The sequence below is a fragment of the Diplotaxodon limnothrissa genome, linkage group LG14 (assembly GCF_057381915.1).
Source record: "Diplotaxodon limnothrissa isolate DT_005_m linkage group LG14, D_limnothrissa_male_GT1.1, whole genome shotgun sequence".
Taxonomy (NCBI): Eukaryota; Metazoa; Chordata; class Actinopteri; order Cichliformes; family Cichlidae; genus Diplotaxodon; species Diplotaxodon limnothrissa.
The window spans coordinates 5,328,622-5,616,979 of NC_140609.1; the positions used below are offsets into that span (position 1 = coordinate 5,328,622).

General features: G+C 41.6%; 4 protein-coding genes across 5 annotated transcripts in view; 2 read left to right on the forward strand and 2 right to left on the reverse strand.

The window, feature by feature from the left end:
• Positions 1 to 16,817, forward strand: part of efhd1 (EF-hand domain family, member D1) — a 23,766-nt gene extending 6,949 nt beyond the window's left edge. Inside the window, exons 2-4 of the mRNA XM_085371234.1 lie at positions 1,714 to 1,861; positions 16,022 to 16,156; positions 16,590 to 16,817. Of these exons, the coding sequence (XP_085227360.1) occupies positions 1,714 to 1,861; positions 16,022 to 16,156; positions 16,590 to 16,724 (418 nt within the window). The 3' untranslated portion in view covers positions 16,725 to 16,817. The remainder of the gene's footprint in view (positions 1 to 1,713; positions 1,862 to 16,021; positions 16,157 to 16,589) is intronic.
• Positions 16,818 to 24,892: 8,075 nt separating this feature from the next.
• Positions 24,893 to 28,812, reverse strand: kcnj13 (potassium inwardly rectifying channel subfamily J member 13). Its single transcript, XM_085371132.1, has 2 exons — positions 28,296 to 28,812; positions 24,893 to 25,467 (listed from the first exon to the last, which is right to left on the reverse strand). Exons 1-2 carry the CDS (start codon positions 28,810 to 28,812, stop codon positions 24,893 to 24,895), a joined length of 1,092 nt encoding a protein of 363 aa, XP_085227258.1.
• A 27,805-nt stretch (positions 28,813 to 56,617) lies between these two features.
• Positions 56,618 to 69,704, forward strand: gal3st2 (galactose-3-O-sulfotransferase 2). The gene is made up of 4 exons (XM_085371095.1): positions 56,618 to 56,712; positions 64,853 to 64,963; positions 66,784 to 67,405; positions 68,874 to 69,704. Exons 1-4 carry the CDS (start codon positions 56,618 to 56,620, stop codon positions 69,702 to 69,704), a joined length of 1,659 nt encoding a protein of 552 aa, XP_085227221.1.
• Positions 69,705 to 79,715: 10,011 nt separating this feature from the next.
• Positions 79,716 to 212,415, reverse strand: fat3a (FAT atypical cadherin 3a). Of its 2 annotated transcripts, XM_085371094.1 has the most exons (30): positions 209,106 to 212,415; positions 192,240 to 192,563; positions 188,573 to 188,634; positions 180,596 to 180,910; positions 179,456 to 179,666; positions 175,938 to 176,006; positions 172,229 to 172,368; positions 157,574 to 157,849; positions 156,954 to 157,164; positions 154,107 to 156,835; positions 152,619 to 153,990; positions 139,880 to 140,076; positions 139,576 to 139,729; positions 139,203 to 139,436; positions 137,528 to 137,917; positions 126,242 to 126,456; positions 119,000 to 119,137; positions 111,631 to 111,774; positions 110,919 to 111,116; positions 101,180 to 101,981; positions 100,767 to 100,901; positions 100,478 to 100,632; positions 94,257 to 94,490; positions 92,407 to 92,653; positions 89,707 to 89,860; positions 88,301 to 89,013; positions 87,864 to 87,977; positions 86,634 to 86,693; positions 86,197 to 86,232; positions 79,716 to 80,338 (listed from the first exon to the last, which is right to left on the reverse strand). In XM_085371094.1, the coding sequence occupies exons 1-30, from the start codon at positions 212,410 to 212,412 to the stop codon at positions 79,716 to 79,718; spliced, it is 13,959 nt and encodes a 4,652-aa protein (XP_085227220.1). In that variant the 5' UTR covers positions 212,413 to 212,415. The 2 variants fall into 2 exon arrangements, with proteins under 2 accessions (XP_085227220.1, XP_085227219.1); XM_085371093.1 differs by lacking the exon at positions 175,938 to 176,006 and having other exon boundaries at positions 209,106 to 212,400.
• Between the last annotated feature and the right edge of the window lie 75,943 nt (positions 212,416 to 288,358).

Sequence of the window (288,358 nt, forward strand, 5' to 3'; positions counted from 1 at the left end):
AATTTTCAATTTTCAACAACCGCTTGTATAAGCTAGCAGCTTATGCAGCTGATGTTAAGGTAAAGTGTCCTAAAAGTCACACTTTTTCTCTGACAAACAGTTTAATTACATTGTCATACTGTGTGAGTCTATCAATGTTCAATGCACTTCAGTTCCATTAATGCTGGCCAACAGCAGCAAAAATAGCAGCACTTACAGACAGAAAAATTCAAGATATCCTCAGCAACCAACCGTCACTATCACTTTCATCAGACAGAAGTAATCTTCACTGATTCATCGATTCTTAGTTTTACAGCCTCTTCCAGAGTTAAAAAACAAAAACCCTGGATACCTGGCATATTGATAGCTAAAGTAAACAGGCTACACTCACTACAGATGAACAGCAGCCAGAGTTTTTGAGGTGACTCAAAAAACCTAAAATAATGCAAAAATATTTAACTGGCACATATTAGTTTTATCTGGATTTATTGCTAAGCATTGATATTAATTCAAATAATTTAATATTACTGGTCTCTCATGACTAAAACACATTTGTCCCATAGCAGCCACTGCAGCTTGGTTCATACACTTGAATTAGGAAGGGTAAGATAACAGAACTCAGTTAACTGTAATCTACTGATGTAACAGATGTAACAGGGAGATTTTACACACTGTCATTCAAGAAAAGTGATAACATTAGAAACCTGAAATTTTATATAATTCATATTAAGTTTGTCTCATACATTTTACAGATGCAGATTTTTCTACAGATTTACACAGATGCCAATGTAAGGATACGCTTTTGAGAAAGTGTAAGGACATTGCTCCTTTTTATCCTTCAAGCTTGCACTTTAGCTTGCAGCACCAGTGGTAGAATGGATACGGCATTTTTAGAATAATTAACTGTTGATATTGTCTTGGATCAGATGGCCTCAATCCCAAACAGAGCTACTGCTGATGATGCACTGTATGAGCAGAGCAGCATCTGGAGAAGCTCTTGGTGCTAGGCAGCATGGTGATGCAGATGTTAGAAATGCCATCCTGGTTTGAACTAAAGCTGAGGCTCCTGTACCTGCATGGGTTTGCTTCAGGTACACCGGCTACCTCTCAAACTCTGAAGACATGCACTTGTGACTCTAAACTGGCTGTGGTACAAATGTGACTTGTGGTCAATAAGGCTGGAAAATTGCTATTTAGAGGTAAGTATATTATAGGTAGGCCCCAAAAAGTTGATTTTGTTCATCTGGATGTAGCGTAGAATCAACGGAATCAACTTTTTGGGATTTCCTTACCTGGAGGATTGAGCATAGATGAAGAAATTATAGGCAGGTGTTTTTCAAGTACCATTACAGTAGCTTGTTAAATGTTTATTTTTAAACAATTTTTAAGCTGTATTCTTTACAATGAGAATGAGACTGCTGTCACATAACAAAGTAAACACTGGATTAAAGAGATCAAACAATATATTCACAGCTTTATAAAATCTGTGGTTGGTGCATCCCTAACATACTGCTGCTTTTATTCACCAGTGCTGTTACTAGTTGACTGACTTTGAGGATTTTCTTTTTAATTTTCCTTTTCAAAAATTGTTAAACGTTAGGTGCAGATATGTTTTAAGCTGATTGCATTGAACATTTTTACATATGGAAACATAATGACTGTGTGAATTAAATGTGGTGCCTTCATACTCCCAGCTGACTGAATCTGACATTGTGTGGGTTTCATGGCTTGTAGGTATGACACTGGGAAAGATGGCTTCATCGACCTGATGGAGCTAAAGCTGATGATGGAGAAGCTGGGAGCTCCACAGACTCACCTGGGCCTGAAAAATATGATCAAAGAAGTGGATGAAGACTTTGATGGCAAACTAAGCTTCAGGGAGGTGAGGAAGTAGTGCAAACACTTTGGGAATTGCTCCAAACAGCCACATTTCAGATAGAAAAGCTGACCCATCACAAAGAGATGTAGCAACTAGTCTTGGTTGTTGTGTCCTTGGGCAAGACACTTCACCCGTTGCCTACTGGTGGTGGTCAGAGGGCCCGGTGGCGCCAGTGTCCGGCAGCCTCGCCTCTGTCAGTGCGCCCCAGGGTGGCTGTGGCTACAATGTAGCTTGTCATCACCAGTGTGTGAATGGGTGGATGACTGGATATGTAAAGCGCTTTGGGGTCCTTAGGGACTAGTAAAGCGCTATATAAATACAGGCCATTTACCATTTAACTAGGAATTTCTTTTTTTTCTACTAATTTCTTAGTAGAATAAACAAGGGGGGGGAAAGTTTAAAAGTAGTTTAAAACTAAGAAACACTCAGATTTTAATGGACAATGCCAAAAACTAATAGCAAAGGCATTTAAAATCGTTAATCAAATTCTTCTTAAGTGTGTGATACCTCGTATCGTGCATTATGAACATTGCACCTTATACTCAATTCAATTTTATTTATATAGCGCCAAATCACAACAACAGTCTCCTCAAGGCGCTTCATATTGTAAGGTAGACCCTACAATAATACATACAGAGGAAACCAAACAATCAAATGACCCCCTATGAGCAAGCACTTTGGCCACAGTGGGAAGGAAAAACTCCCTTTTAACAGGAAGAAACCTCCGGCAGAACCAGGCTCAGGGAGGGGCGGACCATCTGCTGCGACCGGTAGGGGTGAGAGAAGGAAGACAGGATAGAAGACATGCTGTGGAAGAGAAACAGAGATTAATAACAAGTTTCATTCAATGCAGAGGTCTATTAACACATAGTGAGTGAGAAAGGAGACTGGAAAGGAAAAACTCAATGCATCATGGGGAGTCCCCCAGCAGCCTACGCCTATTGCAGCATAACTAAGGGAGGATTCAAGGTCACCTGGTCCAGCCCTTTTTGCTTTAGCAAAAAGGAAAGATTTAAGCTTAATCTTAAAAGTAGAGATAGTGTCTGTCTCCCGAATCCAAACTGGAAGCTGGTTCCACAGAAGAGGGGCCTGAAAACTGAAGGCTCTGCCTCCCATTCTACTTTTAAATACTCTAGGAACAACAAGTAAGCCTGCAGTGTGAGAGCGAAGTGCTCTAATAGGGTGATATGGTACTACAAGGTCATTAAGATAAGATGGGGCCTGATTATTTAAGACCTTGTATGTGAGGAGCAGGATTTTGAATTCAATTCTGGATTTAATAGGAAGCCAATGAAGGGAAGCCAGTAGAGGAGAAATATGCTCTCTCTTTCTAGTCCCTGTCAGCACTCTTGCTGCAGCATTTTGGATTAGCTGAAGGCTTTTCAGTGAGTTTTTTGGACATCCTGATAATAATGAATTACAGTAGTCCAGCCTAGAAGTACTAAATGCATTACCTAGTTCGTCAGCGTCATTCTGAGATAGGATATTTCTACTTATAGAGATGTTGCGCAAATGGAAGAAAGCAGTCCTACATATTTGTTTAATATGTCCATTGAAGGACATGTCCTGGTCAAAAATGACTCCAAGGTTCCTCACAGCGTTACTGGAGGCCAAGGTAATGCCATCCAGAGTAAGAATCTGGTTAGAGACCATATTTCTAAGATTTTCAGGGCCGAGTACAATAATCTCAGTTTTATTTGAATTAAGAAGCAAAAAGTTAGCGGCCATCCAGGTCTTTATGTCTTTAAGACATTCCTGCAATTTAACTAATTGGTGTGTGTTATCTTACTTCATGGACAGATAGAGCTGGGTGTCATCAGCATAGCAGTGAAAATGTATACTATGTCTTCTGATGATACTGCCTAAGGGAAGCTTGTATAATGTAAACAGAATTGGTCCTAGCACTGAACCCTGTGGAACACCATAATTAACCTCAGTGTGTGAAGAGGACTCTCCATTTACATGTACAAATTGGGGTCTATTATGTAGATATGATACAAACCACTGCAGCACAGTACCTGTAATACCTACAGCATGTTCTAATCGCTCTAATAGAATATTATGGTCAACAGTATTTAACGCTGCACTGAGGTCTAGCAGGACAAGCACAGAGATGAGTCCACTGTCAGAGGCCATAAGAAGATCATTTGTAACCTTCACTAAAGCTGTTTCTGTGCTGTGATGAGCTCTGAAACCTGACTGAAACTCTTCAAATAAACCATTCCTCTGCAGATGATCTGTTAGCTGTTTGACAACTACTCTTTCAAGAATTTTTGATATGAAAGGAAGGCTAGAGACGGGCCTATAATTAGCTAAGACAGTTGGGTCTAGGGATGGCTTTTTAAGTAAGGGTTTAACTACTGCCGGCCTGAAGGCCTGTGGTACATAGCTGATTATTAGAGATTGAAGCATTAATTAATGGCAGGACTTCTTTGAGCAGTTTTGTAGGAATGGGGTCTATAAGACACGTTGATGGTTTGGTGGAAGTAATTATTGAAGTTAACTCAGAAAGATCGATTGGAGAAAAAGAGTCTAAATATCAATGGTACTAAAGGTAGCTGTAGATACATCTGTGAGATGATTATGGGTAATTTTTTTCTCTAATGATTAAAATTTTAACAACAACAATGAAGAAAAACACTTAAACTGATTTTTAATTTATGAAAACATGTTATTACAAAAGATGTTCACATATTACCGTATTTTCACGACCATAAGGCGCACTTAAAAGTCTTAGATTTTCTTCAAAAAGTACGGCGCGCCCTATAGCGCAGTGCGCCCTGTGTGTTGTAAGGAGGACGTAGTAGAGAACACCATGAGAACGCTAAAGGGTGAAGTGTGGGCGCAACCCTGAAAATGGCAAAGAGACACGCTTACGAAGCACAGTTTAAACTGAAGGCCATCAGCTACGCGGAGGAACATGGAAATCGAGCAGCGGCGAGAGAATTTAAGATTAACGAATCGATGGTTCGCAAATGGAGGAAGCTAGAAAACAAGCTCCGGCAGGTCAAGAAAACGCAGCTGAGTTTCCGCGGACATAAGGCGAGGTGGCCCGAGTTGGAGGAAAGACTCGAGCGGTGGATCATCGAGCAAAGAACGAGCGGGAGAAGCGTTTCGACGGTCACCATTCGGCTAAAAGCAGTTTCACTTTCACTTTTTATGAAACGGTGCCATTTTTCCATCCGGACCAGGACTACGGTAGCGCAGCAACTTCCAGCGGATTATAAGGAAAAGCTGGCCATCTTCCGCTCCTACTGCAGTAAACACATCGGCGACAAACACATCCAGCCCAGCCACATCACAAACATGGACGAGGTCCCGCTCACTTTTGACATCCCGGTGAGTCACACTGTGGAGAAGAAGGGGACCAGCACGGTAGCGATACGCACAACGGGGCACGAAAAATCTTCTTTTACTGTTGTGCTTGGCTGCCATGCTAATGGACAGAAACTGCCGCCTATGGTGATTTTTAAGCGAAAGACTTTGCCTAAAGAGAAGTTTCCAGCAGGAATCATCATTAAGGCAAATGAAAAGGGCTGGATGGATGAGGAAATGATGAAAGAGTGGCTGAGGGAGGTGTATGTAAGGAGACCAGGTGTTTTTTTTTTCCACGCATCACCATCGCTCTTAATCTGTGACTCTATGCGTGCCCATCTCACAGCCGATGTGAAAAAACTAGTGAAACAAATGAACTGTGAGCTTGCTGTCATTCAGGAGGCCTGACAAAGGAACTCCAACCGCTGGACATCGGTGTGAACCGCCCGTTCAAAGTAAGGCTGCGAGCGGCCTGGGAGCGATGGATGACCGATGGAGACCACAGTTTCACCAAGAGTGGAAGGCAGCGCCGGCCGAGTTACGCCACAATTTGCCAATGGATTGTAGATGCTTGGGCTAACATGTCTGCTGGCACTGTTGTTCGAGCTTTCGCAAAAGCCGGCATCATTTCCGAGGAGCCGCACGGCACCGAAAGTGACTCTGACAGTGAAGAAAGTGAACCTGGCATGTTTGATGGAGATTTAGCGCAGCTGTTCAATTCAGACACAGAGGATGAGGACTTCGATGGGTTTAATTGATGATAAAAATGTGAGTACCAAACTTTGTTTTGCTCCCGCTTTATTTTTAAATACGCATACGGTACTTGTATGCGCCCTATAATCCAGTGCGCCTTATGTGTGTGTTAAATACAGTAATGGCACACATAACTGAGACTGTGCCTTTTAATACAGTGCGTCTTATGGTCGTGAAAATACGGTACTGAAATATGACAAATGAGCATCTAAATAAATAAAGCACAACTGAAAGGTGTGGCACATTGTGCTGTGCATTACTAAAATTGCACTTATCTATAAAACTAAGCAGTTTCCAGGCCATCTGGTAGATGTAATCTTACCTGCATGTTCTGGGTCTACCCCAGGTTCTCCTACCAGTAGGACATGCCCTGCCGGAACACCTTACCCAGGAAGCGACAGCCTCACTGGCGCCATATCTAGATTAAACGACTGGTTTGTCTGGAAATGACTAGTGACACCAGTACGATTAGCTGTATAGTCGATTGTGTGGGTAATTCTTCAAAAAAAATCAAAAAACAATCATTTTTAGGCATGTAAATAAAGTTAAATTATTTTTGCTGTTCAATACCTCAGAAAGTTCAACTTACGACTTCCGGTGTCATGGTGGCGAGAGTAGCAGCATAAACAGGAGCTCCTGCATCGATAGCTAAAATAATCCGCAATTCAAGAATATAATCCATTAAAAGCGACTTTCCCCTCAAGAATAATGAGCGGAGATAAAAATAAGAAGGGACAAGCCCCAGGCCGAAGCTTAGAAATGCGACTTGAGAGTAAGACAAATGAAACATGCTCCAAGCAAGAGGGCGAGAAGATGGCGGCGGAGGCCACAACATCAGTGCTAGGCCCCTTCAGACAGGTGGTGAGTGAAGTAGTGGCGGAGGGCATGCAAGACCTTAAGGCAGAGATGAAGAAGGAGCTATCGCTCGTGAGAACAAGTTTGAAAGAGGACATGAAAACCCAAATGAGCGAGTTAACACACAAGATAAATCAACAGGTTACCGCCGCCACAAGCAGGATCGAGGAGGTGGGGAAACGTCTGGAAGAAATGGAAAGAAACATGGTAGGGAAGGAGAAATGGGACATTGGAGTGAGGGATGCCATTGTTCAGCTGCTGGATAACCAGCTCCAAGAGAAGGCTACGGATTTGGAGGGGCGCTTGCGCTGTAATAACATACGGATATATGGCATCCCTGAGAACATAGAAGGCACCTCCATGCTAAGGTATGTGGAAAGCATGATGATATCGGAGTTGGGGGAGGCGTGGACTTGGGCAGCGAGAAGAACCTAGGGATAGAGAGAGCTCACCGGGCGCTGGGAGTGCAGCCGCCGCCGGGGGCGCCCCCTCGATCAACGGTGGTGCGCTTCTTAAAGTTCAATATTAAAGAACAAATCCTACGCGCTGCATGGAAGAAGCATGTATATATAAAGGAGAAACGGATTTTCTTTGATCACGACTATGCCAAAAACATACAAATGAAGAGAAAAGAGTATGGCCCGGTTAAAAAAGTACTTAAAGAAAACGCCATCCGGTTCCAGACCCCGCTTGCTAAAATGCGGGTTCATTTTGACTCGGGAATGGTCTTATACAATATCTAAGAAGACGCGGATACACGGTGGCCACAAGAAAGCCCAAAGGCATTACAGCGGAGATGATCAGTAGTATGCTACCGACGAGTGTGGTTGGGCCGCGACGCGCCGGGAATACAGCTGATCTACGCAGGAGCGCACGGGAAAAGCTGAAGGTTTTCCAGTGCACGGAGAACGTCGGTACGGAGGAATAACACCTGTGCCCCACCGGCCCCGTTTCGCTGTTAAGACGAACATAAGACCAACGGAACAACAGGTGCACCGGGCTGCTGATCATTACAGGGGGGTATATGGCTGGATGGCCTCCTCCCCTGGCCATGATGGAATATGGCACGTCGATCCCCCTTTGATCATGGAGTGGTGAGGGTCCGATGCAGGTGACTCACATGTTTTTTGTTTTTGTTTTTTGGTTTCCCTTTTTCTTTTAAAATAGGAAACGAGAGGGGCCCCACACTGTGGCATTTCCCCCAGACTGAGAGGAGAGAAAAAACCTCTCTTATGGAAGACCTGGTTTATTTGGTTAAGACAAGTTCTGTCTTTGTTCATGTGTGTTTATTATGTGTTCTGAGGGCTGGGAGTATTGTTATGTTGGTGCAGGAAAATAAGTTGGAAATACATAGAACATATGCGGTATTATAAGGTATTGTCTTTGAATGGTATAAAGAATCCCATTAAGATTGCGTTTCTACAAGAAATGCATCTACAGTATCAAAGGAAGAATATGAGAAGTGGAAGAGAATGGGATTCAAATTTTTTTTATTATGCCTCACATAGATCTGGCAAAAAAAGAGGAGTGGCCATTCTGATACCGAACAAGGTTGGTTTTGAGTTTACTGGAGAACATAAAGATAAAGAGGGAAGATTTGTGTTGGTGAAAGGGAAAATGGAACAGGAAGACGTCACGCTGTGTAATATATATGCACCCCCTGGTAGTAGTAGTACAGGGTTCTTTAAAGAGATATTCAGTCTTATTGCCGCAGAAAGTGTTGGTACATGTATATGTGCAGGAGATTTCAATTTACTTCTCCATCCAAAATGGGATAAAACTAGCCGAGACCGGAGGGGAACTAAATTAAAGAAACAAGTAAAAACAATGTTATCTGAGTTGGGGCTTATAGATATATGGAGATATTTACACAAAAATGAACGCAAATTTACATTTTATTCAGCGAGACATGATATGTACTCGAGGATTGATTACTTCTTTACTTTTAGTAAAGATCTCCACAGAGTGAAGGATTGTATAATAGGACAGAGAGATTTATCTGATCATTCGGGACTAACTATGAAGATTGGGTTTAAAGCTAGCCCCAAAAACACCTTATGGAGGCTTAACACAGGTCTGTTAAATAATGACTCATTTAAAAGAGAAATGGGACAGGAGTTAAAAACATATTTAGAACTCAATGACAATGGAGCAGTTAATCCTACAATTTTATGGGATGCGGCTAAGGCTTAGGGGTAAAATTATTGCAAAATGTGCAGTCCTAAAGAAGGTGAGGAGCAAAAAAAGCTGTCAGATTTGCAGGAAAATATGGAAAAATTGGAACAACTGCACACTGTTACAAGGTGCCCCCAGGTATTGGAGCAGATGAGGCCGGTTAAACAGGAGATACACAAAATTTTAAGTGAGGAAATTGAAAAAAAATTAAAATATAATAGACAACGGTGGTATGAGGCAGGACCCAAAGCTGCTAGGCTATTATCATGGAGTCTCAGGAGGCAACAACAGGAGAACACTATTCATAAAGTTCGAAATTTAAAAACAAATAAGATAACTAATAAACTCGAAGAAATTCAGAGAGCATTTGAAGAATATTACGCTGAGGTATACACACAACCGGATAAAGCAGATGAGCATAAGATTCAGAATTTCTTATCCAGCCTAGATCTACCATTTATAGGTAAGCAGCAGAATGAAAAACTCGTCAAAAATATCAGCAGAAGAGATTGACATTGGGATCTCAAAACTCAAGGCTTTTAAAGCCCCAGGATGTGATGGATTTCCACCAGAGTGGTATAGGCAAATGAGGGAACCCTTAATCCCGCTACTAAAGGCCTCTTTTAATTACACTCTGAGTGGGGGGGGCGCTCCCACCATCGTGGCGGGAGGCGTATATCTCTGTCATACCAAAAGCAGGGAAGGATAAAACTGACCCCAGAGGTTATAGACCTATTAGCGTGTTAAATATAGACTATAAACTATTTGCCGCAATTTTGGCTAGGAGGTTGAGTACATTGATGCCCACACTGATAGAGGAGGATCAAACAGGCTTCATTGGTAACAGACAAACACACGATAATATCAGAAGGGCCATTCATATTATTGACCAGATACTTAAAGGGAAAACTGGAACAGTTCTCATTGGGCTTCATGTGGAAAAGGCATACGATACGGTCGGGTGGGAATTTCTGTTTCATGTGTTGAAGAGATTTGGGCTATGTGACAGGTTTATCCAATGTATAAGAATGATTTATATGTCTCCAACAGCGAGGATCAAAGTTAATGGAAGCCTCTCAAATCGGATAACACTACAACGTGGCTGTAGGCAGGGCTGCCCGTTGAGCCCACTGCTCTTTAACCTTTTCATTGAGCCAACGGCTCAATGCATCAGAGAAGAGACTTGATTGGCGGGGGTTACAACGGGGAATGTGGAAAATAAAATTTGCTTGTATGCAGACGACGTGCTGGTAGCGCTAGGAAACCCGGAAGAGGGAATTCCTCTGCTTATGGAAATACTGGAAGAATATGGCAGACTGTCTGGTTATAGACTAAACATTCAAAAAACTCAAATCTTGACATTCTTTTTTTTAACCCCTCAAGACAATTGGTAGCAAGATATAGATTCGGATGGCATCAATCTCAAATGGAGTATTTGGGGATCCTGCTGACAAAAGACCTTGCATTGTTATATGAAGTTAATTATAATCGGGTGGACAAGAAGATATATGAAGATCTGGAGAGGTGGGGTCTGCTCCACCTCCATCTGGGCAGCAGAGTTAATAAAGATAAATATCCTCCCAAAGCTGCTATATTTGTTTGCAGCGCTTCCAGTGGAGGTTCCAGCAAAACAATTTAGGGAGTGGGATATGCATTGCTCAAGATTCATATGGGGAAATAAAAGGCCAAGAGTGAAATATGCAACAATGCAGCTGCCTGGTGAGCGGGGGGGCATGGCTCTACCGTGCTTTAAGGATTACTATCTGGCAGCCCAGATCAGACCTCTAGTGTGCTGGTGTAACTCTAAGTTTGAGGCAAAATGGAAGGACATTGAGCTTTCTTTGATGGATTTCCCAATACAGTCTGTTCTGGGGTCTCTTGAGAGTTTACCACAGGCATATCAGATGCAAATTTTAAATTTAAAATTAAATTTTTTGGTCTTAATAGGGAAATAGGGTTGCTGGGATGGCCAGCGTATCTCCCACGCTTCCTTCCAGCATTGTTAGACCATAAATTCAGGGAGTGGTCCAGGCATGGAATCACTGCGATCTGTAAGATAGTGAAGCATGGGGAGCTGATAAATTTTGAGGACGTGTCAGATTTACGAGATCGGCAGGGAAGATTTTTATCGTTACCTACAGGTTCAGAGCTTCTTCCAGAAGGAAATTAGAATGCTTGACGCAGATGCTAGTGGGGTGATCCAAATATTTATGGATGCTTATGGTGAGAACATTATAAGGGGTACTATAGGCAAAATGTACAGAAGTTTTACTGCTATGAAAAAGACCTCAACAAGATATGTCAGTCATCGATGGGAAAAAGAAGCAGGTATAACTATCTCAGAGGAAGGTTGGTTGCGGATGTGGAAGAATGTGTTATCTACCACAAATTCTTTAACATGACGAGATTTTTGGATGGAAGAATTTAATTAGATTCATGCTGGAGGGAGTGCGGGGAGGTCGCTGCAGGTTGCTTCCATGTCTTCTGGTCATGTCCTAAACTGAAGACCTTTTGTGAGGAGATTAAACAAATGGTGATGGATGTGCTGGAAGTACCACTGGACTTCTCCTTTAGTACCATGTACCTTGGGAATATCCCTGAGGATATAAATAACAGAGACTCATACTTACTGAAAATAATTATGGTTGCATGCAAAAAGGCAATTACTAAGTGTTGGTTACAGACAAGCCCCCCCACACGGAAGCTGGTCATAGACATTATTAACACAATTCATCATATGGAACTGATTACCCTCTCACTGCGGCTACAGAAGGAGAAAGGAGAGAGACTTTGGGAAAGATGGGATCGTTATACGTCAAGAGACTAGAAACTGATACCTCTGTGATGCAGAGGGACAGCTGCAAATTTGTTTGAATGAAACATGCACCTGTGTAATATGTAATATGTGTAAGTAAAACAAGGCGTTGTGTATTTTGGAATATGTGAACATATGTGAATGTGTTGGTTTCCCTTGCCCTCTTTAGTTCTGTATGTAAAATAAGATGAAAATCAATAAAGAGAAAGTGTTAAAAAAAATAAAAAAAATAAAGTTCAACTTACGATCGTGGCTCACGAGTTGGCAGTTCGTCTTGTAATCGGAAGGTTGCCTGTTCGAGCCCCGGCTCCGACAGTCTTGGTTGTTGTGTCCTTGGGCAAGACACTTCACCCGTTGCCTACTGGTGGTGGTCAGAGGGCCCGGTGGCGCCAGTGTCCGGCAGCCTCACCTCTGTTTGTTTGTGAATGGGTGGATGACTGAATGTAGTGTGAAGCGCTTTGAGGTCCATAGGGACTAAGTAAAGCGCTATACAAACACAGGCCATTTACCATTTACATTTACAGATGGTGCCAAAATGCGCCAAAATATGCCAAATGGCAAAACACCTGATTATGAGTTTATTAAACCCACTGTAACATTTCTGTGTTTCACTTTAGAAGCACCAGTCTTTGCACAGATAATGTTGATTACTGGTGTTGTGGAGTTCAATGTCTAATGAAGCATATAAGTGGTTATAGGCAATAAAATCCCAAAATAAATTAGGCGAGGAAAAAAAAATATTCTTAAATATAAGAATCCATGTGACATTCTATTTACACAGCACCACAGCACAACAACAACAGTCGCCTAAAGGAACTTTACATTATAAGGTCAAGACCCCCCCCCCCCCCATGTCAACAAGGGGATACGTCTGTTAGAACCAGGCTAAGGCAGCAGCATCCAGCTGTTACAGCTGGTCGAGGGGTAGGAGAATCAGGGGTAAGGGTGAGTTTTATATCTGCCAGGTGCCTTGTGAATGACACTGGATGACAAAGTTGATTTTACATTGACATCAAATTGCTGTCATGCCCACTGTTGTTAGTTGCAGTTTACACCTCGATTTTTGTAATATCAATATTACAAATATCAATAGAAAGGCTCAGAGATTCATAGATTATTCAGAGGGAGATGCAGTTGCAGCAATTTGTAAAGGCGACACTTGGTGGAAAAACACTTAGGCTTCTAGTTTTGACTACTGCTACAGTGGGGCAAAAAAGTATTTAGTCAGCCACCGATTGTGCAAGTTCCCCCACCTAAAATGATGACAGAGGTCAGTAATTTGCACCAGAGGTACACTTCAACTGTGAGAGACAGAATGTGAAAAAAAAAATCCATGAATTCACATGGTAGGATTTGTAAAGAATTTATTCGTAAATCAGGGTGGAAAATAAGTATTTGGTCAATAACAAAAATACAACTCAATACTTTGTAACATAACCTTTGTTGGCAATAACAGAGGTCAAACGTTTACTATAGGTCTTTACCAGGTTTGCACACACAGTAGCTGGTATTTTGGCCCATTCCTCCATGCAGATCTTCTCGAGAGCAGTGATGTTTTGGGGCTGTCGCCGAGCAACACGGACTTTCAACTCCCGCCACAGATTTTCTATGGGGTTGAGGTCTGGAGACTGGCTAGGCCACTCCAGGACTTTCAAATGCTTCTTACGGAGCCACTCCTTTGTTGCCCGGGCGGTGTGTTTTGGATCATTGTCATGTTGGAAGACCCAGCCTCGTTTCATCTTCAAAGTTCTCACTGATGGAAGGAGGTTTTGGCTCAAAATCTCACGATACATGGCCCCATTCATTCTGTCCTTAACACGGATCAGTCGTCCTGTCCCCTTGGCAGAAAAACAGCCCCATAGCATGATGTTTCCACCCCCATGCTTCACAGTAGGTATGGTGTTCTTGGGATGCAACTCAGTATTCTTCTTCCTCCAAACACGACGAGTTGAGTTTATACCAAAAAGTTCTACTTTGGTTTCATCTGACCACATGACATTCTCCCAATCCTCTGCTGTATCATCCATGTGCTCTCTGGCAAACTTCAGACGGGCCTGGACATGCACTGGCTTCAGCAGCGGAACACGTCTGGCACTGCGGGATTTGATTCCCTGCCGTTGTAGTGTGTTACTGATGGTGACCTTTGTTACTTTGGTCCCAGCTCTCTGCAGGTCATTCACCAGGTCCCCCCGTGTGGTTCTGGGATCTTTGCTCACCGTTCTCATGATCATTTTGACCCCATGGGATGAGATCTTGCATGGAGCCCCAGATCGAGGGAGATTATCAGTGGTCTTGTATGTCTTCCATTTTCTGATGATTGCTCCCACAGTTGATTTTTTCACACCAAGCTGCTTGCCTATTGTAGATTCACTCTTCCCAGTCTGGTGCAGGTCTACAATACTTTTCCTGGTGTCCTTCGAAAGCTCTTTGGTCTTGGCCATGGCGGCGTTTGGGGTCTGACTGTTTGAGGCTGTGGACAGGTGTCTTTTATACAGATGATGAGTTCAAACAGGTGCCATTCATACAGGTAACGAGTGGGGGACAGAAAAGCTTCTTACAGAAGACGTTACAGGTCTGTGAGAGCCAGAGATTTTCCTTGTTTGAGGTGACCAAATACTTATTTTCCACCCTAATTTACGAATAAATCCTTTACAAATCCTACCATGTGAATTCATGGATTTTTTTTTCACATTCTGTCTCTCACAGTTGAAGTGTACCTCTGGTGCAAATTACTGACCTCTGTCATCATTTTAAGTGGGGGAACTTGCACAATCGGTGGCTGACTAAATACTTTTTTGCCCCACTGTATATTATCGCTAATGTGGCGGTGTTGTTTGAATGGCTCTACTTATTGTTTGGGGGAATACTGCATTGACCATCTGTGCCTTAAATACGAGTGTAAATAGAAGTAGTGTGATCATATTACCAGTAGCAAGTTAAGCGCAACCAATGTGGTGAAAAAAGTAGAAAAGAAAAAGTCAAGTTTTAAGCTTAAAATACTTTGTATTAGAGTAGAAGGATTTTAAATTCAATTCTGGTGAGACAAATATGGTTGTTTCCCTTTCTAGCTCCTGTCAGTACTCACACTGCTTTGGATAAACTGGCTTTTCAGGGAGCTTTTAGAATAGCTGTAATAATTACAAAAGTCTAGCCTAAAAGTAATAAATGCATGAACTTTTTCAACATCTGAGAATAGGATGTTTCTAATTTAAGAGATGCTGCCCAAAGCAGTCACACGTATTTGTTTAATATGCACATTGTAAAACACATCCTGGTCAAATACGACTCCAAGATTTCTTACAGTATTACTCAAGGTAATGCCATCCAGAGCAAGAATATGATGTTTTATAACATGTGTTATAAAATTTTTAGGGCAAAGTACCATAACAATTAATTTAAATTGGAGGTCATCCAGTATTTTGTCTTTAAGACATACTTTTTGTAGTGTTGCTGTAAATCTCAATGGACATCCTGGTGAAAACTGTAAAAAAAAAAAGAAAAAAATGTATACAAAATTAGGCTAAACTTGGATACTAAGCTGAATACAAAAGCAATCAGCATCTGCACTCTTAACTCTCTCTCATGAATTAACCTAACATATCCATTGTGAAGTGAATTAACTTACAGCATTGATTCCATGATGCTTTGACACAGATGAAAAGAGACTTCAGCACATGGCCAACATGGCTGTAATGCTTTTCTCAAAAGAGGACCTTTGAGCAGGAAGCAATGCCATCACATGATACTAAGACAAATAAAGTTACTTTTAACTAAAACAAAAATAAACATTCCATGTTTATCCATTTCATAATGATCAAGTTCTTCATACAAAGAAAAAAATTCTCAAATGACCAAACAAATCTCAGAACTAAACTCAGCCTGAAAATTCCTGTGAGTCACTGCCCATTGTTGCCTCTGTTTTAGGAAAGGGAGGAATTCCTGGTTCCAGTGGGACCAGAACAGATTTGTAAGAGCCTGAACACACTGGGTTTTTTTGTGAAACTCCTTTTCTGGGAAGTCTTCAGGTGAAGGTTGAAAACCTGACTTCAGTGTAAGATAAAAGTTTTGGTGAAGAAACATTGTATCAAGAATTCTTCTGGCAACAACTCACGTGCTCCCGAGATCCTGCTTGGTGAGAGGCAGGTGGTGGGTAAAAAATAAACAAATAATAAAAAAAAAAAAGTGTGTGTGTGTGTGTGTGTGTGTGTGTGTGTGTGTGTGTGTACTTTAAACTGTCTACCTCTCTGCAGTTCCTGTTGATTTTCCGGAGAGCAGCAGCTGGAGAACTGCAAGAAGAAAGTGGTCTAATGGCATTAGCAAGACTTTCTGAGATCGATGTCTCCACTCAGGGTGTTATGGGGGCCAAAGACTTTTTTGAAGCCAAGGTATGTAATAACATTACACCGTGTACTTTAGCCGTACGCCTAGATTTTGACTTTGTCCTTAGCTCCTTCAATGCCTGTCATGACCTGTGTTCAGAGTAAAAACATGAAAATATTAACTTTACTGGAACTAACCTGTGAATGTCTATCTGAAGCCTGTTTCAGTGTTCGGGGGGGGGCTTTAATATACTATACCCCAATATGTGTACTTTTTCTTTTTTTTTGCACAGAATGTTAATGAGTCAAATGGCATATGACTTATCTCTGTGCCCGAGTATATGTTTGATAACTGGGGATACAGCTATGTAACTACTGGTGAAAAAACAAGTACATCAAGTACATTAAGTACTGTACCCAAAGCTTAAATTTGTGAAAAGCTGCAGTCAGCTGTGCATGGCTACTTGGGTTTAAGAAATTTGTTTTTGTGTTGTACCAGATGCAGGCTCTGTCTGCCGGTAGCAAGTTTGAGGCTGAAATTCGAGAGGAAAAAGAAGAACGCAAGAGACAAGAAGAGGAGAAAAAACAACGACATGCTGCCTTCAAGCAGCTGCAGTCCACCTTCTGCTCATAACCCACCACAGAAAGCAGATGATGCAGATTGCAAAGTTCAGTGTTACTGAAGTTTTAGAAACACACTCCTTACTTAGACTCAAACCCGTTTCAAATTGTGGCACTTAAATAAAAAACTGATTAATTAAATTAAAATTAAATCTTGACTAAAATAAAAAAACATGTCATAACTAGGCACAGGGTGAAGTCCAGGATATGGTTAGCCTTGCACAAAACTGATACCTTGTATATTGTATGTTCGACCTCTAGACCATTTGAAATCCGTCTTTGGGTTTTTTTTTCTGTTTGTTTGTTTTGAGTTTTGTGCTATAACCTTGTTGATGAACAGTAGTTTGCAATCCCACAACTAAACAACCATAAATATGTTTCTGTTTACCTACAGAGTAAATAAAGATGTGTTGTAGACCTAGGCTAAGGACAACAACTGTACACTGAAGTTTAGCCGTATTGCTAAAAGCACACAGAAGACGGCTTCCATTTAATCATGCTTGCATGTTACAGTACTATTTCTCAACTTTGCCTTTGCTAAGACTTCGTTTCTAATGACCCTAGGAAAAAAAAAAGATGTTCTCAAGTGGAGGTCTGATGATAATCCTAATAGTGGCAGGAGACAGTTTTCTAAGTGGCGTCTCTTTAGTTATCCTCTTTCGTAAGGAACCATCTGTATAAAAGACCAATGAGCCATTGTTTGAATAATTCCTTTGTGATGATTTGTGCACAGTAATATGGTGTAAAAGCAGTAGCAAGCACCTTTACTGTGACCAAACAGTATGTTTGTGAGCAGCATCTCAAGTACATGCAAGTTACAAGGTCCCAGGAGAAATGTGCCCATCTAATTTGATTTTACAGGTTCCCTCCTGTAAAAAGAGTGACATATCACAAATTAAGATGTGAAAGGTCTGGTGTCTGTAGACTACGGGATAACAAAAAAAGTACAAGCTGTCACTTCAGTGCCCGATTACACCGAAAAGATGACCCAGAACAAGATAGAAAACATTCAGTTCTTTTTTTTTTTTTTTGTAGCTCCAGAAAAGTAAAATCTTCATGTGTTATTTTCAAATGCACTGTGGTGTTTTGGTGTAAGAAACAAAATGTTAGGGAGAGTTCAGTCAATATACACTGGTAACCTCACTACTGTTTTTTTTTTTTTGCCAATGAGCCATTACCTATAGGTTTTTAACTGACTTCAGAGACCGCTGAAATTCAGCTTCATTTCCAAATAGGACAAATGCTGTTTTTTATGTTGTGACTGTGAATTACAGTACTATTCAGTACGACTAAGTCTTGGGCCATCGTTCATTTCTTTAAACTTAGGTAAAATGTGTAGTATTTGAGGTGAAAAATGAATCTATTTTGGAAAAAAGATGTAAGCTGACAAAATGTGGAACAAGTGAGTACCTTTAGAGGCACTGTAACAGAAAACTTGGCAAACAACCTATTTTCTGTGGCATTTCATGCTCACATCAGGTGTCTGACCTGGTCTTGTTTTTCCCATTTCAGAAATAGGGGTAACCTCAGGACTGTTGTCTCAAAATGTGAACTGGAGATTCTCATCCATGCTTTGATCTCTACTAGTTCAAATTATTGTAATACGCTGTTTTCTTGTCTAAAGCATGTAGTAATTGCTTCTAGTCCATCTAAAATGCTGCTGGAAGGCGTTTAACTGATGTTAAATCTTCTCGAAACATCTTTACACTGGCTTCCTGTCAGGTTCAGATTTTAGTTAAAAATGTATGCCCCATCTGTAATGTCCATTTTATTTATGTAACACCAAATCAAAACAACAGTTTCTTTATATTTTAAGGTAAAAACCCTAAAATAGTAATAAAGACCTGCAGTAATTCCCTGATTCTCCAAGCTGGGTTCTTAAGCCCAGGTAGGGGTCTTCTTGCTATCTCACGTGTTAGTCTGAAAACAAAGAACAATTGGGTGTTTCAATCCTTTGCTCCAAAATACTGGAACAGCTTAATCCTCTCTTTTTACACTCTTAACCCTGTGACATTCTTTAAAACAGCTTAAAGACAGGCACTTAGCTAATGTTTTTGCATACTGTGGTGTTTTACTGGTTCATGTAAAAACCATTTTGACTTTGCACAAGCTGTAAGTGACAGCTGAATGTCTGTCACTTACTTGTTAAGAACCAATTCAAGTTATTCCTTTAGATACAGTATTTTTATTATTAGCGGCCTGTCACAAAAATGCATAATTTACTCTGATTTAATTCCAACAGAGCGATTTTCAAATTGATGGAGTTTGATTAGAGTTAGAGAGACAGGACAAAAGACATGCTGTGGAAGAGAGCTACGTTACCTGATCCATCCATAACTATAAGCTTTGTCAAAAAGGAAAGTTTTAAGCCTAATCTTAAAAGTAGAAAGTGTGTTTGCCTCCTGAATCCAAGCTGGGAGCTGGTTCCACAGAAGAGGTGTCTGAAAGCTGAAAGCTCTGCCTCCCATACTACTCAATTACCCATCAACCACAAGTTAATCAACAGTCTGTGTACTTAATCAGATGGGGCCTGATTATTCAAGACCTTGTATGTGAGAAGCAGGATTTTGCATTCAATTCTGGATTTAACAGGGAGGCAATGAATTAAAAGCCAATATAGGAAAACTATAAATTTTCTTTCTAGTCCCTGTCAGTACTGACAGGGATGTTATAATGTTTTTGTATTATATACTATATTTCCATGTTTGTTTGCGTGTGTTTCAGTAAATCACTGTACCTTTTTCCTACCAAAATATAAAGACCTGAGGGTGGCTCAAGACTCTCAGCACTGTATACATGTCCAATGGGAAAAGTCTCACGGCAGTACTTTGAGATCAGAGACAGGCTGTACAGGATAGTCCTGCAGTTCCTTCATTCAGCACATCTGCATAGAAAAGAGATGTATGTGTTACTTCATCATGTAGTCTTAGCTTTATCATTAGCTTTGCTATGCAGCTATGTTGGTAGCATTGGTCTAGAAAAGAGACTGATACTTGAAGAAATAGCTGAATACTTTGGGAAATACTAGGATTTTCACTTCGGTAATCTCGGGGTTGCACTTTCACTTTGCTTAGCGTAAAGACTGGAAGCATGGTTAGCAACTAGCCTAGTTCTGTCCAAACATAGATATAGCAATAGCCTTAAGGCTCCCAATTATGTTTTATGTGGGTTCAGGTCATTTCTAGTATTTGGTACCATTTGAGTCCACATATCAGAACTAAGTGTATTTTGTATAATAATGGGCCAGTAGCTATTTTTCCAAATCTTGTCTTAGCCTAAAATGCCGCATCCCCATGTCACCTTTGTTTAAGTTAAGTTACCAATATGAGTTCAAAATTTTAAAATTATTTCCAGTATAAACTGATATTATTTGTAATTTTGATCATAGGTTTGATAAACATGAGTAATAGTTACTCACTTAAGGATAAAACATCTTTCCTGTTATAGTACTAGGCAGAATAGTTATTGACATGAAATGCATATCATTGTGTGTTTTTAATTTATTCACAGGATGACATTCAAAGTTTAATCTATACAATGTTTTTAGTAATTTTTAACCTAATTTATCTAATTCTTTTTTCATAGTTTGGTATCTAAACCCCAAATATGTCGTGCAGTCAGACTGTATATGGAAAAGGAGACTACAAAGAATATTAAAAATTGTGTTTAAGTGATAATAATTGCACAGTACACTGGCAGGATTTTATTTTATTTATGATTATAAATGTTTTAACAATATGCATTTAAAATGTTGAATTTGAAAAATGCAACTTCTTCAAGTTAATGTTATTATCGGATTATACATTTCATTTACAAAATGGTTATTAGTGATTATTACTATGGTTTTTTTTTTTTTTTATCTGATAGATGTTAGAAACTTTTAAACCTTTACAGGATTAAATTTTCATTGAACAGGAAGAATTACAAATAATTGGGCCATTTCATTCAATGAACAAAATCACGTCCTCTCACTGGTTAAGCAAACGGTGAGGCAAGTATTCACTGGTGTGATGTCACCTTGCGGACAAAATTAATAAAATAAAATAAAACAACGTTATGCATATATTTATGGTTAAATTGAGTACATTTAAAATAAATAATAAATGGAATACTTAAAAAAAAAACTGGACCAAATTTCATTAAAATGTATTCTTAATTTAAAAGACATGAATTGAAGTTTCAGAACACAGATTACAGATCATGGCTTTTTTTCAGTGGTACTTTATTAATACCTTGTAAAGTACATTTAGGGGGCATTTAGCATGTCACACATGGAGAATTTGGACAAAATTGTTCAAGCATTATATCTTCAGCTTGACTAGTATACTATTCTAATAGTTTATGAAACCGCCTCTCACGAAATCATAAATGATACTACTTTGAAATGGCATTAAATAGTAGAAATGACCAAAATGTTAGCACCAAAGTGTTACGTAGATTGATAAATAGATTCAGATCTTCCAGGACCTGAAACTAAAAAGTGTTTTTGAAAAATGTATTAGCCAGTATACTTCACAGTGCTAATGCATCTATTTCCTCTTGTAGTCTCACTTTTGGAAAGAAAGTACTTTTTTCCCAATGATGTTGATCTATATCTAAAACAAAATTTAAGAAATCCTTTACAGAAACACTGACACATGGGCAGCAGTTTGGCTGTTGTGGAAGATGCAGTCCTCTCATCTTTGTTAAACAATATGCAGTGTCACTACCTGTGGAATGACTGTAATGTCATCTGTTAGCACCATACCTGCAACATACTGAAATCACACTAGTAAAAATTAGTTTTTAAAAATTAGTAAATAAGTAAATATTGCATATGTGCAGAACCTGCTCTGTTCTGAGTGAGGTCATTGCCTTTAATTTGTCAGCTTTGAAGGGCAGAAGTACATTTTGGGTTGCTATACGGATGTAGAAAACAGTAAAAGAATTATTATTTTCTGATACATAGATAATAAAAGAAATTCTAGAAGATCAAATAGATCCACAAGCCCAATGAAGCAGAGAGGCTCTAACCTAAACAGTGTAAGGCGCATTTTATGTTCCTGATCATTTTATTTAGTCTCTATTAATGTACTAAGTTGTAGCATGTTATTGTCGACATATAACCAACCAGGGTATGGATTGCATACTTTATCAGTGATTTGTTGTAGAAATGGACAGAGTATTTTTTGATGAATAAATTGTCTTTTGTTTTATTAGAAAAGTTGCCAAATATTAAAGTCAGCAAAATATATTTTTCAGCACTGTATAGATATTGTATTTCTGCTGTCTCTGTCAGAATGGTAATGTTAAACTTAACTGCAATAAATGATAAATAGAATGGTAAACATTGTGAATCATTTTGCTTGTAGCATTGGCTTACTTTCTTTGGGGACTTGTTCCTACCCTCTCTCCATATATTTCTCTCTGTCTCAGAATGAAATTGCTTTTCTAGTTTGAGTTCCAGACTGATTAGCAGCTGTTGACTAACTATTACACAAAATTGTAGTTAACAAGGAACAGAAAACAGGTGTGACTATGAAAGAGGTCATTATGGGCTACAACTCCCAAAGTCCCACATGATCCTGTTCATTCACAGTGTTCCAGCTGCTCAGTGTACGCTGTCCCAGCATCTTACATCTTGCTGCTGTGTGCTGTGGGGAGTGTAGGAATTTGGTACCATGTCTTGACAGTCTTCTTTTTTATCTTTGAACAAGGGAAATAACACCAAACAAACATGTAGGTTTCTGTTGCAATGTTTGGTTCTTCAACACTTTGTTTTTTGTCACAAAAAGACCTTACTACGATCTTCCAGGGAGTAGCATTGCCAAAGCAATCTGCAGTTGTCATGGGCATGTTAATCTAGAAGCTAAATTTAAGAAGTCTGAACTTCAGTTTGTTTAGAAAATATTTATTTCCTGTAATGTACACTGTACAAAGGCACATACACATTTGAAGGAACATTTCTTCACTTTAGTCTGAAGTCACTACATGATTTCTTTTATAATATACCATATAGATAACACATAGATTCTCATTCAATGAACAGCCTTAAAAGAGAAAACTATTCTAAATGCAAAATTTTGCTATTCTACCTACTAGCTTTCTTTGCTTAATATAAAAACATTTAATATTGGAAAAAATGAAAATTATTCATTTTGTATTTGCATAATGATTGAGACAATTATCTTTCAAAATAAAAGGTTTAATCCATAGACCAATCAGCAGTCAGTATCATTCTATCAATTACTACTGAGCCATATGCCAAGCAGGTAAGTCTAATGTTACACAGTTCACTTTACATCATGAGTGTCTTTGTTCTAATGGGATTCCAGAGATTATCCATAGCAGCTTACCATAACAACCATCTGATGTTATGTTGTGATTGTCAGCTCATGCTGCTAGTCTGCAGTACCGTCAGTTCTGTTGCTAGACCATAAGAATTAACAACATGAATGCCAGAGAAGAGTTTCTTAATTTTGTCCCTTGCTTTACTGTCTGCACTTCCAGTACTGCTGCTGCACCTATGAATTTTATATTGCTAGTCATCTCCCTTTTTTTTTTTTTTTTTGCTCCTTTTGCTATTTTTTTTCTGTCATATATAAATAAAGTTAACAGTCACCAAAGTTGAATCTGAACTTTGAATACTCACATAGGTTAAGGATAGGAAAAGCTGTCAAACATTACCCTCTTTTTCTCATCATTTTTCTTCAGTCACTGTTACACCATCTACCCTGTTTCACAGCCCACAGCTTTACAAGATCACACAGACTTAGCCTGTTGGCAGGATAACTCTATGGAAGAAAGAGAGATGAGTCTAAATTTGTCATTGTCACTGTGAGCATGCTTGCAAATGTTAATGCAGATCACTGTACTTATTGTTATCCTGACCTTTTCACTTTTTAATAACATGTACATTTTGTGAGTGCTGCTTTTATAGCTTTGCTCTCAAATGTATTTTTGCTAGAAAACTAATTCTATTTAATTTGATAATAAAGGTAAATAAGAAATTCTATAACCTCTATAAATAGGTAATGTAGTGTTGCCACTGGGCACTCACAGGCAAGGATGACAACATGCAAACTCTTGATTCAAACCCAGAATATTCCTACTGGCCACTCCACCACTGTGTCACGTTCTGGATCATTCAGTTGTCATGTACTGTATTGCTTGTTGTAGCTGGGAACTGTAAGTTTATTCTGGCCTGCAACTGTTTATGTCTGGTCCCAGTCAAGTAATATTTATACGTTATTCCTGTTAAGTCTATTGGAACCTACCCTTTAGCTAGCTTAAGTCAGTAAGTTCTCAAAGCAGGTATTACATTTGAACAAGGTACATCTGAATTTCTACACAGTAAATTGCTTACTTGGAATTCAATAAATATCTTATCCTTGTATGAGAAGCGTGAAAATTTAGTTGATACAAAATGCAATCAAACTGCTCCATGGCTCCCCAAAATAAAAATAAAAACCTAGAATAGATTAAAATTTTGGCTCCTGTGTACTTCTAACCATGGATTTTTCACAATCATTCTTTAAACACAGCAATTCTGCAATTTTCATTTGATTTTGGAGAAAAGAATTAACCAAATCTGGCAAGATGTGCAGTTGGTGAGTAGCAACTGTCTGTTAGTGTGGTTAAAAATACAGTAATGGGGCAAGCATGACAGTGAAACTGCAGTAGCACTCAAGTGCTGTCGATAAGGTGATGCCTAAATATAAATTGTGTATTTTCATGAGCTGAGTGACCAAACTTTTTGATCGTACCTTGTAAGTTTGAAGTGTGATAAGAGAACAGTTTAGACTGTTCTTATTCAGTCATGTAAATTCTTCTATGATCCTTGCATTTTCATCATCTTGAATTACTTTTCCTTAAGTATTAAATGTTCAAACACACACATCTCCCTATACCCCACTCCGCGCACATTCTTCCATCCTTGCTAGTCAGTCATTTTAACTAATACAACTGCCAGTAGTTACTGGTTCCCCTGCTTTGAGCACTGAGGACTTGAAGTGATTTGAGGGAGGAGGTGAGGGAGCCTGCAGCAGTACTTATATATATCTGGCATACATTTGAATTTTTATAATGTTGAATCATAAATTCAAATTTACCAAATTCAATCAAATACCTCCTGACAACAAATATATCTGCCTCCACTTGCATATTCTCTCGGTCTCTTTGAGAATCTTCCCTTCAGCATTCTTACTCCATCCTCTCATTTCCATCACCGTTGATCTGCACCACACAGTCCTTGTTCATAGGCTCTTTTGAATGGGCTGTATCAAAGTGCTGGTTGCTCACTGTGTACCTTCCACAGGCATCCAAACCCAAAGCAGGGACAAAGCGGCGGTCAAACTGGATTTCTTGGCGCAGATAAGAGGTCCTCTTCTGGCAAGTGTCGCCAGTTCCCTCCTGCAAGGCTGATAGGAAGACAACTAACTCAAAGTGGGTTGATGAACCCTCACACAGGACAGGATAGAGGGGGCTCCGACGGTCCAGGGGGTGGTAAAAGGTGAGTGGGAAAATGAAGAAGGGGCATGGCTGCTGGCCCAAATGGTCCAAATAGAAGTCCAATGAAGTCTGGTGCAGAGCTTGGCCTTCATGCTCCTCGTATAGCACAGCACTCACCTTTACATCCACCAGAGGCCGCTGCAGCAGATTGGTGACTCGAAGCATGAGGCACGTCTGACCCAGGTGTTGGCCCACCACTGCCTGGTGGCTGAATTGTATGGCTCCTGCTCGCTTCTGGGGGCGGGCAATCTTGGCTACAAATGCACCTGAAAGTTAAGACGAAGTCTTGTTCATGTTGTTTTTTTAGCCAGTTAATCACATTTTTTAGTAATGTTTCTTTGTACTAAACCATAGCACAGGAAATATTTTTCTCAAGCATCATGGAAAACCCCCCACAAAATGAGTAGTTAATAGTAATGGTTGCAGCATATGACCAAAGAACATGAAAACATGAAGTGCCATTAAGCTGAAAACTTTTTCTCAAATTATTATGAAATTATTTTAAACCTCTGCATATAAAAAGGATTATAATTCCTAAACACCTAATGTAATACTTTTGCTAAATGCTTTAAACCTCTCCACAAATCGCTACCTTATTATGGTGGAGGGGTTTTTGTGTCCCAGGGATACCAGGGGCTATGTTGTCTGAGGCTTTTTGTCCCCTGGTAGGGTCTCCCAATGAAAATTGGTCCTGGGTGATGGACCAGACAAAGACCAATTAAAAAAAACCCTATGAGCAGAAGATTGAGGGAACCATTTACCCTGTGCAGGATAGGGTTAACCAAGACCCTGCCCTGGAGCCAGCCCCGGGGAGGGTGTCCGAGGGCGAGCGTCTGATGGCCGGGCCTTAGTCCATGGAGCTCATTTGGGCACAGCCCAAAAAATAAACATGGGCCCACCTTCCTGTAGGCATACCATCCCCACATTGCGCTGCAGGGCTCGGGTGCAATGTGTGCTAGGTAGAGGCCAAGGTCAGAGACCAATCCCAGGCTACCAAGACTAGCAACTGGAACATGGAATGTCACCTCTCTGGTGGGGAACGAGCCTGAGTTAATGTGTATCGTCTGTTCTTATAAGAATGACGGCCTTCTTGGAGTCCCTGGACAGGGTGCTTGAGGGTGTGCTCTATCTGGGGGCTCTGTCGTCCTACTGGGAGACTCCAACGCTCATGTGGGCAATGACAGTGAGATCTGGAGGGGCGTGAGTGGCAGGAATGACCTGCCATATCTGAAACAAAGTGGTGTTGTGTTACTGGACTTCTGTACAAACCACAGTTTGTCCATAACAAACACCATGTTTGAACATACAGGTGTCCATAAGTGCACTTGGCACCAGGACTCTCTAAGCAACATGTTGATGATTAATTTTGTAATCATATCATCAGATGTGTGGCCTTATGTTCTGGACACTCGGTAAAGAGAGGTGCTGAAGTGTCAACTGATCACCACCTGGTGGTGAGTTGGATCAGGTGGCAGGGCAGGATGCTGGACAGATCTGGTGTGCCTAAACCTATAGTGAGGGTTCACAGGGAACACCTGTCCCAGTCCTTCAACTCCCACCTCCAGCAGAGCTTCGACAGTGAGTCCAAATGCACTCAGCACCTCAATTGCTGAAACTGCTGCACTGAGCTGTGGCCACAAGGTGGTTGGTGCCTGCCGTGGTGGTAACCCCCGAACCAGATGGTGAAGGGAACCGTTAGGCTGAAGAAGCAAAAATGTAAAAATATGTAATGTCCAAAATGTTATGGTCCTAACTGTATGGAGAGGCAGACAACTACAGCAAGTTCATATAGAAATTGGGGAATTGTATGTCTGATAGAAAATGTTTAGACTTTTGAAAAACATATAATATTTCTGCTTTTTTTTCAGTAGTAAAACAGAAACAAAAGGTAATAGACAATGGAAAGACTAAAAGTAAAATACAAGCACTTGGATAAACATCATTACTTTCCTCACTTGTTCTGATGGTGTGCATTGTCATCAGATAAATGCACATTTCTGATTTCTATATAGCAAAGGCAGTGATCATGATAGTGGAAACAATTTTAGACCAAAGAATGATGTTTAAACTTCAAAATATCTTTTAAAATGTTAGAAGCACAACTGTATTCTTAAAGTGCCCTATTTTTACATTACTGTACTAAATGTGTCTCAAATCACAGGAGAATAACTTAAAATATATGACTATTTCTTAAGCCTCTTACACTGTGCACTGCTTTTGGTTCATTTATTAATGGTAAACTGGTCATTTTTCAATGAAAAGTTGGAGCAGTGTTACTGGGTTGGACCTGGTAACACTCACACATCGGTAAAGTAAAGTGTGGTTTGATCTGTGAATTTTTGTGAGGAGCAGCGTAATGTTTGAATAAAGCTTGAAAAAGGTTCAGACAAAAGATGCCAGTGTCCAAGATAGAATAGCATTTCTATGGGATGAAGTCAACAATATTACATATCTAATTTTCTGGCTACCTAGAAATATATTCATGGGATTTATCTCTGGAAGTGCAATACCTGGAGTATTCCAGCAGGTGTCACATTTTTTTAGCCTCAGAAGCTTTAAAACTGCAATCTCTGTTCTGCCTCATGAGGTTGGAATCCTATAGCTTTTTTTCTTATCTCAGGATTAATGAAACAGATCTTGTAACATGTTGTATTATAAGATATTTGTTTAATTAATCTTTAGATCTTTTGTTGTGCCATAAGATCTAGTTTTCCACTTCAAATGTTTATGATTAGGATGTGGATAGGTGTTTTGGAGATTACTGGTTTGATTTAAGCACTGACTGAGACTGGCAACCTGTCTGGGGTGTATTTTGTCTCTTGCCCAGATTCACAAAGTCTGCTGTGAAAGGTTCCAGCCTATGAGAAAAATGTCAACATGAGCAATTTCACAAAGAAATGATAGTATGATTCATTTAGTATGATTTACACGTTTTCCTTTAGACTTTGGGCTACCACTAAAACACCTTCTATTGTGAATATGTAAATGTCAACTCAGTGTGGTAGTTATTTTCTGTTATGTTTCCCAAATAGTAAATTAAACTTAAGACTGAGAATTGTCTTAGAATAATTGATGTTTTGATGGAGAGATGTACCTGTGATAAATGCTTCCAGCATGAGCCCAAGCAGCATCTGTACAGCCAACAGTGCTATAGCACTGGGGCAGTCTCCACTGGGGAACATAGTGCCATAGCCGATGGTTAGCTGAGTCTCCAGGGAGAAGGAAAATGCAGCAGTGAAGCTTGTAATGTGCTTTACACAGAGCACATGCCCCTGTGGGGGCGCATCATGATCCTGCACAGCAAGGTCCCCATTTAGGTGTGCCAGCAAGTACCACAGACAGGCAAACAACAGCCAGTGGGCCAGGAAGGAGGTGCAGAAGGCCAGGAGGACCCATCTCCAGCGCAGACTCACCAACAATCCCCACACATCCTGCAGGGCCAACAGCCAGGCTCTGCGTAAAGTCTCATGCCATGAGCCCGAAGAACACACAGTGGGGCGAAGTGCACAGTGTCCATCTTTGGTGATCAGACGCTGGTGAGGTGGAGCGGACAGGAGAGGTGATGAGGAAGCCTTGCCACCCAGAACACTGCTGTTCGATTTGGTTGTCATGCTTATGGGCAAAGTGAAGGTGATGATGATCCTGAAATGAAATAACAGGGGAGCTGACTAACATAGATGATCAGTAATTATCCATACAACTTTTATCAGCATTTTTCCCATACAAAAATAGATGTAAAGAAAAAAAAGAGCTAGAAGTTAGTCACACTGTGGTATGAAATTTGCCCATGTATGGAAAAGAGGTGGGGATGGGGGCTTTGTGATCTGTGGGTAAATTATTAGAGAGCTCGCAATAGCTTCTCAAGTTCCTGTTTTCTCTCTACATACTTCTTGTGACTGCTGTTTTGAATCGCATCATTTTGCTGAATAATTTCAGCTTGGTTAAAAGGACAATAAGTTCAGGTTATTCACTCCTGTCTCTTTTCTCCAGTAAATGAGCACAGAGAGCAGTTCCTACTATCTAAAGATTATAACTGTAATTAGAATTTAGTTGAAAAAAGGTCTTGATGCACTGCTGCCTGTAAGTTGGTGGATTCTTTTAGTTATGCTAAGCTAACCAAATGCTAAATCTATCTATCTATCTATCTATCTATCTATCTATCTATCTATCTATCTATCTATCTATCTATCTATCTATCTATCTATCTATCTATCTATCTATCTATCTATCTATCTATCTATCTATCTATCTATCTATCTATCTATCTATCTATCTATCTATCTATCTATCTGTCTGTTTGTGTGTCAAATACATTTTCACTGGAACTCTCACTTGATGCAAGTGTGGCAAGCTATCATTAAACTGAAAAAACAAAATAAACCTATCAGTGAGATCCCAGGAAGTGTGCAAGTGACTTCTTCAGTCTCAGCTGAGTTCAGGTTTCGCCTGCCTTATAAATAGTACCGAAACTAGAACCAGGTGTAAATAAACTTCAGGACAGTTGTGCCGTCCACTTAGGTGGAGTTTGTTTGTTTTCCCCCATGTATAATTCACAACAATCCTCCTGGTACTTAAACCTGTACACTATTACTCTGTTTTTACCGGAGACCCAGTTCTTAAGGTGGACCAATTTTGGTGTAGTGTGTTTAGGCAGACAGAGAAAATACGTCTCAGATGTTCTGTTACTCCTGACACATAAGGAATCACAAAAGACTGCTTAGGAGGCGATTGTCCTTCTCTCCTGGATTGCTTGAAGCATTCTTAAGGTGTCTTCCCAGCTTTGACAAATCTCCAGCTTGGATAACTACATTTACTCAGGGCCTTTTTGAGATGTTGTTGTTCTGCTTCCTTGGCAGCTGTGTCTGTTTGGATGGTGTTCACTATCTGTTGTGGCATCCTTATGACACGTAGTGTGTTCTCCAGTGGATAAGTGATAAGAATCAAATCTTAAATATTGATTGTCTACTAATCGGAAGGTTAGTGGTTTGATTCCAGGCTGCTCCAATCTGCAAGTCAAATATCCTTGGGCAAGATACTAACCCCAACTTATCCTCTGCTGTCTGCATGCACTGGAGTATAAATGTGTGTGAATGCTAGATAGAAAGAACTTCAGCATAGAAGAAGTGCTTGTATGAATGGGTGAATGAGCCAAGTTGTATAAACTGCTCTGAGTACTCAGGCAGAGTAGAAAAGTGCTACTAGGATCTGGATACACTGGTTTAAAAAAAGTCAGTGTCTACTGTACACTTTCAAATGTTTCCCATTAATGATGGAATTTTCACAGTCTAACTCCTTTCATATCCTCTCTGGTGTTTGTCTATTAAGTTAATGTGATTATTGAATTGTGGCACGTCCTGATTTTCTCCCAGGTGTCATTCACATACCTGAACCAAAGGGTTTAGGAAAGGACTGCCTAAAGTTGGTACATGAGTATGAACAAACATAAGATGGCAGACTACAGGAACCACCTGAGATGCAGCTACAGATGCAGAGAGTCAGCTGCTAAACAAACTGGTAAGGCATTTTTACAATGTCACAACTCAGGGACAATATCAACTCTGTTTCACAACTTGGAATGGAAATACAGAGGGTTTATAACAATTTAAACCACTGGTTTGCCAGAGTAGGCATAAGACTTTTCTGTCTGGAAACAAGAAGACTCTTTTAGATGTTTTCTGGCAAATGATTTACTTGTACCAGAATGGTGGGAAGAAAGAACATCTAACTTTCTGTCTGTCTGTCTTTAATGCAATAATGCACAACTTTGTGATTAATATTAACTATAGCAGATATATTTGCAGGCAATCCTCACAGGCAGAGAGCTAGTCCTGTCCTCTCCAGAGTTTCTATTTCTATGTCAATATTGTTGCCAGGAGATTAGAGCAGGTCCCAGCTGGGAATCTGTCTGAGGAACACAGCAACATGCAGAGTAGGAATGCATCTTTCATCTGCAGGGAGCTTTAAACTTACTGCACTACATGGCTCTCCACTTGTCTTGTTCACCAGTTACAATATACATTTACCACCCTTTTACGCATTTATTAAGCAACTCCCTTTTACACATAAACACATCAAAAAGATAATGCAAAAATATTTAAATACTTAATTCTCTCATACATTTCATAACTATTTAAAACACAAAGAGGAAAATAAATATATGGTGTGGGTTGTCAGTTACTGACAAATTGAGGTAATAAGTGGAGTGGTGAATCGACTGCTGATCATTTTGTAGTTTGTCTTCGGCTGCTGGGGAAACATCAGTCTGATTAAATGAAGCCAAGCATTTACATGAGAGCCATGTGCTTGTTTCCTTGTATTTTCCTTGTAATTTCAGTCTGTAAGCTGTCACTGGATCAGCTTGTGATCACGTGAGCCATTGGAAAAAGCAGAACTGAGGCAAAACATAAGTATCAGTCACATTTCTGTGTGTTCAGTACAGATCTGGAGTCAGCATGTAGTTAACCTAGCTTAGTATAAAGACTAAGAGCAGTTCCAAACGAGTATGCTGGCTCTATCCTGTCTAGCAAATAAGTAGCTAAGTAGTAGTGTTCTATATCGTTTGTTTAGTCAGAGATGTTATAAATTATAGATGAACCACCTAAAAATCCCTAACCACAAATCTATGGAAAGTTCTATATTGCCAAAATGGTAGATCTATGCCATATACAACTGTATCCCCAAAAGCCAGTTGCCTGCTTCATAAGAACTAAATCAAGGCGTGGAATGGTAGAAGCAACGTAGAAGTAAACATGATAAAATGATTTACATATGAAAGTGTCTCTTTTCACATTTTTCTGGTGTTAAAAAATGTGAATACTTGGTTCTTGAATATTTTGAAAAAGAAAAATATTAATATTAAGTATTAGAATCTTATATGCATCCATCAATTAGTCCAACAGCAAAATTAGAGTCAGAGTTCATGAAGTAAATTGAAAGAATTCAATAGGTAGGCACCAAAGCTTAGTGTCACTGCTCCGAGTGCAATACTGCCACAATGTCTCTTACTCATTTTATGCTATGATGTTGAATAATCAGTGATTTATGGTCATAATTCTGTTTGCGTTTTTTTCTGTTTTCTAAGTTGGTAACTTAGACTTGAGAATGAATTCAATGTTAGAATTTATGGTCAGTTGTCAAAGTTAATGTTTCTGTCAAAAAGAGAATTCCTCTAGACATTTAGGAGACGAAATATAAGGCCCACAGCTGAAGTCAGTTTTGTACTTATATATATTGTATGTATTTATATGCAAAATATTTTAAATAACTTAATTTAGGTGATTATGATGTTGCAGATATGTTTTTTTCTCCATTTCTCCACACTGTTATTCATAGGGCATTGTGTTCACTTAAAAACAAATTTGTAAGAACTACAGACACAGACTGGCAGATGCAGTTTGCCTGTGAACCACCAAACTTTCAAAACAGACTCTACCTTGAATATTTTATACATAGCAGCTGTAGTATCATGTTTGTAAAAACACTAGATGAAGCTATCTCTGTAAAGGTCATTAATGTACTTTGTAAATACTGCTGTTTAATGCAGTATGCAGTCTGTATGAGTTCAGTTTTTCTGACCTCATAGAGATGTCTGTTATTTATACTACAGCCTCGTTTTTGTACGATGATGTATGATGAACACTTTGTGTAACTGCTTTACTTACTTTAACTAATGGAAGTTATTTACTCTAAGTAACAGAAATTTTGCCTGATAGTGCCTCAAAAGTCTTTTTCGTATCTTTGTTAATGTAAAAGGAAGTAGACTAGTTAGTGGAAATAAGTGCTTATTGCCAGCTCAGTGGGGTGCACCTAGGTTTATATAACAATCAGGCTGCAGCTGTTCACTTCTTGTATTTGAACAAGCAAGTCTAAATACAAATATGAGATGAGTGATCATCTACATCACTGTAGCAATCATTAGTCTACTACATCTATTACAATTATCAGAGCCCACAAATTTCACTGATGTTACCCGACCAATCCTGTTTTTTATTACAAAGTCAACAAGTTAGATTAAAATAAGGGCACTTCAAAGGTTCCGCAGGACTGATGAGGTTGATCAGCTGATAACTAATTGCTCACTATCCATGTAGCAGTGTTTCAAGTCTGTCAGCATCACATGCATAAGGTTTTACTTACCTATTACTGTAGTCAGGGCTACACCTGGGCCCTATGACCTTTTCACCTTAGAGCTGATCTGAGGTCTGACAAGTGGGAAAAGTGGCTGAAGCAAATAGAGAGACTGTGCTGTTAGATCCTTGGAAGATGAGGTTTACTATCCAAGAAATCCTTAGCAGAAAGTGTCACTCCAGAGAAGTTTTTCAGTGTGGGAGTGGGACTGAGCACAGCTCCTCTGATCTGCAGCTTCCAGCTCTGGGGTGAGGATGATTCAGTTGGTCACATTACTCTGCATGGAGCCTATTAGTGTTCCCGGAAGACAGAAGATGGGGGAAGGGGGAAAGAACAACACCTTGTCACAGTTCATTCAAAGAACTGCTTAGTGCTAGCTGATGTTCTGCAGCTGTGAAAAATTGAGTTTTCTGCTGGGGGGCATATAGGTATATGCATATATGTCCCAGTATCTGTAATATCTGTTTGTGAATATACGTTTTGCTTATATATCTATTAATTTTATGGTAACTTAATTATGTATAAATATGTTTTGAATTGATTTTCTATATCTCAACTCTTAATGGAGGAATTAGCACTATTCTTCCCTCATTTGGTGTTTTGATGATGGTGGTGCAGAGTACTCTGTAATAAAAAAAAATAAAAAAAACATACAGTAGATGCTCAAATAAATTATATCTGTTGACTACAAAGTGGCTGCCCTTCTGATAATGTGATCCTGGAAGTAAATGTTTAGGTTTGGGCCTTCCGTAATTAAATTTACTGCAATCTTCTGCAAAGACAAAAACGTAAAGAAAATTCTGTATGAAGCCTTGTAATCAAAGCTTTTCTACTTTTTTTTTTTTTTTTTAGTATGGAGTGACAGCTCGTTGGTTCAGTGAAAGCACTGCTACCTCAGAGGAAGAGTTCGAATCCACAAACTGGCCAGGGCCTTTCTGTGTGGAGTTTGCATGTTCTCCCTGTGGTTGTGTCTCTTTCCGTACATGCAGTTAGTGACTCTAAATTGCCCACAGGTGTGAATGTGAGTGTGTGAATAGTTGTCTGTCTCCCTGTGGCTGTATCCCAATTCAGGGTCTGCAGCCTTAAAGGCCGCATTTTAAGGGCGATTACATCACAGCGACGAGACGAAGGCTGTCCCAATTCGAAGGCTGCTCGAAATGCGGCCCTCAAATGCGTCCTTCATTTCCCTGAATTTTAAGGACGTGGCAGTGTAGACTTCGTGGCCCAACATATCCCAGAATGCATAGCGCAGCGGTGGGTGTGGATAATTTTGCCGAAAAAAAACGGCAGATGAGGGGCGCCCGAAGAGTAAACTTTTAAAAGTAAGTACTGAATATTATGTCGCTTATTTATGTGCAAATGTTCAATAACGAAGAACATTAAAACATTACTGTTGGCCACATGTCGGCAAAGTTATGTGACATTAATGACGTTTGTACTAACTTAAAGCCTTTACTTTAAAATATACGCCGTTCAATAGCTGACCTTAATCTTACAATGAGCTCATGTAGAAACAAACAAACAAATGAACAAAAGATTTTCTCCTTCGTTTCTGTCAAACAAAGCTGTATGAAACATTTCCAGCTGTTAGTATCATGGTTGCTAGGCAACCTGGGCAGCGCGACGGAGGCTAGACCCTCCCATTACACAAGCCTCGCACTTCCGGCCTTAGCAGTCTTTGAGTACGCGGCCCTTGTGGACCGTTAAGGCTGCATACTTTAAGGCTGCAGACCCTGAATTGGGATACAGCCATAGACTGGGGACCTGCCCAGGGTATACCCCGCCTCTCACCGTATGACAGGTAGAATAGACTCCTGCCACCCCTTGCGACCTGATAAGGAGAAACGGAAAAGGATGGATGGTGTGACAGCTATGTCCTAAATTCATTAAATCGTAAGAAAAAAAGGTGTGCATGACAAGTTGTTAATCAGACTTTGACTTTGTTGAAAACTAAATGGCTATCTATTAGCATTAAGTATTTTTGTTGGAGTAATGTAATTTGCATGGGTTGGATCAATTCAGTAAAATTAAGCTGGACTCAACTGCAGTGAAAAGGTTGGTTCGTCATTAATTCATTAAGTTGTTCTAAGTCAAGTACATTAGGTTGGAATGACAGAATTGCATAATGCTAAAATAACAAAATTTAACAACATGGAAATTTTTTCCATAATTATTTTTTTGTTCATTCAGATAGTTATTTGAATGAACATACAACCCCGTTTGAGCAAGGAAAAACTCGCTTTTAACAGGAAGAAACTGGCAGAACCAGGCACAAGAAGGGGCAGCATTCTGCTACAACAAGTCGGGGGTAAGTTGAGAGATAAAAGACATGCTGTGGAAGAGAGCCAGAGACTAATAACTCATAATTAAATGCAGAGTTGTGAGAAGGGGTGAGAGAAGGAGAAATGCTCAGTGCATCAGCAAAGGCTGACTCTTTATATCCTTCTTGAGCATATCCCTGAATCCTCTCTATTTTTTCCTCTTTTCCTGCTGCCTTGTATCCACAATTGTGTCCTGGAACATATCCAAACTACCTCAACCTTTCTAGCTTTGTCTCTAGTGCACTCGATCTGAGCTGTCCCTCTGATATACCCATTTTGAATCAGGTTCATTCTGGTCATTCCCAGATCTGACCATCTTCAACTGTGGCACCTCAAATTCCATCTCCTTTCTTTTTGATAGTACCATCATTTGCACACCCTATGTCATATTAGGTCTCTCTACCATCTTATAAACCTTTCCTTTCACTTACACAAGTGGGACAGAAAAGTGCTATTTTAAATGGTATGCCATTTAACACTGTTTGGATGGTTGACCCCAGGTAAACAAAGTCATTTAACTTCACCATATCTACTCCTTGATTGTTACAGCTGTCTTGTTTGGATTCACGCCTTCTTCTTTTCTTTTTTTTTTAAACCAAACTAACAAATGCAAAAACTACAGATCTGCTCGTATAGTTATATCTCTACTAAGATGTATATACACTTAGACTTTGTACTATTTTTTTTATTTTATTTTATTTTATTTTATTTTTTAATATTCATATTTTGAACAATTGGTTCCAATGCTGCAAATCGTATTTTTATGTGTAAGGTATAAATTTGAATGACAGTAAAGCATGTCTATGTCTAGTGATGAAATAGAAGACAACAAAACAATGTCTTAACGATCATATGTTAACTGTAATTATGGTTTGTGTGTAGGAGGATTAATTTGTCAGTTGATTCTGTAAACTTATTTAACCTCCTAGTACCTTGCATCCACATAGGTGGACATCACATTTTGGGTTGTATAGACCAAAATCCTAAATTTTGCTCTACAAGGGCCTGATATTGACTTATACTGCCACTGTTCTATCAAAATGTAAAACATCCTCATATGTGGATCTCATTTTTCTCAGAAACAAAAATCAGGTAGATAAAAAAAAAAAAATCAGGTAATTCTTTGTTTTTGCTATTTGGGCTGATTTGTCCCAATCAGCTCAAATAGCAAAGAGAGGATTTAATTTTCTTTTAGCCTTAAATTAAACAAACAACATATGAAGCAAAAGAAAAGCAAAGACAAAACAAACAAATAAACAAATAAACAAAACAAATAAACAAGCTCCACCACAGTATAGTCACTTTCATATAAATAAGGACTGAGTGGTAACGTTTGCAGATTTACAAATTCTGAGACAAACAAATCAAAACACTATTACGAACAACATTACCGCCCTGGGTTAACCCTGTTTTCATCATTCTTATATTTGTTAAAAATTTGTTTTTTATATTTAATTTTAGACTGGTTTATATTGTTACTTTCTTTAATTTCTTCTGTTAGACTGTTCCATAATTTGTTTGCTGTTTTAAACGTCACCAAGTCTTGGAATTTAATAGCTTGCATTTTGAAAAATAGTCCATTTGTATGATCCCTGTACCTGCATTATTTATTAATCTGATGGCCCTTTTCTGTATTATCGTTGTTGTTTGTGTATTACTTTTGTATGTGTTTCCCCAGACCTCTACACAGTAGCTCATATACGGCAGTAGTAAAGCACAGTATAATATATGCAGTGCTTTCTGATCCAATATTTGCTTTGGTTTCCCCAGGACAGCAATACCCCCGTGCCAATTTCCCTCGAACATAAGTAATATGTGGTTTCCAACAGATCACACCAAGAAATTTTATTTCATTTACCCTTTCTAAATATACATTGTCAACACATATTTCTACTTTGATATTTTTCTTTTGGTTTCCAAACAACATAAATTTGGTTTCATCTAGATTCATCTAGATCATTTATTTATATCAAACCACTTCTTTAATATATTTTATAATTCCTGTGTGATCATCTCCAAAACCTGTGGCAATTCCACACCTGAACAAAATATATTTGTGTCATCTGCAAATATTACAAACTTTAAAATCTGCGAGACTCTGCAAATATCATTTATGTACATAATAAACATTTTTGGACCCAATACTGAACCTTGAGGTACTCCACAAGCAATATGCATCAAATTAAATTTATATTCATTTATTTGTACATATTGTACATATTGTATTCCCTAAATAGCTTTTTAACCAGTCCAAAACCACTTCCCTAAACCCGTACCTTTCCATTTTTTTAAATAGAATTTCATGATTAACAGTATCAAACGCCTTCTTTAGATCTAAGAAAACTCCGAGTGCGTACCTCTTATTATCTATACATTCTGTTATCCCTTCCATTAAGTCTATCAATGCCAAAGTTGTTGATCTGTTGTTTCTGAACCCATACTGACTATTTGTCAGCAATTCATGTTTTTCCACAAAGCTGTCAAATCTTTGTATGAAAAGTTTTTCCAGTATCTTAGAGAACTGGGAGAGTATTGACACTGGTCTATAATTTGTAAAATTATACTTTTCACCTGTTTTGTAAATTGGAATAACTTTAGCAACTTTCATTTTTTGTGGAAAAAACCCTTTTTGAAAAGACAAGTTGGATATATATTTCAATGGTTCTACTATACCCTCAATAACTCTTTTAACTCTTACCATATCAATATCATTCCAATCTGTACTGCTTTTGTTTTTAAGTCCTCTAACAATGTCATAAATCTCTTTCTCTTCCACTGCTCTTAAAAACATTGAGCTTCTATTCCTTTCAGTATCAATATTAAAGTCCCCACAAATAAACATTCCTTTCTGATTGAGATTTGTAAATAGGTTCTCCATACTATCCTTAAATACCTCGATCTTTGTTCCTGGTGTTCTGTATATACAACTGACAATTAGATTTTTCCTTTTTTCCATATTTATTCCTACTGTTAAACATTCCATCAATAACAGTCGTCATTCTTCCCACTCTTTTGTGCTTTAGGTTTTTATCAATGTAAAGTGCCACCCACCTCCTTTTTTGTTGCTCCTATCTAAATGAAGGAATTCATATCCATTTATTTCAAAGTCTTCTTCTTTTTCAGGAGTTATCCAGGTGTCCTATATGGCTATTATGGTCTTGAATGGCTCTTTAAACTGTGTTACTTTAAACTGTGTTTATGGATTGAAAGTTTGCATATAGGCTTCTACTATTAAAGTGAACAATTGTTATACCATTTTCTACCTTTATTTTCTTTTTAAATTGGTCATTTGTATAATAATTGCATTCATGTATCTTATTTTTAAAGAAATTACAATCAGGATCTATATTGCTGTCATACACCAATGTCCTATTGTCAATATCTAAATGAGTTGTTACTTGAAAAGTGTCAGGCATCCGAGTTGGTTGTGCAACTTTGACAAGTACCATCATATTTAGCACTGCTTTGTGTTCTGATTTATCAGTTATATTTTTCTAGTTCCGTCATCTTTCTAATGACTAGAACTTTTGGCTGTTCTGGTGTTCCATTTAATTTCATGAATATTTTACAATCTGATGTCCAAGTTGACTGTATTTTCTTCTGTTTTCTTAATATTCTTGCTTGTCTTGCAATGTCTGCATTTTTCTTGATTGGGTGTTCGTTTAAATAAACATTTGTTCCTTTCAGCTTTCTTCCTTGCTTGAGCAGTTTTTTTTTTTTTGTTTTCTATTAACAAAACGTATGATAATGGCAGGTATTTGATTTTTGTTTTTCCTTGGAAGAAGATGGCATCCCTCAATATCTTTACTGTCCATTTCAATTCCCTTGCTTTTGAAAAAGGCCATTACCTGCTCTTCCAAGGAGCATAGCTCTTGCTCGGGGGGCTCCCCTCTCTCTGATGCTGCTACCCATGCATATGTCTGATGCCTAGTTTCCAGTCTAGTCAGTATCACATCATTTACTCTTGAATATTGTTACAGATCTGACACCCTTCCCTCCAGCATAGCAGTGTCTTTTTCCTAGCTAGGAATCTAGATCTGCCTTCTTAGTTCTTTAATGTCCTCCATTAAATTAAGTATCAGTTTTTGTTGTTTTGAAATAGTTGTAATAATTTCTTCTGACATAAAGTTTAGGGATTTCTTTATGTCCTCCAGTTCCTCCTCGTTGACGTTGCTCCTCTTAGGTGGCATCTTGTCGGTGTTAAGGCCCGTTAGTTGCGAAGCTCCAGTAGTGGTTTTTGATATGGGCGACACGAGCGGTTGCCCGGGGCGGCATCGTGGTGGGGGGCGGCATCACGGGCATCGGCAAAAAATAAAAAATTGCTCGTACTCATGCTGCCCGACATCAGCCAGCGCATATTGGGAATGGCATAGGCACCGATCGGTTTTCTATCGCCCATTTGCTGGGAGTAAGGGTGCCCTCCGTTTGCGAGGTGCGCCTGCTGCTTGCGGCACAGTGAGGAGAGGGCGGGCCGGCGGGGGATTCTCTGGCTGGCTGGAGCAGCATCTAATAGCCAACTCGCAATAAAACAAAATAAAAACAAAACAACAAACACGAAAACACCAGACATCATGATAGAGACTTATAATTTGCACCGATGTTTTTTCGAAATTCTATATGCGAAAAGTGAGCGCGAGAGCCCTCGGTGCGCCTCCTTGCTGCTGAAGTCAAAGTAAACTTTATTGTCATCTCCACTACATACAGTACAGTATATAGAGAGACGAGACGACGAGGCTCCAGTTACAGCAGTGCAAGTAAACAAACAATAAATATAAGAAGAGTAAGAAAATAAATCTACACTTTAGGACTCGGGGTAAAGGGATCAATAACAATTTAAAATTTATAATTTACAGTTTGATGATTTAAAGTCTCACACACAAGGGGGGCTGTTTCCAACTAGAGCACATATCATTCATAATGATGTAAATCCAAGCCCATTATGCATTCATGATTTGAATCCTGGGTTGTGTGAAATCCCAGAAATAAACCCTAGACAAAGTGAATCTGTGAACTAAGGTGTAGGTCTATTAGGTTATGTTGTGGTGATCCTTGGGTTGGGGGATTTGTGTTTATACTGGAGTGCAAAATTAAAACCAATGTAAGATGGACAAGAAAAGTTCAAAGCCATCAGGTGCTCAGTTTAGAAAAAATAGAAAAGAAGAGGAGGAGAAACGAGCAAAAGATGCAGGTAAGCAGATGTGTGATTGGATAATGGCAGGTCATCCTGAAACAATCAGAATCAGAAAACTTTATTAATCCCTAAGGAAATTATGTGGGTTACAGTTGCTCCAAAAAGAAATGGTAAAAATAGTAACAGTAACAGACTAAACTCCAAACAATACATTATGTTACAGATTTTAATATTAATTAGTCATTGTGGGCGACCGTGGCTCAGGGGGTTGGGAAGCGTATCTGTAACCGGAAGGTCGCCGGTTCGATCCCCGGGCTCTCTGTCTTGGTCGTTGTGTCCTTGGGCAAGACACTTTACCCTACCGCCTACTGGTGTTGGCCAGAGGGGCCGATGGCGCGATATGGCAGCCTCGCTTCTGTCAGTCTGCCCCAGGGCAGCTGTGGCTACAACCGTAGCTTGCCTCCACCAGTGTGTGAATGCGAGAGTGAATGAATAGTGGCATTGTAAAGCGCTTTGGGTGCCTTGAAAAGCGCTATATAAATCCAATCCATTATTATTGTTGATTTGTCCTGTTCTCATTGTGTGACGAATAATGATGGCTGTTTGGTAGCTCTTTGCATACAATGCATACTCTCTCTCTCTTCATATGTGTGTGTGTGTGTGTTTGTCTGGCGAAATTCAGTATGGTTCCGACAACAGCTTTATGGTAATGTATAATCCTTAATATGTTTTGTGTGTGTGTGTGTGGGGGGGGGGGGGGGGGGGCGCCAGAGGGAGTGTTCGTCCGGGGCGCCAAACAGGCTAGGACCGCCATTGCGAAGCACCCTTGTGGCTTGTCCTGGTAGTTTGCCTCACTGGCTGTCGGTGGAGCGTGGCTCGGCCTGCCTCTGAGCTTTGTTTGTTGGTGGTTGAGCTTGGGAGGGCCAGGCGATTATCCTCACTGGCTGGTGCTGGTGGCTGACGTGTTCTGACAGCTAGCTTCGCCTGTTGATGGTGGAGCCCGGCCTGGCCTGGCAGCTAACTAATAAACTGTGCGGGCCATTCAGTGTCGTACTTTCCCTTGAGTGTATCATTACACTGCAGCTCCATCTGAATCTGCACAGGTGCACTTCAGCAAAGTCCGCTGACTTGGTTCAACATTACTTGGCAACAGGGAAAGTGAGGCAGGTTGCACTGGTGCATTTGTGACAGCTTCACTTGAAATGCCTTCACCGCATCATACATGCCATGTCCACGAACAGACAGATTTCCTTGCTGAGCTCAAAAACTATTGAGAACTTTTCCCCAACTCAGCCAACGGAACTCTGTATGATATGGAATGTCGGCAAACTCTGAATATATTTCCCACATAAGCTCAGATAAAATTTACGGTTTGCATTGCGGTGATCATTACATGCTCCATTTTTAGGACTTCACCACACAGCGTTTCCTGGTGTATGATGCAGTGATATGCTGTTAACTCACCGGTACAGTTTTCCTCCTGCATATTTACTCGCATCCTGCTGACTAATCTGCTTTTTTCACCACACAACACCAGCGCTCCATCTGTTGTAAGTCCAACAAGTTTGTCCCAGGGCAGTTTCATGTCGGTTACCCTTTGACATACGTTTTAAAAAATGTCTTTTCCTGTCGTTGTCCCGTGCATCGATTTAATGTTCAATATTTCCTCTCCACGGATGAAGATGGCCAGATGTCCATCATGTCTGCACTTTCATCCACAGCAAGAGAGTATGCAATAAAGTTTTTGCTTCTTTCACACAACTGTGTTCTTAAATCAGTGGCCATCTCACAAACCCGATCAGCAATCGTATTTCTGCTCAGGCTCACAATTGCCAAAATCTGCGTTTTGTCTGGACACAAGACGTCACACACCTTCATCATGCAGCTCTTCAGAGTGGTACCGGGCAGATTTTGGCTATCTCCTCTGCTACAATAAAACTTGCGTTCACAACTGCTTCACTTTGGGATTTTGCTCTGGTGAAAAAAGTCTGCTGAAATGTCACATTCTTCTTTAGCTCCTCCCCTTTGTGAGTGTGGACGCTTCATCTCTTTGCTCTTGAATGCTTTGCTTCTTATATTGATTTTTATTGATTTTTATGCTGATTTTTTCCCTTTTTTCCGTGTGAGCTTACCTGCGATAACTTCTGGACACTTGTAGATCATTAGGACTAGAGTGTTCTTAACAGAAACAGCAACATTTTATGGTTACCTTGTCCTCAGCGCTCCGTGTGTCTGTGGCCTAGACACAGCTGAAGCCTGATTACAGCGTCTGGGCACCGAGCAGCCTCAATAGCCTGGAAAGGTGCTAACCGCTAGGCTAACTAGCAACAAGATGCCTTCCCTCTCCACAGATGACTACCACAGCCTCCTGCAGAAGATTGCAGTACTGGAGACAAAAATTCATCGCTTAGAAGTAAACGTGGAGGTAAATGGACTGTGTGGAAATGAAACAACCTTGCCTTTGATTCAAAACAATGGCGATGAGCAAGCTAGTACATAGCTAAGGAGCACAGATAACATGACCAAGAAAGTAGACTCTGTGCATTATTATAAATCCTCAAGTGATAATCCCCCCTTAGACTGTCTTGGTGCAAAACCAAGACATAAATCATGTCTCCTGGAAGGGGGAGGACGTATCACAGGCAGGGCACAGCGAGCTGAAATCTCTGAAACCGACTGGCCTTCACTTCCTACGAGACAGAGAAGCTCTTCTACCCCTATATACGGGAGGAAACAGGACTGGACAACCGTGAATAGGAAGGTTAACAACAAACCTCCAAAACAACTGAATGTGAAACTGCAGAACAGATTTGCTCCACTATCAAAGGACCCTGGATCTATATCGGACAACCATCCATCTAAAAGCAGCGAAATAAGGTCTGAAAATCTGTTGAAAAGTGAAAGGCCACAGGGAAAGCTAAAGGCTAGGCCTGAAACTCTGATTGTGGGTGACTCTGCCGTAAAGGATGTACAAAGGATGTGCGGTAAGAACACTAAAGTCCTCTGCTTTCCTAACGATATGGTCAACAACCTGAAGGAGAGAATTCTTCAAATTGCAGATGAATATCCAACTGTGACAAACATTGTTCTGCATACAGGGTCAAACGATGTGTCCAAACAACAGTCGGAGGTTCTGAAACGGGACTTTACTGGATTATTAAATACTGTAAACTCTCTGAATGCAGCTGTATTCATCAGTGGACCTGTACCGCCGGTCAGAGGAGGAGACGAGAGATTCAGCAGGTTGTTTACACTGAATAAATGGCTTATATCAGCATGTGCTGACCACTCAGTGCACTTTATCGACAACTTTAATATTTTTTGGGAACGCAGGCATCTGTTCAAAGCAAATGGATTTAATTTTAACAAGTCAGGGGTGAAACTGTTCACCTCCAACTTGTTTTATTCCATACGTCATCCATCCGTGCTTGGTGCCAAGGCTGAGATAAACGAGGAGTTATCTCATAAAGAGGAACAAACAGTACTCCAAGAACAGACAAAGCCCAGCAGAAACCTTGAGGAGGAGCTCCATTTGCCCCCACCCGGGAAGAGCCTCAGAAAGGAGAGACATCCATGGCATCTGAGGAAGAGCCTCAGAAAGGAGAGACATCTAAGGCAAGAAGAGGGGTCCCTATTTGCCTCCAACTCTCTCAACAACACCAACGACCAGGACAAGGGACCACGACCTTCCCCAGTCCCCCAAACCCCTGACAGGCCATCACCCTCCTCCCCCTCCCTTTCTCCCTCCTCCCCACACCTGAAATTCACTGAGGAGATGATGGAGCGGGTCAATGCTGGGCTCAGATCTACCCCCCGTCCCAATCCCTTTTTGTCCCCCATAAACCCCCCACCAGAGCGGCCAAAGGTTCGCCATCGAGCCCCACCCTCAACAGAGCAATCGAAGTCACATTGCCCAGCCTCGCCCCCCTTAGTTCCTCTTCATGCCCTGTCTCCGCAGTCTGATGCGTGATGTGTGGAGGGTCCGGGCTGTGAGGATTATGGCAGTGATGACTTTTCCCAGGAGAAGCTGGGACCCTGTTTACTAGAAGGTTTTAAAATTTCTGTACTTTTAGGTGACAGGAGACATGTGGCCTGGTCAAAACACAGAGAGCTGCACTCTAAAAGATCTTTAAACATAGTAAACATACCTTGTGTGCCACAGACTGCTCCCAAACACGAGGGGACAAGTAATACCTCTAAAACACTTAAGTTGGCTTTATTAAACATTAGATCTCTAGCTGGGAAAACATTTTTAATTAATGATTTAATCACTGAGCACAGCCTTGATTTTATGTTTTTAACTGAAACTTGGTTGGACCAAAGTAACAGTGGAGCTGTTCTCATCGAGACGACCCCTCCTAACTAAAGTTTTATCAGTGAGGTCAGGGCGAGCAGGAGAGGAGGAGGGGTTGCTGTCTTATTTAATGAATCATTTCAATGTAAGAAGCTATCTCCTGGAAGTTTTCAGTCTTTTGAATATGTGGCTTTACAGCTGAAGGCCCCATCCAAAGTTGTGTTTCTTAATGTTTACAGGCCTCCCAAATACTGCACAGACTTTTTTAATGACCTCAGTGAACTGCTGTCTGTGATCTGTGTTGATTTTGACTGTGTAATTATTGCTGGGGATTTTAACATTCATGTGGACAACCCTCAGGACAAAGGGACTAAAGACCTGAGTAACACTCTGGGCAACTTTGGGCTGACTCAGCATGTAACAGAGGCCACACATAATAGAGGACACACTCTTGACCTACTGATCTCCAAAGGCCTGAGCATTTCAAAGGTTACTGTGTCTGATGTGGGCCTGTCTGATCATTACTGTGTTTTCTTTGAAAGTAAAATCTCAGCCCACACAAATATATCAACAACAGTGATCACAAAACGGTGAACACAGTAGTGCAATTTTTAACCAGGTCTTCCCATTAACACCTGACCTGCCCAGAGGGTCAGTCAATGAGCTCGTCAATAGCTTCAATGCTAACATGTTAAATGTAATGGACACTATTGCTCCCATTAAGGTGAAGGTTATCTCTGGAAGGAAAAAGTCTCCATGGAGAAACTCCACACTGGTGAAAAAAGAAAAAAGAGAGTGTAGGAAAGCTGAGCGCAGATGGAGAAAAACAAACCTCCAGGTTCATTATGACATTTATAAAGAGAAACTTCACAATTATAATTTACAACTGAGGAATGCAAGGAGGTCCTACTTCTCTGACATCATCACTAAAAACAGCCATAATGCTCGGGTCTTATTTTCTACAGTTGACAGGCTAACAAACCCTCCTGTGTCAGTGGCAGCTGAACTTCATTCGACCATGGCCTGCAATGACTTTGCCAAATTCTTCACTGAAAAAATCCAAAAAATTAGACAAGCAATTGGTACATCAACAGCAGATCCAGGATATGTACTGTGTCCACCAAAAAACTGTTTAAACACCATGAAACAGTTTCAACCTATTAACAGCAAAGACCTGGAGGACATCTTAGGTAAACTGAACTCCTCCTCCTGCTGTTTAGATGTCCTGCCAACAAGTTTTTTCAAAAAGGTCTCAAAGACTTTAGAGTCAGACCTGTTACAGATCGTCAACTTTTCTTTATTATCAGGTGTGTTTCCAGAATCACTAAAAACTGCTGTAATCAAACCTATACTGAAAAAGGACAATCTTGACAAGACACAAATGAACAACTACAGGCCGATCTCAAATCTCCCGTTTTTAAGTAAGATCATTGAAAAAGCAGTTTCTCAACAGCTCAGTTACTTCTTAAAACAGAATAATTGCTACGATGCCTTCCAGTCAGGTTTTAGACAGAACCACAGCACTGAAACCGCTCTGACCAAAGTGTTTAATGACATATGTCTGAATACAGACAGTGGAAAAATGTCAGTCCTAGTTTTACTGGATCTCAGTGCAGCATTTGATACAGTTGACCACAACATATTACTCAAACGACTGGAGAACTGGACAGGTCTTTCAGGAACTGTACTAAACTGGTTCAAAACATACGTAGAAAACAGGAAATACTTTGTATCAATAGGTAACTTCACATCTGAGCAGACAAGTATCACATGTGGAGTTCCCCAAGGTTCCATCTTGGGACCCCTTCTGTTTAACATCTACATGCTCCCACTGGCACAGATTATAAACAACAACAAAATAAACTATCACAGCTATGCAGATGACACACAAATATATATCACAATGTCACCAGGAGACCGAGGCCCTGTACAGGCTCTTGGTAAATGCATTGAGGAAATCAATGACTGGTTGTGCCACAATTTTCTCCAGCTAAACAAAAACAAAACTGAGGTAATAGTCTTTGGCGCCAAAGAAAAACGATTACAGGTCACCAGAGAACTTCAATCTATACATCTAAAAACCACAAACCAGGCGAGAAATTTGGGTGTAGTGATGGATGCAGACCTAAACTTAGAAAAACACATTAAGACAATAACAAAGTCAGCTTACTATCACCTCAAGAATATATCAAGGATAAAAGATCTGATGTCTCAACAGGACCTGGAAAAACTAGTCCATGCATTCATCTTTAGTAGGCTTGATTACTGTAACAGCATCTTTACAGGTCTACCTAAAAAATCAGTCAGACAACTACAGCTCATTCAGAACTCTGCTGCTCGAGTCCTCACTAAGACCAAAAAAGTGGACCACATCAGTCCAGCTCTGAGGTCCTTACACTGGCTGCCTGTCCGTCAGAGGATAGACTTTAAAGTTCTGATGCTGGCCTATAAAGCTCTGAATGGTTTAGGACCAAAATACATCAATGACCTCCTGACCCAGTATGAACCATCCAGATCCCTCAGGTCATCTGGATCCGGTCTTTTATCAGTTCCCAGAGTCAGAACCAGACACGGAGAAGCTGCATTCAGCTTTTATGCTCCTTATATCTGGAACAAACTCCCAGAAAGCCTCAGATCAGCTGAAACACTCAGTTTATTTAAATCCAGGTTGAAGACTCACCTGTTCTCAGCTGCATTTGAATAAAGCACCAAATCCACACTTTAAGCTTAAATTTCAAAACTTACATTTAACTACTGATTTTATCTACTGTTCTGATTTTATCTGTTTTGATTTTATATACTGTTTTGTTTGTTTGTTTGTTTGTTTATTTGTTTGTTTGTTTGTTAATTAGTTAGTTAGTTTATTTGCTTGTTTTAATCAATTTTAAATCATGCTTTTTATTTGTTCTTGTTTCTAATGTCTCTGTAAAGCACTTTGAATCACCTTGTTGTTGAATTGTGCTATACAAATAAACTTGCCTTGCCTTACTTTCTTTAGTTTCTGCTCTGCATTTAGGTTTTTCAGCTTATCCTGACTTTTTGTCTTGTAGTGCGTCTTAAATGAAATTCCTTAATTACAGCCACATTAGCTCCACCAATAAGACACACGGGATTACCAGCAATGTCTGTAAACATATATTCAGTCACCCACTGGCGCTGAAAGGCTCTGCTTTCAGAATCAACTTTTCTCTTCGCCATTGTGAGCGGCTAGCTTCGCAATAACAGAAGTTTGACTTGATTGACGCGGGAATGTTCCCAGTTAGTCCAGCGTTCAGCAAGGAGGGTGCAGCGCTGCATTATTGGATCTGTAGTTAGTATATTATTAGCGCCTCATATCACCGGGCCATGCATAACACTAATAGTACATCTACATAAAATTATCTCGCAGGCCGGATATAAATGTACGCCGTATGTATAAATGTACATGTAATTCTTTGTTTTTACATTCATCAGGTCCCAATCAGCCCAAATAGCAAAGAGAAATTAAAAATGCATGCCATGAAAGATTTCGGGTTTTAGGAGATTAAATTAAGAAAGTATACTTTTATATTTTTTTAAACTTTATATTTAAGTTTATAACTGACATTTATGCAAAATGATGAAGTAAATGCAGAATAAACGCAAATAATTTATGCTTAAATTCAAAAAGAATTTGAATAGTTTTCTTCAATCTTTTAGCACAGGTTCTCTCCTGTGAAATAAAACTTTTTAAAAAACCTATATACTAATGGGTACGTATACACTATATAATATATATATATTAGTTCTGAAAAACAACTGAAATGTTTAATCAGATTCATCACTGTGGATTAATTTTGATTTATCACAATTAAAAATAATTAATTTTTATTCTATATTAATCACATTTCATTTTGCATGAGCAAACAGACTCAAGAAAAAAGGGAAAATATACGCACTTAACATGTTTATTGAACAACTTGAACATTCATGTTAACAAAAAACTCTGTAAACATTTATCCACTCTCTCGCTTTCATTGTTGGGGAGGCACTTCATGTCCTTTAAACGAGGAACCAAAGCTATGCAAAGCGCGTGTTCTTATAGGTCTACAGTTTGTTGCAATATACTTGGCAATTGTGTCAGTCATTCTCTCCAAGGTAGACTTAGTGAGTCCCCGATGCTCCGTGAGTGGTTTGTCGCAAACTGGTTGACGCGTTAGCCAAAGTCCTAGCAGCATCCCCGGCTAACATATGCTTCACTTCAATGTGATATTTTAAGCTGGAAGTGCTTCGGTGCAAATAAAATTTCTTCCTGCACAATGTGTATCATACTTTATGTTGGTCAACTGTTCCATCTTGTTATTTTTTTAATACTCAAATCTCATCTTCCACATTGAGTTGATTGGTTCAGCTGCCCGTCACTACCAGATCAACTGTGAAGGTAACTCTACTTGGACAAACTGCACAAAATGCGTTGACGGATACATTTCAGGGATTTCGAGTCATTCTGCACTCCAGATGCGTTAATCGCGTTGACCGTGATGGCGGATTAATTTGCGCATTAATTTTGACAGCACTAATCTATCTATCTATCTATCTATCTATCTATCTATAGAGAGAGATTAATTTAGTGAGTTGATTCTAATAGACTATATGCGCCTTAGCATATGCTAATTCCAGTGGGGAGACTCCTGTAGAGCGCTGCGTTTCCGCTGTGATGTTTGTGCATTGTTTATGGTCGGGTTTTCCAAAACAAGTCAACCACGGGTTGACAGGTGTTATGTTCTAAAATGAACCAGCGATAGGTGAAATCCGCAAAGTAGCCAACTTTATTTTTTACAATTATCATAAATGTTTTAAGGCTGTAAACCCCCTCACTGCATACTTCACACTTTTCTCATACAGGCATGAACATTTTCACATGTTTCTCTCTTTTTTTTAAACACTCTCAAAGTTCAAACCTTTGTAGAAAAATAAGTCCAGTATTACAGAATGAAACCAAAGATCAAACCCTGTTTTCATTTCCAGAACATGGCGATAGAGCAGCTGTGAGAGAATTCAACATCAATTAATCATTAATGAATCAGTGAATCAGAAGTCCAACTTTTTGTGTGATGATTAACATCTTTCTCTGCCTTTTGGGTGCTATCGCAGGTGCCTTTGTTGGGAAGAGAACTTGCAAACATACAGTACAGCACTTCAGAGACACACTGCTAGTGATCAATGTATTGATTCTGTACTGTACAGGAGAGACAGGACAGAGATCGACAATGGTCCACAGCCAATCAGGACACGCAGAATGCGTTGTAAAAAAAACCCCCCAAAAAACCACGCAAAGTTGCACTAAAAAATCCGCGAAACAGTGCAGTGAACCATGTTGTAGCGAGGGACCACTGTAATTTTGAACATACCCTTCATAAATACTAATATATAGAGACTCTTACTGGAAATCATTCATTTTTTTTATATCATGTGGCTTTTTCACAGTTTGTTGACATGCTGTGTAGGTGTGTACTTGACTAGCTGCTATCAACATAACGGTGGAAACCTTTGACTATTGTTCACCTGTAGTTTGAATGCTGGACATTTGCCTGTTTAAATCATGAGAACTGTCACTACACAGTGATGTGCTGAATGTGGATGATGTGTCTTCTGATTTTGTAATGCAGTTCTGATTGTGTTGAGTGATGTAAACAACCAATTGATCTACACTCTTCAAGCGTCAAAATTTATTGAGTGTTCCCACCTTCTGCTCTTTCCGTTTTCGTATTTTGGACATGATTTTTGAGTCCATCTTCGGAGTAGCAATTGACCCCAAAATAAAGCTACCGGAAACTCTACATCTGGACTTAAAACAGGAAGTTTGCATTTTCTCGTGCATAGGGGATATTGGCAATGTCAGTCAGTAGGTCAGTGGTTCCCAAACTTTTTTTGGTAAGCCCCCCTTTGTTATACAAAGGGGAGGATGTGTTTGTGCCATCCTCCCCTTTGTTTGTGCCCCCCCGTAAATAACTGTACGTAATTAAAAGTGAATAAAGTGTCGGCAGTATAAAAAGAGTGTAGAGTAGTTTCTGTTTATGTGTGTGGGAAATGGTCTTATCAGAGTTGGAGAGCTGGAGTTAAAATGCAGAGTGGGACAAATGAACAGCAGGGTGAGAGCACACAGCCCTGGGGGGAGCCAGTGGAGGTGGAATGGAGACCAGAAAGAGAGTTGTTGACCCGAACTTTCTGAGTCCTGTTAGTCAAAAGGTCCAATATCCACAGGATTAGCTGATCATCCAGGCGAAATCTGGAGGAAAGTTTAGTGGCCAGGATATGAGGCTGCAGACTGTTTAAGGCTGATAAAAAATCAGCAAACAGAAGTCTGGCGGAGGAGTCAGGGACCTCCAGATGTTTGTGGATGGAGTCCAAGATGAAGATTTTTGCATCATCGACGCCTCTGCGTGCACGGTAAGCAAACTGAAATGGGTCCATCAGGGGGTCAGTTGATCTTACTATGTGCTGCCTGCAAGAACTTGAAAAGGAAAAAGCCATTGACCCCTTCATACCTGTCTGTAAACTGTTCTGTTTGAACTGAACGATCAACTGAATCCATTATTGCATTTTGCATTTCATTATTGCCTATTAATTCAGAAGTTTAGTGTTTTTCACTGAAATTTTCGACATCATGTCATCTGTGCTAGTCATCTGCGTGCACACATAGTACATATTCTTATCTGTCATCAGCAAATACCCAAACATTGCCCACCAGTTTATTAAACCCAGGCTAATCTGTCTCAAGAATTAAGGAGTGCACAAGGAGGGAGATAACCATGGCCTTAACTCTATTTGTCACAGCTTGGTTGGCCGTTGTGTTTGAGATGTGGACCAAAACGCAGACAAGGGTATAACAAGGGCAGACAAAGCATAACAACAAGCGAGCCGTTTATTTGGGCTAATGTCAAAACAAAAACAAAGCAAGGCAAACTGGAGAAAAAAATAACCTGAAACCTAAACTGAGAAAAACTAAAACTAAAACATGGAAACTGTGAAATTAACATGGCTGAACAGGAACATGAAAAACTACTACGTGAGATAATTAGAACATGAACCTGAGACCTGAAGAGCTGAGACTCATGGAAACATGTAGCGGGACAAACAGACGACCCAACAATGAACAGAGGATGACAGAGGACTTAAATACACAGAAGGATAATGAGGGAAGTGCACTGGCTGCAGTGTTCCCGAGCCGCTGGGAATCTCTTTTCCCGACGTAAGTGGTGGCGGTGGTAATAATCTTATGCAGCGTGATGACTGAGAGAAGTGGCAAAGGTGGCAGAAATGCGGACCCAGGCCGAGAAACCAGATTTTCCAGCACTTGAGGGTCATGCATGGCCAATGTTATTGGTCTGACATTTTCAGTGTTGGGGAATTGTGGGTGCCAATGTGATATAAGTCTTGATCTGATCCCTCGATACATACACACAGGATGCAGAGTTTCCAGCTCAGGATAACTCTTTATTATTCACTTTACGCAATAGTTGTGCGGTTACTTGCCCAATAGAAGCTGTATTCTGCTGCCACATACACCGGCTCCAGCGTACACTTGTTTAAAATGGGGAGGTATAATTGGTTGATGTCTGCCAGCTGTGTCAGTGAGGCTTCCCTGGCACTGCTCCCTGCTCCCTCAACCCCCCGTGCCACCCCTTCCCCTACACCTCATCGCCACAACACGCCACAATACAGTCCTCTGTTCTATCTATAGAGCACTTTCTCTCTCTCTCACATTGACACACACACACACACACACACACACACACACACACAGGGGTAATTTGGGCATCACTGAGTCATAACCACAATGACATGGAAGTCATAGAAGGCAAATTAAAAACTGTGAATTTGAACTAGAACTGAGAGGGATCAACCATCTAAAGCAGAAATCTTTGCATACTTACGTGAACAGACAAAATAAAGTTGAAGAGTAAACAAGTTTCTCTGTTTTTGTATGCTTGCGCCACGTGAAACCACTATCTACAGTCCAGCAAAGCTTCTGCATTACAGAATAAAGAAAAATGAGCAATCAGTGTTCTGTTGAATTGTTGAATTCTATTTTATCTTCTTCGCCTACCCTAAAAGAATCGGAATTTAAATCTATATCCTGCCAACGGCGAGATGCCAAACTCTTGTAACAGAAAGATAATTTCTATGCTATTCTATTCTATTCTATTCTATTCTAATTGTTCACATGGTTACCCTTTCACACACCTTTGTTACAAAAAAAACCCCCAAAACACAACTTTTACCTTATATTAGTTTCAAAAATCTATATAATCTGGTAAAAAGGCAGTAATTTACTCTGTGTGCACCAGAGTTTCAGTTGCGAGCCCGTAATTCTCCCAGCTCCTTTCTTTGTGCTTCACATCTGTCAGCCTCTGTCTCTGTGGACGTGAAGGCAAAGTAGGTTAGGCAGGAGGAGCTGGAGGAAGCAGACACAAACTAATAGAGACAGACAGTAGAGAGAGAGTGAGACAGACAGCAGAGGTGTGTGTGAGCTGAGCTGTGTGTGTTTCAGTTTCAGGAAGATGCTGTTCCCACCAAGAAGTTGGACTAGAGAGCAGCATCTGAGCTCCATGACCAGGTAAGTCCACTCGTAGTCTCACTAACTCGTCCACTCCTGCCAGTGAGTTAGCAGGCAATATGCACTTCTGCCCTCCTGGAGCCTGGCATCATGGATGTGAATGCTTTACAGTGACCACGGAATAATTCGAATAATAGAAGCCTAGTCTAAAATCAGTTACATATGATTTTGGTTGTATGTTCCGGAGGGTGCTTCTGTTGTTTTGATTGTTACACACTTTTAACATGAGTTATAAGTGTGTTTGTTAATCCCAACTATTTTCACATGTAGCTGCAAACATGGTGTGCTATGTCTCAGGACTTCACATAATTCCTCTTTGACAGAAATCTAACTAGAGATACATTTTTCAGTTGGTCAGACTTTTACATTTGAAAAACCATTGGAAAAAAAATACATTGTTTTTGTGGTTATTGCCATTTTACAGCATGGGTTTTATCTGTAGAAGTGTGTGAACATGGCTTAATGTGACTTTAGCAAACATATACTTAGATTTTAGGAAGCTCCAGTTTGAAATTTATGATTTCTGCTTTGTATTCTGAATGGAACTGGGTTTGACTTAAACTCACATCAAGTGGGCTTCAGTAGACTGACTACAGCCACATTATGACTGCAGTCATTGCAGATGAGATATGAAGGAGATATGAATAGCGAAGTAAAAATGCTTCTTCTGGGTGTTTTTGAAAGGTGTTTAAAATTTGGTGTGCTGCTGATAGAGAGCTGTTTTCATGTTTGGGTCAAATCAATTTCAGATGTGGTTAGAGTTCACAGTCCTGTTTGGCGTTTTTTTTTAGATGCACTTTGTTTTCTTACCCAACCTGTAGATTTTGTAACTATCCTCTAATCCCATTTTATAAAACAGAGTGTAATGTCATTTCCTGTGAAAAAAAGATCTTCAGTAAGTGGTCTGTTTCAAGTGTGGTGCAGCTCCAAGGTTTACTTTCTTCTTGATAAATTTCAAAATACAAAATTCAAATGCACAATAAAACCATAGGAATCCGCCACAAAATGGACACTGTCCATTTCTAAAGGTCACATTAGAATGTGCTGGCTAAAATTACACAGCTTGTAACTGAAACTCTATCCTATCTAAGGGACTAGCCTAAGCATCAGATTGCAGTCTGCTGATTGTACTTGAGAAGTGTAACAGTAATCCAGGTTGTCTGAATGTGGTACTACCTTTCAGCCCAGTGCAAGGTGAGAGAAGGCAACATTCTGACCCAGAGAGTTTTCTTTCCAGCGTTTCAGAGCCTGTAATATGAAGCAGGATTAGGTGCTTATTGAGATCACTTTTCAGGTTGGACCTGGTCTTTTTGTTTTACAAAGGTTCTCTCACTTCTCACCTGCATTTGTCACCATGCAAATTAAGCTGCACACCTAACCTGCTCTGTGCCTTATTATGTACCTAATAAAGAATACAAAATCATCACCTACTGTCTGGTCATTGGTGATGCAGTATCTTACAGCAAGAGGGCTATTGGTTTGAACTCCTGCTGGGGCCTTGCTTCCTTTATTGTCATACAGTCATACATCAGAATTGTGTATTTATTATGATATTCGTTGTGAATTTAACAATCTGATGTCAGTTGGGTAACAGTTGCCAAGGAACCTTACTGACTTACTTACCTTTTGCATGAAGTACAATCCTATCTGCAGGGGTAGCTGATCATGTTGGTCCCAACAGGACATATTGATCTACACTTGTATTGGCAATGGATTTGACTGCGCTTCAGCTGACTGCTAACAGAGAAATGCGCAGAATTCTTCAAAAAGGCAGAATTGCATAGCAGGGGCCACTGCTATGCAATTCTGTTCCTTACACAGAGAGGCTAAAAGTTTGTGATTGTCTGTGAGAGCCGCTTATATAAACATTTAACTTCATAAAAAACATTTGTCAAAAACTAAATCTTTTTCATTGTAGTTACATACAGTTATGAAGTCAAATAAATAACATTGAACATAACATTCTGTGAGGTTTGCCCTTGTTTTGATGAAATATATATTGCTGTGAAAAACAGACATTGTGACTTTGTAGATTTCAATATTTGATGTTAATAATGAACTTTTCCCACTTTTTTTCTCAGGTTTTGAATTGTGTTTTATGGTGATTAATCACCCACTAGCATTCAAAGCAAGCACTGCTGTTTTAGAAGCTAGAAAAATATTTTCTTTCACTCTAGAGCCTTTAAACTGAGAATATGGGTTTTCTATTTACTCCAGAGCATTGCAATAGTTCTGCGATGTTAGTAGCAGAAAGAGATAGCCATAGCTGACAGATAGCCATGGAGATATAGCAGCACAGAAGATTGCGATTTATTTTTAAAGGGTTAGACCTTTAAAATAACAGACAAATTCAACAACCAAATAACAAATCATCCAAATAAAATAACAATCAAATTCAGCTGTATTAAAATATTTATTTACTAGATTTGCCACGCTGCTACTTTTCCCGGTAACTCGAAACTCTTCCTCCTAGACCACATAAGAAACGGATTACTTAGCTGAACACTCCTAACGCGCAAAATCAACATGATCTTACTGGTTGACTGCCAGTGGGGTGTGAAGTCCATATAAATGGAAAAACACAAACAGATTTTCATTACAAAAAGCACATTCAAAATAACAAATCTGACGATCGTCACAATCTGGTCCTTCATATTGTAATCTTATTTTCTTTCCTGCTGTTTCCCCATATTTAGAGTAATGGACTTCGGTTTATGCTGGTTGCTGGATTTTGCCAGTTTCACCGAGACTAGGGGTTAAATTTGGCATCTGTCAGCTCTGCTTCCTCATCCTCTCTGCTGCAGCTGCAGCTCCACACTCCGATTTCTCCAATGCTGCTATCGGGCTTGACAGCTGCCCCACCTCGGTCTGAGGCTCCAGTGATGAGGGTGACCAGACGTAGCCTCTCGTCCCAGTCAGCGATGAAGGACCCCTCCAGGAAGACACCCGAGGGGTCCTTCCATCCATGTCGTGGCCCTCCAAAGATGGACTGCTGTCACCAGTTTCCTCCTCACCAGGGAAACCCCATCACTGGTCACCAGGCTGTTACACTGAAAGGAGGTGCTGTTGGCTTGAATTAATATATTTATGTATTTATAGTTTGAATCCATGGTGATAATAATTCAGTGTACACTCTAATCTCTGAGTGAGTACAGAATCCCCATACAGAACAGCACAGAATATCAGAAACTGTATACAAGGACGACAGCAGGGAAAATTTGCACAAACTGAGATGCTATTCAATTTCTCCACATTCTGGGTGGAGAATCTTGGCAGTAAACCTTACACTCTTGCTCACTATACATCGAGACTGTCTCTCCACTCTTTACATATTCCATATGTATGGAGAAGGAACCCCCTTTATCAGGACATGTGGATACTTCTTTAAGACACTCTGGCTTGTCCTATAAAACATCTGTGCAGATATGAAAACTATGATTCTTTGATCTCCACTTGCTGTCAGATGTAGTGTGCATGTGTGCTTTGCATGGTACAGTGTGTGTCCATTGCCTTTGTGTTGTGAAGCCTGTTGGTTGGTTCCCATAATTGCTGTTGCCCTAAAAAGAGAAAAAAAGAAAGGAAAGGTCCTTTGTAGTGACTCTAATATGTGGCTGTGATTGCTCCTGGTATATTATCTGTGGTCTCACAGGTTCATGAATCCAGTGGAACCTTGCTGTAGCTGATGCTGTGGGCACCTGGTCTGTTTCTTGGGGTCTTGCGAGTTGAACACTCGCCTAGTCACCTAGTGTCACTGCAGCTGGCTGTATCCTTCTGGAATACAGGTCTTGTCAACCGATGCAACCAGTTGGTTCTTACTGTCGCTGATGCTGTTAGCCCAGTGAGCAAGAGTTTTTCTCTGGCTCTCTGGCTTCTCTCTGGCTAACGCCTGCTCTGCTTGCTCAGAGTAGTTCATGTGCTAGGGCCATTGAAAATGGTGGCAGACACTGTCAAGTAAGCGACCAAGTCCAGGAGGGTGGAGACTCCATTTCAGGTGGCCAACCAGATCTGGTGCAAATTTGGAAGGGCAGAGGTCGACCTTTTGCCCTTGTGCACCCCTGCCCCCAGTGTCTCCTCTATGCCTTCCCTCAATTCTCTCTCCTCCAGTTGATCCTCTGTTAAGTCCACACCAAGGAGGTGAGGTTGAGCCTGGTGGCCCCTCTTTGGCCCTACATGCCCTGGATCCTGCTGCTCTTGGCTGGGACAGCCTGTGAGCTTTCTGTTTGTTTTTCTGTAGAGAGACAGAAGGCAGGAGAATAAACCAGCTGTACTCCACTGAATAATCCAAGGTGTACCCCTAGTGGGAGGTGAACAATATGAAAACAGCCCCACAAGACGGAGACAGAGCAATACTGGGAGTATATGGGAGAAGGACAACTCATAAAAACAATGCTCAGTTGCTAGTGGATCTAAGAGCAGACCTTGGATAAAGCAAACTCCCTGAACAGGATCCAGTAACCATCACATGGTAAATAGACTGGTTCTTATATAGCGCTTTTCTACTCTGAGCACTCAAAGCGCTTTATACAACTTGTTCATTCACCCAATCACACCCATTCACACAAACACTTCTCTAGGTTTTAAGTGCTACCTAACTAACATTCATACCCATTCACATTCACATCGATGAATGCATCGGTGAGCAACCTGGGGTTAGTATCTTGCTCAAGGATATTTGACATGCAGATTGGAGCAGATCGAACCAACAACCTCCCGGTTAGTAGAGAGTAGTAGTAGAGAGTAGAGTAGAGAATGCCTTTACACATGTGTACAATGAGATAGAGCATCTCCTACTCAGTGCAGTGTGGGAAAGAAAGGGGGGTGATGTGCACAATTCTGTGCCACTATATACATATGAACAGTACTCAAATGTAAAATGTAAGTATCGGAAAAAAATAAATAGTGTTGGCATATGGCTTTATATATGAGTGGGACACAGATAGGAATAGGCAGAAACACCACAGGGGCAAAACACCAGCTCCTGTCAGACAGAGCAGTCACCCAAGACTGTAAAACCAAGCTCACCAACTTGTACACCGCTTGGATTGACTGCAAGCCTATGACTCAGTGCCTCAACCCATGGATCCTGGAATGCAGAGAACACCACAAGATAAACAGGACCCTAATGGCCTTATCAGAAATTCGATGGAGACGTGGCGAACAACACTAGAGGCCAACGTCAAGCCAATAGCACAAGTCTTGTCCCCACTGCTGTTCTGCATAGGCCTGAACCCCCTGCAGATACCAAGTACGAAATGCAGCAATCGTCAGCCACCTACTCTATAAGGATGACATGAAGCTGTATGCCAAGAGTGAATGAGACATTGATTCACTGATCTAAACCACTAGAAGCAATGACATTGGGATGCTATTTGGACTGAAGACTGAAGAAATATAAATAAGCTTCCAAAAACCCCAGAAAGGTTAATGAAAGGTTGGAGCCGCATGTAGACAGAGCTGGGCATTGCTTCAGGAATGGAACTAATAAACTGTGCGGGCCATTCAGCGTCGTACTTTCCCTTGAGTGTATCATTACACTGCAGCTCCATCTGAATCTGCACAGGTGCACTTCAGCAAAGTCCGCTGACTTGGTTCAACATTACTTGGCAACAGGGAAAGTGAGGCAGGTTGCACTGGTGCATTTGTGACAGCTTCACTTGAAATGCCTTCACCGCATCATACATGCCATGTCCACGAACAGACAGATTTCCTTGCTGAGCTCAAAAACTATTGAGAACTTTTCCCCAACTCAGCCAACGGAACTCTGTATGATATGGAATGTCGGCAAACTCTGAATATATTTCCCACATAAGCTCAGATAAAATTTACGGTTTGCATTGCGGTGATCATTACATGCTCCATTTTTAGGACTTCACCACACAGCGTTTCCTGGTGTATGATGCAGTGATATGCTGTTAACTCACCGGTACAGTTTTCCTCCTGCATATTTACTCGCATCCTGCTGACTAGTCTGCTTTTTTCACCACACAACACCAGCGCTCCATCTGTTGTAAGTCCAACAAGTTTGTCCCAGGGCAGTTTCATGTCGGTTACCCTTTGACGCACGTTTTAAAAAATGTCTTTTCCTGTCGTTGTCCCGTGCATCGATTTAATGTTCAATATTTCCTCTCCACGGATGAAGATGGCCAGTTGTACAATGTCCATCATGTCTGTACTTTCATCCACAGCAAGAGAGTATGCAATAAAGTTTTTGTCACGGCTGCGCAGCAGTCGTGTGGTGAATTGAGAAAAGGATCCAAAATGCAGGCACTGGCTGGTGTGCGAGTGAATGTTTAATTACAGAGGTGATAAGGTGACAAAAACAGGATGAGCAGAGCGGGGAGAAAACAAACCTAAACTGGGGAAAACTAAAGAACTCAAATTAAACCAAACACGCACGGGAGGAGGAACAAAATGCACAAAGAAACCTGGCGGAGAGACGCAGCCTGAACACCGGGTTACACAGAATTATGCAAACGGACATGGAGTTAAACAGACAACGCAACAGAGAGCACAGGCTTAAATACACGGGGAGTAATCAGGGAATGGGCCACAGGAGGGAGACACAGCTGGGAGCAATTAGGCTAACGAGACAGGGGAGAGGTAAAAGTGAACACACTGACATGAGACATGAACTTTCAGAATAAAACAGGAAACTAACAGACAGAGAACCAGACAGGACACTGAACTTGACAGGCAGACTCATGAGCAGACACAATAACACCATGGACAGACAGAGAGAACACAGGCAGGCATGAAACAAAAACACTAACACTGTCACGGTCTGGCTGGCAGACCGTGGGGAGATGGGGGAAATAGGACCCAAACGCCGGACTCTTCAGTGCAACAGTGTTTATTTACAAGGTGGTGAAGTAAACAACAATAAATCCCCAGTTTCCCAGACTCCCGTGGAGTGTCTTCTTCCCAAAAGTCCCCGTGTAGTGCTCTCTGCCCCAGTGTCCCTGCACTCCCCGTGCTTACTGCTCCTTCTCGTCCCACACTCCTCCTGAGGGGAAAACAATAGAGGCAGCCGTTAACACTTATCCCAGCAGGCATACACTCACACTTGACTTGTTTGAAGACTGACGTGTAGTCAAACGCAATAATCCCGCGTCGGTGGAAGCTCCATCGCTCATCTAAATAGCTCCCCCGACGAGCCCAGATGAGGAGCAGGTGTGCGGCCAGGACTTCGGGTGTGGCCAGCCCTCAAGTTAGACCACGCCCCCAGGGCTGAAGGTGCCTGTAACTTGGCCACAGCAGAAAGGCAAAACACACACATACCTGCCTACATACAGATGTGCATAGGGGCAGTGCAGACAACACACCAAATAATAATAATAATAATAATAATAATAACAATAACAGTCACAGTCCCCACTGCCCACGGACCCCGAGTCCCCAGAGCCGGGTCCGTGACAGTCCCCCCCCTCTAAGGGTCGGCTCCCGACGACCCAAAACACAACAAAAACCACAACCCAAACATCTCAGGGCGGGCGGCGGGGGGGAAACAGGACGGAGGGCCGGAAAACCCCAGTTCAAAAGTCCAACCACTGCCATGGTGGCAGCAACAGTTCTTGCGGCCGACCCAGTGGACCGCAAGCAGGCAAAACCCGCTATGGGTCAGGCAGTGGTGGGAGAACCGTTCGGGCGGCCTACCTCCAACCCCGTGATGGGAGCAGAACGCTTCAGGCGGCCTGCCACGGATCCGGTGGCGACGGCGTTGCAGTTCCGGCGGGCGGCCACGGGTCCGGTGGCGGCGGCGTTGCTGCTCCCGCCTCAGCACAACCCACGATTCCCGATGTACCGGCCGGGCTGCAGGACGTGGCGGCCGGGCTGCAGGACGTGGCGGCCGGGCTGCAGGACGTGGCGGCCGGGCTGCAGGACGTGGCGGCCGGGCTGCTGGACGTGGCGGCCGGGCTGCTGGACGTGGCGGCCCCTCCGGCACGCCGACCTCCAGCTCTGGCTCAGCGGATCCCTCCGGACCTCCGAGCTCCTCCGGTGGCAGCGCGGGCTCACCAGGCTCGCTGAGCTCCTCTGCTGGCAACGCCGGTCCCTCCGGCTCGTTGAGGTCCGCCAGCAGCGGTGCGGGCTTCTCAGTGGGTGGCTCGCTGAGCTGCTCCGGCTCACAGGGCTCCTCCGGCATTAGCTCGCTGGGCTCCTCCGGCATTAGCTCGCTGGGCTCCTCCGGCATTAGCTCACTGGGCTCCTCCGGCTCGCTGAGCTCCTGCTCGGGCAGCGCGAGCTCCACCCGCGGCTCCCGCTCGCTGAGCTCCTGCTCGGGCAGCGCGAGCTCCACCCGCGGCTCCCGCTCGCTGAGCTCCTGCTCGGGCAGCGCGAGCTCCTCCTGCGGCTCCCGCTCGCCGAGCTCCAGCTCCGGCTCGTTGAGCTCCTCCAGCAGCGGCGCTGGCCCCCCAGCTGGCTCGCTGAGCTCCTCCGGCTCGCTGAGCTCCTCCGGCTGCAGCGCGGGATCCCCCCGCACGCTGAGCCGGTCACCCGGCGGTGACGACGGCGACATGGCAGCAGCAGGCGGTGGATGCGGTGGCAGAGCAGTGGATGTGGAAGGTGGAACAGATGATGACTGACCGACTAGCTGGGCAGCTAATTGAAGTGAGGGTGATATGTCCAACATGAAGGGTGGAGAGGAAAACAATGTTACCGCTGGCTCAGCAATTTCCAGGGGGCCAGAGGCAACTGAGGCCTCCGGTTCAGCCTCTGGGGAAGCCCTGGGGAGAATCTCAGCCTCCCGATTGTCTGTAGTGGCAGGCTCATGTTCTAGCACTGGGTCCGCGGCTCCTCGTGCGGTCAGTCCAGAGTCAGCTGGTTCTTCCCAAACCACAGGAGTGAGGTGAGCTACGGTTTGACGAGGATGACGCCGGCGCCGTCTCTTTCGTGTTGGCGGGGCAAAGGAACCTGTCCCCTGTTCATCTGTGACTGGATTCGTTAAAATGACAGGGTCCGGTCTACTCACTGTGGTGACCAGCACTGCCGGTCTTTGGTCTGCTGGCACAGAGGCCATTGAAGAAGTGAGAGGAGATGGAGTAGGGCGCCGTCCTCCTTGCAGTGGAGGGTCCAATAGGTGAGCAGCAAGCGGCGGTGGGAAAACCTTCCGCCTATTAAGAAAAAACCAGTCAGCGAGGGCTGCCAGGGAGGCAGCCGCATCCTCCTTGCCCGGACAGCCTAAACCAAACAGTTCAAAGCTAGAGCTAGCCCTCAACACAGTTACAATTTGAATTAGTTTTGCAATGTCCAGAAAGCTCATGGAACAGGTGGTTGAAGACAGGAAGGCATCAAAAAATACGACCTGCATGTGTCTCTGATGTGGATCCGCCGCCTGGATAATGCTCCGACAGTATTTCCAGAGCTGGGCGAGCAATTCCTCCTGTGAGACGGTCCTTGAGTCCGCTGGGCCCATAATGGCGGGATTATTCTGTCACGGTCTGGCTGGCAGACCGTGGGGAGATGGGGAAATAGGACCCAAACGCCGGACTCTTCAGTGCAACAGTGTTTATTTACAAGGTGGTGAAGTAAACAACAATAAATCCCCAGTTTCCCAGACTCCCATGGAGTGTCTTCTTCCCAAAAGTCCCCGTGTAGTGCTCTCTGCCCCAGTGTCCCTGCACTCCCCGTGCTTACTGCTCCTTCTCGTCCCACACTCCTCCTGAGGGGAAAACAATAGAGGCAGCCGTTAACACTTATCCCAGCAGGCATACACTCACACTTGACTTGTTTGAAGACTGACGTGTAGTCAAACGCAATAATCCCGCGTCGGTGGAAGCTCCATCGCTCATCTAAATAGCTCCCCCGACGAGCCCAGATGAGGAGCAGGTGTGCGGCCAGGACTTCGGGTGTGGCCAGCCCTCAAGTTAGACCACGCCCCCAGGGCTGAAGGTGCCTGTAACTTGGCCACAGCAGAAAGGCAAAACACACACATACCTGCCTACATACAGATGTGCATAGGGGCAGTGCAGACAACACACCAAATAATAATAATAATAATAATAATAACAATAACAGTCACAGTCCCCACTGCCCACGGACCCCGAGTCCCCAGAGCCGGGTCCGTGACAAACACATAGCAAACCTAAACAAAAGACAAAACAGAATAACCGAGAACAAAGAATAATATAAAGAAACACAATAAGGTATGAAGCACAAGTTTACTGTTGCCATAAAGAAAAATCCTCAGACTCTGGACCATGACAGTTTTTGCTTCTTTCACACAACTGTGTTCTTAAATCAGTGGCCATCTCACAAACCCGATCAGCAATCGTATTTCTGCTCAGGCTCACATTTGCCAAAATCTGCGTTTTGTCTGGACACAAGATGTCGCACACCTTCATCATGCAGCTCTTCAGAGTGGTACCGGGCTGATTTGGCTTTCTCCTCTGCTACAATAAAACTTGCTTTCACAACAGCTTCCCTTTGTGATTTTGCTCTGGTGAAAAAGGTCTGCTGAAATGTCACATTCTTCTTTAGCTCTTCTACTTTCTTTAGTTTCTGCTCTGCACTTAGGTTTTTCAGCTTATCCTGACTTTTTGTCTCGAAGTGCTGTCTTAAATGAAATTCCTTAATTACAGCCACATTAGCTCCACCAATAAGACACACGGGATTACCAGCAATGTCTGTAAACATATATTCAGTCACCCACTGCATGGCGCTGAAAGGCTCTGCTTTCAGATTCAACTTTTCTCTTCGCCATTGTGAGCGGCTAGCTTCGCAATAACAGAAGTTTGACTTGATTGATAGTGATGTGCGGATCGATACTGAAATATCGATTCCTCTGATACCAGTCATTTATGTTCTAGAATCGATTCTCACATTAAAATATCAATACTTTAGTAAGATTCGTCTCTTTTCAGCGGAAATTCTGCTGATTCACCTATTTCTGCAGAATTTTCTGCCTTTTCACCTCTTATCAGCACAATTCTCAGCAGCGTCTGCTCATTTCAGTAGAATTGTCAGTCTCTCCACCTCTTCTTTGTGAGAATAAGTTTAGCTCAGTGAGATGAGTATCTGCCTTGAGACCAGGAGGGCCACGTTCGAATCCTGCTCAGGACAACGTTTTTTTTTCCACCACTTTTCAGCAAAAATTTCTGTCACTTAGTTTTTTCTCATAACCCAGTCTCAATACAACGTGGCAACAGTCACTTTATCCATTTAAAAGTGTGTTTGTGTGTGTCTGTGTGTGTATATGTTTTTGTAGGTTTGTGAAGAGGAAGAGATTGCTGCACAGCAGGCATCACTCTCTGTGGATACTGTTCATTTTGCTGGGAGTCTGTATTGCCATTCAGACCTTTGTCACCCATCAGGCCAGGTAAAGTCCTATTCTCAACACCAATTTTCTCAAACCAAGTGGACTTTGTTATCGTTAATTTTTTTTTTTTTGGACATTTCTTACTGAATCTAGCATTGGTGAAAAATAACTCATGTGACGATTATAAACTTTAAAATATATAATATGGTATCGTCTTGATGCATGCTCAATCATCCAGGTAAGTAAATCTCCAAAGGTTGATTCTGTTCATCTGGACGTAGCGTTTTCAGTGGGAGAAACGTTTCGTCACTCATCCAAGTGACTTCTTCAGTCTCAGCTGACTGCAGGTTTCAGCTTCATCATAATGAAGGAACTGACCTCCCAGCACATTGTTCCCTCAGTGGACTGGTTTCAGTCATGCAAATGTACTGTTTTCTAAGATTGGGGAAACCAATCGTTTGAAAACACAAACACAAACACAAATTTTCTCTCCGTTTTGGCCTCCGATCCAAACTGGGACGGCGTTTTCGCATTTTGAAAACGCTCTCGAAAATGCATACATTTGAAAACGGTGCTTTCGTGTTGCAGTGTGGACAGCAAAAACGGAGACTTTTTGAAAACGATGACACATTTTAGTCATGTGATTGTTTCTCAATTTTGACAGGCTTATTAAAGATTAATATCAGTTTGTACATGCTTCAGATAGCTTTTCTTCAAATTCTTTAATTCTCACTCACTTTTGCAACTTTGTACTTTTGTGTTACTCACAGCAACAACCCCACCTCATTGTTAGTCCATTTAAAAAACTTGGTGCTTTTCCTCGACATTTTCCCGCAATGTTTCAAAGAGCCGGAAAGTAAATAAACAGCGAGCAGAAATGAGGCCGGTCGAATCGTCTTGCATTTCACACATGCGCAGTGCTGGAACGTAAGCGTTTTCTGCCGTTTCAATGTGGATGCACAACTCTGTGAAAATGACTGAAAACGATAGTGTGGACGCGGAGCGTTTTCAGACAAAGATGCCGTTTTCAAATCTATCCGGGCTAGTGTGAACATAGCCTTAGGTTCACACTGAAAGGCCCAATCACCACGAGTTTTAAAACGAGTGTGCTGTACCACCAGCAGTCTCTGATCTAATGACCTTAAAGCCCGAGAAGATGAATTTGGTTTCAGCAGGTCAGATAAATATTGAGGAGCTTGACCATGTAGGGCCCTAAAGGTTAGAACTAAAATTTTAAAATGAAACCTAAAATTTGCAGGCAACCAGTGAAGGGAGGCCAAAACTGGAGTGATATGAGATCTTGTCTTGGTGCCTGTTAAGAGTCGTGCTGCAGCATTCTGCACAGTCTGAAGACGATTTAAGGCTGATTTGTTAAAACAAGTAAACAGACCGTTACAGTAATCTAAACGAGAAGAAATAAAAGCATGAATAATCATCTCAAGTTCAAGCTTTGATACCATTAGTCTGAGTTTAGAAGTATTCCGTAAATGATAAAAACAGTTTCGGACCAGCTGCTTAGAATGCTGCTCGAATCAGAATCAGAATCAGAATACTTTATTGATCCCTGGGGGAAATTGAGTGACATCGAGCTGTCGAATATGACGCCAAGGTTTCTAAGGCTTGATTTTACATAAGGGTCTAAGAAGCTGATATGCTGCCTGATTTCTGGGACCATGTGGTCCTTTACCTTTCACAGGAAGTTTTCGGCATATAGAAAGTCACATTCTCACTTTTGTTTAAACAAAATTGAAATGTTCCTTAAAATGCCACAGTAAAGGACCTCCAGTGCATTAAAATGTGATGTCAAAAGTTCCTGACCTAGAATCAATAATATAAGATTTGAAAGTGAGGTATTTTATTGTGTTTATGACGTTTTCCAGGAATGGCAAGCTAGTACAACTCCAGCAGATGAAGTTCTCTATCAAGAAAGAAAAAGAGTTTCCTCACATAAGACCTGAAGACACAAGATTACAACAAATGGAACAAACTGCAAATGGTAATCATCAACATGAGCAACATGAAAAGCCTTCATATTCTTTAATCGGCAGGCTTGCAAGCTCTCAACAGGAGGGGAGAAAAGTTACACTGGGCAAGCTGCTTCTACCAAAAGACCGAAACAAACCAAACGTTGACCTTCCATCTTCTCTGGTTTCCCATAGTACCCGGAAAGACATAAATCTAGGGACAGAAAAAAGACTCACCCGCTCTCCCACTCCTTCCAGTTTTTTGAAGACTCAGAACAATACTCACACTCAAGCAACCTGCCATCCAAAGTCTCACATCGTTTTCCTCAAGACACACAAGACAGCAAGCAGCACTATCTTAAACATCCTGTATCGCTATGGCGAAAGCAGAAACTTGACCTTCGCTCTCCCTCTAAACAAACAGAGCCAGTTATTTTATCCATTTTTCTTTGTTCCACATTTTGTCGAAGGAGTTAGCAGCAGAAGTGTGAAAGAGTTCCACATCATGTGCAACCACATGAGATTTAAAAAATCTGAGGTGAGTTTCATCAGAAATGTATGTAGTTCCATGGCAACCACAGCAATTATATCAATTTGATATGGTTTGGTATTCCAGTCAGCCTGACTAAGTACCAAAATGTGTTAATTGGCCCAAAATAAAAGCTGCAGTACACCCTGTTACAAAGTTTCACATATCAAGACCTAATGAAATATTATCTAATGTACAAATTATCTAAACTACAAAGCAGGATTCATTCTTATACAGGTACCTTAAAGGTTAACCCTGGGTTTGAAAAGAAAATTATCACAAGGGTATATTGGCATGGTAACTCATACTGCAAACCATTTACCAGAGCTCAGCAGGTGTGCACAATGTGTAGGAGAACACAAAGCATTATTTAGCATCATATCATGACATCTTATGATATGATGGTACCAGGTTACCATGTTACTGTGCTACATGCATGTATGTGTCTTCTTAGTTTTTGCAACGTTTAGACATTAATCTAACACAGTGATACTTGCATTTGTTACAGACTGACCAGAGAGAAGTGATTTTTTTTTAAAAGTTACTTTTTAGACTGAATCTATGAATCTATGATCTAGGCTAGTGTTTCTGAGATGATTAAATTTTGTTGTGGTCCTTATAGGACAGGTACTACAAACCCGTGATTTTATAGACTATTATGCATTAAACATCTGCAGCAGTAACACTAATCCATGTAGCAGTGATGGGGAACATTTTTCTGCAGAATAAATACTTTTATCATTATTATACAGTTACATGTGTAGAGAGGTGTCTTGTAGTATCTTATGAAAAACCTCTCTTTTCATAAGAGAGGTGTTTCTCCCATTGCTTTTGCAAATTGGTTCTAATAAAAATCCTTCACCAGTCACAATTTTACACATTTAAAAAAATAATTTTACAGGCAGGAAGGATTCCAGAATGGTATCTGGTCTAGTTTATCTTATTGAAGACTAATAAATATTTATTTATTTAATTCATTTACTTTTAGTTTTAAGGGGTGGGAGTCTTTCACGTCTTGCCTCTCTCTAAAAGTCATCTCATAACACTGCCTTTTAACCCTTCCTAGATTAATGGCCAGGAACAGTTCAAATATCACTCAGAATTTCTTTCCTTTTTGGCATTGCGTGAAAATGCACCTGAAGGCTCGAGACCAAAATGTCTCCTTTTATAGAAGTTCTGACACTTGTTAATGATCATTTAATCAGTGCTTTTGATTAGCAGCACCTGGCTGAAACTTACCCTCTAAATTCAAAAGAAAGCAGTAAAGACGTATTATTTTTTCACACACTGCATTTTGTTATTGAAATAATGTGACATATTTTGAAATTCATCTGAATTTGTTTTTTTTAATCTATTTTTATGACTTGCTAAGGTTGACAAGAATAAACATATATAGCACATGGATAATATAGTGATAACACTACTGGTCTTCAGAACAACAGGTGTCTGACTGTATAATTTACTATGTATTTCCCAGGTGGCAAAAGTGATGCCTCAGGATACCTTTTACTTTTCCATCTTGAGACATCCTGTGGCTATGATGGAATCCATCTTTAGTTATTATAAGAGCATCCCAGCCTTCCGTAAGACATTTAGCCTGGAGGACTTCTTAGACAACAGCTGGAGAAACTATAATGCATCGGTAGCCAACAACCACTACGCTCACAATATTCTGGCTTTTGACTTTGGCTTTAAGAATAATATTGCAGCTGGTGCTGGAGACTTTGAGGAGAGAACCACTGTGGCTATTAAAACCATAGAACAGGACTTTAATCTTATACTAATTTCTGAATACTTTGATGAGTCCATGGTCTTGCTCAAGTACTCCCTCTGCTGGTCCTTGGAAGATATGGTTTCCTTTCGGCTCAATAGTCGCAGTGAACAAACTCGGCATTCACTTTCACCGAACACTGCAGAAAAAATCAAGAAGTGGAATGCTTTAGACTGGAGGATTTACCTGCACTTCAACACAACCTTCTGGCACAAAGTTGATAGTCTTGTTGGACGACAGAAGATGGAGAGGGAAGTAGCTCAGCTGAGAAAGCTACAAGTCAAGCTTGCAAACACTTGCCTGAAAGATAGATGTGCGGTTGACCCATCACTGGTAAAGGATGCTAGGCTGAAGCCTTTTCAGTATGGAACAGCTGTCATTCAGGGCTATAACCTAAACCCAAACTTAGATATACAAACCAAAACAAAATGTCAGAGATTTATCTTACCAGAACTGCAGTACACACATCGTCTGTACACCAAGCAGTTCCCAAAGGAAGCTGCTAAGCATAAACAGGCAACTAAGACTGTTAAATAATCACCTAAAGAAAATTGCTATGATGGCAAAGCATCAGAAATGGGAAGACCTGAGCAGCCTGACCTTAAGAAGTAAAGTCAGGTCTCAAAAACCAATGGGCCTCCACAAGTTCTCTGTTAACAAAAACACAAGCTAACAATAAAACAAGAATACCACGAGTAATACCTGTGACTAATAATCACAGGATATGTGATATGCTTGAGAAGTATGTGTTGGGTATTAAAAAAAATTTTTGATTTTTTTTTCTTTTCTTTTCTCTTTTTTTAGTAGCCACACCAGTGGTTAAGTTGAAAATATGAAAGCCGGAATATCATATCACTTTGGTGATTATTCATTCTTATGAATATAAGAGGCTAACCAAGCCCAATATTGTTAGCTCCTGGATGTTAGAAGACACAGTCAAGAGTAAAATGTTTTTGACGAATTGTTTGTTTTCTTGCTTGTTTGCTCATTTAAAACATATCTTTGAAGTACATGGCAGTGGGTTGAATTTTGGACTGTTTTTGATATCCTGTGTTGTTTTAATTGGTGAAGATAGCAACGGAACTTGAACTTGACTTGAACATGCTAGTTCAAGTCAAGTTGCTTTTTAGTGTCATTTGAGCCACAGTAATACACCTTGAAATAAAGTAATGTTCTTCCAGGATCAATGTGTCACAACATAAAAAAAAAGAAAAGCACATGGCATTAAAATATCAAATTATATAAAGAATAAAATATACATATATGAAATGTATTAATCTGTGTGTGTGTGTGTGTGTGTGTGCGTGTGTGTGTGTGTGTTTTGAACATGGTGTTAACAGAGATCCAATTTAGCTGTTGCTTCCAATCACACCCCTGCAGGTCTCACTGTCATTGCCCACATTAGTGTTGAAGCACCCCACCTGGGAACTCCATGAAGGTAAGGTACTCTAAACAGTCATTTGGCACATAGGCACAGGCACCTTCCCCAAGCCTGGCTCCAGAGTGAGCCCCGGTAACCCTATCCCGGGGAGGGTGAACTGTTTCCTAGATTTTTCACCCACAGGGGTCTCCTGAATTGCTCGTTGTCTTTTCCCTCACCCAGGACCAATTTGCCATGGGAGACCCAGAGTGAATCCTCTTCTCTTAACAAAAAATAAAGGATCTTTGACAGGTAGCACAGTGTCCTCTTTCTAAAGTAAATCAATCAAGGACCTTTTTATGGAAACTACCAATGCTGTCTGAGTTACAGTACCTCCAGTATAATCATTTGAGGGTTCTGGTGTGGTGCCAAGAGTGATTGTCTGCCTGTGTTTAAGCTGTTAAAAATGACTTTTTGGTCTTTAATCTGTCAAACATATCCCAAAGATGAAAGCGTATATGCAAGTGCAATAAGGAAGATTGGTAATCCCTCACCTGGATGTTTTCCTGCATGCTTAACTGCTAGTCTACCACAGGCCTTTACCCTGGCTCAGAGGTATAAGAATAATCCGTTCATTTAATAATGCTGTTCTTATAAGTACAGTTTCATTAACCATCGCCTTGTACAGAACCTGGGATATCAAGGCAGCCTAGATACCAGCACACATTCGGTAGTAATCAGTAGCATTCACATTCTGGGGGTGGCTGTATCTCCAGTGGTAGAAGAGGGCACCTACTCAGCGGAAGGTTGGTGGTTTAATCCCTGTCTGGTCTGCTCAAGACTACTTGTAAATTCTTGTAAATGTTAGACAGAAACACATAGAGTATAGGGGGAAGAAAGCACTAAGAGAAATTCTCTGCAAATGATCTATGGTAATTATTAAAGAGGAAGCTTGATTCCAGGTTCAGCCCATTTTCATACAGGCATCCGTTAATGAGACACCGTATTTTTTCATGGTGGAGAATTGTGCGCTGCAAGAGACCCTGCTTATGGAGTTTAACAATCCGACCATGTTTAAAAAAGGGAAAGCTTTTTTTGCATTTGCGATCAGAACATCGTGACAGTGTGACCACCTTACTTAAAATTATCATGACTCCACATTTTTGCAGATTTGACTTTTGAAGGCATGTTGCCCTAAACTTTTCATCAGCTGTACAACAGCCTGTTTCAGTTGAAGTATTGTTTTTAATAAATTGCATGCTCAAAAAATGTTTTGTCTCACTCCCATTTCTTCTTTTTGCATGTTGAAGCTCTACTTGAAACCTTGTTAAGATCCAACCATGCCAAATATGTTTGGGGTTTTTTGGTTCTTTTTTTTTTGCCATTTATCAAGTGGTCTTAAACTTTTGATTGGGACTGTATATTAAATATACACTATCGGTCAAAAGTTTTAGAACACCCAGTTCTTCCAGTTTTTTATTGAAAATTATGTAGTTTAATGTCTCATTGCATTGTGATGAGTCAAAAGTTTAGAATACATTTTGGTCTATAAAGTCATGATTCCTCAACTCCAGGTACTTATTTGTACTATCCTTTCATTTTAAAGTAGCCACCTTTGGAAGATATAACAGCTGAACCTGTGGCATTCTTTCTATAACAAAAATCAAATATTCTTCAGAAAGTTCTTCCCCTATCTGTAAGTTTTGCACTTGCTTTGCTTTCCCTTTTCTGTCCTGTTCCAAAACCAGCTTGATGGGGTTTAAGTCTGGAGACTGTGCTGGTCACTCCATGTTTTCAAGCTTACCATCTTGTTCTTTTTTCCTGAGGTAGTTCTGGCATAGGTTGGACTTATATTTTGGGTCATTATCTTGCTGTAGGATGGACCCCTACATACCAGAGAATATTGAATGGCGCTGTGGTAGCTGTTTTGGTTCAGGGTGCGTCCGACCCTGAATCCAGCAAAACAGCCCCAGACCATCACACTTCCTCCTCCATGTTTGACATGCCACACACTGTGGAAACATCCTTTCGCCTATTCAACAGCGTACAAAGACCCTGTGTAATGAACCAAAGATTTCAAATTTTGATTCAGCAGTCCATAACACCTTCTTCCAGTCTTCATGGCCCAGGCAAGCCTCTTTGTCTTATTCTGATGACTTTGCAGTGGCTTTCATGCTGTAACTCATCCTGTCAAACCTGCAGCTTAAAGTCTTCTCTTCAAACTTGAAACTGAGACTTGAAACTGCAACCGTTGTTAAGCTGTGCTTGATGCTGTTGTTATGTGGGGAGCCCATCATACAAGCTGTTAACTCTGACAGACAGACTCTGGCAGACCCAAAGCCACAATTGAATGACAGGACAAGTTTCTCAGAGTTTGCCCCAGTTTCTGAGGCCCTTTTGATAGTGAAGGAAACTCTACTCACTGACACCTTTCTTTGCAATTTCTCTGTAGGAAAGACCTACATTTTATGTTATGATGGTCTGTCTCTCTTCCATTGTTAATTGCTTTTTTCTCCCCATTTTCTACTTTCTGCAGTACAACACTGTTCAACTGATGCTCATGAAGGATATGGTACCACAGTGCGTTCCAACACTGCTTTGATGCAGACAAAGGGGGTTTTAGGTAATACACAAAAGTTGAAACACCTGTAGGAATTAGTAGCACCAGCTTTCAAGGTGTGATCAACCCCCATTGCTCCAGAACAGCTTTAAATTGTTAACCCATTTTGTGTTCCTTTAAGAAGGCCTTCTTGGAAAAATCTTGAAATGTACATTATATGAAAGTTTTGAGTAACCTTACCTTTCTTCTCTTTTTTTTTTTTAAACCTCTGGCAGTTCACCACTGCAATAAATAACTTGAAAAAAAATCTAAATTCTAAAGCCTTTGACCGGTAGTGTATGTGTTTACTTCAGATGGTGCTGGTGAATTATATACAGTAGTTATGTTAAAAAACAGACTACAGATGACAGACTACTAAATCAGAATAAGCATTTGGTTAAACACCATATGTATAAGATTCTAGGGCTGAGCATAGTAACCTCACTTTTAACTCAATTTAGAAGCAGAAAATTAAAGGTCATCCAGGTCTTTCGGTCTTTAAGACATTCCTGCAGTTCAACTAGTTCTATCTGCCTTCATGGATAGATAAAGTTGGGTATCATCTGCCTAGCAGTGAAAATGTATCCTATCCCTTCTAAAATTACTGCCTAGGGGAAGCATGTATAACGTAAACAGGATTGGTCCTAGCACGTAACAAAAATTGGTCTTGGCATGGGCCCAATTAACCATTTGTGAGATTGAGGTACATAATTTCATGCCATTCTCAATAATTTTACCATGAATTTTGTCATTCTCCTGAAGTTCATACTTATGATTATCATAATTATAATATATAATTATGTTAATTATAAGGATTATTATTATTAAATATACTATTGAAGATCATTGTATCATTATTTAGGCTACCATTAAGCTTTCTGGATAACAGCAGGACATGAATGATACTTTATGAAGTAGTAGCATATGCTAGTTGTGTGTACTTAACATGATAAAGTGTAAACAGTGTTGTAAGGATTTATTTTAGCATTGAGGACAGCTGAAATGGTGCAAAATAATATTGTATTTTCTGAACTGAGTTTTAAAAAGACTCTTTAAAAATACACTTCTTTTACTTATTGTACATAATTTCTGTAGATTGGTGGCAGATTTTTAAGTGCCTGTTTTGGGGGGAACCCCCACCCCACTACCACCACCAGACAACCTGAAAACAATATCAGAATTTAATTAAAATGTACAAAAAGTGCATTACCATAAACATCTTTTATCAAAAGCAAGAACATATGTTGGAATGGAATAAACAGAATACTGTCCAAAACCTATTAAATTTGATTTTGCATTCATGTGGATCTTAAAGGTAGTGGTTAAAGAGTAAAAATAGCACTGACCACGCAGATGTGGAATGGAGTTAACTGAAATTTTAAACTCCCCACATCCATCCAAATAGCACATGATAAACACAAATGCAGTTCATCTAGGCAGAATTTTGTCTAGCTCTGTACACTGTACAAATTTCAAAACACATTTGCATCTTTTACAAAGGAAAGGGGCTGCCTGGTTTACAGGATCAGACACACAATAGTACAGTACACTGGTGAAATGAAGCAGCCAAATATTTTTGAGGATATAGTAAACCTGGATAAGGATCTAACTTGTCTCTTTAGATATGGTGAAGGTGCTACAAAATAACAGTTGCAATGCCTTAAAACATGTCTACTCCCTGAAGCTGGTATATAGGTACTCTCAAAAAAAATTAAACAGAATGAAGAAAAAACCAGATGAAGGTGGGAATAAAATTCAGACTCACAGTATAATGCCAGTTGCATTGTTCAGCTCAATTTTTTAAAGGTTTTAACAGGACAGGTTATGTCTTTTATTATAGTAAAACTTCAGCATATGGCACTGCATTTAGAAACTATTTCGAAACTATTATACAGGCAAATGCAAGACTAATTTTTACTATATAATAATCTGCCATTATTTTTCAAGAATGTTGGAAGTACTACTAATAGACTGACATTTATATGGCACTTTTTTAGCCTTACTGACTAAGGCTTTAGTGAATAAGCCACTTTTAAACATACATTCATACTTTGTTTTATTATATATACTTTGCAAATCATTCTACATTGAATTTATGGGTTAAATTTGACATATATCGTCAGAAGGATCGCAGATTGACCAGTGTTTGTTAAATAAGAGAAAAAAATGGTCAAAGTAAACTTTATTGTCATCTCTGCTATATACAGTTCAGTATATAGAGAGACGAGATGACGAAGCTCCAGTTCCATTCAGTGCAAAACAACTCGGGAAGCTTAGGGAGCTTAGGGAATCTTGTGTGAAACTTTACATGGGATGTCATATACACTTTAAATGGGACAATGGTGACCATTTTCAAGTGGGTCTGTGAGACTGCTGAGCTGAATGGTTCTTGCAGAGACAGGCACCTGTTGAACTTTGAGGAATCCTGTGAAATCTCTGAACAGCGAAATAGGAAAATAGGTGTGCTCAAAAAGTGTTGCGAAAAAGTATTTTTTCCCTTCTGATTTTTTTTTTTTGCATATTTGTCACATTTACATGTTTAAGATCCTTCCATCCATCCATCCATCCATCTGTGCTCTTCCGTATCAGGGTTCCAGTGGGGCTGGAGTCAATCCCAGCCACTAAATTTTAAATTTAGACAAAGATAACCTGAGTAAATACAAAATGTAATTTTTAAATGATGACTTTGAGAGAAAACAATATCCAAACTGGGACAGCTCTGTGTGAAAAAGTAATTACTCCTTTTTGAACCATTTATTAACTTTGACAAACCATATGAATTGGAAAGCTGAGTTCAGTTTCACTAGCCACGGCAAAGCCTGATTAAATGGTAAATGGACTGGTTCTTATATAGCGCTTTTCTACTCATCTGAGCACTCAAAGCACTTTACACAACTTGTGCATTCACCCATTAACACCAGTACATTTTTCCAAGTGCTTTATAGCTAACATTCACACACATTCATACGCCGATGGACGCATCGGAGAGCAATTTGGGGTTAGTATCTTGCCCAAAGATATTTGGCATGCAGGGGAAGCCAGGAATCGAACCACCAACCTTCCGACCAGTAGATGACCTGCTCTACCACCTGAGCTACAGCCACCCCACTGCCAGACCTCTTGAATCAAGAAGTCACTTAAATAGAATGTGTCTGATAAAGTGAAGTATGATAAATGGTATCATGAAGCAAAACATCATGCCAGAAAGAAGCTCTAGAAAAGATGAAAAACAAAGGCATTGGCATCAGTCTGTAAAGGGTTAAAAGGGAATAACAGTGAGATTCATTATCAACAAATGGAGAAAACTTGGACCGATTTTGGTAGGCTGGCAACTTGTTGGAAGGTTCACCACTCCATTTTTATTTTAATAACCCCAAATTGCTCTTGAATGCATCCATCAGAGCATGAATACATGTGGATGTTAGACAGAAAAAGTAGAAAAAGCATAGAAAGAAGATGCTTGTATGAATGGGTGAATGAGTAATGCTGTATAAAGCCCTCAGGTTGAGTAGAAAAGTAAGCATTCAACTAATGTGACTAGGGATGGGTACCGGTGTTCTGACATAAACGGTAGTAACCAGACCGAAAAGCAGCGCACATTTCGGTGCTTTATTTCGGTGCTTTTTTTTCCTGAGCTGTGATACACTTCTAGCCAATCATTTTACGTTTCCGAGGATAGTAGGCGGGGCCAGGTACGTACGTTCTGTTAGAGCAGAGCTACAGATTAAAAATGCCCAAGGCGAAGCGGTCAAAAGTCTGGCTGTACTTCACAGCAAAATATGCAAACTCAGCAGCAACAAGTGCTTTAAGCTGATACTGTGATACTGTCAAAGGAGGTAACACCAAGAATCCGATTAAACAGCTGGCGACGCATAGCGTTTTTTTTAAAAGCCGAGAAATGCGCCGTATTTGATAGCTTGCTGCGAGACCTCACACCGTGCACGTCGGGTGGGTTGCCAGTTATCGGACCCGGAGCAACATCCCCCAAAACCCCGAAGAATAGAGTCCTGGCCCCTAGCCCTGCCAGTGTAGCAGAAATGATGAGGATGATGATGATGCAGCAGCTGTTCTTCTCTGCGTGAGTAGCTTAATGTTGTTAGTGTGTAATTTACGTTGAGTAGGCTAACCACGTTATTACATTAATGCAGGTAAGGTGAACTAGCAAACATCATCATAGCTACATGCGGCTGTCTTCTTGTTAAATGGCAGATACTCCCTTCACCCTGGCCAAAAAGGCTAAAATGACCAAAGAAAAAGTGGAAAACAGTTAAACATGAGAGGTTTTTGGACAAAGTTTGTGTTTTTTCCATTGATTAAGCACTGCTTCCAGCCAAGAGTGATACCATGCCACATAGCTGCAGAAAAGGCTAACATTGTTATATTTTTACAAAAAAACCCCAGCTGAACATGAGAGGTTTTTGGACAAAGTTTGTGTTCTCCATTCTTTAAGCACCGGTTCGAGCACCGTTTAAGCACCGGCACCGTTTCAAAAGTACCGATTTGGCACCGGTATCGGATAAAACCTAAACGATACCCATCCCTAAATGTGACCTACCTTTATAGTGAATGAATCAAACTAGTGTTGCATGATAGTCTTGACTCCCTTCTTGGTTCTGTTTTGGTTGCTTGGTTCTGTTGTGCTACATCTTGAAAAAATTCTAGCAAGAAAACCTGAGTAAGACAAGTAAACTGGAATGACATTTGTATGTGCGGCAGCAATTATGTAATGTAAAACCTACCAATTGACCCTATGTGAAGCAGTATTTAGCCTTCAGTTATGACTAAAAAACACTGATTGCTTTTTTGTATTTGCATTGATTGGATGCTGTAGAAGTAGACACATTCATAACCAATTACTGCCACCTATGTTCAATCACCTACACAGACCACTTTCAGAAACACAGGGTTTCATCAGAACCAGACTTGGGATTCTAAAAGAGATGAGTAAGAAAATTTATTTGTCTGAGAAGCATTATAAAATGCACTGGGATGGCCCAGATACAGACTCAGAGACTAGACTGTAGCTACACTTCAAATGTAGAAGACGACTAATCCTCCACACACGAGGGCATCCTGGTAAAATATTAAAGGATTTGTAGGACACATTATGGATGTGAGAACTATTTTCATAACAAAGACCAATTTTTGCCTATACCATTAACATTGCGGCCCCAAAATAGTTGTACAAAAAAACCTAAACAAACAACAACAACAAAAAAAACCCATAAGATATCATCAAGATATGTTCACAGTTTAAAAAAAAACCAAAAAAAAAAAAACGAAAAAAATAATTGTGCAAAATTTAATTTCTTTAAGATATTTGATGAGGTTAAAAGTCAAAAGTTTATATTTTGTGTTTACTCAGGTTGCATTTGTTTTATTTTATATTTAATCTGAATGTACATCTTAGCATGAGGATAGAATTTAGAATGTGTTTCACACAAAATTAAAGAAAGCAGAGGTGCGTGGAATATTTTTTCTCAGCACCTTTGATCCAAACCAGTTCTAAAGATGTAGGAACATATTCTCCTCCATTTCTCAATTAAATGTATGAGTACCTCAAAATTGAACTGACCTGAAAGTACTTGAGGGAACCGAAGGCAGAGGTTATATAAATGTGTATAAAACTAATGAAATTATAAAACACAAGATGACCATAACTATGAACAGAGCACAATAGTCAGTGAAGGTGGTAAGCATGTTATCCTTATAATAAAACAATACTGGGTGAAAATTAAATATCAATCCCAGGATACCCATTCTATTTAAAAATTGAACATAAATTCTTTATCTTATGTATGCATAACATTTCAATATCAATTTTTAGTACAATTTATTATAATAGATTTTATCATACATTAACAACTACAGCAGCTTTTGGCATCCACACAACAGAATTTAAAAAAAAAATCATGAAAAATTTAATTTTCAAGCTAAGGAAAGAGAAAGTTTGAAATGTAATTGTCTTTTAAAGATTTGGAGCAGGGAGCATACATTGAAACAAAAATGGCTTTTAAAGTATGTTTTCATACTTTTCACCAGTGAGGTCAAAATACTTTACAGTCTGTACAGTTCAGCACACTACAAAGTTTACAAAGCATGGAGGAAAATGTACATTTTTTTAAATTTTATTTTATTGTTTTAAATAGAAAAAAAATTGTCCGATGGGCTTCTGCGAAGGACCAAAAAAAACATACAAATGTGTCACTTAAATCATTGTCCCTTTAGTTTTGTTTGTTTTAAATCTGTCTACCACGTCCATAATCATTCTTTCATGTTCACATTCTCTATCCCATTCTTTTCATATTCCAAGTAAATTCCTATTACAGTAGGAAAATCATTCCTAACTGGTCTACACAGTGGGGTTAGAACTGACAATCCAGTTAATATTGTTATTCTGTTGGTCACAGTTCAGTGAGGTGAAATGGTGATTTTTTTTTTAAAAATTACTGTTAATGTATATAGTTGTAGCAGTACCTAGTACTGCTGAAGAAGTTTACCTTGCCCAGTCATAACAGAATCCTTTGCATCTTCTATCTGCACAACTGCTATGCTCCCACTGGTTGGTACTCTTGTGCTGTATAGCTAATCACACCTCAGTCTGTTGCTGTGAGTCCGTGATGATGGTCACCCCTCGATGAAGCTCATCCATACTGTCAAAGTCACTGCCATGTTCAGAGTCATCCAGCCCACAGGGGGTTGACATGTCTGAGGCTGATGATGCACCAACGGACAGTCGGATACTTCGGGACACAGAGTCATCAGTGTCCCCATTTCCTGGTGTTCGCCCACTCACTGAAGAGCTAAAAACTTCATTTGGCGCCTCCCCAGTGGGTATTTGATGGGGAGGTAGGTACTGGCTAGGGTGGAAATATGGTCTGGCATGCTGATGCCTTGTGCTCAGTGTGCTCTCCTTGGAAAGTGGTGTATTGGTAGAAAATGGTGCATAGGGCTCAGTATAATCCTCACCTGTGGGCAGTGGAGGTGGCAGTTGGTCTTGATTAAGGAACTCTTCTTCGTGGGGAGGGAGATAGTCACTGTCGATGTCATAGCCCCCTAGATAGTAATCTGACTCCAGTTCTCGAGTACTTTCGCTAAGGCAAGGGGTCGAGCCTGCTACTTCGTTTCCATGACTTGCCTCGTAGCCTGGCACCTCTTCAATGTCTGAGAGCCTCGGGCTTGGCATCCAGTCTGATGTATCCCAGTGATATGCTAGACGGTAGAAGGGGAAATGGTTAGCAATAATCTGAACTGTAAAAATGATAAAAATTCATTTAAGAGCAAACACTCCAATGTGGAATTGGAGCATGGAAACATGCCTTCAGTAAGCCCCAGATGGGCGTGGTAACATCAACACTACATGGAAGTGTTGAAATTCAGGAATAGGACAAGACATAGTCTATACAAAAAACCTGTTAGGTGTGGCATGCACTTTGCAGATTGGTGTTACAAATGTGACAGCATGCTCAACTTCTTGAAGAATTGGCAGCATACAAGCCATGCAGTCCTTCCCCCAAAGAAATAAATAAAATGACAAAACAAACAATAATAACAAAAACAAAACAGTAGAAATCCATTCAGTTCAGTTAGAGCATTATAAAATATCTTGTAAATTATCTGCAAGGAAGTCATTTAAAAATCTCCTTCTCTCTCTCTATCCATCTATAATGAGACTAAGTATATTCCATGGAAATCGTTTTAGTTTGGGGGATTTTCAGTACACATTTGGACAAACACAAACATACACACATTCTGATGGATGGAATTGGGGTTCGGTATCTTGCCCAAGGAAACGTTTACATGGAGGAGCTGAAGATTGAGCTGAATCAAACTATTAGTTAGTAGACAAGTAGCTCTAATTATGATTTATGGGGCAGATTTGTAGAATAAATTACTAAAAAAAGATTATTTGCCACTACAGTATGTCATTAACCTGGTGCTCTCTCTTCCCAAAAGTATTAAGCCCTATTCCAGCTCTTAAGCTGCACGTTTCTAATAAGCATTTACTTGCCCCACCAATCTACCACATGCTTATTATTATGTTGTTTCTATTCTTTCTCTGTGCTTGTTCTTTGCTTTCCTGTCAGTCAGTGGCAAGGTCAGAAAGGTCAGAACTGGTCAAATAGCTGTCTTGTCCACTGGGGATCACTGGGTTTTTCTATAATGTAGGCTTTGTGTGAACTGGCTCTTAAAATAAAAACAAATTTAAATTATGTTACGGTGTTTCAAAAAGGACTAAATATTTGCTTGTCCAACCACTGTCACAATTTCCATGGCATACACTTCCATTTACTATGTATGTCCAGTGGATTGTTTGATCTTAAGGTCAGCTTTCATACCTGAAATCACAGCAAGACATATACTTACCTAGACTGGTTAATTGTTTTAATGGAATGGAATTTCTTTGGATTAAGAGAAACTTCCTGTCTCACTTCAATACATCGTCTTGAATACGCTTTCCCATGGTATCTGTAGTCCTCTGGCATAGCATAAATATTCATTCTTATCACTTAAGTTTGGCTTACTGAACGAATAATTGACTAATGACTCTGAAAACTGAATTCAGATTTCATTTAAAATGAGTTTAAAAATGCCAGTGAAACACAAAAAAAGATTTCCATGCATAAAAACAGAATACAAACAAAACTTAATGGGAAAACTTAATAACACAAGAACTGGCACAGTAGGGTGGAAAGTAGAGTGGTCACCACCGTGGCCTATTTAGCGCAGCACAAGACAAGCTGTGGAATAACTTATCTATACAAAGCTTTGACCAGAGAAGGAGATGAGGAATTTACCACTGACAAACTATAGGGCTATAGGGGTACAAAGATACAGCAGGTAGACAAAATAATTTCAGTAAGAACCATTTGTTTCTGATTTCGTTTTTAATTTTAATGCAGACCATTTATGAGGTCTGTCCCTGACTATACACCTGATAGATACACCATAAAAATAACTATTGGGAAAGCTTCTTTTATGTCAATGTTCCTCCACAAATGTGCTGATGGTATATAAAGTTGTCACTGGAAACTGTTTCGAAAAGGGCAGTCAAGCATAACACTGGAGAGAAGTGTTATTCTTGTTATTCCCAAATGGAGAAGTGCTGAGGCAGGCAAAGTGAACGATAAAAAAATGTTTTATTGGCTGATCCAAAAATTAAAAGAATTCCAGAATTCAAAAAGGTGAAACAACAAAAGGAATATGCAAACTGACAATCAGATAAAAACAAAAGGAAACCGTTTTTTCTCACTACTGTTGTTTTTGTGCATTCTCATCTCTTCTGTCTTCCATACTCCTCCTGTGACCTGGAAATCAATCTCAGTCCACCTTTTAGAAATAATAAAATGTATCTGGAAGACAGAGGAGAGAGAAGACTGCAAAGGTGTATCCTGTATGAGTATGTAGCTCACTTAATTGTGTAAAAAAATATTTGTTGTAAATGAAAAAATACACCTCAAATATGCACTATGAAAAATGTCTGAACCTTTTTGTGTTGACTGTTGCATGTATTTTATTTATAGCCTACAGCATATTTAAAAAACAGAGGCTAACCCAAATGCTTTTGAGACAGACACATTTACATACATATAAAAACTAGGTTTCCAAAAAACCCAGTTTTAATATAGACAAAAGGCTGAAAGGTGGGTTTTGCTGTGTTCATCAGTTGTTGTGGAAAATAAAAATTCCAGGGATTTAGTGGTCATTAAAATGTGTTCAGAATTTTTAAATTCATGGTGATTCATCAGACACACTGCTCTCCCCCACATTTGCTGCCTTTATAAGTTAAAAGTATTCAAACTCAGTTGGTACTTTACCAACAGAGAAACGTTACTAGGTATTGATCAAGAAAAAAAGTTGGAGTATCGCAGAGTACTGCCAAAAGACAGTCTTAAGTAAATATTACTAATTCAGAGGAGAATGTGTTCAATGACCACTCACACAAAAAAATTCATTCTGCATAAATTCAAAAACAAAAACTTAAATCTATTTTGTAAATCTTGGTCATGCCATGATTCAAACAAGATGACTATTCATGTACATCCTTTCTGACTCATTGGCTAACAACCTTGCAGTGATAGCGTCTTAGCCAGTGAGCAACCAGTTTTACAGTCAGACTCATCCCTTCTTACCAAGACGGTGTGGAGGCAGATTTCTTTTCTCATGTATTAATCACATATTTAATCATATCACATTAGTTTAGTAATATCACTTTCTCACTTTACTATAGTAAGAGCACTCCTGTCACCAGTTTGCATGCATGTGGAATGTTAACACAGCGAGGCCATTGTAATGGGAGACGTTAAACAGATAGTGGGACTCCTTCTCCTTTTCAGGGATGTAAATCCTTAGGCGATGGCCAAGCAGAAAACAAGGTCATAATTCTCTCTGTGAGGGAGAAGGTATAGCCCCCCTGAGAGGGGCCAACATATAAGAGTTTGCGTTCTTTGTCTGTGTCTGTATATAAGATGTAAGGGCGGTGGCCACAATTCAAAGATGATCCTAGTGTTTCACTGGGATGCTCTCTCCACATTGCAATGTGTTTATTAAACCTGCTTCAAATGAAGCTCACTGGGTGTGTTGCAGGTTATTGTTAAAATTTCCACAACAAGGGCAATGGTGGAAACACTTTTACAGGATTCAAACTGAACTTCAGAAACCAACGGGCGACGTCACTATAGTACGTCCAACTTTTGGAGGGTAAAACACAGAACAGCCCGTCACAGCCATTACAGGGTTAATTAGTTAGCAAGCTAAGAAATTAATCTTGCTTCATCTTTATATCACTCTGACCATATTAGTTCTAGTTATTGTCACACAAAGAAATAAAGCAATAAAGCTAATTTTATGTTCATTCCCTGTCTTCAAAGTCCTGCATTTGGGCCCTGCTCTGCCTGCCACAAAGCATTTTTATGACAAATCCAATCATCAAAATCTATGTTGTTATGCAGTAAATAGATAAATAAAAATAAGAGCATTAATAGCGTGTGAAACTTCATTTTCCAAAATGCAAGAAATAGAATCAATCCAAAATCTAATTGATGCATGCTAAATCATCCAGCTAAGACAATCCCCCCAAAATTGATTCTGTTCATCTTGACATAGCATTTTCAGTGAGAGAAAAATTGGTCCACCCCAAGGATCTGGTCCCGCAGCACAAACAGAGTAATATTGCCATGGGCCCTGTGTCTACCTGGTTAGCCCAGTGAGACTGTGGAGGCAAAGACGACACAAGAGCTCTCGATTCTCACTCCTGGTTTATCCTTCATCACAACACAACTGAACACTGGCTGTGAGTGGAGCCCATGGACGCAATGGAGGTGCATGAGTATCGTGCCTGACGAAAACAAACGAGAGGAGTCCAACGACCTTGGAACAAAAACATCAGGTAGGCAATGATGCACTGGGCCAGGAACAGTCCAGAGCAATCCATTTTGCAAGAGAATTTGTAAGTTTGTCCGATGTTGACTTACTAATTTTAGTCCTGAAGCCAGTCATTTCATCAAGTTTGTTGGTACTCCTAGTGCTAACAGTTCTGACAGTTTCTGCGCTCGCTGTAAGTGCTTCAGTGGTATGCAAACTCCTTTTTGCACAGTTTGCACAAAAACATGCTTTTATCAAGGCTTCCCTCGGGTAGTCTTTTGAAAAGAAATGTGCCTCTGACCAGTCCTACCAACGCACTTTCTTCTGATTCTTCCATTTTTGTAGCTCTGATGTGTGCATCAGTGTAATCGGTATACCAGGAAATTGACAAAAGCCCCCCTTTGCTTGGAATGCAAAGTGCGATTAAATGCATTATTTTTTTAACATTTTATTTTTTTCAAATTAATTAATCGCAATTAACGTGTTAAATTCCCACCCATATATAAAAAAACCTGCACTGAAGTATTTAATTTGTTTTAAATATCACTCCAGTTAAATTTCTGACCATTACTGCCTACTCCAGCTGCTTTTATCCTGAACTCCCCCCCACACCAATTAATTTATTGATATACCACTGAACTTATTTTAGTAGAACAAGAACACAATAAATAAATATAAATATCTCAGTTTTGAATCACAAATACAGATATAAACTGAAGCCACAAATTAGTTAAAAACCCAATCTATGAAACAAGTGTGCAAATATCACAATACTGCAATAATACAAATCATGTGCGAACATTTAGGCAGCCAGATGTATCTGAGGGCAGGAACAATCAAAGTACAGAAAGAAGGTGCTGTATTTCACACTATTGGAAACATTTATCTTCACTTCACAGGTAGCTGCTAGCCCATACTGAACTTCGCACATCTATGGCGACCTACCGCATCCCAGAATGCATGGCAAGGTGTACTTGCAATGTACACCTGTTAGTTGGGTTCCAAATAGCAGGTGCTGTTACTTTAGCACACACCACACAGCTTTCTCGTGTGGTCCCAGCATCCTACTCAAATAGGGGAAGCATGACGATGGAGATCAGCTGTGTTGGTCAGCCTCCCCTGACACCACATTCTAAACCCACTCCTCCACCAGCCCCCTGTAGTTGAGCCACAAACTACAAACCGCCACATCATTCTTACTTAGACTGTCTGTGTCTCTTGCTTGATTCAATGTGTACTAGAATACTGCTGTTTTGTCTCTGGCACAGGAAGTGCTAGATTTGTGCCTGTTTTTCTTTTAAGCAATTTTAAAACTCTTCCATATATCTGATTATCCACTCTTTTTGTTAGTTTCAAAATATCCAGCCTTAATTTTATTATCAACATCACTCTCCATCTTGCCAACAATCTTAGGACCCACTGTCTACCTTTAGCTGGCCGCTCCTCCCTGTGGCAATGTCAAAACTGACCACTCCCACAAGATTTGTGTTAATGCAAGACTTATATCGTTCATATATTTGCTGATATGCTGGTAAATTGCATGTATTCTAATATGACCCATACCATGCTAGTTTTGATACAATGCTATTTAAGCTGATTTTATTGAGAACATTTTATTTTGTCTACTTGCTGCAGGTAGATAAATGAAAAGATGAAGAGACAGGGTGTGGTAAAAGAAAGGTGGGGGTCGGTGGGCTGGAAGTCACCTCTATTGAAGGTTTGACCTTGGTCCATATCTGACACTGTCAGATGCAGAAAACAACAAGACACAAAAGTTAATGGCCAGCACTGTGCCATTTAAGGGCAGCTATATGCAGGAATTTAATTCTATCCTGATTAACTTGCTATAAAATAGTGCAGTAGGGACTAGTATCCCATTAGTGCAGTCATCTACTGCTGACCAGTTGGAATGAAACCCTGACAACCTTCAGCTTAATAAGTCACAATAAACTCAATAAACTGATCTAATTACAGTAGGTAGGAGTGTCTGTTAATGAAAGATAAAGTATGCTCCACATAGCAAGAGGACATTCAACTTATAGCTTAAGACACCTCTTTTAGTGAAATACGTCACTTACAAGATTGAAATTAGCAAAGAATGGGAGAGTGAGAGGAGAGACACAAAGTTGATAAGACATGGTACCTTCACTTTCGATTGTGTCGACTGCATCATTTACCAGTCGAATGACGGTCACTATGGAGGCTTGCAGAGAGAGAAAAGGAGCAGATATATAACATATATCTGAAATATAGGCATTCAGATTTGAAAATGCTCATCCTGTTGTCGGTCAAGTGTGTCCTCATGACCGAGTAATTAATTATGGCTGCCCACTACTTTCTCTGATCTCTGCAGAGGACTACCTCACCTGATTACCTGCTGTTTTAATGTTGGGAAGAAAAAGACACACTGCCAGACAAAGAAAATTTATAAAAGCAAAGAAAGTCATGTGGGAACAAGACATTATAAAACTAACATTCTTCTGCTTCTTGCCAGTTTTGCCAGATAAAGAGCAGGTGTGTTAACACCTGTCTTTGGCAAGCACAGGAAAGAAAATGGCAAAATAATTTGTACAACTGGGGAAAAAAATTCCAGTTAATTAACTGATGATTTTAAACAATGTAACTAGCATTTCTGAAGAATTACCATTCTGTGAAGTAAAATTAAAAATTTACTCAGAGGAATCTGTCTGTAAAAAAACAAACAAAAAAAACAACAACACAAAAGCAAAATACACAACTCCTTCACAAAAGCCACAACTACCAATAAAAGTTTGGAAAGCCACCAAAACGCCTTAGCTTGTCTGTGAATGATCTGTCTCACCACTTTTTATATCTTGGAATATCTATCCCACGAATTCCTACACTCAGCAGCGGGTCACCATACGATGTCACCTCCCATTTAAAATTCTGTATACTTGGAAACATTCTCGTTTGAAAGAAACAATGAACAGCCATATAAAAAAAGACATATTACATTTTCATTTTATGGGACAATGCAGATGACGGTTTAAGTTTCAGTGACAAAATATTATCCTTTTTTTTTTTCATTCTCCTCTCATCTCCTGTCTTGTACTCTGACATATACCCATCATTGCCCTCTCTATCCACTGCTACCCACGCTGACAGTGTCTTTCGGTATTTTTATCTGATTATTATTGGTTTTATTTGTTTCGTATAAGAATATTCACAAATATTTCAAAAGCATTTTGTCCCACAGGTGAAACCCAAATGTGACGGGCTGGTTTTGCATGGATAATGGTGAGCAAAACGAATAAAAAGAAGAAAGCAACTCCTGTTGCAACCAAAAGTTAAACAAAAGCAAACTAGAGTATTCAAAGAATCATGAAGCACTTTTCTAATGGGTGTGTCTTACCATTGTCGTCACAAGAATCAGACTGAAAGGAGCTCAGTGACTGGACCTCTGAGTTACTGCCTTTGTTGCTTCCTGAGAAACATGTTACTTCTTCTGCCATGTCGCCCACCTTACCTGTAGGAAAAAGTCAGGGGGTAAGGGAAGATTGTAAAGCAAGCACAACTCTGTGTATGTTATGCAAAAACATTTATCAAGACATCATATTTAGGTAGTGCCTTCAGTGGCTCCAGTTGTAACTGACAGTGTACCTGTCCTACAGCCTGCATTAAAAAAAAACAAACATCTGGGATTGTTGACTGAGCAGCAAAATACAATTTAATGTTAGTACAAAGCTTCTATAATTCATGAATAAACCTGCATAGTAAACACTGCAATGCCTCAGTAAACCAAGAGTGACTTATTCTAACTAGGAGACAAATTGTATAAAATTCACTCACACTCATCATTATCCCATGGGCTCTTGCATATGGAGTCACAGTCTGAGCGACATGGTGAGACTGGTGGAAGGTTGGGGGCCACGCTGCACACCACCACCCCTCTCCTAGTGGTTCCTGAAAGGATCCTTGGTGACTCAGGGTGAAAGGTACTCATCTCTGTATGTTCCACACTGCGTCCATCTGCCATCTTCTCTAGCGTGGAACGTGGGTCTCCTTGGAAACAGGGCGTGTATGCCATGGGTCTCACAGGGACCTGTGGAGGTCCCATCATCCCACCCCCTCCCAACATGGCAGACTCCATACCTGGCTCTGAGTACAGGTTGAGAGGGTCTCCTGAGGTGCAGTGTAAGGTCTTAAACTGAACACCATTGGCCTTGTTAAGGAGTGCTGCAGTGGCTGGGTCCTGCACCAGAGATAGATTGTTCCGCGAGTAGTTTTTCTGGAAGACCTTCTTGCGGAATGCAATGAAGAGGATGATGAGGGTGATGATGACAAAAAGTACGACAGCAATGCCAATAAGCTCCTCCCTACCAACCACAGCATGACCAGCCTGCATGTCGGGGACAACAACAGGCCTCAGGCCACAGCGCTGACCCACAAAGCCTGCCGTGCAGTTACAGTAGAAGGAGCCGTGAGTGTTAATGCAGGTGCCACCATTCTCACACTCCCCCTCTGGATTCCTGCGGTCACATTCGTTCACATCTTCCTCACAACTGCAGGATAAAAGGATGGAAATAGAATGGAAGAGACCAGTGTGAAAAGCCTGTCAATAAAGAAAAAACTGCACAAGTATGTATCCATATGTAGCCTCACATTAATACCTTTCTCTGATGTTTGTAACCATCAACATATTATAGTGTCATTTATCTTCTAATAAAATCAGAGAGAAGAATGTGTTAAAAAGAGAAAGAAAAAAAAAGAAGAGTCATTTCACCTATAATTAAAATATATGAAAAGGGAAACATTTATGTAGGAAAAAAAATTGCTTTGAAAACTACAGACTCATCAGTTCTCAAAGATATAGTATTTGAACAACTTTCCAAACTTTGAAATTTTCCAAAAACCAAATTGTCCTAAATTGTAGACACCAGGTGACCACTTTCTAATCTGTGGTCACCCTAATCTCTACGCTGTGAGCAGAGTTACACTTAATAACCAAATGAAAGATAATGCACTAAATGTTTTATGTTTGTCTGATAACTGTTGGATTTGATCATTTGTAAACAACCTTTTTTTTTTTCATTATTTTGTTAATGTGACTGTTCAGTGAGCAGCAATAGACCTCTGCTACACTAGGATCTGAATGAAGAGACATTGCTAAAGGGTGTAAGAATGACATTTGTACAGAGTGACTCAACTGTTCAGAATGGTGCATGCCAGGTTTGTGTGTTTTCACTCAGACTTACGTCAGGCCCCTGAAGCCTCTCCTGCAGCTGCAAAGAAATGCATTGCCAATGGGCTTACACACACCGCCGTTATGACACGGGTTGGGAACACATGCTGTTATCTCCATCTCACAGTGCCCCCCAGTGTACTGGGGTTTACAACTGCATGAGAACCCTGGGAGACAGACAAAGTGTAAGACTTCATTAAGAACAGATCACTTCTTTTAATGTACAGCACTCACTTCTATACAAACACACACACAATTTTGACCTAAAATAATATCATTTTTAGATTGAGCACTACAGGACTCATTAAAGGTGCTGGGGGCTGGCTTCGATGGAGGTGGGGAGCCACATTATTGCTCAGACTGCCCTGCAGTCATGTATATTGGTCCTCTGCCTCACTCTCCCCTCCTGGCTTTCATTTTATTGCAAACCCTCTAATCCCTCTATATACTTAGATTATTTAAAATAATACATAATTTATTTATATATACACACATATTATACAAGTAAATAGGACAAGTGTGTGTGTGTGTGTGTGGGGGGGGGGGGGGGGGGGGGGGTGTAGATCCAGTACTATAGAAGACGTGACTTGTACACATCTTCACAAATATGCAGAAAAAACAGACCCAGGGGATAGCCCCACTCCCAAAAAGGAAAATATACCACCAAGTGGAATATTTCTTACCTAAAGCTGAATAAATATATCTAATATTTATTAACCCTGATTTCATAGGGGAGTGAACTACTTGGGTTGAAAACAATTTGGTAAAAGCATCCTGGGCCTAGCTACGCAACATTGATGTAGTACGTACTTAAATGGTGGGAGTGAGCAGAGTTAATGCAGAAAACTCATGCAAACATGGGAAGAAAACACACTCTAAACGGGACCAGGGACCCTTGTTGCAGAGCAAAAACAACATGCTTCAAGAGATCAACCATCATCCCTGTGGCCAAGAACAACAAGCCCTCATGCCGGAATGACTACCGGACAGTTGCACTGACTTCCTGCACACCACCCTTAGCCACATGAACAAGAAACAGGGTAACTATGTGAGACTGCTGTTTGTTGATTACACTTCAGCGTTTAACACAATAGTGCCCGGCAGACTGTTCACAAAGCTGAGGGATCTAGGACTCAACAGCCGTCTGTGTGCATGGGTGTTTAACTTCCTCACTGGCAGAACTCAGGGTGGGCAGGTGCGTCTCCGACGGCATCACCATCAACACAAGAGCGCCACAAGTGTGTGTACTCTCGCCACTGCTCTACTCCCTCTACACTTCAGACTTTATGGCCACTCAAGGCTCCAATACCATTGTGACGTTTGCTGATGACACAGTGGTGTTGGGCGCCAACTCCAACAACAGAGACTACAAGCCCATTATCATCAATGGAGTTCCAGTGGAGAGGGTACAGTCCTTCAAGTACCTTGGTGTCCACATCTCCTCAGATCTGACATGGTCTGCCCACATTCAGGTCTTGTCCAAAAAGGCTTGGCAGCGCCTGTACCACCTACAACAACTGAGGAAGTTCAGGGTTTCTCCAGGGATCCTCAGGACTTTCTAGGCACTGTGGAGAGAATCCTCACACAGAACATCACGTCCTGGTATGGAACAGCTGTGTCAAGGACATAAAAGCTCCTCAGAGAGTGATCTGTACAACATAACGTTGCTGCAGGACTGCTCTCCCCTCCCTACAGGACATTTACACCAGGAGATGCTTGTCCAGAGCAGCTCACATATTGAAGGACCTGTTCAACCCCAGCAATAAAATGTTCCAACTTCTGCAATCAGGCAGTAGGTTCTGCATCATCCGGGCAAGAACAGAGAGGTTCAAGAGGAGCTTCTACCCTCAGGTGGTAGACTAACCTAAAAGTCTGTGGTTTTTGTCCTGGGGTAATACACTAAATCCTATTTCATCTAATCCATACATGGCAGAGTGGTGTGTGTGTGTTAGAAAGAATAAAACAGCTTTATAAGTATGTTTGTGAATCTGCGAATGTGTCTTGCACTAAATGGACCAATAAATTGATCAGAAAGCTCCCAGTGTAGTAGATAAAATAAAGTCCTGTATGAATGTGTGTGAATGGGTGTAATGTAGTTTGTAGTGTGTAAATGATTTATACCAGTCTAATTTTCATCTGGGTTTCGAAACACATACACACATTTTGGGAATTTAGGTGAGTATACACATGCACAAATGCCATGTAATACTGCTAATAACTTCAGACAGGCCTTGCAAATGCACACAAAATAGTGGAAAATATAATATGTATACACAATACATTTCAGAGAATCATAACCTTTCGAATGAACTTTAAAAAAATAGACTTATCTACTTTATACATCAAAACATTATCAGATTAGTTTTAAGAAAAATGGTTAATGCACACAGCTTTGGTGAAATGGATTGGGATTTATATTTTTAGTCATACTACTTCGAGAAGCACTTTTACACTACAGCGCACGCACACACACACACACACACACACACACACACACACACACACACACACACACACACAATCATTCAGTGCTTCATTATATGTGCAATCACACACTCAGCGGTTGATGCATCCAGGGGTAAGAGTAGTAAGGAAACTAATACCTTAATCTTTCAATGTATACTCATTGAAAGATTGAGATGTCATGAAAGACCTCTGCAGCCTTGTGTTTTCTGAGGTGACTGTGCTGTTTCATTTATTTTCTATGACTCACCACCAGCAGGTAGACTTGTACAAGTAGCTCCGTTGTGACATGGCTGCTGCAGACATGCATCAGGGTAGAGAATGCAACCCAGTTTCAGCTCTGTCAGTCCCACCACCTCTGCATACTGCGAACGTTTGTTCTGCAATGGGAGCTCATTGTTGTTCAGCATTACAGAGTCCAGGCAACCTTGGAATCCATAAAGCACCCGGGGGTCCTTCTGGAATTCCATGAGGCTACGAGAGTTTGGGGGCTGCACCTAAGAACAACAAGGGTTAGGAATTTTGAGTTAAAATGCTTGACATAGTCTGCAGGTACTCCTGTCAGCCTACATAGTAAAGCTTGTAAACATAAAATGTATTTATTTTTAAAATTATCCTGTTTTCAAGAATTACCCAAATTACACGAGATGAAACGCCTGAACTATTTAAAAACTAAAAATCAGGTATATACTAATTTGTTTTTATATGTGTATTGATTATAGATAATTGAAAAACCTTCTGGGAAAAACCTGGTGTGGTTAGGAGAGACCATCCCACTTTGGACCTGATGCTCATTTCTAGAAATCTGGCCAATGTTCTTAAACCACACAAATGTGACTATCCAGAGTTTCAGCTTCAACTTCCTGTTATCCCCCCAAAACCACATCCACATCCACAAACTTTGTTTCCAAACCAACAAAAACGAACCAAAAATCAGCAAAAACCGATTTAAACATAACATAAAAACCACAAAGGATGAATAATATAATATGCACAGCTTCACCAAAGAGTAAAACAGTGCAATGTGGATTATTAAACATTACATCTCTCTTCTAAGTCCCTGTTAGTACATGAATTAATAACTGATCATCAATTCATTTACTTTGCCTTACAGAAATCTGGTTAAGGTTATGTTAGAATCAAGACCCCCAAGCAAACTAACTGTTAGAGTCCACAGGCTGAGAATGGGGATTGAAAGGTATCCAGTTTATTAATCAACCAAAGACCCAGACAGAGTTTTAATTCATTGAAAAGCCTCACGCTTAGCCTTGTCTACCACTGCTGGAAAACTCAAAAGCCAGTTTTATGTGTTGTTATCTATTGTCCAAATGGCACTCACTCAGATTTTCTATCTCAAATTTCAGTCTTTTTAACTTAGTGATCAGTTCAGATAAAATAATTGTGAGTGATTGAACATTCATGTAGTTACTAAAAAATAGTCTCAGATTTTCACAGATGATATCAAGCTATCACTTGACCAAGCTGTCTTAGCTAATTATAGGCCAATCTCCAACCTTCGAACAGTTGTAAAATAGCTAACTGATCACCACTAGAGCCATGGTTTACTTCAACATTTTCACTCAGTTTTCAAAGCTCATCAAAGTAGAGTAACAGCTTTACGACAGGTTACTGCAGTGGACTCATGTCTGTGTCTATCCTGCTAGACTTACAGCCTTCTTCCTGTTTAAAGGGAGTTTTTCCTTCCCACTCTCACCAAAGTGCTTGCTCGTAGGGGGTTGTCTGATTGTTGGTTCTTCTGAGGCCATGTCTATGCCCTGTCAACAATGACAAGCTCAGAGGGTAGCAGCTTGTTCTTTAAGGATAAACCACTTATTTTTGTTGGTAAATAGAGGGAAGACCTGACTGTGAAGCAAGCTGCTAGAGGTCTGTGGTTTTTACTGTCTTCAGATCAGTTACTATCTGTGAAACACAGCTAGCATTAACAGGTAAACGAGGTTCAGTGATTTAACATTGTAAGGGATGAGTTTCCGTTTGCCATCTGCCCTTGGTCAACATGTCTGGTGTAAAGGAGATGAAGTATGAAAAAGCTGTTAATAACTCCTGTAGGCAGTTATTAACCCTAGGTACTCATGAACTGACCAGTGCTCCAAAGAAGATAGTTGTAGGTAGTCTCTGTACAAATGATGGTCCACGGCGTCGTTCAACATAGCTGTCATCAAGTGCCAAGCTGCTGAAGTTGCGATTCAGTTCAAGTGCCATTGTGTGCCAGCTCCCATCATTGATACGACGACCCGAGATGCCCAGCATGTCAGGGCTGTCATCATTTCCACCAAGGCCACAAGCCAACTGGAACCACAGCTTCCCATCCTCCAACTGCATGGAGACACACACACACACACACACACACACACACACACACACACACACAGTCTTTGAAACATCAAAGCACATAAATGTAGTGTTACATAAAAAAAAAACATTCTGCAAAAAATTTAACTGTAAGAAAAAACATAGATGTTGGTGATGACAGCTTCAAGATGCCTCCTGTATCGTGAGAAACTAATCGCATGCATTGCTCAGGTGTGATTTTGGTCCATCCTTCCACACAAATGGTCTTCAAATCCTAAACGCTCTTACTATGAGCACAAGCTTTAGGTCTTTCCATAGATTTTCAGTTGGATTCAGGCCAGATAATTGGCCGGGCCATTCTAGCAGCTTTGTTTTCTTTCTCTGAAACCAATTTTGAGTTTCTTTGGCCGTGTGTTTGGGATCATTGTCTTACTGAAGCGTCTACCATTGTCATCCTGGTACATGGCAGTAAATGTTTTTAAATTAAGAATATCCCTATACATTTTTCCATTCATCCTTTCTTCAATTATTTGAAGAGTGCCAGTACTGTTTGCTAAAAAACAGCCCCATAACATGATATTAACACCTCCAAACTTTAATGTTGATATGGTGCTTTTGATTGATGTGCAGTGCCTTTTGACCTTGTGTGTATTATGGCCTAGTGTGTATTAAGGCATTCAAAGAGTGCCATTTTGGTTTCATTGGACCAGACTGTGAAATCCTCCCAGTATTTCACAGGCTTGCCTAAATTTTGTTCAGCAAACTTTAAATGCCCTTCATTTAAAGTTTAGGCCTATAAAGTGTATGGCCTTGTTTAGAAATTCTGCTGTAATCAATTCCATCAGTATGTTTTCCAACAATAACGTGGCAAAGGTCTTAAGAGAGCTCATTGGTTTTACTCAACATTAGATGCTCTTTGTGTGAAACCTTGGTAATGAGGCACTACTTTTATAGGCCATCAATGAGGACTGAAGCTACTGATATTAATTTGCACTAAGTGGCAGGATTGTTTTCCAGTTATTGATAGATTTCAGCTACTGTCATGACCTTCCATGCATTTTAGCACCTCCCTTTTTTCATCTATTCAATACTCCTTCCCTGTGTAGTTTCTCATTATTACACAAACTAAATTTGTGAACATCTATGGTTTGACTTTGCATGTGTGGATTGGATGGGTTGTATACATAGTGACGAGAAGTAGTAATCTCATAATAATAAGGTAGTATTGATTAATGCAACATGTGAATATTCTTTTTTGAAGGTAAAACTGAAGGTAACACACTATATTTAATGGAGTGGCTTATTATCATTAAACAAGGGTGACAGTTTCTGTATAATAACTTGGAATCAAAGTTGCAAAATGCAAACCTACTATTAAGAGCCTACTAGATTCTTTGTGAGAAGAGTGTCAAGCCCTTCACAGAGACGGGCCCAAATGCCAGACACAGACACACACTGAAGGCCATCACCATGGTAACTCATTGACTTCACTGCTGACAGAAGTGCAAGCCAATGAGAATGAAAGAGTTGATTCATTTGAAAGTTATCATTTCATTGGTTAATCATAATTTCCTCTCTTTCTCTGCCTTTGCTATTGGCTGAGATTTTTTATGTTACCTCACATCACATGCTTATCTCTCTTCCAGTTTAATGGTTATTCACTATATTGCTCAAAGTATTCACTCACCCATCCAAATCATAGATCCAGGTGTTTGAGTTACATTCATGGCCACAGGTGTATACAACCAAGCACCTAGGTATGCAGATTAATTGACAAATTTTTGTGAAATAATGGATCAATAGCGTGCAGAGTTTGCAAACTTTCTGCAGAGCCAATTTCTACAGTCCTCCAAACTTCTTGTGGCCTTCGGATTAGCTCAAGAACAGTGTGTCAAGATCTCCATGGGCTGCATCCAACATTACATCAGATACAGAATCGTTAACGATGCAACCACTAGACCAGGGGTGGGCAATCTCAGTCCACAAGGGCCGGTGTCCCATGTGTCCTCGAACCAACACAGCTGATTTAAATGGCTAAATTAGCTCCTCAACATGTCCTGAAGTTCTCCAGAGGCCTGGTAACGAACTAATCATGTGATTCAGGTGTGTTGACCCAAGGTGAGATCTAAAACCTGCAGGGACACCGGCCCTCGAGGACTGAGATTGCCCACCCCTGCACTAGACAGTGGAGAGGTGTTCTTTAGAGTAATGAATCACACTTCTCTGTCTGGCAATCAAATGAATGAGTTTGGATTGCCCGGAGAACCGTAATTGTCTGACTGCACTGTGGCAAGTGTAAAGTTTGGGGAGGGATTGTGGTGTGGTGTGGATGTTTTTAAGGGGTTGGGCTCAGTCACTTCGTTTCAGTGAAAAGACCACCTAATGGTTCATACAAAGCATACAAAGACATTTTTAACAATTTCATTCTCCCAACTTTGTGGGAACAGTTTGTCAGTGTGCAGCTATCACATTACTACTACATGTGCCCAGCTACTATATTAGGTACACCTGCATACCTTGCAAATTTATTTGGCATATCTGTGGCTGGCTGTTTTCTGTGGCTGGCTAAATGCATGATCCCTCTGTGTGCCTATTAAAATGGTTGATCACAGTTTTTTTTTTTTTTTTTTCAGGTTTTGTAGCCTTTACCACTAAAATTTTAGTAGGAAGCCACATACCAAGTCCAGTACTAGCAGCAATCCCACTGCAGTTTGGACTTGACTAGTCCAAATACACATGAACCACTGTTCATCTTTAATGGTAATAATGACTCATAACTTCTTAAAGTTTGCTTTAATAGGCTCTCAACATGGAATTAGAAAGAAATATCAGGTTTTGTAGTCCTGTTTCCTGGTTATTACACAGAAACTACCAAATGTTTTTATAGGTTATAGGTCACACCATTCACATATTAGTTACAATGTTACCTTCAAAATAATTCCAGGGTTATATTATAATAATAGTGTAATATGTTAAAGCATCAACCAATATTACCTTATTATTACAAAAATACTACCACAAAGCAGTATAGAAAAATTCTCTATTGTTAGCAAAATATAACTATACTATTGCTAACTGGTTTTGCCCCATACTCATGTTTTTTCCCCCACAATATTAGTTCCTATTTTGGTACAATTATTACCCAGTTACATGAATTTCAATGTAATATTACACAGCTATACCTGTGTGTCAATAATATGTATCAACGGTAGTTGGCTACTACATGGGTATTAATTTGGTAATTAAGTGGTATTAATGTGCTATTTCCATATTATTGCTTTCTTATTTCGACCTTAATTTACCACCTTATTTCTGAGTCATAATTTAAAGCCCTATCACTGAAATATCGACTTATAATATAAACTGCTCCATCATGTTTTGCTGCTTGGTTATTTCATTCATAGATGGATCAGAACTATACTAACATTCACATCAGTTGGGCTATACATTGACATTGTCGTGTTGACTGCAAACTCATGAGGATAAAATGAAGATAAAATAGTCTGTCTTTAACAGTCAGATATTGCATTGGTCTCTAATTAAAAGAATGCAACATTCCTGGTTCAAAGTTGTGTAGCAATCTGTAACCTCAGTTGAACCATTTTGTTTATAATAGAGAGAAGTAGCAGTGGAGATAAAGTTGCTGAGAGTTCTGCAATCCTATGAGCTAGCTGTCGCTCTGGATCAATTGCTAAAGTGTGGTATTAGCACCTAGTAGTCGTACAGGTAGTGCAGGGGTCTTTTGTCCTTATAGTGCGGCTCCGCGTGGTTTGGGAAAATAAATTAGAAGTATTTAGCTGAAGTGTATTTTATTTCTGTTAGTTATTTTTTTAACTTGTAGTTCTAAATTGGAAGATTGTTGTGACATTGTAATATAAAAATAAAATGATATTTTATTATTTTTTCATCGCTCAAAATAAGCGTCACACTCGCGGAAGCCGGTGTACCCGCCGAAACGCCATGCATTTATCGAGACTTTCAACCCCAGGTAGGCCAGTTATGGATCTTCGGGTCCACATTGTCAGCAGCTATTCTCCACCGTGAGAATGTTAAAAACAAACACCGCTCACGCCTCACAGATGGCAGCTTACAGTCCTGCGTAAAGATGAAAGTACAGCCCCATTGTAAACATATCACGGCAGACCCGACGATGTTTCCATGAACATGCTTTTCAGCATCTCTTTATTGACCAATTTTCACACACTGTTGCTGTACGCATACAGCCGGCTGTAGCTTTTCAGCTCACAGCCCGACATATACCAACAACAGCATAGATAGCACAGACGTTAAGGTGGCGAGTCGTGATTGTGGGTGCTGCTCTGGTGCGTCCGCCTCCCCTGCAGCAGTGCTGCAGACCACACCCGGCCACACACATTAACCAGGTAAAATACATATTTAGGCAGGATTTTGCAAATATTTATTTTTAATTTTTTAGCAGCATAGTGCTTTTTTTCCAATTATTTTTTAAAAGTCAGGTCAAGGCTCCAAAAGCCCAAAGGCGATATAAGGGTGGCGGCTCACAACAGTTTTTGTTTGCTACATGGATCATTTTAGTTCAGCTGGGTGTCTTTCCTTTTGTTAGATTTCTTTAAGAGTTCAAAATGTCTTAATTACATAAATAAAATGTAATTTTCTCTGTAGCACTTCATGGATTTCATAAGCAACACACCTTAGTTGTTTCACACAAACAACTAAGGTGTAAAAAACAATATAAAAAACAAAGTAAAAAACAATATATACAGTATTATCTTAATTTTAGATGTCAAAAAGTATTTGCGGCTCCCAGTGTTTCTGTTTTGTGTGGAAACAGGGTCCAAATGGCTCTTTGGGTCTTAACGGTTGCTGACCCCTGAGGTTGTGACACCATCAGTTGGATTGACCTGCCATTAGAGGTCAAGCCACAAGCTCCTGTAACTCTTTAAGGGTGATGTTTAGATGTTTGAGATGATGCCATAACTTGTGGTGGCATTTGTGATTGATGACTGTTTAGGGTACATTCCAAAGTGGTGCTGTCACAACTTTCTGCTGCATTTCGAAGCAATGCCATGATGCAGCCTTTTGTACCATGAACTGCTACAGATGTTTAGTGATGATACCATGAGTTGCCATGGCTGTTTGGGAGTGTTTGAGGCTGAAGTCATGATCTAGTGAGTTTTCAGTGTCACTCTGTCTCTGTTAAAACAGAGACAAAGTTTCAGTTTTCAGTAGACTTAAACTGTTCGCCTCTCTTCCGAATACTTCTGAAATATTTGCGGGATGTTTTATGCAAAGTTTTCATATTATATATCCTTAAAAACAGAAGTGAAATTAGCGCTAACAAAAAAACATGCAAAAAGGAAAAAAAGAGTGTAGAGCCACTGTGACGTTGCACACCGCCATCTTCATGTATCTTATCGTACACTCTTGCTCTGCTTTTAGATTGTTTTAAATTTTCATTTATTTAATCAAATAATTAATTAATCTAATGATTTATTCTCTTCAGTTTATTTTTATCTTCTTATTATGACACGTTATTTATTTGGCTTGTCAATCACCTGTGAAACACTTTGACCTGGACTTAACTGCATGACAGGTTCTAAACACAGATAAGATTATAGCAGCTAAGGTAAACATGACAAACATACATTAAAAAATAGCTTAAATAGGTGGAATGGCGTGCTGCTCAGTAAAATAAAATACAATATGAACAGACTTTTTTAAGTTTTAAGTAAAAACAAAACTGAATTTAATACAAAAAAGTAAAATTAGTTTAAATCAATTTGAACAAAAACAAAGTGATAATATGAACAAATAAAACATAAGCATAGGAAAACTCAATTTAAAAGAGTTTACTAAATGTAGTAAGACTAGACTATTTTAACGACTCAAGAGCTCAGTAGCATAAGATTTAGGCTTCTGTTAATGATATGATATGCTATGATATGACATGATGGGTTACTTTTCAACAAATGACTATCAATAAAATGTCCTTTGCAGTGGTGGAAACACTACAGTAATATGTGTGAATGTACCTTAAGCACAGTGCAGGGCTCAGTGTGTGTGTACATGATAATTCCTTGGCTCTGCAGTGTTCTGATCCTCAGGCTCAGTTTCAACTCTGTTTGCAGCTGGCCAGAGAGTCTGTACTTGATGTAGCTGTTACCTGAGAAACTCAAAGATGAATGTCCTGCACCAAAAATAACAACAACAAATGTTAGACATTACTCTAGAGTTACATTACAGTTAGTTTTTACTTGTTGTTCTTGCATTTTTTATTTTCATGCTGACTTTGGATTGTTTCTCTTTTGCTGACATATGTACCTGCACACTCTCCAAGTTTGCCTTGTGGACACTGGCATGCATAACGCCCTCTATTGGCCTCTATTGAAACACACTGCATGTCTGGTGGACAGGGTTGGTCCTCGCATTGTTCTGACAGGACAGAACAGCTGTCATCTGTCATACATACACACATGCACACAAAACACAGGGACAGAAAGTAAGAAACTATTGAGAAACGATCCCAATGAAACTCACAGTAAGAAACAATAGAAGAAACAAAGACAGCAAGGGGAGTTTAGCAAGTACCCAACTCACTCCACTTAACCTAAGCTGCAGTGCAACTGGATAAAATTACTTTAATTTACTTTACCAGTCACAAAGTGCTATACACAAAAAAGGTATCTTACATGTAGTCTAAGGCAAGACTGCAAAGAAAAACAATTCTGATTTACCATTGCATGTACAGCGTGAGGTCCGGTGAAAGCGAGGTGAGACAAAGCTGACCCGTGGGTTACTATATGTAGCGAGATTGTGTGAATCCAAGACAATGCTCTGTTCGCACTGAGCCCCACGACAGTCTAATCCAGAACAGTTCTTATCCAGGATAGCTGATACTCTAAGCACTTCCTCCAGGTTTCGCCGTGATGCACTTAGTTTTTGGGTGAGGTAGGCTGCCTTATAGTATCCACCACCTGCTTTTTCCATGGTGATGAGCATATCCAGCTGTTGCGTCCCTCCAACTGGCTGCAAACTTAGCAAATGCAGTGAGTCCTGCTGTTGAGTAGCAGCACACTGCTGGAGCACATTTAACATGCTTTTCAAGTACAACGCCACAAAGTCTTGTGGTGCCACTCTCTCAAAACGCACTGTCACTGCTTCACGCAACATGTCTGGTGTTGCCTGCTCCACATGCACACTTACGGGTACAGGAACAGCAAAGCGGCCATCACTGACACTAGCATTAAGAAAGTACCTGCCTGCATCCAAACCACCCAGGGCTATGATCTTTCCATCATGAGGACTAATCTTAAAGAGACTACGTTGAGCTGAAGGAGCGTGACCAAAAGTCAAAACATCATAAGGGTCAGCATCGGTGGCATGTAGCTGACCAATCACACCACCAGGAAATTCATCCTCCATAGTAACAATATGAATGTCCAGTGGTACTGCTACTGGTCGATGGAGGCTCTCCTCAATCACCCTGATTGTGAGTATGGAGGAGGATGACAAAGGAGGCTTCCCCGAATCTGTCACCTGCAGGAAAAGTCAGATCAGAAGTCAGAAGTAGAAAAACAACCAATGAAAAATATTAAAAGTATAAACTAGATTAAAAGATATTTGAAATATGCAACCTTTCTTTTACTTTAGCTTTTTTAAATGAGGATATTTCAAAAATATATTTTTTGACATTTCTACCTTTTTAACAATAGCAGTAGACATATAGACAAAAGACAGAAAAGGCTATCAAAATAATTCACCACTAGAATGTACCTCAGCCAACAGGCTCTAACATTTTAAATACCATTTCGACAAACATGAATATATACCATTTTAATTGCTGCTTTAATTTTTTTTTTTTAGCAAGGTACAACATTTTTTTAAACTGAAGAATGTAGAACTTGCTGAGCAGCAGGCATTGTGGCCAAATTGTGACACAGCAATGGTAGATACATGCTTCGCTAAAGTTTGCTGAACTTAAAACCAGTGTTGGGCAAGTTACTTTGAAAAAGTAATTAATTACAGTTACTAGTTACTTCTTCAAAAAAAGTAACTGAGTTACAATATTCTAAAAGTAATTAATTACTTGAAAATAACTATTGCGTTACTTTAAATAAAATGTTTAACCCTCTGGGGTCCAGGGTATAATTGCCCATTTTTAACTGCTTTTGATTTTCCCTCTACATTTCACCTTTAAAAGCTTTGCCTTGTTTGGTATCATCCTTTTCAGCACGACCTAACGTGTCTGAATTTACAGTTATGTTTTCATTTTGACATGCTGTACTAACACAATTGATCTAAAATCAGACAAAAAACATAAAATCCGAGTAGAAAAAGTTATATATTTTTTTCTCATATTTTTATTGAGAGACAAGTGTACAGTGGTTTACAATGACAATACAATCTGTTCCCCTCACATATTTTTTAGTTTTTCTTACATGAACAGATACGATAACACACACACACACAGGCACACCCACACACACGCTTAAATAAACAAACAAAACAAAACCTAATAAGAAACCCAAAACAAACACAAACAACAAACCCCAAAACACACACACAAAAAAAAAAGGGGGGGGGGGGGGGAAGAGATATGATATTAATCAGCTGGTAGAGCGTGTAATGACTTGCAATAGTCTACGAAGGGGCCCCAGATACGATAAAATTCTCTGTATTTGCCCTTCGCCACAAGGCCTATCTTTTGCAATTTAAGAAATGACATCACATCTCTAAACCAAAAAGAAACTGAAGGTGGCTTTGAAGATTTCCAAAGGAGTAAGATGCAACGTCTAGCCAAAAGTGATGTAAAGGCTAAAATTTTGAAGTGTGTAGGGTCGGTTAGACCAGTGTTGACTGGAAGCCCAAAAACAGCTAGAAAAGGGTCCATGCAGATTTGGGTCCCAAGAGCCTTGGAAAGAATAACTGAATACTGACTCCAGAAGCCATGGAGTCTTGGGCACAGAAAGAACATATGGCCTAGGTCACATGGGGTGGCATGACATCTCTCACACTGATCCATCACTTGTGGGTAAATCTCAGACAGACGAGACTTTGAATAGTAAACCCTGTACAACACCTTGAACTGGATAAGTTGTAACCTGGCACAGGACGTACTATAACGGACATTGGATACTGCCTTCTCCCATTGCTGATCCGAAAAAATTACTCCTAACTCCCGCTCCCAAGCCCCCCTAATTTTAGCAACTGAATGGACATTTAAATCCATAAGTTGTTTATATATTAAAGATATAATTGACTTCTTATTGGGTTTAAGGGATAAGAATTCCTCCCACGGTTGGACATTTGGAAGAAGAGGGTAGGAGGGGAAGAGAGCAGAAGTGCAATGCCGTGCCTGAAAATAACGGAATAGATTGGTAGCCGGAAGATTTGTTTCTGAACACAGGTCTAAAAAAGTTAAGAAAGTACCATCTTTATAGAGATCCTTAAACGTATTAATACCATGACGCTTCCACTGTACATAGGTACCATCAATGAGGCCAGGAGTAAACAGATGGTTCTGCGTGATGGGCATGTGTACTGACGCAGAGATGTACTTAAAATGACTCCTGAATTGTGACCAGACCCTTAGACTAGACTGTACCACGGGATTTTGGGTGAAATGAGAAGGCTTAAGTGGTAGTGGAGAGAATAATAAAGCTTCTAAGGATGAGGAAGTGCACGACAGGCATTCCAGTTTGCACCACAGCAGGTCTTGAGATTCAAGCCAATGGGTCAATTTGTGAACATGAGAGGACCAATAGTAAAATAAAAAGTTAGGCAAGGCAAGACCACCATCAAATGTCAGTCTCTGTAATAATGATTTCCTCACCCTGGGGTGTTTCCCTCCCCACAAAAACGATGTAACTAGCTGGTCTAACTTTTTGAAAAAAGCTTTAGGTAAAAATATAGGAATACTCTGAAATAACAATCGAGGCAAAATGTTCATCTTTACAGCATTGATCCGACCAATTAGGGACAAAGGTAGCGATTTCCATCTCTGAAAATCCGATTGAATTTGAGTCATTAAAGGGGAGAAATTGGAAGAGTACAGAGAAGACAAAGTACGAGTCACGTTAACTCCCAAATACTTAAAGCCGGCAGGGCTAAGTCTAAAAGGAATGTCAGATTGTTTAAGTGTAAGACTCAAAAGTGAATGTTTCCCCATAAATTCTTTAAGAAGATTTATTTTGTAACCTGACAGAGAGCCGAACTTGTTTAATAGAGACACAATCGATGGTATGCTAGATAAGGGATCAGAAACATATAGAAGCAGGTCATCTGCATATAAAGACAATTTTACGTCAAGGCCTGACCAGGAAATACCACGAAAATGAGGAAGAGCCTTCAAAGCTATAGATAGGGGTTCAATTACAATAGCAAAAAGTAGGGGGGACAGGGGGCAACCCGGTCTCGTGCCGCGTGACAATGAGAAGTAGCCAGAGGAAACACCATTCGTATAGACACTGGCTTGGGGTGCCTTGTACAACAGTCGAATCCATGAAATGAATCTGTCCTTGAAACCAAATCTTTGCAAGACCGCAAAGAGAAAGCTCCACTCCACACGATCGAAAGCTTTCTCAGCATCAAGTGAGATAACTACTTCTGAATTAGTGGTCGAGTGTTGGGAAAGAATGACATTCAAAAGCGTGCGGACATTAAAGAACAGCTGGCGGCCTTTAATAAAGCCATTCTGTTCATCTGAAATAATAGTAGGAAGAACCTTTTCAAGGCGAATTGCTAAAATTTTAGCCAAGACTTTAACATCAACATTCAGCAGTAAAATAGGCCTATACGAGGTGCAAGACGTAGGATCCTTACCCTTCTTTAAGAGAACAGTAATTAGTGCTTGAGACAATGTAGGGGGCAATAGACCACGTTCAAAAGATTCATTATACACTGAAAGAAGTAGTGGGGCTAACTTGTCTACAAATGTTTTTAAAAATTCAACTGAAAACCCATCAGGTCCTGGTGCCTTACTATTGTGCATGGTCTTGATTGCATGCACAATTTCATCCAACCTAAAAGGGGCATCTAATTGTTCAGCTATAACAGGATCGACAGTGGGCATTATAAGACCGTTAAAAAAGGAATCCATCTCAGAGCCGTCAGCAGCAGATTCAGATTCATATAGGGAGGAATAATACGTCTTAAACACCTCGTTGACTTCCTTTGAATCAGAGACCAAGTTGCCTGCCGCATCTTTAATGTGAGAAATTAATCGAGAAGAGGCCTGACGTTTTAACTGATGGGCCAAAAGCCTTCTGGGCTTATCACCATGTTCATAATAAGTCGCACGCGCACGAAGTAAGAGACGTTCAGCATCTGCCGTAGAAAGTAAATCAAATTCGGTCTGCAAGTCAAGTCGTCTTTTATGCAAATCAGGAGTGGGACTGTCAACAACCTGTCTATCTATGTCACAAGTCAAGTCAAGTGGCTTTGTGGCTTTTAGTGGAATGGGCAGAGAAAGAAATTATTTGCCCACGCACATATGCCTTAAGAGATTCCCAAAGTAATGACCTCGTAACAGTATCGCTGTCGTTAAACACCATAAATTCATCAATTGCGGATTTGATAAAGGTAACAAACCCCTCATCCGAAAGCAACAAAGAGTTAAATCTCCAGGGTGAGGAAAAAGAGGACTGGGCTATGAGCTTGATGTCAACGGTAAGTGGTGCGTGATCGGAAATGACAATAGGATGATATGTAGATGACAGTACTTTTGGAATAAGGGAACCGTCCACAAAAAAATAATCAATCCGCGAAAAGGACTGATGTACCTGAGAAACGAAAGAGTACGCTCTGGTAGTAGGGTTAGAAAACCTCCAGGGATCTACAAAACCATTCTGAGACATAAACTCTGAAATAGACTTGGACATAGAGGATTGGGTCAGGGTCCGAGGATTCGAGCGATCTAAGGCAGGATCAATAACACAGTTTAAGTCACCACCCAATATCAAAAGATGAGTATCAAGGGAAGGGAGACTACTCAAAAGTGCATCTGTAAAACCTGGATTATCAAAATTTGGCGCATACACATTGACTAAGAGGACGGGTACATTGTACATGGTGCCTACAACAACCAAATATCTCCCGTTTTTGTCAGCTTTAATCTCAGAGGCTGTAAACTGTACCCTTCTGTTTATTAAGATCGCCACCCCCCTGGCTTTTGAATTAAACATTGAATGGAAAGTATGACCTACCCATGGGCACCTGAGCCTAAGATGATCCCGATTTCGCAAATGGGTCTCTTGCAAAAACATTACATCACTCTTTAAACGTTTAAGATGCGAGAATATTTTAGATCGTTTAATTGGGCTATTCATACCTTTGACATTCCAAGTTAAAAATCTAATACCACAATTGCCTAAGGACTGACCTGAAGTACTGGTCATTGCAGAAAGATAAAAGAGAAAATACTTATTTCTTCACCCCCAAAGAAAGAACAAGTGGGAAAAACACACTCACACAAACACACAACGCAAACCCACAACAACAGAAGTACAGCTTCAGAATAAAAATAATAATAACACGTCAAACACACCCTCCCGCCTCCCCCCTGCACAGCAAAAGCCCCCATCCCCAAACGATGGAGACGGCAGTGCACGCTCCCACCCGGAGCAATCTAAACAAAAACGCTCCCGACTACGAAACGAACCGTGTCAAACCAAAGCTCCAACAGAGTCATTTCTCAATAGATTAAAAGGCACAAATAAAATAAAAATAACCCAATTATATTTTACTATTAGACAGGTAAAACAAAACAAGTGTTTGGCAGAGTAACAAACTTAGCTTACCACAATGATGTTTGGATTTGGATCATGCGCTATTTCAAACAAACAAACATTGTCCCGCTATATTTTTTATCGCGTGGTTATTGTCTTAATATATTCCTTGGCCTCATCTGGCGAGACGAAGTCGCGCTGCATTCCTTGATAAGTGATCCGCAGTCTTGCCGGATAGAGGATCCCAAATCGGACTCCCTGGATGCCGCGAAGCTGGCGACGGACCTCATTGAAAGCCGCACGGGCCCGCGCTGTCTTAGCGGTGTGGTCGGGGAACACAGAAATGGTCATATTATTTATCTGCACCCTCTGCAGCTCCCTGGCCTTCTGGAGAATCCTAGCACAGTCCGCGTAATAGTGCAGCTTCACAACCATAGCACGGGGGCGTTCACCGGTGTTAGGTTTGGGGGCCAAAGTTCGGTGGGCTCTGTCTACAAGCGGCTCCTTCCCAAGCTGAAATGCCTCCATCAACAGCACGGACACATCTGTAGCGGACAGGACATTCTCCTCTGGCACACCAACAATGCGTATATTATTGCGGCGAGACCTGGACTCCAAATCCTCGCATTTATTCTCCAATTTGGCCAACTCCTTTGACATCGCATCCACTTTGGCTTGGAGGTGGACAATATCATCCGTGCATGTGGAGAGAGACTGTTCCATCTCCGTAACTGTGCTCCTGAGGCCAGCGAATTCCTGCCGCATGGTAGTTATATCTGAGGAAAGGTCCGTTTTTAGTTGCTGTATGTCGGACCTGATAGACGTGAGATTCTCCGCAAACGCTGCCGTCAGTTCCTTTTTAAACAGTGCTGAAATTTCTTCACGAAGTTCAGAGAGGAGTTCAGCCTTCGTGAATTTTTCCGTATCGACGAGCGGTGTGTCGGGTGACCCAGGCAGTGGCGAAGTTTTACCACGAGGCGGGGATGCAGTTTTAGCAGCAGGCCGCAAGTTCTGCTGAGAGGTGCTTGCGCTCTTATTAACCTTACGCGACATTGTAAACACAAAAAGCAAAAACAGTCTTGTCTCGGAACTATACAAAAAGAAAAAACCCGTCAAAATGTGCCTGGAAATGCTAGATAATAACTAGACTCTGCAGGAGCTACGCTCGGTGCGACCTACGCCATAGTCACCTAAACCGGAAGTCCCGAAAAAGTTATATTTTTACTGTAACAACAACAAACATGTTTAATGAACCATATTTCATAACTTTAAATGCAAATATAAATTGCCAATTTTAAAATCATATGCACACATTTTGCAAACAACAAAGCTATTTGCAGGCATTTACCTTTTACCCCTTTTTTAAATAACCACTTCAAACTATTTACATAACCATCAGCTGTTCTGCATTCAATAAGATGCCACACAAATTATTTCTGTCCACTATAAAGGAGAACATCACAGCCTGATACCTGCAGGTCTGACAGCAGCAGGTGTATCACTCCTATTCTCTACCTGGAGACAGCAGTCGCCTCAATGTTCTGACACACAACACAAAACTATCCACAACACTACACACTAACTACAAAAGACAACACATTAACTACACACTCCAAACATGCTAAATGTTACAAATTTCTCACATCTCAAAACTCGCACTCTCTCTTTTTCTGCTGTCTTTCTCTCTTTCTCTCTCTCTCTCTCTTTCTCGCCGTCACTCCTAAAACTTCCCCCTCTTCCTAAACAGCCAAATGTCATGTTGCCATATCAGGGCTCGCAAAATTTCAAAATCCCTGGTAGCCCTTCGAATAAAAAAGATAGCAATTTTTTGATTGATGTTTTATTTGGTTCTAATGGGGGCCTTTCTTAAAATTACTGGTCCCAGTAACAAAGGCGCTTGTCGACTCTGAAATCGAGGGAAAACCAACAACACACCCGGCAGAACATTATGTTATTTACACGGGTGCATATAAGTGGTCCGCATGTGCGCATTCGCTGTCAAAATAAAAGACGCGCACCAGATAAGAAGTTGCAACGCAAGTTTGCGTCCATATAAAAGGCAGTGTTTTTGTCCGCTAGAGTGGGATTTTCATGGCACATTCTGCACCAAATCTCTGTGCATTCATCATTTGTTTGAAGCCAGCTCACCTCCTGCAACCACTTTTCCGAGAATACGCGCTTCTGTTGTGGTTCGGACTCCTTCTGACATTTCTTTGGAGGTGGAGGAACACCAAAGTAATTGCTTAAAGGAGCTTCTTCGACATCTTTAAGAGTTCTAAACAAATGTCTGTCCTCCTCCAGAAAATCCTATGTACGCAAATATGCGTTGCAACTTCTTATCTTGTGCACATTTTTTATTTTGACAGCGAATGCGCACCTGCGGACCACTTACTGTATGTGCACCCCTGGTTATATAGCTCGTCATATTGCAGCCACAGAAATTCATTTGTCCATGAAACCATAAAGCTGCACTTTCTTTTTGCCTTATAGTCTGATTTGTCATAACTTTTCCGTTTTGTGGTAAGCTTTTCTTTGGCTGTCACTTCTTCACCCTGACCTGTCTTATTTGGCTCAGCAGAACTAAAATATATATCCTGCTGCTTTTACACACGCACTCACATAACGCTCAGCGATTCTCTGCACGATCAACCTCTCACATGTTTAAGCTTGCTGCGGGAGATTTCACTTGTCATGTTTGCATAGTAAGCTAACGATTAATAAGACGATGTCAGAGGAATTGGTGCACAAATTATCATCACTCACCAATCAGTGCTATCACTCTCTATACACAGTTCGCGCGATTGCAAAGTGAAAGCAAAAAACAAGCACAAATTCAAACGCGATTTCAATATGTCACATATTGACAGTGGCTCACCGATGCCAATGATATAATTACCCAGCTACATTTCCAAAAGAATGCAAAAGCATTGACATATATTTTTCCTTCCTATGATAGCCCGACGGGCAGGGCAGAGATAGATTTTGGTAGCCCGACTGGAAAAATCGCTAGCCCCGGGACGTCGGGCTAGCGATTTTGTGAGCCCTGCATATCATTTTTGATTGGTCGGCATGGTGCATTTTTCCACCAAGACCAAAGGGCTTGCGCTGTCCTTAGACGTTAAACGTGACAAAATTATTCAGGAAAAAACGCTGTGTATATATTGTTTATCATGACTCTGGTTTTACGTGGCCTATCAATGCAATTTAAAAACTGGTATATATCACCTTGTTGCTTTGTCATCTTGAAGTAGTCATGTGATTGGCTTACCATGACTACTTTATTCTTCCTCAGTCAAACAGCAGCACTCATGCAATTGTTTTGTCCCCTTAGTTCCAGGTGTTGTGCCAAAAAGTGATTGTTGAGCAGACAGTGATTGCCATCTGCGGGAGCACTCGCAGCTGCTTAAATCTGTAGCGTACAGATTACTTACGTAGACAGCTACTTCCGTGCAACTGATATAAGGTGCGGTAAGCTGAACAGAGCTTCAACCGTCTGTTTGCTGAAAAATAGTAACGCGACCGCACCTTATTTTCTTCTTCGTAACGGTAACGGCGTTGTAACGATAGAAATTGTAATAGTTAGATTACTCATTACTGAAAAACGCGGTTTTTCAGTAATTACAGTAATTGTAACGCTGTTATTTCCATCACTGCTTAAAACTTAAAACACTATCTTTTACAATAGTATGACAGTAGAGAAGAATGACTGAAAAAACTTTGTGTGGTGTAAACAACAATTTGACTCTACCTGTATCTGAATTACATATTCTGTTGCCAGGTCCCTTCTGAATACTTGATTGGCTACTAGTGTCCCATCTTTTTCCAATACAAACTCCCTCCCTTCATTTCCCAATAAGATACGGAAGTCGAAGGGTGGGCCATTTTGAGAGGAGTCCTCATCAATGACTGACAACTGCAGGATACTGGTACCAATTGGCTTGTTTTCCTGGTCAAGGGAAGCCAAGACGATGAATCATTATATGCATTTCACGTTCAGTCATAATTCCTAAACTGAATTTAAATCTTATTAAAATTAAAATTAAATGAAAAATACACATCTGAAAAAGAATCTACAGGAGTGTAATCAACATTCCGGCAGAATAAAACAAATGTATAGTCTTTTAATAGACTATTTCAGGTTCAAGGGTCATTCATAATGTCATTCTTCATGAGAAACATGACAAAATAAAATGAAGTAGGTATCTGTGCTCATAACAGTTATAAATAGAGATGAGAATTTTTTTTTATATGCTTGGCCTGTGTTGCAATATCAGATTTCACAGCAACTGTAAGCTTTCCTTTTTTTCACTGACTAATTTTTAGAGATGCTGATATAGGGAAGGGGACAGGCGTACTTAAAGCACTGACTTAGGAATTTAAGTACTATAGTTCACCTGAATTATTACATGATATTGTTATATTTGGGTTCAACTGAAGATTGTGAGGATTATTAAGATTACCTGTATGACAGCAGAGAGGTTGGCCGGTGAAAAGGTGGGTGGATTATCATTGATGTCAGAAATGTCTATGTTTACCATCACAGTGGAGGACATGGCAGGGGTTCCACTATCCAAAGCTCTTATGGCAAGTGAGTAGCTGGGAACCTACAAGGAAAGAGACAACAGAAGATATCCAGACAAATCAGGAATGAAGCATTGGCGCCTAATGGTGAAGCCAGAAAATCTACTTTTGTAGCAGCACAGTGAAGTTTTCATTTTTCATTCAGCTAGTTTCAAATTCCCAAACATTTCAATGGAATTCAAATCTGGCCTTTTCTTCTTGACTATAAGTGTCTTTTCCTCTACTTTTTGAGCCATGCCTAGGTATAACTACATTCAGGCACATGAGCAGATTTGGACACATTTACAGATTTCACACCAAAAGAAAATCTATTATTCAACATTTTTTTTAATATGAATTTATTTATTTGTACTCGATCAGGAAATCACTCAACCCATTTTTGGCTGGACTTGAAGGTGCTCATTTTTATCCCCACTGCTTCATACTCAGCTAAAAACTGTTCCCGTGCAAGCTCGATGAAGCCAACAGAACACATCATCTACAAAAACCAATAATGAAATAAAAATAATGAAAAACAAAATTCCACTATAGAAGGTGTGACTATTGGATTGAGTAGATCCTGAACGTGTTCGTTCCACCACCTGACTAAATCCCCTGTCGAGGTCAGCACCGCTGTACACAGTGTGTTTAGAATACTGCTTCCCCCTTCTGAGTTGTCAGACGATTTGCTAGAACCGCTTTGAAGGCAACCAAGAGTCTCCAAACTCCTGCCACACCAGAGTTTTTCCATCAGCCACTAGCACAGCTGCACTCCCCTGAGTCTGCCAGTACCTGTCTGCTGCCTCTGAAGTCCCACAGGCCTGCTAAGACTCCTTCATGATTAGACTCCTTCAGGACTGGCGGCTCCCTTCATCTCCGGTATCCACCAGTGACTAAGCTGAGTGCAGCTGTGCTGGTTCTGGGATTAACACAATTAACCTTGCAGTAGCAGCCAGTTGAGCTGTGGAAAATGGTCATTAGCCTTGTCCATAGCCTCCTTCGGAGTGTAGTCAAAGCTCTGTTGGAGCCAATCGCCTCCTCACAGCGAAATAAATAGTATTGAGCAATCCTGTTATTTTTCCCCAATTTTATAGGCTCCAAACGGTTGTACGAATCAACAATTTCAGTTTCAATAAGAGATTACAGGATGGCCCCAACCTCAGCAACAGGACCACTCTCAGCATTGACCGAGTGCGTTTACTTTTGGAACGGTGCCTTCATTTCGCCCAGGCAGCTCTGAACCCCACATCCAGAACTTTTTGAAATTTGTTGAGAAGGTGAGAGATGTCATTATGGAGGCAGATGAAACCATAGTCTTATACAATGTTACATCTCTCTTCACTTGCATCCCAGTCACCAAAGCGTTGGAGGTAGCTCGTAAGAGATTACAGGATAACCCCAACCTCAGCAACAGGACCACTCTCAGAGCCAACCAAGTGTGTTTGAACTGTGTGTTTATTCCACCTATTTCACATACAAGGGTCAGTACTACAGGCAGAAACATGGGCGTGCCATGGGCTCCCCAGTTTCACCCATCGTGGTTAATTTGTACATGGAAGAAGTGGAAAAGAGGGCTTTGCTATCCTACCCTGGAACACCACCAAGTCATTGGTTCAGGTATGTGGATGACACCTGGGTGAAAATCAAATCTCATGATGTTCCAGAATTTACAGATCACATTAACTCGGTGGACCAACATATCAAATTCACCAGGGAGGATATGAAAAGTGGCAGGCTAGCCTTCTTAGACTGTGAGATTTCCATCAGTAATGGGGGACATCTAAAAGCTAATGTGTACCGGAAACTTACGCATATGGATCAGTATTTAAGGTTTGACTCTCATCATCCACTGGAGCATAAACTGGGTGTCATCAGGACGCTACAACACAGAGCGTAAACATAGTTATCCCAACTGGACTTTTGTCAAAGCTGGGAAGGCACCAAAAGAAAGCTCCAGCCGAGAAGGACAACCGCTGACTAAGCAAAAACCTGTAGTGATCCCGTATGTGTCGGAACAATTGCATTTTTTCTAAGCACCATGTCTCTGTGGCTTTTAAACCCCAAAACACGCTTCGCCAAAAATTGGTCCATCCCAAGGATCGGGTCCCTCGACACAAACAGAGTAACATAGTGTACACTGTTAAATGCCAGGAGGATTGCCAGGATTTATACATAGGGGAAACCAAACAACCTCTGGCGAAGCGGATGGCACAACACAGAAGAGCTGCCTTGTCAGGCCAGGACTCTGCAGTAGGTCCTGACTCTCCCAGGACCTACAGGCCAGTGGAGTGGACACTCTTTCAATGATGAGGATGTATACATCCTGGACAGGGACGAACGCTGGTTTGAGAGCGGAGTCAAGGAGGCCATTTACATGAAAAGGGAAAGACCATCGCTGAATCGAGGAGGGGGCCTAAGGGTACATCTTTCACCATCTTACAATGCTGTGTTTGCAGCCATTCCCCAACTCTCTGTGAATGGTACTCGTAGCCATTGATCAGTGGTTGTTGATCAATGGTCATGAGAATTTGCATAATTATGATGAAGGTGACCTCCCAGCCCATTGTTCCTTCAGTGGGCTGGTTTCAGTCATTATGCAAATGTACTATTTATAACACTGGGGAAACCTGCAGTCAGCTGAGACTGAAGAAGTCACTTGGATGAGTGACGAAACGTTTCTCCCACTGAAAACGCTACGTCCAGATGAACAGAATCAATTTTTGGAGACTTTCTTAAGTGTCTGCAACTGTGACTGTTACAAGATCCTGTTCAGGGAGGTAGCTGTGCTCTGTTCTTAGAGCCACTAGCCTTTATCCTATATTCTTCCAGTATTGCTCTGTCTCCAGCCTTGAGGTTCTTCTCATATTGTTGTCCTACCACAGAGTACACCTTGGATGGTTCAGTAGTGTACAGCTGATTTATTCCCTTGCCTTCTATCTCTCTGGTATACCTCTTCAAGTGGCTGCCCAATGCTGTGAGTGTTTGCTTGGCAGTGTCCAAGGCCTCAGGTATAGAAAGCTTGCTGTACATCTTAGGTATGACTTTCTTCATCACAGCTTTCTGCAGCTCCGATTGTTGATTAACTTCCTTCCATACTGCTTTGATCTTTGCCACTAGTACTCCATGGGTGTACTGCTTCTTCTGGCTGATCATTTTATAGCCAAGCATCTCACGATCACTGCTGCCGTAGTGTCGTAGTGTTGGTTTTCGATGATCGTCACAACAGGGATTGTAAGTAATGCTGCATTCATGTCTTCTACTAGAACTTCAAAGGGTACTTCATGTTGGGGGCAGGAATAGCTCAGTAGGTAGCGTGGTCGCCTCATAGTCGGAAGGTCAGAGGTTCGAATCCACTGAACGGCTACCCTGAGGTACCCCTGAGTAGGGTATCATCCTTACACACTGCTCCCCGGGCACCTGATTAGTGGCTGCCCACTGCTTCACTGAATAAATGGGTTAAATGCAGAGAGAGTAATTTCCCCACAGGGATCAATAAAGTATACATTATTATTATGTTGTCTTGGAAAACGGCCACGGAGGTTCCAGGTTCAACTCCCAGGCTGTAGGAGATTTAGGGTAGGTGAATGACCTGAACCAGTTTTTCAGCAGGTTTGACCAGACACTCATCCCTCCTCCAGCCCAATCACTTCTTCTGCAAATGCCCTATTTTTGACCAGTGCCTGCTTTTCTTCCATGACTGCACACCTCTCAGTCCTCAGCTTCAAAATACTCACAGCTCCCCTACCACTATCCTTTCAACACTTCATGTAAGGAACAAGCTGGAGAAGACCAAATGGTAAATGGCCTGTATTTGTATAGCGCTTTTCTAGTCCCTAAGGACCCCAAAGCGCTTTACACAACCAGTCATCCACCCATTCACACACACATTCACACACTGGTGATGGCAAGCTACATTGTAGCCACAGCCACCCTGGGGTGCACTGACAGAGGCGAGGCTGCCAGACACAGGCGCCATCGGGCCTATAGGCAACGGATGAAGTGTCTTGCCCAAGGACACAACGACCGAGACTGTCCAAGCCAGGGCTCGAACCGGCCTTCCGATTACAAGGTGAACTCCCAACTCTTGAGCCACGATCGCCCTAATCAAGATGCGAAATGCTGCAGGTCCAAATCACATCAGCCCCAGGCTCCTGAGGTACTGCATAGACCAACTGTGTGGCATCATGGGATACATTTTCAACATTAGCCTGAAGCTAGGGTAAGTACCACGGGTGTGAAAGACCTGTGTGGTACAGCCTAGCATCGGGGTGGATGATGCCATCATCTATCTCCTGCACTGAGCTTTGACCCACCTGGAGAAGACTGGAAGCACTGTGAGGACACCATCCAGCATGGACTTCTGAGGGACATACTGGGGCTGTCAGGAGCAGACCACTTACTGTCCCAGTTGATACTGGACTCACTGGCTGCCCACAGTATGTGAGGACACAGGGCTGTATCTCTGACAGCCTGGTCTGCAGTACGGGGTGCCCTGCAAAGAACTGTGCTAGCATGATTCCTGTTCACTCTCTACACTCCAGACTTCTCCATCAACCGTCTAGGCTGCCATCTAAAAAAGTTCCCTGAGGACTCATCACAGATGAGTCAAGCAGTGGACAGACAGTGGATTCAGGATTTTGTGGACAGGTGCCGGCGGAACCATCTCCTGATCAATGCGAGGAAAATCAAGGAGCTAGTAGTAAATTTCCACAGGGGCAGACCCTGATGCCCCCTTGACTCAGTGTAGGTTGTAGGAGACGAAAGAAGTTACTGTTGGAGCATTTCAATGATCACAAAAAAGACAGGAAAAACTAGAGGCTGCATGTAGAAGGACATATCCATAGACTTTTAACTGTACATTGCAGCAAGAAGTAAGATTCAATTATTTAATTTCAATTATATATACATTGGGGCAAAAAAGTATTTAGTCAGCCACCAATTGTGCAAGTTCCCCCACTTAAAATGATGACAGAGGTCAGTAATTTGCACCAGAGGTACACTTCAACTGTGAGAGACAGAATGTGAAAAAAAAATCCATGAATTCACATGGTAGGATTTGTAAAGAATTTATTCGTAAATTAGGGTGGAAAATAAGTATTTGGTCACCTCAAACAAGGAAAATCTCTGGCTCTCACAGACCTGTAACGTCTTCTGTAAGAAGCTTTTCTGTCCCCCACTCGTTACCTGTATGAATGGCATCTGTTTGAACTCATCATCTGTATAAAAGACACCTGTCCACAGCCTCAAACAGTCAGACTCCAAACTCCGCCATGGCCAAGACCAAAGAGCTTTCGAAGGACACCAGGAAAAGTATTGTAGACCTGCACCAGACTGGGAAGAGTGAATCTACAATAGGCAAGCAGCTTGGTGTGAAAAAATCAATTGTGGGACCAATCATCAGAAAATGGAAGACATACAAGACCACTGATAATCTCCCTCGATCTGGGGCTCCACGCAAGATCTCATCCCGTGGGGTCAAAATGATCATGAGAACGGTGAGCAAAGATCCCAGAACCACACGGGGGGACCTGGTGAATGACCTGCAGAGAGCTGGGACCAAAGTAACAAAGGTCACCATCAGTAACACACTACAACGGCAGGGAATCAAATCCCGCAGTGCCAGACGTGTTCCGCTGCTGAAGCCAGTGCATGTCCAGGCCCGTCTGAAGTTTGCCAGAGAGCACATGGATGATACAGCAGAGGATTGGGAGAATGTCATGTGGTCAGATGAAACCAAAGTAGAACTTTTTGGTATAAACTCAACTCGTCGTGTTTGGAGGAAGAAGAATACTGAGTTGCATCCCAAGAACACCATACCTACTGTGAAGCATGGGGGTGGAAACATCATGCTATGGGGCTGTTTTTCTGCCAAGGGAACAGGACGACTGATCCGTGTTAAGGACAGAATGAATGGGGCCATGTATCGTGAGATTTTGAGCCAAAACCTCCTTCCATCAGTGAGAACTTTGAAGATGAAACGAGGCTGGGTCTTCCAACATGACAATGATCCAAAACACACCGCCCGGGCAACAAAGGAGTGGCTCCGTAAGAAGCATTTGAAAGTCCTGGAGTGGCCTAGCCAGTCTCCAGACCTCAACCCCATAGAAAATCTGTGGCGGGAGTTGAAAGTCCGTGTTGCTCGGCGACAGCCCCAAAACATCACTGCTCTCGAGAAGATCTGCATGGAGGAATGGGCCAAAATACCAGCTACTGTGTGTGCAAACCTGGTAAAGACCTATAGTAAACGTTTGACCTCTGTTATTGCTATCAAAGGTTATGTTACAAAGTATCGAGTTGTATTTTTGTTATTGACCAAATACTTATTTTCCACCCTGATTTTGTCACGGTTCTGGGTCCGTTGGACCCAGTATTCTGAGTTTATTGTGTTTTGATTTAAGTTTGCATCAGGGATTGTGTTCTTGTTCTCTTGTCGTGTTGTGGTGATGATTATGTCTATTATTAGAGTTCCATGTTTCTGTTTATCTGGGTTTAAGATGTGGGTTTAGTTTCATATGTCATTTCCTGTCTGTCTCTCGATGTCGAGCCTGCGTGTGATGTTTTATTGTGAAGGTCTGCGTCTCATGTGAGTGTGTTCAGTTTTACCCCGGTCTCATCTTACTGATTGTTCCCAGCTGTGTCCACCACCTGTGTGTAATTCCCATGTTTCTCTGTGTGTATTTAAGTCGTGTCCTCCGTCATTGTAGTTGCTGGTCCGTCTGTGTATCTACCATGTCGCACCCGTGTGTTCTCCCTGCTGTCCATCGTCATTCTCCTCTGCTCGTTCTCATTCAGGTTTGTGCTTTGTAGTTTAGTTGTTTTCCCAGTATAGTTTAGATTGAGCTCCATTTGCTGTTTGTCCTTATTTTGTGCTCAATAAACCACCCTCACTTCTCCACTACTGCCTGCGTTTGGATCCGCCTTCATTTCCTCCACACGGCTCCTCTCACTCGCCGTGACAGATTTACGAATAAATTCTTTACAAATCCTACCATGTGGATTCATGGATTTTTTTTTCACATTCTGTCTCTCACAGTTGAAGTGTACCTCTGGTGCAAATTACTGACCTCTGTCATCATTTTAGGTGGGGGAACTTGCACAATCGGTGGCTGACTAAATACTTTTTTGCCCCACTGTGTGCATGTACGTACATATATATATATATATATATATATATATGAATGAAGCAATTGGCCTGTCTCCAGTAATTTCACCAAACCAAACTGCACAGAGGATAAGTGGATGTTTTTCTATGTAAAAGTGTGTCCTCACAGTCTCACGGTCCAGTTGCTTGTTGACCTTGATGACTCCACTGAGTGGGTCAATGAGGAACTGGTTGTGTCTGTCTCCACTGACAATGGAGTAGAAGACGGCTCCATTCAGCTGACTGTCCACATCATCTGCTTTCAGCTGTAAATACACACACACATACACAAACACACACTGAGTACATATTTGGTTGGGTAACAATTGCAGTGCTGTCTGTAGTGAGGTTTCTATAATACACTGAAGAATAAGTCTGCGACCAGAGCTTTTCACATAGATATTTCTACCCTTTTCAATTTTTGATGTGCTGTAATGGATCTGAAAGTTGCTAATGTTTAAAGTGTAAGACAATATGGAAAAGATGAGGCTTTTGTAACTTAAACTCTTGAAAGAATTGTGTATCAGCTATATGATGATTGCAGAGGAACAGTTTATTTTTGTTTTAGTCCTGATTTAAACTTGTCCTCAACGTATCCTTGCATGGCTTCTGACAGTGGACTCATCTTTGTGTTTGTCCTGCTAGCCCTCAGTGTAGTATTCACTGCAGTTAATCATAACATTTTGCTAAAGACTACAATATACCTTCAGCAATAAAAGAAATACATAGTACTTGTTTTAATCATTTCTGATAGATTCAGTTGGTAAATTTAATGAGTATTTCTCAGACAAACAGTTAATCATGGTGTTCAACAGGGTTCTGTGCAAGGATCGATAGTTTTCTTATTACCTTATTTAATACTATCAGAAAACACCACATACATGTAAGTTGCTATTCAATTATACCCAGTTATCTTTATAAATTCATCTATAAATCCCAGATGGCACAAAAAAAAAAACTACAAGGATGCTCTAAGGCCATAAAGGTCTTAATGATGTTTAACTCTGGACACTGAAATTAGGACAAAACTGAAATTATCATATTTGGCATCTAGAATTCTCAGAAAGAGTGCCTAACCAGATACTTACAGTAAATGGCATTACCATGGCATCTTGTACTGCTTGAGGAAGCCTGTAGTCGTTTTGACCAATAAAGTGTCCTTTAAATGATAATAATAATAATAATAATAATAATAATAATAATAATAATAATAATAATAATTAAGACTGACTTCTTTCATGAGCACCATAATGCCAAAATCAGAAACATGTGTCAGAGGATGTTTCTGGTTTATAAATTCTAGGCTGGACTATTCAACTTCCTTGTCACTAGGGTGTCCAAAAATTTCACCGGGTGAAAAAAGATTATAAGATTAGAACACTGATTATGACCTTTCCATGGAAAGGTGACTGGACTCACAGACCAAAATGCAACAATAGCCTGGTCTGGCTTCGAAACATTTTAGGGGGTTAGATATTTTATTTGAGTGACAAGAAGATAAGTGGTGCAATATTGGGCATGGTTCTATGAAGTAGCATTTCTATGGCCCAAATATGGGATTCATAGCTGCTGGAATGCAGTCATATTACTTCTCGTGTTAATTTGTTGCACATTCAATAATCAATTGTACAATGCCTGCTAGCCCAGTATTCCACTGTTATATTACTTCTGAATTTACATCTGTCTGCATGAACAGAACATTATCAGCCTTTCAAAAGGATGTCAACTGTTCCACCAGAGGCAATATAATACTAGACCTGATAGGGTTTAAAGCGTCAGGTTGACAACCAGGATAGAGGCCAAATGAAGTTAAAAAAAATTGTTAAAAGGTTTAATACAGGCTGTCTGTCCAGAACATTCCTCTGCACTGTCTAACAGGCACTGGCACAATGTCGCTCTCTCTGTACTGTCTGGCAGGTGTTCCAGTCAACAACAATGACACTACCACTACCACTAGTTGAGCAGCTTAAGACAAGTTGCTTGCATCGACAGCACCATTTCCTCCACATCTGTCTCATCATCAGCTACAAACAGTGCATCTTTCATGCCGTTGAATGCTCAACAATAAAACAATGCTAATCCACCATACCGTTACTGACAGCAGGTTGGACTTCCTTTGAAGGGTCCAAGGTGCATGTGGAGGATGTGGACTGAAAGATGGTCAGAAACAGCAAGGTTCAGGCATTTCAGATTGGAAGTGGCAGTGTTGGTGGAGAAAACTAGATCCAGCGTGTTACCTATTATGAGTGTTTTAATGTCACCCTGGCTGTGCCAACACAGCTCCAGGTTATCTTCATCTACCGCCCCCATAAAGTTTGTACTGTGGTCATGTCATAGTTGTCTGAGATTTTCACCTCTCTTTGCTCTTTGTCTCCAGCCTCACTCCTAATTGGTGACTTAAACATTTACTGTATGTCGACTCCAGTAGGTCTTTGTCCGCCAATGACACTTCTGTGACTTCTGGACTCTCTCTTTCACATAGTATATTAAAAGGATCATCAGTTACCTCTGAGTTAGGTGGGACTTTTTATGTCTTTGCACGGTTTTCGTAAGTGCATGCGCGAGGTCAAAAATTGGCTCGCAGGTAACTCTCTCATCCTAAATGACAGGAAAACTGAAATCATCGTGTTTGACAGTAGTATTCCTCGTGGCCAACTCTGTGGTGCCTCTGGTTCCTTTGATAGTTTCCTCACCGACACTCTTAGTGACCTGGGGGGGTTTTTGGATAGCTCTTTTAATCTCAACAAACAAGTGTCTTCTGTTGTCAAAACTTGCTTCCATCAATTGCGTCTTATTAGCAAGGCCAGACATTATGTCCCGCATAGAGACCTGGAAAAGCTTATCCACGCCTTTGTGAAATTTAGGTTGGATTATTGCAACTCCCTTTACTTTGGTCTTAACTCTACTCTTCTCCATAGACTGCAAATTGTTCAGAATGCGGCCGCTCGTCTCCTTACTGGTAGTGGGCGGCGTGTCTCTATCACCCCTGTCCTTGCCGACTTGCATTGGCTTCCCGCTAAGTATCGCATTCAATTCAAAATCCTGCTGCTCACCTTACAAGTTATTAACAATATAGCGCCAAGTAAGATCATCTTCTCAGTCACTTTTGGTACAGCCGAGATCCCGGCTGAAGACTATAGAGGTGACCGAGCGTTTGCCTTGGCTGCACCCGTTCTATGGAATAACATCCCCATTGTTATCCACGAGTCTGATTCCATTCAATCCTTCAAATTGTGGTTAAAAACCCACTTATTTAGCCTCGCCTTTTCTACCATTTAATGCTTGTTTGTTAGTTAGTTTAATGCTTATTTCTATCTTCGGTCTATTCTTAACTATTTTAATCATTTTTTACATTTTTGACTGTTTTATCCTTTACACATATTGTCATTTTATGCTTTTATAAGCATTTCTTTTGCTTCTGTGTTTTTAATGCCATTTAACCTGCTAGCATGTTTGGTACTTTGCCATAGCTTTCATCCTTCCCTGTTACTTCATCTTACCCTCTTGTTAAGCACTTTCGTACACCACTGGTTTTTAAATGTGCTATATAAATAAAGTTTGTTGCTATTGTTGTTGTTGTTGTTGTCACACGCTGGATCTAGTTATCTCCTCCGACACTACCACTTCCAATCTGAAGTGCTTGAACCTTGCTGTTTCTGACTATCTTGGTGTGTACTTTTCTGTTATTGTTCCTGTACCTAGGCTGCGCACTTAATGTACCATTGCATACCATACAGGAAGTTTAAGGCTGTCAGTACATTGGCCCTGAACAATCTGATCGCAAACCACTTGGCTTCAGACCCACCCATCAACATGGTTGACACACTTGTTAACCATTATAATGCGGCCATATCTAGCAGCCTCAACTGTCTTGTCCCCCATAAAACTCGGGCCGCCTTTTTTACCTTCCCTGCCTCGTGGTTCACCTCGCATCTCTGTGACCTAAAGACCACTGGCCACCGACTTGAGAGGCTCTACAAAAGGTCTGATCTCACTGTCCACCTTGAGGCATATAAAGACCATGTGAGGTCCTATTAAGCAGCTCTCTCAGGCCAAGACTCATTATTACTCTTCCCTCACTCACCAACAGCAAAATCATCCCAGATTGGTGTTCTCCACCATCAACCAACTACTTCACCCCATTAATCCACCTCTCTTTTCAGGTGCCACTGACCTCTGCAATAAGTTTTTGGACTTTTTCCAAGAAAAATTAACTCCATTCATCAATAGCTTCTGGCACCTGCACATCAATTTCAGGACGGCATTCCCCGTAGCACATCTAACTCCATGCTACTTCTCCTCTTTTTCGTCTGTGAATTATTCCCAGGTCACCAAGTGGGTCTTTCAGTCCACATCCTCCACATGCACCCTGGACCCCATGCAGACAACATTGGTCAGAGCATGTCTACCTGCTCTGTGCCCTCTTACAGTTGACATCAACTGTTCGCTGGAGTCAGGAGTGGTACCCTCCAGCTTCAAGCCACCTCAGTGACTCCTATCAAGGTGTCCAGGGCAGTGACAGTTTGCATTACCTTGAACAGTTTATTGGAGTTAAACCCAGAGATTTGGTAAGAAGTTGCCAGCACATAAATCCTCAGGAAGCCTACAGTGAGGCCAGAAGTTTGCTGTTTAATCATTATAGTAAAGAAATGAGAAGTGCAACTGCCAACATGAACCAAGCATTCAACTAGCCACACATTAAACCAGATGATGGAAAGGCTCTTCGTAGCTATTCCCTGTTTCTCAGTGGTTGTAACAAGACATCAGTCACCTACAAAAGATTGAGAACTCCACTAATCTCAGAGTTATTGTGTCGAAGCTGCCATATAAAATGAGAGAAATGTGCAGTTCTGCCTTTGACATTCAAGAAACAAGTAGAAGGAGAGTAAAGTGTACAGATCTGATCAGATTCATAAACAGACAAGCAAAAACAGCTGCAGATCCTTTGTTTGGCACCATTAAGGATGCTGATGAAGCAAAATCATATGTAAATGTGAGAATGAACAGAGCACCCTGGCCAAAGGGAAGCAGATTTGCAGTGTATCACAAGGTGCAAATGAAAAGCCACCTTAAATTAGCAAAAACTCCTCTTTTCATACTAGTAGTGGCTTCCAAAAGCCATGTATATACTGTATATGTGTATATACAGTATATACTATACGATATTCTATACTGTGAAAAACAGCGTCCTTTCACAGAATGTCAAAATGTCAAAATCATTAGATAAATACAGAAAAAATCAAACAGGTAATGAGTATGGATGTTACAGAAGTGCATTAAAATCCACTAAACAAGCTCATCTCTCACTATTCAGAGTGGGAACGTCTCAAAAGGGCAGTTTTCTGGCTGATGACGTTTGAACAGCTGCTTTGTGGCTTCCAGTCGGCATTAGAGCGAGATGGCTGACTAAACCTGAACTCCTGATAGTAGAGCAGAATTTCCCCCTAAAATTCAAATAAATACTTGATTTGACAACTTCTCTTTTAAACAGTATGTCTGGGAGTACAAAGACGGTAGTCTCAGCACAAGAAGAAGAGCATGCTAGCATGAATATTAAGTACGCGTTACAGTAAGTACGTTTTTATTGTGGTAAAGAGCACGGTAACTAGTTATTATGCCAAAATCAGGAATGCGTTAATAGTTACTGGGATTTAGATAGGGTCGTTATTTGTTACTTCGTGTGGTGGCTATCGCGGAGCTTTCACAGATTCTGTAACATTAGCAAGTGGTGGAGGCCAGCAGGTGGATGAGGGAAAGTACAAGGCGGCCCGAGGCGGACGCCGTCTGAGTGTCAGGTGAACTGAACTTCAGGTAAGAAGTTATGAACTGCAGTCTATCTGGGTCAGATATAAACCAAGTTTAGGTGTAGTTTATTTTCATTATGCTGACTTTTTCGTACTGGGTGCTAGCTAGCATGACGGCGTTTCTATACAGGCTGGGTGGGTGCTATGATGTTATAGTGAACTTTATTTTCTTCATAAGGTTAATTATTAGAGTTGCCAACCATCCCCTAAAAAACGGAATCGTCTCGTATTCAGAGAAAATATTTCGTATTGAGGTGAAAAGGAATGCAGTTTGTCTCGTACTTCAGCTACAATAAAAAAGACACAAAGCTGGAGTTATTCGGCGTCTTTACGCTGCAGCTGCCTCTTCTTCTCTCATTCTCACCCCCTTCCTCTCCTGTTGCTACTTCAATTATTAAACTGATCAATGATCAACTGATCGTCTTTTCTGTCGGAAGTCCCGTCTCTCTTGTTTGTTTATCTCCCACTTTGCGCCAGAAAGAGGAAACCAGCAGATGTCGCGCTAAACAACGGCAGCACGTTTAAGCTTGATCAGCTGTTGTTAGAATTTATTTAATATTACTTTCTAGTATCAGCTGATGTTTGCTGGAGCCACAGCTGTAAAGCTGCTGGTCATGATATCGGTTTGGTTATCTGGTGAGAGGGAAACATGAAGATGAAACCAGGAGATGTCCTTACTGAATCATCAGAGCTGTGATGGAGAAACAGGTTTAACTTTTAGGTGACATGAATGAGTTGAAGGCAAGTTATGAACTGCTTCTGAGAGACAAATAACATAGCTGTGCGTGTTCATGGAGCTTGCATTTTCACCTGCTGGACATCACTACCTGACAAGTTATACTTGCGCCTATACTCTGAGACCTGTGTCTCTGAGTGGGAGACCTGATATCACATTAACGTGTATCCTTGTATTAACAAACATGCCATATTGGCCCAGTTTATTTTTCTTATCATAGTTGTGAGAAGACCATAAATAGCATTTGGATTTTCTGTTGTACAGTTCATTTGCTGTTATGGAGTTCTTGTTATGGATAAAAAGTGTCCTTTTTTTGTTTCAAAATAGCTGATAACTATTCGCTGATAGCTGCCAACATATGTGAACAAATATAATACACACTATATAGAACAACTTTATAGTAACTGTTGATATAGAGCGTTATTAAATTTATTGCTAATGCAATCATATGGCACATTGACTTTTGAGGAAATTTTAGGTGGCACTCGTTATCAGAAAGGTTGCCTACCCCTGCTGTAATGTAATCGGCCTACAAATGCAGCCTCCGAAGGATGCAGCCCCTAAATTTGGACACAGCTACGATACCAGAGACTGCTTCTTCTTCTTTAGCGTTCATTGGCAGCCTGTATCCTTGTACATGCATTGCTGCCATCTTCCGTTTCAGTGCGTTATTACACTCTTCAATCCTACTACTTATTCCTGTGTCTTTCAGGATCTTACAAAACTTCAAACGACGTGTCAACTATTAAATTAGTCTAGTTGCAATTAGTGACTAGTCGACTACTTCAGACATACATGCAGCGAAAACCTGACTAATTCTTTAAACGTACCTGAACAATAGGCTCGCCAACAGTGGCATCCTCTGACACCACTGCAGTGTAGACACTGCGACTAAACATGGGTGGATTGTCATTTACATCTGTTAGGTCTATGTTCACAGTAGTAACGGCACTCAAAGAGGGCGTGCCACCATCACGAGCCTCTACTGTCAGGAAGTAATCTCTGCAGGTCTCATAATCAAGAGGCTGGGCAACTAAAATGGCACCTGAATAAGAGAAAGGGAAAGGGGAAGAGAAGATAATTATAGACATTTGTAATGGGTTGGAATTTCAAAATGTTAACAAACTGGGAGATTATAAATTGCTTTACTAATCATATTGACTCCTTAAAGCAATAAGCGAAATTTGCCTTTTCACACAACACTTCATTTATTTTATTCTATACCTACAATCGATAACGAATCACTCTTACACACCTCCAAATGCACTGACCAGTTGGAGGTCTTGTGTGGATTGTGAGAGGCTGGGAAATGCCTTATAGAGATTGGATCACCTGCTCTACTTTCTGAGCTCATATTGTTGCTATAAATACTTACCATCATTATATGGTTTATACAGCCTTCTATTTAAAATCCTTAAATAGAAGGCATTTAAACATTTGGTAAATTCTAGAAGGACATGTGTACCATAATTAAGTATTTTTTATCCATCCCTTTCTGCCACGTATCCAAGTTTGGGTCACAGGGGGCAGCAGTCTAAATATAGAAGTCCCTTACCCCGGCCAACTCTTCCAACTTCCACATCAAGTCACTTCCAAGCCAGCTGACAGATCATTTGTCTCCAGTAAGCCCTGGGTTAGGGTAACCCTAAGTAGGACATGCCTGAAACACACCACCTACCAGGTGTCAATGAGGCATTCTTATGCTCAAACCAGCTCAACTGGCTCCTTTCGAAATGGAGGAGCGGTGGCTTACATAAAGTCATTCTCGAATCACCTCCTTTAGTTTTGGGTAGATCAACCACGTTTTTCATGATCATCCTCACCCAATGAGCCAAGATCTTGAATGGAGCTCCAGACCAAGGGCAATGGCAAGGAAAAATAATTGAATTGATAATGAAAAATATTACAAGATAAAGAAGATGAAGATAAAGAAGATTAAAAAATATTTGAAATATGCAACCATATGTTCTGGACACTCGGGTAAAGAGAGGGGCTGAGCTGTCAACTGATCACCACCTGGTGGTGAGTTGGATCAGGTGGCGGGGGAGGACGCTGGACAGACCTGGTGCACCTAAACGCGTAGTGAGGGTGTGCTGGGAACGTCTAGCAGAAGCCCCAGTCCACGATATCTTCAACGCACACCTCCGGCAGAGCTTCAACAGCATTCCGAGGGAGACTGGGGACATTGAGTCCGAATGGACCATGTTCAGTGTCTCCATTGCCGAAGCTGCTGCATTTAGCTGCGGCCGCAAGGTGGTTGGTGCCTGCCGTGGTGGTAATCCCCGAACCAAATGGTGGACACCAGAGGTGAAGGGAGCCACCAGGCTGAAGAAGGGGTCCTATCAGGCTTGGTTAGCCTGTGGGACTCCGGAGGCAGCCGACAGGTATCAACAGACCAAGCGGAATGCGGCTCAGGCAGTGGCTGAAGCAAAAACTCGGGTGTGGGAGGAGTTCGGAGAGGCCATGGAAAAAGACTTTCGGACTGCCTCGAAGAGATTCTGGCAAATCGTCACGCGTCTCAGGAGCGGAAAGCGGTGCTCTACCTGCACTGTGTATAGTGCTGGCGGAGCGCTGCTGACGTTGACTGAGAAAATTGTCAGGCAGTGGAAGGAATACTTCGAGGACCTCCTTAATCCCACTGACACGTCTTCCGAGGGGGAAGCAGAGTCTGGGGATGAGGGGAATGACCCGCCAATTTCCGGGGGCGAGATCACTGAGGCAGTTAAACAACTCCTTGGTGGCAGAGCCCCTGGTGTTGATGAGGTCCACCCCGAGTTCCTGAAGGCTCTGGACGTTGTAGGGCTGTCCTGGTTGACACGCCTCTGCAATGTTGCGTGGAGATCAGGGGCAGTACCTGTGGACTGGCAGACCGGGGTGGTGGTCCCCATCTTTAAGAAGGGGGACCGGAGGGTGTGTTCCAACTACAGGGGGATCACACTCCTCAGCCTCCCTGGGAAAGTCTATGCCAGGGTGCTGGAAAGGAGAGTTCGTCCGCTAGTCGAACCTCGGATACAGGAGGAACAATGCGGTTTTCGTCCTGGGCGCGGAACACTGGACCAGCTCTTTATCCTCTCGAGGATACTTGAGGGTGCAGGGGAGTTTGCCCAACCAGTCTACATGTGTTTTGTGGACTTGGAGAAGGCATTCGACCGTGTCCCTCGGGGTGTCCTGTGGGAGATGTTGCGGGAGAATGGGGTGTCTGGCCCATTGCTACGGGCCATTCGATCCCTAACCAAGAGCTTGGTTCGCATTGCCGGCAATAAGTTGGACTCGTTCCCGGTGGGTGATGGGCTCCGCCAGGGCTGCCCTTTGTCTCCGGTTCTGTTCATAATTTTTATGGACAGGATTTCTAGGCGCAGCCAAGTGGCGGAGGGCTTTCGCTTTGGTGGCCTCAGAATCTCATCTCTGATTTTTGCGGATGATGTGGTTCTGTTGGCTTCATCGGGTGAGGGCCTCCAACTCGCACTGGAACGGTTCGCAGCCGAGTGTGAAGCAGCGGGAATGAGGATCAGCACCTCCAAATCTGAGGCCATGGTTCTCAGCCAGAAAAGGGTGGAGTGCCCACTCCAGGTCAGGGATGAGTTCCTGCCCCAAGTGGAGGAGTTCAAGTATCTCGGGGTCTTGTTCACGAGTGATGGGAGAAGGGAGCCGGAGATCGACAGACGGATTGGGGCTGCAGCTGCAGTAATGCAGACGCTGCACCGGTCCGTCGTGGTGAAGAGGGAGCTGAGTGTAAAAGCGAGGCTCTCAATTTACCGGTCGATCTACGTCCCTACCCTCACCTATGGCCACGAGCTGTGGGTAGTGACCGAAAGAACGAGATCGCGGATACAAGCGGCAGAAATGAGCTTCCTCCGAAGGGTGGCTGGCCTCTCCCTTAGAGATAGGGTGAGAAGTTCGGCCATCCGGGAGGGGCTCAGAGTAGAGCCGCTGCTGCTCCACATCGAAAGGAGCCAGCTGAGGTGGTTCGGGCATCTGACAAGGATGCCCCCTGGGCGCCTCCTGGGTGAGGTGTTCCAGGCATGTCCCACCGGGAGGAGGCCCCGGGGCAGACCCAGGACACGCTGGAGAGATTATATCTCTCGGCTGGCCTGGGAACGCCTTGGTATTCCCCCGGATAAGCTGGAGGAGGTGGCTGGGGAAAGGGAGGTCTGGGCCTCTTTGCTTAGGCTGCTGCCCCGTGACCCGGCCTCGGATAAAGCGGATGAAGATGGATGGATGGATGGAACCTTTTTTTTTACTTTTGCTTTTCTTTTTAATGAGGATATTTCAAAAATGCTGGGGTGCAGGAATCAAAGCAAAGGATACAAACAGACTGAACAAACTCATCAGGAAGGCCGAGTCTCTTGTTGGCATAAAGCTCGCCACCCTGGAGGAGGTGATCAGTAACAGAATGCTGACAAGACTGCTGGCAATCATGGACAATGAAACCCACCCCATCCATAACACACTGGACGACTTGAAGAGCAGTTTCAGCAATAGGTTCCTTCAACCTTGCTGTCTGATGGAACGTTACAGGAGATCATTCCTTCCTGCTGTTATCAGACTCTGTAATTCTTCCACTTGGGTCAGACCCACACATGTGGAACAGAATTAATCAAACTTTAATGCACCGTGTCACTTTTTAATACCACTACATAGTTGCACAAATAGTTGTCCTTTTATATTCATAGTTATACCTATATCTCAATATTTATCCATTTATCTTAGTCTTTATCCATTATAACTCATTTTATATGAGTGCTTGTTGTTTGTTGTATATTTGCTGCTATGACAACTCAAAGAGCGATTCAGAAGACCCCTATGAAAAGACCATCGTAGGAACAGTTCACCCTGCCCGGGATAGGGTTACCGGGGCCTCGCCCTGGAGCCAGGCCCAGGGAGGGTGCCCGAGAGCAAGCGTCTGGTGGCCGGGACTTGGTCCATGGGGCCTGGTCGGGCACAGCCGAAAAAAGGGACATGGGCCCATCTTCCTGCAGGCCCACCACCCGCAGGAGGCACCGTCGGGTCGGGTTCAATGTGAGCCGGACGGCGGCCAGGAGCGGAGGTCCTGACAGACCGAACCCTGGCTACCAAGACTGGCAACTGGGACATGGAATGGGGAAGGAGCCTGAGCTAGTGCATGAGGTTGAGAGGTACTGGCTAGATATATACGGGCTCACCTAAATGCATGGCCTGGGCTCTGGAACCAGCCTCTTGGATAGAAGCTGGGCTCTGTCTCAGTCTGGAGTTGCCCATGGTGAGAGGCGGCGGGCCGGGGTGGGTATCTCTGTATCCCCTCAGCTTGCTGCTGGTATGTTGGGGTTTCTCCCAGTGGATGAGAGGGTTTGTTCCCTTCGCCTTCGGGTCAGGGAATGGGTCCTGACCGTCGTCTGTGCTTATACGCCAAGCGGCAGTTCAGAGTACCCAGCCTTCTTGGAGTCCCTGGGTGGGGCACTGGAGGGTGCTCCTCATAGGGACTCCGTTGTCCTACTGGGAGACTTCAATGCTCATGTGGGCAATGACAGCAAGATCTGGAAGGGTGTGATTGGGAGGAACGGCCTCCCGGATCTGAACCAGAGCAGTGTTTTGTTATTGAACTTCTGTGCAAACCACAGTTTGGCCATAACGAACACCATGTTCGAACATAAGAGTGTCCATAAGTGTACGTGGCACCAGGACACTCTAGGCCACAGGTCAATGATCAATTTTGTAATCGTATCACCAGACCTGAGGCCATATGCTTTAGACAACTGGGTAAAGAGATGGGCTGAGCTGTCAACTGATCACCACCTGGTGGTGAGTTGGATCAGGACACAGGACACAGCACAGGACAGACCTGGTGTGCCTAAATGTAAAGTGAGGGTGTGCTGGGAACGCCTAGCAGAGGCTCCGGTCCGCAAGATCTTCAACTCACACCTCTGGCAGAGCTTCAACAGCATTCCGAGGGAGACTGGGGACATGGAGTCCGAATGGACCATGTTCAGCATCTCCATTGCCGAAGCTGCTGCACTGAGCTGCGGCCACAAGGTAGTTGGTGCCTGTCATGGTGATATTCCCCGAACCAAATGGTGGACACCAGAGGTAAGGGGAGCCTCCAAGTTGAGGAAGGAGTCCTGAGGCAGCTGATAGGTACCGACAGGCCAAGCGGAATGCGGCGCGGTCGGTGGCTGAAGCAAAAACTTGGGTGTGGGAGGAGTTTGGAGAGGCCATGGAGAAAGACTTTCGGACTGCCTCGAAGAAATTCTGGCAAACTGTCAGGCGACTCAAGAGGGGAAAGCGGTGCTCTACCTGCACTGTGTATTGTGTGGATGGAGTGCTGCTGACTTCGACTGAGAAAAATGTCAGGCGGTGGAAGGAATACTTCGAGGACCTCCTCAATCCCACTGGCACGTCTTCCGTGGTGGAAGTAGAGTCTTGGGATGAAGGGGATGACCCGCCAATCTCTGGGGGCGAGGTCACTGAGGCAGTTAAACAACTCCTTGGTGGCAGAGCCCCTGGGGTGGACGAGGTCCACCCCGAGTTCCTGAAGGCTCTGGATGTTGTAGGACTGTCTTGGTTGACATGTCTCTATATTGTTGCATGGAGATCAGGGGCTGTACTACTGGACTGGCAGACCGGGGTGGTGGTCCCCATCTTTAAGAAAGGGGACCAGAGGGTGTGTTCCAACTACAGGGGAATCACACTCCTCAGCCTCCCTGGGAAAGTCTATGCCAGGGTGCTGGAGAGTCCGCTGGAAACAGCTGGTGGAATTTCTTTAAGAGCATTGGTTAGAGGAGAGAGAAAGTTAAGTAAATATTCAGCTAGAACATTTACTAGAAGTGCTGCTCCTGTACAGTGTACTGTATAGCAGATCAACAGAGTGGGAGGGAATAGAAAGATAGGAATAAATAGGAAGCAACAGGACTCGTCCAAAATTATGGCCTTTCTTGTGACTAAATTAATTACAGACCACTTACTTATAGCAAAACTCTTGGGGAAGATGCTCTGTCCTCATTTTCCTGAAGTATTATGTCAGAACAACATCTCTGAAATTCTGAATTTCAGTCATGCTTTAGACATTATCATAGTACTGAGAATGTACTTATGAGGTTTACAAATGAACTACTAATATAGATGAATGCTCTATTTTTGTACTACTTAACCTATTGCAATATTTTATACAATAAACTATCAAACTTTGATAGAGAAACTGCAGCTCCAACCACTCCTGTATCAACCAGTGTACAGTCTTAGATCCGAAGGCAGAAACCTGCTAACTGTTGCCACCTAACACGTAAACCAATTTGCCATTAGAGCTCCTCAGTTGTGGAATGGGAATGGCCTGCCTAACCTCAACTCATAAGTGAATTATCTAAAGCTTTTTAAAAACAAATAAAGTTGAAGTTTATCTGTCTCTCTCTCTATCTCAAATAATGCATATATATAGGATGAGGGACCTATGGACCTATGGATTCTTCGATACCCAACATCCACAATGACGGCGAAACAACTAGTAGCTCAGTGTTCCAACATTCGAAAGAAGGGACTGCTCTCACAGCTAGAGATTGACGAGGTACAACACAAATGCTACGGCAAGGAGGAGTCAGGACGCCAGGTCAGGGGGGAGATATCATCACCCCCACCCGAGATTGGGTACATAGCCCCAAGTGCGATAGGAGAAGGATCGTTGAGTGCGAGAGGAACTGACCTGAAAAATAGGATCATGGCCAAGCTTGAAACCTGGATCCCGCGTAGCCAGTTACCAAGATTACGTGAAGTTCCCTCAGAAGGTCTGCTAGATGATGTTAATGCAGCACTACGGGCAATACCTACAACCACGATTACCGACACTAACAAGCTGATCTACAATACGGCAACAGTGATCAGTGAGATGCTTGGCTACAAGTTGAACAGCGACAAGGGGCAGTACCCTCCATGGAGAAGGAGGCTAGAGGGCAAGATCAAAGTAGCACGGAGGGAGGTTAGCCAACTAACGGAGTTGCAGAAAGGTGCGACAAATAAGGTGCCTAAGAAATACAGCAAGCTGTCCATACCTGAGGCCTTGGAAACTGCCAAGCAAAGACTCACAGCCTTGGCCAGCCGCTTGAGGAGGTACACCAGAGAGATAGAAGGCAGGAGAATAAACCAGCTGTTCTCCACAGAACCAGCAAAGGTGTACTCTCAGTGGCAAGGGAACAATAAGAGAACAGCACCACCAAGGCTGGAGACGGAGCAATACTGGAAGAGCATATGGGAGAAGGATGCAACCCATAATGGCAATGCTCAGTGGCTAGAGGATCTGAGGGCTGACCACAGCGACCTCCCTGAACAGGGTCCAGTAACCATCACAGTGGCAGATATCCAAGAAAGGGTCTCCAGTATGAAGAGTTGGACAGCACCAGGGCCCGACATGGTTCACGCCTACTGGCTGAAGAAGCTGACTGCACTCCACGAGCGTCTGGCAGCACAAATGAACCAGCTGCTAGTTAACGAGAGACATCCGGAATGGCTAACTGAAGGCCGGACGGTCCTGATCCCCAAGGACCCCAAGAAGGGACCGGTCCCCTCCAACTACCGACCAATAACCTGCCTCAGTACTACATGGAAGCTCCTGTCAGGCATCATATCGGCTAAGATGAACAGGCACATGAGTCAATACATGAGCGGGACACAGAAAGGAATTGGCAAGAATACCAGAGGCGCAAAACACCAGCTACTGGTAGACAGAACAATCAGCCGAGACTGCAAGACCAGACTGACCAACCTGTGCACTGCCTGGATTGATTACAAGAAGGCCTATGACTCAATGCCCCACAGCTGGATACTGGAATGCCTAGAATTGTACAAGATCAATGGGACCCTAAGAGCCTTCATCAGGAACTCAATGGGGATGTGGCGTACAACACTAGAGGCAAACTCCAAGCCCATAGCACAAGTCACCATCAAGTGCGGGATCTACCAAGGAGATGCTCTGTCCCCACTGCTGTTCTGCATAGGCCTGAACCCCCTCAGTGAGATCATTAACAAGACTGGCTACGGATACCGACTACAGAACGGAGCAGTTGTCAGCCACCTCCTGTACATGGATGACATCAAGCTGTATGCCAAGAGTGAACGAGACATCGATTCACTGATCCACACTACCAGGCTATACAGCAATGACATTGGAATGTCGTTCGGACTGGAGAAGTGTAGTCGGATGGTAACAAAGAGAGGGAAGGTAGTCAGAACTGAGGGGATTGAACTACCAGAAGGCAACATTGCAGACATAGAGGACAGTTACAAGTACTTGGGGATCCCACAGGCGAATGGGAACCATGAAGAGGCCGCTAGAAAAGCTGCAACCACCAAGTACCTGCAGAGGGTCAGGCAAGTCCTGAGGAGTCAGCGGAATGGTAAGAACAAGATCCGGGCCATCAACACGTACGCCCTGCCCGTGATCAGGTACCCTGCTGGGGTAATAGGCTGGCCAAAGGAGGAGATAGAAGCCACTGACATAAAGACAAGAAAGCTCCTTACCATGCATGGAGGGTTTCACCCCAAATCCAGCACCCTGAGGCTGTACGCTAAGCGGAAGGAAGGGGGCCGGGGACTGGTGAGTGTCAGCACCACAGTCCAGGATGAGACAACGAACATCCAAGAATACATTAGGAAGATGGCCCCAACTGACCGAGTGCTCAGTGAATACCTCAGGCAGCAGAAACCCAAGAAAGAGGAGGGAGACGAGGAACCATCATGGAAGGACAGGCCCCTGCACGGTATGTACCACCGGCAGATAGAGGAGGTGGCTGATATCCAGAAATCCTACCAGTGGCTGGACAAAGCTGGACTGAAAGACAGCACAGAGGCACTAATCATGGCAGCACAAGAACAAGCTCTGAGCACAAGATCCATAGAGGCTGGGGTCTATCACACCAGGCAAGACCCCAGGTGCAGGCTGTGTAAAGATGCCCCAGAGACAATCCAGCACATAACAGCAGGGTGCAAGATGCTAGCAGGCAAGGCATACATGGAACGCCATAACCAAGTGGCCGGCATAGTGTACAGGAACATCTGTGCCGAGTATAACCTGGAAGTCCCGAGGTCAAAATGGGAGATGCCCCCAAGGGTGGTGGAGAATGACCGAGCTAAGATCCTGTGGGACTTCCAGATACAGACGGACAAAATGGTGATGGCTAACCAACCGGACATAGTGGTGGTAGACAAACAGAAGAAGATGGCCGTAGTGATCGATGTAGCGGTTCCGAATGACAGCAATATCAGGAAGAAGGAACACGAGAAGCTGGAGAAATACCAAGGGCTCAGAGAAGAGCTCGAGAGGATGTGGAGGGTGAAGGTAACGGTGGTCCCCGTGGTAATCGGAGCACTAGGTGCGGTGACTCCCAAGCTAGGCGAGTGGCTCCAGCAGATCCCAGGAACAACATCGGCGATCTCTGTCCAGAAGAGCGTAGTCCTGGGAACAGCTAAGATACTGCGCAGGACCCTCAAGCTCCCAGGCCTCTGGTAGAGGACCCGAGCTTGAAGGATAAACCGCCCGCAGGGGCGTGCTGGGTGTTTTTTTTTATATATATATATATTAGGGGTGCAACGATACACAAAATTCACGGTTCGGTTCGATACTTTGGTGTCACGGTTCAATATTTTGTCGATACAAAAAAAAAAATGTTCATGCCTTTTTAATTTGTCATTTATTAAAATTATAAATATATATTTTAACTCAAAAGTACAGTTTTTAAATTTAATATGGATTTTACATGGACGCAAACGTGCGTTTGCGTCCATATAAAAGGCAGTGTTTTTGTCCGCTAGAGTGGGATTTTCACGGCACATTCTGCACCAAATCTCTGTGCGTTCATCATTTGTTTGAAGCCAGCTCACCTCCTGCAACCACTTTTTCGAGAATATGCGCTTCTTTTGTGGTTCGGACTCCTTCTGACATTTCTTTGGAGGTGGAGGAACACCAAAGTAATTGCTTAAAGGAGCTTCTACGACATCTTTAAGAGTTCTAAACAAATGTCTGTCCTCCTCCAGAAAATCCTATGTACGCAAAAACGCGTTGCAACTTCTTATCTTGTGCACGTTTTTTATTTTGACAGCGAATGCGCACCTGTGGACTTTCCCGAGCACTGTGTCGATCTGAGAAAGCAAGACCGAGACAACGAGACCAAGACAAGACCGAGGGATACGAGACCAAAAGAAGACCAAGACCAAAGTCTGTCGAAACCAAAAGAAGACCAAGACCAAAGTCCGTCGAGACCAAGACCACATAAAAGTGGTCTCGAGACATCCAACTCTAGTTGGACCATTATTTATTTTTCAACAGGACAAACCCCAAACACATCTCCAGGTTGTGTAAGGGCTGTTTAACCAAGGAGAGTGATGGAGTGCTCTGCTAGGCTTCACAGTCACCTGACGTAAACCCCATCATCCCAAACCAAATGGTTTGGGATGATGGGCTTTAAGCCAGATGGTTTGGGATGACGGACTCCAAAGTAAAGGCAAAAGGACCAACAAGTTGTCAGCATCTCTGGAAAGTCCTCAAGATTGTTGGAAAACCATTTCAGGTAACTACCTCATGTAGCTTATCAAGAGAATGCCATGAGTATGCAAAGCAGTAATTAAAGCAAAGGGTGGCTATTTTGAAGAACCTAAAATATATAACATGTTTTGTTTTTTACTCACTAAAACTGGAACCACATTAAATTAGAATTGTATCTTATTCTGATTTTAAGATTAGACTTGAGTGCTGCATAAATAGTTTAATTGATTTCTTATTTTTATCCTTTGATTGTTCTTTTTTCATTGTTTCTGAAAAGCACTTTGTAACCCTGGTTTTTAAAAGTGCAGTACAAATAAACTATCATTATTATTATTATTGTTATAATTACAATATTGATGGGCAATTTGTATGGCCAAGTCTTGATATTCACTGATGCTCATGAACATTCTACCTTATGATGAAAATCTGTGAGAGATTTTTAATGGCCCTAAGAACAACAGATAATGTTGTGAGTCAACATAGCATAGTGAAAGCTGATAGAGATCAAGTTAGAGAAAGATACAGATATATAACATCTTAGAAACTGTAAGAGCAATGAAAAGCACAGACTAATACTGTAACACCTACACAAAGTGAGAGGGTGTCCCTCACTCACCAGTGAGTGGATGAATGTGGAACTTTCCGTGCTCATTCCCTGATCGGATACTGTAAGTAATCTCAGCATTAGTCCCGATGTCCTTGCTGGCAGCGTAAACTCTCAGAACTTCAGTACCTACTCCCACATCTTCTGGCACAGATGCCAACTGATCACGTCGCTCAAACACAGGTGGATTGTCATTGATGTCCAGGACAGTAATTGTGACATTGACCAGTGAGTAGAGTGGGAGTGGTGAGCCTTGATCAGATGCACAAACTGTTATCTGATAAAATGGCTGGATTTCACGGTCGAGAACTCTTTCCAGGACCACGATGCCTGAGTATTTGTCGATAGAGAAAAATCCTCCTGCAGAGTCAGCCAGGGAATAGATCACCATACGCCCCGGACCTACAGCAATGTCAAAAGAAAAGGGTGAAGCTTTGGGCCTCAGTACACTGAAAACAACACGTTTGCCAGTGCTTGGATTTGTCTTCTTACCAAATGTTATCTTTTGTAGGAGACGATATGAGATTTATACCCAGTTATAAAAATTTTTTTTACTAGTGGCCTGACATAAAACCTCTATAAAACTCTATTAACTATTAGACTGAATATTTTAAGCACTTCAAAATTTGTATACAATTAGTTTAACTTCTTTTTAGTACTACAGTATATTAGGTAAGCTTTTATATTAACATTTCCCTGTTACTATTTTTCTCTAAAAGAACTGTTTGATTTTGCATTAGCTTCTTTCACTTCATGCAGGTTTTGAATTAACATGTCTGGAAATGTCTGATAAACAGGGCTGCACATAAGTGGTCCGCAGGTACACATTTGCTGTCAAAATAAAAGACGCGCACCAGACGAGAAGCTGGAACGTGGATTTGCGTAAATAAGATGTTCTGGAGGAGGATAGACATTTGTTCAGAACTCTTAAAGATGTCGATATTTTAAAGATGTAAGCAATTACTTTGCTTACGGAATTTCTCGGAATTTCCGGGAATACGCGCTTCTTTTGCGGTGGAGGAACACCAAAGTAATTGCTTGTGGAGCTTGCTTCTTCGACAGCTTTAAGACTTCTGAACAAATGTCTGTCCTCCTCCAGAACATCTTATGTACACAAACGCGCGTTCCAACTTCTTATCTGGTGCGAGTCTTTTATTTTGACAGCGAATGTGCACCTGAGGACCACTTATGTGCAGCCCTGCTGAAAAAAATATTTCAGAATGTTTTTTCCTTAAAGGTTGTCTCCTTGTGAAATGATTTGTGCCTTCCAGCACTCATGCTATTTTCACACTGCTTCATGAAAGGAAGTTCATAACAGTCCACAAGCAAGGACCTCTGTGTCAATCTAATCCAACTTTCATTTTCAACATGACCAAACTCTTCCTCGTGGTTCAAACCCAGACATCAGGTCGCAAGCATGATGTGCATCATGCTTAATGACATTTTTTGTGTTTTTGTGAGAATTCCGGGGAGTGATCCAAAAGGAGTGCTGGAAAGTTTGAGCACTTCAGAAAGAGCCAAATTTCAATTAGGTATGTTGTGTACCTCATTTATATTAAATACTGCTAATTTTTTTTGATGTGGCTCAATTAGTTGCACCTTGAGTAATTGGTTTCTTGTGATGCAGATTAGCAATGGAAGCAGTACTTGTAGTAGTGATAATATAAACAGTTGCCTAGTGTATCACCTTCATCAGGGTCTATGGCCTGGATACGTGTAAGTAGGGCTTTGGTGACTGTGTCTTCATAGACGCTGGTGGTGTACCGAGACTGGGTGAAAATAGGTGGATTGTCATTCACATCAGTTACTGTCAGATACACCACAGCATGGCACCACCGCCCACCACCATCAGTAGCCTGGGCAACCAGTTGATAACTAGGTGTCATCTCACGGTCCAGAGGCACAGATGACTTGATCTCACCTGGACAGGTTTAAAACAAGATATGAAACATTGTGATGGAGCCAAACGGGGGGATGACATTTGGCTTGTGTATGATTAAGTTGCGATTCATGCTAATTCAGAGAAAAAGTGTGTATTTAAAGTAGGTCTGCATCCATACCACTGTCTGGGTCAATAGTGAAGTCTTGGGATCCAGGACCATGTAGAGAGTACTGAATCCAAGCACTGATACCCATATCAGCATCTGTAGCTCCAACCCTCAACAAAACACTAGTGACTGGGAGGTCCTCTGGAATGTAGGCAGTATACATAACCTGCAGTCACACACACACACACACACACACACACACACACACACACACACACACACACACACACACACACACACACACACACACAACTAGTTATGCCAAATCAGTTACGTAGAAAAACAAAACAAAACAATACACAACTTTATTTCTCACCTTGTCACAGATTGGGCTGTTGTCATTGGTGTCTACCACTGTCACTTCTACTGTTGCTTGGGAAACAAACAATCCATCACTAGCTGTGACGTTGATGTTGTATAGGTTGCATTCTTCCCTGTCGAGTGGGCCCTTTACATACATCTTCCACTCACCCTGGACCAGACCCAGGGCAAATACACCACGATAGTTCCCACCTGGGCGGCACACACAATTAAATACAGGATCAGTCAAGAAATTAGTTAAGTATGGCTGTGAATCCATTTGTAAAATCTGAAGTGCAGTAAGGTCATTTTTAGTTTTCACTGTGGCTGAAGGCAAAGTTCAAAGTCAAAACCTGTATATTCTAAGTCAAGTTCAAATTTTAAACTATATTTAAAGTTCAAAATGGGCATAAACATCACCATTCTTAATTTCATTTGAAATGTTTTGACACAGAGTAAAGTCAATTAAATAAATTTTTAAAAATTGTCATTAGTGTTATCCATACAGTAATTTGTCATTTCTGTGCAAAATAATGAGCATGTTGCTGTGGCAGGGTGTGTTTTGTGGCTCAGCTACAGGGGAGGGGCAGAGCAGTGGGTTCAGGGGACAGTGATGTGGAAGGCTGCCTGGCACAGCTGAGATCCATCATGCTAACCATGCCTTCCCTATTTCAGTAGCTGCTGAGGCCCAGAAGAGGTATGTGAGGTTTGGAGTGGAGAACAGTGGGCTGGAGCCCACTGGAAAGTGTACAGTCACAGAAGTATATACATATGTGAGAGTAAAATAAAAATCAGTTTGCCAAATAAACCTGTGGAATAGGGCTGGGTATCGTCACTGATTTCTAGAATCGATTCAATTCCGATTCACAAGGTCCCGAATCGATTCGATCCACGATTCGATTTAATTAGATTCAATTCGATTTGAATCTGGGAAATTTTGACAGTCAGAAATAATTCAGATCAGTACATTTACATATTTTTGTATCTATTAAAAGGAAGCTGACACACGCAAGACTTTATCAAAGGTGTGAGCATCACAGCAGAGGCCTTTGTGTCAAAGTAGCTGAAGATAAAACACAGAAAAACATGAAGGTGATTTTCCTGGCCTGAGATTTTATAAAAATAATCTGCAGTACATCAAAAACGAAAGAAAACCATTAATCAACACATGAACATTACCTCTGAAGTTACAGCGGTTTTATTAGAGACACGGCTGAGCGTTTTGCATTTTGCTTAATTTTAAAAAGTTTAAATTTGTTCAATCAGAAATTAGGTTTACTTTTCGGAAGTAAGTAAAAGGGGAAAAAAAACGCCGGCCGACAGCGCTGTAAACAACGGTAGACTTGTGCGTAACAAGCAAGCGAATAATGCAGAAAAGAGAGAGAGAGAGAGCTGTGCATGAAGTGTGATTTTTATCCTGAAAAGTCAGCAAAAGTCAGAGTGAATTCATGATGATGTTTATGTGAAGCGTAGTTTGGATCTTCTTTTGCTGCTGGTTCGGTCAATATTGTTTGGAGAGAGATAAAACTAACAGCCATATGATCAGCGCAAAAAGGGCTTAAACACACAGCGCGGACCCGCGGATCAGAATCAGCAAGCTGTCGGCTTTCAGCCCCGATCGTCAGCTGAGAAAGGCGACATCTCACTGATTCTGATCCGCGGGTCCGTGCTGTGTGTTTACGTCTTTGTGCAGAAGCCGTGTACCTGCTCTCATTTACTGTCTTAGCTGTTTGGTGGTTGTTGAAATTTTGTGATCTTTCACCTGAGATTCTGGCATTTCGGGCAAAATAAATTAATATTAAAAAATCGATTCAGGATTTTAATGAATCGATTTTACGTTATCCAAGCCAGAATCGATTTTAATCGATAAATCGATTATAAAAACCCACCCCTACTGTGGAATCATCGGGTCCTTTATATAAAGTCTTTATCGCTGAGTGTAAGATACACAAGTTGTCTGTCTGGTAGCTTGAACTACTATTACTTCAGACTTTGCATCGTGTGACTATCTGACATCATACTGTTGCTGATTTTTAAAAACTGTTTTGTTTTGTTTTCTTTGTTTTTCAATTTATTTAACTTTTTTTGGCTGTCCTGCCTCGCTGCTTCGGAAATTAGAATTATGATCTGAACTGCACTGTTGTGTATCTTGGTTTTCAGGACAGGCAGAAGCTTGTAAGAGAAACAAACACCTGGAACACAAGAATTCGAAAATGCAATCAACAATCTTATTCTGATATTGGTGTATGTGTGTGCGAATGTGATAGAGGAAAAAGAGCAAGATTGTCAAGTTCAAGTGTGTGTGTGTGTCTTTGTCATTAAATGTACTTAGAAATTAGTGAGGGAAGTGACGGGAAAAGGTAAGCGACCTATGTTGTAGGTGACGTCAGACGCTGGAGATTTGGCGGAAAAAAAGCGTAGAATTTAACAAAGTTTCTTTAAGCTTCAGTATTGCCAAATAAACTAATCAATTGTCATATAACTAACAACATCTGTCCTATCATGTCTAACACCCTGGAGGACAACGGGGAGAGTTTAGACGCTCTCCAAGATTACATCGACCGGTGCTTTAGTAATGAAGAAGGCTCAGAGTGCATCTTCCCCAGCCAAAATTGAGACACCGTCATCGAAGAGATGTCGCCCGGCAGACTCCCCCGGTACAACATTGCCTGCCGGTGTTCTTGGAATCCATCCTACCTGGCAAACCATCCTACCCGTTGTTTCTGCGCATGCGCACAGTGGCAAATTGTCCTACCTTTGTGAATATTAGCTAGAAAAATACTCTGACCGGTAAAATTAACTGCCAAACCAACCTACCTTTGTGAATGTCACCTACAAGCAGTGTTGGTCAAGTTACTTGAAAAAAGTAATCAGTAACTAATTACTGATTACTTCCCTAAAAAAGTAATCCCGTTACTTTACTGATTACTTATTTTCAAAAGTAATTAATTACTTAGTTACTTAGTTACTTTTTAAAAATACGATTTACAACCTGAGTAGGTGACAAAGCGATAGATCTTTCAGCCCAATTCTACTTTTTCTGCATAATCCATCATACAAAATGTAATAATACGGAAAAGTCTCTTTTTAAAACTTGTTTTATTAGTTTTAACCTTTTAACTTTATGCATCAAGCAAAAATTTAATTATATGCAACATTCTCTGACTGGAAGAAATTTATCTAACATTTAAACTTATTTTCTGCACATTCCAGCACATAAAATATTTTTTTGTGTGCGTGTTTACACTCACTCTTTCAAATAGATGCAAGTAAAACAGAACAGAAAATAAATAACATCAAAGACTAGCGCTCCTGTTGCTCTGTTTTCACCTGTAAAGCAGGAGTGGCGTAGGCGGAGGTTTACCCTGGTGCAGGTGTGCCGCAGCGGTCAGTGGAAGAATCCGCGAGTTTCTCTGTGAGTTTCCCATTACGTCATAGCGCACTCGGTGCTTGCTTGGAAGTTTAGGGGGGGTTTTTCGCTGTAAAAAGAAGTTTTCTTCCCACGCACAATGGACACTAATGTTTTTGTCACTTTTTATGGAATCAAACTCAAAGTAAGGTCAGTACTTCCACGCTTTAAACGCTGCACGCTCATACTCTCTCCCGCACTCATATGATCCATTGTTGATCTGCACACAGCTGTTGTCACGAACGTCGCACTCGCTTACGTCACTGTCATGAGACATTCTCGCAAAAAAAAAAAAATCACGATTTTAGTAATGCTGGGCAGACACTGTGCGATTTTTGGCCCATTTTGAGCCGATTTTTGAGTCGTGCGACCGTTTTGGCGATCGGCCCGATTTTGGCCTTCATCATGCGTCGTGCATCGTGTATTATACGTGGGGTAACGAGAAGCGATTGACACCTCACGACGAGCTCCCGATCATCAATCGCTTGGTCGTGAGGGTGTCACCGCAGTTTCTCACACTGCGCACGCGCAAACACAAATGTCAGCGAAAAAGACGGCGCAGCACGGCAGTGCAGCGTGTGATCTGGACACAAGCGATGGAGGCACAACTTGTAGAATTTTGGAAAGCTCATCCGAGCCTTTTTGATGTGGCCTCACAAAATTATCACGACCACAACAACCGTGAAAATAGTTGGATCTACACTGCTGCTCAATCACAGCTGCCTGATCAATGTTTTTCATTAGCAATTTAGCAAAGTTGATGGCGGTGGTGTGCGTGTCTGTGTGAGTGAAAGACAGAGGGGGAGAGCGCGACAGGTTTTCTGTTATAACCTTCATTTTTATGGACGCACTCAGGATCTAATGTTCATTAGATTAACCACACTTATACAGACTGTATATAACAACCAACTCTAAAATGTTTGTTCACAGAGAAAAGACACAGGCAGACTACTCTAACGACATGTGATGTTACAACACTAGTGAAATATTAGTGTCATTTCATTCATTTCAAAGGTTTATTTGCATGACGCACAAACAGACACAATTGAAAGGTACAAATGTATTGTGCATGAAACGAATTCAAACGTGCTGCAGATGTGTGTCACAAGTTGAGCTGGCTGTAGGCTGTGGCACTTGGCCAGAGGTGGCACTGGTTGATTCGAGTCCATGTTAGCGCACACAAAGTAAACTGCTCGCTTTAGTTGTGAAGCAATCACGCTGAAACCGGAGAAATAAAACGTGCGAGGGGAACAATAACGACGACAAGAGTCTACCGATCGTTTACTCGTGCTGTCCTGTGAACAACATCGGCGTGGTGTTAATTGTTTGCTGTTTTCGCGATCGCGTCGCGCATGACGATATCACCAGGTAAACTCGCCACATTTTTAAACATTTTGTCGTTCAACAGCATCAAGACTGACGGAGTGTGTTTGAGATAACCTCACAAGTGTCACAGATGACACATTTGGCGTTTTTTTTGCCGGTTTGTCAGTAGCAGCTCCTGAAACGCAAGACTGCCACACATCTGTTCGACCAACGCCAGTTGATCTAAACGCCAGTAGATCTAAACGCCAGTAGATCTGGAACACCGGCTCTGCGTGGACGGACAGCTCTACCATGACACCGGCACCACTCCGTGGTTATATTGACTGCACTCCAGATAAGAACCCGCTACACTCTTTTCTTATTCATTCACACTTTCTCCTTTAACATGAGTTTAACCTTGTAATATCAGTATGATGTCATAGCCGATATAACACCGTCACCCTCCGTCATTGCTTTAATTGGAATGTTTCTGTTTCTTTTTTTTTTTTTTTGTCGCTCACTGTTCTCATGGTTTTTTTCCTTCTCTTTTCTTTCACTGCTGTGATCGCCTACTTCCCCACTCACCTATAAACACCCTCTATTTCTGCATATTCACACACCACGATCACGCAAAAAACATGCGCTCAACGGCAGCACATTTACAACAGCCTCACAGCACACACAGACTTATAGGACACACACGCAAGCCACGCTTGTTCATATTAGTGAATATACACACACATAGTCAGACTTATGGAGCCTCTCACCACACATTTTGTTTTCTCTTTCTATTTACAAACAAGTGATGTCTCCACATTTTCTTCGTCTAAACGAAACACCCAGCGTACATCATTAGACATACACACACAATTATGGGCACACTAAGGTTTGTCACATGGAATGTAAATAGAGCTGGTACCAGAGAAAAAATGTTAAAGATATTTAACCAGCTTAAAAAACTACAGGCAGATGTTGTTTTATTATAAGAGACTCACAGACCTGTCACAGGTTTAAACGAACTTAAAACACCTGAGTTTCCTAATGTGTTTGCAGCCTGTTATAATTCTAGACAAAGGGGAGTAGCAATTTTTATACATAAAAATGTTAATTTTATAGTACTCGATACAGTTATAGATCCAGAGAGTAGATTCCTTATTATTAAATTATCAGTATTTAACAAAAAGCTATGTATTGTAAGTATATATGGTCCAAATGTTGATGAATCCTCATTCTTCCACGGATTTTTTAGTGCACTCTATGAACACCTTGATTGCACACTTATTCTTGGAGACGACCTCAACCTTGGACTAAATGAAGAAATGGATAGGCCCAACACAACAGGAACTAAGCGCAATTGGCAGTCCACAAATATAATCGAACAGTATATGAGCAACTTTGGCCTTTGCGATGCATAGCGCTCCCTTCACTCCAACAGTAAGGAATATTCTTTCTTCTCACATGTCCATCACTCCTACTCTGGTCTAGATTATTTCCTAGTCAGCAGCTCACTGCTGAGTGATATTTCAGACACTGAGATTCACCCTATAGCTGTCAGCGATCATGCTCCTGTATCTTTAACACTAATACATAAGAAGAACGCTACACCAAGTAAAAACTGGAGATTCAATACATCGCTGCTCAAAGATGAAGACTTTATTAAATATTTTAAAGAGTGGACTTCATATTTAGACTTTAATGACACTCCCGGAACATCGGCTTCTGTTCTATGGGAAGCAGGGTAAGCTGTGATGAGAGGTAAAATAATTTCTTTCTCCATCCATCCATCCATCCATTCGCTACCGCTTATCCTTTTCAGGGTCGCGGGGGGCGCTGGAGCCAATCCCAGCTGTCATAGGGCGAGAGGCGGGGTACACCCTGGACAGGTCACCAGTCTGTCGCAGGGCTAACACACAAGGACAGACAACCATTCGCACTCACGTGCCACACCTAGTGGCAAATTGCCACACCTAGTGGCAATTTGGATTATCCAATTAACCTATCCCCACAAACTGCATGTCTTTGGACGGTGGGAGGAAGCCGGAGTACCCGGAGGGAACCCACGCAGACACGGGGAGAACATGCAAACTCCACACAGAAAGAACCCGGCCTGATGGTGGAATTGGACTCAGGACCTTCTTGCTGTGCGGCAACAGTGCTAACCACCGTGCTGCCCTATAATTTCTTTCTCATCACACAAAAAGAAAGAAGAAAACAAAAATATTAAGGAACTAGAAAAAAATAAATAAATAAAAAACAACTATATGTGCTGATAAAGATTTATCTGGAAACACAATATATGACCCTGGAAGAATAAACAACATTTTTAGGGATTTCTATGAAACTCTATATTCACCACAAATAAACCCATCTAAAAATGAAATTGATCAGTTTCTTGACAACGTAACTCTTCCAAAATTACTAGACAGTCAAGCAATGGCACTGGATTCGCCACTGACGCCAGGTGAACTCCAGGAAGCCCTGGTAAGTATGCCCAATAATAAGGCTCCAGGTTCAGATGGCTACCCTGCAGAATTCTACAAAGAATTCTGGACAATTTTGGCACCAGTATTCCACGGAATGTTGCAGGAAATCAAGGAAAATGGCAGACTACCACCAAATATGAATTCTGCCAACATTAGTCTCCTGCTAAAACCAGGCAAAGACCCTTTATTTCCCTCAAGCTATCGTCCAATATCCCTTATAAATGCAGACCTCAAAATAATCTGCAAAGCCCTCTCAAAAAGATTAGAGAAGATAACCCCCTTTTTAATTCATCCTGACCAAACTGGTTTCATAAAAGGTAGGCACTCATCAACAAATGCACGTAGATTACTTAATTTAATAGACTACCCATACAGTAAAAACATTGAAACCACAATATTATCTCTAGATGCAGAAAAAGCGTTTCACAGAGTTAACTGGAAATTTTTATTCGCAACTTTACACAAATTTGGTTTTGGAAACTCTTTCATAAACTGGCTAAGAATATTATATAATTCACCAACAGCTTGTGTCAGAACAAATGACCAGACATCCTCCAGTTTCTGTCTCCTGAGGGGCACCAGACAGGGATGCCCACTCTCCCCCTCACTTTTTGCAATTTTTATCGAAACACTAGCAGCAGCATTTAGACAGGTTACAACAATTAAGGGCATAAAATGTAAGAACGTAGAACATAAAATCAGTCTCTATGCGGATGATTTGTTGCTTTTTCTCCAAAACTCACAAACCAACCTTTATTAGAGTAATTACGGTACCTCAGAAACTGGTTTTCAAGAGTTTCAGATTATTCAATTAACTGGTCAAAATCTACAGTTCTTCCAATTAACTGCTCCTTCCATAATTCTTCTTCTGCCCCACTACAATCTGGAAATATTAAATATTTAGGTATTAATGTCTCTCCTAAGCTTTCAGACTTAACTAAATTAAACCACATCCCACTTCTAAAGAAAGTAGAAGGCGATCTGACTAGATGGAAATCTCTACCCATATCACTCATGGGAAGGGTCGCCACTATAAAAATGATGATCTTGCCAAAAATAAATTACTTATTTTTAATGATCCCGAACAAACCATCACAAGATTGGTTCAGATCTCTGGATTCGCATATGGGCTGCCCTTGCTAGCAAGAAGTTCTGTGTGTTTCTCTTCTCTGAGTCTCTACTGAAGAAGTGCTTTAGAGTATATCTCTTAACACTATCCCTCAGTCATGTTTGTCCCGTCTGTAACAACTGAAAATAAAATAAAATAAATAATAACAACAAAGGTCGATCAAATGGACCAATACGGCAAGGTCGTGATGATCCATTTGGCAAAGTAAATCCACTGGATATCCTTGTTGGTCTTCAGACAACAATTCTGACGGCTAAAAAACCAAATGGGACAGACGAAAAAAAAGAAAAAAAGAAATTAGGGTGGGAAACTGCAAAAATGCCCCACCAGAGCAAGAGGCAGAGATGGGCCATCAGCAGCCCTCAACGGTAGGGAAGATTTGGGACCACACATCTCGGCGATACCATGCCAGCAGGAGGAGGGAGCCCAACTCCACCAGAGGTGGTCATTAATTTATTTAACCTTCATTGAGACTCAATGTCTCATTTACAAGAGAGACAAACAAAATAAAATAACAATAAAACAATAAAATAGGAATAAAATGACAAAAATAAAAATTATCTCATGTTTAAACAGTTACTGGAAAAACAAGAACAAATTCACAATTATGATTTCACAAAGGCATTTGTACATCTTTTAAACTCTGCAAGTGAAATCTACTGAGAGAGCTGTAAGTCTTTCTGTAATGTAATCCATGGAAACGGGGCAGAAAAGAAGAATGTCTTCTTTCCGAGTTCTGTACGAACTGATGCAACGCTCAATGTAATTAAGTCTTGAGACCACAAACTATGACTAAAATCTTTAAGTAACATGTAATAGGAGGGCAGTAAACCACAAATAGCAAGGCCAATAAGGACCAGTCAACCAGATAGAGTCCAAAAGATGGAGAGAATGAGCAGAGCTAGTTAGGAGGGGTAAAAAGGTGGTAGCAAGATGCCTTTTCCTTGGAGTGAAAGTGAAACACAAATTAGCAATGATTTTGGAAAAAAGAAAAAAGTTTATTTAACAGATGAGCAATATGTAGCTTACAGGAAAGATTATCACCAATCACAAACACCCAAGTATTTGTATGAGGTCACAGGTTCAATAGAAATGCCGGGTACAAGAGAGTGAAGTACTGCAGACATGCACTTTCTATTTCAGAACAACATGACCTTGGTTTTATTTGTATTTAAAACCAGTCAGAGCTGACACAGCTGTGACTGTATACAATCAAAAGCTAGCTGTGACTGTTCAGAAACCATCTTGATGGTATGAGCATTTGCCCTCCTAATGGAGGCATTGAACCAATTACAAAACTTACGAAAACATAGCCAATCGTCATTAGTCAGATTTTCTCGCAGTAGCCCACGTCTGGTTGCTCTTATGTAGGAGAATGGCCAATGGAAATATCTCCATGCTAAATTGGAATTGTAATACGACCCCAGTTAAATCACCCACAAACCTATTTGGCATACTAGTTTAAAAAAGTGTTAATAAGAGATGATTTATCTGGTGATTTGGGATTAAGGCTTTGAATATTTTGTTTAAAGTTTAAAGATAAACAGTGTGCCATCAGACGAAGAAGAAAGTCAGTCCCAATTAAAATCATTTATTTCATTAAAATGCAGTTCAGATAAAAGTCAAATTGGAGAAGGCTCTGCGCAGATAGTGGCCAATAGTAGCCAACCACAGCCATAGACTGATTTCCAAACAGGTTAATTACTTAGGTCCGTAATTTCAAACTGCGTAGGTGCAGATCTTCAAAACTTGAGCAGCTTCCCAAGACTTCTCTGGAACAGTCAGAATTCAATCATATCCATTTTGTTTTTTTTGGTTTTTTTTGTTTTTTTAATCTGCTGGTGTATCACATACAGCCAGGGGCTGAGGGTTAGGCTAAATACCCCCCCAAAAAATGAAAGCATCATTATTAGACACTTGCATATAAAGTTTCTGGGAAACAAACAACTATAAGAACTAGTATTAAAGGCTGACAACAGAGAGAATGACAATGCTATCAGCTGTTGTTTGTGGGTTTATTTCTGACTTTTACAGTTTGATGCAGAGAATATCAAGTAAAGTTAGAGGCCACTTGTTTTTAAAGTTGTGTAAGGAATGGAGCGTGTGGAAGAGGATCCAAAGGCAGATTATGTTAAACAAAAAAAACCTGATACTTCTATAGCACCATTCTATTCAGTTGAAAATTTAAACCATTTTCTACTGCAGACCTTACTCAGCCAGTCACACCTACATTCACACAGCACATTTATCATCTACACCTAAACGCATACTTTCTTGTGCTCATATGCCAAGTAGAGGCAATGGGCTCAGTATCTTGCCCGAGGTTACTTGAGTGTGTGGATTCCACCATTGGTAGATAACCCTCTCTATCACATGACCCACAGTTGCCCTTATGAAGCTTCCATATATATTTTATTGTAATGGTTGGATGTGACAGTGTAGTTGATGTGGGTTACAAAAGCTTTTCAACACAATCTAACCAGTGTCACTCAGGGAGAAAACACAGGAAATGTCAGTAATCACATCCAGTATAAAGTATGTAAGATTTGGCAGTGCTCTAGCTGACATTGTGATTTATAGTACTGGAGCTCCAGAAAGGGCTGCACTGTTTCAATTCCTGTTCACTTATTACACTTCAGACTTTCAGTACACCTCCAGGACCTCCTCTACAGAAATATTCAGATGATTATGCAGTAGGTTGAAAATATGTGTGATATGCAGGAGGAGAGTATTAGTAGAAGATTTTGTGGAATGGTCAGAGATATATCATCTGCTTTTGAATGGGTATAAGACCAGAGAAAGACCAACCTCCGAAAGAGTACAACTAGATGGTCCATGACTATCCTGAGACAGAATGTCAGTGTGGTGTACATAAGAGTACAAGTCCACAACGACAACAGACTGAACTAGACAATGAACAGATACAAGCAGTTAAGGAGCTGACTCTAAAGTTTTGAAGTTGAATGTTGCATTTGAAATTACATGATGATGCAGAAATTACATACAATCACAGAGTGAATAAGGTGATTGAGGAAGAAATACTGCATCATGACATAGTGACTCATGGGAAGCCTAAGCCTATTGCAGTGTAACAAAGGAAAGATTCGGTGTCACCAGATCCAGTTCAAACTACATTGTTTAGCAAAAGGGAAGTTTTGGTAATGGACTGGTTTTTATATAACGATTTTCTGCTCTACCTCAGCACTCAAAAAGGCTTTATACAAACTATTTTCTAAATGTCAGAAAATAGTGTTTTCTAACATTTACACACATTCACACTCCAGTGCATGCATTACAGGGGTTAGTATCTGGCTCAAGGATATTTGGTATGCACACTGAAGCATCCAGGAATCGAACCACCAAACTTCCAATTAGTAAATGACTTGCTCCATCCTCCTGGGCTACAATCACACCAATTTTTAAACCTAGTCTTTAAAGTCGACAAGGTGTCCATTTCCTGAATCAAAACTGGTGCGTCTTACACAGAAGAAGGGCCCATAAGCCAAAGGCTCTGCCTTATGGTATTATGGGTCGTTGTTGGGGTTTTCACTGTATTATTTTAGGGTTCTTTACCTTACAATATAAAGGATCTTTAGGGAACAGTTCTTGTGATTTGGCGCTATATAAAGGAAATTCTATTTCATTTATCAAAATTGGCAAAAATTACGGAAAGTAATAATAACTCAATTGCATATTCTATAAAGATTTATGGTTAAGGCGATTTAATGAATTTTAAATGTATCTAATTATAGTATGTTGTTTTTTTCCTGTAGCTCACTGCCCGTTGATCAGCCAAATCACTATGTTTAATCAGACATGCACTTGGAGAGCAATCATTATCCATACTCTATAGTCATTTATGAATATTTTACATTTGATCTGCAGATTTGGACCTTATTCATACAAAGAATATCCCAGGCTGACTTCAAGAAACATTGAAAGATGGTATTTGTTTCCTGAATCCCACAGTAAGAGTCTACTATCTTTTGATCAGTGAAATGAAAATCAATATCACTCCAGTTTTTGCTTCTCTTCATTGTTGTTGTTTTGCATTTTGTTTTAAATTTTGTTTATTTATTTATTTTACATTCTTATTATTTATTTATTTATTTTACTGTGAAACACTTTGTGATTTTTTTCGGTAAAAAGTGCTATATAAATACATTTTACTTAAGTTTTTGCTCAAAAAGAGGCTGGAGAGATCGCTTGATTGTTGCAGGTTTCTCTGTATGTTATTTACACCTGACAGTGTAAAATACTTAGTGACAACTGCTGTTGTGATTTGGCGCTATAAAAACAAAGTGCTCTGAATTGAATTACCTAACGTCAATTGTTGATTTAATTAATAGATGTATTTAAGTTTTTAACCATCAAGATTAATCTGTTATTCCTTAACAATGCAGTAAAAAATATTTGCCTTGGGACTTACCAGTGATGTGATAGCTGACTTGACGGTTGAAGGCAGAGCTATCATCATCTCTAGTTATCAGCACAGCCACAACCTCTCCTGGGCGGTCACTCTCCTGAACAGAACCAAAGATGTGGTTCTCCATGAACCTGGGAGGGTTGTCATTGATGTCTGACAATGAAACTGTGACAGTGGTTGTACTGGAAAGAGTCAGGGTCTCCCCAAGGTCTGAGGCCACCACTGTAAAAGTGTACGAGGGGCTAGTTTCATGATCCAGGTCTTTGCGTGTAGTGATCCAACCAGTATTGCTGTCAATGCTAAAAGTGCTGACCAGTGTGTCTGAATCCTCTTTTAACTGGATTAATGAACCAAGTTTATATGTTACCTGGCCATTTGCTCCAGAATCTGGGTCTCTTGCTTGAACTTGAATGATTCTGGTTCCAACTGGCATTCCTTCCATAATGGTGGTATCATATGAGTTGGCCTCAAAAGCTGGTTTGTTGTCATTCAAATCCAATACCTTGACTTCAACTTCAACACAACTCACCGAATCAAGCTTAGCCTGTTGTGCCGTGGCAGTGACTTTGAAGTAGTATCCTTTGATCACCTCGTAGTCCAAAGGCTTATCAAGTTTGATCACTCCAGTATGCTTTTCCACCACAAACACACCATCGTGGTTGTTTTCACCAGCCTCTCCATTAACCAGGGCAAAAGTAGTAGAGAGTGATGTAAATTCAAGAGGAGCGTTGAGGTGAACTGTTCCTATGACTGAACCAATAAGAGTGTTCTCTGGTGTATTGAATAAATAATGATATTGGCTAAAGGATGGAATAAAAGTCTCTGGAGAAAGAACGTGGATATAGACAGATACTAGAGAGTGTCTGACTGGATTTCCTCCATCAACAGCCTTCACAAAGAAAGATAATACAGAATTTCTGAAATGGCTGAAACTGCCTTTAGTCACCATCCATCCATTGTCCGGGTCTATCTCCAAAATGTCTACCACTGGTACATTTGCCTCACTGTAAAGTGAATATGTCACTTTAGCATTAATGCCATGATCAGGATCATGGGCCTGAATCTGTGTCACCAAAAAACCTTGAGCCACATCAGATTTCACTGAAGCTCGATACTCTGTGGCACGGAAACAAGGTGCATTATCATTATCGTCCAATAGAGTAACTTGTACTGTACAGTAAGAGACTTGTCCACCTAAATCTTGGGCCGCCACTGTGAGAACAATGTCTTTGTTAGCTGGATCCTCACGATCAAGTTTTTCTGTGGTGTAGATCTGACCATTTGCATCGATGCTAAACTTGTCCTTACCAACATCATTCACAAAGGAATAAGTTATGAGCCCAAACTCTCCTGGGTCTGCATCTGTTGCCTTGACCTGAAATGAAAATTTTGATCACCCTTATCAATTCAGAAAAATACTTTATAGCTACTTAATATACTTAATGTTATTTCTTTTTAATGTATAATTTAATGAATCCTTACTGCACCTACCTGTATAACTTTGGTTCCCACAGCAGCATTCTCTCTTAGCTCCGCCTCATACATATTCTGTCCAAACACTGGACTATGCAGATTGGCCCTCCACACTTTTACATGAACCTGTGCAGTGCTGGTGAACACCCCATCAGATACTGAAACATTGAGACTATAGGCAGGCTCCATTCTTTGCTTACGGTGGCTGGACAGTGTGATTATCCCTGTCTTTTTTTCTATTGCAAAATTCCTTTTTTCATTTCCTGATAAAATACTGTACTCCAACTTGTCAAAATCTGAGCTGTCTGCATCAGATGCCTGGACACAGGTTATAAAGTGACCCCTTGTTGCCAACTCATTCACATATGCCTCATAGAGCAGCTGGTTGAAAACTGGAGGATTGTCATTTATGTCATTCAACATGACTGTCACAGACACTTCGCTACTCAGTGGTGGAAAACCATTATCAGTTGCCCTGACAATAAAGTCATATTTTTGGAGTAGTTCATGGTCTAGCATACGAGCTGTCAGGATTAATCCACTGCTACTGTCAATATGAAAGTACTCTGTATTATTACGTGAATTCGAGAAGATCTGGTAGCGGACAACATTGTTTTTCTCTGAATCTTTGTCTGTGGCAACTACTTGGAGTGCTGGCGTTCCAATCATGGCTGTTTCAGATAAAACTACCCTGTAGGTCATTTTCTGGAAGATAGGTGGATTATCGTTGACATCCTGGACAAACACATCTACATCAACCTCAGCATGGGCACCAGTAAGATAGTCTGTGGCTCTAACAGTCAGGTGGTAAGATGATGTTGCCTCAAAATCCAAAGCATGGATGACACTTATGACTCCGGTATCAAAACCAATGTCAAACTGTAGGGATGGATCTCCATCAACAATTGTGTAGATGATGCTTTGTCCTTCAGGGCTTGAGGCATTGATGCCAAGGATAGGTGTGTGCACAGCTACATCCTCATTCACAGCAACAGTATAAAATGATTTGGCAAAAACAGGCATGGCTTTGTTGACTACAGTGATGGGAAACTCTATTGTAGATGAAAGGGGTGGATAACCACTGTCTCTGGCATATATCACCATTCGGTATTCCACATTGGACAAATCAGACTCAAAAGACCTCTTGAGGCTGAGACTACCTGTCTGCCTGTTGATTTCAAAATGACCATGGTCATCTTTGAGATAGTAAGATACTTGCCCATTAATTCCTTTGTCACCATCTACTGCCATGACCCTGAAAATGGGTGATCCTGGTTCAGCTTCTACTTGAACAGCTGCATAATAAGGAAGTCCAACAAACACAGGGGCATTATCATTTATGTCTTCAACTTGGACTCTAACTATGACTCTAGCCACATGGAAAGGGTCATGCTCCTTTCTTGCCTCAACCACCAGTTCATAGAACTCTTGCTCTTCACGGTCAAATGCTATACCTGTGGTCTCGATGACTCCAGATGTTGGGCGAATTTTGAAATGTGTACCAGCATTCAACAAGTTGTACTTTAGTGGTTCATTCAGACGGTTTCCAATAGCATTGACCACAGCTACCTTTGTGATATTCAATATATTCTCTTTAATAGATGAAGAGTAAATACTGTGGGTGAAGCTGAGACCAGAGTCTAGAGCTTCTCTGACAACTATAGTCACCAAAGCCATGCTAGAGAATTTACCATCTGAAACTCTGACACTGAAGCGGAAACGCTCTTTGGAAAAGTTGTTGTTTTTGACTACAATAATTCCACTTGAAGGTTTGATGGCAAAGTGCTGCAGTTCTCCATCAGTCAGAGAGTATATAAGCTCTGTAGTGATGTTTTTGTCAGGGTCTGCAGCTGAAACCTGAAGTGCTTCAACTCCAACATAAGTGGGGAGTAACAGGACTGTTTCATAAGAACTCTGGGTGAAGCGAGGTGGGGAATCATTTGTGTCAATCACTTGTATTGTGACCTCAGTTGGACTTTCTGCTGTCAACTGTGGCGTTCCGTTGTCTCTCACATGTACGTGGAAATGAAAGATAGTAAAGGTTTCATAATCTAAATTAGCAATAGTTCTGATGGAGCCAGTTCCTGAGTCCACGGTGAAGAACATTTTTGCTGTGTCTTCAATAATCTGGTATACCAGCAGTGCATTTTGGTTACGGTCAGCATCAGTGGCTTTTATTACTAGAGGTGAACCATCTAAGTTTAAGACTACACTGTTAATTGGTGCTGCCTCACTAATACTCCCATGGTAGTGAAGCTCCTGGAACACTGGTGGGTTGTCATTATCATCCACTACCTGGATTAACAGAGTAGCATTGGAGGCCATGCCAGCCATGTTAATAGCCTGGACTATCAGTGTGTAAGAAGTTGTAGTCTCATAGTCAAGCGATTTTTGAGTAGTAATCACTCCACTATACTGATTTATCTGAAAAACATGATTGGTATTGCCCTGCTTGATGTCATAATTGAGGGTGGACTGGCTGACAGCACTGACTGTACTGACAGAGGTCCCAACCAATGCATTCTCCATGATTTCAGTCTGATACTCAGGTTGAGGGAACTTTGGACCAGCATTATCAGATAGAGTGACAGCAATCCGCACTATTGTGGTAGTGGAAAGTGGGGGGGAGCCACTGTCAATTACTCTGACAGTGAGAATATAATGGCCTATGCTGGATAGGTCCAGCTCATGCGCAACAGTGATGACACCCAAAACTGGCTCAACTTGGAATGTATTTCCACTGTTGCCTGTTGAAGAGAAAAAAAACAAAAAAAAAAACAAAAAACCCAATAATAGTCAAAATATCAAATTAACGTTCCAACCATGTACATATGTAGGAGCAAGTACTCAGTTGCCATAGCGTACCTGCTTCAATAGAGTAGTGTAGCTCTGCATTCTCGCCTTTATCTTTGTCTAGGGCAGTTACCTGGACTACAGCTGATCCCACTGCTGCTGACTCATATACTGAGCCTTCATACAGAGCACTGGTAAAAATTGGTACGTGGTCATTTACATCTTCCACTTCTATTAGTACACGGACCAAATCTTTTCTGTATGGGAATTCTTGATCCTTTACCTGTGGAGAAAATGATTAAACAAACCTAAATATTTTCTTTAATGATATATATAGGATGAAGATATATGATAAGGTCAAAATAATGTCTACAAAAACAAGCCATTAGACTAGAACTGTTACTCCCTCACTTTCCTTAACCACACATATTTCTCCCGTGTTATGTAGTAGTTTAAAAATTAGATATGTAACTTCTAATGATGCAGTGAGATGTGGATACTGGTTTACTGAATGGTGTAATTTGTAAACCATGTAATTAGTCTGCTGATGTCACCAAAAGGTAGTCCAGCCCAAACAGAGGATTACTGTGTGCTTGCATAATTAAAACAGGAAAACTATCTGTATGATGAATACAATTCTATGATACAGACTTTTAGACCAAAAATAACTCATAGATTAAAGTATATCTTACAGTCACAGTGAGAATGTGTCGTGAACAGGCCTCATGGTCAAGCCTCTGAGTAGTGTAGATAGTGCCCTGGGTGGGATGAATGCGGAACAGACCCATGGTGTTTGGGTCTATGGAACTCTGCAGAGAGTAGGTCAACTGTTGATGCTTATCACGGTCAGATGCCTGAACCTGGACCACTTCAGTGTCAGGTGGTGTATCTTCAGAAACAACGACATCATAAGTTGGTTGGAAGAAGATGGGAGCATTGTCATTGCTGTCCATAACAGTAATGTGAATCTGGAACATGAGGGACATTAAAAAGAGAAAAAGGAAAGAAAGAAAGAACACACTTTAAAATTATAGACATAAACTGTTCATCTTAATGACGTCTTCAGAGTTATATAACTCAGAATTAAAGATTTTGCAACTAAACTAAAGCTTGTCAGTTCAAAATTGTTTTTTGAAACACACCACCCTCCACAACAGAATTTTTGAAAGCTGCATATTAGTGGTTTTTGAGTTGAATCTTAAGCACACAATTTTTCCCTTAAATTATCTCCAAATATAATGGCATCATGTGTGCGTGCATGATGCACGCATGACTAGCAGACTAAGCAGACATGGTGCATGACATACAGTTTACACGAGGCAATTTTATTTCCTATATGAATGTTATTTATTTTAACTGACATAAAGAGGATTTTACAAGTGATAATAATAACAACTGTACTGCATTAAAACATTCAAAACCTCTCTGGGTACATCTCAGGCCCTCTAAAGTACGGAGGCATATGTGCTTTGCTCAAATGAGCAGCAATCAGCAGTAATCAACCAAAGTAATTGTTAGTAAAAACTTGAGGAGATGAACAATTTAAACTGGTCTTATTTCCTGAAAAACATCAAAAAATGTCTTGATGCATGCTCAATCACCCAGGTAAGGAAATCACAGAAAGCTGACTCTGTTCACCTGGACATAGGAGAAATAAGTAGGAGAAATGTTTCATTACTCTTTTAAGTGATTTTTTCAATCTCAGCTGACTGCAGGTTTCCTCAGCCTTATAAACAGTACATTCGCATAATAACCAAACCTAGCACCACTGATTAACAATGGGTCATGAGGTCAGTTTCATGATTGTTAATATGCAAATTGTCATGACCATTGATCAATGACCATGAGTACTATTTACAAAGAGTTGGGGAATAGCTCACAGCATTGTATGATAGTGAAAGAGGTACACTTAGGCCCCCTCCTTGATTTAGAGATGGTCTTTCTCTTTTCACATGAATGGCCTCTTGGCAGCTGACCATGTCAGAAGCTTGCCAATCCTGGCAAAAACTAAGAACAGGGGCCCCAGCAGGCCATCTCCCAAGCCACCGTGAGCAGCCCCAAGAATCACCAAGTACCCACTTCCAGGGGGAGGCAGCAATGGCCTGCAGGGAGCGGTAGGGAGGGGAGTTACATCTCGGTCTTCTTTAGCACTAATGATGCTTGTAATAAATGTAGCCTATTTGCAGCTCTGGAGGTCAGGATCAATAAATTGAAGACTCAAATTCGCACCCTTGAAAAACCTGTAGCTTAGCCAGGCCCCTGTAGCCAGTGCAGCCGAAGGTAGCGTGGCTCCTGCCAGCTGTCTCCCAGCAGATTGTCCCCAGTAGCTGGGAAAACAGGATGGCTGGGTGACGGTGAGGAGGAAGCGCAGTCCTAAACAGAAGCCCATGGTACACCACCAACCTGTTCATGTGTTTAACTGCTTTTCCCCACTTGGCAACACTCCTGTCTGTTCTTAGACATGTGAAGCTAGAGACACCACCAACCATAGTTAATTGTCTTCCAGGTGCCAGAGCAGGCGACACTGAGGGAAATTTAAATCTGCTGGCTAAGGGTAAACATAAATTCAGTAAAATTATAATTCAAGTAGGCAGTAATGACACCCGGTTACGTCAATTGGAGGTCACTAAAAGCAGACTAATTAATGTAATAGATGTAATGTAATAGATTATCGCTCCAACTACAAATTCGAAAGTTGTCTCTTTAGACGCAGAGAATTTGACTGGGTAAATTGGAAAATTTTTTAGCAGTTTAAAGCAAATTTGGATTTGGCTCATTCTTCATAAATTGAGTCAAAATACTGTACAGCTCTCCGGATGCATCTGTTAGGACAAATTATGTAACATCCCAAAGCTTCAATCCAAAGAAAGGCACCAGACAAGGCTGCCCACTTTTCCCCTCACTTTTTGTCATTTTCATTGAACCATCAGCAGCAGCAAACTCCCAAAATGTAGCCTGATGGTGCATTACTTTTCCTTAAAAACAGCCAATTGATAATTCAGCCTGGGCAGCACGGTGGCTACACTGATTCTTTGTGTTTTTGATGATGTTCAGTTTGTCACTGGTTCATTAGTATTTTTTTTCCTTCTTTACTCACGAGTTTGCATGTGTGGAGTTTGTGTGGAGTTTGCATGTTCTCCCCATGTTTGCGTGGGTACTCCGGCTTCCTCCCACAAGCGCGAACTCAGAAGAGGGAGCAGTTAAGATAGTTTGGGTGGGCTAGGGCTGTGGCTTGCCTCAGACATAGGCAATTTGTATATTTGTTTGTGAACCTCCATCTGTTTTGTCTTTCAGGATGCATCAGTGGGGGTCATGAGACTGGGCCTTGTCCCCTGTGTCAATCCAGATGGTTGATGTGGACATCACTATAAATACCTCGGAGTACACATAGATAAACACAATAAACTGGACTGGGTTAAAAACACCACTGCACTATACAGGACGGGCCAGAGTCGTCTCTATTTTCTGAGACAGGAGCACGTTCAGTAAGAGACTGAGATTACCCAAAAGCGATTTATATACACTCAACAAAAATATAAACGCAACACCTTTGTTACTGCTCCCATTCCCCATGGGATGGACATAGAGACCTAAAATTCATTCCAGATACACAATATAACCATCCCTCCCAAACAGTGGTCACAAATCAGTCCAAATGTGTGGTAGTGGGCACATCTGCTATATTGAGATAATCCATCCCACCTCACAGGTGTGCCACATCAGGATGCTGATCTGACATCATGAGTAGTGCACAGGTGTACCTCAGACTGCTCACAACAAAAGGCCACCCTGGAATGTGCAGTTTTGTCTCACAGCAAAATGCCACAGATGCCACAAGCAATGAGGGAGCGTGCAATTGGCATGCTGACAGCAGGAATGTCAACCAGATCTGTCGCCCGTGCATTGAATGTTCATTTCTCAACCATAAGCCGTCTCCACAGGCGTTTCAGAGAATATGGCAGCACATCCAACCGGCCTCACAACCGCAGACCTCGTGTAACCACACCAGCCCAGGACCTCCACATCCAGCAGGTTCACCTCCAAGATCGTCTGAGACCAGCCACCCAGACAGCTGCTGGAACAATTGGTTTGCACAACCAAACAATTTCTGCACAAACTGTCAGAAACCGTCTCAGGGACGCTCAACTGCATGCCCGTCGTCCTCATCGGGGTCTTGACCTGACTCCAGCTCGTCGCCGTAACAGACTTGTGTGGGCAAATGCTCACATTCGATGGCGTCTGGCACGTTGGAGAGGTGTGCGCTTCACGGATGAATCATGGTTCACATTGTTCAGGGCAGATCAGAATCAGAATCAGAATCAGAATCAGAATGGGTTTATTGCCAGATGTTGAGGTTTACAACATTAGGAAATTGCTGCGGTGCTTCAGTGCAGACAATAAGAATTAAAGTGCTATGTAGAAAGAAAGATATGTGCATGAGATATACATGAGATATATACATGAGAATAAGAATTATGAGTGCTACGTAGAAAGATATATACATGAGTGCAGGTGGTGATCAGTGCCAAACATATATACATGAGAATAAGAATTATGAGTGCTACGTAGAAAGATATATACATGAGTGCAGGTGGTGATCAGTGCCAGACATGAAATGATGCAGTGACACAGCGTAGGGTCATGTGTTAGTGGCGGGGACAGTCATGTGTTTATTGTTCATGTGTCCAACAGCAGAGGGGAAGAAACTGTTTTTGTGGCGAGAGGTTCTGGTGCGAATGGACCGGAGCCTCCTGCCTGAGGGGAGCAGGTCAAACAGACTGTGTCCAGGGTGAGAAGGGTCAGCTGAGATCCGGGCTGCACGCCGCAGTGTCCTGGAGGTGTACAGGTCCTGCAGAGATGGGAGTCTGCAGCCAATCACCTTCTCAGCAGAGCGCACAACACGCTGCAGTCTCTGTTTGTCCCTGATAGTGGCTCCAGCGTACCACACGGTGATGGAGGAGGTGAGGATGGACTCGATGATTGCAGTGTAGAATTGCATCATCGTCCGTGTTGGCAGGTTGAATTTCTTCAGCTGCCTCAGGAAGTACATCCTCTGCTGGGCTTTCTTGATGACGGAGGTGATGGTGGGCTCCCACTTCAGGTCCTGGGTGATGGTGGTACCCAGGAAGCGGAATGAGTCCACAGAGGTGATGGGGGTGTCAGTCAGGATGATGGGGGGGAGTGGGGCTGTGTGCTTCCTGAAGTCCACAATAATCTCCACTGTCTTCTGGGCATTCAGCACCAGGTTGTTGTGGCTGCACCAAGACACTAGACGTTCAACCTCCCTCCTGTAGGCAGACTCATCCCCGTCAGAGATGAGCCCAATGACGGTGGTGTCATCTGCGAACTTGATTAGCTTGACAGACTGGTGGGTGGAGGTGCAGCAGTTGGTGTACAGGGAGAAGAGCAGAGGAGAAAGAACACAGCCCTGAGGGGAGCCGGTGCTGATGGTCCGGGAGTCCGAGACATTCTTCCCCAGCCTCACATGCTGCTTCCTGTCCGTCAGGAAGTCAGTGATCCACCGGCAGATGGGATCAGGCACATTCATCTGGGAAAGCTTGCCTCGGAGATGGTCTGGAAGGATGGTGTTGAAGGCAGAGCTGAAGTCCACAAACAGGATCCTGGCGTAGGTTCCTGGGGAGTCCAGATGCTGCAGGATGAAGTGTAGGGCCATGTTGATGGCGTCGTCTACAGACCTGTTGGCTCTATATGCAAACTGCAGGGGGTCCAGGAGGGGGGCCGTGAGGGTCTTGAGATGGGAGAGAACTAGGCGCTCAAATGACTTCATGACCACAGATGTCAGAGCCACGGGTCTGTAGTCATTTAGTCCAGTGATCCTAGGTTTCTTGGGGACAGGGATTATGGTAGAGGACTTGAAGCAGGCAGGCACATGACATGCCTGCAGTGAGGAGTTGAAGATGCCAGAAAACACTGGGGCCAGCTCGTTTGCACAGTGTCTGAGGGTGGCAGGAGACACACCGTCTGGGCCGGGAGCTTTCCGAGCATTCAGACTCCTAAACTGCTTCCTCACATCTGCTTCATGAATATGAAGAGTTGTGGTCGGAGGAGGTGGTGTGAAATCCTCTTTTGTGTGGGGTGAGGGGGCGGGTGTTGCAGGTGAACAGTTTGAAGGTGGTGATGGCTCTATGGAGGGGGGAGAGGTGGGGGAATGAGTGTCCAAAGTGCCTCTATTGTTGGGGTCGTTGGAGGTGTGAAGGCTGCCTGATGGCTCGTCAAAACGACAGTAGAAGTCGTTAAGGGTGTTGGCTAAGAGCAAGTCATCAGTGGAGTGGGGGGTTTTAGGCTTGTAGTTTGTGATATTCCTAAAACCTTTCCACACAGAGGCCGAGTCATTCTCTGAGATCTGCTGCTGCATCTTCTCAGAGTGCTGATGTTTGGCAATGTCCACTTCCTTAGTGAACCTGTACTTGGCCTCTCTGTAGCAGTCCCTGTCTCCGCTTCTGAACGCCTTACTCTTTTCCAGCCACAGCTTTTTGAGTTTAGGAGTAAACCAGGGTTTGTCATTGTTATAACTCACCCTGGTGCGTGATGGCACAATGCTGTCCTCACAGAAGTGGATATAGGAGGTGACAGTGTCCGTAAACTCGTCCAAGCTGTTAGAAGCAGCCTTCATTGTGTCCCAGTCTGTGGTCTCCAAACACGTGCGAAGCTCCTCCACAGCCTCGTTGCTCCACAGTTGGCAGCTGAGAATGTCCCAGTTCTTGCATGGCCAGCATACTCACCGGACATGTCACCCATTGAGCATGTTCGGGATGTGCTTGACCGGCGTTTACGACAGCGTGTACCAGTTCCCACGAATATCCAACAACCTCGCACAGCCATTGAAGTGGAGTGGACCAACATTCCACAGGCCACAATTGACAATCTGATAGACTCCATGCGACGATGTGTTGCACTGCATGAGGCAAATGGTGGTCACACCAGATACTGACCGGTTCTGGGTCCCCAGACTTCCAATAGCGCAAAAAACTGCACATTCCAAGGTGGCCTTTTGTTGTGGGCAGTCTGAGGTACACCTGTGCACTACTCATGATGTCAGATCAGCATCCTGATGTGGCACACCTGTGAGGTGGGATGGATTATCTCAATATAGCAGATGTGCCCACTACCACACATTTGGACTGATTTGTGACCACTGTTTGGGAGGGATGGTTATATTGTGTATCTGGAATGAATTTTAGGTCTCTACGTCCATCCCATGGGGAATGGGAGCAGTAACAAAGGTGTTGCGTTTATATTTTTGTTGAGTGTATATTAAAGCAGTGGTTCTCAAACTTTTCACAATGAGTACCGCCTCATAAAATATATGGCTCTTCCAGTACCACCCTTATGACTGACATTAATGTACAGTAATAAAGGCCTATTTAATACCACATACAGTTTACACGAGGCAATTCTATTTCTTATATGAATGTTATTTATTTTAACTGACATAAAGAGGATTTTACAAGTGATAATAATAACAACTGTACTGCATTAAAACATTCACAACCTTTCTGGGTACATCTCAGGCCCTCTAAAGTACGGAGGCCTATCTCCCTCACCACACTCCCTGCCGGTGGCTGATGCCCTCAGACGTTGGTGTGTTGGTGGTCCTTGTCGTCTGGGGCTGGGCGCTCATGTATGTACCGGCTCACTCCTGGTGGCCGATTGGCGGGGCCGGGCGCCTGTGGCCCGGCTGGTCTCCTTCCGGGGGGTGGGATGCCCTCAGGCCTCTGGGCCTGAAGCTCGGTCCTCTCTGGCACAGCTGGCTGCCGGCAGAGCCCGCGGGCACGCCACTGCAACCCCCTCTGGCCTCTGCTCCGTAGCTGCGGGGTGACCTCTCCTTTGGGGCTCTACTCAGCTCTTCCCAGGAGGGTGGCACGGTTCCCCCCCCCTTTGGTGGTCCTCCTCGGGTCCTTGTACTCTGGGGCCTCTGGATATCTGGGGCCTGGATCTCCTCCATACCTGCTTCATACCCTGGTGGACGGGGCTATGGCTCCCCCCACTCCCTAGCAGATCGTTACATGGAGAAACCTTTGGAATACAAGCATGCTGATCCACACAGGTGTGCACACAGGTGTACACACGGGTGTTCACAGACGCGGACTACACCTTTCTTGGCTGCTGCCTCAAAGCACATTGTGCGCTGTCTATCTTGCGTGCTGCACAATATCGTTTATTATTTAGTATCTACTGTTATCTACTGCTAGCTAGTTTATTGTGATGGTGCTGTTTTTTTTATTATGTTGCTCTTGTGTTGTTTGCTTTCTCTTCTGTTTTTTTCTCCATACAGGTGATCCAGGTGCTTTGTTTGTTTTTCTTTTTTTCTTTCTTTCTTCCCCCCCCTTCTCACCGTCTCTTCTCCCCTTTGGTTTTCTTTCTCTCCCTCTCTTTCTTTCATTCTTTCTCCCTGTCCTATCCCCCAGTCATGTCTGTCCCGTTTGTAGCAACTGAAAATAAAATAAATTCATAATTATAATAAAGGTCAATCAAATGGACCAATATGGCAAGGCCATGATGATCAACTTGGTAAAATAAATCCGCTTGGCATCTTTCTTGGCCTTAAGACAACAATTCTGATGGCTAAAGATCCAAACGGGACACAAAAAAATAAATAAATAAATAAATAAATAAAACATTCACAACAGGTGGGATATCCAATCTTTAAGTGATGACCTGATGAAACCTGCTTCCCGGTCCAAACTACGCTACATTTATTATGGCTGTTGTGTTTTTACCATGTTTTAATGCTTTATATTTTGTTCTATTTAATCTGAACAAGCCCCTAAAAAAGTCAGTGATCACTGCTGGGCTCTCTCGGTTTTTATCTTCACTATTCCTTTTAAAGCTCAGTTTTCAAAACCTTACAATGTAACTACAGCCCAGCCCATGCAGCAGTATATTAATGACTAAACTTATATTGCAGTTGTTCTCCTGACTGAAGTTTGGTCTGTTAACAGCACCCTGCCATGCAATTACATTTGTTCCTAACCATCGGGAACCCTCACTGAGTGGAAAAAAAGTTAGTATTCATCCTCCAGCTTCACTGTGTTTATATTATGCCATAACCACAGTTGTGTAGCTAGCCACTACGCAGCACATCATTATATACCAGCTAGCCAAACTTCAGTAACCCTACAAACGCCACTGCTGTTTAGTTTTCTGTCTTCATTTGTGCCGGAAGTGATAGCAGAGCTGTACTGTACGTTTTAATTTTTGCTGTGGCGATTAAGCTGCCGGATTTTTGGCTTCATGACCCTCCTTCATGGTTTGTACACGTCGAAACTCAGTTTGCTCTTCGTGGCATTTTGGCCAACGACACAAAATACCATCATGTGTTGCTGGATCTGTTGTTCACCCACCGTGTGATGACCCTCCTCTGGGATCCCCCACCCAAGGGAAATACATCGCTCACAAGGGCTGCTGCTGTGGTGCTACTCCCTCTCCAATGCAGAGCAGGCGAGAAACTCCTCTCTCTCGGGCCTGGGTGATGGTACTGGACTCGAGGTCACGGAGAGCACGTCGTCCTTGCTAGGAACGGATGACGGTGGATTCCTCTTCACTCACGTCTTCCTACAACAGTTGCCGGTGCGAGCTGGCCTCGCCAACTCCCCGCTGCTGGCCGCGAAGGATTACCACTCACTTGCAGAAGAAGTGAATCGCATTCTCCTGGATACTAGGAGCTTCGGCATCCAGGCAAAAGTTCCAGACTCACCGATGGCATCTCCCGCGCCCCCACCGATTCTCCCGGGGGCCTCAAACTCATCAGTGGTGGCCAGTGTTGGGAAGGTTACTTTTAAAATGTATTCCATTACAGAATACAGAATACATGCCCCAAAATGTATTCTATAAGCCGAAAAGTAGCTTTACTTTGTTGTGTGGGTCAACTTTTCTTGCGAGAGACAGAGAGAGGCGTTGAAAGGCTGCTCCAACAGAACTTATTGTTTTCGGAGGAAAACACAAACACGGTGTACAGTCGAGTCTTAATAGCTTACTTACAACTGGGCTCGTCAGGCACTCTTCTTGGCTGAAGTGGTTATTAGAATATTCTTTATTGTCATTGTCACAAGTACAATGAAATTGAAAGATGTTATTATATTTACATGCTTCCAGCTCCCGTTTTTCCTCGATGACAACTCGTACCTTTCCACTCCCCTTTTTCTCCCTCCTCGCGCTCACAGACCCATAACGTGTATGGCAGTCCATTCTCCCTGCAACACAGACTACACTGCCCATGATGCTACATTCTTTAGAGCTATGCTTGTAGTATTCTGCCTGTTAGCTTAGCACAACAACAACAACAACAACGAAAAGGCGCTCTCTCACCCAGGAAACACACAGTCGCAGAGAGAGAGAGCCTGGAGCCTGGGGCTCGCTCGGGCCTCTTCGGAGGTGGGGTGCCCTCGGCCTCTCGGCCTGGGGCTCGGTCACTCAGGCACGGCTGGCTGCCGGCGGAGCTCACGGGCGCGTCACTGCAACTCCCCCTGGCTTCTGCTCCGCGGCTGCTGAGTGAGCCCTCATCTGGGACTCTCCTCAGCTCTTTCTGGGACAGTGGCGCGGCTGCCCCTCTGTTGGTCTTCCTTGGTCTCTTGTGTTCTGGGGGCCTCTGGATGTCTGGAGTTTTGATCTCCTCCATACCTGCTTCATACCCTGGAGGACGGGGCTGTGGCCCCCCCACACCCTCTAGCAGATCATTACATGAAGGAACCTTTTAAAAAAAAAAAAAAACAAGCGCGTCCATGCTCACAGGTGTACACACGGGTGATCACACCCACAAACTACACCCTTTTTGGCTCCTACCTCAAAGCACACTGTGTTCTGTTGATCTTATGTGCTGCACAATAATGTTTAATATTTAGTATTTACTGTCATATTCCCATATATCATTGTGATGTTGTTTATTCTATTACTCTTGTTCTCTTCTGCTTGTTTTCTTTTTTCTTTCTCAGCAGGTGATCCAGGTGATTGATATATGCATTTTTTTCTTTTTTTTTTTTCTGCTCATTCTGTTGGTTTTTGTCTTTTGCCCTTCTCCCCCGTCCCTCTTCTCAGCTGTTTCTCTTTCCCTCTTTCTTTCTCCCCTTCTTTTCCCCAGTCAAGTCTGTCCCGTATTCAGTAAGTGAAAATAAAATGAACAATAAAAGGTGAATCAAATGGACCATTACGGCAAAGCTGGGATGGTCAATTTGGTAAAGTAAATCCGTTGGGCATCTTTCTTTGCCTTTAGACAACAATTCTGATGGCAAAAGAGCCAAACGGGACAGGCAAAAAAAAAAAAAGAAAAAAAAGAATACCACTTTTTTAAACAGTAACTGTAACGGAATACAGTTACTCATATTTTGTATTTTAAATACGTAACGGCGGTACATGTATTCCGTTACTCCCCAACACTGGTGGTGGCTGAGATCGCAGCACGGTGGCACCGTGGAAAAGGGCTGTGTTTTTACAATCATTGTGACAGCGCCATGCCGCTTTTGCACGGAAACAAATCCGCCAGCGCTCCGTAGAGGCCGCGACTGCTGGAAAGGTTACTCTTTATAGAGGAGTCATGCTCGGGGAAACGTTTGCTGGTCGACTCCAGCTCCCAGAAGGGCCTCAGGAACGCTCGTGTTGTCTTTGCATATATATTGCGTATATTATTTAATTTTTTTTTTTAAAATTGGGGATTTCCCGCACACCACCAGAGAGAGCCCGCATACCACACTTCGAGAAAGACTATATTAGGGCTATTTCTTATATTTTATAAACGTTGTAAGTAGAGCTGGGTGATATGAGATTTTTTCATATCACGATTTTTTTTCATTTCAGGCGATAACGATATCTATCACGATATAAGCCAAATAACTATATTTGTAAGATTTAAATGTGCCGTTGCTCACAAGTAAAATGTGAAATAATCAGCAGCTTGTTTTTATTTAAATATTTATTTCCCATAATAAGTTCAACAGGGTAGATGTACTTAAGGAACATGAGACCTTTTCAGATAAATAAAGGCAAATATTGCAAACTACACAAAAGGCAGCCGCTAAAGCGTTTAAGTTTCAAAATAGAACAAACGAAACAGACTAAATTGTCAATTCAACTTAGAAACAAAATATTAATTCTAAAAATAAATCTTAGTTTGTTTTACAGAAGAACAGACAAAACTGACTAACTTTTGTCAATATCAAATAAACTGAGAACTAAAAGGAAATTCTCAATCTCTCCTTGTTGTATAGCTTAGCTTTTCAAACAGTTTTAACAGTTACTTTAGTCTGACAAAAGCCGAATGACGAATTAGCGCTTCCAGTCAGAGACTGAGGCTACGTCCACACGTACACGGGTATTTTTGAAAACGGAGATTTTCCGTTTCCGTTTTAAAAAAGAATCCCGTCCACACATAAAGGGAGAAATGAAGGAAAACGCTGCTATGAACATGCCAAAGCAGCAGGTGGCGCTAGATTCCTAACCGTGCAGAAATGTTGGCCAATCAGAAGTCTAGAAGCCTCGGTGGGAAAAAGTAAACAAAGCTGGGGCATAGAAGCAGAACCGAGTCGTATGTGTGGAGGGAGAGTAACTGTGTGTATATGTAAGCATTTAAACACTGCAGAGAGTAGAATTAACAGTATTGTAGAAATTCATTTCACCGAAACAATAACGTGGCACACAGTGTGACGCATGCACCAGTTTACTGTATTTCCAGACTTGCTTTCGGCACAATTTACAGTGCACGCTACTCTGTTTTTTGTCAGACTTGAAATAGCCGAAATACCTTCACACTACGGAACTTCTATGGCTCTTCCGTTCGACAATCTCTCCGGCATTGGAACCATCATCTGTTTTCTCTTCGGTCACGCTCGGTTGATTTTTCTAGTCGGCACACTCATTTCCTCCATTATGCGCTGGCTCCATTACCCGCTGGCTGCTTCCCAAACAAACACACGTGCGGCTTGGCACTTGTGCTGTACGTAACAAGTCACGCGACGTGACGCTGCGGCTGTGATTGGTTCGGCTCTGCGCTACTTAATTTGGATCGGCTGACCTTTTTTTTTTTTTTTTTTTTTTTTTTTAAGAGGACAAGAGCGGCGAGGTCTATCGCGATAGCTTAATTTCTCTATCGAGTAAAAGTTATATCGCGATACATATCGTTATCGTTCTGTCGCCCAGCTCTAGTTGTAAGATATTGTATTATTTAATTTGTTCAGTCTGTTATTGTTATTGTCTTGGAGCAACTGTAACCCACATAATTTCCTCGGGTATAATTAAAGTATTCTGATTCTGACCCTTGTTTCTGCCTGTAGTACTGACCGTTGTATGTGAAATATATGGAATGAAGACAAAGTTCCTAAAGCAAACACACTTGGTTGGTGCTAAGTGTGGTCCTGTTCCTTAGGTTGGGGTCATCCTGTAATCTCTTAAAAACTACTTCTACTGCTTTAGTGACTGGAAGACAAGTGAAGAGAGATGTAACATCATACGAGACCATTGTTTCATCTGCCTCCATGATGACATCGCTCACCCTTCTCAACAAAATCCAAGGTGTTCTGGATGTGGTGTTTAGAGCTGCCTACCAATGGGTTGAGGATCAAAACTAAAAACCTTGAGATGTTATAGGTGACCGAGTTGAGCATACAGACAATTGGTCTTAAAGGTACAAACTGTTTATTAGCAAGAGAAGCCTACAGAGAGTCTATGGTGCTCCTCTTGGGAAAGCAAATGTGTTTGACACAACAAAGCATTCAGACCACATTCTTTGGTTGTGGTCTGAAGGGGTGTTGCACCAAGAACCTCCTTGGGATTGGTTTGGTCAATAGGAAATGGTTGCAGTTACCTGTTGTTTGCATGGAAGATGCTGATTTGTCCACAAATACTTACCATTTACTCTATGAGCTTAAGTACCCGGGCCTCCACCAGATATTCCTAGTCTGTTTTCCAGGTATATCTGGCATTCTTCCTAGCCTACTGACCCAATTCATCACTAGATAGTCATGAGTTGACAGCTCTTTCTCCTTATCCAAATGTCCAAAACAAATGACCTCAGATCAGATAATATATATTTAAAAAAAAACAGATCACTGAAATTTGGCATAAGGTGCTATGATACCAAGTACACCACTTTAGATTCAAACATGGTGTTTTTTATGGCCAACCCATACCTATGACGGAAGTCCAATAAAAAAAAAAAAACACAACACTGGTTTATCAGGCTATTCCTCCCAAGCACACCTTTCCAGCTCCATATTTGCACACATGAGTGAAAAAATCTCTTGGGAGAACTATGAATTCCCCAGACAGACTAACTAAAGACTCAAAGAAGGCTGGGAATTCTGAACTATTGTTCTGGGCATGGACAGAGGTAATGTGGTGGTGGTCTTTAGCCAGGGACTTGTGAGTGTCCTCACACCCACCCAGCTACTCTCACCACAGGCCACGCCAGAAAATGATTACAGTCCAGCCATTCTCCAGGAGTATGGTTCCAGAACCCTTACTATACACTGAGGTATATTTATTCGGTAGCACTCCATGTCCTGCACTTGCTCAGATTCCTTCCCCACCAGTGACGTGATGTTCCACATCCCCAAAAACGAATGTATTACTGAGGATACACAGGCCCAGGACTCCACGTTTGTCTACCACCCTGCCTAAGGAATCTATTGTAATCCAAATGTCAGAATTATTATGGAAGGTATTTCTAAATAAGGGGACCAGTCTGAATAGTCTGAATAGAAACACTAATTGTTCTTTTCATTCCTATCCTCTGTAAACCCAGTGGAATGGTAAAATAAAGTTCTTACAACTTACACTTCTTGTCATTACAAACATGATGGGAGTGGAAACTGGTGACATAATCACAACCTCTAACTTACTGGTTTGCATTACTGGACATTTCTGGTAAATGGGTTGGTTCTTATATAGCATTTTTCTACTCTACTGGAGCATTCCAAGCACTTTATAAAACATGTTTCTTTCATTCATACCCATTAATACAAGCACTTTTTTCTCTGCTTTTTCTACCTAAATGCTATCTAACTTTTTTTTTTTTGTTTTTTCTATCTAACATTCATACACATTTACAGTCCTGCTCTACCTCCTGAGCTGCAGCCACCCCAATGTATCACACAATCTTTCTGTTCCATGAATTTGCATGTAAATAATTTAGCTGAAATATTTTCATGTCCCTAAACATGATTTTTATCTATCTGGTCATATGTACCAATTCCTATCTGGTGAATATTTTCCAATTTTAAAAGGCAATAAAGTCCACATTTTGAAATTTTTTCCACGTTTTGACACAAGACTGTGCTACAAAATCAGTTGAAATGTACCAAACTGTAGGCAACGCTGAAATAAAGGAAAAGTGGTACCTGGGTATATGCAGTGTTGGTGCCATCTGTAGCCTGCACTGTCATGTTGTAGAAGGAGCACTGTTCAGCATCAAGAGGTTTGGCAATGATGATGGTGCCCACAGTCTTCGCTACATCAAACACACTGTCACTGTTCCCACCTGCACCACAGCACAAATGTCAAGCAAGAAAGGATGGCCAAAAAATGCAGCTCATACCTACTTTGAATGCACACGAGTTATGATGAATATGTGAATAAACACAAAAACCACACAATTTTATTTTGTGGATCAGTGGGTTCCAGTCATGTAAAACATGCGTATGCGTTACTGAGTCCTGAAATGCATGAATTGTTTTTTGGGTTTTTTTTGTACAATCCTAATCAGTAAATTAACCAGTGCAGTGTTGGGATAAGGGCAGAGAACATGACTAGAGACCATTGCCTAAGAGTTTGTGATAGTGCAAAGGAGGAAAGGATGGCTGCTGACAGGTTTAAGCTCTTCCATCACACACAAACACACATCACAAACTCCTATACACCACAGATTACATATAATAATATATAATATACAGCATATGCTATAAAATGCCAATATGAAGCAAGAATCACAGTAACACACTAAAGCAACAAGCAAAAACACTTTCCATGCTGGTAGTACCCCTCCCTTTTGCTTAGAGTGTGCTGCAGTTTGAGTGTGTTATTGCAAAAATTTCTCATCTATTTTTGTTTTTGGCTATTTTTCCTAGTTTTTGTTTGCTTTGTGAAGTTGGTGGACTAGGGTGTTGGGAAATGGGGGCAGCTGACTAGCAATCATGCCATGAAGCTGGTTCTAGCTGTCAGCTGCTCAGTGGGGGATTATAACGCGCCTGTGGGTGAGTTGGTTGGGTATGGAGGTATGGAATCAATCTCCCAAATGACTAATGCAGTGGCGATGTTTCTGGACAGCACAAATTGTATCAAGTTGTTGACAGCGGTGGAGTGATTAAAGACACCCTCACTCCTGTTCTCTCTCTGGTTAATCCTATTTTGTCACCATCCTGCTCCACCTTTCATCAAGAATGAAGTGTTAGAGGAAGAGTTATCTACTCTCCTTTAAACTATTTAACTATTTTACCACAAAGAGATAAATAGCGTAATTAAAATTATTGATGTTACATCAAAAGGAAGATCTCACTCAGTCTGGGGAGAGTGAGGGAGATGGCAGTGGCACTGCTGTCACATTTTCTTGCCTTGGTGGCAAAAAGACTTGCAGAGTAGCTGGATTCTAAGGAAGGTTTGCTAGCCCTCAGGCCATCCCTCCATTCTGCAAACCGCCAGATTAAAATATAAGAAATGACACAAATAACAATCAAAGTGCAATCAAAAGAGAGAAAAAGATGAAGGGGATGGACTGACAGTGAACATGTAGAGAAAGGTGAACAGTATTAATTAATATTATATTAAATGCTCATAATTTGCTGACAGATGTATTTATTTTATTCTTATTTTTAATAATTATGATGTGTATTGAATAACCCTCAGCTTTGTTTGCTTGTTGCATATTGTCTCTTTTACCCCAGGAAGGGGTTAAATGAGAATGAAAAATAGAGTAAAAAAAAAAGTAAAGTAAGAACAATAGCAAGCCGGTGGTGAATGGGTGAATGTAGGTATCAAGAGGCTAAGCAAAAGACCAGTGGGGGAAAAAAGGAATGGAGAGATGCAGGTATAACAAAGAAACAAATGGGACAGAGTAGCTGAATCTGTGTGTGTGTGTGTGTGTGTGTGTGGGGGGGGGGGGGGGGGGGGGGGAGTATCATTCTAGTTTTCTAGTTTTTTGTTGTTATTGTTTATTTATCAAATTAATTCAATTTATAGAATGCCAAATCACAACAACAGATACCTCAAGGTGCTTTATATGGCAAGGAAAATGATCTTACATTAATACAGTTATATAATACAATCAGAATATCCCTATGGACAAGCACTTTGGTGAGAGTGGGAAGGAAAGACTCCCTTTTAACAGGAAGAAACCCCCAGCAGAGCCAGCCTCAAGGAGGGGCAGCCATCTGCTGCTTTTTGTTTTATTTGGAACATTATGCTTCACCTATGTGTACTTTGCCACCGGCCATTATAAATGGCTCACCTTTAGTTCACCCAAGTTAGTATTAATGGCCCAATGAAGCTTTCTGGAGCATTGAAGCCTATATTGAAAAAAGGGATCATTACTCAAAGCTTTTCACCACAGTCCTCTTTTGTGGCATCTGGTGGCCCAAAATATGAAGAACAGCTTAAATCTACAATTTAAAATTAACTGCTTCATTATGATTCCCCACTCCATACAGCTGAGTTGACAGCCTCTGTTTAATATTATGTGACAATTCTGTCTGATATCAGGCTACCATTGTGGTGCATTGAAGATGTCTTGATGCTCTCTCAATCATCCAGGTAAGTAAACCCCAATAGGCTGATTCTGTTTATCTGGACGTAGCATTTTCAGTGGGAAAAATATTTCGTCACTCATCCAAGTGACTTCTTCAGTCTGAACTGACTGCTGGTTTCCCCAACCTTATAAAAAGTACATTGCATAATGACTGAAACTAGCCCACGCAACAATGGGCTGGGAGGTCAGTTCCTTGATGCAAATTCTCATGACCACTGATCAACAACTACTGGACAGCTGGACATTTGTCAAAGCTAGGAAGTCACCTAAAGAAAGCTCCAGCCAATCCAAGAGAGAAGGACAACTGCTGCCAACACGAAAAACCTGTAGTGATCTCGTACGTGTCAGGAGTATCAGAACAGCTGAAACGCATTTTTTCTAAACACAGCACCTCTGTGATTTTTAAACCCCAAAAAACACTGCGCCAAAAATTGGTCTACCCTAAGGATTGGGTCCCCTGACACAAACAGAGTAATATAGTGTACGTTGTTAAGTGCCAGGAGGATTGCAATGATTTATACATCGGCGAAACCAAAAAACCTCTAGTGAAGCAGATGGCACAACAGAGAAGAGCTTCCTCGTCAGGCCAGGACTCCGCACACCATTTGCACCTACAGGCCAGTGGACACTCTTTCAATGATGAGGATGTACACATCCTGGACAAGGAGGAACGCTGGTTTGAGCAGGGAGTCAAGGGGGGCATTTACGTGAAAAGGGAAAGACCATCTCTGAAATGTGGAGGGGGCCTGAGGGTAGATTTTTCACCATTTTTACAATGCTGTAATTGCAGCCATTTCCCCAACTTTCTGTGAATTGTACTCATGTCCATTGATCAGTGGTCTTTGACCAATGGGCTTTGGTCAGTAGTTGTTCATCAACTGTCATGAGAATTTGCATATTAAAGATCAAGGAACTGCGCTTCCAGTCCATTGCTCCTTCAGTGAGCTAGTTTCAGTCATTATGCAAATGTACTGTTTATAAGGTTGGACAAAAAAAATGTTTCCCTTTTTTTTCCCCTTTTTGTATTGTTTTACTAAACCTGCATCCCTTCAACTAATCTTGGCTACAACAGTCCATCCATCTCTCTCTCTCTGCCTCACACATACACAGAGAGAGACACATACACACATGCGCACATTCGAAAAACCAGCCACATCCAACTAATCAGTTATAGCACAGGCACCACAAGCACAGATAACAAGCAGAGGGGTGCATCATTGGTGCAAAAACAGTAAAATAAAGAATGACAGAAAAATAATGAAAATAGGGTGCTGAGAAGGCAGAAAATAGCAGTAGTGGAAGGGAGATACCTTCTGAGGAACAGTTCCTGCCACAAGTGCTCTGCAGAATATAGAACATCTCACGGAAAGACCTGGGACCTTATGGGCATGAAGCATTGAGAAGAGACAGGAAAGATGAGGTGAGACAGAAAGGTCAGAGAGCCTCCAGGGGAAGGACAAAAGAAAGGAGAACTATCTGGGTTTATACAGTGCTGTGCAAAAGTATTTGCCTTTATCCTGATTCCTTATTCTTTTGCATATTTGTCACTAAATGATGATTGCATTTATTACGGGCCATCAGAATTAGAATACTTTATTAATCCATAATGACATTATATGGCACCCAAACCTACCTAGCTCTGTGTGCAAAAGTAATTGCCTCCCTTGTTAAATCATGAATTAACTATCATTAACCAGTGTGGCGGGGCATGGTGTTATGGTATGGCTGCAGGGGAGGCTGACACACCGGAGCTCCATCAGTTCATCATGCCTCCCCTGCAAAAGACTTGCTGGGACCTGAGGTTGTGGTTGTTGTGTGGGGTGTAGCCGAAAAGCAGCAACTGAATAAAAAGTGCTAAAAAGAGCAAACTATGTGGTCAGGTCCGTCATTCCTGTGCCACACTGAGTTTAGTTTCATTAGACACACTCAGGTCTGATTACTGATGAATCAAGCACAGAAATGAAAAAGAACCTGTCCAACAAAGTGATGTACGTTAAGGTCTCAAGTAGCAACACATCATACCACTATCTGAAGAAACAGTTGAGAAACAAAGCTATTGACATCTATCAGTCTGAAAAAGGTTACAGAGCAAATTGTAAGGGTTTTAACCCATTCTGATATTAACATGTATTTAGAAAGGCTGAAAGGTTTACTGGATGATCACTTGGGGCAAAATTGTATATTTTATGCGTGTAGTTTATCCATCAGAAAATGCTTTTTTGCTTGAAGTTATTGAAGTTAAAATAATGTACAGGGTGGGCCATTTATATGGATACACTGTAATAAAATGGGAATGGTTGGTGATATTAAAGTCCTGTTTGTGGCACATTAGTATATGTGAGGGGCAAACTCCTCAAGATGGTTGGTGACCATGGTGGCCATTTAGAAGTCAGCCATCTTGGATACAACTTTTGTTTTTTTCAATAGGAAGAGGGCCATGTGACACAAATTGGTAATGTCACAAGAAAAACAATGGCGTGCTTGTTTTCAACATAACTTTATTCTTTCATGAGTTATTTACAAGTTTCTGACCACTTATAAAATGTGTTCAATGTGCTGCCCATTGTGTTGGATTGTCAATGCAACCCTCTTCTCCCACTCTTCACACACTGATAGCAACACCGCAGGAGAAATGCCAGCACAGGCATCCAGTATCCGTAGTTTCAGGTGCTGCACATCTCGTATCTTCACACCATAGACATTTGCCTTCAGATGACCCCAAAGATAAAAGTCTAAGGGGGTCAGATCGGGAGACCCTGGGGGCCATTCAACTGGCCCATAACGACCAATCCACTTTCCAGGAAACTGTTCATCTAGGAATGCTCGGACCTGGCACCCATAATGTGAGTTTTTCTTGCTGGAAAAATTCATTGAGTTTATTGATGAAGAATGGACCCACTATCGTTGTACCCCATATACCACACCAAACCATCACTTTTGTTGTTCCAACAGTCTTGGAGGGATCCATCCAATGTGGGTTAGTGTCAGACCAATAGCGGTGGTTTTGTTTGTTAACTTCACCATTCACATAAAAGTTTGCCTCATCACTGAACAAAATCTTCTGCGTGAACTGAGGGCCCTGTTCCAATTTTTGTTTTGCCCATTCTGCAAATTCTTTGCACCGATCTGGGTCATCCTCGTTGAGATGCTGCAGTAGCTGGAGTTTGTAAGGGTGCCATTTGTGAGTAGCTAATATCTGCCGAAGGGATGTTTGATTAATGCCACTCTCCAGTGACATGCGGCGAGTGTTACACTGTAGGCTCTTGCTGAATGAAGCTAGGACAGCCACTGATGTTTCTTCATTAGTGACAGTTTGCTCTGAAATCTGCTGCAATGACCCGGTTACTGCGTTCACCAGATATCAACACAATTTCGATCCGCTCCTCACGTGTTAACCTCTTCAACATGTCAATGGCTGTGAACAAAGAGAAACTTATAAATAACTCATGAAAGAATAAAGTTATGTTGAAACCAAGCACACCATTGTTTTTCTTGTGACATTACCATTATTGGTAATGTGACACATCAAACTTATGTTTGATGTGTCACATGGCTCTCTTCCTATTGAAAAAACAAAAGTTGTATCCAAGATGGCCGACTTCTAAATGGCCACCATGGTCACCACCCATCTTGAGGAGTTTGCCCCCTCACATATACTAATGTGCCACAAACAGGACTTTAATATCACCAACCATTCCCATTTTATTACAGTGTATCCATATAAATGGCTCACCCTGTACATTGGAAATAACATGAAAGTGCAGTTGTTTTTTATTGCATCATCAGCTGGGATTCCTGGTCTGTGTCTTTTGCCAAATTTACAAGTGATGATCACATATACCCATGATCACACACACTACATGGTCTTTCAGTTGACTTACCTGTGCTGCTGTAATGCTAAATATTCTATGTTTTATCCTTTTTTTCCTTTTTAAAAAAAAAATTAAATAAAATGTTTACCTTCTTCATATTGTTTCCTAAATAACTAAAACACATTTTTTCAAGTTTCAGATTATGAGAAACCATCATTACACACAAATGAAGTGAGAAAAATGTGTTTGAAGTGAGAGTGACATGGACAGAAAACAGAGAAAAAATACAAAGAGAGGCAGAGCTAAGGAGAGCCAGAAGCACAAGTCAGAAGGTATCTCCAGGTTAATGTACACTGACTAGAAAGACAAAAAGTGTATTGTGGGAATGTCTGTCGTCCCCTGTCGCATTTATCTATATATTTTGGGCTGATTGGAGCCAACAATACATCACAGCTAGAGACCTGTCAGAGTACAAATACGGTCTTTTTTTGTTTGTTTGTTTTAAATACATTACTCACTCTCTAAAGTCTAATTGTTTTTGATCTGGTAATTTGTGCTGCTTCTGATACAATGTGGGTTGTTACTGCAATGAACTTGGCTAAACTATGTTTATTAATTAACACAGTTTTAGTTGATCACTCCCCTCTAGTTGACATTTGTTTTGTGATAGCAGCATAATATTAAATTGCCCTGCTTAGTAAATATAGCTGTGAATACTTCAATGAAACAATCCTTTTTTTTTTAAAACAAAGAGAGAAAAATAAACAAATGTATCTAATTTAAGTTTCATCCTGATTTTAATCCATATTAGACTACCAACAGATTACTTGAACTGGGATCTGAGAAGCTGTCACTATGGTAACTGGGATGGGGAGAACATACCATGCAGACCACTGTGTCTGAGCTGTACCTAATTTATACCAACACAACATGCATCAAACCTGAGCACACCCTTCCTTACACAACAAAACCCTCAAGTGGTTTACGAAGCATACTCCATTACAGGGGCATTTTACCTGTGATGTCAAACCACAAAGGGGTGGAGCTCTGCTGCATAGATACCACACCCACAATCTCAGCCACCCTGTCATTCTCCATCACAGTGAAATTGTAGAATGGTTCATCAAAAATCAGCGGTAGAGTGAGAGCTGGCGGTCGGCGGATCCACTCAATGTGCAGTCGCGCTGTGGAGGATTTCTGAGGACGTCCATTGTCTGTTGCTTTGATCTGAACATAGAGGAAAAGAAAGGCAAAGGGTCTTTTGCAGACTAAAATATTTCCATATGCTATGATACAATATACCCCACAACTATATCACGCCATTCTTGAAGTCCACAGTATTCATCACTTTAAACGTTAACGTGTTTGCTGTGTTTTCGGTTTTTAGCTGGCATCAAATACAGACCTTCCACAAGTTGAAAACTTAGATTTCCTTATTTGTTTTGGTATGCTGGTTGATTATTTCTTTGTTGTAACAACACTTCTTGCCATGGTCACAATAAACAGGCATCGGAAACCTTGCCACATTTGTAAGGAAAATGCATTTGTGGGTTTAGGAGCAGAGTTGAGTAAATGGGTTGTGCCCTTGAAAAACTTCCAAACAGCTTATTCTGTTATTGACTCTTGTTTGGCATTCTTTATTAGATTAAATGGGGACTCAGTAGCATGTGGAAAAACCACACACAGCCACAAGAGCCTGGCACCTTATTCTCATGCTGGTCACCAGCTTGGTCACACACTGCTGTGAGATGGCATCCCATTCTTCAATCAGCATTTTTGAAGAATGCTATTCTTTTGTCAGAAGCCAGATAACAAAACTAAAATCAGTGTGCATCAATTAAATAAGCACCAAACTCTGTTATTTTGAGTGCTGTTCAGGCAACCTTAATGATGAAGAAATATTTTTAAAGAGCATTTCCTAAAATCAAGATCATCAAGAAAAACAAAAGTAAATACACAATGAATCTTTTACACACATTCCCTAGATTCAGAGAATATGTTCTCCTGATTGTAGAAATGGACAGACCTGCCTCAAACAAGTCCTTCACAACAAAGATTAAGCGATTAATTTATGATTTGGAGTTTAGAAAATACAACTTAAATGTTCTTGAACTCACAGAGCAGACATGTTTAACAAATTTTTAAAAAATCCATACAGTCAGGATGTCGTAGCTCCCTGCACTGAAGGCCTTGCGTGAAGATACCACTGCTGTCTTGGGGTCGATGAAGAACTTCCCATCCTCATTGCCATCCACAATGCTGTAGGAGAGGTCACAGTTTGGCCCATCATCACGGTCATAGGCAAACACCCGATAGATTGGTTCTCCCTTCTTTCTACGCTCCCTCTCTGGAAGTTTGACTTGATACACCTTCTCAGGAAATATGGGCTTGTTGTCGTTTTCATCCAGGACTTGAACTATCACCCAAACAGTACTTTGCTTGGGATTAGGGCCACCATCTGACACCAACACCTGTATGGGCAGAAAGGCTTGTTCAAAAATATATACAGTGTTCCTAATCACAAACTTGATCTTTCATGACACATAAGCAACCATGCTGTTCTAGTAGAGATTGTCCCCCAAACATTAATTAGTAAATTAGTCCATTTGTTCACTTTATTCGTTTGTTTTGCAGTTTTCTTCATTAATATAATTCATTAATCATTTGGTTAAACCTAACTGATATTATCAGGCGCGCACATAGTAGCATTGTGTGGTTTTTCTAAAAATGTTTTGTTATATTAATTATGTTTCTCTTTCTTTGAGTTACCTGGTTTTGGGTGGTGGCTGTTTCCTGGTCTGGGAAAAAGGTGTGGCTGAGGACTCTGAGAACAAAATGCCTGCTCAGCAGGACAGACCATGTGGTTATCAGGAACAGGGTTATTTTAGGTTTAGTTAGGTTATTCTGTGCTTAGTTAATATTAAAGTGTTTTGGTTTTTCCCCCTATTGTGTGAAAATGGTTTGGTCAAACCACTATAAAAGCTACTTTCATGTGTCTTTGTAATTAGGTCAGTTTGTGAGTTAAGTTGTGTCCACTTTGTTTAAGTTTCTGGAAATTACTTTTTGTAGAGTTATATTCGGTTGACCTCTTTTATGGGCCTTCTAATTATGTTTTTGAATTTTGTCATTTTTGAACTTTTTGAGGGTTAAAATAAAGAAAACCCTTTTTGAAGACATTTTTTTTTGCCTGTGTCCTCTATGCCTTGGCTGCTTGGTCCCTCACAATTAGAAAGTGCAGCTTATTGAGACCAATAGTTAGTTTTAAAATTAAGTGACTGCCAGAGTGAAATTTAGAAGAGGTTGGATAGATAAAGCATTGTTGGGACAAAATATCTGATATGCAGTCACTATTACATAGTTTGAAGTATTTAAAAAGAACAACCCAAATATTTTGTTCTTGGCTTCTAATCAAACATCCTGACTCACTATACTGCACTTTGTGCAGGTGACTACGCAGAGCAGGTGCGATCTAGCAGAACAGAAATAGCGCTAAACAGTCTACTGAAGATGTTATCGCCATAGCAACTCCATTTTCAGCCATTTGGACCACTGACAGAACTAGAGGATGCTCTTTGTTGACTTTAGAACTGTCTTTATTACCATCATCCCAAATATTTTAGTCAGAAAACACACTGGCTTTGTCCCAACCATCCACACCTGCATCAAGGACTTTTTGACTCAATATGTCAAATTTCCTCCACCTTCCTCGCCTGCCCCCCATACTTCCTTCCTTCCATTACATTGAAGACTGGAGTTCTTAGAGGTTGTGCTCTCCTTTGTACACTGTACACCTTCACATTTATCTAGCATTATTAAATTTGCTGATGACACAACTGTTCTTGGGCTTATCTCAGGAGAATATCAGTCAGCATTAATAGATGAGACACAGTAGCTATCAGGATAGTGCTCAGTGAATAATCTGGTATTGCAGACCAAAGAGCTGATATGGACTACAGGACAAAGCATTACTCAAACCAAGGCACACTCATTATTATGGGTAGCATTTCAATTAAAATTTAAGGAGCTCCAGTTAGGGAAAATTGTCCTCAAACAAAGGTATTTGTATTTGTATTTTAACTCAATGCAATACATTTTGAAATAGGCTAATAGTCAACAACTGGATGTCAGTGAAAGAAAGCACATACAATTCAATAGTCTAATTCTGATACCCTTACTGGACGTAACATCACAAAGTGAAGATAACCATCGAGTCTATTAAGGAGATGGTGCTGGACCCCCAAGCAGTAGGAGACCACAACCCACTGTTTATCCATAATGAAGAAATCAATCATATCAAATCCTAAATTTATCTTGGGATTCAACTTGATTATCTCTTCAGTTGCAATGACCACAATGTGTTCTCGTTTTGTTTTTTGTTTGTTTGTTAGTTAGTTTGTTTTTAACACAGACTAAAGGTGTTTGAAAAAGAGAAAAAAAATTGACTTCACTTGACATAATCAGAAAATAATGTTTCAGTTCTATCAGGCTGTACTGGAAAGCATCATAGGGTGTGGCATATTATCATGCAGGGCTCTAGACTAACTTTTTGCCATGGGCGCACCGGTACGCCTAACTTTAAAAAGTTAGGCGCACGGTAGACTGGTGGGTAATAAGCGAATGAATAATGCAGAAAACAGAGATTTGAGACGGGAAACTGTTCTTGAAGTACAGAGAGAGAGAGAGCTGTGCATGAAGTGTGATTTTTATCGTGGTGGAGGCAAAACAGCAGTGATTCCATTACGACATTTATCAAATATGAAGCGTAGTTTGCTGCTTCTTTTGCTGCTCGCTCGGTGAATTTTGGTTGGAGAGAGACAAAACCTCCAGCTCAGAATCAACGCAAAAAGACGTAAACACTGCGTAAACACATCAGAATCGGTGAGCCCTGACGGTGTGTCCGTCAAAATTTGGTCTAGAGCCCTGTCATGGTATGGCAATTGCTCTGTGCATGCAAAATCTAATCTGTTGTGTCTGGTGCGGTCTGCCATGAAGGTGACTGGGAGGACTGAAGATCTTTCCCACCCCTGCATTTACAACCAGTCGGTAATCAGACAGGCCCAGCGGGTTCTGTCAGATGCATTACATGTCCTTCATATGAGCTCTTGCCTTACAGCAGAGGATAGTCCCAAAATACAGGCTGAATTGCCTTAAGAATTCATTTGTTCTAACATCAATCAAGCTTTTAAATTACAGGTTTTAAAGTTGTTAATTTTTTTTAATATAACGATAATGCAATTTGTGGCAGCACGGTCGCACAGAGATTAGTTGCCTCACAACAAGAAGGTCCTCCCTTTGGTGTCAATTCCACCATCAGCCCGGTGTCATTCAGTGTGGAGTTTGGATGTTCTCCCTGCATTTGCGTGAGTTCTCTCCAGGTACTCTGGCTTTCTCCTACAGTCCAAGGATTCTCTACGACACCGTGTGTCCACAGGTCACCCGTCAAACTGTCGCTCTCCTGCAAAACTTCATCACCCACCCACCCTACAGTTCGGACTTCGCACCCAGTGACTACCATCTGTTCCCAAAGTTGAAAGAACATTTGTTCAGAAGGCAATTCTGCAGCAGTGAGCAGGCATGACATGGGCATTGTAAAACTGCCACAGCCTCTACAAAAATTCATCAACTGAAATGGCGATTATGTAGACAAATAGATAAGTCTTCAAGCTTTAAAATTATGTAAATATTATGGGAAATAAACAGTTTTTTGTATTTCTAAAAAAATTGGGGCTCTTACTTTTGGGATTGGCCTCGTACTTTCAGCTCTCTCTTTACCACTACAGACCAGTATAGCATCTGCATCACTCCAGCCACAGCCTCAATCAGTCTGTTGATTTCCTGCTCCCCTCTCCCCTCACTTGTAAACAAGACCCCGAGATACTTAAATTCCTCCACTTGGGGCAGCAACTCATCCCTTACCTGGAGTGGGCACTCTACCCTTTTCCAGCTAAAGACCTTGGCCTCAGACTTAGAGGTGCTTATTCTCATTCCCACCGCGTCACACTCAGCTATGAACCACTTCAGTGCAAGCTGGAGTCCAACACCCACTGGAAACAAGTCTGACTTATTGCCATCAATGCAAATCTAGCTCTTGGTTAAATAAGATCCGAATGCCCCACAGCAACAGGCCAGAGACCCCATACTCCACAGGCACCTCCCAAATAATGTTCTGAGGTAGAAAGCCTTCTCCAAGTCCACAAAACACAGGTAGACTGGTTGGGCAAGCTCCCACACACCCTCAGATATCCTCAAGCTGGTAAAAAGCTGGTCCAGTGTTCTGTAACCAGGACAAAAAACACATTTTTCCTCCTGTATCCAAGGTTCAACTAACAGACGGACTATCCTTTCCAGCCCCTGGTAAGGCTTTCCTGGGAAGACTGAGGAGTGTGACCTCGCCATAGTTGGAGCACACTCGCCGGTCCTCTTCCTTAAAGATGGGAACCACCAAACCGGTCTGCCAATATAGTGTACAGGGTTCATACGCCTTTTTTAGGGTCAAATTCAAGCACTTTTAAAGCACTTTCAAGGTCCCTTTTCAAGCTTTTCCAGCACATGCCCCCCCCCAAAAGAAAGAATGCATGTTTCAATTTGCATCCCCTCAGTAAGACCATGTGAAAATTAGGACAAATCATCCTAGGTGAACTTAAACACCTTTGCTCAGCTTTTGTTAAGAAATAGAAAAACAAACCACACAAAAATACTGCAAAAGGAAACGTCGCCTTATATACATAATGTATAAACTCAAAATGCACATTTCACTTAAAAATTAAGATGTGACAATGTGAACAAATCAACTTGTTAGAGATATTCTTCTCCTGTTGAACCCCCCCCACAAAAAAAAGAAATAAATAAGTCTTCTCGTCAGAAATTGATGCTTCCTTCCTGTGTGACAAAAAATAGGAGACAGATTAGGGCTGGGCGATATGACCCAAAATTCATATCTCGATATTTTTTAGCTGGATGGCGATATAAGATATATATCTCGATTTTTTTTTTTAAGCCATAAAGTAAGAACAAAAAGAGAGTTCTTAGTCAAAGCTGTGTCCCAGATGTCACACAGGCACTTTTATTAACATACAGCACAGATGTACATGAAAAATTACTCAAAATTAAATTATGAGCATTCATTAAATAATCATGCTCCATAAATAAAAGAAAACAAGGTTGTTTTTGTGCTAAACAAAGAGCTCACAATTGTGCAGTCAAAATATAAACTAAAAGACGCTGAGCGTAATAACAAAGACAGATTTCACAGCTGCTCTGTTCCCAAGTTTTGCTGTGTGACTGACAGCCTGGAGTTTGAAATCCGCTTCATAACCACGTCTCTTACAGGTGCCATTTATGGTCCTTATACACACACAGTACGGTAATATTACGTTGATGCACAGTACGTATCACTCCGCGAAGCTCCTCGGTAGCCGTAATGCGCCGACAATCTATCAAGCGGTGCAGCTCCGTAGCTGACCAAAGTCGTACTCAAACATTTTGACAGATTGCTGAGCGGCGTGTACCACATAAAATCGGTTCGCGGCCATCAAGCACAACCAGAATTCATACATAAGGCGCGCTATCAACTTTTGAGAGAATGAAAGGATTTTAGGGTTAGCGCTGTTAGCTCGTTAGCGCGGTTAGCTCGTTAGCACGTTGACGCCGTCCAGCCCCACGCATGGGGCGATGCGCAGTAACTCGTTAACGGAGATTTGCCGTGTCCGTCTTGTCGCTGCCTGCACGTGAAGCGATGGGGGAGGAGGGGGAGTTGTCTTCAGTGAAGGCGAGGCGGAGTAACGTTGCGTAGAGACAAAAGTGGACGAAAGAGAGGCAAACTTGCGGCTCCACAACTATAATTATAACGTAACATAGACTATATCGATATAAAGGATATTGTCACATCTTATATCTCGTATAAAAATATATCGATATGTTTTAAAAACTCGATATATCGCCCAGCTCTAAGACAGATGTTTGTTTTAAGTTAATTCCCAATAAAACTGTTCTATTGCTAACTACATTGCTGTCTGTATTATTGTTGAAGTCCTAAACGTCACCTTTAAACATCATGTACAGTCAGACAGGCATGGAGAGCAGCACTGACTGGGAGGCTTTGAACAGATCACATAGTTCAATTCAACATATAAGACTTTAAGAATGCACAAGTATCTACTTAAAATCTATTGAATTTATCATCTGTGATATTATTATGTACAATTCCAATGTATTTTGTTCATCTCCCTTAAATAAACAGGCAGCCTTACAGTATGAAATATTCATATACAAATGCACATATAAATGTGTGTACTGTCTCAGTGGCTGATAGTGCCCCACAGGCCTCGGTGTGAGCTTGAAGACATTCATAATGTTTAAGTAGTTTAATGTGTCGGTGCTGACGATAAACACATTTTGAATGAAAGCCGGGGAACTTTGGTAGCACAGAAACAAGAGGCTATTCTTTGTGACCATATGGATCAGTCATATTACCATTATTTCAAATACTCCAAAAACCTGGGGTCCAGGATATAATTGGCTGTTTTTGACTACTTTTGATTTGGCCTCTATATTTCACCTTTAAAAACTTTTATCTTGCCAATCTGTTATTTTCTCATTTTGACATACTGTATCAGCACAATTTATCTAAATTCAGACAAAATTTAAAATACAAGTAGAAAGTGATATTTTTGCCTGTAAAAACCACAAGCATGTTTAACGAATCATTTTCATGACTTGAAATGCAAATAGAAATTGTACATTTTTAAAAAATATGCACAAGTTTTGCAAACAACAAAGTTATATGGTACTATTTACCTAAAAATGCAGCCAAGGCTCAGACGTTTTTTATATAACCATTTCAAACTATTTACAGAAAAATCAGGTGTTCTGCGTCAAATAAGAAGGCACAAAAACTATTTATGGAACTCCAAAAAATAGTTTGTGTCCACTATAACACAGATGAGAACAGCACAGGGATAAACCTGCAGGTTCTGACAGCAGCTGTGTCACTCAGGGTTTACACTGCAATCTGCTTTTGGTGGCTTTTTTGCAGCATCTGTCACATTCACTAGTAGAACTGACACACTCACAAGCAAAGCGTGTTTGCTAGCGCTCTCCTTAGAAAATGCCGTTTTTACCGTTGTTTAAAGCTTTCACTTGAGTAAATTAACTCATATCACTGCTAAGTAATGTTAGCAAAGTTCACAGCATATTCCATAATAGCGCTGCCATAAGGCATCACACTCAGTGCATCAATCATTTCTCCAGAGAGTTTGATAGTTAGCAAAATAATAATCATATTTTTTTTTTTTTAAATAGCATGTGTAACGTACACGTGCTGGAAAATTATTTACTAGCACTCACCTATCATGCGACTGGAGAGCGCAAACTCCGCCATTGTTGTTTTCCATCAAACACTCATTAAAACAGCAACCTACAGGTATGTTAGCGCACTCATCCCCGACTGTCCGAGGGAGGGGCGGGGTCATATATTGAAACAGACAGAGGGGCAAGGCAGCCCAGGCGGGGAAATTTTGCCTCTACATTTTGCGACTCATTTTATTTCTCTACCTGATAAGAAAATTATTCAATCAGATAGCTATTTATTGTGAATGAAATACAGTTACACTTTCAAGCACTTTTAAGCACCACATCTGAAATTCAAGCACTTTTCAAACCTTGAAAAGACAACATTAAAATTCAAGCATTTTCAAGGATTTCAAGCACCCGTACGTACCCTGAGTGTATCAACAGAGATTTTCATGTGACATTGTAGAGACATGTCAATTAAGAAAACTCTACAACTCTTAGAGCCTTTCATCGCCTCAGTTGAAATTGGCACTAACTTCTAGGCAGTCTGACGGTCTTGTTCCATGGCCTCACTAAACTCTTCCCAAAACCAAATTTTTGCTTCAGCCACTGCTCAAGCTGTGTTCCACTTGGCCTGCTGGCACCCATTGGCTGATTTTGAATTCCTGCAGGCTAATCAAGTCCGACGGACACTTTTTTTCAGCCTGATGGCTCCCTGTCCACCATCGGCTTTGGGGGTTACCACCCTAACTGGCACCAACCACCTTGGAGCCTTGCACCTTGCAGGTGCTGAACATTTTTCATTCATCTCTAAATCTCTAAAGCTACAAATCTTTCCTTACCTCTAAAATATGCTCTGTTTGTTGTTCACGATCCAGTTTCCTGGAGGTTGTGGTGATCAGACCTGAGAAATAAACAGTAGACAACAATTAAACTATCAAACAAGAATTTAGGAAATGTGAAATCTGTTTGCTGATAATTCACTGGAGATAACTTAAAAATTAGTGCTGAGATTTGCCACGTTAATGCAGTTATGCCGTTAACGTCACTTTATACATTTTGGGTCAACTCTAAAGGGTGGTATGCCTGGTGGTATTCCAGGCTTATGTGGATCGTCAAAACAAATTATAGCAGAAGACAGGTCTTCTTCATGCCTACATTATGATACCTGGGTTATCTTCTAGCCCTGATTCCTTCTGTATCAAAACAACTCTCTAATATAGTCATATGCTGTGTCCAAATTCAGGGGTAGCATTTGTAGGCCACAATTTTGGGCAATTATGTCACAGTGACGCGACGAAAGCTTTCCAAATTTGAAGAGTCCTCCAAATGTGGCAACAAATGCGTCCTACTTTTCCCCAGATTTGAAGGTTGAGTTGCGTGTATCCTTGGTAGCCTACCATATCCCATGATTCATTGCGGGTCACACAGGAGGATTTTTCTTATAACAATCGCGGACGAAGACGGAGGTAATGCGGGAGAGGAATACACTTTTAGAGTCAATTTTGATTTTTCCGAATTAACCTTTTGGTGATATGTTTGAAGTAAATAACAAAAACAATAAAACAAGAATATTTATAATACATCAACAAAAATCAGGACTGGGATCCTCCTGGTTAAAAAAACGGTCCAGGACTGGGACACTCAGGTTAATCCTACAGTACAAGGACAAGGGTCTGGTCTGGTTAAGGAAAAGGTGGAGAACAACATAAACAGTTTTTGTAGAAAGGTATGATTTCATTCATTTGAAGAGATTAAAGCATTATTCTGATTATTAAGCTTAAGTAAAATATACAAATAAGTTGTGAAAAGACTTAAATTTTATACACTTTATCTGTGTAACTAAGCTTTTTTGTGAACTCAAAAATAACAATGTTTTCAGCTTTGTGACATTTTTACAGCCTATCTATGCACACAAATAAGTTACAGGATCAAATGAATAATAGAAAATAAATAGAAATAGAAAAAGTTCTTCTATAAGTTTCAAAGAGATTTAGTTTACACATTTTATATGAAACAGTAAATGTGCACAATCATTCAGGCACTGAAATTATCCATGAAACTAGTAATTCCTAAATGCGTGTAGATTAAAGGAAATTATTTTACCTGCATATGATTGTCTCTGATGAGCTTAAGGTACAAAACATGCCGGCGATGACAAAGTTTTTCTAGCTCCAAGAGAACTAAAAATGTACAAAAAATGGAGCGACATTTCTGGGTCCATTTTAAAGTTTTCACACCGTGGTGCTGGCGACCGGAAAAACATGGAAGTAAGGGCGGACTTGAACGAAGGCTAGATCAGTCAATTCAAACTGTCGGCCAGCTTTGACTTGTTTTGGCTTATGCTTTGGTCTTTCCTCTCATTAGCATTACTACGTCTGTAATGGCTATATTTTTCAGTGATCTGTCTATGATATATCTACATGGCAATACAATGACTAATACTTTTAATTATTTTAAAAACTATGAAGAACTTAACTTAAAACTATGAAGAAGTGGACCAAGCACTTGGGACAAATTACAATCCTGCCTTGACTGCACAGACTGGAGTGTTTTTGAAGCTGCAACTTCCGATTTGAATGAACATACTGACATCATACATAAGTTTTTGTGCAGACTTGTGTGGGCAGACTAAGACCTTTTGCAAATGCAATAATAACAAACCATGGTTCACTCCAATTCTGAAGAAGCTGCGCCAAGAAGGACCAAGGAGGAGACCTACAGCAGCAGGGGCTGGGCCCTGTACAAGTAGGCCAGAAATGAGCTGAGCAAGAAGATCAGGGTAAAAGGAACTGAAGGGAGAAGCTTAAAAACAACTTCTTAGCCAGCAACCCTACACCAGTTTTCAGAGGCCTGCAGCACATCCCCAGCTACAGGAGTGCATCCCAGCACCCTGAAGAGAAGCCGAATGGCTAACAACCTTAACACCTTCTACTGCAGATTTGAAAGACAATCATTCATACCTCCCACCGGCTCACCCTCACCTAATGCCTACACAAAAAAACTACTTGCAGCCCTCATCCCCCTCCCCTCTGACCCCCGACCTGCATTAAAGATCCTTGAGGACGATGTGTGTCTGCTCTTCCAGAGACAGAAGACTAGAAAAGCTCCAGGACCTGATAGTGTGTTTCCCTCCTATCTGAAAGTCTGTGCCAACCAACTGGCCTCCATCTTTAAGAGATCTCTGGAGCTGTGTGAAGTCCCCTCCTGCTTCAAATGCTCCACTGTCATCTTGATCTCAAAGAAGTCCACCAAAGGATTAAATGACTACAAGCAAGCAGCAGGTGAGCACTGAAAAAGCATCACATCCCACTAAGACCATCAGCACCGGCCTCCCCCAGGGGTATGTTTTTTCCTCACTGCTCTTCTCCCTCTACACTAATGGATGCTCCTCAGGAGAATAATCTGTGAAACTCTTTAAGTTCATGGATGACAGGTACATCCATGAATCCACTGTCTGGTCCAGAACATGCTTACACATAACTGGTTAACAGTCAGGATGATATTTTCTGAGCCAAGGGAGTCCGAACAGAATGTCCCAAACTTAGACAGAATAGAATAAATAGAATAGATAAATAGAATCAGTAGGATAATATTAATAATCAAGTATAGGCAGGGAGGCGTCTTCTCTGTTTTATTCCAGGAAAGGAGCAGATACGGGCGAGGTCAGATGTGAACGGAGAGAGGAGAAGATTCACAGGGAGACAGAGGGACCGCCATGCCGCTTCCGGAAGTAGTCATAATAATACTTGTTATTGTAAAACTGTATAGCCCAATCTGAAGGTCATCCTTCATGTGAGGCAGGTGGCTGATTTCACACCGAGGTCCAGCGCTGTAAACTTGTAATTTCAATTGTTGAAGCCAATTACATATTTTAAACCATAGACATTCTCCTGTACTTCCTTAAGAAAAAACTGAACATGTCATACCTGGAGCTCACCCTGCTCAAGACAGTGGAGATGATGGTGGACTTTGAGAGACCTACTACTAATTGGTTTTGCCTCATGGGGATGTTTTTATTTCCACATTATTACCCCCAGTTTTGGGGGTCTATTATCCAATTACATGAATTTCAGTATACTTCTACTCAATTGTAACCGTTGTTGTTAGGATTAAATTACTTGGATGTCTTGATGCATGCTCAATTATCCAGCTAAGTAAATCCCTAAAGGTTGATTCTGTTCATCTGGACATAGCGTTTTGAGTGGGAGAAACATTTTGTCGCAGTAATTGGTTACTGCTTTGTAATTTAGTGGTAATAACTTAGAAATTACCATATTATTAGGTTCTTGTTTCTGCCTTGTTACCCTGCTATTATCACTTTATTACCAAGCTGTAAGTGTTACTGCTACTTGTTATGCACAGCAGACAAAAGAAAGATAATTCATTAGTGAAAAAAATAACCTATAACCTAAACCTATAATTACAACTCCTGGTTTCTAATTAAATTTGCTTATGTTAACATATAGCACTACCTTTTTGATGAAAGATGCACACATGCTTTCTCACCAGTGCGGGTATTGACGGTGAAGAAATTCTGTGGGTTTCCACTAATAATGCGGTAGTTGAGCCTCTCAGCAGTAGTGGAGAGTGTGGCATCAGGATCTTGAGCCTCGATCTGGATTACAGAAACATCACGTGGAGAATTCTCAGGCACTGAGGTTCGGTACAGAGGTTCAGAAGTCAACGGGGCGTTGTCATTAACATCCTCCACCTGGATAAATACGTCAATACTGGTGAACTGAGGAACCACACCGTGGTCGGTGGCATAAACTGTTAGCCAATAGGAGTCCTTGCTCTCTCGGTCCAACATATCAGTGGTGTAGATCACGCCTAATAGGGGAAAAGACAAAAAGAACAAGAGCAAGAGCTTACTACAAAAGTATCAAAAAAAGAAATGCCACCTATTCAAGTAATGCCAAAGCTGTTTTACACTGTAGCTGTACAACTGGCTAGTTCTATTTTAAACAAGAATAGAAATTTCAGTGAATCATTTCCATTTTGTAGTTCAGCAGGTAGAGAAGGTCATTTAATAATCCGAAGATTGGTGGCTCAATGTTAGCCCCAGTCTGCATGCCAAAAATCCTTGGGCAAGAGGACAACCCCAAGTTGCTCTGATACATCCATCAGAGTAATACAATCCATGTTTCCATGTCTCTGTATTTATGTTAGACATAGACTTTATTTAATCCCACACTGGGGAAATTCACTTGTTACAGCAGCGCAAGGGACAACAAGAAAAGGTGAATTAGAGATGCATTAGAAAACAATAAAAAATAAATAAGAAAAATAGCCTGGAAATAAAAAAAAACGGAAAATGCTATACTATGGACACATGGGTTACTATATACATTAAAATACACAAAGATTTTCCTTTTAATATATACATAAAGTACAGTGAGAATGATCATAATATGAATGTATTTATAAACAGTATTTATCCTATAGGTCTGTATAGCCTGACTGACTCAATCAGGTCGATCCCCGGGCTCTCTGTCCTGGTCGTTGTGTCCTTGGGCAAGACACTTTACCCTACTTGCGTACTGGTGTTGGCCAGAGGGGCCGATGGTGCGATATGGCAGCCTCGCTTCTGTCAGTCTGCCCCAGGGCAGCTGTGGCTACAACTGTAGCTTGCCTCCACCAGTGTATGAATGTGAGAGTGAATGAATAATGGTATTGTAAAGCGCTTTGGGTGCCTTGAAAAGCGCTATATAAATCCAATCCATTATTATTATATCAGCAAATAGGCTACCTATTCCAGAGCCCACAGTTTTTAGTGGTGATCCACTCAAGTTTAATCATTGGAAGTCATCCTTCCAAGCTCTAATTGAAAAGAAAAACATTCCAAGCTCAGAGAAAATATTCTTCCTTCAGAAATCTGTTGGAGGAGTGGCTAGAGAGGCATTAGACGGTTATTTTCTGATTGGTTCAGATACTGCATATGATGCTGCATGGGAACTGCTCAATGAGCGATACAGCCAGCCTTTTATGATTGCCAAAAGCCTGCCGAGACAAATTACATGCCTGGCCAAAAACAGCGTGAAGAGAGAGCGCTGACGTAAGGAAATTTGTGGACTTTTTACACAGTTGTGAATGTGCCATGGCTCACAATGAGAGTCTACGTATTCTTGATGATGGCATTGAAAATCAAAAACTGACAGCCAAGTTGCCTGACTGGTTAAGCAACAGATGGAACCAAAAAGCCACGCAGTATCAGCTAGAGCAGGGGTGGGCAACTCCAGGCCTCGAGGGCCGGTGTCCCTGCAGGTTTTAGATATGTCCTTCAACCAACACAGTTGATTTAAATGGCTAAATTAGCTCCTGCAGTTCTCCAGAGGCCTGGTAACGAACTAATCATGTGGTTCAGGTGTGTTGACCCAAGGTGAGATCAAGGTCAAAATGATAATGAGAATGGTGAGCAAAGATCCCAGAACCACACGGGGGGACCTGGTGAATGACCTGCAGAGAGCTGGGACCAAAGTAACAAAGGTCACCATCAGTAACACACTACAACTGCAGGGAATCAAATCCCGCAGTGCCAGACGTGTTCCGCTGCTGAAGCCAGTGCATGTCCAGGCCCGTCTGAAGTTTGCCAGAGAGCACATGGATGATACAGCAGAGGATTGGGAGAATGTCATGTGGTCAGATGAAACCAAAGTAGAACTCTTTGGTATAAACTCAACTCGTCGTGTTTGGAGGAAGAAGAATACTGAGTTGCATCCCAAGAACACCGTACCTACTGTGAAGCATGGGGGTGGAAACATCATGCTATGGGGCTGTTTTTCTGCCAAGGGGACAGGACGACTGATCCGTGTTAAGGACAGAATGAATGGGGCCATGTATCGTGAGATTTTGAGCCAAAACCTCCTTCCATCAGTGAGAACTTTGAAGATGAAACGAGGCTGGGTCTTCCAACATGACAATGATCCAAAACACACCGCCCGGGCAACAAAGGAGTGGCTCCGTAAGAAGCATTTGAAAGTCCTGGAGTGGCCTAGCCAGTCTCCAGACCTCAACCCCATAGAAAATCTGTGGCGGGAGTTGAAAGTCCGTGTTGCTCGGCGACAGCCCCAAAACATCACTGCTCTCGAGAAGATCTGCATGGAGGAATGGGCCAAAATACCAGCTACTGTGTGTGCAAACCTGGTAAAGACCTATAGTAAACCTTTGACCTCTGTTATTGCCAACAAAGGTTATGTTACAAAGTATTGAGTTGTATTTTTGTTATTGACCAAATACTTATTTTCCACCCTGATTTACGAATAAATTCTTTACAAATCCTACCATGTGGATTCATGGATTTTTTTTTTCACATTCTGTCTCTCACAGTTGAAGTGTACCTCTGGTGCAAATTACTGACCTCTGTCATCATTTTAGGTGGGGGAACTTGCACAATCGGTGGCTGACTAAATACTTTTTTTGCCCCACTGTATTCCCCACCATGGTGTATACCACCCTCAAAAGCCAGAGAAACTGCGAGTGGTCTTCGATTGCTCGGCAAGATTTCAAGATATATCATTGAATGACCACCTTCTTACAGGGCCAGAGCTCACAAACACCTTGGTGGGAGTTCTTTGTAGATTTCGAAAGGGCCCAGTCGCTATTATGTGTGATGTGGAATGAATGTTCCATCAATTCCATGTAAAGTCTGAAGACCAAGACTACTTGAGGTTCTTATGGTGGGAGAATGGTGATCTCGAGTCTCTGCCATCAGTTTTTTGGATGAAAGTCCATTTGTTTAGAGCAGCTTCCTCACCTGGCTGTGCCAATTTTGGACTTAAACATCTAGCCACAGAAGGTCAGGATCGATTTAGCCAAAGCACTGTCAAGTTCATCTGAAGAAATTTTTATGTTGATGATGGACTGGTGAGTGTAAGGTCTGATGCTGAGGCAATCGAGCTGATTAAGGAAGCGAGAGAGTTCTGCAGTGCAGGCAAGCTTAGACTACACAAGTTCATTCCCAACAGCAAGAAGGTATTGGAGTCAATACCAAAGGAACAGTGTGCTGACATTGTCAAAGAGCTGGACATAGATTTAGGGGAGCCGCTCCTAGAAAGAGCACTGGGTGTGCAATGGTGCGTATCCTCTGATGACTTTCAGTTCAGAGTAACTGTCAAGAAACACTCAACTCAACCAATGGTATCATGTGCAATCCGAAGACAATCCGGCGGACCATGCTTCGGGAGGGTTATCGGCAGATCAGCTCGTTGCTTCAAATTGGTTCACTGGCCCAGACTTTCTGTGGGAAAAGGAGCTACCCACCAGAGATGCTCAGGTGGGAGAGGTTAGTGACAATGATCCAGAACTTCGAAGGGCTCAGATGTTCAACACCAGGTGCAAGGTTAAATAGAACATTGTTGGACCGCCTGACTAAGTTTTCTGACTGGAAAAGAGCTGTTAAGGCTATTGCTTGTCTTAAACGTCATGCTAAGCAAGTCAAGGGTCTTGGTCCCAAACTCAATGGAAGTACAAGTGTTGAGGAAAGACAACAAGCTGAACTTTTCATAATCAGATTGGTCCAAAGAGAAGCATTCAGCAGTGAAATCAAGAATTTACAGCAATGCAAGGACGTAAAATCCAAAGACAAAGCAAACTAGCTATGCAAATTAAGTCAATTTTTGGATGAGCAGGGTGTGCTGAGATTAGGCGGCCGCTTAACAAAAAGTGATCTTCATCCACGTGTTAAACATCCTGCCATTCTGCCAAAAACAAGTCACGTGTCTTCTTTATTGATCAAGCATTATCATGAGAAAGTACAGCATCAAGGAAGAGGTATGACTGTAAATGAATTGCGATCTAATGGGATATGGGTCATTGGATGCAGCAGTGCAGTTGCCTCACATATCTTTAAGTGTGTCACATGCAGGAAGTATAGAAGGAACACACAAGATCCAAAAATGGCAGATTTGCCAGAGGACAGAATGGAAATTACCCCTCCATTCACATATTGTGGCATGGATTGCTTTGGACTGTTCTATGTGAAGGATGCAAGAAAGGAACTGAAGAAGTATGGTCTTCTCTTCACTTGTATGTGTTGCAGAGCTGTACATCTCGAAATACTTGATGTGTCACGGTTCTGGGTCAGTTTGACCCAGTATTTTGAGTTGTCATGTTTTGGTTTGATTTTGTATTTTGTATTATATTCTGATTCTTGTTCTTCCTTGACTATTATTAGAATTCTATGTTTCAGTTTAGTTAAGGGTTTAGTTCTTAGGTTTTGTTTTGGTGTCCTCGTTTTTCCTGCAGGTGTAGTTTAGAGTCTTGTCTGCGTCTTTGTGTTGTTATTGTCACGGTCCTGGGTCTGTGACCCAGTGTTTTGAGTTTCTTGTGCCTCTGAGTTTTTTGTATTATGTTCTTAGTTCTCTTTGTTGTCCCAGCTTATTCTTTAGTGTAGTGTCTTAGTTTGGTTTTCTTGTATTCTGTTTAGTTCTCTGAGTATTTAGTAGCTGCCCTCTGTGTCTCTTTGTTGTTGGTGTTGTCTGTGTTCTTAGTTGCTCTGTCTCCCCTAGTCTAGTTCGCGTCTCTGTGTCATACTTCCTGTTTTACATTGAAGGTCCGTGTCTTATGTGAATGTTTTCAGTTTACGCTTCCTTGTCTTGTCAGTTCTTATTTCCCCCAGCTGTGCTCTCCTTCTGTGTCTCATTCCCCTCGTTGCTTCCCAGTGTATTTAAACCCTGTGTTTCTCTGAGTCTGTGTCGCGTCGTCCCTCATGCTGTGTGGATCTCCCTGTGAGTTTTAGCTCATTGTTTCCCAGTTTAGCTTAGTTTACTTTGTATGCTCGTTTTTCTGTGACCAGCAAATAAAGCTGTGATTTTGAGTTCATCCCCTGAGTCTGAGTCCTGCACTTTGAGTCCTCATCTCCTGCCTGCCACACAGCATTTCATGACAGTTATTTCCTTTTTTACTTTGAAGGTTCATGTCCATGTGTGATGTCAGCGTGTTCAGTTTTACTTCTCCCCTGACTTTTTATCTGATCTAGTCCTCAGTTCAGAAAAAAAAGTTATATAGTGGGTTATTTTAACATCAATATATAAGGCTCAACCGCAGTGGAGGGGTGGTGCAGTGGGTTCAGAGGCACTGGTAGGGGAGTCTGCTTGACGCAGCTGTGGGTAGATATTTAATCATGCCTCTGCTGTCTCTAAAAACAGTAGCATGTTGGGAGAAGGAGAGTACTGAGCTGGATGTATGAAAACAGAGCAGAGGAGCAGTGAGTTTTAAGCTGTGTTATTTTCAGCCAAAGTGTGTGAATAAAATAGAATTTGCACTTATCCAAGCGTCTCCAGTGTCAAGTTGGGTAAGTCAGTAATATTAATCCCGGATCGTAAATGATCGCATTCTATTTTAACAAACTCTGGAACTGTCCTGATATATGTCTTAGGAAATGGACATTTAACAGTACTCCCTAAAAACACTATTTTTGAGTGATCATATTTAGATAATGTTTAATTTTTTGAATTACAGTAACAGCACTTTAGCCAGCCTGACAAAGAGTTAGAGCCCCATTAAGCCAAGCAGTCCTTAAGCTTTACCTAGTAATGACTTGATGAATATTCAAATCCATCGCACACGTGTCATAAAGTGGCGCAAATTTCATAACTGCTGAAATTTACTTAAGGTTTTCTCTCATAACGACCTTTCTACATTCAACAACTTAAGCAATTTCTTTCAATTTATTACTAAATCCTATTCCTCCAAAAATGCTCAAAGAGCAGTTCAGAATATTTTGCTACCACTGAAATTAAAAGAACTGTGCTGTAGCAGTTTGAATGTGTGGCATAGCCTTCAGCTTTCAAGGCCCTCTTCAGTAGAACCAGTTCCCAGTTTGAATTTGAAAGACAGACATCGTCTCCACTTTTTAGATTAGGCTTAAGCGGATAACATTTCAGGGGGCTGGGTTTGTGACCCAGCATTTTGAGTTTATTTTGTACTTTTGATTTCTTATCAGGGCTCTACAGTGTGACCAATTGAGTTGCAAATGTGACCTAATTTCTCAATGGTGCAACTAAAAAAAAATCCTAGGTTGCACCAGTGCGACCAGCCGTTTGAGTAAAAAAAAATTTTTTAAAAAGTGCCCGCAAGTCTGAAAGTCCGTGTGCTCAACAACAAACAAACATACATTATGCCCAAATCGTGGTCTAAACCAATCAGAGATAGTCAGGGGTGGGACCTCTTTAATTGGCTGTGTTCCAGATATTCCCGTTGGCCTACATGTATGTGCGTTTGATAGTCCAGACGGATAGATAGAGGTGAGTAGTAGGGTGGGTTTCAATAATCGATATTCCGATTAACCCTCTCAGGCTCAAATTAAACTTTTTGTTGCTAATGCACAACCAAGTCCTGCAGTGGTACTTCTGAGTAAAAAAAAAACCTCATAAAATATGTATGTGGAGTAATTAGGTTGTTAGTTTTTAACTGTTGCAAACTGTTAAAACTGATTTTAGCTTGAATAACGCAATATTGATTCATTAAATCCTGAATCAATTGTTAAATATAAATGCATTTTGCCAGTAATGCCAGGAGGTCACCAACCTATTTCAACAACCACCAAACAGCTAAAACAGTAAATGAGAGCAAGTAAACAGATTCCAGATAAATGTAAACACAAAGTGTGGACCTGACGCATCAGTGAGTCGACAGCACACAGATTTTGAGCTACAGGTTTTGTCCCTCTCAGACCAAAATGCACTTCAAGAACAGTTTCCCCATCTTAAATCTCTGTTTTCTGCATTATTCATTTGCTTATTACACACCAGTCTACCATTGTGTACAGCGCTGTCGGTCGCTAAAGCCTCATTTCTGCTGTTCAATACTGAAGAAATATAAACATTTTACAATGATGCCAAATTACAAAACGCTTAGCCATGTCTCTAATAAAGTCTCTGTAACATTACTCTGCTTCACTTCTGCAGCATCGGGTAATGTTCTTATGTTGATTCATGGTTTTGTTACGTTTTTGTTCTACTGCAGAATATTTTTATATCTTCTCTTTGAACAAGATAGAAATTTAGGAGTAACATGGCCTTACAAACCCAACAGTGAGATCTTAAGAGATCCAGCCTACGGCTCTTCAATGGAGTGTCACAGGGTCCCCAGGAAAAAAAATTGTAAATGTAAAATAATAAAATAAATATTCTTCTGTAGCAATAACAAAGCATAACATAAATTATTCAGTAGCAATTACACAAGAATATCCAGTAATGTCCCTGCCTACAATTAAACACATTCACTTACCTAAAATTGGGGGCATCTGCTGTGGCAAATGGGTTCAAGCCAGTGTTGCCAACTTAGCGACTTTGTCGCTATATTTAGCGAGTTTTCAGACCCCTTAGCGACTTTTTTTTAGAAAAAAAGTCGCTAAAAAAAGACGTGAAAGCGCGTATCGCTTTTACTCTCAACAAGCAGTGGGTGCTGTAACGCAGTCAGTTCTTCTTTTACTCGTATGCTGTTTTGTGGATCACAAGGTTTAAAACTACTTATAAACACACACACAAAGTAACTCCACCAGAGTGCCTATTTCAGGTCACTTTTGCCGGTCCAAGCCCGGGTAAAGGAGCAGGGTTGGAATTGTGACATTAAAAAAAAAACAATAATTGCTAAAATAAATTTAATTTGTAGTTCTAAATAAACTCTAAATGCATTTAGGACGTTTTTTACTCACTTTATGTCTCTTCCACGATGTTATTTCTCTCTCCAACAACATACCGTATTTTCACGACCATAAGGCGCACTTAAAAGTCTTAGATTTTCTTCAAAAAGTGCGGCGCGCCCTATAGCGCGGTGCGCCCTATGTGTTGTAAGGAGGACGTAGTAGAGAACACCATGAGAACGTTAAAGGGTGAAGTGTGGGCGTTGATCGTATATACCGGGACAATCGCACATACTTGTATAAAAGAACAGGTATGTGCGTTATGCAGGACATCGTTGTTTTAACAACCCTGAAAATGGCAAAGAGACACGCTTACGAAGCACAGTTTAAACTGAAGGCCATCAGCTACGCGGAGGAACATGGAAATCGAGCAGCGGCGAGAGAATTTAAGATTAACGAATCGATGGTTCGCAAATGGAGGAAGCTGGAAAACAAGCTCCGGCAGGTCAAGAAAACGCAGCTGAGTTTCCGCGGACATAAGGCGAGGTGGCCCGAGTTGGAGGAAAGACTCGAGCGGTGGATCATCGAGCAAAGAGCGAGCGGGAGAAGCGTTTCGACGGTCACCATTCGGCTAAAAGCAGTTTCACTAGCTGAAGAGATGAACATTGAACATTTCCAAGGAGGTCCGTCTTGGTGCTTTCGTTTTATGAAACGGTGCCATTTTTCCATCCGGACCAGGACTACGGTAGCGCAGCAACTTCCAGCGGATTATAAGGAAAAGCTGGCCATCTTCCGCTCCTACTGCAGCAAACACATCGGCGACAAAAACATCCAGCCCAGCCACATCACAAACATGGACGAGGTCCCGCTCACTTTTGACATCCCGGTGAGTCACACTGTGGAGAAGAAGGGGACCAGCACGGTAGCGATACGCACAACGGGGCACGAAAAATCTTCTTTTACTGTTGTGCTTGGCTGCCATGCTAATGGACAGAAACTGCCGCCTATGGTGATTTTTAAGCGAAAGACTTTGCCTAAAGAGAAGTTTCCAGCAGAAATCATCATTAAGGCAAATGAAAAGGGCTGGATGGATGAGGAAATGATGAAAGACTGGCTGAGGGAGGTGTATGTAAGGAGACCAGGTGGTTTTTTCCCACGCAGTTTCACTAAGTGTGGAAGGCAGCGCCGGGCGAGTTACGCCACAATTTGCCAATGGATTGTAGATGCTTGGGCTAACATGTCTGCTGGCACTGTTGTTCGAGCTTTCGCAAAAGCCGGCATCGTTTCCGAGGAGCCGCACGGCACGGAAAGTGACTCTGACAGTGAAGACAGTGAACCTGGCATGTTTGATGGAGATTTAGCGCAGCTGTTCAATTCAGACACAGAGGATGAGGACTTCGATGGGTTTGATTGATGATAAAAATGTGAGTACCAAACTTTGTTTTGCTCCTGCTTTATTTTTAAATATGCACACTTGTATGCTTGTGTGTTGTTGATGATGACGATTACCGGCAATAGAAATGTGAGTAAGGTACCGAATTCAGGTTTGCTCCCGCTTTATTGTTAAATACGCATACGGTACTTGTATGCGCCCTATGGTCCATAAGGCGCTTATGTGTGTGTTAAATACAGTAAGGGCACACATAACTGAGACTGCGCCTTTTAGCACAGTGCGCCTTATGGTCGTGAAAATACGGTAGGTTACAATTAGATTAGCATGACCAATTATGCAAATTAGGCAATGACGTCATTTAGCGACTTCTAGCGACTTCTAGGACAACCAATAGCGATTTTCCTTACTGAGGAGTTGGCAACACTGGTTCAAAGCTTTTACCACAAACTTAGTCACTGCTTGGTGACATTCGTCTATCCTGGCCTGAAAAGAGACGCTACCGGTAGACTGCAGCGAGAACTGCCAGCATCTGAGCCAGACTCTGTGTGTCTCTCTTATCATGGTCACCTAAATGCACAGTAATGGCAGGTTTAGTAATAAGGCAGATTGCGCTAACATAATATGCACTGTTAGTTGATTATTTACCTGCCGCATTAACGGGAGAGGACGTGCAAACGTTACCGCTGCTGCTGGGTTGAGATTCACGAGTCCGGAGCGGAATTAAAAACATGACATTCATTTAAGGTGATCACGTGTTTTGTGAGCAAATGCTTTTGCATATTCGTAGTGTTTCCTCCCTTAAATTAAGTATCTACTTTGCAAGTATTGCAAGTTGCCCTGTTGTCATCCGTTCTCGTAAACTTTTGAGCGTTTGAGCCGCTTACGCGCCGTGTTTCCTGCCAGGTAAATGACGCTCCGCAACGTGGTGACGTCATTCGGGGCGACTGGAATCGATAAGGGAATCGTTTGCAAAAATGTCAAACAATTCCAAGGAATTGAAACAGTGGGAACCGGTTCTCAACAAGAACCGGTTTTCGATACCCATCCCTACCCCTCTCCCTACTTCCTTTAAGCGGCAGGCAGCAGTAAACAGGTCATCAGAGGAGGCCGAGATGATGATTAAGTTTATTATTCCCTACAATATTGCCAAAAAGTGCACTTTAAGCACAAGCACTTTTTTCAGTAACTTATCTTTCTTGTAGAAAGGTGCTCCAAATAAAGAACTTTGTGTTGACAAGATTGTTAGTTAATCATTTGCAAATTAATATTGTCTGTATGGGCAGCAACTTTCCCCTCAAAAGAGTGCACATGTAAAACTGTGATGTTAAGTGATGCGGTTGAAAGATTTGGGTGCACCTAACTTTTGTGCTGGTGCACCTAAGAAAAAAAAGTTAGGCACACCAGTGCAAAAAGTTAGTCTAGAGCCCTGCTTATGTTATATTGGAAACATGTTAAGTTCTTGTGTTGTCATTATTAGTTAGGATTTAGCTGAGTTTTAGTTTATATTTCACCTATGTCTCCATGTTTATGAGTCTTTTCGTGTTTGTCATGTGTCATCTCCTCATCTATGTAGGGTCCCCTTGTGTCTTTCTCATCTGTGTCCCTCGCCCTCTCTCACTCCCTCTCTCTATCTCTTTTGTCAAGCTTGCGTCTCCCAATTCAAGTCTCTTCATGTTTCTTGTTTTATTTTGAAAGTTTTGTTTCCATGTTTGCTGTGGGTTTTTTTTGTTTGTTTGTTTGTTTTTGTTTTTTTGCCTGTCCCGTTTGGATCTTTAGCCATTAGAATTGTTGTCTGAAAGCCAAGAAAGATGCCAAGCGGATTTACTTTACCAAGTGGATCATCGTAGCCTTGTCATATTCGTCCATTTGATTGACCTTTATTATAATTATGTATTTATTTGATTTGATTTTTGGTTGTTACAGACGGGACAGACATGACTAGGGGATAGGACAGGGAGAAAGAATGAAAGAAAGAGAGGGAGAGAAAGAAAAATACAGGGGAGAAGAGATAGTGAGAAAGGGGGTAAGAAAAAAAACAGAAGAGAAAACAAAGAAAAAAGAGCAAATTAGGCTTTCTTGTCAGAGGTAATTTTTCCAAAACAAAAAAGATTTTTTTAAAAGCGGACGGCTGCACTGTCCACAACAGGAGATTGACGCATATTGCATCTGTGAGAAAAACAATATAATAAGGCAGAAACTAGTGATTTATAATGGAAAACTGCTCTTGAAACAGACTTGGAAATGCAGTTTTATCGCAATTTCTTTTTTTTTGGAAGCAAAGCAGCAAAGGTAAGACAGAATTCATGATAATGTCTTTCAAAAGTGAAGCATAATTTAGGTCTTCTTTTGCTGTTGGTTCAGCAATTTTAGTTGGAGCGTGATGAAACTAGCAGGTTTAAAATCTGTGAGATCTGTGCTTTCAGCAGAGGCATTGTTTTCCGTGTACATGCCGTCAGGTGAATGGGGAAGTCTGCACTTACCAAACCATATGTCTATATTTAAATAACAGACCTAGAGGTGCAGCCTGTGAAACCAGATGGGGGGCACTGGGGTTCAACAGGTTCAGGGTGTTGTGTTGTGAAGCGCTGAACAGAGTGGATGGAAGAATGGCAAGGAGAGCTTATTGGTTTTCAGGATGTTTGTGTAAATGTGAATGTGTGCAAGAAAGGAAAGACATCTGATCTTAAGCTTACAACAGACACCAGTAGATCAAGTATATCTATATTAATACATATATTAAGAGCAAGCTATGGTTTCCTCTCCATACCCCATCACCTTATTATTATACTAAGAAACAGAAAAGAAAAAAAGAGACAACAGACTCTAGTTATTTAGCACAAATATAGAGTGCTAAATAACTACTTATAACAGTAAAGGATGACGGTTTTATGCGCAGAGGACAGTCCAAGGACAGAACTATCAGTTTAACTTGCTTTTGGTTGATTTCTGTTTTTATGTTTTAGTTTTTCTGTGAAGCACTTTGTGATTTTTGTCTTGAAAGGTGCTATACAAATACAATTTTACTTACTTGCTTTTACTTTAATATTTAATACTTCATATAAAGCCTTTGTTAGCAATGACAGCTTCAAAATGCCTCCTGAGTAGAAAAAAGTGAGTTGCATGCATTGCTCAGGTCTGAAAAACAGCTCCACACCATGATATTCCCACCTCCAGACTTCACTGTTGGCATGGTATTTTTAGGGTGACATTTGACCACTAAACATAATGTGTGTTATGGCATTCAAAGAGTTCGGTTTGGTCTCATCTGACCAGACTATATTCTGCTGTTGTTCAGCAACCTTTAAACACACTCCAACATGCTTTTGTCAGCAATGGAGTCTTGTGTTGTGAGCACGCATACAGGTCATGGTAGTGGACTTATTGTTTTCTTTGAAACAATTGTGCCTGCTGATTCCAGGTCTTTCTTTTTTTTGACAACTTTATTTATAATTTTCCAGTTTAACAAAAATACAGAAAAATATAACTGGAGTTGCGATTACAAACATTGCCATTGTGAAACAGGTTGCGCAAACCACAGTTTTGCGCACAGTGGCAAACCAGTTGGATGCAGGAAAATGTATAATCTATGCACACAAACAAGAAATACTACCATGTGGACAGGGTAGAAAACAAAAATAAAATAAAATAAATAAATAAATAAAAGGGGGGGGGGGGCTGCATTGTGTGCAGTTCTTGTTGGCTTGTTACAGAGAGTAGGTGGCTTTAAAGAAGAAGAAAAAAACCCCACAGATAAAAAGCAGTATTACATCATACTTCAGTAAATGACAACTTCTCCACATATTCAATAAAGGATGACCAGGATTTGTAGTATTTACTTTGAGACCCTCTCAAACTGTATCTCAAATGCTTTATCTGCAAGCACTTCATTACTTCTCTCACACAATGAACAAACACTGGTGGACCTGAATCCTTCCATTTAAGAAGAATTAGCGTGCGTTCCAGGAGAGTTGAGAAAGATTAAAATAAACAATACAATCAATAGACATTATACACAATGTAAAAGATCAAATGTAAATAATGTAAAGAATATAAAATATGTAGATCAACAAAAGGCTTGTTTGAGCAGAAAAGTTTTTAACTGCTTTTTAAAAGAATCCACAGAGCAACTAAGGTGTGTTGCTTATGAAATCCATGAAGTGCTACAGAGAAAATTACATTTTATTTATGTAATTAACACATTTTGAACTCTTAAAGAAATCTAACAAAAGGAAAGATGCTGAACTAAAATGATCCATGTAGCAAACAAAAACTGTTGTGAGCCGCCACCCTCATATCGCCTTTGGGCTTTTGGAGCCTTGACCTGACTTTTAAAAAAATAATTGGAAAAAAAGTACTATGCTGCCACTGGGGTGGCTGTAGCTCAGGTGGCAGGGCAGGTCAGCCACTAATCAGAAGGTCGGTGGTTTGATCCCAGGCTGCCTCCTGGCTGCATGCCAAATATCCTTGGGCAAGATACTAACCCCATGGTTGCCTACTGGTGGTGGTCGGAGGGCCCGGTGGCGCCAGTGTCCGGCAGCCTCGCCTCTGTCAGTGCGCCCCACGGCAGCTGTGGCTACAATGTAGCTTGCCATCGCCAGTGTGTGAATGGGTGAATGACTGAATGTAGTGTGAAGCGCTTTGGGATCCTTAGGGACTAGAAAAAGCGCTATACAAATGCAGGCCATTTACCATTTACCAAATGCAGATAGATAGTAATTCCATGTTATGGTGTAGATTGTTTCTGTGATGGTCACAGTAGGTATTGTCTATAATGCTACATTTACTTCCTTCATTTAGTACCCTTCAGAGGATACTTAACATAGTCTTGGTAGTTGGCCACTTAGCCAGATTAGCCATGATTCTATCGCTAGGTCAGTTCCTCTCACACTCACTACAGTCAACACATCTGTTGCTCTTGGGGCTTGGTACCCAATATTGAAAGACCGGGATGATGATATCGCCCCCTGACCTGACATCCTGGCTCTCCCTTTGTGTTGTACCTCGTTAATCTCCTCCTAGATGTTGGAGCACTGAGCTACTAGTTGTTTCTGCATTAGTCCAGATGTTCAGTGTCAAAGACTCCATAGGTCTCACATCGTCTTCATGTAACCACTTCCATTGGAGTTACATGTGTAGTATCATTCCAACAGTGCCCTATTCTCATTACCGTATTTTCACAACCATAAGGCGCACTTAAAAGTCTTAGATTTTCTTCAAAAAGTACGGCGCGCCCTATAGCGCAGTGCGCCCTGTGTGTTGTAATGAGGACGTAGTAGAGAACACCATGAGAACGCTAAAGGGTGAAGTGCGTGCGTTGACTTTATCGCACATACCTGTATAAAAGAACAGGTATGTGCGTTATGCAGGACATCGTTGTTTTAACAACCCTGAAAATGGCAAAGAGACACGCTTACGAAGCACAGTTTAAACTGAAGGCCATCAGCTATGTGGAGGAACATGGAAATCGAGCAGCGGCGAGAGAATTTAAGATTAACGAATCGATGGTTCGCAAATGGAGGAAGCTAGAAAACAAGCTCCGGCAGGTCAAGAAAACGCAGCTGAGTTTCCGCGGACATAAGGCGCGGTGGCCCAAGTTGGAGGAAAGACTCGAGCGGTGGATCATCGAGCAAAGAACGAGCGGGAGAAGTGTTTCGACGGTCACCATTCGGCTAAAAGCAGTTTCACTAGCTGAAGAGATGAACATTGAACATTTCCAAGGAGGTCCGCCTTGGTGCTTTCGTTTTATGAAACGGTGCCATTTTTCCATCCGGACCAGGACTACGGTAGCTCAGCAACTTCCAGCGGATTATAAGGAAAAGCTGGCCATCTTCCGCTCTTACTGCAGCAAACACATCGGCGACAAAAACATCCAGCCCAGCCACATCACAAACATGGACGAGGTCCCGCTCACTTTCGACATCCCGGTGAGTCACACTGTGGAGAAGAAGGGGACCAGCACGGTAGCGATACGCACAACGGGGCACGAAAAGTCTTCTTTCACTGTTGTGCTTGGCTGCCATGCTAATGGACAGAAACTGCCGCCTATGGTGATTTTTAAGCGAAAGACTTTGCCTAAAGAGAAGTTTCCAGCAGGAATCATCATTAAGGCAAATGAAAAGGGCTGGATGGATGAGGAAATGATGAAAGAGTGGCTGAGGGAGGTGTATGTAAGGAGACCAGGTGGTTTTTTCCACGCATCACCATCGCTGTTGATCTGTGACTCTATGCGTGCCCATCTCACAGCCGATGTGAAAAAACAAGTGAAACAAATGAACTGTGAGCTTGCTGTCATTCCGGGAGGCCTGACAAAGGAACTCCAACCGCTGGACATCGGTGTGAACCGCCCGTTCAAAGTAAGGCTGCGAGCGGCCTGGGAGCGATGGATGACCGATGGAGACCAGTTTCACCAAGAGTGGAAGGCAGCGCCGGGCGAGTTACGCCACAATTTGCCAATGGATTGTAGATGCTTGGGCTAACATGTCTGCTGGCACTGTTGTTCGAGCTTTCGCAAAAGCCGGCATCATTTCCGAGGAGCCGCACGGCACGGAAAGTGACTCTGACAGTGAAGAAAGTGAACCTGGCATGTTTGATGGAGATTTAGCGCAGCTGTTCAATTCAGACACAGAGGATGAGGACTTCGATGGGTTTGATTGATGATAAAAATGTGAGTACCAAACTTTGTTTTGCTCCTGCTTTATTTTTAAATATGCACACTTGTATGCTTGTGTGTTGTTGATGATGACGATTACCGGTAATAGAAATGTAATAGAAATGTGAGTAAGGTACCGAACTCAGGTTTGCTCCCGCTTTATTTTTAAATACGCATACGGTACTTGTATGCGCCCTATGATCCAGTGCGCCTTATGTGTGTGTTAAATACAGTAATGGCACACATAACTGAGACTGCGCCTTTTAGTACAGTGCGTCTTATGGTCGTGAAAATACGGTATGTTCTTTTATGCCTTTTTGATCCAGTAGTCCACTTTTTGTCATTGTGTCCTGGTCCGGCTATCTTTTATTGCACAATATCTTCATATTCCATGTTCCATATTCATTACTTATAGCGGGGACTATTTTAATAAATTATTATCTGGGTGTTCTAAAAGCTGCAGTTAGAGTATTAACAATAATGCGAAAATAACTAAACAGCCAATTTGTGCAGATTTTATATCTGAAAAAGCACGGTAGGTTACTGTGTTCCCCAACTCACGCTGTATTGACTTCTTTATTTATTTTAGTTAAAACAATACACTTCAGTAACAAGAACGTTACAACACTAGACAATTTTATACAACCATATAGTGTTTTAAAACCATAATTCAAACTGTTATGCAATAATTCTCATTTGCCATGACTAAAAGCATGACACGCAATATCATTTTCAAAGAAAACTCACCTGTCTCTTCATCTATGGCAAATCTTCCAAGCCCACTCCCATCTCGAATGGAGTACTGAACTTCTCCATCTCTGCCAGCATCATCATCATTAGCTGTGACCTGGAGTAGAGTGGTTCCAATCCGGGCATTTTCTTTAACTAATCCAGTCAAAGCAAAATCAGAAAAGTATGGGGCATAGAGGTTTTCATTCACATCTACAACCTCCACCTCCACAAAGGTAACAGAAAGAAGAGAAACAGGCCTTCCTTTGTCTTTGGCCTTTACAGTAAGGTTGTAGAACTGCTGTGTCTCATAGTCCAGCTCCTTTGTGAGTCGAATAACTCCATTTGCCCTGTCTACTTCAAACCATCCATTATAATCACTGGCTAGGGAGTACCGAACCTGGCCTCCCAACCCCAAATCTGGATCCAGAGTTTCTAACCAGGCTACAACTGTTCCTACTGGGAGATCCTCCAGAACCCTGGTTCTGTACACAGCAGGGATAAATAGTGGAGGACAGTCATTTACATCCTCCAAAATGATTTTCAGTGTGGTTACAGAAAACTTCTGGCTTCCTTTCTCCGCTTTGTCCCGAGCCTCAATTTTTAGGTTAAACGTAGAGACAAACTCCCTGTCTAGTTGGCCAGCAACATATAATATCCCACTAGTGGAATTGATACCAAACTGAGTGGTGCTTGTCAAAAGAGAGTATACAATCTCGCCATTGGGCCCAAGATCTTTGTCAATGGCCTCAACCTGGATGACGTCAGTACCTATGGCTAGGTTTTCAGGTATGACAATTCTAAAGCCTCCTTCTTGCAAAAATTGGGGTGCATTATCATTTGCATCTTCTATATAGACAGTAAGCAACCGCCAGGAACTTTTCTGTGGAAGGCCAAGGTCATAGAGAGTTAAGTTGAGGAGATAGCGATCTCTTTTTTCTCTGTCCATGTGTAGGAACACACTGATAAGTCCCGTCTGTATGTCAATGGTAAAACAGTTATCAATATTTCCATCTGAAATAGAGTATAGAATTTGACCATTGAAACCTGTGTCCCCATCATAGGCATTCACATTGAAAACACTTGAGCCTACCTTAAGGTCTTCCTGCACAGTAATATCTGTGGGAAATGTTTTGTCAAACTGGGGTGCCTGCCGATTCACAGAAAAAAGGTCAATAAAACCTTCCTCAATTTTAGGTTTATTGCTAGCTTTGGACTTTTTCAGTAACTTTTCAGCTAATTTTTGAGCCACATTTGTTTCTTTACATGTGAAACGTTTGGAAGAAGATTTTCCATAAACAACTGAGATATTGACAAACATAGGATCCGAAAAGCTCTCACCATCAGTGGCAGTTATTTTTAAACTAAATAAACCACTCTTTGGATGGGCTCTTGAGAGAGAATGCTGCAGTGCAAGAACCCCTGAATCTGGGTTGAGGTCAAAGTACCCCTGTTCGTTACCTGAAATAATCTTATATTTCACTAACTCTAATTCATCTATATCAATTGCAGACATTGTAGTAATAACTTCATTTACTGGAAAATCCTCAGGAATAATCCCCTGGCATGCTACCTTCTCAAACAATGGCTGATTATCATTTACATTTTCTAGATGGATTGTTACATTGACTTCACTTTCTCGTCTGTAAGGAGACCCCCAGTCAGATGCTCTGACTATGAACATAAAGCTTTCTGATGAGGATTCAAAATCCAGCTCTTCAGTAGTGCTTATAACACCAGAAAACTGATTGATTTTAAAGGGTAATGGCTGAAGACTGGAAATGCTGTAAGTTATGTATCCATTTTCACCTTTATCTTTATCAACTGCAGAAATTGTTAATACACTGGTTGCAACTGGTACACTTTCATTAACAAAAACCTCATAAGAGGACTGAGCAAATGTTGGTGTGTGATCATTGGCATCCTCAATGGTTACCCTCACTTTAACTTTGAGATTACTATCCATTTCCACTACTTCAAGATTAAAGACATCCTGGAACACCTGAGTGAACCAGCGAGCAGTAGAGATTACACCCGTTAGGGTATTCATTTGAAAAAAGGATGAATCCGCAGAGGTTGTTAAGATATATTCTGCATCATCAGGTTCTGGTGTGATTTTAACAGCCACTACAAGTGTACCTGGAGGTGAAATTTCATTTAAACTGACATCATACAACTCTTGCATAAATTTAGCATCTGAATTTTGATGTTTTTCGACCTTGATTTGGATGACTTCAACAGCAGATAACTTCTGTGGGGTGCCCCTGTCTTTAGCCTGCAAGCTAAGATTACAGCCATAAGGGTACGTTTGACTTATTGACTCAAAGGCTTTAATAGCAAACTCTCCTTCTTTAGTTCTGTCAACAAAAAACTGCTCTGACGGATCTCCTCCTACAATGACCAAGGAATCTATTTCTCCATTTAAGCCTTCATCTTGGTCCTCAACAGTAACCACTGCATACACAAGATTTTTATCCAGCCATGAGGGGCTGTGGGTGAGGACATTCATGAGTGGAGCATGTTCATTTAAACGCTCTACATGGACAAAAAGTTTGGCTGTGCTGCTGATACCATTATTTCCATAAAGCTTCATGCCACGGTCCACCGCTAGAATTTCTAAGTCATAACGGTTCTGCTCATCGACATTAAGCCTTCCACTGAGAGTAACCACTCCACTAGTTGGGTGTACAGCAAACAGTTCAGTTTTTTCCTTGAAAAAATAGTAAAACTCTCCATTGGAACCGATATCCGCATCTGTGGCAGTAACTTGTGCTATACTAGTTCTGAGAGGGGTACTCTCTGCTATGGTGACGGAGTATGTGGTAGGAGAGAACAAAGGCCGGAGGTCATTCATATCCAAAACCTGAATACTGACTTTAGTCCAGGTCTCAAGAAGAGCCTCTCCCTTGACAGAAGCTTTCACTGTCAATACATAATTATCCTGAATCTCTCGGTTCAATATGGCGGCATTACCACCTTTAGTCCTTATGCGTAAGAAACAGAAGTCTCCGAGTACATACTCCTCTGCCTTGAAAAAACCGTCATCGTCACCTGAGGTGATTCTGTAGCGGATCTCCCAGGAGTGCTGGGCGAGGTGGATGCCCATTTTAATTTTACTGTTGGCATAGGTGCGTGCTGCTGAGTTTTCATAAATTGTGGCATGGTAGACAGGCTGAGTGAAGCTGAAGTGAGATTCATCTTGAGGAGCCCCATGGGTGTTCTGACCGTTGCAGAGTGGTGACTTCAAGAATACCAACAGCAGCAGCAAGGCCAGGCGGAGATGAGGGGCTCGAATGCCTTCCCACTGGCTCATATTCATATCCATTCCATCATAACTCCATGCTGAAGCAGTCTAGAAAAAGAAAGGCAGAGACATAGAGAGAAACGTCAGCAACAGGAGGGGGGATTCTTTTCATTCACAGTCTCTGCCAATTAACCATAGTTAATAGCCATAGTTAACCATTAGAGGAGTAGAGATGGTGAAAGAGATGACCGAGCTGAGTGCAGTTACTTGGCAGCCATAATGAAACTTACATCATCCTTGTGCAGTATGTGGATACCGACAATCAACTGCTACTTTTAGAAAAAAAAAAGCTGTGGTTGTTTGTCAAGGAACAAAACAATTATATGGTTAGGAAGAATTGTATCATCATCAACATACTATAGAACATAACTGCAGAGACAAATTGCTACTATACTTTGACCCTATCATAACCCATTTTCTAAATTACTTGAAAATTGCAGTACTATATTTCAAAACCATGTAATATCACCAAAAGTAAGCCAGATGTGGTTTCAAATGCAAAGTAGCTACTTTTTTCAAAGTGTTCTCTCTTTTATTAAAAAAGAAAATACTGTGTTCTGTAAGTAAGCAGCCACAAGTATGTGCCAATCTGCACTTTTGGCCTGAAACCTTTTCCAGTAAAAGCCATGCTGTAGCTGTAAGACTACCACAATAGTCTGCATTTTGGTGACTAAGCACTTTCTCCACAAGGGATAAAGAGATGGAGTGGAAAGGCAGATGGTTTCCGAGTCTTCTGAAAGAGTATTTACTTTCTGTTGAAAGTAAACCTATTTAGCTTGGCAACAGTGCCCCCAAATTGAAACAATACAAATTGAAACCTGAGCGCGCATTTAAATAAAATTCAGTAGTCATTCGTGAGTGAAAAATGTGACGATAATCCTAAGAGAAATGCAGAAAATATCACTTTTTCTTCTTTTTCTCTGACATTATTAAACTGTCAACTGAGGCACACTAATTATGCCTCAGTACTGAAATAACCCTTCCAATCTGTTTTTGTTCACTTTTGGCAGAGTCACTACGTATCTTAGCTAATACAGTAATAATACATACAAATGGTTGTTTTTCCCTATTTGTACTTGGAGTAGAAACAATTTAAGGGATTCTGTCATTGCAACATCTGAAATACTATTACCATTAATTTTATTTATATAGTACCAGTTCACAATTTTAGGTTTATTGCTGTCTCAATACATTTCCTGAAAGGCATGGTTCTGCCAAAATTTATAGCAGACAGCTGCCGCTCGCAAAAGGAGCAATGGCAAATGACAAAGCAGTGGAAGCTGAAAAATTGCTAGAAGTGTAACTAACAGAGGTATAACGGACTGAAAAAAGATGAGTGAAGAAGAAACACTCATTCTGCATTTATTGATTAGTTATTATTAATCGCTGGCGGTCTTCTACAGCCTGTTTTTGTCCTGTCTTCCAGCCTGGTTTATCTGGACGTTTTTTCTGTTAGAAGGAAGAAACCTTGCCACCGTCGCCAAAATACTGGCTCATGATTGTTAGGGTTTTCTCTGTTTTGTTTGTATTACTGTAATTTCTTTACTTTACAACATAAAGCACCTTGATGCACACAGTTATATCATAAATTAACTGTGATGTATCACATCTTTGGAAAGCTGAGTACAATTTCTCTAGCCACACCCAGGCCTGATTACTGCCACACCTGTTCTCAATCAAGAAATACCGTAAATAAGACCTGCCTGACAAAGTCGAGTAGACCAAAAGGTTCTCAAAAGCCAGACATCATGCTGTGATCCAAGAAATTCATGAACAAATGAGAAACAAAATTATTGAGATCTCTCAGTGTGGAAAATGTTATAAAGCCATTTCTAAAGCTGAGGGACTCCAGCAGACCACAGTATTATCCACAAATGGTGAAAACATGGAACAGTGGTGAAACTTCCCAGGAGTGGCCAGCCGACCAAATTTACCCCAAGACCACAGCTCCTGGGATATTTTTGGTCCAAGAGGTCACAAAAGACCACAGAACAACAACCAAAGAACTGCAGGCCTCACTTGCCTTAGTGTTCATGATTCCACCATAAGAAAGAGACTGGGCAAAAATGACCTGCATGGCAGAGTTCCAAGACGAAAACCACTGCTGAGCAAAAAGAACATAGAGGCTCCTCTCAGTTTTGCCAGAAAACATCTCGATGAACCCCTAAAGTCTTTTCGGAAAATACTATGTGGACTGATAAGACAAAAGTTAAACTTTTTAGAAGGTGTGTGTTCCATAATATTTGGTGTAAAATAACGCAGCTCTCAGAAAGCGAACGTTATTTCAACAGTAAAATACATGTGATGGTCTGCGGCCGTTTTGCTGCCTCAGGACCTAGACGACTTGCTGTGGTAAATAGTACCATGAATTCTGCTGTCTATCAAAACATCCTGAAAGAGAATGTCTGCCCATCTGTTTATGACCCCAAACAGAAGCACAATTGGGTTCTGCAGAAGAACAACAATCCAAAACACACCAGCAAGTCCACCTCTGAATGGATTAAGAGAAAGAAAACAAAAACTTTGCAGTAGCCTAGTCAAAGTCCTGACCTGAATCTAACTGAGATGCCCTGGCATGACCTTAAAAAGACAGTTCATGCTTAAAAAGTCCTCCAATGTAGCTGGGTGCAGCTCCTTTGCAGAGTGAGCTGCAGATGGGCAGGTGGACAACGAGCTCTGTAGTAAAGGTTTAACCCTTGCATGTTACGAGTTCTGTATTCTGATAATTATAACATATACTATATTATGCCTATATTAATTCAAATGCTGCAAATATCCCTCTGTAAGAATTGGGCACCTCAACATGCCAGTTTTGTCTAATTAAAAGAAGTAAGAAAAAACTTTAGTACCTTTTTTCATTCAACAGTACACAACATTAAGCATTAAGCTTAATATTAGACTCCATCTGCTGAAAAATGTAAACAGTTGACAGTTCTGAGCTGTATTTGATATTATTTTGTCATTGTTGGACAGATGTGGTTTCTGAGGATATAAAAGTTTCAAAATGATAATTATTCATCAAACTTTCCATCTCTTCAGATCTTCTTATAAACACTGTAAACAATGCGAGCTTAAAATAATTTTTCATCATTCTGCTGCATAATTGCTATGTTGTTACTATACCAGCAAATCCCACAAGCTTGTGTCAGCTAAATGTCTGCCACACACACCACATCAGCCACACAAAAAAATAGCATCATTCTCTTGAGAGAAGTCCCACTTACTGTCAGCTCTAAACACCCTGTCATTAGCTTTTTATTACAGGCTAATTAGCCTTGAAATACATGGCAAACGGCAACCAGCAACTTCTACTGGAAAGAGAGATAATGTTGCTTTGTCTGACCTTGCTAATACACAGCTATAGGTTAACATGTAACTCAGAGAAACAGTCCTGCTGGCAAGCCTGCTGGTCATAAAACCTTTATGGATCTATAGAAAGATGTTACCAGCATGTAAAGTTAAGCACACATATGCATGGACACAGGCACATATGCATACATACTCTCAGTGAAAAGCTGACTGAGGCAACAAGGTAATGTGAAGCATAGGGATGGGTATTGAAAACCGGTTCTTGTTGAGAACCGGTTCCCACTGTTTCAATTCCTTGGAATTGTTTGCCATTTTTGCAAACGATTCCCTTATCGATTCCAGTCACCCTGAATGACGTCACCACGTTGCGGAGCGTCATTTACCTGGCAGGAAACATGGCTGCTAAAACGCTAAAAAGTTTGGTTATACTTTACAAGAACGGAAGACAACAGGGCAACTTGCAATACTTGCAAAGTAGATATTTCATTTAAGGGAGGAAACACTACGAATATGCAAAAGCATTTGCTCACAAAACACACGATGACCTTAAATGAATGTCGTGTTTTTAATTCCGCTCCGGACTCGTGAATCTCAACCCAGCAGCAGCGGTAACGTTTGCACGTCCTCTCCCGTTAATGCGGCAGGTAAATAATCAACTAACAGTGCATATTATGTTAGCGCGATCTGCCTTATCTGCCATTACTGTGCGTTTAGGTGACCATGATGAGAGAGACACACAGAGTCTGGCTGGCGCTCGCTGGCAGTTCTCGCTGCAGTCTACCGGTAGCGTCTCCTTTCAAGCCAGGATAGACTAATGTTACCGAGCAGTGACTCAGTTTGTGGTCAAAGGCTTGAACCCATTTGCCACAGCAGGTGCCCCCGATTTTAGGTAAGTGAATGTGTTTAATTGTAGGCAGGGACATTACTGGATATTCTTGTGTAATTGCTACTGAATAATTTATGTTATACTTTGTTATTGCTACAGAAGAATATTTATTTTATTATTTTACATTTACAATTTTTTTCCCCGGGGTCCCTGTGACACCACATTGAAGAGCCGTAGGCTGGATCTCTTAAGATCTCACTGCTGGGTTTGTAAGGCCATGTTACTCCTAAATTTCTATCTTGTTCAAAGAGAAGATATAAAACAAAGTTCTATGCTAATCGACCTTAGTGTTCTCCTTTTTTAAAAAGAATCGATAAGAGAATCGATAAAGAATCGAATCGTTAAACAGAATCGAAAATGGAATCGGAATCGTGAAAATCTTATCAATACCCATCCCTAGTGAAGCAGCAAACAGAATAGTTTTTTTTCTTTACCATACAAACAAGTATCTATGCGGTAGAGATCAGAAATGAAAGGTTTCTTCCTTCATGAGTTGACTAGAAATATTCCTCCCCGAGTCTAGGAATTATCAGCCACTCACAATTCACCAGGGCTGCAGACCAAACTCTCTCTGCATCCAAATGTGGTGAACTTACAAGCTAAGAAGTGAAACAGACAACATATATTGAATCGCTGTGGTTTGGAAGCATTTTGATTAGGACATTAGCCTGTACTGAAAGAAGTCAAGTCAAGTCAGCTTTATTTCTATAGCACTTTTAAAAGACACCAAGTGTTGGTAAAATAAATGAGATAAAAAGATTACAAAACATCTATATATACACACACACATGCATGTGTTTATATGCTTGTATATACAAATTTTTATACAAGCATACAAACACACATATATATAAAAAAAGGGTGAGGGTAACAGTGGTCCTCGGAGCGCTAGGTGCAATGACTCCCAAGCTTGCCGATTGGCTCCAGCAGATCCCAGTATGTGCAATATCTATCTATCTATCTATCTATCTATCTATCTATCTATACACACACACACATTCGCGTGTGTATCTATACAGAAGACAAAAAGCATATGAAATACAGGTACAGCCACTCTCTCTCTCTCCCTCTCTCCTGTTGCTACTTCAATCATGAAACTGATCAATGATCAGCTGATTGGCTTTTGTGTCGCGAGTCCGTCTCTCTTGTTTGTTTATTGCCCACTTCGCGCCAGAAAGAGGAAACTAGCGGCTGAACAACAGCAGCACATTTAAGCTTGATAAGCTGTTGTTGGAATTTATTTACGTTCTACACCAGGATCCTTTTCTACGTAGCTGACGGCTGGTAACTGTGCAGGAGCGGATCTAGCAAAGTTTAGCCAGGGGGGCCGATAGGGCATTAATAGGGAAAAGGGGGCACAAAGACATACTTTTCTTTCTTATTCTCATTTAAAATGTCTAGCTGTTAATAAATAATTATCTGAATCTTACACCCAAAGTTTTAATCTGATGTAAAATGTATAGAAGTCCATTACTGTATATAGTAACTGTTAAGTCTAATATACCCTAGTAAGCTATAGTACTTTTTCCTTTGGGAACCATCTGTGCAGTCTGCAGTTCTGTTGAAGAAAGATGTTGAATCTATTTAATTATTCTTGAAAAATAATTGATTTCTGTGCATTTCTTTCACACTGCATCAAATTAAAGTTGATTACGTCAATTAAGCATCATGAGGTGGAGGGTGGGTGGTTCCCTATTTTTTTTTTTTTTTTTAGAACTCTATTAGTTAGGTTGTGTTAGATTATAATATTATTTTATGCCATGTTATACCCCTAATTAAAGATTGTGAATTATTATGTAGTTTTAGTTTGCATTATTCTCCTGAATTAGAAGAAGCTGATAACTATTGCATTAGTTAAACTGATTTGCATTACATTAAACTGCTGACTTGTTGTGAATGAATGATATTGTTTTATGATGCATTATACTGCTGAGTTATAAGAAATCTAATTTGTCTGAGTAGAAGAGAACAGAGTGTGCTGGAGTTTTCTGCCCCATTTCAGCAGGAGCAGATAAACAGGGAGCCAAGGTCGTAGCTTAGGCGCTGTGTGAGAGAAAGCATGTGAATGTTTAGGCTTTGTATGATAAGGTGGAGGCACCAGAGGCTATAAAAGTTTGAGCAATGCTCCACCATTTTGAGATTTGAGGCTGTCTGCATCAGTGTCCATCTCCCACGTGTGTGATCATTAAATCATCGTTTGACTCAACCCGGCCGGACCAGTGTTGTTATTGTGGTTTTTTCTCTTGTCTCCATCCCCAATATTTTGAACCTTAACAGTTGCTTACTCTTTCAAATACCAGAATAGGAATGATTGAGTAGGTTTAAGTTCATTAGATTGATCAGTATTGCTGAACTATGAAATATTTTGGGTTTAGTGTATTTTTTGCATACAGGTATAACAGAATAGCTTTAGTGTTTTTTGTTTTTTTTTAACTTGAGTATGAATTTATACAAAAAGCAGCAAGATATTAAAAAAACAGTTTTATTGATTAAAAAACACACTATACCGGATTCATATTGGTATTGGCAAATATGCAAATTTATGATATGGGTATCGGTATCGGACATAAAAAAGTGGTATCGTGCCATCTCTAATAAAAAGCCAGGCCAGGAAAATCTCCTTCATGTTTTTCTGTGTTTTATTCTCAGTTACTTTAACACAAAGGCATCTGCTGTGATGTTCACATCTCTTATAAACTCTCACAAGTATCAATACTGATAAATGATCAGAATTATAATATTTCTGACTGTCTGAGGCAAAATTGAATCGAATCGAATCGGGACCTTGTGAATCGGAATCAAATGGACTTTAGAAATCAGTGATGAAACCCAGCCCTAGTGAGTAAGCCCGACAGAAGTGGATGTAGCTGTGGGTTATAAAAAAGATGAAAAGAACTATTGATAACTTTTTTGTTAAGTTGAGGCCTTATCCGTCTGAAATTCATAGCCAGTACTCTGAAATGGAGCCATCAACCTCTGAAGGTTGAAAAAGCACAGTGTAATCATGTCTCAACAAACTCCACACTGCTCACCTTCACCTAGTATGTGACATGCCCAAACAGAGACAATAAAACACTGGACTTACTGTATGCCAATGCTGAAGAGGCATACAGTTCATCACCTCTCCCTCCACTGGGCAGATCTGACCACAACCTGGTGCACCTTGTCCCTGTGTATGAGCCCTTAGTGCGCAGGGAGCCACCAGCCACCCGCACAGTACAGAGATGGTCGGAGGAGAGTGAGGAGGCTCTTAAGGATTGTTTTGAGTCTACTGTGTGGGAGGTGATCTGTGATGACCACGGAGAGGACATTGACAGCCTTGTTAGATGCATTACGGACTATATTAATTTCTGTGTGGATAACACCGTACCTACCAGGACTGTGCAGTGTTTCTCCAACAACAAACCTTGGATTACCTGAGAAATTAAAGCTGTCCTCAAGCAGAAGAGGAGGGCCTTCAAATCTAAAGACAAAGAGGAGTTGAAAAGGGTGCAGAGAGAGCTGAGGGGACTGATAAGGAATGGGAAGGACAGCTACAGGCAGAAGATGGAGAACCAGCTTCAGCAAAACAACGTTGGTGAAGTCTGGAGAGGCCTCAGAACCATCTCGGGCCACAAACATCAGAACTCTCTGCCTGGGAGGGATGTGAGTTGGGCAAATGAACTGAATCATTTCTTCAACAGATTTGATTCAGCCATGAGGCAGTCTTCAGCATCGGCTGCAGACTCACCCACCCCCACTGCTGCTGTTCCACCTCTGACACCTCAGACACTTCGCACCTCCTCTATTCACCCTGCTCACTCCTCCCCACCCCCAACAACAGCATCCAATACACACTCAACACAAGGCTCCAGCCTGTCTCTCTCAACCACCCAGGTTAGGAGGGAACTGAGGAGGATTAAAGCCAAGAAGGCAGCGGGCACAGATGGCATCAGCTCAAGGGTCGTCAGGTCCTGCGTGGACCAATTGTGTGGGGTGATGGAGTGCATCTTCAACCTGAGGTTGGGGAGAGTCCCACAGCTCTGGAAAACCTCCTGTGTTGTACCAGTGCCAAAGACATCACGCACCAAGGACCTCAACAGCTACAGGCCGGTGGCTCTGACCCTGGAGCGGCTGGTCCTGGCTCAGCTTCGGTGTCTGGTGAGCTCATCAAACTTCAGTTTGCCTACCAGCCTGGCATTGGAGCAGATGATGCCATCATTCACCTCCTACATCGTTCCCTCTCTCACCTGGAGACCACTGGGAGCACTGTAAGAATCATGTTCTTTGATTTCTCCAGTGCCTTCAACACCATTCTTCCCACAGTCCTGAAGGACAAGCTGGAGAACTCAGGAGTGGACCATCACCTCACTACCTGGATTTTGGACTACCTCACCGACCGACCACAGTATGTGAGAACTCAGGGCTGTGTATCAGACAGGGTCGTCTTCACCATCTACACTGCAGACTTCTCCCACAACTCCACCCAGTGCTTCCTGCAGAAGTTCTCTGATGACTCTGCAATAGTCGGCCTCATCACTGATGGGGATGACAAGGAGTGCCAGCTGAACTACCTCCAGATCAACTGGTGGTAGACTTCCGCAGGCACAAACACTCTCCACTGTAACCACTGAACATCCAAGGTATGGACATTGAGGCTGTAGACAGCTACAGGTACCTTGGTGTTCATCTGAACAACAAACTGGACTGGACTCATAATTCAGACACCCTGTACAGGAAAGGACAGAGCAGGCTGTACCTGCTGCGGAGACTCAGGTCTTTTGGAGTGAAGGGCCCACTCCTGAAGACCTTCTATGACTCTGTGGTGGCCTCAGCCATCTTTTATGGTGTGGTCTGCTGGGGTGGCAACATGTCTGCTGGGGATAGGAAGAGACTGAACAGGCTGATCCGCAGGGCCAGCTCTGTTCTAGGATGCCCTCTGGACCCAGTGGAGGTGGTGAGTGACAGGAGAATGGTGGCTAAGATTTCATCCCTGTTGGACAACATCTCCCACCCCAAGCAGGAGACTCTGACAGCACTGAGCAGCTCCTTCAGTGGCTGCGGCACCCACGATGTGGGACGGAGAGATTTCGCAGGTCTTTCCTCCCCACTGCTGTCAGACTGTACAACAAAGACTTATGTAGCTGATCAAACATACACAAACCCACACATGTGCAATAAGACTAAGTGCAATACTCTTTTCTGACAAAGTTGTGCTTTTACTCAGTTGTATATAGAATTTGCATTCAAATTTTTATCCAATTGTATAATTTATTCTATTTTATTCTACTGTCTATAGTATGTTATTTTATTCTATTCTGTACAGTTGTGTACAGTACAGGGTGGGCCATTTATATGGATACACTGTAATAAAATGGGAATGGTTGGTGATATTAAAGTCCTGTTTGTGGCACATTAGTATATGTGAGGGGGCAAACTCCTCAAGATGGGTGGTGACCATGGTGGCCATTTAGAAGTCGGCCATTTTGGATACAACTTTTGTTTTTTCAATAGGAAGAGGGCCATGTGACACAAATTGGTAATGTCACAAGAAAAACAATGGCGTGCTTGGTTTCAACGTAACTCTATTCTTTCATGAGTTATTTACAAGTTTCTCTTTGTTCACAGCCATTGACATGTTCAAGGTTAACACGTGAGGAGCGGATCAAAATTTTGTTGATATCTGGTGAACGCAGTAACCGGGTTATTGCAGCAGATTTCAATGCAAGACACCCTACAAGACCACCCATCTCCCATGCTACAGTTAGCAAACTGCTTGCTAACTTTCGTGAAAGTGGTTCAGTGTTGGATTTGCCAAAATGTGGACGCACTATTGAAGAAACATCAGTGGCTGTCCTAGCTTCATTCAGCAAGAGCCCACAGCGTAGCACTCGCTGCATGTCACTGGAGAGTGGCATTAGTCGAACATCCCTTCGGCGGATATTAGCTACTCACAAATGGCACCCTTACAAACTCCAGCAACAGCAGCAGGATGACCCAAATCGGTGCACAGAATTTGCAGAATGGGCAAAACAAAAATTGGAACAGGACCCTCAGTTCATGCAGAAGATTTTGTTCAGTGATGAGGCAAACTTTTATGTGAATGGTGAAGTTAACAAACAAAACCGCCGCTATTGGTCTGACACTAACCCACATTGGATGGATCCCTCCCCTATTTATTATTTAAAGAGTTAATTTCTATTGTTTGTCCACTCAAGGTTTATGGGGATTTTAATAAGTATTTAGTTAAATTACTTATTGAGTAATTAAGTTACTTTTCAGACACAGTAATTAGATAAGTATTTTAAATACAATATTGATTAAGTAATTAGTAATAGTAATTAATTACTTTTTTAAAGTAACTTACCCAACACTGTCTAATACAAACTGACTTTTGTACGCATGGTGCTTGTACTCACCCTCTGAAAGTGAGAAGCACGTATATATTGAACTGCTCCACTATAAAAATCGTGCATTTCAAGCAGTTCCGCTTTTGTGCAGTGTTTAGTGCCATAGAATAACTAAAGACTACACACCTATTATATTGTTTGTTCCTCTGACTCCTCTGTCCTATTACATTATTATTTGTTATTTAAAAATCTTTTCTCCCTGTCTCACGTTACTTTCCTACTGTCTTTGCAAGTGTGAGCTCAGGTTTCAGGTCTAAAATTCATTAGTTCCTGCACCTTAAAATCCGTTAAAAACAAACAGGCCAACAAGCCAGATTAATGGCCTTTCAGGGCCTAAGAAAAAGGTTGCCTGGAATTCAAGAGTACTGCACAGCTTTACACTGGTACTGTACTTGAAGCAGAAAAAGACAGACATAGCCCTGATTCAGGAGACCCATCTCGATGAGGTGGAATCATTAAACTTAAAAGAGATTGGGTGGCTCAAGTCTATTTTAGTGCATTTTCTGCTAGAAAAATAGGAGTGGTCATATTGATCAGAAGAAACTTGGATTTTCAGGTATTTAAGCATTATACAGATCAGGAGGGTAGATGGGTGGTCCTGGATGCATGTTTACAGGGGCGGAAAGTGACATTGGTCAACATATATGCCCCCAATTCTCCTCAGCCACAATTTTTTCACGAAGTCTGTAACACTGTGCGGACTATTGGTAATACAAATATTGTAATTGGGGGAGATTTTAACCGGGTCAGGGATGTATTTTTGGATAAATCCTCCCGTCCTGGACTAAGTAAGGACCCTGTAAATGCTGCGGTGGATGTGATGTCAGAGGAACTGAGCCTGGTAGATATGTGGAGACTTCTTCATCCTCAAGAAAGAGACTATACTTTCTTTTCGCATCCTCACTCAACCGACTCTAGGATAGATTACTTCTTGGTGTCTCGCTCTCTGGTGAGTCAAACTATTGGGTCCTTTATTGGTAATATTGCTGTAACGGATCATGCTCCCATCAACCTTGTTCTTTCTGGTAATGATAATATTAAACCGTCACCTAGGTGGCGTCTGAATAACTCATTATTGAAGAATAAGGGTCACTGTGAATGTATAAGGGAAATGATGAAGGAGTTTTGGTTGCACAAGGAGGGCTCTATTGACGATGTTGGAATGACCTGGGATGCTTTTAAGGACTACCTGAGGGGGCGCCTTATCCAGTATTGCTCCTTGATTAAAAAAGCTGAGAGGGACAAGCTGATGAAGCTGGAACAGGATATCAAGGAGCTCGAAAAACAGCACATGCTGCACCCAGAGAGGGAAGTGTGGAACAAATTAATAAAATTTAAATTTGAGATGAATAGTATACTGCAGAAAAAAACGGGAATATGCAATGTTTTGCCTAAATCAAAAGTATTTTGAACAAGGGGAGAGAACAGGTAAAATGTTGGCACACAGGGTTAAGCAGATCAAATCTAGCAACCTTATACCATCTATTTTTGTTCCTAGTAATAATAATAAGTTGACCACCAGTAAAAAAGAAATTAATGATGCTTTTACTAAATTCTATCAGGAGCTTTACACCTCCAATGGATTGGTGGAGGAACAGAGGCTGTCAGATTTGATACAGAACTGTATTAGAAGGTAAGATCACTAATTTAAGTTAAGCAGGCAATTGGTAGTCTTAGATTGGGCAAATCTCCAGGCAACGATGGATTTCCATCAGATTTTTATAAGGTGTTTGCGAATTAGCTCCAAGACTACTGTCGATAGATCAAGATGCGTTTCAAAGGGGGAGATTACCATTTAGTATTCGATCGGCAGTGATCACGTTATTACATAAAAAAAGGTAAAGACCCACAGCATTGTGGGAATTACCGCCCAATTTCATTAATTAATGTGGACGAAAAGATTATTTCCAAGATACTAGCTTTTAGGCTTGAGAAGGTTCTCCCTTGCTTGGTGCGCATAGGGATCAGGTCGGTTTTGTGAAAAACAGAAGTTCTGCAGATAACTTACGTAGGTTATTGCATATATTCTGGAAGAGCAGGAATAATTTAGATCCTGTCGTCGCCTTCTCCTTAGGTGCAGAGAAGGCCTTCGATAAAGTTGAGTATCCCTTTCTGTTTTATATTTTGAAGAGATTCGGTTTTGGTCCCATTTTCAGGCAGTGGATTCAGGTGGTATACACAGATCCAATGGCTACAGTTACTACCAATGGGATAATGTCACCCTCATTTTCGTTAAGTCGGGGTACTAGACAAGGTTCACCCTTATCACCTCTCATTTTCGCCCTGTTTTTGGAGCCTTTGGCTATTGCACTACGTGAATGTAAGAAAATCAGAGGGGTGGATATGGGTCAAGAAGAACATAAAACTTTTTTGTATGCAGACGACATTTTATTGATTTCATGTAACCCAGAACAGGCCGTTCCTGCAATTTCCTCAATTATTGATTCCTTTTCTGTAATCTCTGGCTACACCATAAATTGGTCTAAGTCGGAAGTTATGCCCATTTCTAAATTGTGTCCTCCAGTCATTAGGAGCTCATGGCAGTTCAAGTGGATGTCCGAGGGTTTGACTTACTTGGGGATTAAATTGACCCCTGGTCTAGATAACATAATGCAAGTAAATATCTCCCCAGTGATTCAAAACATGTTGCAGAATTGGGTTAAAATAAATCTGTCCCTTTTGGGCAGAATTAACTTGGTGAAGATGATAATTGCTCCTAAACTTCAGTATGTTACTTCACATGTTACCTATAGCAGGCCCATATAATTTACTACAGCTTTATAATACATGTGTGGAGGGTTTTGTGTGGGCAGGCAAAAAGCCATCTTTTAATCGGTCCAAACTATATGCTGCTAAAGATAGTGGCGGGTTGGCTATGCCCAAGATGGTCTGCTATCACTATGCTTTCTCCCTCTCTCAGTTAGTTAAGATACATAATTCCCTTACGGAGAAGCCATCATGGGTTGCGATTGAAGAAAGTCTTGTGGCTCCCTCGTCTTTAGAGGCCTTCCTCACTCAGAGGGGAAGACCAGTACCATCTAAAGATCCAGTATTGGCTTTCATACAAGAGACCTGGTTTATACCTCACCAATTTACCAACATTAGCCCCTGTTCTCTTAGGGAATGGACTGAACAAATGTCTAAGATGGCATTATATGAACGGGTTATGTACAGGATTAAGGGGAGAGAAGATATTCTTGAGCAGGTCTGGGGTCCTTTTTTGTTGTACATCGACAATGTCTCCTAGATATTGTGATTTTATTTTATTTATTTATTTATTTTTTTTGGGGGGGGGGGGTCATGTGTCGTTGGTATCTTTGTTGTTGTTCTTTTTCTTTGAAAGCCAGTAGAGGGAATAAATTGTTTAATATTATCAGTGGTCAAGGTTATGTTTTGTTTTTTAGGCACCTGGGTGTTTTGCCCCTTTTGCTTTTGTTTTTGCTGGTGTTTCCCAGGAGGCGGTTTCTTATTTTGTTTCTCCTGGTGTTTTTTTTGTTTTTGTTTTTGTTTGTCTCCCTTTTCAGGGCTCTAGAGTGCGACCAATTTGGTCGCAAATGCGACCAAAGTTTTCAGTGGTGCGACTAAAAGAAAATATTTGGTCGCACCGGTGCGACCAACTGTTCGGGTAACAAAAAACAAAAAAAAATCTCTGCAACTCTCCGTGTGGTCAACAACAGACACACATTATGCCCCTATCGTGGACTAATCCAATCAGAGATAGTCAGGGGCGGGACCTCTCTGATTGGCCGTGGTCCAGTTGAAAGTGCAGGTGGAAGAGGGAGGTGAGTAGCTTGAATAAAGCGTTATCGATTCATTAACGGATTCCACACAAAGACGTAAACACAGAGCGGACCCGACGCATCAGAATCAGCTTCATCTTTCTCGGCTTTCTCGCCCGAACACGGACACACTGTCGGAGCTCACCGAGCCCACCGTCCGCGCTGTGTTTACGTCTTTTTGCGCTGATTCTGAGCTGGAGGTTTTGTCTCTCTCCAACCAAAATTCACCGAGCCAGCAGCAAACTACGCTTCACATTTGATCAATGTCGTCATGAATTCACTCTGACTTTTGCTGTTTTGCTTCCACCACGATAAAAATGACACTTCATGCACAGCTCTTTCTCTCTCTCTCTGTACTTCAAGAACAGTTTCCCGTCTCAAATCTCTGTTTTCTGCATTATTCATTCGCTTATTACCCACCAGTCTACCGTTGTTTACAGCGCTGTCGGCCGTGGTCTTTTTCTTTTCTTTTTTTTTCACTTAAATGACCTTGAACAAGAATAATAATAAGCAGCAGAATAATTTAAGATTATCTGCTATAAAAGGTCAGGTCAGAAAAATCTCCTTCATGTTTTTCTGTGTTTTATTCTCAGTTACTTTGACACAAAGCCATCTGCTGTTTTGTTCACAATTCTGATGAAGTCTCACATGTATCAGTACTGATAAATGATCAGAATTATAATATTTCTGACTGTCTGAGGCAAAATCGAATTGAATCAGGACTTTGAGAGCCGGAATCGAATGGATTATAGAAATCAGTGATGATACCCAGCCCTAGTGAGCAGCCTAGGCCCGACAGAAGTGGATGTAGCTGTGGGTAATAAGAAAAGATGAAAAGAACGATTGATAACTTTTTTGTTACGTTAAGGCCTGATCTGAAATTCATAGCCAGTGCTCTGACACGGTGCCATCAATCTTTGGATGCTGAAAAAGCACAGTGTATCCAGAAAACACATTATATGCTGCAATAAATGCACTGCCCAAGTGTCCTCTCTCCCCACTGTCTTTCAGCAGCATGCAACAGCAAACAGGTCGTCAGAGGAGGCCAAGATGATGATTAAGTTTAACATTTTCTACAATATTGACAAAGCACTTTAAGTGCAAGATTGTTAGTTAATAATTTAGAAATGGATATTGTCTTTATGGACTGCAACGTCCCCCCCCAAAAAAAGCACACATGTAAAACTGCGATGATAAGCGATGCCGTTGAAAAATTTGACTGCGCCTAACTTTTTAAAGTTAGGGGTACCGGTGCGCCTATGGCAAAAAGTTAGTCTAGAGCCCTGCTTTTGGTTTTCTTTAGTTATTGTTAGCCCTTATTTGTCGGTTGTTGTTAAGAAACAGACAGAGAACTGACAATATGATTACTCCTGTTGTATATCTGTTAATGTTTCTGTCCATCCAAAACATGAATGTAAAAAAAAAAAAGAATGTGTTTTTCTAACTGCAATACACTAGAGCAGGGGTAGGCAACCTTTCTGATGATCAGTACCATCTAAAATTTGCTCAGCAGTCAATGTGCCATATGATTGCATTAGCAGTAAATTAAATAACACTCTATATTAACAGTTACACACTATATAGAACAACTTTATAAGATTATATTTGTTGGCAGCTAGGGCTGGGCCATATTATACCGTTCACGGTAATACCGGTATAATGTTAGGCAACGATAGGAAAATGAAATATCGCGATAGAATGGGAGTAAAACGCGCATGCGCAGTGCCTTTGTTTTCATACGCACATGGCCGATTGTTGAGTGAAACAGATGAACCAGAATTGGTTTGTAAAAATGGTGCAACTTCCGTGATGTGGAACTGGTTTGGTGTTTGTCCGTCAGATACACAACAAAGCACATTTTTTTGCAGAACATGCAAGCGGCCGTTCTAAGATGCTCTTAAATCTGGGAGTAATCTGGGTCCTAAACTCCGTATACTTCAGGTCAAACAACACTGCAGCATCACTTAGAGTTAAAAACTGTCTAAATTCTTTCATCTTTAATAAAACGATCAGCATTGCTGCTTTACCAGGTGTAACTATAAAGTTTAACTTCCAGGCATCCATGAAAACAAAAGTTATTACATTTAACGGAGTTAGAAGTTAGCAGGAAGCTAGCGGAAGTTAGCTCGCTAGTTTCGCTAGTTACCTAAGCATGATATTGCATGTTCTGACTGAGAGATTTCTGAAAAAAATCAAACGTACAGCTCTGCTATCACTTCCAACATAAATGAAGACAGGAAACTAAACAGCAGTGACGTTTGTAGGGTTACTGAAGTTTGGCTAGCTGGTATATAATGATGTGCTACGTGATCGCTAGCGACACAGCTATGTTAGCATAACATAAACAGTGAAGCTGGAGGACGAACACTAACACTTTTCCACTTATAAAAGTTAACGTGAAGGTTCTTCATGGTTAGAGACAAATGCAATCGCATGGCAGGATGCTGTAAACGGACCAAACTTCAGTCAGGAGAACAACTGAGATAATCCATCCACAATACGAGGTTAGTCATTAATATACTGCAACAACATGGGAATAGAGCAGCTACCAGAGAATTCAACATTAATGAATCAATGGTACAGAAGTGGAGGAAGCAAGAAGAATGAGTTGAATAAAGTTTGATTTATCTGACTGCTTTGTTTCGCTTAATGTGCCTTATAATCCCGTGCACCTTATGGTCCGAAAAATGCGTACTGCACACTGCAGTTTAATGTTGCAAAGCACCTCTTTTTAACTTCAGTGGATATTATACATGGTTATGCTCAGGATATGTCAGCCCATTTCTACTGGAAATGCCTTTTGGTTAAACTTTCAGCAAGGAATTTGCATTTGCACTGTTACATTTTTATAAAGCTTTAATGTACATAAAAACCAGCTTCTTGTTTAAGTGAAAATAAATGGAAGGTTGTCTTTTTGCGCTAGTAATGTTATGGAGTTGTATTTTGTCTCGCATCAATTATATCGTCGGTTATATCGTTATCGCAAATTTTCAAATATATATCGTGATAAATATTTTTGGCCATATCGCCCTGCTCTATTGGCAGCTATCAGCGACACTTTTTATCCATAACAAGAACAGCAAATGAACTGTACAACAGAAAATGCAAATGCTATTTATGGTCTCCTCACAACAATGATAAGAAAAATAAACTGGGCCAATATGGCATGTTTGTGCCATGGTTTTGGGTCAGTTTCTACCCAGTATTTTGAGTTTATTATGTTTTGGTTTTATTTTGCATCAGGGATTGTTTTCTTGTTCTCTTGTTGTGTTAATGATGATGATGATGATGATTATGATGTTTATTATTAGAGTTTCATGTTTCTGTTTATTTGTGTTTAGGATTTGTTCTTCGGTTTAGTCTGCTTAGTATACGTCTAGTTCCATGTGTCATTTTCTGTCTGTCTCTCAATGTCGAGTCTGCGTCTTGGTGGTTTCTTGTTCCTGTTTTATTGTGAAGGTCTGCGTCTCATGTGAGTGTGTTCAGCTTTTTTTTTTTTTTCTTTTTTTTTTTGTCTGTCCCATTTGGTTCTTTAGCCATCAGAATTGTTGTCTGAAGACCAACAAGGATACCCAATGGATTTATTTTGCCAAATGGATCATCGTGACATTGCCGTATTGGTCCATTTGATCGACCTTTGTTTTTATTATTTATTTTATTTTATTATTCAAATGGTTTCCACATGTAATGGTCTGCAAGAGGATGTAGAGAGCCATAGCCCTGTCCCCCAGGGCATGAAGCAGGCATGGAGGAGATCCAGGCCCCAGACATCCAGAGACCCCAGAGTGCGAGAGCCCAAGGAGGACCACCGGAGGGGCATCCGTGCCACCCTCATGGGAAGGGCTGAGGATCCGCAGACGAGGCGTCACCCAGTAGCCACCGAGCAGAAGCTAGAGGGGGGTGCACTGGCGTGCCCGCCGGCTCTGCCGGCAGCCAGCTGTGCCAGACTGAACCGAGCCGCAGGCCCAGAGGCCGGAGGCCTGAGTAGGGATGGGTATCGAAAGCCAGTTCTTGTTGAGAACCGGTTCCCACTGTTTCAGTTCCTTGGAATTGTTTGCCATTTTTGCAAACGATTCCCTTATCGATTCCAGTCGCCCCGAATGACGTCACCATGTTGCGGAGCGTCATTTACCTGGCAGGAAACACGGCGCCTAAGCAGCTCAAACGCTCAAAAGTTTGATTATACTTTACGAGAACGGATGACAACAGGGCAACTTGCAATACTTGAAAAGTAGATACTTCGTTTAAGGGAGGAAACACTATGAACATGCAAAAGCATTTGCTCACAAAACACGTGATCACCTTAAATGAATGTCGTGTTTTTAATTCCGCTCCGGACTCGTGAATCTCAACCCAACAGCAGGGGTAACGTTTGCACGTCCTCTCCCGTTAATGCGGCAGGTAAATAATCAACTAACAGTGCATATTATGTTAGCGCAATCTGCCTTATTACAAAACCTGCCATTACTGTGCATTTAGGTGACCATGATAAGAGAGACACACAGAGTCTGGCTCAGATGCTGGCAGTTCTCGTTACAGTCTAGCGGTGGCGTCTCCTTTCAGGCCAGGATAGACGAATGTCATCGAGCAGTGACTCAGTTTGTGGTCAAAGGCTTGAACCCATTTGCCACAGCAGATGCCCCCGATTTTCGGTAAATGAATGTGTTTAATTGTAGGCAGGGACATTACTGGATATTCTTGTGTAATTGCTACTGAATAATTTATGTTATACTTTGTTATTGTTACAGAAGAATATTTATTTTATTATTTTACATTTACAATTTTTTTCCTGGGGACCCTGTGACACCCATTGAAGAGCCGTAGGCTGGATCTCTTAAGATCTCACTGTTGGGTTTGTAAGGCCATGTTACTCCTAAATTGCTATCTTGTTCAAAGAGAAGATATAAAACGAAGTTCTAAGCTATTCGAACTTAGTGTTCTCCTTTTTAAAAATAATCGATAAGAGAATCGATAAAGAATCGAATTGTTAAACAGAATCGAAAATGGAATCGGAATCGTGAAAATCTTATCAATACCCATCCCTAGGCCTGAGTGTGTTCAGTTTTACCTCTCGTCTCGTTAATGACTCCCAGCTGTGCCCCCCACCTGTGTGTAATCTCCCTGTGGTTCTGAGTGTATTTAAGTCGTGTCTTCTGTGTTTGTATTAGCTGGTTCGTCTGTGTATCCACCCTGCTTCATCTGTGTGTTTCCCTGCTGTCACCATCTTGTACCGTCGTCCACCTTGCTTCATGTTTGAGTTCCGGTTCGTATTCAGTAGTTTAGTTGTCTCCAGTATAGTTTAGTGTGATCTCTGTTTCCGTTTTTCCACTGGTGCATTGTGTTCAATAAACCACCTTCACTCCTCCACTACTGCCTGCGATTGGATCCTCCTTTATTATTTTCACACGGCTCATCTCACTCGCAGGGACAGTTTGTTAATACAGAGGTGTTAACATGTTAATGTGATCTCTGCTCTTCCACTCAGAAACACAGGTCTCCGAGTGTCCAACATTCAGACGGCTACCTGAGGACACTCTTTGTGTGAGAGAAAATCTGATCACACAGATATGTAGAGCCAGATACTGTCAATAATGCCTCTGCAATGTTCTGAAGACAGTTAGACTTGTCAGGTAGTGATGTCCAGCAGGTGAAAATGCAAGCTCCATGAACACGCATACCTATGGATTCCAGCTGCTTTCATAGTTCTGCAAACTTTGACCCCTACAGAGTCAAGGTTTTCACTTCAATCAGCTGAATTTCGATTTCGCATTAACTGGCATTAACTCAGCCAGTTAATCCGAGACAAATCCAGCTGCTCATTTAAGCTTTCTGGTTTGATCAGAAAAGAAAACATTGGTCCATACGCCTGAAAGTCCTGAAAACACATTGTGAATTCTGTCTCGAGTCTACGGATGTATCCATGTATTTTTGTGATGCTGATGCTGCGCTGAGTGGACAGCTCCTGAAGCATTTGAAGTGTTGGAATGTGGAAATTTCAACATTGCTTGAGAAAACTGCCAGCTAGCAACGTCCCTCTCACCGGTAGGCTAAGTTATTTTTAGCCAATTACAAATTGAATCTGGTAGTTGGGGTTGTTAGCTAAGATACCGTCATTAAGAAGCAGCACAACTAATGTGTGTATGCGAGCTAATTTGCGATATGCACCGCTGGCTCGGCCATTTATTTTTTAATGCACCTTCTCAAATCAATTCACTGCTTGTCACGCCCAGGGCTGGACTGGGGAAAAAAAACAGCCTGGGCATTTTGACTAGAGACCGGCCCACCTGGTATTATAGGAAAAGCCATGAACTTAGCCATAACTTTGGTTGTAAGATTCAGATAACTATTTATTAAAAGCTAGACATTTTAAATGAGAATAAGAAAGAAAAGTATTTCTTTGTGCACCCCTTTCCCTGTTAATGCCCTACCTGGCACCCCTGGCAAAGCTTTGCAAGACCCGCCCCTGCACAGTTTCCAGCTGTCAGCTACTTAGAAAAGGATCCTGGTGTTATTTGTCTCTCAGAAACAGTTCATAACTTGCCTTCAACTCATTCATGTCACCTAAAAGTTAAACCTGTTTCTCCATCACAGCTCTGATGATTCAGTAAGGACATCTCCTGGTTTCATCTTCATGTTTCCCTCTCACCAGATAACCAAACCGATATCATGACCAGCAGCTTTACAGCTGTGGCTCCAGCAAACATCAGCTGATACTAGAAAGTAATATTAAATAAATTCTAACAACAGCTGATCAAGCTTAAACCTGCTGCTGTTGTTTAGCGCGACATCCGCTGGTTTCCTCTTTCTGGCGCAAAGTGGGAGATAAACAAACAAGAGAGACGGGACTTCCGGCAGAAAAGACGATCAGTTGATCATCGATCAGTTTCATGACTGAAGTAGCAACAGGAGAGGGAGGGGGTGAGAAGAAGAGGCAGCTGCAGCGTAAAGACGCGGAATAACTCCAGCTTTGTGTCTTTTTCATTGTAGCTGAAGTACGGGACAAACTGCATTCCTTTTCACCTCAATACGAAATATTTTCTCTGAATACGAGACGATATCCCTTTTTTAGGGGACAGTTGGCAACTCTATTAATTAGAGCCACCGCCTCGGGTCTCTCCTCCTTCTGCCTCCACTTTCCCTCATCCACCTGCTGGCCTTTGTGGAAGCTCCGGCATAGCCACCACCAAACAACTGAGTTATTTTTACACATCGGCCATCATCTGGCCAATCCACCACCTTTCATTGTTTATACCGTTACCAAAAAAATAAAATCATCGGCTCATAAAAACGAAAAATCACCACCGGCATCGGGCATACCGGGCCAGTCTAGCTATGGTCGTGCTATAAGTTAACCCTTCGCGTGCCAGCTGTGGCACGCGTGCCCAGGGCTGCCGACCCCTGCACTAGAGGAAGCTATGGGTCGGTATCACCGCTATTGTCTGCCAAGACAGCACTCAATACAACCAAAAACAGAACAAAATGCGAACAGCAAAACATGAGGGTGAAGAACAATAGAATAGATAGAAGAAAAACGAGATAGAGACCTCGAAAAGTGTGGGAGCATTTTGCATAAAATGAAGCTGAATGCAGACTGTAATGCAGAGATTTTGGTCAATGACAGCAATGTATGAGCATTTAAAACACCAGGAACCTAGACCTTGGGTGTAAACTCTGAATGTGTACATTTTACATAGTTAAGTTACTGCGTCACATTGATACCTTGTTAATGTTAATGTTAGTACCATAATGCTTATGTTAGTTTACCTGTCAGTAACAAGGTGTCATAGATGATGCTTGCAAAGAGAACAATTTATTATATCAGATAAAAAGTGAAATGAAATAGTAAACCACTAAAATAGTAACCACACTAGTTTTTTGCATTGCATTACACCTTGCATTAATATTAGTGTTTATTCTGTAAATTAAACCTCTTCCACCTTACCTTAGGCAGTTAACCTGTGGGTTGGAGCGCATCAGTAATTCATTAATCAACTTAGAAAATCACTTCAACCACTATTAACCCTTTAAGACCTACCATAGAACCAAGTCCGCCAGAGCTTATATTATATTTTTACATGTTGTAGTGCCGGTTTTGGGAGCATTTCAAGTTGATATACATCAATACAACCATTATAGCCCAAATTTCAATAATATGTCTGCATTAAGTGCATGGACAAGTTTGGGGAATTGGTTAAGACTGACCAATACATTGAGTGTGGTTTGGTTGGTCCATGAAGTGCTGCAAAAATAGAGCGAGACATGAACCTAGAACTTTGTGGCAGACAGGGACAGCAGCATGAAGAAATGTAAGAAGATGAATTGCAGGAGCTGTTTTCCAAGAGAGGAAATAAAATATTCACAGCTGGTGTCAAGTCATGAAGATCAACAGTGACTCAGAGTTTCAGTTATAGTTCTTTATCTTACTGCTGCTTTTGATACTGTTGACCATGACATTCTAATTCAAAGGCTTCATGTTGGTTTAACAGGTTAGGTTCTGGACTGGCTTTCAAGATTTCTAACGGGTAGAAGTTTTTATGTTTCGGTTAGCAGCTTTAGATCTGCACAAATCAAAATTCAATCAGGGGTTCCGTAAAGTCTGTCCTTGGTCCATTACTATTTAATCTGTATCCATTTAGCCTGGAGAAATAGTTTGTTGCTTTATAAGAAAGCCCTCCGCAAAGCCAGAACATCTTACTATTCATCACTGATTGAAGAAAATAAGAACAACCCTAGGTTTATCTTTAGCACTGTAGCCAGGCTGACAAAAAGTCAGAGTACTGTTGAGCCAACCATCCCTTTAACGTTAACTAGTAATGACTTCATGAACTTCTTCACAAATAAAATTTTAATCATTAGAGAAAAAATTACCAATAATCATCCACAGATGTAATATTATCTACAGCTACTTTCAGTACCATTGATATTAATTTAGACTCTTTTTCTCCAATCGATCTTTCTGAGTTAACTTCAATAATTACTTCCTCCAAACCATCAATGTGTCTTTTAGACCCCATTCCTACAAAACTGCTTAAAGAAGTCCTGGCATTAATTAATGCTAAACCTATCTCTAATAATCGGCTATGTACCACAGGCCTTCAGGCCGGCAGTAGTTAAACCTTTACTTAAAAAGCCATCCCTGGACCCAGCTGTCTTAGCTAATTATAGACCAATCTCCAACCTTCCTTTCATATCAAAAATCCTTGAAAGAGTAGTTGTCAAACAGCTAACAGATCATCTGAAGAGGAATGGCTTATTTGAAGAGTTCCAGTCAGGTTTCAGAGCCCATCACAGCATGGAAACAGCTTTAGTGAAGGTTACAAATGTTCTTATGGCATCTGACAGTGGACTCATCTCTGTGCTTGTCCTGGTAGACCTTAGTGCAGCGTTCGATACCGGTGACCATAATATTCCATTAGCGCGATTAGAGCACGCTGTAGGTATTACAGGTACTGCACTGCATATCATATCTATCTAATAGACTCCAATTTGTGCATGTAAATGGAGAGTCCTCTTCACACACTAAGGTCAATTATGGTGTTCCACAGGGTTCAGTGCTAGGACCAATTCTGTTTACATTATACATGCTTCCCCTAGGCAGTATCATAAGAAGATACAGTATACATTTTCATTGCTATGCAGAGGACACCCAACTCCATCTGTTCATGAAGCCAGATAACACACACACCAATTAGTTAAACTGCAGGAATGTCTTAAAGACATAAAGACCTGGATGGCCGCTAACTTTCTGCTTCTTAATTCAGATAAAACTAAGGTTATTGTACTTGGCCCTGAAAATCTTAGAAATATGGTCTCTAACCAGATACTTACTCTGGATGGCATTACATTGGCCTCCAGTAACAATGTGAGGAACCTTGGAGTCATTTTTGACCAGGACATGTCCTTCAGTGCACATATTAAACAAATATGTAAGACTGCTTTCTTCCATTTGTGCAACATCTCTAAAGTTAGAAATATCCTGTCTCAGAGTGACGCTGAAAAACTAGTTCATGCATTTATTACTTCCAGGCTGGACTACTGTAATTCATTGTTATCAGGATGTCCTAAAAACGCCCTGAAAAGCCTTCAGTTAATCCAAAATGCTGCAGCAAGAGTACTGACAGGGACTAGAAAGAGAGAGCATATTTCTCCTCTATTGGCTTCACTTCATTGGCTTCCTGTTAAATCTAGAATTGAATTCAAAATCCTGATCCTCACATACAAGGTCTTAAATAATCAGGCCCCATCTTATCTTAATGACCTTGTAGTACCATATCACCCTATTAGAGCACTTCGCTCTCACACTGCAGACTTACTTGTTGTTCCTAGAGTATTTAAAAGTAGAATGGGAGGCAGAGCCTTCAGTTTTCAGGCCCCTCGTCTGTGGAACCAGCTTCCAGTTTGGATTCGGGAGACAGACACTATCTCTAATTTTAAGATTAGGCTTAAAACTTTCCTTTTTGGTAAAGCATATAGTTAGGGTTGGACCAGGTGACCCCGAATCCTCCCTTAGTTGTGCTGCAATAGATGTAGGCTGCCGGGGGATTCCCATGATGCATTGAGTTTTTCCTCTCCAGTCACCTTTCTCACTCACTATGTGTTAATAGACATCTCTGCATTGAATCATACCTGTTGTTAATCTCTGTCTCTCTTCTCCAGAATGTCTTTATCATGTTTTCCTTCTCTCACCCCAACTGGTAGCAGCAGATGGCCGCCCCTCCCTGAGCAGGTTCTGCTGGAGGTTTCTTCCTGTTAAAAGGAAGTTTTTCCTTCCCACTGTCACCAAAGTGCTTGCTCATAGGGGGTCATATGATTGTTGGGTTGTTCTCTGTATCTATTATTGTACAATCTACCGTACAATATAAAGCCCCTTGAGGCGACTGCTGTTGTGTTTTGGTGCTGTATAAATAAAATTGAACAGAATTCAATTGAATTACAAGCTCTCATCTGATAGCCTACCATTCTTATGTAGAGATCACACAGTTGTGATTTTCCGCCAGCAGGTAGAGCACCGCTTTCCCCTCCTGAGACGCCTGACGGTTTGCCAGAATCTCTTCGAGGCAGTCCGAAAGTCTTTTTCCATGGCCTCTCCGAACTCCTCCCACACCCGAGTTTTTGCTTCAGCCACTGCCCGAGCCGCATTCCGCTTGGCCTGTCGATACCTGTCAGCTGCCTCCGGAGTCCCACAGGTTAACCAAGCCCGATAGGACTCCTTCTTCAGCCTGGTGGCTCCCTTCACCTCTGGTGTCCACCATTTGGTTCGGGGATTACCACCACGGCAGGCACCAACCACCTTGCGGCCGCAGCTAAATGCAGCAGCTTCGGCAATGGAGACGCTGAACATGGTCCATTCGGACTCAATGTCCCCAGTCTCCCTCGGAATGCTGTTGAAGCTCTGCCGGAGGTGTGCGTTGAAGATCTCACGGAGTGGGGCCTCTGCTAGACGTAGCAAAATCGTACTAAAACATTTTTTGAAGGATTTTTGAGTGCCATGTACCACATAAAATCGTTTCGGTAATAACGACGGCCGCTTGCATGCTCTACCAGAAAATGTGCTTTGGTGTGTATCTGACGGACGAAAGCCAAATCAGTTCCACACCACTGAAGTTGCACAGTTTTTGCACCAATTCTGTTTCATCTGTTTCATTCAACGATCCGCTTTCGCCCTTCTCATTCTCCGTCGCCGCCATGCTTTTTCCGCCATGTGTGTATGAAAACAAAGGCACTGTGCATGCAAGTTTTGCCCATATTCTATCGCAATATTTCATTTTCTTATCATTGCCTAACATTTATTCCTACCAGGTTGGACTATTGCAATTCGTTATTATCAGGATGTCCTAAAATCTCTGAAAAGCCTTCAGTTGATCAATAAGAGCAAGAGTACTCACGGGGACTAGAAAGAGAAAGCATATTTCTCCTATACTGGCTTCCCTTTGAAACTCAGAATTGAATATAAAATCCTGCTCCTCACATACAAGCGCTCGAATAGAGTGTTTAAAAGTAGCAGTAGTATGGGAGGCAAAACCTTCAGCTTTCAGGGCCTCTTCTGTGGAACCAGCTCCCAGTTTAGATTCGGGAGACACCCTCTCTACCTTTAAGACTTTCCTTTTTGATACTCTCTTTATGCGCACTTCTGTTCTGGTTTAATTGCTCATTAACGGAAAGTGCTGGAATGCTGTTCCAGCCTATTTTAATCCCTGTCCATAAGCCACTTCAATAAATATTAATCAAGGGCCCAATCATCAACAGTAGGAAGTAGAATTAGGTCAACTGCCCACTTATTCAGTCCCAAGAAAAGCTACTTGCTGTTCAATTTTTTTTTTAAATCACTATGAGCAGTGCTAACATAACCCTAACCCATTATATTAAAATTCCATTATGCTGTTTAGTTTAAGAGTTTCTCAGAAACAGTTGATGTGCATGTGAAAATGTTTTCATATTGTGTTTGTTGTGCCATTTTAACTGTTTTTTTTTATTTTAAAAAGAATTAAAAAAAAAAAATTTAATATCCTCCTAATAATGCTCCACACCTTCTGAGTGTGGCCCAGTACAAGGGTATTTGTATGTAATGACCAGATGTAGTGAATGAAAATAGATTTTTTTAAAAATCGTTGCCTTCCCTTAACAAATCCAGTTTGCTCCTATGAAACAACAGTTGGTATAATATTTTGCAGACAATGTGGGAAAGCTTTAGCAAGGATCTTAGCATCCACATTTATTAAGAAGAGGTCTGTAAGGATTCAAATCTTTGCAGCTCCTATCTTTTTTTTTAAGATGAGATCTACTGAGGCTTGCATTAGAGTAGGGTAGAGTGCCATGATGCAATGATTCCTTATATACCACAAGCAGTAATGGGGACAGTTTGTCCTGGATTTCTTTTAAAGAATTCAACAGGGAATCTGCCCGAACTGCGAGATTTATTCTCATGGCAACAATGATTTCTCCAACAGTCAATGGTGAGTCAAGTTCTTTAGCAGTATCCAAGGTTTTCAATATTTTTTTATGTATTTATTTAATTATTTCTTTTCAAATATTTAACTATTTCCACAGCAAAAGAACCATCCTCAGAAGGGTAAAATATATGTAATGCAATAATTTGATGCCACTGTAACAGCATTTAAATACTGAAGGTCCTGGGTGGAAAAAATTGTGAATTTAATAGTTAGAAATAATATTATTTCAATTTTAACTGGAGAATAGAGTCCTGAAATTGCTCCTATGCAGTCTAGTGGAGATAAAATGTAACACTGAAACAGTGAAAAGTGGTGTTACAAAAAATAGAGGCTCTACCCTCAGGAACAATATATGTCTGCAGAGACCAACCAAACCTGACAACAGCCTGTTGTAAGGATACTCAGTGAACTAGCTTTAATTAGATGTGACCAGTGCAGACAAGTGGAATCAACGGACAGTGCCCACTAAAGCTGCAGTCTGAATGTTCAGTACAATGCTACAATTAGAAAAAGAGACTTTTGCAAATTCATGTATCTCACACTGGTTAATTAAAACAATATTTTTAAAATTTCCACAGACAATTTTCACCCTGATTTAAGTTTTTGTAAAAACTGGATCTAAAAAGTTTGTGTTGGATTTTTAAAAAGCAGCAGCTTTATACAGCCACAGCCACAGAAACAACAACATATACAGTGGGGCAAAAAAGTATTTAGTCAGCCACCGATTGTGCAAGTTCCCCCACTTAAAATGATGACAGAGGTCAGTAATTTGCACCAGAGGTACACTTCAACTGTGAGAGACAGAATGTGAAAAAAAAATCCATGAATCCACATGGTAGGATTTGTAAAGAATTTATTCGTAAATTAGGGTGGAAAATAAGTATTTGGTCACCTCAAACAAGGAAAATCTCTGGCTCTCACAGACCTGTAAGGTCTTCTGTAAGAAGCTTTTCTGTCCCCCACTCGTTACCTGTATGAATGGCACCTGTTTGAACTCATCATCTGTATAAAAGACACCTGTCCACAGCCTCAAACAGTCAGACTCCAAACTCCGCCATGGCCAAGACCAAAGAGCTTTCGAAGGACACCAGGAAAAGTATTGTAGACCTGCACCAGACTGGGAAGAGTGAATCTACAATAGGCAAGCAGCTTGGTGTGAAAAAATCAACTGTGGGAGCAATCATCGGAAAATGGAAGACATACAAGACCACTGATAATCTCCCTCGATCTGGGGCTCCACGCAAGATCTCATCCCGTGGGGTCAAAATGATCATGATGGTGAGCAAAGATCCCAGAACCACACGGGGGGACCTGGTGAATGACCTGCAGAGAGCTGGGACCAAAGTAACAAAGGTCACCATCAGTAACACACTACAACGGCAGGGAATCAAATCCCGCAGTGCCAGACGTGGCTCCGTAAGAAGCATTTGAAAGTCCTGGAGTGGCCTAGCCAGTCTCCAGACCTCAACCCCATAGAAAATCTGTGGCGGGAGTTGAAAGTCTGTGTTGCTCGGCGACAGCCCCAAAACATCACTGCTCTCGAGAAGATCTGCATGGAGGAATGGGCCAAAATACCAGCTACTGTGTGTGCAAACCTGGTAAAGACCTATAGTAAACCTTTGACCTCTGTTATTGCCAACAAAGGTTATGTTACAAAGTATTGAGTTGTATTTTTGTTATTGACCAAATACTTATTTTCCACCCTGATTTACCAATAAATTCTTTACAAATCCTACCATGTGGATTCATGAATTTTTTTTTTCACATTCTGTCTCTCACAGTTGAAGTGTACCTCTGGTGCAAATTACTGACCTCTGTCATCATTTTAGGTGGGGGAACTTGCACAATCGGTGGCTGACTAAATACTTTTTTGCCCCACTATAAACAACAACTGTGCGGCAACAGTGCTAACCACCGTGACCTGTACTTTCTACTCCTACATTTTCACAATGAGCTTGTTACTTTTACTTTAACGCAATTGGGTTAAGTTATTGTTTTTTCACTGCGAGCTTCCAAACATTACACCAATTTTAGCCTAAACAGTAAGGCATAAATGGTAATCCTGTTCATGTGTTAATCACCAGAGGATGCTGCATAAAAAGAGATGATGTGTGCCAAATTTTGTGCGCAGTTTGTCACACAATGTGTTGGCCCAGCTGCTGTATTTTACAGGGAAAGAAAAGAAAGAGATAACTTCACTCAGAGATAGAGAAAGATAAGAAAGACGGAGAGCAAGACGAGCGGTTAGATTTAAAGGTAAGGACTGCTCAGTGGTATTTGATAAACTGGACGTTTAAAGCTTAAATGTAACTCCTCATGTTTCTAAATTAGATATTAGGTCTGTACGTGTGACATTATGTCTTTTCATATTGTGAAACATGCTACAAAATAAACTGAGGTAAACTAACTCAGTTCGCTTAGATCACTTAGATTACGGATCTCTATTTAAAGGCTGCATAAAAATACTCTGCAGGTTAATGCAGGATAAACAGGTTAGATTGTGTGTGACTAGTGCAGTGGCTGTGGTTTCAAGGTCAGAGGTTACATCAATTGTAATAGAGATTCATATGATTTTTAGCTGATAATGCTTAGATCCATTGAATGAATTCCACCTTCATACAAACTGTATAGAGTGGTCCCTCGTTTGTCATCGTAGTTACGTTCTAAAAATAACCCGCGATAGGTGAAATAGCCAACTGCAGCCAACAATTATTACAGATGTTTTAAGGCTGTAAAACCCCTCACTACACACTTTATACACTTTTCTCAGACAGGCCAGAAGATTTTCACACTTTTCTCTTGTTTAAACACTTTCACGTTCAAGCCTTCGTAGAAAAATAAGTCCAGTATTATAGAATGAAACCAAAGGTACAACGGTGCAAAACGTTTCGTCGACATTGTTGTGTTTGTTGGGGATTCAACTTAAAAACTAGTGATGTGCGATACCACTGATTTCCTATTCGATAGAATAGAATAGAATTCAACTTTATTGTCATTGCACATGCACAGGTACAGGGCAACGAAATGCAGTTTGCATCCATCCAGAAGTGCTTTAGTGATATACTGTAGATATATTACAATATATATTAGCAATAATATAGATATGTGAGTATATTACAGAAATGGGTCTATTATGGTATGTTATAATGTACACGATATGAAGTATGTTGTGAATATACTATAACTATAAGTATGTACAGGCTGTAGTGAGTACAAGCTATGTACAGGCTATGAACAGGATATAAATATGAAAAACTATACAGAATATGAAATAAATAACTTTAAAGAAATCTGAGATATACAGTTATACAGAAATGGGAACTATGCAAGTTGTAAACAGTTGTAGGATTAAAAATTATCAAATGTACAGAATGACTATTTACACAGAGCTATACAGTAGTGCAGTTAAGATAAGTGAGATATAATTCCTACAGAGGCTATATAAAGTGCTAGTGGTTGTGAGTGGTGGTTCAGTCCATGTTATTATTGTGTGTTTGAGGGTACAGTTGTCCATTGTGGGTGTGTGTATGTTCAGTCCATGTGTTAACGTGGGTCAGATGTCAGGAGGCAGAGTTCAGGAGTCTGACGGCTGTGGGGAAGAAGCTGTTCCGGTACCTGGTGGTCTTAGTCCGGAGGCTCCTGTAGCGCCTCCCAGAGGGCAGGAGGGTGAAGAGTCCATGTGATGGGTGACTGGGGTCTTTGATGATTTTCCCAGCCCTTTTCAGACACCGCTTCCTGTAGATGTCTTTCATGGCAGGAAGTGGTGCTCCGGTGATGCGCTGGGCAGTTTTCACGACCCTCTGCAACGCCTTCCGGTCCGAGGCAGAGCAGTTCTCGTACCAGACTGTTATACAGTTGGTCAGGATGCTCTCGATGGTGCAACGATAGAAGTTCACCAGGATGTCTGAGGACAGGTGGTTCTTCCTCAGAGTCCTCAAGAAGAAGAGGCGCTGCTGAGCCTTCCTGACCAGCTTGGAGCAGTTGGTCGTCCAGGTGAGATCCTCGGGGATGTGGACTCCCAGGAACTTGAAGCTGCTCACACGCTCCACAGCCGTCCCCTTAATGTGGATGGGTGGATGTGGGTCAGCATTCCTCCTGTAGTCCACGATGAGCTCCTTGGTCTTCTCGGTGTTAAGCAGCAGGTTGTTTCTGTCGCACCACTCAGCCAGACAATCCACCTCCTCCCTGTAGGCGGCCTCATCGTTGTCACTGATGAGGCCAATCACCGTGGTGTCATCTGCAAACTTAATGATGGTGTTGGAACCATCAGCAGGTCTGCAGTCGTGGGTGAAGAGGGAGTAGAGGAAAGGGCTCATCACATAGCCTTGTGGTACACCGGGGTTCATTGTGATGGTAGATGAGCAGTGGTTATCCAGCCGGACATGTTGGGGGCGGTTGGTCAGGAAGTCCAGTAACCATTTGCAGATGAGGGAACTGATGCCCAGGTCTGTCAGTTTCCTGATGAGTTGTGAGGGGTGGATTGTATTGAATGCTGAACTGAAGACTATAAACAGCATTCTGGCGTAGGTGTTGTTGTTGTCTAGGTGTGAGAGGACAGAGTGCAGTTCGATGGAGACTGCATCCTCTGTGCTCCTGTTCTGAATTGGTGGGGTTCCAGGGTGGGGGGGAGACAGGATTTGAAGTGTGCTAGGACCAGCTGCTCTAAGCACTTAGTGATGACGGGGGTGAGTGCTACTGGGCGGTAGTCATTGAGGCAAGATGGGTTGGAGTTTTTGGGTATCGGGACGATGGAGGTGGATTTGAAGCAGGCCGGTACCACAGCGTGGGCCAAGGACAGATTGAATATGTCTGTGAGCACTCCTGCAAGCTCCCCAGAACATGCTCTGAGAACACGCCCGGGGATGCCATCAGGACCTGCAGCCTTGTGGACATTGATCCTGCTCAGCACCGCTCCTACATCGGTGGGGGAGAGAGTCAGAGGTTGGTGGTCTGGCGTCACGTCTGCTTCGGTTGTGGTTGTGGGGTTCCCTCGCTCAAAACGAGCATAAAAGTTGTTGAGCTCATTGAGGAAGGAGACATCAGAGGATGCGGGGGAGGGTTTGGTGGTCCTGTAGTCTGTAATGGTCTGGAGTCCTTGCCACATGCGTCGGGGGTTGGAGTTGGAGAAGTGTTCTTCTACCTTCTTTTTGTAATGGTGTTTGGCTTTTTTGATGCCCTTCTTTAGGCAATAAAGATCCGATACCAAGTAAAATTCAGGGTGGCATCTACGATACTGATCCGATGCCGATACTTTGTATAAAAACGTATTTTATTTATTGTATCTCAAATTATAGCGTCATAATGATTACTTGTTCTTATCACTTAATAATGCAGAATTCATCATATAGAAATAAAAAAGCTGAATTGTGCACTATTTGAACACCTTGCCTGCCTGCAGCACTAAAGGACTCCGTGAGAGACGTCTGTCTCGCCCTAGCAGCACCTGTCCCTGTCCACTCCTCTTCAGTTCGCCTCAACATACACTCGTCATATTCTGTAATACGATTTACTCTGAGGTGTTTGACAAATTTGTGGTGGTGCCACAACACCTCACTTTCTTGCCACATGTATCGCAAACCACGTCTCAGCTGTTTGTGGATGTAAAATACGTCCACACATAACTCCAATTACGCTCAGCCATTGTTGTGAGTGTGCACGCCAAGGGGCTGCGACACATTTATACAGCTGTATTTCGCACATGACTATGAAAGGCAGAAGAGAGAGTAGTTCCTTCCAATGTAGACAATCCGAATGAAATAAGTTCTTTCCACTGTGTTCCTGTTAATGATAAACTACAAATTTAGCCTAAATTACTAAAGTATTGATATTTTAATGTGAGAATCGATTCTAGAACATAAATGACTGGTATCAGAGGAATTGATATTTCAGTATTGATCCGCACATCCCTATTAAAAACTAAGAACTTCAGAGTCACATTGCTAGCGAGCGATTGAATATTTAAGTAAATTTGACAAGCTGAACGCACTCTGTACTGTGGTCTACAGCCAATCAAGACACAGAACACAATGCGCTATAAAAAAACAAACAAAAAAAAACCAAGGAAAATTGCACAAAAAAAATCTGCGAAAGAGCGAGACTGCGAAAGGTGAGCCACGTTATGGCGGGGACCACTGTACAAAGCAAATTCAAAAGTGTTAAATGTTTTGGTGTTAGTAGTCTTCTTGCAAAAGTAGAGTTAATTTTACTCTAAGTAGAGTCACATTCTTTTAATGTAACTCTGAGGTGTAAAATGATAGTAGTTAAAATCGAGTGTTAAAAATGAGTGTTTCTATGTCAAATCTGGAGGTGTTACAATGGAAACATTAACTCTTGACCTCTTAACTCTGAACTCCTACAGGGGCTATGACACCAATAGAGTAAATTTACAGACTCCGCCCCCAGCACCATAGGCTCCAATCGAAGCTGAAGTGAAGCCGTTTCAGAACATTTTGCTCTACATATTTGAGTTGTTTGCAATGCTTGGTAAGTCATTTTTTCAAAGATTGTTTCAATTATTATTATTATTAGCTTTTACTTCTGTGGCTCTTTGGAGTTGAGACAAAGCTGTGTGAAAGGCATTAGCCATGTTGCTCGGTGATAGCATAATATTCTGTTTTAGCTAGCTGAAAGGTATTGTTTGCAGGCAAATACCACAGCCTTGAAAAAAAGCTTGCATGTGAATTTTCAGTCACATTTTTGGTCAAATACACCTAAAACAATGTCTAGAATGTGAAATGTTGGTATAATGGTGCTATTTGAAGCCTGAAAATGATCTCCCATAAAAAAAAATAAAAAAAACGAGCAAACAGCAGTAGCAGATGTCCTCACTGGGTTCTACATTAGGATTTAGATCCCTCCAGAGTTTTGTGCACACGGTTTAGGTAAAAATGAAAAAGGTTGAGGTTTTACATTTAGTTCAGTATTACCTGCTGCCTGTGTCCTTGTCTTTTGGGAAAATACTTTACACAAGTAATGGCTCAAAAAGGATTTCTTTTTTTTTACTGTGCTGCAATTGTTTACTGGATTATTTGTGCCATTAATTAGTGTCAACTAATTTTTATTCAATCTCCACATAGGATATGCTTGTGAAGATGGAATATGGGGGAGAGCAGAAGTGCGTTGAAGTTCCACAAAGGGATGAATGAAGGACATGCATATTGTATTGAAGAAATAAGTGATGAGAATGCAGTTATTTGCATTTACCAGCTCATCTATGTCAGACCTTTTGATAAACAAAATTCTAATGAAAGTGAGAACATGTACACTGTTACATCTTTAAGAAAATGTTTTGAAATTGTGGTGCACAGTTCAGAATAAATGTTTATTTAAAAAAAAAACATTGCGTCTTTTTAGTAAATGTTTATTTCCAAAATAAATTTCTAAAAGTTCAGAACAGTAAAATTCCCGCTTTTTAGAATTAATTAGAAGATAACTCTTACGTAGTTAAACTAAAATACTGTTTGAGAGTTAATATATAAACTCTTAACACCTAGTTAGCATTAGTAAGTGTTAAATTATCAACTCCAGACAGTTAACGTACCAACTCTCCAAAAAGAGTTAAATTAACACTCTCTGGTGTGGACCCATATAGACACATTAATGGTGTTGAAATCAAATCTGACAGTGTTAATTTGGACATGCTGGATTTGCTGTGTACTGTCTAATATAAAGACATACACAGTGTACTGTCAGTGTTGAGGATGAAAATCAGGCAGGAGAACTCATTAAACACCCCCTTACATCTTGTTAAATTCTGAAATCCACAAACAGCAGCAGATCAACTGATCACAACCTGTACACTACAAAAATCTCCTGGGGCTCTAAATAGAAATTATTATGAGTTATGATACTTTTCCCCACATTGAGCCATTACAACCATTACAATTGTTCCCCTACTGACTAACTCCCCAATTTGGTCCCAAATACGACCTAATTTCTCAATGGTGCGACTAAAAAAAATACTAGGTCGCACCAGTGCGACCAGCCGTTCGAGTGAAAGAAAGAAAGTCTATGCAACTCTGAAAGTCTATGTGTGGCCAACAGCAGACAACATTATGCCCTATCATGGCCTAACTGTGCTGCTGAAGCGCCGCAGCACCGACTCCGTGCTGCTGCTGTTCGATTGATTTCTGTGTCATGCAAGTGTCTCTGCACAGTTGGCAGAAAAGGGAAATGACGAAGGAAGGCTTCCCCACAATAATCCAATAGTGCATGGCGACACCTGCATATTCTGCCAATGTTCCGCCAAAACAGATCCTAGGCTGCACCGCTGCGACCAGCCATTCGAGTGAAAAAACAAACAAACAAACAAAAAAGACTGCAATTCTTAAAATCTCTGTGTGGTTAACAACAGACACCAGGGCTCACAAAATCGCCCGGGACGTCGGGCTAGCGATTTTTCCAGTCGGGCTACAAAAATCCATCTCAGTCCTGCCCATCAAGCTATCGTAGGAAGGAAAAATATATGTCAATGCTTTTGCATTCTTTCGCAAATGTAGCTGGGTAATTATGTCATTGGCATCGATGAACCACTGTCAATATGTGACATTTGAAATGGCGTTTGAATTTGGGCTTGTTTTTTGCTTTCACTTTCACTTTGCGATCGCACGAACTGTGTATAGAGATCAGCAGTACTGATTGGTGAATGACAGATTAATTGCGCACTAATTCCTCTGGCATAGTCTTATCAATCGTTAGCTTACTATTCAAACATGACAAGTGAAATCTCCCGCAGCAAGCTTAAACATGTCATAGAGGTTAATTGCTCAGAGAATCGCTGACCGTTATGTAAGTACGTGTGTAAATGCAGATGGATTTACGCAGGAATTTTAGTTCTGCAGAGCCAAATAAGACAGGTCAGGGTGAAGAAGGGACAGTCAAAGAAAAGCCTACCACAAAATGGAAAAGTTATGACAAATCAGACTATGAGGCAAAAACAAAGCGCAGCTTTTTTGGTTTCATGGTCAAAAGAATTTCTGTGGTTGGAATATAGTAAGCTAAATAACATAATAACATTTAATGTTCTGCCGGGTGTGTTGAGTTTCCCTCGATTTCTGAGTTGACAAGCGCCTTTGTTATTGGGACCAGTAATTTTAAGAAAGACCCCTCATCAGAACCCATGAGAAATGCAAAAGTGCGTTATTGCTCAGTCTGCAGTATCTTTCCTAGAACAAACACCAATTGCAAAAAACATACTAAAAATAAACCAAGCACAACAAGAAGTCCTGAAAAAGCTGTTTAGAACAGCATACTATGTTACAAAGAGTGAACTACCATTGGCAATATTTAGCAGTCTTTGCAAACTTCAAAAAGCAAATGTCCTAGATCTTGGTTCCACTTACCTCTTACCCGTGATTTCAGTGGAAATTTCAAATTCAGGATCTGACACAGACTGATTCATGTTCTACACAGTTCTTACAAGTTCATATAAATTTCTGTTCAATTAGAACCAAATATTTGAGTTGATGATTGTAATTTTTATACAGTTTTTGTAATTTGTGTTTTAACTATTTTTTGATTGCTGTTTTGTTTCCTTTACAATATTATACTTAATAATACTGTAAAGGAAACAAAACATCAATCAAAAAATTGTCCTTTTTTTTTGTTTGTTTGTTTTTTTAAAATTCGGGCTACTTAAATTTATTTTCAGCTACCAAAAACTGAAGAGTGCCTGCCCGAAGGGGTACCAGGGATTTTGAAATTTTTTGAGCCCTGGGAGCCATTATGCCCATATTGTGGTCTAAACCAATCAGATATTGAGATGTTCAGTTCAAAGCCTTTGAGGCACTTTTAATTTTGACTTTCTTTTTATTTTATATATCTTGAGATATTTTAAGTTTAAATTTCAGTTCAGCGAAGCACTTTAAGCACAAGAACGTTTTCAGTACCGTATTTTTCGGACTATAAGGTGCACTTAAAATCCTTTCATTTCCTCAAAAGTGTGCCTTATGTATGAATTCTATTTGTGCTTACTGAACGTGAACAGATTTATGTTACACAGCACTCAAAAATCTGTCAAAATGTTTTAGTATGACTTCGGTAAGCAATGAAGCCACACCGCTTGACGGACTGTTGGAGCATTACAGCTACCATAGTCAGGAGCCTTGCAGATTAATACGTACCGTGCTTCAACATAATATTACCGTATTGCGTGTGTATAAGGACCCAAAAATGGCACCTGTTAAGAGACATGCTCATGAAGCAGATTTCAAATTCTATCGGTCATGCAGTATGACATGGGAATAGAGCAGCAGCAAGAGAATTCAACATTAATGAATCAATGGTACAAAAGTGGAGGAAGCAAGAAGAATGCATTTCATATCTTAGTAACGTACGTCTGCCATAGAGTTGCTAGCTTAGTTAGCATCAGTGAATTGAACTGGCATTTACTTTCTACTGAAATGATAAATTCAAAAAAACGGACAACCATTTAATTGCCCATATTCATCTGATTTCTAGCAACAGAACTTCAGCAAGTGGTTATTAAGCAGAAAGGTGGATAAATAATGGTAATACAGCTAATGTCCTGAGAAGTAAGTTTCACAATTGCCATGAATGAGGAGGCTTTGCATCCAGCTTGCGGTGTGTGTGGCAACTGCTACAGGCAGGACCTGAAGCCAGTCAAGGTGCATCTAGATATGCGTGGCATTAAAAAAAGCAAATACTAGACCAGGGGTGTCAAACTCAAATACACAGTGGGCCAAAATTCAAAACTGGAACAAAGTCGCGGGCTAACGTTAATATTTAATAAAAAATCTTCCTCCAGATATAAGAATGAATCTTTTCTTATGGACTCAAACAAGTTTTGCTGAAAAACTGAATATGGAACAAGCAAAGCTTAATACTAAACTATATATATATATATTAGCTGTATAATACCAGTAGGCCAGCTCTAATAGTAATTTGGTATGGCTTTGCGGGCCAAATTTGGCCCGCGGGCCAGAGTTTGACACCTATTTACTAGACTAAACGCACACATTTAGATAGGGATGGGTATCGAAACCCGGTTCTTGTTGAGAACCGGTTCCCACTGTTTCAATTCCTTGGAATTGTTTGCCATTTTTGCAAACGATTCCCTTATCGATTCCAGTCGCCCCGAATGACGTCACCACGTTGCGGAGCGTCATTTACCTGGCAGTAGGGCTGCTCAATTAATCGAATTTTAATCACGATTACGATCTGGGCTTTCAACGATCATTAAAAATGACTGAGCCGATTATTAGCCCCTCCCTCATTTATCCGCGACACCTTATAAACCGGTCCTGGCGCAAAAAAGGTTGGAGACCGCTGATTAAGAGGACCCGAGGGAAGCTCGGAAAGCTAAGCAGAAGTTATTTGGAGAGGAGAGTGACTGCTGTTGGTTGAAAAGAGAGGTTAAAAAAAACTTCAGTGGTGTTGCACACTATTTTATATTATTTATTTTAAGTCATTGTTAACCCTTTAAAGCCGGTCAGAGCAGCACGCTCCGTTTTGTGTAACTATTTTTAAATCCCTGTAGAACCTGAACCGTGTAAGCTAGCACAATAATTTGTTTTGCATATGAAACCGGAGGAGTTGTACTTACATCTGATGCCATCAGCTTGTCCTCGGTCACGGTTTCCTTCCACATATAGCTTTGCAAAAATTGCATAAAAAGCGCTTGCAGGAACAAAACCATAATATTCCAGAAACAGGCTTTGCCGATCCGATCAGCTGTTCGTAACACTTCCCACAGTGAAACAGACGCCAGCGCGAACTATCGCATGTCCGCCATTTCCTGGCCGAAACCGGAAGTGACGTCATTTTCGCGGAAAATGTAGTTTTTTTTACTTGTAGGCCTTAAAAGCCTATACAGGTCATGTTTGACTTTTCTGAATAGTTTCTGGGATGCTTAGAACTCAAATTGCACTGCTGGAAATAGTTTATTTTGATGCACCTGCTGTTTTTGCATCATAGGATTGTTTTTTGGTTTTTCCTGCAGTATATAAAAATTGGTGTATCTCCAAAATAAAACTATGAAGACACTCAAACTAAATTTCCTGTTGTTGTAAACTATTCTTTGCAACTTTTTTGTATTTAAAGTTTTGAGGGATAAATCTCTTAAATTTCTCCAAGTAGAAAGATATGTAAAAAAACCAAAAACGATTTTCAATTTTTTTGTAGTTCATTGCACTTTTTTGCAATTAATGTAGTTACTATGGACTTAATGCATACATATTATTAAAATATGGGCTATAACAGTTGTATAGCAACTTGAAATGCTCCCACAAATGGCACTACAACATGTAAAAAAATAATATAAGCTCTGGCGGACTTGGTTCTATAGTAGGTCTTAAAGGGTTAAATAAATATAGTCAAATAATCGAGATCTCAATTTCAGTGAAAATAATCGTGATTATCATTTTTGCCATAATCGAGCAGCCCTACCTGGCAGGAAACATGGCGGCTCAAACGCTCAAAAGTTTGATTATACTTTACGAGAACGGATGACAACAGGGCAACTTGCAATACTTGAAAAGTAGACATTTCATTTAAGGGAGGAAACACTACGAATATGCAAAAGCATTTGCTCACAAAACACGTGATAATCTTAAATGAATGTCGTGTTTTTAATTCCGCTCCGGACTCGTGAATCTCAACCCAGCAGCAGCGGTAACGTTTGCACATCCTCTCCCGTTAATGCGGCAGGTAAATAATCAACTAACAGTGCATATTATGTTAGCGTGATCTGCCTTATTACAAAACCTGCTATTAGGGCTGCTCGATTATGGCAAAAATGATAATCACGATTATTTTCACTGAAATTGAGATCACGATTATTTGACGATATTTATTTAACCCTTTAAGACCTACTATAGAACCAAGTCCACCAGAGCTTATATTATTTTTATTTATTTTTTTTTACATGCTGTAGTGCCATTTGTGGGAGCATTTCAAGTTGCTATACATCAATACAACTGTTATAGCCCATATTTTAATAATATGTATGCATTAAGTCCATAGTAATTACATAAATTGCAAAAAAGTGCAATAAACTACAAAAAAAATTGAAAATCGCTTTTGTTTTGTTTACATATATCTACTTGGAGAAATTTAAGAGGTTTATCCCTCAAAACTTTAAATACAATAAAGTTGCAAAAAATAGTTTACAACAACAGGAAATTTATTTTGAGTGTCTTCATAGTTTTATTTTGGAGATACAGTTTTTATATACTGCAGGAAAAACAAAAAACAATCCTATGATGCAAATTTGCAAAGAAAACAGCAGGTGCATCATTTCACTGTGGGAAGTGTTACGAACAGCTGATCGAATCGGCAAAGCCTGTTTCTGGAATATTATGTTTTTGTTCCTGCAAGCGCTTTTTATGCAATTTTTGCAAAGCTTTATGTGGAAGGAAACCGTGACCGAGGACAAGCTGATGGCATCAGATGTAAGTACAACTCCTCCGGTTTCATATGCAAAACAAATTATTGCGCTAGCTTACACGGTTCAGGTTCTACAGGGATTTAAAAATAGTTACACAACACGGAGCGTGCTGCTCTGACCGGCTTTAAAGGGTTAACAATGACTTTAAAAAATAATATAAAATAGTGTGCAACACCACTGAAGTTTTTTTACCTCTCTTTTCAACCAACAGCAGTCACTCTCCTCTCCAAATAACTTCTGCTTAGCTTTCCGAGCTTCCCTCGGGTCCTCTTAATCAGCGGTCTCCAACCTTTTTTGCGCCACGGACGGTTTATGCCCGACAATATTTTCACGGACCGGCCTTTAAGGTGTCGCGGATAAATGAGGGAGGGGCTAATAATCGGCTCAGTCATTTTTAATGATCGTTGAAATTCCAGATCGTAATCGTGATTAAAATTCGATTAATTGAGCAGCCCTACCTGCTATTACTGTGCATTTAGGTGACCATGATGAGAGAGACAGAGTCTGGCTGCCTCAGATGCTGGCAGTTCTCGCTGCAGTCTACCGGTAGCGTCTCCTTTCAGGCAGGATAGACGAATGTCACCGAGCAGTGACTAAGTTTGTGGTAAAAGGCTTGCACAGCAGGTGCCCCCGATTTGCCACAGCAGGTGCCCCCGATTTTCAGTAAGTGAATGTGTTTAATTGTAGGCAGGGACATTACTGGATATTCTTGTTTACACAAGAATATCCAGTAATGTCCCTGCCTACAATTGCTACAGAATAATTTATGTTATACTTTGTTATTGTTACAGAAGAATATTTATTTTATTATTTTACATTTACAATTTTTGTTTCCTGGGGACACTGTGACACCCCATTGAAGAGCCAGGCTGTGGGTCTCTTAAGATCTCACCGTTGGGTTTGTAAGGCCATGTTACTCCTAAATGTCTGTCTTGTTCAAAGAGAAGATATAAAACAAAGTTCTAAGCTAATCAACCTTTTTAAAAAATAAGAATCGATAAGAGAATCGATAGAGAATCGAATCGTTAAACAGAATCGAAAATGGAATCGGAATCGTGAAAATCTTATCAATACCCATCCCTACATTTAGATGTAAAATTTCTGATATGTTCACAGTGAAAGCCTCACAAGCCTCACATCTAGGCAATTTAGCTGTCAGGTTTCAAAGGATATGTCAGCTGGTTGTTGAGTTAAGATATATTGATGGTACATAGATTACCAACTTTTTAGCTCGATTTCCTTGATGTTTCAGTTTATTTGAAGTGTATGTTTAAATGTAAGCATCCCATCAGATCATGGGGAAAAAAATTCGTTTTTGTTTTTTTTTTAAAACTAATTTGTGGTGCTAAGCACAGTGTCATAGACAAAGGACTGGGATGCAGTAGAGCTGCAGTACATGTGTGAAAAGAGCTTATGGTGAAACTGTGAACAATAACATTCTCTTACTCACACGCCAATTGCACAAACGCTGGGGATGAAGCACTAGAACACAGCAACAGGCAACCCCCATCATGGATAAAGAAGGCATCCAAAGAAATCCCCCAACTCTCTCCCTCTCATACACACGCAGGAAGATGAAGGAAGGGGGGAGAGGGCATGCAGAGTGCTGGCATTTGGCTCAAACAGACGCTCACAAAGCTCTTGGGAACCCAGAGATGCAGGAAAAGCAGGGGGAGAGTGAAGAAGGAGGAGGGGTTGCAGCAATGCCATTTCCAAGCAGCCAGCCTGTGGAGCAAGGCACTTGGAGAGAAGGAGAACAAAAAGAATAGAGAGAATAGCTGCATCTTCTCCTCCCCCTCCTCTCTTTCTTCCATGTGGAGGTCAGTGTGCTCAGTGGGGAGGATCAGCCACTGCAGCCAGTCCTACAGTGCTCTGCAAAGTGCTCTCACATATTATCTGCAGCAATGCAGCCCGTGTCCTGATATGCAGCCACAAGAACACAGAAACAACGTCAAGGCTGGAACATCTATCAGTATACTGCTAAAAAAAAAATCCCGTCTAACATCGGAAGCCCAGCCTCATCCAGCAATGTTACACTGTCAGAAATTGCTCAGAGCTGCTAGGCTTTATTGTGAAAGGAAAATGTTAGTCATGAGGCTGAATTGTTAATAAATATGACTACAAACCTGTTTCACTTGATTGCAAAAATGATGCAGCTCTAAATCAGCACCAATCTAACAAGTTTAGGTTTAGGTAATGAAATATGCACATGCCACATTATCATCAAAAGTACCTGGAAAACGAAGGTAATCTAAACATTTCTGCCATCTTTAAAGGCAAATCTCTAAATTTTTAAATCCCACATCACACACGATAATTACCACTCAGAGGCACAACAAAACATCTCCAGCTCAGTTCACTTGTGTTTCCTCTGTATCATGGACAACTCATGACACCTCCTACACAAGACAGTTCTGAGGCAGCAGAGCTCCTTCCTCAGACTGACTCAACCATAAAAAGTGCTTCAGGAAATTATTCCTACCATTCTCTGTAAGTATAAGACGTGGTTGTTCAAACATACATATAGTATGGGGTTTTTTTTTTCAATTTAATTCAATTTATAAATGGGGCCAAATCTTAGCAACTGTTGCCTCAAGGCAAGTTGTAGCACACATAGAAAAACAAAACAAAAACAAAAAAAAAGCGTTTCAAAAGAAGAACTCATCATGTTACATTCCACAGCATAAATCTAAGTATTTTGTGTCCTAAATATGAATATTGAATTGCAGTTTTCTGTTAGTGTTTACTCTGAGTAATTCACTCACATGGGACAAAGTTTAGACAAAAAGGCTTATAGTTGCATCACTCCCACAAACTTAATAACCAGGTTTAAACAAATCTACAAATAAAATATGAGAAATATCTCATACAAGATGATATCTTTTAGTATGTACAAAAAGCTATAATTAAACCTGCCACACTGCAGTCTAAAGCAGCTACTGTATTCCAATTAGACCTTGCATAACAGGTAAAGGACAAGGGTGTAAAGAAGGAATTGTTAAGTATGATAAGAGGTGATGATGAAGGGAGGAACTGTTGGGAAAGGAGGAGTGGAAAAGGAGCTGCACGGACTCTGGCAGGGCAGAGCCAATTAACAGTGGATGCCTAGCTGGTGTTGTCTACCTGATGAAAGGTGAGAGGAGGAGGAAGCACCTTCATACTCTCTCCATCTTTCTGGCATACACACACACAGTAGCAGATGTGTGCAGATACGCACATGACCGATTTAAGCTGACATAGCAGTCTTTCTCTCTCCCTAATATATATATATATGCAATGCTTTTTCTGAATACTAAACAGTAGAGAAAAAAAAGGCACCTCATTGCTATTGGTGGAAAAATGTATCATGTCGACAAATAAAAAAAAGTGGCATCATGTGGGATTTTATTGTTTCGGAATGATGTGAAAAATTTGGGAGTGACGGCAGCGAGATCCAGCGGGCGAGAGAGAGAAAGAGATGTGTAACGTTTAGGGTGGAGTGCATAGCTAGTGTGTTGTGTGATTGTTGTTTTGCTTTGTGTCAGTAAGGGTACTAATGAACGTCACAAAGGAAGACACCATCTCCACTGAACAATGTCTCCAGGTGGAAAACCGGAGGAATCATACGCCTGTTGTCAGGCCTGCAGGGTTTATCCCTGTGGTGTTCTCCCCTGCCTTGTGGCGGACAAACTTTTTTTTTTTTTTTTACTGGCAAAAATAATTTGTGGGACATCTTATTACGACAGCTGATTGTTCTCTCATTTTAGTTTTAGTAGTTTTTTTTAATGGTTGTACAAAAAAAAACCCCAAAAAAACAATGAAATGAAAAAATAACTGTACATGCAGACATAAGATTGTGCTGAAAACAATGATACCACACAAGGCAAAAAAAAAACATTTAAAGGTGAAATATAAATGTAAAATCAAAAGCAGTCAAATATGGCCAATTATAATCTGGAACTAAGTGGGTTAACTTTTTTTGCTAGGCCCCCCTTTGTTTTACAAGAATAATGCCCCCTGTATCCCACTGTAACTTTACTGTATAAAGAGCTAACATCTCCAAAATGTCAGGAGTAAGTTAGTCATTACAAGAAGTGTTTGTGAACTAAAAATCAAGAATGTGGGATACTGTCTGTCCGTGATTTGGAGAGCCCAGCGCTGCTCCCGATGCAGGGAAAACCAATTCTGCAGGGGAGACCTCCCTTGGCACTTGTGCAGGTGAAGCCAAAGGGAAGACATGCTTCACCATATTTTCTAGTCTTTGGCTTGGAAGGAAGTTGGTTTGGAAACATATTTGGCGATGCTTCATCTCCTGCTTTGCATTTGTCTGGGAGCCCCATCAAAAACCTGTCCACTATGCCATCAGTCTCTAAGCGTGTTTTTTTTTGTTGCTTTTTTTTAGCCCCAGGGGGCGGGCCCCACACTTTGGGAATCTCTGGTTTAATTCAACAAAGCATGAAAAACTTAGGTTTAAATTTTTCATGACAGTGCAGAATTTCTGACATTTCCCATATGGAAAAGAAATAGTAAAAACTTATATAATTTACTCATGAAAGTGGCCACTTTCTCATTACTTTCATACATTGTTTTAGTAAGTATCCAGAACATACAAGTTTCATTATATAATTTTTCAAGGGATCTTATATCTGTTTTCACTCTTGTATGCTTTTCATACAAGTTTCACACAAGACAGATACAAACTTTATAAGATTTATATATATCTTTTCCATATAGGTTTGTTTAAGTGTAAGCATGTAACAATTTTATTTTTTTCTAACAAAAAACTTAGACTTGTGTTTGTGAATGAACCACCTCAATTGTGTAGCTTTCTGGATTTTATACTTATTAGGCTACATATTTATTTATTATACAGGCTATACAGTAAAGTTGGGCGATTAGACGAATATATTGACTATTGACAATAGGGTGAGCCTATACCCATCATTTTTACAAGAGCGATTCATTTATTTATCATTTCCCCATGAGTACGTTTGCTAATAATGTTGGTTGAAGCTTACAGAAGCAGTCAACAGAAAAAATAATACCGCTGTTTCAACAGCACACTCTTCCAGCTGTGAACAAATGCACCCTCCTCAGAGTGCACCAAAATGCAGCGACTCATTTACTGAAACTCATAACAGAAAGAAAGAAAGTTAGTTCAGAAAAAAACAAACATTTTATTTCTTTCTTCTTCTTTTTTTTAAACCCACAGTGGTGGGGAGGGAAACAAAGAGAAATTGGCTTCTTTTTTCCACTATAACCGTGTTTACAGGCAGCTCCGGTGTTTGTCTTACACACTCAACCAAACAACAAATACAAAATTAAACAAACAGTTAGGGCTGGGCCATATTATACCATTCACGGTAGTACCGGTATAATGTTAGGCAACGATAGGAAAATGAAATATCGCGATAGAATATGAGTAAAACGCGCATGCGCAGTGCCTTTGTTTTCATACGCACATGGCCAATTGTTGAGTGAAACAGATGAACCAGAATTGGTTTGTAAAAATGGTGCAACTTCAGTGATGTGGAACTGGTTTGGTGTTTGTCAGTCAGATACACGACAAAGCACATTTTTTTGCAGAACATGCAAGCGGCCGTCGTTATTGTCGTATTTGTCGGACTAAGATGCTCTTAAATGTGGGAGTAATCTGGGTCCTAAACTCAGTATACTTTAGGTCAAACGAACACTGCAGCATCACTGAGAGTTAAAAACTGTCTAAATTCTTTCATCTTTAATAAAACGATCAGCATTACTGCTTTACCAGGTGTAACTATGAAGTTTAACTTCCAGGCATCCATGAAAACAAAATTTATTACATTTAACGGAGTTAGAAGTTAGCAGGAAGCTAGCGGAAGTTAGCTCGCTAGTTTCGCTAGTTACCTAAGCATGATATTGCATGTTCTGACTGAGAGATTTCTGAAAAAATTAAAACGTACAGCTCTGCTATCACTTCCAACATAAATGAAGACAGGAAACTAAACAGCAGTGACGTTTGTAGGGTTACTGAAGTTGGGCTAGCTGGTATATAATGATGTGCTACGTGATCGCTAGTGACACAGCTATGTTAGCATAACATAAACAGTGAAGCTGGAGGACGAACACTAACACTTTTCCACTTATAAAAGTTAACGTTAAGGTTCCTCATGGTTAGAGACAAATGCAATCGCATGGCAGGATGCTGTAAACGGACCAAACTTCAGTCAGGAGAACAACTGAGATAATCCATCCACAATACGAGGTTAGTCATTAATATACTGCAACAACATGGGAATAGAGCAGCTGCCAGAGAATTCAACATTAATGAATCAATGGTACAGAAGTGGAGGAAGCAAGAAGAATGAGTTTAATAAAGTTTGATTTATCTGACTGCTTTGTTTCGCTTAATGTGCCTTATAATCCCGTGCACCTTATGGTCCGAAAAATACGTACTGCACCTCTTTTTAACTTCAGTGGATATTATACATGGTTATGCTCAGGATATGTCAGCCCATTTCTACTGGAAATGCCTTTTGGTTAAACTTTCAGCAAGGAATTTGCATTTGCACTGTTATATTTTTATAAAGCTTTAATGTACATAAAAACCAGTTTCTTGTTTAAGTGAAAATAAATGGAAGGTTGTCTTTTTGCGCTAGTAATGTTGTGGAGTTGTATTTTGTCTCGCATCAATTATATCGTCAGTTATATCGTTATTGCAAATTTTCAAATATATATCGTGATAAATATTTTTGGCCATATCGCCCTGCTCTACAAACAGTTACTTAAAAATCAAAATGCCTCTTCCAGCGAACATTAAAAAAAACAAACAAACAGATTCTCTGCCGTATTGTTAAGTCTACTGTTAAGTCTTTGGTGCATCTCAAATAAATAAATAAATAATCCCAAAAGTAGCTATATTAATACTGAAACAAACAAGAAAAGAAGGCAAAATATTCCCTCCAAACAAAACTTATACATTGTAATTGCGCAAATCAGTCCGTGCATGATTATATTGCTTCGCCCATCAAAAAGTCTGCACAAATATATCCCCTATTGTTGGTTATTGGACTGACGATTGTCAGTTGGAAAATTTTTACATATCACCTCGCCTCTGTCAGTGCGCCCCAGGGTGGCTGTGGCTACATTGTAGCTTGCCATCACCAGTGTGTGAATGTGTGTGTGAATGGGTGGATGACAGGTTGTGTAAAGTGCTTTGGGGTCCTTAGGGACTAGAAAAGCGCTATACAAATACAGGCCATTTACAGGCCATTTACTATACAGTACATAAAATTAAAATTCACATGTAACTGAAACGTTTAATTATGCAGGCTACAAAAAATAAATTAAGTTTAGATTATATTTATATGAAACCTGTATACTTACTGAATATGTATACTTCATTTTAACCATATGTAATATCTACATATGTGTGTGTGTGTGTGGGGGGGGGGTTTAAAAAAGGTTTTGATTTTGCCACCCTATTTGATGTCCATGCCGCCCTAGCAAAATTTCTTTAGATCCGCCCCTGCCAGTGCACATGGTGAAAAGCGCACACGCAAGCTACAGACTTTTTCATTAATGCAGCTCCACCCTTAAGATCGGCCTTACTGGCCGCTAGTAACCTTGATGACATAGCTTCTCTTCACACACCTCCCCTCAATGCCCACGGGACACTTAAAACCAGTCTCAGTTGTTGCTTCCATCTGTATGTCTGCAGCAACACACATGTTAACCTCGAAACTAGAGCACGTCTGCATCGCATCACATCACAAGAAGCATCCGAGGATTTCTCCCGAGCGCGTCCAGTATCATGAAACACGACGATTATTTTTATCATCTTCGTTCCACTCCCAGAGCACTGCAGCTCCGGCGATATGAGCGCTGCTGTAGGCGACAGCATTACAGAAATCATTCACATAAAGGTGCGACGGAGGCCTGCTTTGTGTGTGTGTGTGTGTGTGTGTGTGTGTGTGTACTAAAGTTGCATGACCAGTACCACACAGCTGGGCTAGTCCCGGTGGAGCAAAGACAGCTACACAGCGGTTCAGTCATGGCGGCTGCAGCGGAGACTGGACCACTAATGGTCGGAGCCCGCCGACCACCGTTTTCCCTCCATACCGTGAGGTAGCGCGCACCTACTGCGCTGTAACACGGCGAAAGCAGCAGCTAGAGCTCATCTCACCTTCACCATCCCTGTTTTCAGTAAGGAGAAAAGAAAATGCACTACCGGCTCTCCAGAGCCGTCCCCCGCATTCACTTCGCACCTTTGCCCCCCACCAGCCCCTAAGCTACATGCGGTTTCCCGCGGAGCTCACCCGGCCACGCTACAGAAGACCTCGGTACGAAAGTCCGTCCAACTCCGCACGATCCTCCAACAATGACTGCAGAATGTCTGCTTCGATCTGATCCGCGCCCCCGCTCTGCTGATGCTGCTCCGCGAGCCGCGCGCTCACGACGAGGCCGGGGCGTGTGCAGAGATGCACGGGCAGAGCGCAACCTGCCGGAGATGCACAGATTTAACCAATTCTTTGCTCCATTTAGTCAAGTCAGCTTAGCTAAAGCTGTCACTAAACAGCTTGCTTTCGCAGTTTGCTTTGGTTTATTATCCATGTGCAACCCGTTTTGCAGCATTTGGCTGATTCTGAGCAGAGTGAAGGCCTTTACACTTCAGGATTCCTCCATCAGTAGAAACATTCAGATCACTGTGGTACAAGTTCATCTTGCCTTCCTCCGTAGATGCTTGATTTTGGTGTCTCTTTATTTTCGGCTGACAGCAGAGGTGGGTCGAGTATCCAAAAATTGTACTCAAGTAAGAGTAGCATTACTTTAAAATATTATTACTCAAGTAAAAGTGAAAAGTAGTCTCAAAAAAAGTTACTCAAGTAAGAGTAAAAAAGTACTTGGTGAAAAGACTACTCAAGTAGTGAGTAACTGTTTGAAATGTCCAATTTATTTTTTTAAATAAATGCTATCAGACAAACAAAAATTAATAAATATACAAATCTTAGTATTTTCAAAAGGAATATATGTAAAAACATCAACAAAATAAGGCATAACAATTCTAATTTCCAATTTCAGTTTTTCACAACATAAAGCTTTTTTCACCAATACCTACAGTAAATAATATAAATATATAAACAGTGCAAACAATTTCCAGTGACAAGATATGCTGTAAACTTTATATTCATTTTTGCGCCAAATGGCACAGCAGCCTCAGAGAAAACATTAGAACGAGGCATCTTCAACATACATACAAAGCAGCTCATTTTACCATAAATTGTATAAGTGTGCATTTATTTCTGCATATTTAGCAAAAATGTGCCATTTCTTCACACAGTGAAGTGATGGTTAAGGTTCTTTCTGTGAAGCTGTAACTGTTTAGCAGTGAACAGGAGTCCTGCATGACTAAGAAGTCCTTCACAAGCTCCAGATGCAGGAAGAGCTGTACAGATTTTGATTGACAGCTTCTTGATGTGGGGAAAGCCATGCAATAGATCCACACCTCCAGTGAATGGACATGAAAGGTACCTCTCCAGCTCCCCTGCTTCTGGCTTTCCTGAGCCCATGGATCCATTTATCTTAGTCGGTTAGGCTGCTGTTTGCGCTGGACTCATCCAGCTCTGAGTCTAGGTGATGTCTGATGAAGTTGAGACCTGTGGAAAGAGGTATGGTTTCCAAAATAATTAGGTCTGGTCATTATAGTGCTGTATACACTGCCAAGCTGCGGATGTTTAGCAAGTAGATTTGATTATACTAGAGATGTTTTTTACTAACTCTTGCTGAAAAACAAAATCACCCGCAGTATTGCCTTCTGTTTTAACAGTTAAAGAAGTAGAGACGAGCTGTTTGCATGTGCGTTGAACTCTAGCGTCATTAACCAGGCTAGCTGTTAGCTTATAGGCTATAAGCGTGAGCTATAACGGTGTGTTCACACCGAACACGATGGACGCGAACAAAACGCCCCAAACGCCCCTAATTTGACGCGTGCACATTTGCACCTCTACGCGTGTCCAAGAAAAATCCATCGCGCCTCAAAATTGCATTGGAAATGTGGGAGGGATGTGGGAGGAAGTTGTGCCAGACCGGTACCTTTGCTAGATGGCAGCTGTCGAGCTAGCGTTTGAAGAGAGAGTCTCCCTTCTCCATTCACTTTCCCTCGCCCAGTTTGAGGACCTGCTGTCCCGCGTTGGTCCAAGCATTGCCCGCCTAGACACCAACTACAGGCGCTCAATCCCACCTGCAGAGCGCCTGTCCGTCTGCCTGAGGTTAGTTAGTTACTAAGGTTAGTAGTTACTAAACAACTACCGTATACGGTAGTCCTTTATTGATACCTGTGCTAATATGCTAAACTATTGTTTATAGACTGCTAACATGGATGTGCTATGCTATCAATGAATGCCGTCGGTGTTTACTGATAGCAAACTGTGGTACGGAGATGACTGTTTATAATATTTCTAGTGATACTCAGAAGGTCTCATCAAGTCCTGATTTAATTCAATTTATGCTGTTATCAGTGTTTGCATTGACAGCATGGCTGTGGTGTCACATCAATTTATGCGCTCGGTGTTTGCTGATATCAAACTGTAGCATTAGGACCACTGAGTTAACCTTTGTAGTGATACTCACTCCTTTTTATTTAGACCTGGTTTAATTCTGGTATAGTTGAATATTTGTATATAACCCCTGCAGCTGTCAGACTCTATAGCAGGGGTCACCAGCCTTTATTAAAACAGAGTTAGATAAAACAGTTTGGTTCATCTTTAGTTACATGGTTCTATCTTGATAAGCTATGTCTTATCACAGATTAATTTTTCAAAAATATTAATGATTTAAGCAAGGAAAGAGCTACATGTCAACATACAACTCTTTATTTCTATTAATGTCTTACTTCATTCCTACCTGACTGACATGTTTAGGAATTATGAGTGATTGGCACACTGTAGTTGTAAACGTTGCTACCAATCAAATTATGATATGTTAAAGTTAAAATAAAACACAACTGTTTTAGATATTATCTAATATACATTTTGTAATTATCCTTATAATTACAAAATGTTTTATGTAAGATTTAAGTTTTGTGATTTAAATCTGACATCACAAAAGTTTTTGGAATTTGACTAATGTATTTTGTAACTGCAGTACACATAATACTAATTTTGAACAATTTTGTCCAGGTTCCTTGTCACCAGGGACTCCTTCAGGACCATCGCGTTCAGTTTCAGAGTCAGTGTGTCCACGGTGAGCCAGATCACCCCCCAGGTAGCGACGGCCATCTGAGACTGTCTAGTGGACGACTTCATGGCTGTGCCTTCACCTGGAGACTGGCGGTCCATCACAGAGGGAGCGCTGGAACTTTCCTCTGTGCTGTGCAGCTCTGGATGGGAAGCACGTCCAGACAAAGGCACCCCATATATCATATAGGAGACACACACATTGATATACACTAAATATTTATTTCATTTCTTTTTTGTGGTGCCCAAATTTATGCACCTGCTTGATTTTGTTTAAACAATTATTGCACACTTTTTGTAAATCCAGTAAACTTCTTTTCACTTCTCAAATATCACTGTGTGTCTCCTGTATGATATTTAACTGACATTTTTTATTGTAACAACCAAGGATTTATACAGGAAAATAATGTCTATTAACAAGGTTGCCCAAACTTTTGCAACCCACTGTATTAGTATATTTTGTCATTAGTATAATATGAAATAAATTCTACATGTGTCAAGTCGTGTGCCAACATTTGCTGTGTAGTAGAACTGAGACATTAGTCATTATAAAAATTTATTTGAAATAATATTAAAATTCTCAAACAGAAAAACATTAAACATAAATATATAAAATATAAGAATTTACAGAGAGACAGGAATTAAAAAGGACCAGCTGCTCTCCAGAGCAGGAACAAGGCTGAGGAGGAAATGCTCCATTGGAGACTGGTGTGGACTCTTCAGGGATACCAGGATGGCCAGCTCCAGCGCTGATGGACCGTCCTGGGACCCGTCCCTCATCTGCCTCGGAGCCGTCCTCCCCTGTGGGCCTGTAAAACAGCACAAAACACAAAGAAATGAGAAGGCTGCTACTAGATTTTAATTTCAACATTGAAAAAAAACCAAAACAAAAACAGGATATAATCAGATTGGTTGTAGATATTTAGTAAAGGTGATCACAAGGCAATCCCACCGACTAAAAAGGTATCAGTGCTTGCTGTACATACCTGTGGGTGCAGCAGCAGGAGCTCAGAGACTGGGGATGCTCTGCTGCAGAATCAGTTGGTTCTATCAATACAGTATTAAATGTTAACAGGTTGAATATAATAATCAGAGTAGACAGTGGTCCCTCATTTATTGCAGCAGGGGTTCTCAGAATAACTAGCCCCTGGTCACGCACTTTATATACTGTTTTCCCCACACACATGAACATTGGTCACAGTTCTCACAATTGATTCTCAAAGTGCAAACCTTTGTAGATTGCAAAACGTAAAAGTATTATTATGCCGTGGTTTGTCTTCATCTGCCTGCCACTTTCGTGCGCCTTTTTCCCTCGTGGTGCAGGTGTCTATTTCCTTTTTTTTTTTTTTTTTTGTGTCCCGTTTGGATCTTTAGCCATCAGAATTGTTGTCTTAAGGCCAAGAAAGATGCCAAGCGGATTTATTTTACCAAGTGGATCATCATGGCCTTGCCATATTGGTCCATTTGATTGACCTTTATTATAATTATGAATTTATTTTATTTTCAGTTGCTACAAACGGGACAGACATGACTGGGGGATAGGACAGGGAGAAAGAATGAAAGAGAGAGAGGGAGAGAAAGAAAACCAAAGGGGAGAAGAGACGGTGAGAAGGGGGGGAAGAAAGAAAAAAAAAAAACACCTGGGTCGCCTGTATGGAGAAAAAAAACAGAAGAGAAAGCAAACAACAAAGAGCAACATAATAAAAAAAAACGGCACCATCACAATAAACTAGCTAGCAGTAGATATCAGTAGATACTAAATAATAAACGATATTGTGCAGCACGCAAGATAGACAGCGCACAATGTGCTTTGAGGCAGCAGCCAAGAAAGCTGTAGTCCGCGTCTTTGAATACCCGTGTGTACACCTGTGTGCATACCTGTGTGGATCAGCATGCTTGCATTCCAAAGGTTTCTCCATGTAACGATCTGCTAGAGAGTGTGGGGAGCCACAGCCCCGTCCTCCAGGGTATGAAGCAGGTATGCGTGATTCAAGATGGCGTAGAGTATGGCAGCCTTGTCGCGAGCTCCCCCAAGCAACAGCTTTTTTCTGTGTTTAATTTTACTTTTCCTTCATTTTTTCGCGAGTAGCACATGTCTCCTTGTGTACGACCGACAAACCTTACTGGACATAAAAGACGGTCTTTCTTATAACTTTCCGGAGTTCAAGTTTTGCAACACGGACGCTCCGTTTGCAGACCCCCCATTCATCTCACCTGAGACGCCTTTGTTCTCTGGCCCTGGAGGCCGCAAACGCCGACGCAGAGGGAGAAGATCTGGCGTTCTGGTTCGACTGAGATGGCGCACTAACAGACCACCGTTACCCAGTTTATTACTGGCTAATGTGCAGTCTCTGGAGAACAAGCTGTGCGAGCTTCGGGCACGGATCTCATTCCAGCGAGAGATGCGGGACTGCTGCGTGATCTGCCTCACAGAAACCTGGCTATCGGACAAGGTACCGGACTCCGCAATACAACTACCGGGGTTCTCCGTCAATCGCGCGGACAGGTCACAGGATCTTACTGGGAAAAGCAGAGGCGGTGGTGTGTGTTTCATGATCAACAACAGCTGGTGTGATTATGCGAACGTGCACCCGGTCAAATCCTTCTGCTCACCGGACCTGGAGTACCTGATGATTAAGTGCCGGCCATTCTGGCTACCGAGGGAATTTACAGCAGTGATTATTACGGCTGTTTACATTCCCCCACAAGCCGACACTGACCGAGCACTCAGGGAACTGTACAGCGTGATCAGCAGCGAGGAAACCGCACACCCAGAGGCGGCGTTTATCACAGCCGGAGACTTTAATAAGGGAAACCTGAAGAAAGTCTCACCCAAACTCCACCAACACATCCACTTTAACACTCGTGGAGATCGGCTACTCGACCACTGCTACACCTCTTTCCGGGATGCGTACAAAGCCCTCCCCCGCGCCCCATTCGGCCAAAACTGCACATTCCAGGGTGGCCTTTTGTTGTGGGCAGTCTGAGGTACACCTGTGCACTACTCATGATGTCAGATCAGCATCCTGATGTGGCACACCTGTGAGGTGGGATGGATTATCTCAATATAGCAGATGTGCCCACTACCACACATTTGGACTGATTTGTGACCACTGTTTGGGAGGGATGGTTATATTGTGTATCTAGAATGAATTTTAGGTCTCTACGTCCATCCCATGGGGAATGGGAGCAGTAACAAAGGTGTTGCGTTTATATTTTTGTTGAGTGTATATTTATTAGTTTTAGATGTAGCTTGTATTTTGCTTGTTTACATTATTGTATTTTGCACAACTCTGTTGCTTGTGAAGCTCGCACACAAGAATTTCACTCACATGTGCTGTACCAATGTACCTGTACATGTGATGTGACAATAAAAGTGATTTGATTTGATTTGATTTGATTTGTATGGAGGAGATCAAAACTCCAGACATCCAGAGGCCCCCAGAACACAAGAGACCAAGGAAGACCAACAGAGGGACAGCCGCGCCACTGTCCCAGTAAGAGCTGAGAAGAGTCCCAGATGAGGGCTCACTCAGCAGCCGCGGAGCAGAAGCCAGGGGGAGTTGCAGTGACGCGCCCGTGAGCTCCGCCGGCAGCCAGCTGTGCCTCAGTGACCGACACCCCACCTCTGAAGTGGCCCGAGCGAGCCCCAGGCTCCAGGCCCCGATAAGCGGCCGCCAAGGAGTGAGCCGGTGTGTACCCGGACGCCCACCCCCAGACACAAAGAACCACCAACGCATCGACACCTGAGGGAGTCCGCCACTGGCAGGGGAAGTGGTGGTGGGTGGAGATAGGCCTCCAAACCTTGGAGGGCCTGAGATGTCCCCAGAGAGGTGGCGTCTGACATATAGACACAGACATACAGGCACACACAGACACAAACATCCATTCCCACTAGGGCTGGGCGATATGACCCAAAATTCATATCTCGATATTTTTTAGCTGGATGGCGATATAAGATATATATCTCGATTTTTTTTTTAAAGCCATAAGTTAAGAACAAAAAGAGAGTTCCTAGTCACACTGTGTCCCAGATGTCAAACGGGCACTTTTATTTACATACAGCGTAGATGTACATGAAGAAATTACTCAAAAATAAATTATCAGCATTTATTAAATAATCATGGTCCATAAATAAAAGAAAACAATGTTGTTTTTGTGCATAACAAAAAGCTCACAATTGTGCAGTCAAAATGTAAACTAATAGATGCTGAGCATAATAACAAAGAGACAGATTTCATAGCTGCACCACGTCTCTGAACAGGTGCCGTTTGTGGTCCTTATACACACACAGTACGTATCACTCCGCGAGGCTTCTCCTCGGTAGCCGTAATCCTCCGACAATCCATCAAGCAGTGCAGCTCCGTAGCTTAGCAAAGTCATATTAAAAATTTTTTGACAGATTGCTGAGCGCTGTGTACCACATAAAATCGGTTCGCGGTCAGTAAGCACAACCAGAATTCATGCATAAGGCGCACTGTCGATTTTTGAGAAAATGAAAGGATTTTAGGCCGTGCAGCCCCTCCGGGCTGCATGTCGTTAGCGCGGTTAGCTCGCTAGCGCGGTAAGCTCGCTAACACGTTGACGCCGTCCAGCCCCATGCACGGTAACTCGCTAACGGAGATTTTCCGCTTTCATCTTGTCATTGCCTGCAGGTGAAGCTATGGGGGAGGGGGAGTTGTGTTCAGTGAAGGAGAGGCAAGGCCGAGTAACGTTGCGTAGAGACAAAAGTGGACGGAAGAGAGGCAAACCTGCGGCTCCACAAGTATAATTATAACGTAACATAGACTATATCGATATAAACGATATTGTCACATCTTATATCTCGTATGAAAATATATCGATATTTTTAAAAAACTCGATATATCGCCCAGCCCTAATTCCCACCCTCATGCTCTCATATGCACTTACTCCACACTCAACCAACGTGGATACAGACATAAAGAGACGCTGTACACACGATCACACTCCCCAAGCGTACTCTACGAACCGGGTCTAGGTACCCTTGCCCCTGGAGGGGGGAACTGCACCCAGACCCAGGTGGTGTTACCCTTTTCCCTGCGGTGGGGAGAGGCAGACCGCCCCGACTCCACAGCAGCAAGGAGGCCCCACACTCCAGACCGCAGTCGGACGGCCAACTCCTCCTAGCCCCCCCGCTCCAGCAGGCCGCAGAGAACGGGGGTGAGAGAAGACTCCAAACCTCCGTCCACCCGCTCATTGTAGTGTTGATGCATGTGTGTTCTAAGGTGCAATTAAAACCCAGGGGGGATGGAGCTACCTGCCAGAGAGCAGCAGGTAAGCGCATAGTCCCTCCTGCTAGCCCTCAATGTCTACGTGTATTCAAAATTGAGAGGTGGGCAACGACGCCAGGGGTGAGGTGTACACCCTGATGGTAATTTGTATCGTGCCCACCCCCAAGATCCTATATGTATGTGTAATGAGAGTGTGAGTAATGTGAATGTCTAAGTTGTGGGATAAAATTGAGGCAGAGGCAGCCTGAAGGGGACAGAGGGGGGGGGTAGCCTCCTCTGCACCCTGGTGACATACCCCTACTCCAAGGCCCTGCATGTGTGGGTGGTTGTGGTGGAGCGGGAAGAGGGAGGCAGCTGGAGATGGGGAGGGAAGGAAGGGAGGGGCAGGTGACCCCTCCCTGGGGCCAGCTCCCCCGCTGACCCCAGTAGGCACTCCCATACTCCGCGACCCGCCAGGGAAAGGGGGCCCAGGCGCATCCGGGGCCCAGCGCAGCAGCGCCCCCCGGCCCCACAGAGCCCGGGACAGTCCACCCAACCCCACCACAGAGAAAACTGCACCCACCCCACCATCCACTCATCTTCCAGACTACATGAGACAATAGACGCCCAGGCTGAGATCTTCCTCCACCTCTCCTGTATCTCCCCCTCCTGCAGAGAGTTCCTGAGGAGAGGAAAGCTCCTGCAAGGTGTGACAATCTCCCCCACCAGTTGAAGAGCCCCCCAGGTGGCTCGACGCACTGGCGGCACCCTGCGCCAGGGATGGGCCCCCATGCACCCACCCGCCCACAACCCCGGCAACACACAAACCAGGACCCAAGGCCCCGAGGCCCGGCCAGGGCCCCAGCCCAGAGACGGAGCGCCTCCAGAACCTCACGCCCATCCCGGACCCACCCTGGGGCAGACAGGCTACCAGGTCAGTAACCCACGTCCGTCAGCACAGACCCTCCCCTAGCCCCGCTGCACGCAGCCACGAGGAAACAGTCACCCGAGAGCCAAAAGAGCCCCCAACCGGACATGACCGCTACCCCGGGTTGAGCCCCCCAAGGAAGATGCCTCCGGGGAACCCCCCGACGCCCTAAGCCTGTCCCTACCCCCACACCAATCACAACAATGAAGGCGGGACCAAACTATGACCCCCCACCCCCACTAGGTGATGGAGCTGATCAAAGGAGCCCAGAGCAATTGATCTGATGTGGTGGCAGAGGCTGTATCAAGACTAATGTAATCTAATAGATAATTTCTATATTGGTTAGAATTAAGATTGTTTTTATTTTTCCAGTTCATGAGGACAGTTTTCTGGGCAGTGAAAACCATATGGGCTATATTCTTTTCTGAAGTGACATTATCTAAGCTGCCCAACAAACACACTAAGGGGGAAGTTGGAATGTTACATTTCAGACACTTTGATAAGTCTTCACATATCTCGCGCCCAAACTTCTGCACTGGTGGACAGAACCAAAGAGCGTGTATGTAATTGTCTGGTGTATTGCCTTGACAGTGTGAGCAGTTGTTGGAAGATGTAAAGCCCATCTTGAACATCCGATGACCTGTATAGTGCACTCTATGTAGTATTTTGTATTGTATTAATTGCAGACTGGGATTTTTAATCAATTTAAAGGTTTTTAAGCATACCTGAGACCAGAAGTTTTGGTCAAAGCTGACTGATAAATCTGCTTCCCACTTTGCAATAGGAAGGGATATTGATTCATCTAATTTAGAAAGTGTTCTGTATATTTTAGATAATAATTTGGGGGATTTAAGAGTAAGGAAATGTGCCGCGCTTGGTGGTGTTTGTAATTCAACTTGACTGAGGTTAAATTTCTTTTTTACTATGGATTTAATTTGTTGATATTCTAAAAATCTTTTCTTGTTGATCCCATATTGTGCAACTAGTCTGTATTATTATGCCGCGGTTTGTCTTCATCTGCCTGCCACTTTCGTGCGCCTTTTTCCCTCGTGGTGCAGGTGTCTATTTCCGAATGAGGTTCATAGTTATGGGTATTTTTGTGCTGTTTTTTCTATTGGACGTGATGGTTATCAAAACCAAACATGATAAATTTGGCAAGCGCAGGAGACACGACACGAAGGAGATTTGTCAATCAGGCTGCAGAATGCAATGCTGTACTGTGCAATAAAAAAGAAAAGAAAAAGAAAATCAGTGAAAAAGCGAAGCAGTGACGGATGAACAGCGGGACCACTGTGTGCTGTTTATTAATAAACAATAAAATATATTCCTAAATGACAACATGCATAAAAGCAGAACGGTATTTGTACGTCAGTGGGAAAATAGCGGTGGCTTGCTAGCTTTTGTGCGGCTTCCCCGGGTCAGCGAAAACTTTAGAGAAAACTTAAGAGAAATGAATGAACTTACCAGGTTGCCCGATCTCTTTACATATCTTCCTCCAAGCTCGGTCCTTTATATTCCTGTCTTGGTACAGAAAGCAGCTGGTATCGTACGGCTCTGGGTTGTTTGCTACCGCATTGATTAGCCTTCCCTCCATTGAAGTATGAAGGGCTTTGGCTGCCCCTTTGACCTAGGTCACAGCCACGTCACCAGGCTCCTGATTGGTTGTCGCGGTGCGATTTGCCGCTGGAGTTCAGATTTTTCCAACTCGAGCGGTAGACGCGTAACGCGCGTATGCACAAAATGCAACACAAAAACTCACACGCGTGTTTTTTTTCGCGAGTCAAACGCCTGAAACGCGCTACACTGATGCGCGTTTCAGGCATTTTGGCGTTTTGGCGACGCAAATCTGCTTCCGAATTTTCGCGGGAGCCACAATTGCGGGTCATCGCGCCTTTCCATTAACTTTACATGTAAACCTGACGCTCTGGCCGCCTCTATCGCGTTCGGTGTGAACACACCGTAAGTTGTATCTCAAGCTAGCTAACCGGCAAGGAGTCAAAAGGACAGCCGAAGCTGCACAAAACACCCACAAACTTATCTCACTACAACGTAGCGCCGAAAATATGACTCGCAGCTCGAGCTTGACACAGCTGCTGTAACATAAGACTGACATCAAGCTAACCACAGCTAAAAAGATATTTAGAGAAAACTTACCGTTTCCTCAGATTACACGAGTTGAGTTTTTTCACGCTGAAAAGTTGGTTTGTTTTGGCTCTCACTGAAGACACTGAAGACATAGCTGTTCCTTTGTACTGCTTTTAAGCAAAACATTCTTTGTATTAGGGCTGGGCCATACTATACCGTTCACGGTAATACTGGTATAATGTTAGGCAACGATAGGAAAATGAAATATCGCGATAGAATATGAGTAAAACGCGCATGCGCAGTGCCTTTGTTTTCATGCGCACATGGCCGATTGTTGAGTGAAACAAATGAACCAGAATTGGTTTGTAAAAATGGTGCAACTTCAGTGATGTGGAACTGGTTTGGTGTTTGTCCGTCAGATACACGACAAAGCACATTTTTTTGCAGAACATGCAAGCGGCCATCGTTATTGTCGTATTTGTCAGACTAAGATGCTCTTAAATCTGGGAGTAACTGGGTCCTAAACTCCATATACTTCAGATCAAACGAACACTGCAGCATCACTGAGAGTTAAAAACTGTCTAAATTGTTTCATCTTTAATAAAACAATCAGCATTGCTGCCTTACCAGGTGTAACTATGAAGTTTAACTTCCAGGCATCCATGAAAACAGAATTTATTACATTTAACTGAGTTAGAAGTTAGCAAGAAGCTAGCGAAAGTTAGCTCGCTAGTTTCGCTAGTTACCTAAGCATGATATAGCATGTTATGACTGCGAGATTTCTGAAAAAATTCAAACGTACAGCTCTGCTATCACTTCCAACATAAATGAAGACAGGAAACTAAACAGCAGTGACGTTTGTAGGGTTACTGAAGTTGGGCTAGCTGGTATATAATGATGTGCTACGTGACCGCTAGTGACACAGCTACGTTAGCATAACATAAACAGTGAAGCTGGAGGACGAACACTAACACTTTTCCACTTATAAAAGTTGACGTGAAGGTTCCTCATGGTTAGAGACAAATGCAATTGCATGGCAGGATGCTGTAAACGGACCAAACTTCAGTCAGGAGAACAACTGAGATAATCCATCCACAATACGAGGTTAGTCAATAATATACTGCAACAACATGGGAATAGAGCAGCTGCCAGAGAATTCAACATTAATGAATCAATGGTACAGAAGTGGAGGAAGCAAGAAGAATGAGTTGAATAAAGTTTGATTTATCTGACTGCTTTGTTTCGCTTAATGTGCCTTATAATCCTGTGTACCTTATGGTCTGAAAAATACGTACTGCACACTGCAGTTTAATGTTGCACAGCACCTCTTTTTAACTTCAGTGGATATTATACATGGTTATGCTCAGGATATGTCAGCCCATTTCTACTGGAAATGCCTTTTGGTTAAACTTTCAACAAGGAATTTGCATTTGCACTGTTAAATTTTTGTAAAGCTTTAATGTACATAAAAACACCAGCTTCTTGTTTAAGTGAAAATAAATGGAAGGTTGTCTTTTTGTGCTAGTAATGTTGTGGAGTTGTATTTTGTCTTGCATCAATTATATCGTCAGTTATATCGTTATCGCAAATTTTCAAATATATATCGTGATAAATATTTTTGGCCATATCGCCCTGCTCTACTTTGTATATGAGGCCAAGGGTGTTCATCCTCTTCAGCTCTAGCGTAGACAATTGGCTCTGCCATGTTTTCATGTGTTTCTTCTTTCCATGTGTCCGCTACTTTGAAGCGCTTGGGCCGTGTCACAACCCGATCCGTACCGGAAACCCGATCGGTACCCCGCATGCGCGAAAGGTGTCTACTTCCGGTCCAAGCGTTTTACGATAGTTACGGGTCAGAGTATCTGTTAAGATGTTAAGAATAACAAGTATCTCTTAAAATGTTTCCAATAATGAAACATTTCAATAAAATGTAGACAAAAACGAAAAATAAAAAGATAGTTACGGATCAGGACTCCCGATCCTTTTTTTTTTTTTTTTTTTTTGTGTCCCGTTTGGATCTTTAGCCATCAGAATTGTTGTCTTAAGGCCAAGAAAGATGTCAAGCGGATTTATTTTACCAAGTGGATCATCATGGCCTTGCCATATTGGTCCATTTGATTGACCTTTATTATAATTATGAATTTATTTTATTTACAGTTGCTACAAACGGGACAGACATGACTGGGGGATAGGACAGGGAAAAAGAATGAAAGAGAGAGAGGGAGAGAAAGAAAACCAAAGGGGAGAAGAGACGGTGAGAAGGGGGAGAAGAAAGAAAAAACAAAACAAAAAAAACCCCACCTGGGTCACCTGTATGGAGAAAAAAAACAGAAGAGAAAGCAAACAACAAAGAGCAACATAATTAAAAAAAACAGCACCATCACAATAAACTAGCTAGCAGTAGATATCAGTAGATACTAAATAATAAACGATATTGTGCAGCACGCAAGATAGACAGCGCACAATGTGCTTTGAGGCAGCAGCCAAGAAAGCTGTAGTCCGCGTCTGTGAATACCCGTGTGTACACCTGTGTGCATACCTGTGTGGATCAGCATGCTTGCAGAGGTGTGGACTCGAGTCACATGACTTGGACTCGAGTCAGACTCGAGTCATTAATTTTATGACTTTAGACTTGACTTGAAAAAATGTTCTAAGACTTGTGACTTGACTTGGACTTTTACACCAATGACTTGGGACTTGAATTGGACTTGACCCGGTTTACTTGAAAAGACTTGATATTTTACCCCAAATATAAAATTTAACATGCATATTATATAGAGATTGAAAATGTGACGTCATTCACGGGTAGAACCGCAAAGGATTCTGGGAACTCGTGGCAAGCGGTACTAGCGCACGCAGGCTTTCAATTGAAATCAGTCACACAGCGATAAAAAGAAACACAAAAATGTCAAGAAGCTGTTGTATTATTAACTGCAATAGCCGGTCGCATGACAGCCACTGGAAGCCGACGAGTAAAGAGATCGGTTGTTATCGGATTACGTCGTTGAAGAGAAATTGTTCAAGCCATGTTTCCGAAGTAACAAAGAGGCGACGGATGGCCTGGATTGCAGCCGTTCAAAGATCAAATATAACGTCCCAGAACACTACAGCTCACAGGTTAGTCTGCTCCAAGCATTTACACGAAGGTCAGTGTTTTTTAGTAGTTAATACGTCATTTTCATAACATAATTGGTGATATAGGTTACAAGCAAGTCTGGCGCTGAACAGAAATTGTCGCGCTATGCTCCTTTGTTTATTGTGCATAAATAGTGAATTGTCCTGACACAATATTGCGTTTCACTTCTGTTATTATGGTACATTGACAAAAACATGTACTTTTATTCACAGGATAAAACAGGTTTTTTGTATCACTAATTGCCCAGTACGATTACAGCATACAGTATTATTGTCACTGCTACATTTCTGTGATGGGTACCAGAAATTATTTCCACTACTAATTAATTACCGTTGAGCTCAAAGGTCCTATTAATAAACGGTTAAGGAATGTGTATTTATGACGACGATTTGTGAGACTGGTAAACTTATGATACGTACGATGGTCTTTCGTTCTACACGGTGCATTTCAAGGTCCTGTACCCATCCGTCGGTAAACTGTACCTGGGCTTGTTGCAGTGACCTGAAGTTACTAAACTTCATGAGTGTATGCACTCACTCCAAGAAGCGTATAATTATAAATATGCATATAAATATGCTAAGATGAGATAGCTGACTTCATCTAACTAGCAAATGTTGTCCAGGCTACGTTGGTGATACAGTTTTTTTTAAATGTGTATGATATTTTTGTCATGCGATTTTAAAGCTGGTCCTACAACCGCATCCAAGAATAACATGCAGCTTATCTCAGAACTGTCGGTGAAAATTATTCTTGGAGCTAGGTTTAATTGAGCTGCATTTTAAAGAGGTGCAATTTCACAATTTGTGTATATTTTCTAAGTTCACTATTTTGTCATGTGTTGAGAAAAACACAGATTTTAAAATTACATGGTCTAATATTTACATTTAGCATATAACTGCAACATTATTTTTTCGTTTTTTTTTTTTAAAGACTCGAAAGGACTTGAAATTCAAAGTTTCAGACTTGTGACTTGACTCGGACTTTTACACCAGTGACTTGAGACTCGACTCTGACTTGCCTGACATTACTTGAGACTTGACTTGAGACTTGAGGATAAAGACTTGAGACTTACTTGAGACTTGCAAAACAATGACTTGGTCCCACCTCTGCATGCTTGCATTCCAAAGGTTTCTCCATGTAACGATCTGCTAGGGAGTGTGGGGAGCCACAGCCCTGTCCTCCAGGGTATGAAGCAGGTATGGAGGAGATCAAAACTCCAGACATCCAGAGGCCCCCAGAACACAAGAGACCAAGGAAGACCAACAGAGGGACAGCCGCGCCACTGTCCCAGTAAGAGCTGAGGAGAGTCCCAGATGAGGGCTCACTCAGCAGCCGCGGAGCAGAAGCCAGGGGGAGTTGCAGTGACGCGCCCGTGAGCTCCGCCGGCAGCCAGCTGCGCCTGAGTGACCGAGCCCCAGGCCGAGAGGCCGGGGGCACCCCACCCCCGGAGTGGCCCGAGCGAGCCCCAGGCTCCAGGCCCCGATAAGCGGCCGCCAAGGAGTGAGCCGGTGTGTACCCGGACGCTCACCCCCAGACACAAAGAACCACCAACGCACCGACACCTGAGGGAGTCCGCCACTGGCAGGGGAAGTGGTGGTGGGTGGAGATAGGCCTCCAAACCTTGGAGGGCCTGAGATGTCCCCAGAGAGGTGGCGTCTGATACCCAACCTGACATATAGACACAGACATACAGGCACACACAGACACAAACATCCATTCCCACCCTCATGCTCTCATATGCACTTACTCCACACTCAACCAACGTGGATACAGACATAAAGTGGAGGCGCAGGCGGCGTCGAGAGAGAAGGAGACGGCGAGGCTGCAGGGCCGGCGCGCTAGCCAGGCTACGGAGGCAGCCACTCAAACCACCGCTCCCCAGCCTATTCATCACAAATGCCAGATCCCTCGCGAACAAGTTGGACGAATTGAGATTGCAAATAGCAGCGAATAACTTCATCAAAGACTCATGCATCCTTCTTATCACTGAATCCTGGCTACATCAATCCATTCCAGACTCTGCTATTGAGCTAGCAGGCTATACCACACAGCGACATGACCGAACAGTGGACTCCGGTAAGCGCAAAGGAGGGGGGCTCTGTATGTATGTGAACAACAGCTGGTGTACCAACACAGTGATAATAGACCGTCACTGTTCACCGGACATTGAATATCTGACTGTTAAATGCAGGCCCATCTACCTACCTAGGGAGTTCACCGTTGTCATAATAACAGCTGTTTACATACCACCAGATGCTAATGCTAACTCTGCGATCGCACTCCTGCATACAAACATCAATAATAAACAGAGCACTTACCCTGACGCTGTACATATCGTAGCAGGGGACTTCAATCACGCAGACTTAAAAAGAGCAATCCCCAAATTCCACCAGCACGTCAAGTGTGCCACTAGGGGTGACAAGATTCTGGACAAAGTTTATTCCAACATCAAAATGGGCTACAGGGCCAGACCTTTGCCACATCTGGGTCAGTCTGACCACTTGTCACTGTTTCTAATCCCTGCATATGCCCCCCTCAAGAAAACTGCTCTTACCATCACAAAGAATATTACCATATGGCCAGAGGGTGCCTCTCAGCAGCTGCAGGACTGTTTTGACAGGACTAACTGGGATATCTTTGAACATCAGGACTTGGAAATGTTCACAGACGGTGTCCTCTGCTATATAAAACACTGCATAGACACTGTTACAGCAGTCAAACGGATCCGGGCTTATCCCAACCAAAAGCCCTGGATGACCCGGGAGGTCAGGCAGCTGCTGAAGGAGAGGAACATTGCGTTCAGGTCTGGCAACAGGGATTACTACACCACAGCCCGATCCAACCTGAAGAGAGGCATCAGAGAGGCAAAGGGGGACTATAGGAGGAGGATCGAGGACCATTTGAAGAGTAATACCAGCTGGCAGGTGTGGCAAGGCATCCAGCACCTAACCAACTATAAGATCAATCTCGGAGCTGCGGACGGTGACCTGGAGCTGGCAGAGGAGCTGAATATCTTCTTTGCCCGCTTTGAGACCAGGGTACCGGAGGTATTGGAGCCACAGCAGCAACACGCCACCCATAGCAGCACCACCCTCACCCTGGAAGAGCACGAGGTGAGGCGCATGCTGCAGGCTGTTAACCCGAGGAAGGCGGCGGGTCCTGATGGTGTGCCAGGTCGAATATTGAGGGATTGTGCAGGACAGCTGGCTGGGATCTTCACCAGGATTTTCAACAAATCCCTCGCACAGGCGACTGTCCCACTCTGCCTGAAGTCCTCCACCATAGTCCCCTTGCCTAAGAAGCCCCACATCACCGGCCTGAATGACTACAGACCGGTGGCACTCACCCCAGTGGTAATGAAATGCTTTGAGAAGCTGGTCCGCAGACACATCACAGCAGCCCTGCCCCGCAGCCTGGATCCACACCAGTTTGCCTACAGAGCAAACCGATCCACGGAAGACGCTGTAGCCACAGCACTCCATGCTGCATTAACTCACCTGGAAGAGCATGGTAGCTATGTGCGGATGCTCTTCGTGGATTACTGCTCAGCTTTTAACACCATCCTTCCACACAAACTGGTGGCCAAGCTACAAGACCTGGGGCTTCCATACAGCACCTGCATGTGGATCAATAGCTTCCTCTCGGGCCGTAGACAGAGAGTCAGAGTTGGCCATCACACATCCTCAGCCCTGAGTCTCAGCACTGGCTCACCCCAGGGCTGTGTGCTCAGTCCACTGCTCTACTCTCTCTACACACACGACTGCACTCCTCGCCACCACAGCAACATCTTTGTGAAATTTGCAGATGACACCACAGTGGTGGGGCTCATTTCCAAGGGAGACGAGTCTACGTACAGAGACGAGGTGGAGCAGCTGACGTCATGGTGTAAGGCCAATAACCTCCTCCTCAACACTTCAAAAACCAAAGAACTCATAATAGACTTCAGAAGGAAAAAGGCAGAGATCCAACCACTATTCATAAATGGGGACTGTGTAGAAAGGGTGGCAAGCTTCCGCTTCCTGGGAGTCAATATAGAGGAGAACCTTTCCTGGAGTGTGAACACCTCCGAGCTGCTGAAAAAGGCCCAACAGAGACTATACTTCCTGAGAATTCTCAGGAGGAATAACATCACACAGAGACTGCTGGTGTCCTTCTACAGAGCCACCATTGAGAGTGTTCTAACTTACTGCATATGCATCTGGTACACTAGCTGCACAGGGGCTCAGAGGAAAGCACTCCAAGGGATCATTAACACCGCCCAAAAGATCACTGGCTGCCCTCTCCCCACACTGGAAGTTCTACACAACGCCCACTGTTTTAAAAAGGCCCAAAACATCATAAAAGACACCTCACATCCTGGCCACTCCCTGTTCGAACTGTTGCCCTCAGGCAGACGGTACAGGGCAATCAGAGCAAGGACTAATAGACTCAAACACAGCTGTTATCCAACTGCAATAACACATCTGAATACTACAAAAAAATGTCCATCACGCCACTCTTGTGTTAATCTATGCACGGTCTGAAGCATGTGTGTGGGAATGTATGTGAATGTTTTACTGTTATATCTTATTAGTATTTTAAGTATTCTATCTATTTTATTTATTGAATTTTATTGTTTTATTTATATTTTGATATTGCTAGGGATGATGCAATGATCGGGGACCATTCTTAATTTCGTTGTTCTCATGACAATGACAATAAAGTTTCTGATTCTGATTCTGATTCTGAAAGAGACGCTGTACACACGATCACACTCCCCAAGCGTACTCTACGAACCGGGTCTAGGTACCCTTGCCCCTGGAGGGGGGGAACTGCACCCAGACCCAGGTGGTGTTACCCTTTTCCCTGCGGTGGGGAGAGGCAGACCGCCCCGACTCCGCAGCAGCAGGGAGGCCCCACCGCAGTCGGACGGCCAACTCCTCCTAGCCCCCCCGCTCCAGCAGGCCGCAGAGAACGGGGGTGAGAGAAGACTCCAAACCTCCCTCCACCCGCTTATTTTAGTGTTGATGCATGTGTGTTCTAAGGTGCAATTAAAACCCAGGAGGGCATGGAGCTACCTGCCAGAGAGCAGCAGGTAAGCGCATAGTCCCTCCTGCTAGCCCTCAATGTCTACGTGTATTCAAAATTGAGAGGTGGGCAACGACGCCAGGGGTGAGGTGTACACCCTGATGGTAATTTGGACTCCGTGTATCGTGCCCACCCCCAAGATCCTATATGTATGTAGAATGAGAGTGTGAGTAATGTGAATGTCTAAGTTGTGGGATAAAATTGAGGCAGAGGCAGCCTGAAGGGGACAGAGGGGGGGGTAGCCTCCTCTGCACCATGGTGACATACCCCTACTCCAAGGCCCTGCATGTGTGGGTGGTTGTGGTGGAGCGGGAAGAGGGAGGCAGCTGGAGATGGGGAGGGAAGGACTCCCGATCCTTACTGCGCATGTGCAAAGTCGGACCGTACAAATCGGGTCTACCCGATCCGTACAGCGCATGTGCAGTGGATTTCTTCTTCTTCTGTTTGTTTAATGGCAGTTTACTCCCCAGTGTACGAGCATACTGCCACCTGCTGACCGAGCGAATGAACCCTATTGTAAACTGAATAGACTATGTGCACGTTAGCATATGCAACTTCCAGTTGCAACTTCAGCAACTGCAGCAACTTCATTAGATTTTTTATGACACAACAGTGGTGAGTGTTCCCACCTTCTGCTCTTTGTAACTTATCTTTGTAACAATCTTTCCGTTTTTAAGTTTTGGACATGATTTTGGAGTATATCTTCGCAGTAGCGATTGACCGCAAAGTAAAGCTAACAGAAATGTACAACCCCACATCCGGTCTCAAACCAGGAAGTTAGCATTTTCTCGTGCACAGGGTCTATTAGCGTCATAACGTACGTGTGTTAAATTTGATTTAGTGATAGTCGAGCATGTTTATGCTTGTCTGTGTGGAGAGGATTGATTGGAATAGGGATGATGATGTCCGCTATCACTGTCAATTGTCAGTAAACACTTCATCTGGCTGATGAATCTTCACGTGACATGTTACAAAGTCTGTATCCGGCAGGGTTTTAATAGTTTTGCAATTTTCATTAGTTTTTATTTTTATTTAGTTTTGACTTCCGATTTTCAATTTTATATCAGTTTTAATTAGTTTTTACCAATTGTTTGCTAGTTTAGTTTTTATTTTTTTTTAAACTCCTTAGTTTCAGTTTAGTTTTGAGTAGTTTCAGTTATAGTTTTAGTTTTGTTTGCAATAATTACCGTATTTCCCGGACTACAAAGCGCACCTGAATATTAGCCGCACAAGCTAAAATCAGGGGAAAATCCTGTTTTGTACATACATTAGCCGCAGGTGTTTCAATGTTGACTTATCATATGTAAGAGAATATGCACAAAGCGAATTGTCAGGAAAGAGATGGCTGTTTGGAGACACACCCCTTTTATTAATATTTTGAAAAACAAGTTATGGGTACATATTTGCACATGTGCTGTGCTTCATAAATGAGTAACAAATGTAGTACCTACAGCACACCAGAAAAATAGATTTGGACTACCTTTTAGGCTCAGGTGCAGTGACACGGCTTTAACAAGAAAAGTCAGTCATTCACCACCATCTTCCTGCGCACTAAAACCACCAAAGTCCTCTTCTCCAGTGTCGGAAACGAACAGGCTCAGGATGGCTTCGTCATCCACTCTCAGCTTCTTTCCTTCGTTGTCACTTTCAAAACCCAAGAAATCCTCATTGTCAGTGTCAGAGTCGAACACCCTCTGAAGGGCCGTGGCGGTGTCCTCCTCTTCATCATGCAGCAGTCCAGCCCTTCGAAATCCGTTGGTGATCGTGGATGTTTTCACACTTTTCCACACTGTCAGATTCCACCGGTGGAGTTGAGCATAACTTGCTTTTCGCAAGTTTATCGCCGCTGGTCATCCACGACTCCCGCTGAACGCGTAGCGCTACTTTGAAGTTTGTTTTTCGCGCTACTTGTACGGCACTATGTTGCCTGGCGGATGGACATGTGACCAACATACCACTCTTGAACCCCGATCCTTCCGCCAGGCAACGTAGTGCCGTACAACAGCGGAACAAACAAAACAAATCGTCTTACGATATCACAAAAATCATGGACAATCCATAGAAAAGCCGCACCTGACTAAAAGCCGCAGGGTTCAAAGCTTGTGCAAAAAGTAGCGGCTTATAGCCCGACAATTACGGTAAGTGTAACAAAATCCCAGTTTCATCATATCAGTCATTCTCTTCTGCTTATCCTTGGGTATGTTGCTATTCCAGCTACCATACCCTGCACCCTGGACGGGACGCCTATCTGTCGCAGGGCTAACACGAAGAGACAGACAACTCACATTCCCACCTATGGGTTCTTTAAATAAATAAATAAATAAATAAAGGCAGATGAACAACCATTGATACCAGGCAACTATAAAATGTATATCTTGGCCCCAATATGACTATTAACTCTTGCAGCACCGGGTGTTCGTAATTTCGGTTCAAGTGAATTGATAAACTTTTTGAAGGCAATTGACTCACACAGTTATGTAGATATCCCAGTCCTGTTGTCTTGGGATGCATCACGCTGCCTTGCCTGGGGTTAGTTTCTGTTTTCTGGGGATGAGGGTTGAGTGTGCTCCCTTACCTTCTCAAGGTAAGCTAGGTTAGCCTTCCTGTGTGAGCTTTTCAAGTGCACTTTAAGGTTTGTGGGATTTTTTTCCCTTGAGAAATGTCCCTCATAAATTGTCTCTTTCCACTACAAGACACTTACTTCATTCAAAACACAGTCATATTCAAAGTAATCCCAAATTGGACTCTGGAGCTTTCTCCCGACTTTTCCTGACATGATTCTGCGCGAGGACGGAGCAGCAACACAGACGACTCGACTAAAGTACTTGCCACCTGCTGGCATAATTAGACAGCAAGAAATACAGTGGGGCAAAAAAGTATTTAGTCAGCCACCGATTGTGCAAGTTCCCCCACCTAAAATGATGACAGAGGTCAGTAATTTGTACCAGAGGTACACTTCAACTGTGAGAGACAGAATGTGTAAAAAAAATCCATGAATTCACATGGTAGGATTTGTAAAGAATTTATTCGTAAATCAGGGTGGAAAATAAGTATTTGGTCAATAACAAAAATACAACTCAATACTTTGTAACATAACCTTTGTTGGCAATAACAGAGGTCAAACGTTTACTATAGGTCTTTACCAGGTTTGCACACACAGTAGCTGGTATTTTGGCCCATTCCTCCATGCAGATCTTTTCGAGAGCAGTGATGTTTTGGGGCTGTCGCCGAGCAACACGGACTTTCAACTCCCGCCACAGATTTTCTATGAGGTTGAGGTCTGGAGACTGGCTAGGCCACTCCAGGACTTTCAAATGCTTCTTACGGAGCCACTCCTTTGTTGCCCGGGCGGTGTGTTTTGGATCATTGTCATGTTGGAAGACCCAGCCTCGTTTCATCTTCAAAGTTCTCACTGATGGAAGGAGGTTTTGGCTCAAAATCTCACGATACATGGCCCCATTCATTCTGTCCTTAACACGGATCAGTCGTCCTGTCCCCTTGGCAGAAAAAAAGCCCCATAGCATGATGTTTCCACCCCCATGCTTCACAGTAGGTATGGTGTTCTTGGGATGCAACTCAGTATTCTTCTTCCTCCAAACACGACGAGTTGAGTTTACACCAAAAAGTCCTACTTTGGTTTCATCTGACCACATGACATTCTCCCAATCCTCTGCTGTATCATCCATGTGCTCTCTGGCAAACTTCAGACGGGCCTGGACATGCACTGGCTTCAGCAGCGGAACACGTCTGGTACTGCGGGATTTGATTCCCTGCCGTTGTAGTGTGTTACTGATGGTGACCTTTGTTACTTTGGTCCCAGCTCTCTGCAGGTCATTCACCAGGTCCCCCCGTGTGGTTCTGGGATCTTTGCTCACCGTTCTCATGATCATTTTGACCCCACGGGATGAGATCTTGCGTGGAGCCCCAGATCGAGGGAGATTATCAGTGGTCTTGTATGTCTTCCATTTTCTGATGATTGCTCCCACAGTTGATTTTTTCACACCAAGCTGCTTGCCTATTGTAGATTCACTCTTCCCAGTCTGGTGCAGGTCTACAATACTTTTCCTGGTGTCCTTCGAAAGCTCTTTGGTCTTGGCCATGGCGGCGTTTGGGGTCTGACTGTTTGAGGCTGTGGACAGGTGTCTTTTGGAGATGGAGATGATGAGTTCAAACAGGTGCCATTCATACAGGTAACGAGTGGGGGACAGAAAAGCTTCTTACAGAAGACGTTACAGGTCTGTGAGAGCCAGAGATTTTCCTTGTTTGAGGTGACCAAATACTTATTTTCCACCCTAATTTACGAATAAATTCTTTACAAATCCTACCATGTGAATTCATGGATTTTTTTTTCACATTCTGTCTCTCACAGTTGAAGTGTACCTCTGGTGCAAATTACTGACCTCTGTCATCATTTTAAGTGGGGGAACTTGCACAATCGGTGGCTGACTAAATACTTTTTTGCCCCACTGTATATTATCGCTAATGTGGCGGTGTTGTTTGAATGGCTCTACTTATTGTTTGGGGGAATACTGCATTGACCATCTGTGCCTTAAATACGAGTGTAAATAGAAGTAGTGTGATCATATTACCAGTAGCAAGTTAAGCGCAACCAATGTGGTGAAAAAAGTAGAAAAGAAAAAGTCAAGTTTTAAGCTTAAAATACTTTGTATTAGAGTAGAAGGATTTTAAATTCAATTCTGGTGAGACAAATATGGTTGTTTCCCTTTCTAGCTCCTGTCAGTACTCACACTGCTTTGGATAAACTGGCTTTTCAGGGAGCTTTTAGAATAGCTGTAATAATTACAAAAGTCTAGCCTAAAAGTAATAAATGCATGAACTTTTTCAACATCTGAGAATAGGATGTTTCTAATTTAAGAGATGCTGCCCAAAGCAGTCACACGTATTTGTTTAATATGCACATTGTAAAACACATCCTGGTCAAATACGACTCCAAGATTTCTTACAGTATTACTCAAGGTAATGCCATCCAGAGCAAGAATATGATGTTTTATAACATGTGTTATAAAATTTTTAGGGCAAAGTACCATAACAATTAATTTAAATTGGAGGTCATCCAGTATTTTGTCTTTAAGACATACTTTTTGTAGTGTTGCTGTAAATCTCAATGGACATCCTGGTGAAAACTGTAAAAAAAAAAGAAAAAAATGTATACAAAATTAGGCTAAACTTGGATACTAAGCTGAATACAAAAGCAATCAGCATCTGCACTCTTAACTCTCTCTCATGAATTAACCTAACATATCCATTGTGAAGTGAATTAACTTACAGCATTGATTCCATGATGCTTTGACACAGATGAAAAGAGACTTCAGCACATGGCCAACATGGCTGTAATGCTTTTCTCAAAAGAGGACCTTTGAGCAGGAAGCAATGCCATCACATGATACTAAGACAAATAAAGTTACTTTTAACTAAAACAAAAATAAACATTCCATGTTTATCCATTTCATAATGATCAAGTTCTTCATACAAAGAAAAAAATTCTCAAATGACCAAACAAATCTCAGAACTAAACTCAGCCTGAAAATTCCTGTGAGTCACTGCCCATTGTTGCCTCTGTTTTAGGAAAGGGAGGAATTCCTGGTTCCAGTGGGACCAGAACAGATTTGTAAGAGCCTGAACACACTGGGTTTTTTTGTGAAACTCCTTTTCTGGGAAGTCTTCAGGTGAAGGTTGAAAACCTGACTTCAGTGTAAGATAAAAGTTTTGGTGAAGAAACATTGTATCAAGAATTCTTCTGGCAACAACTCACGTGCTCCCGAGATCCTGCTTGGTGAGAGGCAGGTGGTGGGTAAAAAATAAACAAATAAAAAAAAAAAAAAAGTGTGTGTGTGTGTGTGTGTGTGTGTACTTTAAACTGTCTACCTCTCTGCAGTTCCTGTTGATTTTCCGGAGAGCAGCAGCTGGAGAACTGCAAGAAGAAAGTGGTCTAATGGCATTAGCAAGACTTTCTGAGATCGATGTCTCCACTCAGGGTGTTATGGGGGCCAAAGACTTTTTTGAAGCCAAGGTATGTAATAACATTACACCGTGTACTTTAGCCGTACGCCTAGATTTTGACTTTGTCCTTAGCTCCTTCAATGCCTGTCATGACCTGTGTTCAGAGTAAAAACATGAAAATATTAACTTTACTGGAACTAACCTGTGAATGTCTATCTGAAGCCTGTTTCAGTGTTCGGGGGGGGGGGGCTTTAATATACTATACCCCAATATGTGTACTTTTTCTTTTTTTTTGCACAGAATGTTAATGAGTCAAATGGCATATGACTTATCTCTGTGCCCGAGTATATGTTTGATAACTGGGGATACAGCTATGTAACTACTGGTGAAAAAACAAGTACATCAAGTACATTAAGTACTGTACCCAAAGCTTAAATTTGTGAAAAGCTGCAGTCAGCTGTGCATGGCTACTTGGGTTTAAGAAATTTGTTTTTGTGTTGTACCAGATGCAGGCTCTGTCTGCCGGTAGCAAGTTTGAGGCTGAAATTCGAGAGGAAAAAGAAGAACGCAAGAGACAAGAAGAGGAGAAAAAACAACGACATGCTGCCTTCAAGCAGCTGCAGTCCACCTTCTGCTCATAACCCACCACAGAAAGCAGATGATGCAGATTGCAAAGTTCAGTGTTACTGAAGTTTTAGAAACACACTCCTTACTTAGACTCAAACCCGTTTCAAATTGTGGCACTTAAATAAAAAACTGATTAATTAAATTAAAATTAAATCTTGACTAAAATAAAAAACATGTCATAACTAGGCACAGGGTGAAGTCCAGGATATGGTTAGCCTTGCACAAAACTGATACCTTGTATATTGTATGTTCGACCTCTAGACCATTTGAAATCCGTCTTTGGGGTTTTTTTTCTGTTTGTTTGTTTTGAGTTTTGTGCTATAACCTTGTTGATGAACAGTAGTTTGCAATCCCACTACTAAATAACCATAAATATGTTTCTGTTTACCTACAGAGTAAATAAAGATGTGTTGTAGACCTAGGCTAAGGACAACAACTGTACACTGAAGTTTAGCCGTATTGCTAAAAGCACACAGAAGACGGCTTCCATTTAATCATGCTTGCATGTTACAGTACTATTTCTCAACTTTGCCTTTGCTAAGACTTCGTTTCTAATGACCCTAGGAAAAAAAAAAGATGTTCTCAAGTGGAGGTCTGATGATAATCCTAATAGTGGCAGGAGACAGTTTTCTAAGTGGCGTCTCTTTAGTTATCCTCTTTCGTAAGGAACCATCTGTATAAAAGACCAATGAGCCATTGTTTGAATAATTCCTTTGTGATGATTTGTGCACAGTAATATGGTGTAAAAGCAGTAGCAAGCACCTTTACTGTGACCAAACAGTATGTTTGTGAGCAGCATCTCAAGTACATGCAAGTTACAAGGTCCCAGGAGAAATGTGCCCATCTAATTTGATTTTACAGGTTCCCTCCTGTAAAAAGAGTGACATATCACAAATTAAGATGTGAAAGGTCTGGTGTCTGTAGACTACGGGATAACAAAAAAAGTACAAGCTGTCACTTCAGTGCCCGATTACACCGAAAAGATGACCCAGAACAAGATAGAAAACATTCAGTTCTTTTTT

Coding starts and splice junctions, on each gene's coding strand:
- gal3st2 (XM_085371095.1), top strand. CDS start 56,618: ATGTCGTGGCCCTCCAAAGATGGACTGCTGTCACCAGTTTCCTCCTCA. Junction 64,964..66,783: donor TTTGTCACCCATCAGGCCAG/GTAAAGTCCTAT, acceptor GACGTTTTCCAG/GAATGGCAAGCTAGTACAAC. Junction 67,406..68,873: donor TGAGATTTAAAAAATCTGAG/GTGAGTTTCATC, acceptor TGTATTTCCCAG/GTGGCAAAAGTGATGCCTCA.
- kcnj13 (XM_085371132.1), bottom strand. CDS start 28,812: ATGACAACCAAATCGAACAGCAGTGTTCTGGGTGGCAAGGCTTCCTCA. Junction 25,468..28,295: donor GCTGGAAGCATTTATCACAG/GTACATCTCTCC, acceptor CTTAACTTTCAG/GTGCATTTGTAGCCAAGATT.
- fat3a (XM_085371094.1), bottom strand. CDS start 212,412: ATGGATATGAATATGAGCCAGTGGGAAGGCATTCGAGCCCCTCATCTC. Junction 126,457..137,527: donor CCACATTCATCCACTCACTG/GTGAGTGAGGGA, acceptor TCTCTTATTCAG/GTGCCATTTTAGTTGCCCAG. Junction 111,775..118,999: donor AGCAACTGGACCGTGAGACT/GTGAGGACACAC, acceptor CTTTCCTTGTAG/GTTCCCAGCTACTCACTTGC.